Raw genomic sequence first — 275,111 nt, 5'->3', positions numbered from 1 at the left:
GAACACTCACCCTTCCCAGAGGAATCACCATTTTGTTTTGGACAAACATTGCAGTCTTTGGAGGCTGCCATCAGAGCTTTAGGGTTTCAGTTTTGTTACCGTCATCCTATATCAGGGTATATGCAGGAATCCTGAAGTCAAATGTAATATCTTTTAAGACCTTTTTTAAGACCCTTTCCATACATTTTAAGGCCTCATCGCCACTTCGAGTTTTAACCGGTTACATTGGCGACACACTTTTTACACCTCACATTTACTATATACAGTATTGATTGTCCTTCCTCCTTATCTTCCAACCATTTGGACGCAAACTTGCATTTCCCCATAACGATGTTGTTTAACAACCGGCGTAAACGGACCTTCGCGCGCTATCAAGCAGTGAGCGTGCGATGTCCTGTTCAGATGACGTCAAATCCAACGGGATGCCATAAATAAACTACACAGAATCACACTACACACCTACGCAATGATTACATTCAGGCAAACTGGAGAATACAACCTCTTTGGACAATTTATATACTTATTGAAAACAAGCTACAAAATGTAATACCTTGGAAAATGCCCTTTAATACTTTTTAATACTTTTTAATAGCCTTAATTTTCGCTAAATTGATTTATCAACTTTTAATACTTTTTAAGACCCCGCGGACACCCTGTATATTATCCTGACAACATATCTTTTAAACGTCGATAATGATGCCACTTACTGAAACATACAGACATGCATGTGTCCGTTTGTGATCACACATGGCCAGCAATCTACAAAATACACAGTAATTACTGAGATGGTAATGACAACTAAAAAAATCAATGTGACTCCACAGGGAGGAGACATATACTGTGTAATAGCACTTTGACAGCGAATTATTGCTTTGTGGAAAAATGGTCTGCCCAGTTACAAATGTCACCCGTTTTAAAAGCGTGTTATTTCATACAAGGTACCACAATAACAGAGATAACATGCTTCTTTATGCTCATTATTGGAAAATACTCTGGGCTTGAAAGAGAATTCCAGCAGTAATATGCACCTCTTTGTTCCATCCTTGCATCGCATGTTTGATAGTGTGAGCTAAAAGAGATAACGAGTTGACATTTTAATTTCAGCGTATCACTCCCATCTTGTAGTCTTGTTTATGCGCAATAACACATCATTACAAAGACGAACCATACTGCCATTAGCATGCCTTACGTTTAAAATCCTATTACGAGAACACTCAAAGTAAAAGAAAGACAGAGCCGATATTCTAGATATAATGAATCACATTTGTCATACAGAAGGAACATCTAAATAAAGTTGATTAAAACTGTATAATTTGTAAATATTTGTATACATAAAAGCAGCCTTGGGCCATGACATTAGTCTGAGTAAACGCCATGTTAAATCAGAAATAGTTCATCCTCTTGTGAGGAAGCGCACACTCTGGGTGTTTCTCAATGTCGAGGACGCTTGCTTGGTGGGACATGTCTTCCGAATCTAGGTCCTTCAGAAGCGAGTCAAGAATCCTTCCTGGCATTCGGAGAACGAAGAATGGAACAGGCTAGCAAGTGTGCAGGTGTGCGTCATATGAGAGGCCAAAGATTTTGGAAATTGGTCCGTGCGCAAAGCATTGTGGGGATTTTAAGACCGCGGAGTCTACACATGTGCAGCCTCGAAATTTCCCGCAACGAAGTACGCCGGCCTCGGTAGAATTCCAAGTATGCTGGACATTGGAACAGTTCTTCGGCGGCACTCGATGACGTAGTATCCTTGAAATAGTGGCTCTGGAGCAGCTTTCTTCGACATTGAGAAACACCCACTCCCTCACTAACATTTTGGCTTAACTATTTGTTGTTAAGAAAGGTCGTCAATTTTTCTTCAGAATTTTCTTTATTTCAGTTAAAGTTATAAAACCAGCATCTAAATTAATTTAACAGTCTTTAAAACACACAATTTCAAAGTAATCACCATTTCCTTTTTTCAGACCTGGAAGCCATCTTGTGCCAGTGCTCAAAGGGGGAGCACCATGGATGTATAATAAGAACTGGATACAGCGTCGGAGGCGGGGTCTCGTTCTTTCCTATGAGAGCTGCTCATTGGCGCATGAAGGCAAAATGGCCCAACTTTTGAGAGAGCGAAACGTCACAGATTACCCATCATGCCTGGCTGTCAGAGCAGAAGAACCCGTATGTGCGCTCACAGAGCATGCGCCCCTTAAGCCCCGCCCCCCGAGCTCCCACTCTCGGCTCACTAGAATGAATGGAGAGAGAAAATAAATCTAGATTCGGCTTTTAGTGCATTTTACAACTTTAAGGACCTAATGATTCTAATAAGGGTTATCAAATAGTTCATACTGGGTAGTTTATTTAGTTAAAAAAAAATTATCCACCGATTTACAGACGTCTCTTTCCCCATGTTAGTCAATGGAAAAAAGTTGTTTTGGGCCGGGTGACGTCACGGACTGATACGGAAGTTGCAGTACCGCCGTTTGGACACAACGAATGTTAGGCACAGAGTCCGGCGCACTTCCTGGGGGCTTGGGGAGCACGCCTCCAAAGTACTCCTTATATGTGCCGTGTGAGTAGGCGGAGTCTTGGACGTGATTGGTCAGGAAATGTGTGATTTTATGAGTGTCAATCAGGTTAAAAACTATCCGTTTTAAGAAGACCTTGTTGTTGTTGTTGAAGGTACAATATTTATATTGATACAATTATGAATTACTTAAGCCTTTAGGATTTTATTAAATGTAGACAACAGTGTTTAATTTTGTATTCAACCCTTCACTCCCCTTTCAGAACCATGACCTGATTGGCCAGGTTGGATTGGGAAGGCGGGCAGTCTCTTATAAATGTGGTTGGGAAGAGAGGGGAGGGGTGGCATTTTTGTTTGTTCCTTGCTGGTGAACGTAGCACCAGGCATGAAGTTTTTGTTTCTGTAAAATAGTGTGGAAGGCTAAGAAAGAAAACCCTCTCTCCATGTATTCTTTTTTTCACCTGCACCTCACATTGCAACCTCGATACAGCGTTTAGTGTAGGACATCTCAGACTCAGCACATGCTCTTAACTTTTGTTATTTTATAGGAACATGTTCAAATGAAACATGAAGCGTTGTCATTGCTGATAATTGCAGATTGTATAAGAGAAGATCATTTCATTTCGCACTGTTGCAGTACAGGAGCTGGGAGCCGCCAAAAAGGTGCACGATCATTTCAATGAAGTGTGTGTCGGCCAGTCTGAACTTTTACTTCGACATTTTCATGGGAGATTTCAGGTTCTTCTTTTTTTTCCCTGTGTCCTCAGGATTTGGTTCCTTTGGTTGATATATATTTTTGTAGTTCATTTACTACATCTCTTGAGACATCCATGTATGTCTATTTCTTTCAGAGGCTTCGTCACAATGAAGTATTTCTGCTCTTTCATATCCTTCCTCCCCCTGGCTACCTGGAACACTTTTATTATACCAGCTCATGTTGCCAGGGTTTTCTTTTTGCATTTTCTTTCTTGCATGTTTGTCTATTGTATCTCATCTCCTCCAGCACATTTACTGTCACATTGTCATTCCCCTTATGTATGTGTTTTGATATCTGCATTGACTCTGGATCAGAAGGCACTTTTCTAACTGTGCTTTTTACTCGTGTGTTTTTTGATAACTGATCAGTTTATGCATTTGGAGCGCATTTGCCTAAATATGTGTTTGTTTTCGAAGCGTGGTTTTCCTCGGGGGCCGTTATAAGATGCTGACATGCTGCTGGCTGTCACCTCTATTAAAGGCATTACTTCATCATGTTTGCACACAGACTAGGTTGGTTTAGTGGAGCAGAGTATTTCCCAATGAATAAATGTTTTAATTTAAATGCAGCTGATGCCACTTTATACAGTATTTGTGTCTGTTAGCAGTTGGATAACCAGGCTCATCAATCATCGGGGCTTCCATGATAGTTCCTGTATATCTGTTATGCACATTCAATAATGTATCTGATCTAGATCCTGCTTCATCAACTTGTCTAATATTCATATACTAGGGGGGTAAACAGCTATAAGACATAATGTGTTCTTGCCTCAAATGAAAAAAGCCCGACAGCATTCAAGAGCTTTTGCTACAGCATAGCTTCACTCTCTATGTACATTGACTGTGATTAGAAAATTCCAGGGGAAACGACAAAAGGTTTTAAAATGTACATTTAAATGCTGCCAGCAAGCCGCCTAAAATATTAAGTTCACGAGGACATGTTTATTTCCAGGATAGTCTTGTGGTTTGTGTCATTGTTTGGGGATTTTTCCTCCTGTATTTAGTTCCTGTTCTTTCAGGACTGAAGCAGAGATTATTTCTTATTGTTGCACTCCTCAGCTTGTTTTTCTATGCTTTTCTCAGTGGATTTGGAGCGCATCCTCAAGAACAGGCTTGTCTGCCAAAGTCTACAACCATGTATTGTTACGAATGATCCAGTGACCCAATTTCTTTTATATCTGAAACACAAATATGCGCAAATTTCATGGACCCTCGAGAAGGACCGATTGACTAGTGATCCCCCAGACTTAGTTGATTTCTGATGTTTTTAAGTTAAATGTCTAGAAAACTATGGGGTGGTTTGGGGGGGGTCATGTTTAGCAGTTATTCATGATGCTTAGAGGATGACTCCTATAAAAACGGTTTGGTTTGATTTTGAAAGGGCAGTAATCTCTTGTCATTGCAGCATTTTCGAGAGTATGCTACATATCATTGCTTAAGGCCTTAACACTTATCCAAAGTCTAATTGTCGGATATAATTATCTTTAAGGTCACAGCACACTGCTTAAAGATAACGTTAAATTGTCTCTTAAGAAACTAATTGAATGCAGGCCAAAATAAAAGCTGTCCTTCCTCTAGGCAATGTTAAACGTGTTAAGTTGAGGAAAAGTATGTTCCTTAAATGACTTTTGAGTGTCGTGTAACAGAATGACAATATTGTGGTGAAAGTAGAGACTTCTAGTATCTAAAACAACAATCATCGTTGATCTGTGGTTGTATCTGAGAAAACTGCAGTTTAACAGTTCACAGTCTGTCTGTCTCCGTCAAAAACGAATCAAAAGAAATTCTCAAACACACAGGGGCAGCAGTAGCTCAGCAGTTCGACACACGTCTTGTCGACATGTCAAAGTGAAGCAAGATACTGAACCTCACATTGCTCCCAAAGCCTTTACCATCAATATGTAAGGTGTGCAAATGAACATAAGATTAGATAATAATCAGTTTGGCACTTTGTATAGCTGCTTGGCCATCTATATATGAATATATGTGTGTGGATGAATATTTGCATGACATGTAAAAAAGTCCTTTGAGTTGCACGAATACTAAAAAGACGCTATATAAATGTGAGTCCATTTACCAATACACACAAAATATAATTCTGGCTTTGTTACCACCTTTCTTTTTCTGACCAGTCTCTTCCACTAGTTGTATCAGTCTCTGTCATGAGTGAAAACGGCAAAAGGCTCCTTATTTTGGTCAAAAAGATAAAAATCTATGTGAGCTTCTCCGATGATCAAAACAAGTCCAAGGGTGTGATGCAGGTGTCAGATGATTGATTTACTTTTGGAGGCGATGATGAAAAATAGAAGAGGCCTTTAACTTTACAGGAGATGAGATTTAGGCCCCAGTAATGTTGGCCATTTTTCTCTTTAGTTTTTTGTCTTTCCGAGAGCCAAAAGGGGAGAGAAGCCCATCATATCGCTGTCTATCAAAGCGGTTGAAGAGTTTTTCAACACAGACTGGGGTTTTTGTAACAAAAAAACAATTATAAGTTACACAAGATACACATTTTAAGCTTTATAAAAACATAAATACACCAACATAATGGCTATAGGTTATACAGGAGTTTCAAGCGCCATATGTAGGATTTACAATCTTACAGTAGATATGTTATATTATTCACGACATGACAAATCTATTTCATATGTATTACCCTGGGACTCTGTGATTATGAGATACATTTATTTAAAATGTCATGAGACCTTATTACATGCCAGCTGAATATTTCTGCATATTAGTATACGGTTTGATTGCCACTTGTCAATAAATCCAGATATCAAAGCCCAACGGAGCCTGTGCAATCAGTTTCTCATACTATCAGAATGTACATTAGCAATGCATTATGTATAGCTCATTAAGGAAGATCACATCCATAGTACAAGAAAAAAAATGTGTTCATACATTATTAATGGTACTGACAGAATGGTGTCATTTAGCTATTTAGATTTTAAAATTCGATACGATTCTGTGGAGAGGTTTTTCAGTAACATAGCGTAACTGCTTTGACAGTTCAATTTCCCAGGTGGCAACAAACTCAACATTGTGTCACGCAAAACCTCATTTGTGAAGATCGGGAGAGGAAAGTGCATCACTGAAGTCGAGCAAACAAGTTACAGTACATTCAAGAGAAAATTATTACCATATAATAATAATAATAATAATTCATTTATTTTATATAAGCGCCTTTCAAGGCTCTCAAGGTCGCCGTACAAACACACAAGATACACAATACCAGCATAAGAAACATAAACAAGACAATGCAGTATATAACAAATAAAATAAATAAAACAGAGGAAGTGTGATGGATAATGATCATGGTGGATATGCGAATATCAGAAGTAATCTATACCCTCAACCTTTTGTCCTTAGTCTATTCATTTAAAATGTGCGTAGATTAACGTATAAGCAACATATAATTGATTACTAATTAATTCACACACCAGCATTTAAGCATTAATTAAAAAAATTGTTGGCGATGTTTTATTTCAAATATCTACATTGCGGTTGTTTGTCTAAAAAAATACTGTAGACCTATATACCCAGAGAAGAGATCCTCAAACTTCTCGTGGTAGTTGGAATAGTCCTAGTTGGTAGTGAATGCTAATCGAGCCATCTTCATTTGAAGAGCATCCTGACTGTTGCAAAGCTTTAATCCATGACGGCTTGCTCTGAACATTATCTAATAATTGGCAGATTCCCCTGGTGAGAATGGGCCTGCAATCTCTCTCCACACCATGACAGTGTAATGAATTGCTATGCACATTCCACATGGCTTTGAACTTATCTTCATTTTTTTCCTCCCAACTCAATTCTTAGTTGCCTCCCACCTCTCTCTGTATGGAAATGTGGTATATCACATCATTTCACCCCCAGTGCCTATTGCTTCAGGGTATGTACAGTACAGATTAATTTCATGGTCTGCTATTTACATGATGTTTACCCTGAAATAACACGGTAAAAGAGGGATCATTATAGTATAAATTGTAGCATAAGTCACTAAGTATGTGTTACATTTTTAATTCAAGGGAATATTGGTTGTGTTTGATGCAGTATGTTGCACAGTTGCCCTCATGAGCCTCGTGACAAATGATCCACCGTTTTCACAGTGACCCAGCACACATTCTGGATAAACATACAACCTTAGCTCGCAGGCGGGGTGAGGAAACACAGGAGCTCCTTGAACTCCTAATCTCACACACTGGGCCGCGCTACACGCCAGCAGACCAGCAGATGGGCCGTTCTGCACCCTGGGTTCAGCCGGGTCAGTGGAGAAACAGAAGACACAGCAGGTTGCACAGAGCGGTGTTTGGGGGCAGCGAGAGGTTAACATCAGCCTTTTTTCCTGCTTAGTAAACCAACAGCTCCAAGCATCAACACTGCCTCAATATGTATGTCTATGTTTGAGTCCTGCTGATTGCAGGCACTACCACAGGCGTTTCTCAATGGGTATCTTTTTCTTTTTAATTATGTTTTGAATTCTGCCTTCAGACGTTTTTAAGCAACAAACACTGTAGATTAAAACCTAGCCTTAAATTAAATGTTATTATTGCATATTGAGTATTAAAGAATTAACCTTTTTCTCCCGTGGGAAAGATAATGTTACATGTTTTCAAATGACATGTGGAGAAAATGTTAATAACTGCCTAATCAATATTTCTTTTAAAAATGAGAATATTAATGTGCAATGGGAAAGAGGTTCCTCAAATTCTCACCTGACTCAGTATTATAGTATCTTAAAATATCTTTCAGCTGGGTTCACGACAGAAACTTTATCGTTTTGGTTTACACAATAGGATTGTTTCAAGACAGTGGTAGTTTTTCAACAAACTACCTTCCCAGCACCAAATTCCAAACAGACACACCTTTGAAATGTTGGTTAACAAAATGGACCATTCAGCAGCTAAAGAAATGTCCCTTAGAAGTTGATGAGAGCTATAAGGACTTAATGTTTACATACAACATCAGGTTGATCAAAGATAGGACTTCAAATGAGTGTTTTTGCTCCTCCATGCTATTTGGATTTGTAAAAAGGGACTGGCTGCTAAGCTTTTTAAAAAAAAAGGATTTATGCTATGAATGCCAATATTGGGTTTACAGCTTGCTTGTGCTGCGACTAAGAATCAACATGTCTGCTGTGAAAAAGACCTAACTATGCACAAAATATTCAGTATGTTTCCCATTTTCAAAAAAATACCTTATTTCTAGCAAGCAGCCTAAATGCACAGAGGTGGCTGTAAACAAACAAAAAGGGGCTTGTGTCGCAAACTGCTTTAAAAAAAAAGCACAATAAAGAGACATATTCCTGATTTTCTGTATACATCTATAGAAATGCTTATAACACATAAATAATAATATCAGCATGTCCCACAAATCTGAATTGGAAGATGCTAGATTCTGAAGATCCTGTCTCTGTTTACATGACCCATATTAAGTTCTGTATATTGTCATATTCACAATAATAATAGTGAATGTAAAAGTAGTTCAAATGCTCTTCAGGCTATGTGAGGCAGTATGATGGTAAGAAAAACCCCTCACCTGATGCGGCCATATGGTTTAACTCCCACCGTATATCTAATTTAGTTCCCAGCCAGAACTGGTTGTTTCACTGATCCAGGATTGGCTGGCTAATCCCTCTGGCATGTTGCTCTCGTGATAAAAGAGAAGTCCCATCAACCTGAGGGAGTCAAGTAGCCCAAAAGACATCAGTTAGCCGAGATAAGGCTTTTCCTCCCCGTGCCCACTTATAGCATTCCCCCCTCCCTGGGCACATACCCTCGCCTTGCCTCTAAATCAAACAGCGAGACCTTTTATTAATAGCCTGTCAGCAGCGTTAACATTTATTTCATGTGTATTCATCTGAACAGGTTTAACAAATGGCCTTGTGCTTGGGAACCTGCTCTAGAAAAATGATACTTGTATTTTACCCCTCTCCGCATGCATTTCAATGACTAAGTGAATATAGGGCTCTGTGTGTCTACTAATATGTGTTCTGCTTTAAAAAGTGCACCAAAAAAATCACAGCATGTGTATTTTACTACAAATTTGGGGGAATATTATGAGGGGTTGAAGCTGTTTAAATAGTAGTTACCGGTTGAGAGAGCTTAATGAACCCCGGGTAAAATTGCAGATGATCAAAGAACCTCAGCAATAAAAGATATGCAAAGTATAACTATGTGAAACAGTTATATTTGTCAGTTATATCGATTTGTGCCAAAGGCTTAGAAATTACCTTAAGGCCTTTTTTAAATATCATGTTCATGAGATTGGGATACACACGCATGTACAAATATGCTGTAAGAAGCTGTATCTCAAGTGATGTACATGTGTTACCCACTGCTAGTTGTTTTACTGTTGACATGCCACCAAAGACATAAGGCGTGAGAGAGGGGAAAGTCACACAGGAGCACTGGTGCTGCTAAAGAAGATGCTATCAGGAGTTATCTGGTGGAGATCTTCCTAAACGTAAGCGAAACAGACAGAGCGTCTCTACAGAATTTATGGTGGCCCATTATTTCATTTTGTGAATACCAAGTGGTCTACCTGCATTGGCACTTTGAGAGAGAAACCTGGTGTGCTGACACAACATTGATTATGGGAGCAGGGAGACAATCTATTTCCTCCCCTAAACTGATAGCAAAGAACGACAGGAAGAGAAAGGTGGGATTTACAGTCAGAGAGAGCGAGAGAGAGAGAGAGAGAGAGAGAGAGAGAGAGAGAGAGAGAGAGAGAGAGAGAGAGAGAGAGAGAGAGAGAGAGAGAGAGAGGAGAGAGAGAGAAATAAATGGATGGGATGGGAGAGAGGAATATGTGCAAAGTATGGAACAAATTCCCATTTTCTTAGACAAACATGCCATTGAAAAGTGTTTTGCATTGCAGATCCATTCAGGGATAGTGCTGTTCTTGACAGAATTTCAATCATAAAAACATTTTGGTTTACCGAACTACTGGCACCAAAAAAAACATGTTGATGCATTGAGTTTATTAACTTAAGGGTAAAGCCTTTTTTTTCTTGTTTGTTCTTATTCTTACTTTAAAAAGGTTGTGATCCAGTGACAAGACACACTTTTCAGTGTTAATATGACTCCATATTCAAAACAAAATTAATGATGTTCCTATAATTGTGTCATGTGTATAACTACGTTCATCCCACATTAGTTTAATAATGAATTAAAGTCAGTTCATGAATGCCATAAAGATTTACAAAAGGAAAACCATTTTTTTTTTTTTTTAAATCAAAGACTTCCATATCTTCATGCAATATTAACAATATTAATGAAACACAACAATTATAATGTACCATTAGAACACTGGAGATATCACAAGAAATACTAGTCTGTCTTAGTATTTTCTTAGCTGTTGCCATGGTTGTATCGAGCCATTTCATGAAGATTTGACAAACTATCAAAAGAAGAAAATGTGACTTACATTCCACTTTCACAAATCACACATCTTGCAAGCCCATTCAGTTTCCTAAATGACATACCATTTGAAAACTATCAACTAAATTGTGCAACTTAAGCTGTTCGGCATGAAATTCAGGAGCATCTGTCATTTAGTTTTGACAAGGTACTACCTAACTCCTTTCTTTAGACTTGAAAAGAAGGTTCCTTTCAAATGAAGTTGACATATTATTGTCAGCTTCCTCAAATATGACTTAAACCCAAAGAGGATCATGTGAGTTACTTCAAATAAACACCTATCTCTCTCCTCTGCTTTTCTGATCAGATGCTTCAATTGAGCGGTTTAGAGAAGAGGTATTTTTTTTTAGGCTGATACAGAAGTTAGCATAGCAGAGCTAACTCGACAAAAAGCATTGTGACTTTTTTCATTGGATAGCAGAAAATAAACTCTTAGGCAAAAAAAAGTTTATGATACTTACAAGTTGTGTTCAGCAGTTTCGTCTCCACATATTAATACGTCTTTTATGATTTCTGAAGTGTAAATGCAGTAACCAGAAGTAAGCTAATGTTACGCTATAAACTACAGGGTTCATACACTTTTTCACCAATGACTTTCAATTACTTTTCCATGACTTCTCCATGACATTTACCTAATTTTCCATGACCAAAAACATTACTCTTTCTCAGTGGTACCACTGAAAATGGTTTATTTTAACATGGAACAGGAAAATAAGGTCTGCATATGAAACATGTTGTGCCTATCTAAAACAAATCCAATAGTAGGCTTACTAGCTTCTACACGCTAAAGCAACTCAAATCTCTCACCAGCAAAATACCTCGTCAGTTAAATGCCACTTTACGTTTCATTACTATACAGTATTTATTATCATTATAGTATTACTATTTCGGCGATTAGATAAAATATAAATTATATTTGATGCAACTTTAGTTACATTTCCATGACTTTTCCAAAACTTTGGGAAAAATATTGTTTTCCATAACTTTTCCAGGGCCTGGAATTAGCATTTTTAATTTCCATGACTTTTCCAGGTTTTTAATGACCATAAGAACCCTGAAACCTAACTACATGCGGTCATGACTACACACCACAGATGATAAGCTTTAAGCGGACTCGTGCTCGATGTGATGACTTTATGTAGTCTCAGTGTCATTGTGAGAAACAAATGAATGAAACGGAAGCTTTAGACAATCATGAGTTGGATATATAAAGACATATTTAATTTTGCTGAACTAAACGTGAAAATCTCCTCAGCTTGTGTTAACCACAGACCTTGTTTGGGGCATCTTATCGAATTCTCATTCAAAAAAATATTGATTTCTGGAGGAGCTGAAATGCCAACTAATTTCTGTTTTTTAGGACTTCTTCCTGCACCAGTTTACAGCCGGATAATTTCTGTTATACCGACCTTGGTACTCAGTCCATGTCTCACTGAATTGCAAGTGTTGAGACATTTTAATGAACCCCAGATAACTCAGCTTCATTCTGTGGAGACTTACATGTTTTATTTTTGTTAAGCTCCAAATCCCTGTTGCATCATTTATTTCATAAGGTAGACACACTGATCATAAAGTTGGATATGTGCAGGATAACCAAGGTCATCACAAGTGTTGGTGAATGTTTTTTCTGTATCTCTGACCGACCCAAACTTTCTGAGCTCCAAAAACTTTCAGAGGGGATGGACACGGAATGTTTATGTAGGGATCAAAGCAACGCCAGTTCAAAACGGCATCCAGCGAGATACCTTTGACATCATCGTCCAATACACTTATTTAATTTATATCATGAGAGATTTCAAATATCTCCACTGCCTCACCGCCCTGGTTTCAGAGCTGACTGTGTTTAAGAGAGAACTAAACTCAGCTCGCGATTCTTTATGTATATGACAGCACAGGTAAAGCTGCAGAGCCAATACATTTGTCCTTCAGCATATGACACCTTAGCATTACTAATGAGCCATTTAACAGCACTGTGAAGGGAACAGCCGTTAAACCAAAGGTCCCTTGTGGATTTGGTAAGAGCGTGTCAAGACTGGAACAGACAGTAATACTTCACATTGACAGGAGGAAGAATGAATAATGAGCAGTTTGGCGGCTGTTTTAACATAAGGCTAATCTCTCAACATTTTCCCCATCCCTCCCTGGAGGGGGAGCGTAGCGCTACTGGCTCATCATGCCGAAAATTCAAAATCATAGTTACATCCACCAGGACTCCTTATATACTTCACATTCTCTTGACTTACTGTCATGTCATCTGAATGGCTGCAATACCAACAGTTGTCTAACACACCATACTGGTTTTTTAAAGAATTGTGTGACTATAATAGACGTGAATTGACACTCAATATTTAAACACACCCTCAAGCACATTTCTGCTTCCTTCTTAAGCTATTTTTAAACCGTTCTTCCAAGAAACACCTGGAGGTTTCTGAACCAGAGCAACCGTTCTTGGTGGTTTCCATGCATTCAAGCTTATGAGTATTCATGAGCAGGAGTTGGCAGTTCTCTCCAATGGGACTAAAGTCTGTGATCAACAGAAAACTGTCTGTCAGTCATTGTCAATGTAAGCCGAGTGCTTACGGGACATTGTAAGGTTCCCATTGCAACACAAGACTTGCGTTCGTTCTCCAACATCGCGTCTCGTAGGAGCCAAAGCATATGGAGAAGGAACAGAAAAGGCCTCCACTGGAATTCAACAGATGGCTGTCGCAGATGCTGAAAGTTAGCTGTCATTTTATCTCTGAAATTCATGCAGCAACTTCAGATTTCAAGTTTCAGGAGGGGGAAAAATGATCTAATTCCATCATGAATATTTCCCTTTGGCTCCCAAACTCATCAGCGACAGAGTGCCCCATTTTCTGCTGAAACAATTGAATTGCTATGGATTTACAATAACTCCTAATTAGTTGTCTTTTCACTAACCCTAACCCAAATACTAAGCAGCAAATAGCAGCAATAGTTTCATTTCATTTAGTATTAATATTGGTTTAAAATCACTGTTTCCAAAACAACATAATGTACCCGACAAACTCCAGAAGCAAAGAGAAAGGCTTTAGAAAAACCTTTACCAACACTGACTGTGGTATCTTCTCCATTTCCTCAAAGTATCTCTTCAGCGCTGTATATCAAACAAAAGCCTCCAGAAATGACAACCGAGTTAAATCAACACATCTCACAATCTCAACAAAGTCCACCAATATGAAGTTTCATCAAGTGTAATCTCTGTGTTTGACTTGTGTCCACCAGCTGTGTGTTTGAAGATGTTCAACAACTGAGTCTTCAGCTCAGCTGCAAGGTACACATTTATTTGAAACATGTGATTTATGTGATGTTACAGAGAAAAACACAAGATCAGATAGCAGGACACCAGAAACAGGAGAGGCATGAAGAGGTAGAGACCTTTGAAGTGTCCATGTTTTGAGATATTTGAGAATCTAAGTTTTTGAATGATTGCTGTACCAACAAATTGTATTTATGATTTTGTTTAAAAAAATAATAATTTCATGTATTTAGGCATGTTTTGAATTACTTTTTGACTGCAACTGATTGTTGTTGCTGCCATATTACTCCTGACATCTATTCCAATGAGGATGTAATGGTTAAAGAAAACAACTAGTATTTTTACTATATCATTGTATAATTGGGGATTAGACTGTCAGAAAAATAAAACGTTAGATGATGAAATTTTCTCTCATGTCAGGTTTTGTTATTTTGTTGATTTTGTTAGGCTTAAGTTTTTATTAAGTCCTCTTTTTGTTACGCTAGTTTTTTCCTCCCTGTGAGCGCCTTTTGTTATTTCCACCACCTACTCTGTTAAGAGGGATTACCTGAACTGTATAAATAAATATACATTTTTTTATATTCAAGTCTTTGTCTCTGGGTCGTGCATTTGGGTTCATCAGTTTGTGTCGAGGTCCTGACAGAGTGTGTGGAAATATAGGATATATATATTTATAATACTGCATAGTACTGAATAAATATAGAGTAATGAGCTTTAAATGCATGTCCGCAAAGAAGACAGATAACTTTTCTTACAAGACGAACTGACACAGGACAGGGGAGAGACAGGACTATTTAAACATGAGGTGAGTGGGAACAGGTGGAAACAATCAGGGGCTACACTGATGAAGGCGGGAAAAGCACACAAGGGGAGGAAGAAACAGGGCCTGAAATGAAAGACAAGAGGTAAATACAAAATAAAACAGGAAATGACAGACAAAATACTAACACATTTGACGAGACACAACACACGTCAAATTCAACAGTATCACTCCATACGGTATATTTTATATGGACATGATCAATATAACATATTTGTCCACTGACTATCACAAATCTCATTTCCATTAATTAGACCAGGAACATGTTAAACTCTCTGCATATGTCATTTCGGTCAAAATGAACGACTTTTCTTCTACCTGGATAACCTTCTATCATGGCGTATCCATTAGCAACAATTCATTGGTTTATTTGTATGGTCTTCTTGTCTCCTTTACCCACTACAGACACATTTAAAGCAGCAAAAATAAAACAGGTCCACTGTCAGTCAACTGTGGAAAATGCATTAGGGCATAATGGCATCCCCTAACTACTCGTAATTTATGTAGTACTCCCTTCTCGAGAGCCTGTCATTGGAAAATGCGGAAAGAAAAGACAGCCTAAAGAGAAATTAAGGAAGAAAGAGGCCTGGCAGCGGTGAAACTGACAGCCTGGCATGCAAATGTGCACATCTATCTTACCGGGGAGCACCGAGTGTGCTTTATCTCATCTAGAAGGAGCCGTTCATCTCCGCTAGACAGAAGTTTGGACGCACTAGACTTAAAAAGCAGGGGCTCTAAATTAGAGAGCAACTGTGCCTCTGTAAAAATACTCACCCCAGATGGCCTTCTGTGCACTAAGAGCATGCGTGTCAGTCGTGACCAGGGGCCTCATTTATAAAGGGATATACGCTCAAAAAATGGCGTACGCCAGTTTCTACGCAATGTTTGCGATTTATAAAATACTAACTTGACGAGAAAATGTGCGGTCCTCCACGCAAACTCTAACCCATGCGTACGCACTAAGCACACAAACGGGAGAGACGAGAAACTGCGACACCGTTGGCAGAAGGAAGAATGGAGAGAAATATGTGGAAATAATACCATAAATAAAATGTTACCTCTCATTTATCAAATATGAAGAATTCATTTTCAAACATTGATTAAAGCCAATCTTTAAATGATTAAACAAACGCCTGTTTGAGACTCCTCAGTGCACACAAAAACATAACTTGGAGAAATAAATAAATACGGATATGCTATTTAAAACCACCTCGAATATGTTGTGTTAATGTTATGAAATGTTTTCTCATAAATGATGCGGTAAGCAGGAGGACAGAATTACGTCTAAACTGACGCCGTTTTGCATTTCTATAGGTTGTAGATACGAGCATGGTTTTATATACTATCACGTTTAATCGTGTTTTATGCCGTTTGCCAAGACTTGATAAGTCGCTCGTAAAACACAGGAGGTATGGAAACTAAGAACACCATATGTGGTCAATTGTACAGCTAATATAACACAACACATTAGTTGTATTTCCTTTAACTGGTGGATTATGGATATATAGTTGCTGATCGACAGCTGGAACACAAAACCACCAAATACAACAAAAATAATTCAGATCCAGTCGTCATGACTCCACTCCGGAGGGATTCCCCGATCATTTCTTACAGTTTCTCATCAAGGGGGTGTCTCCTGTCCCCGGGACAAACACACTGCCTGAGGAAGGTTATGTGTATTTTTTTTGTCATTAACTTTTTGCGGACCACTTATTTATTTATTTTGGTGACGATCCGACCTCCATGCTGCTACTCTGGTTCAAACTGCATCCACCAAACAATATGATTTATCTCCACCTCCCCACAATAACCAAAATCTGACACGGTGTGAGATGTCTTTTTTAGCTGTTCTATCGTAATTTCCTGCGATCTTCTTCATGGAGTCAGTCAAAATGAATGAATGAATGGGCGTTTCTTTGACTATGTATAGGCAAATATGGGCGTTACGAGTCGATTGTGATTTATCAAGGGAAACAGGCGTAGGGAGTGCCGTACGCACTTCCCTCGCCGGTACGCAATGTTTTGTGAATCGGAAAATGGCGGAAAATTTCTGTACCTATTTTTGTGCTTTGTACTACGTAAGCAACCTTCCTACGTCAATCCTACGCAAGGCGTTATAAATGAGGCCCCTGACCTGACTTCATGCTATGCTAGCTTCAGTTAATGTTACATGAGCCCATTTACTTCAGACTATTTTTCAAAAAGAGTAACTGTGTGTATGTGTGGCTGTTTAAGTGAGTAGAACTTGTATTGCGGCTGTGGCTCAGTATATAGTGTGCTGGACTTCGAATCAGGGGGTAGCAAGTTCGAGTCCCACTGCAGTCAGCATGTCGTTGTGTCCCTGGGCAAGACACTTCACCCCAAATTGCTCCTGTGGGGATTGTCCACAGTACTGAATGTATGTAAGTCGCTTTGGATAAAAGCGTCTAACAAGTAACATGTCATGTCATGTAATGTGTAAAATATGGCTCTTATATTATCAAGTGTCTTTGGATGTTCAGTGGGAAGCAGGTTGGCAGGAAGGACATATTGGCTGAGATAACCAAACAACACTCATCTCATTAGAGGACAGATTTTGAGACAACAGCAGATTGCATCAAATATGCTTGAAATATGCACCAACATCTGTGATTAGCCAAGAAACTATTTTTAAGCTTGTCGTTATCTGGTAAATACACAGCAGGTTTACACACACACCTACATATGTACAGATGGATGCATGTTTACGAATAAACACGCTAACAGTATGTAAACTCAAACACAAAAGAGTATCAGATAATACAATAGCATTTCAGTCACTTACAGCTCTGCGTTTCACCCGAGACAATACGTGTCTGCCTTTGTTATTTGTGATCACAATGAACATAGCCATACTCTGTCAAACAATGTCAGATTTTAAACACCTGGATGTAGGGCTGAGATGTTTTAAAGATGGAGTAAATGTTCTCCATTTTAAAGCAATTCTAAGCCGGGAAAGATTTAAGTCAAAGAAATATTGCACATGAAGACTTGAAGAGAGCAGGGACATGCAAAGAGCTCACCTGCAGGCACGAGGGTGCCAAAGCAGACAAGTCACCATAGAAACTAGACACTGAGTGTACTGGGAAATCCAGAGAGCTTTCTCTGCAGGACTAATCAGCACTGTGTAAACTCGTTTGTCAAAAGACAGACGTTTATTTCTATGCAAAAAATCCCACACTCCAGCTTTAAGTTATGCACCTATTTAATTGCAGACTCACTCAAAGCCGAAAATACCAAATGATGGAATACAAAACTAGCTTATTTCAACCCCCCTTGCATGCATGTTTTCATACAAGAAAAAGAAAGAAAAAAAGTCTTACCTGTTACAAAAGAAAGCCTTCACATTTAGCCTCATTCACTTCTGTCAGCATACCTGCACATTCACCGTATTTGTCTAAAGGAACAAAAGAATACAGACGTGAAGAGACAGCAGCAACAAAGCACAGCCATTAACGGCTCCTGGAAGCTTCTGTGCAGACTCTACTGAAACTTCATCAAGAGATTCAGCAAGCTGTGAAGGCAACGAGAAACAGGGGCCAGGGGCTGCTCTGCAGACAAGTGCAGTGTGGCGTCCAACAGCACTAACACAATGACAATGCTTTATACATTTTTTTGTTGCACTTAAGACGTACTAGTAAATAAGGAGGCCTGACTATGGCCATTGTAGGATATCACTACAGAAATTAGAGGAAAATACAAGGATCTAGAGACGGATTACGACCAATTAATAACAATTCTGAGGGACATTTTTGCCTTTAGTCAAAGTCAACTTTAATGTCAATCTTCCAGTTTGTGTGTACAGACAGAGAGATACGCCTTGTCACACAATCCAGAAAATAGAACAAAACGTAACTTTCTGGTAAACAAACTTGACAGGAACTTGCTCCTCCATACACTGTACACTGATGGACATAAACATATTTTTGATGCATAGCGAGAATGCAATGTTCTTATTCCACATAGATTGTTATAGGCTTTTAAAGTCAAACTGCGGGTTATGCTAATAGAGATTGCACTTACATGTTCTCTACAAACAGCACATGCTGTCTTTTCTTCTTTATGTTGTGGACTGACTCACATTTAATGATGGTAGATGGCATGGAGATTTTCTGACGCTCAATGACAGTTTCAGAACTTTGCAACCCACTTATTTAAATTCAACAGTCAGCCAACCCTAAGCAGTTTTCTTGTAGGTACTTTGCTCAGATTATTTAAATATTCAACCCCACCAACTTTCATAAGATATCCTTTATGTCAGATGTAGATAGGAGTCAATCCTAAAGCAATGGTGTATTGCCATTTTTTAAATTGTTAAGATACTGTGACGACCCCTCCACACCACGAGGGGTGCCGTCGGCTGTGGGTGTGTGGGTGTGTGTGTTTACAGGATCCAGCGCTGTGGGGCCGGCGTTTTGCCTGATGAGCTGCACCTGGGTCGGGAAGGCTACAAGAGGGGAGCCAACCGGATTTGTGCTCTCTCATCATTCCTCTGGGCACTCCCTCCGTGCCAGCCTCGGGGAACCTGCTGCTGGCTTTCGTTCAGTTATTGTTAAACTCAATAAATCATTGTTAAATGGTCACCCTTCGTCTCGACTCTCGGTTTATGTTATAGCCCCAGAGCCGGGCCGTAACAATACTAACACATAGTTACAATTAATAACATACATTTAGTAGTAAACAGAAACGGATAATTTAGTATTCATATTTAAGAATTGCATATTGAATAAAAACATTTAAAATAACTATTATGAAAATAGGCACCTAGAGCTTTTGAGGGCAAACTGCAGAAATCCTTGGCTCTGAATGTAGAAGCACTTTAATTGTTCTGTATATATTTTTTTATTTAGCATTTATTCAGCCCGTCTCTTCCCCTCCCTGGTAAATCAAATACATTGAAAAAAACAAACTGTGTGTTGGGAAAAGAACAAATGAAATGCTGAATAACTCTTTGGTAAACCCCGCCGCCACCTCAGAGTCTGAACATTACAGACTGGATCAAGACGAGGAACAGCAAAGCAGATCCGATCAGAGATCATTTGTGAGAGAAGACGTTGTTTTTGTGCAAGCCGAGAAACTGAGTGAGTATACCATGAATATGTCTACGTAGTGATTGAAATACACATCATGATATATGTACCAGCGACAGAGGTAAACATCGAGGGAGACTTGAGCAGCAGCTGCAAATTGATGTGATAAACTGGAGCAAAACAGGAAATCTTACTGAAATATAAAACACATTGACTCGACTAAGGCACGACTTTAATAACCTACTTCAAATAGAGTAATAATTCCTTTTCAGTTGAATAAATAAAGTCGCCTCGCACCATACAGCATAGGGAATTAACTGTTTGACTTTTTACTTGACCCTTTACACTATAACCTATGAGAAACAATGATGACAGCATAATATAATGTGTTTTAATAAGCAGCGGTATTTCATGTGGATAGAGTGAAGATAGCAAAGCAATCCAACGTTCTAATGTTTGTCTTTTGTATTTAATAACACAACACATTATTAAAATGATTCAGTCTAAGATAAAAAACACAGTAAAAAGGAGTTTCATTTCTTGACCAATCACAACAGAGCCAGCCAGCTAACCAATCAGAGCAGACTGGGCTCTGACTTCAGACAGAGGGTGTTTCTCAATGTCGAGGAAGGCTGCTCCAGAGCCACTATTTCAAGGATGCTACGTCATCGAGTGCCGCCGAAGGACTGTTCCAATGTCCAGGATGCTTGGAATTCTACCGAAGCCGGCGTCCTTCGCGGTCTTAAAATCCCCACAATGCTTTGCGCACGGACCAATTTCCAAAATCTTTGGCGGAAATCGCGCTCCATTTAAGGCGGGGCCTCGCATATGACGTTAGCCTGTTAGCCTGTTAGCCTGTTAGCCTGTTAGCCTGTTAGCCTGTTAGCCTGTTAGCCTGTTAGCCTGTTAGCCTGTTAGCCTGTTAGCCTGTTAGCCTGTTAGCCTGTTAGCCTGTTCCATTCTTCGTTTTCCGAGGCTAGGAAGGATTCTTGCATCGCTTCTGAAGGACCTGACTCGGAGGGACTTGTCCTACCAAGGAAGGGTCCTCGACATTGAGAAACACCCAGAGGGTCAAAAGAGGTGCTGCAGCAGAGGCAGTGTGAGAGAAAAAAGAAAGCACTTTTCTAACATGTAAACATCTCACAATAGGGGCACAAAATACAAATGTGAACCTGAAAATGTGCAAAGTAAGACCCCTTTAACACAATCTACAAATACACCAACAGCAAATTAATCATAAAAGAAGCATTCATTTATTGAGACATCACTTGAATTAGGAGAAAATTGTATTTAAATGCTAAGTGGTGCATTTTATTCTATCACTGAAATACTGCAAACTCAACCAAGGTCAGTACTCTGCAGATAAACCGCAATAGAAGAAACGCTGCATATGGATTTAGAAGAATGCAATATCATAGCTCTCTTACTGTAGATGAATGTGAGTCTTCAATCTTGCCTTTTTCTCACTCCACTATGTGCTATATAATACTTATATAAATACCACTAGATCAGCTGTTTGTACATGAGCATTCATTAACACCCATACACTGTTACATTATTAGTTGAGCGTGTGGGCACAGTGTCGTGTTACCCACTCTGCGTTAGTGCCGATGCAGCTGTGCTTCGGGCTCACGTCAACAGAGAAACCTGAGCAGCTAAGCATCATTTACCAAATGGAAAGCTTTAGAGGGAAACACAGCCTCCGTCCTGCTTCCCTTCCCTCTGCTCCTATAAATCAGCGTCATCGTCAATGACAACTGGACAGACTCCAAATTTTAAAAAGGCATTTTACCATGCCAAGCCAGCGACACATAAAAGTGTCCCTAAATATATTCCTGTTTTGATGTTTCACCGTTATTCATATTGGCCAAGTGTTTAACTGCTTTTGTTTGTGGGAGCCTATAACTTCAGAATGCACCCAAATCTGTGTGATGTCATTCATTTGGCACACTATAAACTAATGAAGCCCTTTCTTTCAGCTACCACTCTCGGAAAGATTGAAAATGATATAGGAGCCTGGACAAAATGTGCATGTCAATGAGGCTGCATTCATGCAAACACACATGCACTCGTATACAGACACGCATCAGTGAGCAAGAGCCGTGTAAATGTACCGTATGGATTACCTACCACACACACACACACACACACACACACACACACAACACACACACAGCACACACACACACACACACACACACACACACACAGCACACACACACACACACACACACACACACACACACACACACACACACACACCACACACACACACACACACACACACACACACAACACACACGACACACACACACACACACACACACACCCACACACACACACACACACACACACACACACACACACACACCACACCACACACACACACACACACACACACACACACACACACACACACACACACACACACACACACCACACACACCACACCCACACACACACACACACACACAACCACACACACAACACACACACACACACACACACACACACTGAACATCATTTAGATAAAGAAGCACTGATGTGGATTTTAAGTGCTGATAACAGCTGATTATTCACTGTTGGCTAATACCAATACAATACCCAATAACGATCACATTGCATTTACAAAAATACAAAGACAACAGAAAGAGCTTAATGTTTAAATGCACTGGTTCATACATTGGAAAAGTAAAAGAAAAGGGCATTTTACTAATATTCTTCTCTCCTGAACTGTTATAAGCAGCAATGCAATATATAGAAATTGTTTTTTTTATAAACATGTACATTACAGCTTAAACAGTTTTGTCGGAATGAATGTAGCAAATATCTAAATAACCAACAATTATTTCAGTCATTTCTTTCTGTTTTTCTTTGACGTATTAACAGAAATCAAATAGATGAAGACAATTGATTCTCTCAGGGTTTTGGGTTGTTGGTGAGACAAAACAAAAAACAATCCACCACTGTAATCAGTGTTTGCTTGATTATCCTTGCTGAAATACTTTATCATAGTCTTTGTAACTCATGGGAATTTGAACTTCTCTGAAACATTCTGGTTAAAGTATTCAACAGCAAAGTATTTCACTGGGTTATCAAAGTGTTCCGATATTGTGTTTTAGTGCTTTGTGAGTTTTGAACATTGTGTTTGAAAGCATGTTGATTGCGAGAGACTTGATTGTATTGTGAAGGTTCAAACTGTTTTCATAAGTACATTTCAGATTTTTGTTTCAAGGTTGTACCCTCTCTGAAATTGTTTATTGTCAACTTGTGTTTGGCTCTTCATATAATATTGAGCCATTTCCTACATTACATAACAGTTCTCCAAGGATAAAGCGGTGTAGCAACAAAAGGTCTCCTCCTCCGCACTGAGCCAACTTCATTTGAAGTGTCATATCTTCACTCGTTTTGAGTTTCGCCCCTTCGGCACAAAGAAATCAGTCTCCTCTGAGCAGATGTTTTTGCAGCTGTAACACAAAGAAGCTGGAGCGCCACTCGCTGACACCACCTGCCAGAATCACTTTGCCATTTACAGTTGTGAGCAAAGATGTAAATCACTGGTTACAGTATGTGACTCGAGCTTTTTGGGGTTTTTTTTCAAGCGCCTTGATCTGATCACTGATCAAACAGCACGTCAAATATCTCTGGTTCAGTACCATCATCATGTCTAAATATGGAAACGCAGAATGCTAGACCTTGATGCTTGAAAAATTACTCAAATAACTAATTGATTAATCAACAACTAGTTTAAAATCAACTCCAGGTGCCAATTATGATATATAAACAGACCATTGAAGCCAATATAGAGTACAAATTATAGGCTTCACTGATAATGACCCTTTTTATTTAATGTTGCAGCTAAATGGAATTAGGCCATTGTTATTTTTAAACCTGTGCTTTTCCTACTGGGACGTGTCAAACTGTCTTCGGTGAAATCAGACAGTAGTGCTTTTTCCAAGAAAACAACACTGACGTTTTTGTGAGGCAGCACTTGAGAACATATATTGTGATTTATGGTGTTAAAGTGGGGCATGCATACAATTGGCAGAAGGACTACAGAGGGCACTATACCCTCTTATGTGCAACAATATCTAGTCAGTTCAAAGACAGTTAGTCATCATTCAATGCATTCAGCTGCGACCACGTCGAGTGACATGAACTCTTTTCATTTAACCCCGGTTTGACCTTCTCTCGGTCACACTGGACACAAAATGTAACAGAGTGGACCGCAGGAGGTCAAAAGCAGAGGTCTTTTATTCCTCTTCAATGTGCCATAGTGACGAGTGAATCTAATCTCCAAATGGAGTCCACTGTGCATCAACTATATCCTCTTTTCAGGTTTCAACACAGATAAGCAAAGTACTGTCAGGGCTGGGGAATATTAACACAAGTATATCAATGAGAATGTGCACTTAGATTTTGCATATCATCATTTTCATATTTTCCTCTTTTCAAAAAGGCTGCTCTAAAAGTAGTAATGTCATTTTCTAAATGTAGCAGACTGTTCTAGCTGTTCTGTTATTGTTCTTTACTCACCAAGTCATTAAATCCACAGTACTGATGATTATACTGTATATCAAAATTATCATTGTGTAAATATTTAGGGAAAGTGTTGGGAAAATACTGAATGTTCCTTCTATATCAGAGTAGCACGTGATAAGAGAGGCCCTACGTAGCTGTGTACGTAGCCGGATGTATGACTACATGGATGACGCTCATGAGACACTATGTTGAAGTTATGATAGCTATTAGGGCTGTGCATCTTCACTGGTCTCACGATTCGATTACGATTATCCTGTCAACGATTCGATTCAATTCGATATCCCGAAGCATCACGATACATACCAATGCATCCTCAATTTTCTATATTACTGCACATGGCTTCTTTTTCATCAATGCATACATGCAGTAAATACATATGAACTCTCTTTTTATTATTTAGAAAGTGCTTCAGAAATCAATAACATAAATGTCTTGACCTTAATTTATAAACCAAAATAAATAAATTGTATAGGTCTAGCCTCCCTATATCTGTGTGTGAAGTTGTTCCATCCTCAAAAACAAAAAACTAATGCTTCTGCAGTCTAGCTGCAGCTTCTAGCTACGGTCTTCTGTTAAAAAAAGGACACTGAAGGTCCTGAATGTGGCATCACACACAGGACTTGAGTCTGAACACAGCAGACAACAGGAGTATTTACAATAGCATATACAAACAAAAATAGTGCATGTGGGTGCACACTTACATTCTCTGTCTTACTGTTACATAAATCCCATGAATGTATGAGATTAAGTTAGCTTCATCACATCTCAATCAGTGATTAAGTGAATAATAAAGTTTCTATCGGGTCACTATCAGCCTGTCACTCATTATTTTCAGGGAGGGGGCGGGGTTTGGAGGAACGGAGAGGAGACGGTGATCACGGAAGCTTTTTTCATCCTGCCTTCACAAACTTTACACACGTATCGTCTGAAAATTGCTAGAGGACATTCATACTCTGCAATCCAAGACTTAATTAAATCCACCAAAAACCTGACATGATTGTAACGCGATTATTTTTGAAAAACATAAATCCTTGTGTCTCTGAGCCGCAGCGACACGGAGTGATTCAGAGCGGGTCCTTCTGCTGTTGGTTCTGGACTGGTGTTCTTGTGTTGGTGGATAAAGCAGACTGCTCCGTGTTTGGTGTTGCTGTGCCGCTGTGCCGCCGTCACGTCTGTTCCCTGATCTCTGCGTCACTGACCGATTTGATATTAAAGTGACGTTATAGTAAAGCCGCGGCCGGAAAATTAGGAAGCAACGTTACTACGCTATAATCGATTATCTTCCGTCACTGCATCGATACCGAATCGTCCACGTCCGCATCGCAATGCATTGTAGAAACGATTATTTTCAACACCCCTAATAGCTATGTTCCTAAGATTGGCATGATGACACAGCCCCTAGAGCACATGTGTCAAACTCAAGGCCCGGGGGCCAAATCAGGCCCTTGGTGGATTTAATTTCGGCCCGCAGGATAATTTCTAATTACTATTAGATCTGGCCCGCCGGTATATTGCACGCACACCTTCACTCAATCCTGAGGATTTCCTCAGAGCCTGACTCCAAACATTGATGAACTTGCACCCAAGATGAGATGCCAAGTATCTGGCTTGAACTAGCATCACAGAGCAGCAAACTGAGTTTAATGGATGTTTCCTTCTGCACTTTGTTTCTTGCGACAACAGAGCATGTTTGTTTTTTTCTTTGAGAGGAATTGTTTTTTTGAAGCTGTTGTTGGCCTGTGGAAAAATGTAATCATAAGAAATGACTCCGGAACAGCTGCAGATAGAGCCATAAGAAATGAATGCAACTGATTATTTAATGTTTAATGTTGTTTTTATAGGCAATCATTTAAGCTTTGTTAGTTCCAGGTTTAATATGTGCAATAAGTTCATTTAAATAAGTGTTGCAATAAACATTGAACCAGTCCGGCCCTCGACTAGTACCCATTTTTTTATTTTGGCCCACTGTGTATTTGAGTTTGACACCCCTGCTATAGATAGACATATGACTGTCATGTTTATTGCTTACGCAGGCCTTAGCTAATCTTAACTAATGTCAGAATACTGCTTTGAACCAGTATTCTTCCATCTTGTTGACTGTAACACCCTCTCTTGTATATAAGCATGTCAAGGGCACTGTTCGAGGAACTATTTGTCCCACGCAGCCCTGTGTGTGATGACTACTTCCATTCTTGCAAGGATAATAAATACATGTATCCTGATATTGAAGACCAAGCCGGTGACAAGTGATATTTTTCTAACAGAAAGCATCAATAATCAACCTTACCATTGTTTTTACAATATATAATATGTGATTTATTTCCATATCTCTCAGCCCTATGCCGAAAGAAGTATAGAAGAAGCAATTCTGTAAAGCTTAAATACAACGTGCTCACAATTGTTCGTTCTTATAACCTTTGGAAGGCTAGAAAAATCAATAGTACTTTATCTTTGTGTACACTTTCTGTACGTTCACAAACAAAGCTGGACAAAGGTTTGAAGAAGTAGTGTGTTTTCCTTTTAACCTGGACTATTTTTCTTGTAGATTTGTGGCAACACTCTGCAGACACACTGAACCTAAAAAAAGCCCATTTAATGGCCTTAACAATGTATTGTTTGTAAGGGATACACCTCCTAAAATGTCCAAGGCAAACACGTTTATTTTCATTTATCGATTATAAATACCGCATTTGAGAAATTCTAGTGCTTTTAAAGTCCACAAAAGTGCTTTAAATAATATATACAGTATATAATGAGCCCATTAGAGCTTATGGTTTGGCAGTGTATTTATTTTACATTAGAGTAAACATGTGAAAATGCAAACATAAAAGTAATAGCCATTATCTGTATATTTGTAATTAACAAGATGTTCTTTAAGATGTCACTGGTGTAACTGCATGCCTATAATACAGCAGAGAGCTGAACATTTCTGATTATCATGACAACTCAACTGTAAACAACATCGATATCTGAACTAATAAAAACAGATAATTATCTACAAATCTTAAGGGAGGGAAAATGATGACTAGCAATTGTTAATTAATCAAGCTATTCAATGAGGCAGCAAGGTACATGGATAAAGATGTTTAGCAGAGGAAAGCCAATCATTACGATATCCCTCCATTTATCTCCCATTGTAGATATGGCACTGAAGAGGAAGAATACATGCAGATAACATACATCACAGTCCTCACAATGGATACTGAGTAAGAAAAGGAGAGCATCTGTCCCTACCTCACTTTGAGGTCTCAGCCTGCTCACTGCCTCAATGGGCTCTCACAGATTATCAGAGTCCCTTTCAAACGCAGCCTGGTCTCAAAGTGAATTGCTGATTCTCTGTAAACTTTTGACAAGGCGTATTACACAGATGGAGAGCAGACCTGCTGAACTGAGATGTGCTTCCAGCTAAGTGTCCCTCACAAGCAAGGCCCTGTTAAAAAAACACTTCAGGCAACTCAAGTCTGAGGTGTCGGATTTTTTTTCAGCAGGAGTTTTGATGTAGCAAAGTGCGGTTACTTAATCACAGCACTAGGGATGCACAATTCATTAAAAAAAAAAGTATTGAAATCGCAATATGGACTCGTACTTAATCCAAATCGTAGATATTTGGTAACGGCAACATTTGTAAATATCTGAATGAAGTATTTGTGGTAATGCAGAGAAGTCCCGTCCTACTAACAACTAAATAAAAAATCCTTGTTAGGTAAAAATCCTCTTAAGAATCACACTATGGTCATTTAATATATGTTTCAATGATTGTGTGAATAATGTTTCCAAAATGAGCATTCCCAAATAATTTCGCAATTGTAATATCAGTACAAATAATCTCAGTTAGTTTTTTATTTTTTGGATTGTGCAGCCCAACACAGCCCACATGAGATGTAATATGTATCTATAATTGGCTGGATCTTTCAGTGTAGTACAGCCTCCAACTCATTATAAACTGTGTCTTACAAGAGCAATTACAGTTTTAACGCTAGGCTTAACATGCTTACTGCTTTTTTACAGTAATTGATATCAGTATGATGCATAAATAGCCTCTAAATCAGGGGTGGGGAACCTCCGGCCCCCGGGCCATAGACGGACCGCGAGACCATTTGGTATTAAAGAAATCTAGACCGCAAAATAATTAAACAAGCGAGTGCCTGTTTTTCCTGGCCTTGGCGTATTACACAGATGGAGAGCAGGTCTGCTCTCCATCTGTGTAATACGCCTTGTCAAAAGTTTACAGAGAATCAGCAATTCACTTTGAGACCAGGCTGCGTTTGAAAGGGACTCTGATAATCTGTGAGAGCCCATTGAGGCAGTGAGCAGGCTGAGATGCAAGTGAGGTAGGGACAGATGCTCTCCTTTTCTTACTCAGTACCCATTGTCAGGACTGTGATGTATGTTATCTGCATGTATTCTGTGTATAACGTCGCTCCGGCACTTCAGAAAGTGCAGTACCCATAAGGAGCCGTACACATGCCGCAGTTTTTGCGTGGCTGTGTCTTTAGTTGAAAGCCCAGTGGCGATCTGTTCATCTGTCACACTGATCATACAGTCAATAACTTTGTTGTTATTAGCATCTGGTTAGCTAGCTATGCTAACGAATATAAGAAGCTTTTTCTACAACCAGTGAGGTAAAGGCACATCTTTATATGATCATTATAGTTATACAAAAATAAGAGAATAAAGTAAACGTGTATAAAATACTATATGACAGTAAAAAAAAGTTGTTATTAATAAACAAGAATACAGTTTGAAAGGGGAGTGATTTGTAAAATATCCATAAAGAAAAATAAAATCTGCTTACAGGTCTGTTTCATATGGATGTTGAGAGATGTATCCCGATCTCCTAATGTTGCTCTCAAAGTACACCAGATTGATGCTTTTAACTTCAACATTTAAAAGCATGCCCCCGGACCCCGCTAGAGAAGGTTAGGTCCCCCCCCTACTTAAATCATGTCCACATGGATAGGAAACTAAATACATTTGCACACATCTTGTGTCCATATCTTTCTGTTGTGGTGGTCATGCCACAACCGTGCACGTGCATGCATGCGCGAGTCATGGTGAGGTATCTCGATTAAGAGGTTAAGAGCTTTTTCTTTGCACAGCATGAAAGAAAGGCGAAATGAATGGGCTGTGATTTTAGTATTTTTAAGCAGAGGTCAATCATTTGTACGGCCCTCGGAGGATGTTGACAAAATTGAAATGGCCCTTGAGAGGAAAAAGGTTCCCCACCCCTGCTCTAAATGATAATATAAAATGTATTTCCCTTGGTAACTGTCAGTATGTTCCTTCTAGATTAAAGTTAGTGTTTTCTCCTTTACTAGTTTCATACGAGCTTGTATTGAATACGCCTTACTTCGATGTCTTTTCAATAACTTGGATATAGAAAATATATTCCCCGACTTAGATTTTCTCTGACAATAAATGTGACACAAGCCCCCTGCTGACACTCTGTCAGGCCGGGAGCTCCGAGCTGCTGTGTAAGACAACCGGCTTCACGTATGAAAAGCTGACGCACCACGAAACAAAAAGTGAAGACAGAGGCAGAAACATATCCAGATACATCCAAGAGGAGACTCAAGGAGCCAATCTATATTTGAGTCAAGGGAGGAAGTGGAGGCAGAAATACCGAGCCATCTTCAGGCAGCTGCGTAATCAAAGATTGATATCTTAGTATGCTCAACTCAGGTCCCCTTCTCCCGCACAATTAATACTGCACCAATCATTTCTCAATCTAGGGGGAGATCTCCAAGTCATGTTTAATAAGCAGATCATCTACAATGCTGACTATTCGCAAAGTCCTATCCACAAATCACTGAACTGTAAGGTGACATTTGGTCCTATTGTTCATGGGAAGGCTGACACAAAGGTGCATTATCAGGTGGGATACATTTACTATTATCTTCAGGCAAATTCTTCAAGCTATTAAAAATTAATGGAACCTCGTTATGCAGTGTAAAGTTAGTATCTGTAGCAATTGAGTTGTGCAGTTATATATCCTTGGTAATATAATAATCGTCAGCTCAGTTAATGGACCTGTGCAAATGTGCAATAAATGCAGTGAAACTGTTGAGTGGAAAATGACGCAAATCATAAGCTGAATTACGATTCCCCATAGGACCCTGCTTTCTAAATACAATTACCACTCTTTCCAATACAGTAATGGTTTTACTGCTCCAAATCTGGGCTGATGACATTGCAGTCACACACACAAAAACGCAATCCTCAAGCCCTGGCTAAATCTGATTAGTGCCAGCTTTGGTGAGAGAGCGGGTTTTGAAATGACTCACTTTTTTCTCCTCTGGCTCCATTCCAGGAAGTGGGATCCACGGTATAATGTCAAAGACAGGGCACAGGCAGGCAGGCAGGTGAGTCCAAGTTATTGCTGAGTGACAAGGACCCGCCTGGGGAGAGGAGGGCTGCTTTGATCTGGAAATCTACAGAGAAACAACAAAAACACGTTTTTTTCTCCATGTACAGTACAGTCCTTTTCTGCACAGACAAGGATGTAAAACAGAGTATAGAATATTTAATCAGATGTACACAATATATAAATATATATACGATCAAACACAAAAGTCATTCTTTCTATCCACCTCAATCGATTCTACAATTGTGCATTTGGAAGCAAGTGTCAGGAGGACGATGCTGTATGGCCGAGTTAAGAGTTGGACAAGGAGGAGAAATTGATTTTGTCTGGACTGAACAAAGAAAAATCTGGACTCACTGAGCCCTGATGCTAGGTTGCTTTCGAAGTCAGTCCAGCATTGGCGCTGCATTATTGTGATTAGAGGGTTGAATCTGAGGGGAAGTAGAAGGAGCTGGAGAGGCAGCGAGAAAGAGGAAAGTGGACAGATAGCAGCAGGCGAGACGAGGGGTTGTTGGTGTGGGCTGAGGGTTAAGCGACTGACAGAAGGACTGGGTGGCGGGATTGGAAGATGAGGGAGTGCGACGGATGCGGTAAACAAGACTAAAGATGGCTCAATGCAGGGCTGCCAGGAAGTAGAGTAATGAGATGCATCTGATCAGAAGTACATCCAGGATTCAGGATGTTCACTGAGGGAGACAGGTAGAGAGAGTGGAGTTCAAGCCAAAGTCAGACAGAAATATTGGCAGAATATAAAGTGAAATCAACCAAAGACTGTATATACCGGCCAACTATGCAACATGCCAGAATAAATAGGTCCTGCACAAAGAGCCTGCCATCAATAGTTAAAGTGAAAAACCTGGAGAATAGTATTTCCGGGATATCGGATGAAGTACCAGGTGTGTAGTAGAGCTGTTCTGAATACTTCAAAGCGTCAGTAATAAGTGACATTTCAAATTCTCCATGTTTTAATTGAATGTGCCCATACAGGTAAGGCTACACGCACTAACAATATTAAACTATTGGTCGAATTTGATTTCCATTATGGCTGCAAAGAAGAAAGGTCAGGCGGCTTCAGGAAAACTTGATAGAAAATACCACGGGTTCAGATGGGCGTGTGACAAATTATGGTTAAAAATAAGTTGTAATAACTTTAAAAACATGACGTTAAACATTATGTTTCCCCCTCTCTTTCTCTGGGTTAGGGTTACTGGGACACTGTCCGACATTTTGATGAACAATAAGTTCACCGAATAATTGATATTGAAAGCGACTTTTAGCACTAAATAAGTATGTTTGCCATTGAGAATCAGTTTCGCATTGCAATTAGATATCTCCTATTTCTACTTGTAAACATCTCACTCGGTACAAATGCCTTAGTCACAGTGGTAAAAGGAATTTATCCTCAAAAGAACAATGTGAGGAGAAAGAATGTATATTCCATATAATCTTTCTATATCACCTTTTTTATACCCTCAAATATGAAGATCAGTGTTGGTCATGCTCCAGTTGCCCCTGTGAGCAGCAGGGGACACATGAAGCTCCTCATCAATTATCTGCTCTGCCAGCCCAATGATGCCTACTAGGGCAAACATGCCTCTGGAGACATGTTCACTTTCAACACATGCACCGTGTTTCCCATTAATATGACACTCATCTGCATAATTTACTGAGGTCTATAGTGCTGACTTTTCACTCAAACTAATGAGGTTAATTAACCAGGCCTTGTGTTGGCACGATTTTGTTGACAAGAGCACATTGCATTTTTTTTTTTCAGAATCACCACCATGCAGTATTTGAAGCATTGACTACACAAGGGCATCCAATAGAAGAAGATATACTTTCTTAATCCCTCCAGGGGATATTAAGTCATCACTCTGTTGTTTTACACATTGGGTTGTCATGGTTAAGTGCCCCCAGCAGATAGGGGTTCGGTGCCTTGCTCTAGAGACCTCAGCAGTGCCCAGGAAGTGAAGTAGCACCTCTCCAGGACTTAAACCAGTGACTATTCGGTGACCATCTTGTTCCCAAGCCATGGCCTTATGTATGGAGCCAGTGCAGACCCCATTTAACAATCATATTAATCTTTCAATTATTTACGGGACTAAATGCCTAATTTGGTCAATAAAAGGTGAAAAATGTAAATCCCAAGTCCAAGAGGCTTTAACAAAAAATAAGATAAACATTTAACCAAAATATCTAAATGTTTAGAGACTATTTTCTTTCGATACACTATTCCTTGCAGCGCTAGACTACACAGTTCCTTAAACTGGTATGAAAATGTTATAAGTGGTTTACTATTGTTGTTATTCCCATTTAGCCAAAACAAAGCGCAGTTGTCCTTAAATACGAGTACGTCTGTAACATTACTGCACGCCCCACCCTCACCCCCACCTTACAGACGGCTCCCATCAGTCGGGCACAGGTCCAAGAAGACAGGCCATTCCCAATGAAGCTCACAAGCTCCCCGTTGCCCAGGAACAGCCTCTCAGCTCGCCTCATAATTATTCTGCTGGCCCTGTTAAGAGACTCTCTCCCTGCTCCATTACTCACACACTGCCAAAGATACTGCAGAGGTTCCCCAGGCTGCACCACTACAGCTGTAGAGACACGAGTGCAAACAAACTGAGCAGCAAGGTGTACTTTACCTTCAAAGATTGCCTCGATGTGCCACAAAGATATTGATTACAATGGATTTCTTACAACAGCTAATAAGCTTTTAACTGAATGAAGAATAGAAAAGTGCCATGTGTTGTGAATAAATGCCTAACAAGATCAAAACAAAGCCTTTTACATGTGGTATATTGTTTCATGCAAGTACGGCAATAACCACCCACTTCAAAGTTCTTCTCCATGTGAGGAAGGTTTAGTCTGCTTTCCTGTATGGCAGCTCAGCAGTAGCCAAACAAGTGATTACTTTGCTATTGTCAGTGATGGAGGGATTGAGAGGTGAACTTCTTGCTTTCCATTTCTATTAGTGATAATGCTATTAACAACGTTTTTTCAGGAGGAAAAGAGAGAAGAGAAAGTGTTGAATTATAGCAGAAATAAGAGCAAAACAAGGTATAATTTTTTATAAGCAGCCTTGATAAAAGTGTTCACAGATGGGGAGATGTTCTTCAGGTCCCCAAGGTCAAGCATGAGATGAAAATAACTCCAGCATAGACCGAGATGATGACATTATCAGTAATCTAGTTCTCACACATTGAGCCTGCAAACCAGACGCTCCCACGAGCAATGAAACACTAGCAATTTAAAAAGAAATTAGTAGAAACCTGTCAACTGCCATATGTTAACCTGTCATCCCGTCAGCCATGTCTGACAGTGACGGGAAAACTTGAAAAATCACATTTTAATAAAGCATGAAGCCACCTGATGACAACATTTTACAATCTGTTATACGCCATAGTAGCATTTATAATCATACCCCAACACAAGCTTTAATAAGGTTATTTACAAAGCGATTAAAAGGTTACATACAGCCAGTGCAATAAAAGACAGACTTACGTAGGATGAAGTGTTGCTCATGATGTGGAGAGCTACAGATTTATGGGATTAAATGTGACTGTGAAGCCAGTCAGCCCATATGCTACATTCGAGTAAACTGGAGGCCTGTACTGAATCCATAAATGATAATTAGCTTGATGATATATTTACATCAGTAGAAGAAATATAAATCACAATATCAAAGGTAAAATATGACCCTCATGCAAACCTGTACAAGTTATTGAAGATTCTTCTATACAAATACATTTATAAGTTGTATAATACATATTTTAATTAAAGTAGGTGCTCATCCCTACTTATCACCCAACAACGAAGATGTTATCTGAATCCACTCATTCACATACTTCAAAGAATAACCACCCACATATTTTGCAGAAACAAAATTTGTATTTATCTGAAGGACGGTGAAATGTTACGCTTTTGGGCTAAGGGGATTGTTGAGCCTTGGTCACCACATGTAAAAAATAAAAAGCGTAAATCGGAAAGTTTTACCATTTTCAACCTAAAATCAACCTTGGTTTGGGCTTTAGAAAAATCCCTGAAAAGCTTTCTACCATTGACAGACCACTTTATTTAGTACTACATATTGGTAAAAAAATTATGGATTTACTCACTGTCCAGGAAATAGCAACAAATTGAATTCTGAGTTATAAAAAAACATCTAAAATGACAAACTCATGGATTTCAAATCTCTTTTTGGCTTCAGTTAACCAGGAAAACAGCACCTAGTGTTTGAAGTTCATGCTGGAGAAATTATAATGATGCTATAGGCAGCACTGCAGAGCTCAGAGAGGAGGATGTCAAGAAGCGTGGTGCACTGAGAGGGGTGTGGGCAAAGGGAAAGCATATAGGCACAGTAGATCAGAGTTAATCAAACAACAGCTCCATCTAGTGGCTGGCTGAGTAAAACTAAAACCAGGAAATGACAGCTTTGAGTGCAAGGTGACACAAGCTTTAAATGGCTATTCTGGCCCTTTGGACCCTTGGCAAGATTTTAGTTTGAAAGAATTTCTTACAAGACAAAACCTGCATACGGCTTGTGTTTTTTAGAACAACTTGGAATAGTGAAGCCAAGGGTAAAAGTACACACAATCTCAGCAGATTCAATACAACTTGGTTCAATAGTACTTTTGGCACTTTAGCAGTGTATCATTTACTACAGATGTTCTATTGTGTGTTTTCATGCTATCAACAACCTTGCTCAGGTTGCCTATTGTTAGAGATGCTGTTTCCAAAGAGACTGTCCAGATATTGTATTGCACTTTTTTTACTTTAGTATACTCTTTATACTTTTGGTGGAAGAAGTATTCAGATCTTCTACTTTAGTAAAATAAACAATATCAGAATTAAAGTAAAAGCTGAGCATTAGAACCTATAATAAAATATAATATTTGGGTGATTTTTATATGTACTTGCAAAGAAACTAAAGCTGTCAAATTAATGTAATGGAGTTAAAAGAAGCTACAATAGTTTGCTGTTAAATGGAGAGGAGTAAGGGTTAAGTTTGCCCTTAAAAGGAGAGAATATTCAAGTGCCTTAAGAATTGTTCTTGAGTAAACGTACCTGTAGTTCAACAGAGTGTGTTTTACTTTCTTGGCTATAACGGCTAACGGTCAAATAATTTAGTAATTGTTTGCTACTTTCCATTAGCTAATAATAAGTTAACCTCATGATAAACCCATTCACATCAATAACCAAAGTTATAAAACAAGATTATTATGACGGTGGGTTTAGTTTGTGTCTCTCAGGCGATTTATTTAAGACTAACGTACTGTTGGTTATATTTGATTAAAAGGGCGAGTTGGGCTAACGCTAACGCTAGCCATCTCAAAGAAAACATTTCTAATGCTATCGTTAAACGTCAAAATGTGCTAAAAACACTTACCACTGTACCTCCAGGTGCGGAACAAAACCTAATCCCCGGGATGCATGATGTACTTCTTCTCTCGGTGGATGCATGATGTACTTCTTCTCTCGGTGGATGCATGATGTATATACATTTTAAAGAATGTAAGCCTGACCTCAAAGAACCGAATTAGCCTTGCGTTGATTGCCAATTAAAACAAAAATGGCCACCGGAAGGGACATAAAAACGTCGTGCTTGTTTCATGCGTTACCAAAATGTATAGTTGTAGAATTGCTTTTAAAATGACTATATTGAGCTTAATGACATTAAGTACAATATTAATGTACTTTTCCTTAATGTTATATAGTTTGTATTATATCGTAATATGTGTAAGATCATTAGCTCAATTCCATGCTGCCATCTTTGTTTGGTTTAAGAAGTTAAAGACACGGATGTAGGTTGTTTAAGTATTCTGATAATCATATCATACTTGCAGGCTATAATTGCTCAGAATGTGGATAACATTTATATGAAAAACGTGCTAATGTAATTGTTCATTATAACTTTGAGATTGACAAGAGATATAGGAATTGAAGACACATGCAACCTGCGAGAACAATGGTTTTATCAAATGTTTAATCGTAATGTGATGCGTAAACATTGAAAAAAGAAAACAAAGAACACTATGCACGAAACATAATCTTACTTTACTTTTACCTTCCCATTCTATTTATTCACCTTATATTTTCCTTTTTGATTCCATAATCATAATGGAAATCATATTGAAGAAAAACAACACAAGAATAAGAGGTTGGATTTTATTTAGTCCACTTTTAAAATTTACATTTTCTGTCGAGATTCATTAAAAAAGATAAAGCATCATCAGCTTTGCAGTCCGTATCACAAAGAGACTGCAATAAGGAAAGAGTGAAGTAGAATGAAGATGAATTAGTAGGCACATTTTTCAAATGATACATGTAATCTAATTGATGGCAAAATATGTACAGCAATGATTTTATCTTGTGGTAGCACATGCTTGGGACTGAGTGAGAGTTCACAGGTTAGTAAAGCACAGATTTATGCAGACATAACGATTTATTCACTGTCTATAAAATATGTATCAAGTTGAACACATGAGGCAGTCAATTTCCCCAAACTGTATGCAGTTTAATTTGAAATAAATTAAACCTAAGAAGAGAGAGAAATGAGGAATTTCAATGAACTTGTGAACTAATTGGGCGCTTGTCAAACTAAGCATTTTAACAGACGTAAGCTAATGTTCCTCTATATGAATCAAGAATACTGATCTAAAAGTGGACACGACATCCACCTGATGAAATACCTTGAGAAATAAATTAGAAATGGATAGTTGTATTATTAGTACCTGATTTTCTCTCTCTCTAGCCTTAGTTTGATACCTTTGCATAACTTATAGAAAACCTGTCACGTTCTTTTAAAAACTCACAGTAATTCATTCATTAATCACAAGTCCTGATACCACCTAAGACAGGCACAGGATTCTACCCTGCAGAATCCACATACCTTCGAGTCAAACACGCTGGATATTCCATACAAATAAAAGGACACTTTTCATGTTTATATACATAACACTTTTGTACAGTCTTTGCACTTCCATTATAAGAGATTGAAGCATCTCCATGTACAAAGTAAATGGACATCAAATCATGTTCAGTGGATTAAACCTTGAATTCAAAGCTTAAATTGAGCACTTGGTTACATGTAAAATGATCAAGTTCAACTGCCTTTGCATTGAAAAAAATTCTAATATGAAATTCTGTCGTACTGGGTTATCTAGGGAATCACCTGAAGTATTCCTAGACACAGATTGGGATCAGTTTCTGCCATCCAAACATATTCTGGTGGAATTTTTAAAACGGACCGGTGACCAGTGCCCATAGAAACTTCACTCTGCTCAAACAGGAGAAACTGAAAATCAACACTGTTAACAGCTATGCTAAGTAGTAGAGTGTTGCATTGATAAAGTATTTTGATCATGTTATCAAGTGATTTCACTTACACTCCAAAACAACATCAAACAGCATTATATTTTAAGGAAATGTTAACTGTGGATCAGCCCACCGGCCATTGAAAGGTGTACAACAGAATCAATTGAATCCAATAAAGAAGGCAGTGAATGTTCAAAGTTTGTGAGTCTGCTTTAGTCAAACCCAGAAGGCAAGTCCAGTCATTCCACCTGCTTTCATACTGCATACAGCTTATACCTGGCTCACACCACTTCCTACAACTGTACACACAGTGCTGTTCTAGGCCTGACAGCAGTGTAAACTAAACACAGTTTAGTGGCTATGAAGCTCCACTGGCCCCTCCACATTAAGGATTTTGCTCAGGTGGAACGTGACAACTGGACCATCCCAAAGCACAAACTGGAGCCTACACTAGTTTAAAAGGCTCAACGGTTTTGGGGTTCAGAGGGTGATTTGGGGGACAACAAGGTCACTTGGGTCCCTTGGAAAGGGTGTCTGTCTCTGTGGATTGGCGGCCATCGTTCCAGGCCTCCCGGGTGCTCTTAAGGGCTTGTGTTCGTTGCTGGTCCACAACCACGTAGTCAACACGCTCATCCGACACTACTATTCCAGTTCCATTGCTTTTCATCTGAAGAATGAGAAAACATGAAGGTTGGTCCTAATTTAAACCGACTTGTGTAAAATATGTCTCAGGATGAGGGGGCTGATAAACTCCTACCTTCCTAGGTGGGGTAGACTTGCTGGGGTCAAGATCCAAATCCAGGTACTCCACCTGTTTGTCTCCCTTCGGCTTCACCTTAGGGCTGCTCCCACCATCCACAGTCATGGGGGCGACAAGCTTCATGTTCTATATAAGCCAGGGAAAAAATGTTATTGACTGAAGAAAAATACTGAGCTAGTGAAAGTGTAAGAGCATTCATATTTTTAGTATTGTCACAATAACCATAATTTGGATGCTAATATTGTAACAGATTAGATTGATTTGATTTCACAAACAGTTGGTACCTTCACAAAGTATGTCCTGTAAGCCCAAACTGCATTCAAAACATATTACAAAGTTGCAAATATAGGTACAGATGGGTTGTTTACATTAGTCAGCAAAAAACTGGAGCAAGTAAGGAGCAATTATGCTACTTAGATGAAGTGTGCATTATAAAAATAGATTTGTTTGATCAATGAACTTATTTTCATGTAGCTGGTCAAACAGGCACCAAACTGCCAAAGTTTGTTAGCTGAAGCCTTGGATGCATCATTATGCTGATACAGCCAATACAATTGGCATCAAACCAACGGGCCAAAACTCTAAAGCCGTCCAATGATAAGCAAAGCGGATCAGATTTTAATTTTAATTCTGAAAAGGTTATAGTACTTGTTCTGAATGCAGAGTTTATGTTATATTATTGTTTAGTGTATGGTCCATATTTATATTGAATAAAGCAGTGGGTCACTCACATCCCTTTGCGATTTCCTTGTTTTTTAATATCTTAAGATAAGGATAAAGAGCTTTAGTGTTACTAGATAAGGCGAAAGGCTGGTATTGTGACAATACTAAGGCACAAAAAGGGTCTATAGGTAGTGTTAATTTCTGACTACAAGTGAGTGGAGTTATTAGGATGATGACAAAACAAAGATATGTTAGTTGTTATGAAGGTCATTTAAATTCCCTGGTGTGTGTCCAATCCACAGTTTCTAGCTGGTGTTAGGGAGTGATACAAGCAAAACAAAGTATGCCCTATGTACATTCTGAATTTCTGATCCAATAATATCACCCGGTAACCCCTGGTGTTCTGACAGGGCAGGCCATGCATGTCTAACCTCGCAAGCCTGCTCACCTCCTCTATGTTGTCAAGTTCCTCCACCTCCCTCTTTACAGGGGTGATGGGGACTGTGCAGTAGAAGGACTCCTCTCTACACAGAGTGAGAAAAAGCAGTGACAAAGGACAAAAGAGAAAGAGCAGATGGTCAAGAATAAAATGCAGGGGAAAGAAAATGGATGGAGCCAGAGCCTGGGGAAGTCAAAGGAATGAGCTAGGGAGAAAAACATGAGTGGTAAAAGAACAGGAAGTCAGCAGACAATATCAAAGCAAAAGGTTGGAAAAAGTTAAATTGTTAAAGCAAGAAAATAGGAAAATAGTATCTAATACCCAAACTGTAAGAAAAAGATCACCAGATGACAGAAATGTTGTCATATCCGTGTTCAAATATCTGTTGGCATTAATCAATGACGAAAGACATCTCATTTTGATTCCATTTAAACCAATGCCCAAATTATAAAAGGGGGGATCTTTTGAATAACAGTTTGGGTACTGATTAAACAAAACAGGCATTTTTTTTAAAGAACATAATACCGGAAATGTGAAAGAACAAAAATAGGGAATAAAGAAAGCAGAGCAGCAGAACAAGGGGAAACTGCAAAGAAAAGAGTTTGAGTGGCGAGGAGTCCGTCTGCAGCGAACAGTCATTTGTCCTCAATAATGTTTGCCTTAAGGCGAGGAGTAAGGACTGGAAATGGGATTTCTAATTCACAACCATTACAGCTTAACATTCTGGGTGGCATGGTGTTTAACCCTGAATGAAAAGTCTGCCTCTTACTAAATCTCTACTCTATTAATGTTGGATCTTCGTCTTTGCAAATGTCAAATACATGAATCATTTAAAATAGGTTCAACACATCAGAAAGAGGATCAAAATCAAATCACACATTTGGCTTTTTTTCTGTATCATTGATTATCTTCAATTTGAGGATAGAAAGAATAATCATGCAGCTTCTTATATCAGAGGATAGTTGTGTGTTACATACTGGTTCATCTGTGGACATATTAGAGTCCATGGCTACATAAGTCTCATCACATTCCTCGGAGTCAGTGCTGGAGGCCGTACTATGCACTGACGGCGGTCTCACTGCTGGCATTGGAAACCTAGAGAGACTGAGCAGCATTCACAATGTTTACACACCGACTTCCAGGAAAATACACTCTCTGCTGAACATAAATTATATTACAGACATAACCGCCACAGCTGTAAACCACTGCGGCAAAAAGAGTCCCTGCAGGACGAATAACAGGATAGAACTTATCCCAGATAAGACAACGAAGTGCATTCAGTATAATGTAGCTCTGGGACATATCCCACAACGGTTTTATATGAGCAGTGCTACGGTGGTCACAGGGTGACTACAGTAATGCATGAAGTGTTAGTACCTACTAATTTAGTTAATTGTACTCACTACAGAAGGGAATGTTCACACCAGATAATATATTTACAAGAAGAAGAAAAAAGACAAAACGCTTGTTGGTAATATGGCAGATATTGCATATAATGCACAACATTTCCTTAACAACATCAGTTGCTCAGTCTCTTGGATATGAGGTGCAGGAGTTTATTTTTATTGAATTGTGCCTTGTGAAAAACTAAAAAGTAACACATTTCCCAACTCAAGTGAAACTAAAAGGGAATACAAACTGGCTGATGAGAAAAGAGAGTAGTGTGAACACGCCCTTAGTTGTTAGAAAAATTCTTAACCATGAAAAATGCTGCAGAATATTTGAGATACTTACTCCCGAGCAAAGGATCGTGTGACAGGCGAGCGGATCGGCGTGGAGGGCTCCTCCCACTCTGGCAGAGGTTTGATCTCTAGAGGAGCGGGTCTTCCTGAAGGTACACATCACAGTCAGTCACTGCACACATGCTACATGAAGGCAATGCTGACAAACGCATAGAAGTTGTATATAGTGGGAAATAAACCACCCTTTGTTTTTTTGTTATTTATTGTGTTTAAGTGCAGCTCAAAACCTAAAGAAAAACTGCATAATGAACGTAAGGAAGCTTTTATGTTGAAAAACAAATCTGCGTTGAACAATGACAAAAAGCTACAAAATGTCAAATGCTGTTCGAACATTATAATTCCAAAACATTTTCCACCAATTTATGTCTAATTTACATCAAAATATGTCCTTTTCACAAGGGGTTCTTTCCCGTTCAAACTGTGTTTAGACTTTCGTAGCAAGAACACAACTTTTGCATGAGTATTGACATTAAAGCTGTAGTTGGTAACTTCAACAAAAAACTACTTTTTTCATATTTGCTTGGGGTATAGAGATAATTTAGCAATTTTAAATTGTTTTAATAAAGTAGGTAGTCATCTGCTAGTCAATACTTTATGTACACACACCGGAAAGATCATCATTGTTCAATTTCCTTCTGAAGAGCTATATACTACTTTCACCATGCAAGTGTTTTCTGACTATAATTCTTTTGTTGCGACTACATGTGAATGTGTATTTTGAAAGCACAACATGTAAAACAAAAAAAACACAAAAAGAAATGTTTGGGAAGAGAAATGTTAGTAACTTGCTATACTGTGTGTAAATAGTCACATCTGAATAAGGGGATATTTAAAAGGTAATTTGAACATTTTATTCTTAGTTTAGTCATGTTGTGACTCTAAAATTCCAAGAATGCAATCCACCGCGCATGAAGTGCACGCTCATTCCCTTCCTGCTGGGATTTAAAATAATAAGACTGGATTAATGCAACAGCTCTGACACCCATGTTATATTCTTAAAGCTATTTGGGTGGCTCTGATTGGATGTGCTCATCACAGACAGCAAGTAATAAAGATAGGTAATAATTGAGTCCAGTTTGCACACAGTTTATCTCTTATAGAACCAACAGGCCTGAAAACAAGATGAATCCAACAGCATGCAGAGTCAGGATGAAGTTTGGACAGGTCAGAGAATGGAAAGTTTTCACGTACACAATGGCAGTTCAGTGTGGAGTACCTACCCTTGCGTCGTCCTCTCGGGAATTCACCTACGGTTTGAGAGTCGGTTCGCTCTAAGACAACACCTTTTGCTCTTATTATTTTAGGACTCTGACCTGATTGGTAAAAAAAGACTTTGCTTATTATGATATTTTTGGAGATCACAACAAATTAGCCCTACTGTAACCACTGCCCCGCCATGCAAAGCGACAGACAATACTTTTTTCAGAAGAAAACTACACCCTCATGTGCACCAATCACCTCATTGTGCAGAACAGTTAATAAGAGGAAGATTGTCATGACAACAGCAGAACCATACTGCCCAACATGCACCTCACTCCATGCACCAAGGCTTCCCACACAAAGACTGACATCACAGCTGTGCATGCACGACAAGCTGTGTAGAAGCACTGAGAGTACACGGAGAAATTACGCCATGTTGAGAAGAGCACATGGACGAGACACATAACTCTTCTACATCAACACAGTTATCACAGCAAGTAAATATATCACAATCTCAAAGTAGGATATCTAAATGTCAGTGTAATCACAAATCAGTGTTAATACATGAAAAGCCGTTTGTTGGACTTGACCACAGATGTCAAAGGCATGACAAAGTACGGTTAAGAGAACAAAGCACAAACAAGATGAAGCTGGTGATGAGTTGAGTTAGTCCAGATTACAGAGGAATATAGATCATGTCAAATAAAGATCAAAAGTAAAAATCAAGAATTTGTTTATTTATATGTTTGTGTACAAGCTACTCATGACTAACTTTGAGTTGAAGTTTGAATTTGTTTTATGTCAACAAAGAGGAAATAAAAAAACAGGGTGACTTGACAATATGAATGTGAGAGGAAGTGATAGATGGCAAGAAAACTGAAAATGACAAGGCCAAAACTACAAAGGCATCATCATTTTTGCTGTCATACCTTCCTATAAATAATGGATCGAGAGCCAGAGGCTTACATTTGAATTTCCTGATTTCCAGTTATGGCTTTTTTGTGATATTAGAATAATGTCCTTGAACTAGTTGGCCTGCAGTTTGGCAGTAAGATTATTTCAAGTAATAAAACTCTCTTAATAAATTAATTGTCCGGCAGTGGCTCAGTCAGTAGGGGGCTTGGACTGTGAGCTGTAGGGTCGCCGGTTCAAGTCCCCGACCAGACCTAAAATATGGAGTGTGGACTGCTACTTGGAGAGGTCCCAGTTCACCTCCTGCCCTGCCGTGGTGCCCTTGAGCAAGGCACCGGACACCCCCACTTCCCCCCTCACTCCCATTGCTCCCCGGGCGCTGTACAATAGCTGCCCACTTCTCCTAGTACTAGACTCCTGGTACTAGGATGGGTTAAAAGCAGAGAACACATTTCACGGTGTGTGTGCTGTGTGCTCTGCATGTGAGACCATTAAAAGAGGGTTTCATCCCTCCCATTCTATTCTATAAGGACATGGCAGTCATGAGATGATGCATGCCACATTTGGAGATGACTGTCTCAAAGGTCACAGAAAAACAACCACATGTGGTGCATGGGAGGATGCTCGACAGGGAGCTGTTAAACTCCATAACATGTCCTTTTTTTCTTCAGTGACATTAACAGCCCTGCCTTTTAGTTTGTCTACGTGATGACTCGCTGTCTCCCAGACATTCTTCAATTCTCTGTCTCTCTAATCAGCCTTTCAATCTGCAGAGATTGTAATTCCCCTTGCTATTAGGTCTTTCATCAAAGAGCTCTATTCAGATGAGGGGAACAAAGGGGACGGAGGTGACCACTCCGGGCTTCGGTCACTCCATGGCACAGGGACCAGCCCCCTCCAAAACGCTCTGCAGGCCTCTAGAGCTCGGGACAAAAGTGCTTTTGACAAGGAGCTTACTGTGTTGGATGTAAGAGGATGTAGCAGGCAGGGCTCTAAACTAATTGATCAGGAGATGATATAAGATGTTAAAGGACAAATATAGAAGAAGATATAGGTATTTAATGCACCAAACAAACCAAGGGAGTCAGAAAGTTAGAGAGAATGGTTGGAAATGATGAAATGTTGTACAGATGGCTTTGTGACCATGAGCCAGCACTGTGAGAATAACAGCCGAGTGTGAGAGGAAGCACGGTCAGTTTGTGCGTTAGTCGTGAACACTGAACATACTGAGACAAGTTTAGTGCGACAATACACTTCAGCACACATCAACCCCACAGCAAGGAACAGGTACAGCTACAGGTGCATGCACAGCCGCTGTCCTCTCACCTTTGCGGTCAGGTTTGAGATTTCGGTCCACAGGCGGGGGCTGGCAGTCACTGATCATTGGCCTGCGAGGAGGGGTCTTTGGACTGGAGCGGAAGCCCATGTGGGCGGGCGGAGGGACCTGCTTCCCCAGGGAGGAGAACTCCATGGTGCTCGGGGTCATGGGCACATAGTTGGTTTCGTGGATGGGCTCCGACAAACTGCCGGAGTGATGGTGTGACGGGGAGTTGGCGCTCATGGGGACATAGTTCTGGTCCACCTCCTCTGTGGACTGGCTGCCCACTGGCATCATCCCTTTGTTTTTCTGAGGGGGGACAAGTCATACATGAAGAAGAGGACAGATATAGCTAGTATGAGGCTGCCTCTAAACTCTCTCTATTTATATTTCAAATACAAACGATATTGTGCACGGGCAGAAATGCTAAAAATAGTGTCCGAGTGCATGTTATCGTTTAGGGAGGGACATAGACCGCTTGTTTTTAGCAGGCCCTTTTCATGTATTATAATAGTAGTAAGAAATTACCCAGAAACACTGCATTTCTAAGGCTTGCTTATGCAGCAATGCATTATCCCAATGGGTAGCAATAATACAAAAAAACTAAAAACTAATATCGTACTAGAAGTGCTTAGCATTAACTGCCACACTAGGATTCTTTTAATCTCCATTACATGGCACTAGTCTGCATACTGGGCCAGAGATAAGAATGCAAATACTAGGTATTATAAAAACAGCTTAGAAGATCTGAGCTTTATTCTTAGCAAGTCATTTGCATTTAAAAAATGTTATGTCTCTATTAACAACTACAATCAAAACATCCATAGCCATTACAACCAGGGTTTCTTTAGCAGGCAGCAACTACTAAAGCCGTGAACCTTGAAACAACACTTACAAAGTAGCTGTTGAAGCTTTCGTTGAAGTCAAATGAGCAGCTTTTCTCGGTGGGGAATGATCGAGGAATGTCATAGCAATCCTGGGAACCAAAGTCTGCAAAAAACAAATACATTTACCAAATATGTTCTAATACATTCAACATACTCTAGCTATATCCAGCTACATACGTTACACTAAGAGTGTTATCAGTAAATGTAAGGTAATGCAAACTATTTGTTTTTATATCAAAGCTTTATGCTGAACTTCGAGCCCCTTTATGCTATAATGCCAACAATACACACAACACAGGCATATTTAAAATGCCGCGTGTGTTTTCATGGAGCTACAAACATTGTTTATTCAGTGGGATAGAGCTCAGCAGCTATACAGTACGTAATGGCTCTGCTGTGTAGCACATTGTTATTGTTTTTGTATTCTCATTAAGCACTGCTGATACAGTCGCTAATGCATTTCACTTATGACCACAAGAACAACAGCAGTGCTAGGAAACGCTTGTACAGCAAATGAGAGTGTCAGCTGAAGGAGACTAAGTGGGGGGAGAACCAGACAGGGAACTAACTGCTTCCAAAGAAGCAAAATTACAGTTACAAACGGGTCAGATGATAGCCAGGGTTTGTGTTGTACAAATGGGGCACATTATCCACCAATGTCATGATTCTTTACAGTGTATTTCTATTTTGGTTCCCCTAACCCTGGTCTGCTTATTTGTCAGTAAGAGAGAATCAATTAAGCCTTCAATCTAGACTTAAGTATGGGAGGGAAATCCTCAAGAGCCTTATCGTCATTTAGTGTGAACTCACAAAACACATCATCTGATGAGCCTGGGATATTCTCCATTTCTGCAATGACAGTTTGAAAGCTGTTTAAAAGTTTTGCACAGACACGCCTGGCTTCTGTTGGGTTTTATAAACAATTATCTTGTCACTAATACACCCGTAATGACATTAGTCACCACAAGAGGGAGAAGTATGAGGAAGATGCTTATTTAGTGTCTTTACTTACTCCATTAGTTTCTTTCTTTTTCCTGAAAGCTAGGGTAATCTAATTAAAGCCATTCTACAAAAGATGTTGGAGCTAGAAATGTAACATTTCAAATGTTTTCAAAGGTATCTCTCGTCTCAGAAAATCTCATCAGGTTCTGGTTTGCCAACCAAATTCCTAAATAATCAAATGCCTTGAGAGTCAAGACCTGCGATGATGACATCTGCAGGAAACCAAGGGCTCTTATTTTGGGTTTCATTCTGATCAGTTTGAATAGACTGTGAACTGAACAGAAGATTGAGTGTGAAATTGCAGCTAAAATAAACATGCCAAGAGCTCCTACGGAGAAAACAGTAAAAAATACTCACATAAAAAGCTGTGAAAATCTGAATAAAGTTGATGAAAAGTATCACTGCACTTAAGGTCAAAGATTTATAGAATAAATAGGCTTTGTGGAAGTGTAACCCTAACCCTAACCCTTCCTTTAAAATTCAAAGTTGTATTATGATTTAAATATTCTTAAGACCATAAATCATACTTTTTAATGTCATAGCAGATTTCCAAAGCACGGGAAATCTCTACTCCCAACTAGAAAACAAAGTGTCCCCGACACAAACCTTTGCGGAGGCGTGAACTGTCCACAGTGCCAATAGTGTTGCTGCGTAAAGACTTATTCCCAGCACTAGTAGGCACACAGTAGTTTCCGTCCGTCTCTGACGCTGAGCGAGGCACACAATAGGTGTCCGTAGGTGAGCGCTCAGCAGGGGGGGGTGGGGGTCCTGAGGTGGAACTGAGCGAAGGCTTTGGTGGTCTGGGAGGGGGAACTACATCTGCCCCACCCTCTGAGCCTCCTACCCCCGTGGACATTGACAAAGTGCGGGGCACCTGGTAGGTAGAGTTTGAGCCCGGTGTAGGCGGGATATCGTAACTGATGGAAAGGTTACGCAGCTGTGACTCCATGGAGGGTTTCCGCGTCGGTGTGTTGAAGACGTACAGCTCCGAGCCATCAATGCTGTCCGGGTGGGCCAGAGGGGAGGAGGCCGACTTGGGGAGCAGCACAGTGTCCTGGGAGTAGCTGCGAGGGAGGTGGTAAAAGCCGCCGTCGGTGGAGAGCGAGGCACCGCGTGATGGAGGCGAGTCGTAGATAGAAGAGGCGGAGGCGGGGGCCGGGTGCTGCGGGAAGAAGCCGTTGTGCGAGGTGTGTTTCGATGAGGAGGTGGAGGAGGTGGGCGTGCGGTGAGAGGGGAGGTTGTCGTTCAGGTCTGTCTCTGACGAGGTAGACTTGGAACACTCAGCATGGGCTCTAGGAAGAAAATACACATACGAGGAGGATTGAATATTAACAGGTGATTTAGGAGAGACAAGAAATTCACTGAGTCATGGCCTTCAGAGCACTGTCATGGTTAGTGACATTCAGTTTGACATTTTACACTTATAACTAATCTGAGGCACTTCTAGCCATACAAGTAGGCCTTGGAAATATATATAGTAATAATATATTAATGATGTTATATGAGACTAGATATTGTCTTGGATATCGTATTATCGTACGTATTTAGAGGACTTTACCCAATAAGAGATATATATAGAGATATTTTGTCCAAAATATCCTGATATTTCATTTTCTTCATATCGTCCAGCATAACATTTTAGCATCTCTTACTTGGGTCATGTGAAGGTGTCTGTAGATGTTGGGTAAATGCAAAACATGCAGGCAATGATAACATCATTGCAGTGTTAGGTAAGGAAGGTTTTCTGAAGTGGGGCTAGTTGCAACCATAGACTGTATATATAAAAGGTTGCAACACATTCAAACACTTCAAAACAAGCAATAATCGTCTTCTACAGAAGCCATGTAACTCTTCATTTTAGTGAATGAAGTGCTTGTTGATCTCGTTTTTTTTTTAATACACGTGCATGTAGCACTCCAAACAAGCAGGCAGTTCCAGTTGGAGGGCTGGGCACTCACAGTCTAGCCTGGGAGGGAAGAGTCTTGCTCTCACAATTCTCCAGGAGCAAATACTCCGGGTCTCCCTCCAATGGAGGGTGGAGCTGCACTGAGCTACACACCACACAGAGAGACGGGGACCAGAGTGGCAGTACAGAAAGTACAGAAAGAATAAATGGGTTGGAAAAAATACAGAGGGAAGCTTATGTCTTAGAAGAGCACTCTAGAAAGGTGTATACAGAGACTCATACATATAATAAGCAGATGTTGACAGAAGCTCACCTGTTGGGGTCAGGCTTCTTGCTCTCACAGTTGACCAGCCACAGGTAGTCCTGGGGCTCCTCTGAGCTGGACTGAGAGTCAAGGTGTCGCACGCTGACTGGCTGGTATGGGGGGGGTATACTGGTCAGCATTGCTGCTGGGCCGAGGATGTGACCCAGAGCTGGGTGTGGGGGGGTGTCCACCACCAGGCCTCCGATGGCTGACTGGTGAGCAGCTTTTGCTGCCTCTGCAGGAGAGAGAGGAGACGGCCGGGTTAATTCCTCTTAAGAGTCTATTGGTTATCTCAGACCTTCACTATATCAAACCTTACAATACAAGGTTGTTTTAATAGAGAACTATAAAGGATGATCACATATTAATACACTTTTTAGATGAACTGTTTCACAACAAATGCCATATAATGAATGAATTACAGATAGTTTTGATTGTCATCAAGCGACAACATTGATGACAAAAGATTAGATGCCATCAAGATCTGTCAGACTGGACTCAGCAGATATCAGTGATTGACTGCTCTGGCTGATTGTTCAGTGGCTTTGCGGATATTAATCAGTGCAGCAAATGTCACACATTAAAAATGATACTCAGCCAGACATAGGTCCAACATCAACATGATGTTGAAGCATTCATCAGTCCTTTTACTCACTTCAGATGGACTCATTAAATCCAGTTTACTTCTTTGGCCTATTTCTTTTTTTACCTCTTTTACTGAATGTACTACAATTGTGTGGATCTTATTATAAGCGTGATGTTGGATTTCAATCATCGAAATTTGTTTACCTATTGCAGTGGTTCCCAAAATCTATTCCCTTAAATGACCCCTTTCGTATCATTGATCAAAATAACGACCCATGGCGATGTGATGTTTTATGGGTATTTCATATTCTATTCAATGCATAAGTACAAAATGAATCACCTATGGCTCCAACTGAACCCCTATTCATCTCAGTAGGTCGGGCCCTGCTCTCACTCTAAAGCCCATTGAGACGGTGCAGGTGATGTTGGTGACTGATGATATAAGGCAGAAAGTAAACAGTAAGCTGTTTGCTAATGTCAACTTTGGCTGTGTAAACTTGTCTTGCACCCAAGCTGTTTCCTAGCAACCCGATTCCAATGTAACAGCCTATAGTCCCCAGACTGACACTACATCAACTTTATATCTCTTTAATATCCGAATGTTTGTGTGTAAACTCTCTCTGATCCAACGACAACTTGAGGACATGTCTCAGGTATCACTTTAGAATAGTTGAACTCCAAATCAAAGCTGTTTCCTTGCAGCTTAAACAACAAGTGCCAAGAAACCACAATAATCTATAACCTCACTTTCCTGAGGGAAATCAAAACTTGTTCAAATACAGTACACAGTCCAGCTGGAGGGGAAGGACATGATACAAGTGTGATCAGTGTGTGACAAGATGCCCTAAATAACACTGGCACCGACAGTCAAGTTGAAGCACACTTGAGTCATTACTGTGAATTTACACGAAGAACACCATCATGAATTAGTGTTTCCAACCTCCTTTACTTAAAACAGGGGTGTCAAACTCAAGGCCCGGGGGCCAAATCCGGCCCGTGACTTCATTTTCTGTGGCCCCACAAGAGCTTGCAAAGAATATAATATGTTTATTATAAGGTTACATGCCGATTTACAGAAGCACGTGTCGTTGCCCATAAACTACAAGTAGCACAATGCATCTCAAATTTGACTTTTTTTCTTCAAAATATTCATTTTTTCTCAGAATTTGCCTTTTTCTCAGAATCTGCCTTTTTTTTCTAAATGTTACTTTTTTTTCAAAATGTCACTTATTTTTTTTTATTTTGACTTTCGAACGGCAATGGCCGTGGCTGTCTCCTCCTGATTGGTGGAGTTGGCCCAATAGCCGTAGCGCCACCGTCCTGACGTCAGGACAGTGTTCAAATCTGGATCAGTTTTTATCAGATCCGTTGCAGCCCCTTTTTTAGAGATTTGGGTATGGAGGAAAATAGAGAGGGTTGTGTTTTCTGACACTTGGTGAGTTCCCTGGAACACCGGGGACACATATTCATGTATAAAAGACGTACAAAAGTGCATTTTGCATGATAGGTCCCCTTTAAATCATTTTGTGACATTCTCACTGAAGAGACTTATGAAGTTATTACCCTATCCGATAATAATCCAATGCAGACGGCAATAATGTAATATAATACATTATTTTATATATATTAAATATTTATATATGTATTTTTTGTATGTATATAAAACTGGCCCTTTGAGTGCAACCATGATGCTAATGTGGCCCGAGATGAAATTGAGTTTGACACCCCTGACTTAAAAGCTTCATTTGTGAATATGGGGTTTTGCCTTCAGAATCCCACACACTTCTTCTCAGACAGAATTTCCTCAAGGTCTCCGCTTTGTCACACAAATATCAGCGTCCACTGCAAACCCTTCTGCTTGTGCTGATTGTTTGTTAAATATATCTGTATTCATACCACATCTTTCTACATCGCTTCTTTTCACAGTTCTGCTCCCACTCTCTAACTGACGTGGTTTTCTCTTACACAAGGTCTCCCTTTTTCCCTTCTTTTACAAGTCACAGCTCTCTTAACACTGCATCATTTTCTCCGCTCTCCTCCTCTGCTATCTCCTTCCCCTTTTCACATTTGTTTGTTGAAGCTGTGAGTGCTGATTCATGCAGGACAAGGGAAATTCCCCTCTGCTCATACTCCTCTATACCTCCTACACCATCTCTCAAAGCCTTCCACCCCTGGCCCTCCTAATGTTCCCTCCTCTAATATCTGGCCATCCATTAAACACTCTGATGTGTGTGTGGCCACGCTAGAGGACTGGGAGTTGGATCTCACACGTAGAAGAGTGCAGCGAGTGCAGAACGGCGAGCCAAGGACATTCTTTTGTAATAAGAATTGTGTGAAACGCAATATCTGCAAGGATATTTGTCTTTAGAAGTTTCTCCTTGAAGGGAATAAATGTTTTTGTTTCCACATCAGGATTTTAACAGCCCGTTCCAATAATTGTGTTGAAGAGGTGCCATGAATGTTGTTATCAGGCTTGCCCGGCAACACTTGCTATGTAACAGACTTGGAGGCACAACAATGTGGAGAAGACGACCTTGAAGCAGCTGTGACTGAGACGCCAGGTTTGAAACATACATTCTTCTCTCTTGGTGACGTAGCATGTCAGTGAATTAGATCTCATCAGACTAAAATACGCACACACTTAGTTGATAAGGGGGGGGGATATATAAGTGCAATTAGGCCCAAAAACAGAGTGGGAAACAACAGTATGCAAACGAGACAGAATGGGAACCATATAATAGCGAAAGAACGAAAGAAGTGGGACTGACAGCCACACAATGCTTTGATTATACAGTATTGGGACAAGGGTAACGTGAGACTTAACTCAACACATGGATCATTAGACCTCGGCTCGGAGCTATGCTGAATAGAGAGAGGCCTTCTGGCACATTCAGCTGGTTCGCATAACTTCTTCAGAAAGAGAGAGCAATAAATGGCAATATACGGGATATAGCTTCAATTTAAGGTTAGCATTAGCATGTGGCTGATACTACGTTTTGAAACCGTGAATTGAAGGTGAAATGACATGTGGTGTTGTACACTAAACACACTGTCTTTAACCCTCACGTATTGACGCTGCAATACTGTTATTAGGGAATGTTTAAATAACGACAGACATTAGAATATTGTAAAATAACACCAGAAAAACGACAGGATGTGCTTTGGACCCGCCCCCCGTCGAGACCGGCCAATAGGAGAAGACCACAGATGATAACAGGGGAAGCAAGCCAAAAATCGATCTCTTTCACCCCGGCTGACCCCACGCGAACGGGTAGCAGCTGATCTGAGGGGGGAGCCACGCCACTCGCATATTTTCATTTGTATATCATCGCATTATTTTGTTTAATTAAATGCTGTTCACTTTTATAAGCTTCTTTGGACTCTTTTCAGCTAATCCTGGGTCTCGGGGTTTAAGAATTCCTAACAAAAGCTTAAGTCTGTTGTGGTTGAGAACTGCTGACATTGCTGGTATTTTTTCATTTGACCAAACATAAATCATCCACAAAATGATAATGCTTATTCACATCTAGCTATAGTGCTATAAGCAATGCAATCACAGAATGATGCCTGATATAGCAACTTCAGACATGTGAATATATTTGGATATATAATATATTTTCACAAAAAGCCAGTACAGTACACAAGATCATTTCAGGCTAATAAAAAGCAATATTTGCGCGTGAATGATGGGTTCCGCCTCTATTGCTCTCCAGACGAACTGTACCAAAGCCTCTGCAAAAGTGATTTGTCAATTCTGTGCCACCTACACACAAAAAACTAGATTGCTTCCAACACCAACATCTTGTCCCTTTGCCTACGGATTTTGTTACTGTCACTACTGTTTATAGAGATTACCTATAATACTACTGCCAACATCCACTCAGGTTTGTTCTATAAAGAAACATTGTTTAAATGCATAATGAAATTTAACATTCAGAGAAAGATATCTGACCAAATGGTACAACATGTAAAATGCATGGTAGGTATGTGGTTAAAAACATTTGCTTTTTTAAAACTTTCACTGTCTGTGAAACTTGTTCTGGTGAGGTATAACTTTAAACCTTAGGAACTCATCTGTGACCTGACAGGTTGACACACAATGTATGGTTGGCAGCAGTGATGTTTGGTTAATCTAACGTCAGCCCTTACCTTCATCAGTGGGGTTGAAGCCACAGATGTCGCAGATGCAGCGAACCCACTTATTCATCTCTTCTTCAGTGTCAGCCACCAGGTAGAAGACACGGTCGATGGTCTTGATGTCGAATATGAAGCTGTGCTCCAGGTCCTTCTTGTTGAACGTCAGCCCAGCGTCCACCTGAAGCAACACAAAACAGATGACTACATATTAACAAATAATACGTTGACCTCTCCCTAATCGTGATTCGAATTTACTCGATGAATTTGCAATCTGAAAACGTTTGCCTGCTGGAGTGTTTGTCTGAAAAACAGACAATAGCAAAGACATAAACAACAATGTAAGGGCTTTAGAGAAATCTAACTTTAAGTATTATTAGTTACAACCATATTGATTAACACCTTCTGCATTTTTTCAATTGATGAAAATATTCAAGTTACATATATAAACAAAGTCAAAGTTACGGTTAAAAAGAAATATCATCACAAGCTGTGAGTTTTTGTATGTTACACATGTATTTGTTTTATGGGGAAGGGCTGGTTAAATCAAATATCAATGCAAGCGCCATGACAACATGGGGATAGTGTCTCTTCAGTTCGGCAGTGATCAGGAACCATACCTGCTCACACAAGTTGAGATCAATAACACGGATGGGCTTCTTAGTGTGGTCATTCTTGTAGTACTCCAACACGTCTGGATCTCCTGTCAGACGGCCACTGCGAAGAACAAACCACCGCTTCTTCCATGCCTGTAGAGAAATGAGGCCAAAGGTTAAAAGTGTGTTCTCACAATGACTGCTCCATTCCTGACTGACCACTGGCTGGCCAAATGCTTTATTTTTCAAGTTGAGCCAATGTGTCTCTGTGTGCATTCTCCACCAGCTGCACTGCCCTCATTGAAGAAATACTGAGAACCAGGGGGAAGAGGCCCGCAACCAGAAATATGTGTCTGGGATAACCAGAACAAAAGCCACTTAGTCTGATCTGATCGGGGTGAACAACAAAATCTATAAAGAGAAACAGGCCATTACGTATTTTTTCTTTCAAATGGGATTTGTTGTCCGTGAGAAAAAGGGACAGCAAAATTAGTCTGCAGTGCTTTGTGGTTTAAATATAGGCATAGCAGACAGAGGGAAAAAAACGCTGAGATGTATGACTTCACTGTGTATAAAGCAGGGGTGTCAAACTCAATTTCATCTCGGGCCACATTAGCATCATGGTTGCACTCAAAGGGCCAGTTTTATATACATACAAAAAATACATATAAAAATATATATAAAATAATGTATTATATTACATTATTGCCGTCTGCATTGGATTATTATCGGATAGGGTAACAACTTCATAAGTCTCTTCAGTGAGAATGTCACAAAATGATTTAAAAAGAAAAGCCAAATTCTAGGAAAAAAGTCACACACAAAAAAAAGTGACATTTTGAAAGAAAAGTAACATTTTGGAAAAAAGTCAGATTCTGAGAAAAAATGAATATCTTGAAGAAAGAAAGTCAAATTCTGAGAAACAAAGTCAAATTTGAGATGCATTGTGCTACATTCCCCTTGTACCACAGTTTTTCAAAATAGAGAGATATTTCAACTCACCATACAGCTTCATAACTTGTTTACATATCATGCATAGCAGCCATATCATGTTTTCTGTTTAAAAGATAAAGGTCAATGACAGCGAGAGGCTTCTTCAGACTTTAAAAAAATGAATACAATTCTGAAAGAGATTAATTTTGACCCTGCACTGACACTGTTCTGTGTCTAGATTGTGTTTACAACCTCAGGGTGTTTGTAGTTATATTTAGATTCCAGCAGGCATTCATTTAAATGCAGACTCAAGAAGGTCATGAACTCTGATGTTGCTGAGTCATGGCAGTTAGGCTGCATGTTTTGATTTAGGGCTCAAAATAAGCACTCTACAAAATACGAGCAAAACTTGTCAAAGCAACTGCTAAAAATGTTTGTAGCATAAGAAAGTCATCCAAAATCTATTTATTCCCTGGGGGAGGTGTATGGACACTTTGTACATTTTCCACCCACCAAATAGTTTAGTACTAGAAAGAAAATGAGATAGAGTGATGAAGTGAATGCCAGAAACTTTCCCAGTGCTGTTTAAAATGCGAGTTTGAAATGTTCAGTGCAACAACAAGCACCACTGAGATCAGACGGATCAGGAAGCATACCAGCAGAGTGTGAGGAATGCAAACTAAGCTTTGGTGTTGTTGTTTTGGGGTACGATTTTGACCGTATTAACAATGCTGTGGGTGTGGGATTTTGTTTTCATCCCTTGGCTGTTTTTCCATCCACAGGGTGTCCTTTGTTAGCTGGCCAAGCCCCAGACAGCATGATGAGCATCAGACCTTTCTCTCCACAAACAGGATGAAGAAAACAAGAAGAACGAAAAGGCCCTGCATTGCAAACTGCAGGACATGCAGGAATCACATGGGCAAAAACACCCAGCGAAAACATCCTCCACTGACATATTGCACACACACGTGCAACACATGTTTCACACACTGTAGTTCAAGAGCACTGCATTATATAATCACACCCACATAGTACACATGAGCCTTAAACCTATTAAACCTGCATCCTTTGAGGTAGGCCCACTTAAATACCAAGTTTAACTGTAAAACAACACTGAAGTGTCTGTGTTGTGCTGGTGGGACAAAGACAGAGGGTGTGTGGGGGGGGGGGGACCTCTCTCTCCTGCACATGACAAAGCAATCTTGGGTCAAGTTACCCTGCAGGGAACAGAAGGACCGACAGCTTAGGTTACAGTGAGGCCAGGCCCGCCCAGCGCGAGTGTGTTGACAACTGGGTAAGTTACACATGCTGAAGACCGAGGCAAGTGAGACCTGTTTACAAAACTGGTTAACAGCCATGGAGCAGGACCGCCTTTTAACATTTATGAGAAAACAACTTACAGCTAAGAGGTCAAAACAAAACAGAGTAGAGAACCCTATACAAAAAAAGCATTTACAGGTGTTGGCTCAAACCTCAGTCACAAGTATTGGTGTGCATTCAAATACTTTTTGAATACTTAAGATATTGCATAGTCTGTTCTTTAAGATGTACTTGCAAAAAGACAGGAGGCTGCAGTGTCTGCACAATTTAATCAAAAACCTTTCAAAACAGCACTTGATAACACTGATAGATCCTTGAAATGTGCCTCAACAAAAGGATAATACAATCGTAAGAATATCGTATGGAAATCACTCTGAATGTAATATATCACATAAAGGAAATCAAGTGTATAAATCACATAAGGAAGACATTATCAGAGAGAGAACTGCCAAGAGAAGATGAATATAGTAAGCAAAAGGAACAATAAATATATAAAATGAACTGCCTAAATGACTGAATTGTAACATTTGTGTTGCACAATATATATTTTGCTCTTACTATTGTTTTATTGGTTGCAACTATATTTTGTAGGGTATCTTTTTCTGTTATATGTTTGTATTTTGTGAAGGTCACTTTGTTCAGTGCATTACTAATAAATTACTATATTAATTTGAAAACATACAACTATAAAAGGGCCCAAGATGAGTAGAGCAAGAAAATATCTAAAATAAATTACAGAAAATAGTTCAACAACTGTTTACTCCTAGGGCATCCGAGACAAAATGCATTCACGTCAGAATATTTGACAATAAGTTATAATAATTCAACATGTAAACGCACAGAAATATAATTCCCCAGGTGACAGGAAGCTAGATGTGGACCACAGTTGAAAACATGGGTCTGAAATTCAAAGAGTATCAGACCAGAAGAGAATTAGCTCTCTCTGCTTCTGCTCTGCCACATTAGCATGGTTACAGCATGACAGGCTGTGTGGTAGTGTGAGCATCTCTCCTCCATCTGTGGGCTTTCACACAGCTTCCCTCATGCACAATTGCACCGTTTTGTACCACTCAATTAGCACCAGATATGTGCAAAGAAATAAAAACAGTATCTAATGATTCACACATGAAACCACTACCTAGAGTAACACAAACACAATGCCTAACATCACTGATGATATGACAACACAGCTACATGCATAACAAAAGCTTCTCTCACCTGATGCAAGTGATTTTTCATTGACATGCATAAAGATACTTAATACGTTTATATGCACACAAGACATCAGGAGAGTGGGATGAATCAGGTTAGGGCAGGAAGTCAGAGAACACATTTACATGCAGGGCAATAATAAGGTTACTGTAAAATCCCCATTTACGTGCAGCTGGTCAGTAATTCGATTTATTTTCTACCTCCCACCATATTTTAAAACCAATGTGGGCAGATTGAAAGTGTATCAGTGATATGCGCTGCAGCCTGAAGTGATGCTTTGCTTTTTTTTGTAACAGCATGTGGACTGACAGCGCAGTGGGAGGACGAGCACTTGAAGTGAGACAACACGGTTTTTTTCTCAAAATGTGCAAATGTGTCGTGAAAACCTACAGCTCAAATGATACACTTATACAGACTCATTTAGTTTAGCATTTGTTTCCCTTTCATTTGGACTTTGGAATAATGTAAATGGTATGCATTCCTACATATTATTGTGTATCTCTCTGAGTTGCTTTACCTATAAGTAGTTGAAAAGCATTCTTTGTGGCTAAGACATTTGACTCAAGCATAAAACATGTTTTTCCTCATTAAGTAAACCTAACCCAGCATCACTGACAACAAATAATCCACTGCTCCATTTCCCCCCAAAACTGTCTTATTTAGCAAAAACAGAAACTTATGGCAACATAATGTCATTTGACATTTGAAATGATCTAATAATAAGTCTGCACATCTCTTCATGTTTTGGCATTACACTGAATATCAACATGACAGAACCAGAGTACTTTGAACCCAGAGCTTCATAACACATGCTGCCACGGTGTTGCCAGATGACCTTTGCCAAATACTGAGTTGTCCACCAGTACATACCTCCTGTAAAGACTCATGGAGCACATGATGGGGCATCTAGTCCTGCTTTTTGTTTGGTATAATCCATTGTTAAATCCCAGCTGGTCAGAGTCACATTGCAGTACTTAATGACTGCCGGAAACACATACATCCATTCTAGTCAAAGTCTGAAGCGTTCAGCTCACTCATCATTCACAGACCCCACTTCAGTTTGTAGTCGAGTGATCACTGCCCAGCGTTGGGAATGGGACGGCATGGGACGATACTGGACTGGGGTTGGTGGGGGCTTCCCTAGCATGGCAGCTGTCTCCGCCAACCCCTCGCTATCCCCCTCCCCCTGTCTCCAAGCATCCTCTGATAGGGTGAGACACAGGAAGACACCCTCTATTCGCCCACCCAGGGCCTACAGCCTACGGGGGCCAGACAGAGGGGGCATTGAGGGTCTGAGTATGAAGATGACAGGGAAGGAAGGGTGGGAGGGTTGAGGGTAGATGCCAACTGAGTGGAGTCACGCTGCCGTCAGAGGCCTCCTGACCCGACATCACTGGAGCGTGACGGAGGCAGAGGTGGAGGACATAAGTAGGTGAAGTGCATGAGGAGGGACGAGTTATGCAAAAGTGGACACTATTGTTGTTTAAGAGAGGAAACAATGGAAAATACAGAAAGTTAAAGAAGACTAGCTGCATCTACAGGAGATAGAAACAATAGAAGAACCACACACTGTGAGGTGGTGAGGACATTGTACTTTAGTTTTCTTCAGCTCTGTCTGAAGGTTGTGGCCAGAAGGACACTTTGGGTGATTTAAACTCGCAAAGTAGATGAGAACAAAAAAAACGTTTTTATTATAAATCACGTAGGCCTAGACACTGTCAGGAGTACTGGGCAATTATACAAGTCTCAACTCCAGAAAACATTGCAAATCTGGCAACGGGCCACATCTGCTTTCTCATCACTAATTTCAACACAGGTCTCCCTTGAAAAAGAGATTGTTGATCTCAATGGGATTTTTCACCTGGTTAAATAAAGGCTAAAGAAAGAAAGAAAGAACACAATCCAAGGAAAGGAAAAAGTACCGTCATAATGTTTCTTAAAGGTCACCTATCATGCTATTTTTAGGCAATAGCATAGGTTTCAGATATATAAAAAAAACATATAAAAAACATGTCTATGAAGTGTTTTGCTCAAAATACCAAACAGATCACCCATTCTAGCCATGCCTCATATCCCTCTATTTCACTTCATGTTTCATAAGTGCTGATTTTGGGTATAAAGCTTTAAAAAATTAAAAAATAATAAAAAATTAAAAAGGAGGGGTCTGAGCTCATGCGGGACCGGCAGCTCCTGTCTAAACTAAATACTGCTGTGATGAAACGCCATATCATGGATTATCAAGGATTATTTCTGAAACAGTATGGAGCTCAAAGGCTTTCTCTCTTGCCGGTAATACCACAAGGTGAGTTCCTTTTTATTTCCTGCTTCTTCACACACATGGGGTGTTTCTCAATGTCGAGGAAGGCTGCTCCAGAGCCACTATTTCAAGCATACTACGTGATCGAGTGCCGCCGAAGGACTGTTCCAATGTCCAGCATACTTGGAATTCTACCGAGGCCGGCGTACTTCTTATCGAGAAATGTTGAGGCTGCACATGTGTAGACTCCGCGGTCTTAAAATTCCCACAATGCTTTGCGCAGGGACCTATTTCCAAATCTTTGGCGGAAATAGCGCTCCATTTAAGGCGGGGCCTCTCATATGACGCACACCTGCACACCTGTTAGCCTGTTCCACAATTCTTTGTTTTCCGAGGCTAGGAAGGATTCTTGCCTCGCTTCTGAAGCAAGTGACTCGGAAGACATGTGCTACCAAGCATGCGTCCTCGACATTGAGAAACACCCATGCTCTCCAGTACAGGTTAGCTCTGAGTGTTAGCGATGCTAATGTAAACACTGACCATATTACGTCGAAAACAGTCGGGCATTGTTTCTGATAGCAACTTTCTGATAGTGCCGTGGGTCCGATATTGCGTCATATCGGACGCAAATCTGGATCAGCTCCGTTGTACCCCCGTTTTTAGAGATTTGGGTACGGAGGAAAAGAGAGAGGGTTTTATTTTCTGATGCTGCGTGAGTTCCCTAACACACCGGGGACACATATTTATGTATAAACGACATAAAAAAGTGCATTTTGCATGATAGGTCCCCTTTAAATTAATAGTTCAACACCTTCGGAAATAGGCATATTAACCTTTTATGAAAAAAGTCTGTTGATATCAATCAGCAAGAAAGACAGGTTCAGTGTATATTTCAGTTCATATAAGTGTTGAACTCTTTGTATACTGATGCATGAAAAGACACATTATCCCCAATGGCACCTGTTTATTCTTAAGACAAATCTACAGAAGAAAAGAAACTGGTTTGCAACATTGCACTGCTTTTCGTTTAGCAAGAGATGAAAAATGAAATGTTCCAAAGCATTCTAATTATAGACTTTGAAGATGGCCTACTCTGTACCCTGCTCTGCCAAAATCCATACTAGGAGAAGTAGTGAAATGAAGGAGACGATATGGCACCACTGCATGTTGATTAACATGGTAAGACTCCGAAATGTAGTCAGATTTGAACAAAAACACAGAGGAAATGAGCTCTATGTTTTAGCCTGCAGCTGATAAGTGTGTGGCCGAATCAGTCTCCTATTACAAGAGTATGATCTAATCTATTTGTCTGTATTTTCTAAACTAGTTGCTGGTGAACCATCCTGCCAACACCACTCAAGCCCCACAAAGTTTAGCTGTACTGCACTTAAAAGGCTAATTGTACCTCATGGTTTGGATAGATGAATGCAGCCCTAATAGGCCTTTAAGTGCACTAATTGCTGATGAGAACGTACTGTCATCACAAAACTGCATACTAAAACTCATCCTCCTTACCTCTAATGTTACTGAGATAGGCCTGTGAGTTACTATATGGGACATTACACAGAACTGTCCATTCAGGACGCAAAATGATAGATCCTACTATGGGGAACGCATGACATATCATGTATTTGTCTTTGCTATGTGTATAAATGTCATTTTCTTAAATGTTTTATGTGAGGGAATGCGGATGGAAATTAGCTCCAAGCTAAAATCCAGGATATTTACACTATTTGCATATTCTTGTTTTAAAGGTGGGGTATGTAATTTTGGAGAAACCAGCTAGAATTTGAAAATACACAACCGGAAAAAATCTGCCCCTTCCTTCAGACTTCCTTACAGAGCCCCTCCTCCAACACACACGAACGTGCACATGACCAATGAGGGCACGAGATAAGTTTGTGCACGAGATGGAAGGCTGACAGGCAGGTAGGCCATCCAGTTATTTTAGCCGGGCCGTGCTTTTTACAGCGCCACGGCTTCCACAGATGAAATGTTTGTATGTATTTATTGTCAAAGCATTTAATATATTCATTGCTATCGGGATGTTAAGAGCATTCCATGGAATATAACAAAAAGTGTTTCTGAAATAAATTACATACCCCACCTTTAAGTGTTCATTAATGTGCATTGTCCCTGCTAAATAAACGATTAAATGAAATGAATTAAATGACTCGCTAAACTCTGCCTCTGATTGTCTGATGAGACTTGTCAACAACTGATTCGCTGGAATTTATGATTTTTAAAATATTAAATATATGGGTATTCAAATAAATACAGATATCCTTAAGTATAAAACACTTAAAACAAAACTCTACCAGACAAAGTGTTTGTTATCAGAAATATGTTTAAGAAGTTAAAGTAAAAGTCATTGTGCAGTAAAATGATCCCTGACTAGTTTATAATATTATATATATATATGATGTCTCTTAATTCAGGTGGAGTAGTTTAACGGATCATATCTGTGGTTAACGGAGTGTTGTCGGACAATATGTGATGAGTGACAACTGGTTTGTAAGTGTCAGTGAGTGTTAATGCAGGCACATTAAATGCAATTGACCAAAGACAATAATAGGGCTCTAAAAGGACACTTAATAGATTACCCACACTTTATCTTAAGCGTTGTACTGTCCAAAGTCAAACCTATGTAATCTATGACATGACAGGTTGAAATGTATGCTGCATGTTCACTCAATCAAGACGTGTGCAAAGACAACATGTAAACAAACCTCTACTTCTCTTCTTAAAAAGAAATGTTTGGCAATTACAGGTAACACCTGCAACAGCTGTCAGATTCGAATGCAGATGTATTCCTCAAAAGCATACAGCCAACCGGATAAGCATGGCTAAGTAAAGAACACAGCAAATTAAGGAGCTCAAAGGCCACTATCTTTCACTATGTTGGAAAGATATATGGTCTGTGTACCGATACACAAATAAGACATCTAAAAATAATTGTGCTGTCAGAATTGCATTCATGTTTTTGGAATCAATCCAAAATACTCATCTTCAGTCTACATATTAGGGCTGCTCAATTAATCGTATTTTAATCCCAATTACGATTTTGGCTTGCAACGATTATGAAAACAACATAATATTTTTTTTTTGGTTTTTCAATTGAATTATACTTAAAGTTCAGGGTAATCAACTGTTAAAAACATACTACACATTTTCTTTTTCAATAAATTGATGTTTTCAAAGTAAATGGATAATAATTTTTAATAATCGTGATATCAATTATTGACCCAAATAATCGAGATTATGATTTTTTGCCATAATCGAGCAGCCCTACTACATATTAGACATAACACAAGGATTCTTATCTAGGTAAATAAGCAGCCACTTTTGAACACATAGCTGGAGTGAAGTGGAGGATTTATTTTGATATTGGACTGGGATATGTGTATTTTCTTCCTGCAAACACTAACAGAGGAAGTCAGAAACTAAAAACTAACCTGACTCATTGGAATCAGCCGCACAAGGCTCTTAAAAGTGAAAAAAATGTGTGGTGCATCATTTATCTCTACATTTAACGTGAGTATTTTGATTTCATTAGCTAAACGTTCTCCAATTCCCCCTTGTATGTGTTAGCATTAGCTTATCTAACAGACTCTGGGTGCAAAGTTAGCACTTGGCCGGGCCATCTGTCCCATCTGAGTGGGCTGTGGGTAAATGACCTGAGCCCCAGCTGCACTGACTCATCCTGACTAGGACAGCTTCTCTGTTTGTTCCTCAAGAAAAACACAGAGCAAAGGAAAAAGCGAGGGAGAGACTGGGCGCAGGGTGAAAACATGGAGGAGAGAGGGTCAAGATTTTGATGATAACCAAACAAATTAGTATGTGGTATTGTTTGATCTGCCAGAAATCGAACCCAGATTACATTTTGTGGTCCCATAAGACCCAGACGACCCTTAAGAGTCAGTTGATATGAAATGAAAAAGAAATCTCTCTTGCACTGGCTTTACGCTCACAGTCTTCAAAGCAGGAAATTAAACACATATCAGAAACCAGTGTGTCAGTGTTTATCTATGTACTCTTCACGGCACTCTCATTAGGAGTAGGGAAGCATAGAGCAGATGAGAAATGTAAATGAAGCAGCAGGTGCCGTGATATGACTCAGTTCATGTGGAAATAATACACATCAAATGTATTACTTCATGCCATATTAGAGAGCATGTTTACCTTATTTGTTTTGTTGCGATAGCTTCAGCCAACATTGTTCAATTGGCTTCAGTTGCAAACATTAAATCGGGTCATGTAACTGAACAAATGGTTCTTCCATATGTATAAAAGACTTTGAAACAGGTATACTCAGTTTGTGTAGGACTTTTTAAAGACCTGAAGCCTCATCTCTCCATGTGTGCTGTCAAATGCTCTAGGTCTCATCTTTAAGTTTAGGGTCAAACCAAGGAATTAAGTCCAGAATTCATGTGAGATTTTAGAGCAAATACCTGAGAGTGAAATAGTTGCATTCATGACGCTGCAATCTGACACAAATGCAGTAAACAAATACGCAATCTTGTAGACCGCAGTGCTTCCCTAAGCCTCACTATCAGGCCTGTAGGACTGTGCTGAACAAAGGCTGTTCTAAGAGAGGAGTGTCAAGAGCGTCAGAGGTTTTGGCGCTCGCGGCCTTGGTGACGAGGTCTGCAGAAGGAGAAGGAGAGGAGGGACAAAAGCTCCTCTATGCTTAATGCCGCAACTTGTATAAATCGGTCTTTGTTAGCTAGACATGACTGGGATTCTTGCTAAACAGCTATTTTTACATCCTTGAGCACCAGAGAGGGCAGTTAACGCACAAGTGAGAGTGCATGGCCTTTGGCTAAGAGAGGCTGTGCGGCCAACGTCATCATCCCTCTGCTTGATGGAAGCCGAGGGGACTTCCATGAAAGATGTGCATGCCTGAGGTCCAGCATCCAGTGGTTCATGTCAGCCAACTCCACCACCAGCTTCTTATGTCAAAGGAAACACTCTTGATGGAGTCTTGTAAGACAAACCCAATGCACCACTTGAACTGACATGAGCATCCAAAGCAGGTGGGGTAGGGAACTACTCTGTTGCAATGAATAATGTAAGAACACCTTAAAAACGCTGATCCATGTGCACAAAAACAAAAAATGACTTTGTCTATACGTTTATCTGTGAATTGATGCTAAAGTAGCTGCACATAGTGGTAGGTCTTCTTTACAGGAAGAAACATGTCTATAATGAATATTTGTGTTAACATTAACTCATGAAGACATTTGGTTTGTTTGGAAAGTTCAGGTTAACTAACCCTTAGTAAGTCATTCAGCTTCATAACCAGGGTATATGCAGGAATCCTGAAGTCGAATTTAATACCTTTTAAGACCTTTTTTAAGACCCTTTCCATACATTTTAAGACCTCATCGCAACTTTGAGTTTTAACCGGTTACATTGACGACACTTTTCCTCACATTTACTACAGTATTGATTGTCCTTCCTCCTTATCTTCCAACCATTTGGACGCAAACTTGCATTTCCCCATAACGATGTTGTTTAACAACCGGCGTAAACGGACCTTCGCGCGCTATCAAGCAGTGAGCGTGCGATGGCCTGTTCAGCTGACGTCGATTTATCAACTTTTAATACTTTTTAAGACCCCGCGGACACCCTGATAACCTAGTAGCACTGGCTATTTCAAAAAACAATGTCTGCTTTAGAAAGTTGTGCTACAAAATCTAAAATCCAATTCAAATTCATAACTCAGGCTCGATACAAGCTTTGGTGAACTAATCAGCACTGTGCCCTGACCCCAAGGCATTGTTGCTATGGGTTCTTTCCTACCTGTGTGCAGGAAAATGTTTCATACAGAGACATAAACACTGCAGGGGAAAGTTTTCCAGTTATCTTGCAGGGTCTTAAACACTAACTGTCACCAGCAACACTGAGCTCACCTAAAAGCTCAATAGGATCAAATACACTACTCATTATTCCCACAAATGTTGACAGATTATACACAACCATTTTGAAGAGCTTATTGGAAAACAGTGACCCTACCTTTCAGGCTGTGTATCCATAGGAGTGTATTTTCTGTGTGATTGGGAGTGCTGCGTGTTGTTGTTTGCGCCTTCTGACTTATCATGTGCTTCAGACAGTGTGTGTGAGGGTCTGTAGTTTGTGACCTCTCCCTCCTTTGACTTCCTGTTCTATGTAATCAGGTTGCCCCAGACCCTCCCAACTGCCACTTCTAAATAAGAGGGGTTGGGACAAAGGGGAGACTAGAGGGTGTGCATTGAGCTTACCAAAAATTAGGTAGGAGTGCACCTCCACACATTTAGTGGAATCGTTCATTTGACCCAAAAAGTTATTTAGCCAACCATATGTATTCTGTAATTGCAAAACTGCAGACAAGCCTGCCTTGCACAGAGCAACATGACACATCCACGCCGGTTTTTAACAATTTAAATAAATTACACACAAAGTGAAAAGGAAGTCTGGACAGCATATGACGTGCTCTAACCTTATCACTGTGATTATTATTATTATTATTATTATAGCAATTCAAACATCAAGCGATTACCTGTACCGTCCAACTATCTTTAACATCCTGGCAGACATCGATTAGAACTATCTGTCTCTGTGCCATACTGACATCCTGTTTCGAGAGGAAATGCACAACATAAAGGTAGTAAAGACAGTGTTTTATGGGAGCTGTACAGCCTGTCTCGTCTCACAGTGCATGTCTTAATGGTTATAGCAATGCAGACCTGCTCCCAGATTACAGCAGTGCAATATTCCTAATCTTCATATCCATTGCTTCAGCTCATAATATAGATAACTCCTTTTATTTATCTTCCTAGTGTTGCATCTAAAGGCTCCATCCTCTTCCCTGGATCTGAGCTTCCCTCTGCTTCCTGAAGGTTTTTATGATTCCATTTCCTTATTATTGCACTCTCAATAAAAGAGGTCAGAGATGCCACAGTATGGACAGCTTCCTCTACATGCCTGCTTCACAAAAGCTATCCACAAGCAGCTCATTGACCCCAGTCCTTTCTGCTTATGCTGCAAAGATAGCTAGTTGGTGACTGGAGGTCTTTTAAGTCAGGAGATAAGAAGGGCTTACAGAGTGTGGGACAGCTCTTACCCAGATTTCCTTACACTATTGAGGAACTCATTTGCAAAGAAGTCCTCTGCTTTGTAGTCTTTTTTTGCATGCAGGTTTGATGGTAGCTATTTTCACATTTCAGTGACAATGATGTTCTTTTTATCACGTCGTTCTGTCAAAACAAATACACACTCTTCAGCACAAACACAAGTGACGTTGTTGGCTAGCCCTAAGGCAGCGAAGTCATGCTTGAGAGACTGCACCTTCCTGCAAAAACAGAAAGACTTTCAACCCTTACTTTGGCAATCCTACACTCTCAACAACAGAGATGTAAATGAGCAATCATTTCAAAAAAAACGTTCAGGCAAATCAGTCGTGATTTGATTTACACTGAATTAAATATAAATGCAATTCTTTGTTTTCCGATAATGCTTTGCCACACATGGGGCCAGCAGTCTATTGTAAAAGTAATCCTGTGTGGTTATAATGAATCCAAAAGACAGATATTGATTGTCCAAATAAACCATTTAGTAGAAAATATAAAGTATTTTTTCACAAGGGGATTGAGCTGAAAAACAGCAAAGGAAATACACAAAGCGTAATAGAAGTAAGCTAAGGATAGGACCACCCAGGCAAACATAACAGCAACACTAGCTTAGGTGTGAGTGTTTTCCAAATGAACCCCTATATTTCCATCCAACAAACACCCACTGCAAAAACTCTCAACTGGTTCTGATCTTATCAATTATCCTCCGTGTCCACAGCATAGCGCTGCTCCCATGTGAGAGTCAACCTCTTCATTTCTCTTCTCTCCAAGAGAAAACAAGAACAAATCTTTGTTTAACAAAAACATCACATCCTTGCTTTGTGTGCAGTCGCCCAATCTTCCCACACAGGTCAGACACACAACAGTGGAAATCTCAATCCTCAATTCTTCCAGAAGAACCAAAGCTCAAGATCCAGAAATCCTGTAAAAAAACAAACCGTCCGATTTTCAAAAGACTGCATATGACTAACAATGCATTTACACTTCTGTCAGTGTTGTACGTTTTGCATATTTAATCCCAAAATAGATTATCAGCTGCATGAGGAGAAACCACAAACACTTGTGCAATTAAGGATTAAGAAAAAGGGTTTAAGGCAGGAATAGTTTCTCATAAATGTTATACTTCCTCATTCTGTGGCTGCTGACGGTGCAGCAAGTGTAAAGCTGGGAAATTCCAGTCCAAAATGTTTTGAATGATTTTGTGTCTAGCTACTTGAGATGGCAGAATAGGGTTGACAAAATAAACAAAAATAAATGTAGTAATACTTATCAGCAATATTTGATAACAGTGTTAAGAGGTTAAACTTATATCTTAAAGGTCCCCTATTATACTGTTTTTCATTTCTTTATTATAGGTCTCAGATATATACAAAACATGTCTCTGAAGTGTTTGGCTGAAATACCAAACAGATCATGCATTGCAGCATCCCATAATCCCCTCTGTTTCAGCCCTGTTTCAAAAGTGCTAATTCTCTGTCTTTTACTTTAGATGAAAATAAGGAGCCACTCCCCACGCCCCTCTGAGATATTTGGTTAAAAAGAACACAATGGTGCTCTAGGAGGAGATTCAGGTGATAAGGTGGGGGGGGGTTACCTTGGTTGGTGATTGGCTGATGGTTACACAAGCCAAAAAATCGTTATGACATCACAAAGTGGCCAAAATCTGATCAGCTCATTTTCAGACAGGTTTTTATATAAATGGATCAGGACAAAAAGTGAGCAAATATTTTTTCCTGAAAGTTTCAGAGTCTCTTTACACAGAGGGGACACATGTTGATGTAGAAAAGACATGAACAAGTAGATTTTGCATAATAGGTCCCCTTTAACATCAACTCATAATTATCAATGGGGTCAATGGCATTTTAGTGTATTTAAGGATTATAATCTAATGATTTTCAAAAACAAAGGTTGTTTTCTTGCTGATCAAGGTGCAACAACAAGATTCAATGTGAGACTTTATATGAAACTTGATAAGAAACAATCATATAATACGTGAATGGTGTTCCTTACAGACAATGGAGCATGTGATGCAGCACCAGCCTCTGGTCAAGTTCCAAAAAACAGAGCAGTTGTTTTGTGCAGCTGGGCATATACTATGGAGGCAACACTTGTGCATTCCTTCTTAGCTAGAAATAAACTGGCTAACTGACATCTGCTGTGTAATGTAAAGACAGTGTACATGTGGGCCTGCTTTTTTCTGTGCGATAAAAATAGCCCGGTTAATGCCCAGGTCTGTTAATCTGCTTCGAGTCAGAAAATAAAAAGCAATGTTTTCAAACAACAACTTAAAGCAGCTGTGTCCACACAAAGAGCCCCTCCAGAGAGTGAAGTATACATCAGCGGGCTAGCATCTTTTATGCATCAACAATATATTGATCCATAAGGAGCACCTATGATCAAAACAAGCCAGTTCTCTCCCTTTCATTGTCAACACAACCCCTTGCACTCTCCCTCATTTTGCCATCCCACGGTCATTCCTCTTTCATGTGCAGCTGTGAAATTCTCACCCAGCCAGGCGCCATCTGACCCCAGCTCCAACAATCTACGGTAACCGTCCAAAGAACACAGACCTTGGTAGTCATACTGCTATCTTTGCAAACAGCGCACACAAAGACCAACATTCTCATGAAAAGACGGTCTGAAAGGCAAACAGGTGTTCTAAGTTTATGCTCTTTCACAGGTGACCTAATAACAAGACAATGTCATACACTATTTTCCATCCAAATCTAATATTCCTGCTGCGATCATAAGCCTCATCCACCCTGTCATTATCTCTACTACACAGAGGCACATTCTCAAATCATTTACCAAGGTTTCAACTTTTATCAAACTTTTACACAAAACTTTGACAAGAGAATTTACATATAGGAAAAAAAAGATGCTTACCGAAGTTTTCCACAGCAGCTTTTATATTCTCTGAGGTATTGTCATCCACCAATACTATGGTCCTTTGTACCTATTCCACAGAGCTCTGGACCACATTACCACTGTTACTCCATATCTTGGAAAGGCAAATGTGTTGTTGCATTCGTAGCTGTACTAACTCTTACCCGTAGGGCGGGGACAGGAACTCTCAGTCAAGTAATCATTCAGTATGATTCATTAAAGTATCCACGGTGAGAGGGAGGGAAAGACCAAGTGGGAGAGACAGTGAGAGGGAAAAGGTGGGGAAGATGTAGCAGATGAGAGAAGGAGGGAGAAAGGAAGGATAGATTGGTAGCTCAGCACGGTGGCCGAGTGCGGTCAGTCTTGTTTATTTTCAGAAAATGGGGATGATTCAATCAATTTCCTTCGAACCACATCTGCCACCTCCAATAGCAATACGCTCCCTGAATAATCTGTAACCCCCCCCGGCCCCACGACACAGACAGTTTAGGCTCAGGCTTAAACCGTGCTCACAGGGTAAAGCATTAACTCACAGGGAGCAGGTTTAAACATTAACCTCACATCATGTATGACTGAGGGAGCACAGAAGCCTCAGTAGTTACGTATAATGTAGGAAACTGTTCAGCACAAACAGCCTTTTCATCAAAACTGAAAGCAACTACCTCTTACTGTGTTTTCCAGGAAACATTGGGCTTTGTGAAATGCAGAAATGGAGAGAAAAAACACACACAAGGCAAAAAAACATCCCTTTGTGGAAGTTTCCACTTTGTTGGCGCTTTTTATCTTCCTGGTCGTCTGGTCCCAACACACACTCTTTGCAGAAAGATTTCCTGTTTTGCCTCCTTTTGTCACTGTGGTTGTGTTTTGGGGTTGGTCGGGATCTAACTTTAGAACTTGTTCTAAATAACATTTACCTAATGCTGCAAAAATAAATGTCTCATAAGCTGTCTAGAACACAGCGGACTGGATTCAGACGCCACACAGTTGACAGTGATAGGGGGGCCTCGTCTGCATCCCAGTTCCAAACAGTCACTTTTGTGCTTTGAGTGTAGAAAGCAGAGAAGAAATCACATTTTCACTGGGGAAAACTCAATAACCAAAGTTGATGATTTGCTCAGATTATTCATGAAGTGTGTTACAAAATGATTGCCCTGTGTTGGAGGAAGCAGGACATGTGATTGGTGAGTTAAAGACGGATCCTTTTTCTGTTTGAAACCATACTTATCAACTTGTAAGCAACTATATAAACAGTATACATGGAGCAGCACTACTCTACCCCAACTAAAACAACAGTCAAACTTGACCTTGTTGGTAGCCATTACCCTGTATCAAACATTTTTGAAAGAAACAGAGGGAACTAGTTCAATCCTTTCATTTATTTTTGAAGACACATGCATTGAGGGACAACGAGTTCTGGCACCAACCTACAAACAATTGTGTTTTTTTTAAAGAAGAAGATACCACTGAAAGGGTCACTGGTAATGGGACACTGTTTTGCACCTGGTTTTCCTGTGTACTATGATTTAAAAGAATATATATATATATATATATATATATATATATATATATATATATATATATATATATATATATATGGCCCGGGCACAGTTTAAAATAAAGTGTCTCCTATGTGATACCTGCTTTTTATAATCATTTGTCAGCCACCAACAGGCATTAGTGAAAAAAACGTGAGGGTGTCTTCTTATGTAATATTGTATATAATCGAACGATAATAAGTGCAACAGAGTTAGCTAATTATGTAGCACTCAACTGGCTGCATAATAGCGGTAGACAAGCTGGTAAATGCTTCTCTTGCACTTTATATGTCGTTGCTGCTATATTATATCACCATGTCATAAATACTTGTGTATGCTGCTCTTGCTCTTTTGCACCTTTTGCATATCATGTATTTTGTTTTTGCGATGTTTTTAAAATGTAAACTTCTTAAATGTTTTATGTGAGGGACTGCGGATGGAAATGAGCTCAAAAGCTAAATCTGGCACTGTTACGCTTGACACATTGTAATGTTTTAAGTGTTCATTACTGTGCATTGTCCCTGCCAAATAAACGATTAAATACAAAATAAATAGAATGTCTTTACAAGAAGATAATAATATTCTCCACACTGTCAGGTGCAGGAACGTAACAACAAGCAATCAAATATACGGCACTACAACACTTCAGTGAGCCCGCCGCTAACCGTAAAAACAAGTGACAGCTGACTGCAGAACATGGCTTGAAGAGAAGACAGTAATTATGCTTACTGAGTGAACTTTGCTCGTTATCTTAGATTGCTGTGGCCTCCGAATTTTTTATTTAAATGCAAAAACTGCAAACATAGTGGAAATTCTCCTCACGTTCGAGCTGTCACTCGCTGAAATTGGCACTCTTGATGGCTATTGCTTTGCTTAGGCAGGGTTCTCAATAATCTGTATAGGATTTGACAGCGAAATACATCACATTTGAACACTTAAGATCATCCCTGCATTTGAACATACTGTCACACTGAATCAAAGTGGAGACATCCATGCTCTTGACAAATCAAACAACACAACCATCAAGGTCACAGGTTATGCAAGAGTCATCAATGTTACACTCACTTCCTGTCTTCCATAGTTTTGGGGTGCTATCGCCCCAAACCAAAGTCTCCAAACTGATGTTGTAGAAGAATTGTTTGTTAGTTAGCTATAGCCTAACCTTCAGGTGAAAGATGCTACTATGATGACAACAACAATATTGGAATTGAAAGAAAGAAAACCATTTGAAATGATTATCTCAGCGATTATCAAAATGCAAAGCATGGCTCCTTACCTGCTTCTGAAGAGTCCACGCTTTGCACGGATAAAGACGAGAAACATTGCGATAGAAGCAAGGTAAGCACGCTGCTGACCAGCCGCTGTTGTCGAGTGAGTCTGGCCACTTTCCTGCCTACCCTGCTGACTTCCCTCCCCTCCTCTTTACTCCGTCAAGTCTGCAACACCCTGCTCCAATAACCCCTGACCCACAGGAAATAGACACAATGGACTGAAAATAACACACCACCTCCCCTGGCAACAACTGCCCACCACAACCCCCATCACACGCTGCTTCTCCACTACAGTACACCTACAATACACCGGCCCAGGATAGGTGGGCGGTACCAACAATATCAGCCACTGCTCCACAAGCTGTGCCCACCATCCAACTTTGAATTCACAGCGTGGCTTTTCATTTCTTTCTGATCATGCACAACTCATGTCCATTTGCTATTATCATAAATATGGACCTTCGGGGACATTGTAACATTCAATGTTTCAATAAGAGCCGGCAGTGGCTCAGCCTTTGCAGCTCTCAGTGAAGCAGAAGGTTTCACACTACAGCAGGTTGTGGGTTGAGCGGCTAACTCATGAAGGTCCCACTGCTCCCTGTAGGGGGACTACTGCATGGCGAGATGGATGACTTGTCAAGACTGAAAAGCATCTGTGGGCTTGTGTGTGTTTACGAGTGGCTTATTTGTCAAATGAGGGCATGTTCAAATTGATTTTCTTTAAATGCATAACACACTAACGAAGCAACAGAGTGTAGTTTACATTTTAATGCTTTTTGATTGATTATAATTCAATGCGATTAAAAAAGCTAGTAGGTGCCTTGTTAATACTGTGTTAGTCCACTGTGTGCATGTCAGAAGCAATCCTGATCCATGCATTGAGCAGCAGCAGTCTAATCTAATCAGCCCAATGAAAATTATTCCAAATCTCATTTAGTGGCCAGTGAGAGGTTGCCTTAGACATGATCTAATTATCCCTCTCTCGCTAGAGTCCACCCAGTAGCAAATGGATTGAGATGTCTTACATAGAGATAAGGAAATGGACTCTGATACGCACGTCGTGTTGCATTAAACAAAAGTGGCACCTGGTTACTCCGCAAACAGGAGGTGCAACAACATTCAAGTACAATTAGGGCTCACAGTTATTCCAATACAATTGATAAACAAAAGGATGGGGTTTTAGTGAATGCTGCTGTGCGACGTCTGTTTTATATCAGAAACGTGACACGCTTATTCTTAGTGCTCGCATTAACCATGTTTGGTGTCCTGTTTTACGAGCTGAGCTGTTGAGCATGCCGAGGCTTGTCTACTTAAAAGACACACCTCCAATTTTCAGCCAGTCCCTTGAAACTGCTATACACCTCCACTCTCTGTTGTCACATTCAGATGATACTCCTTCACTTTCAGTTGAAAGAGAATGTGCGTGGTGTGAACACATACCTCCGAGGTGGTGTGCTGCATGCGTGTTCATGCGATTCCCATGCAGTGATTCACATTTAGGGAGGAATGTGTGGAATCCCTCTTACACATTCATTTTGAGCCACCAACACAGGCAGCAAAGGTTACTATGCAAACTATTTTTCCAACTCGGCTATTACAGAAACGGCCCGAAAACAATGTCAGCATTTGTTGTAAATGTTCGTCTCTCTTTGGTAGTGGGTTGGTGTCTGTGGGTGTGTGCTCGCATGCCTGCAGATTTGTTCAGACTCACCTGCACACATCATCTCTTGGTCGCACAGCTACTCTGTCTGAACCATAACGTCAACAATTCTGTAATGCCCCATGAACACATTTATAGGTCTGTGCCTTTTAGATGTTATGGACATCTAATGCACGTATAGTTCGCAAAACAGGCAAAGGCCAGGTTTTAAATCCACTGTTTACAACATATCCATAATCTATTAACTGCTTTTAAGAATCTAAATGAAATAACCTCTTTGGCCAATACCCAATAGCAAAGGCAAAGCATCCCACTGCTTATATCTTGTCTTATATAACTTAAAAACACACAATTAGCCTTCCATCATAATGAGCTATTCAACAAAAGACATGTTGCTTAAAATATTTTTAAAAAACATACCTTTTTATATGTTTTTAACTCATTTCCCTCAGATGTTCTTAGCTAATAGAAAGAGGAAGCAACAGACTGCAATGACAGCATCAGTTTTCTATTTGTGAACCTGAGTTACATTGCATTACTCCATGTGCAACAATGGTTGCAGCTTTATGAGGCCATTTTCTCCATCTCACTGACAATTCATGCTGAATAAAATGAGTATATGAGGTGTACGGTTTGCAACCAGGACGATGTATGCACTATACTGAATCTGTTAAAACAGCTGAAATGGGTGAGAAGACTTGCTATTAGTGCTTGGTATTATTATTCCTTATCTGTATATTCTGTACGTTTCACTTGAGAAGAAACACCGCTAAGAAAGCAACCAATTGGGTATTTAAAGTGCATGCTGATTAAAAGTGCTATGTACCTATTAAACTGCAATATTCAACCTAGGGTCTAATGATGCAAAGAAAGACATAATATACTATATTTAAAAAGGTAATCTGAATTAGCAGCCACATGACAAACGTTATGTGCTGAACAAAGTATTAAGGGTTTATTTGACCTCCTTTAGACAAAAAAGTGGTCCAGTCTATTCTTATTAAGTTCTGTATACAAGTTTTTTTCTAATTGTAACTTGGATGTTAATCAGATTATTCAAGGGATAAAAGATTGTATTAACCCTGCGAATGATAAGAACCGCCAATACACAGCCGTAAAGAACCAATCAGGATCCAATTCGCAGTTTTTATGCCTGGAGTTCAATTCTAGTCTGAACATCAGATCGTGGCCAGGGAACATTTATTGCTAAGCATCTTTCTCACTTTCTTGTAATACACGCCAGCATGGTGAAAATGCACTCACATTGACTTGTGGTAGCAAGGGTAAAATCCAGGTCACCAATCAATACCTATTACCCTACAGAGTAGGAAGCAGCATTAAGCTTAGGACACGGAGAAGTGGAGGTTGTGCATCCGTTATGAGCGTTGTGCTTTAACTCTCAGGTCCTGTTTTTGTAAACCTATCAATACAGTTTTTTTTTGCAGGATGTTCCCGTCACACTGCTGCTTAATAAAAGACAATGAAGTAATGTTTTTATTTCTTGGTCAAATGACACCAGCTGCTTTGAAATGAACAAGCATTTGACTGTTTTAATGGTTTAACCACTCCTCTAATAAAGACACACACTGACAGAAACGTACTGTTCCCTGACTAAAACGTACTGTTACTCCCTGACTAAAACATTGACACTACAATTACTATGACTCCTTTATTTAACTATTGGGAATCTTTGCTGAAAATGATTCCCAGCCTCAATGCTTAATTGGCCTTTTTCATACAGTGCTCTATTCAATGTGTACTCTGAGGACAGTTTGTGAGTGCAGATGGCAGCCCACTCTCAACCATGAGAAGCAAAGCTGTTCTGGAGATAAAGACTGGCTCATCTGACTTCACAAACCGTTAGTCCACAAAGCACACGTTTATCACATTCTCACAGTATCTCCTTGTTGTTTGGTCTTTCAGTTTAATACCGTTTTTTTCCCAGATAAGCGCGAGGTCAAAATGTTTCATGCTCTGCTCCTCCACAACACTGACACTTTTATCCATTGGATTTTTCTTTTGATTACCTGCTCTCTCTCTCCCCTTCTCTCTTTTTTCGCTCCATCAGCCTTTGCCTCTCTTTGCTGCCCTCGCCAATCTAAGCTCTTGCTCTTGAGTCACATGCACTTGTCAAAGCAGCATCGTTAGAATTCAACACATTCCTATGGCGTGGCAGACTTGGTTCACATGATCACGCTGTTCCTTGACCACTGACGAGAGGGGCTGAAACAATTCTCCTTTCAGCCCCAATTGGCCTGTACACAGTGCAGTCTAGCCAAATGTGGACATAATAGTTCAGAAATAAACTGTCACAGTAGGACTATGTTATATAGATTATGTTTCTACACTTACCAGATCACCCACAACCTTTCTTACGTTCTAAAAACTGGCCAAGAAACACAAAGTCAGATTTAAGATGTCTCTTAAAATATTGTATATTTAAGCAGATTTTCCCAGTTTCAACAGAACTACTGAGCATCTGGTGCAACTTGTACTATTCAGAGGGGTATTAACACAGATTTTGAGACAGCCATCATTTGTGTAAATGTGTCTGTTGCACTAAGCACCTGTATTTAAAACGGTTGATCATAAAAGGTTTATATTGGAAATTCCCTTTGCAACTTTACACAAAGTAGGACTTTAAACCACAGAAAACTATTATTTACAATCCACAATGTTTTGCGTCCATATGAATGTCAACAAGGTACATTTGGTATATCATAATATTTCCAAGTTGTAATTGAAGGTCAAGTTATTCAAATTACCAACCTTGAGCTGTGTTTGGAGTTCAAAAAGTTAGAAGTTGATTATCCAAACGCCATGCTTAGGCAAAGATAGTATTCCACAGGTTTCTAAGACACACCGGCAAAAAGCGTAAAAGAAGAGCAGAGTGCCAGGGAAAGTTCAGACAAATGCCAAGAAAGTAGTTGGACGAATGGAGGAGGTCCTCCACACTCTCAGCTTCCAATCACACTGGAAACGTATCTCTGAGAGCAGGGGGCTGCTGCATCTCTGTGTCTCCCTCATTGCATTGCATGTGTGTGTGTTTGTGTGTTTGTGTGTGTGCAAGTTGAACCACGTCCTCTGGCTTGAGGCCAGGCCAAAGATATCGGGCTGCACCATGGTAACTCTAATGCAATCAGGGACAGTGGCCACAACAGGACCAGCGGTGAACAGCAAAGGGCCATCCATCTTTCTCTGTCCATCTGTCTGTATTTTAAAAGCACACAATGATTAAAACAACTAAATTAAGCATTTTAAAAGCAAATAAAAATGCAAATGAATGACAATTAGATATCGACAGAATCTTTTTTTTTTTTTACTCTGGCCTGTCTGAGTCGCAGTAACTTGGGAAATTACACAAGTCAGTAGCAAGATTTCACATCTAGTCTCCAGGCTGACACCCCAACACCCCCCTGTCTAGCTGGATGTGTCATCAGGACGGGACAACATGCCCACATATTGGTGCACACGCAGCACAGAGCGAGGGAAGAGGGGCAAAAACTACCATGACAGCAGTGGGCTATATTAAGGGGCTGCAGACACAGCGGCTGGGGTCAGATCTCACAGCACGGCATAGCTCGAGTGCCAGCTGCATGTGTGTGTGTGGGAAATGACAGGTGAACCTTTGGAGTTAAATGTGAACAGATACAGTCGCACATATTTCTATCTTCAAAGGCTTCTCTCAAACCTGATCACTTTCATTTATAAGCACTGAACTCTTCCAAGGAATAAAACAACACGTTTCTGGGAAAGTCTCTTTAAAAAAAATTAATTATCTGCAAAAACCTTCTGGCAATTATTAACAAGTAGATTTGACACAGTTGAAAAAAATTACACTAGACTATGGGGAAGTTTTTTAAAGCTCCAAGTCACAAGACATCTGGCAGCAATAGCGTTTCTCTGTCAGACTAACTGCATATCTTACACATCACATTAGCTGATATTTATTGGGGCAAGTTTGCACTGATAACATCAAGTCAAAATGTAACTTGTGATGTCAAGTGTTACTGCTGGTTTCAGAAATAATAATCCAAAAAGGCTTTACAGACATCTAACATTAAAGTTCAAGCAAGTCGTAATTCATTAATCAAGTAGTCATTCAACAGGATCAACAACTTTCCTGATTATGAATTCATTTCTCAGGTAACTTTTAAGCAAAAATGTCAGAAATGGATTGGCTTACACTTGAATATCCATGTTTTTTAAGGCTGATGAGACGAAACAGGACAGTTTTGTCTCACAAGCCAAACAAAATAAGTACCGTTGGCATTTTCTATGACACATTGTTGCTAATTTGCAAATGTTAGCTTACGTACTACAAAGAGCACATTACCCTATATATATATATATGAATGGGGTGTGAATGGGTGAATGGTGACTTTTAGAATGTAAATCGCTTTGAGGGTTTGTAAAAACTGAATAAAGCGCTATATAAATAAAGTCCATTTACATTTACAATCAAATGAGAGGGTGCATTAAAGTATAAACAGGTCAACCTCAAAAACAAGGTAAAAAGATAATTTCACCAAGCTGGTGTGCAAGTCATTTATGACCTAGAGACAGAGGGGATAGTGGTCTCCATGAGTGTAGAGGGCCTCCTGTTGGTGAGGAGCAGGCTTTCAGTTAGACAGCTGATCCCACTACTCAGAAGCCCATCAAGCTCCACAGTACACCTCACCGTTTTTTTAAACAGGTGACTGCAGACTTTTATGGATATTGCTGCTACCGCGATGAAACACCTTAATGCTAAAATGTTACTTTCATAGAGACTTAGCATTATGAAAAAGCTTTCAAAGTGTACAATTCTTCAGTGAGTCAGCAATAATAAAGTGAGTCATCTTTTTGTGTCTCAGGGAATGTAACACCTTGACAAACACAGCTTAGTATATAACCTGAATGCTAGTAACATCGGGTTCACCTTCTGTCTCCTTTTCATCAGGAGATCATAAGCTATTGGTGCGAGGGGGCATAGAAAGTTGAAGATAAGGTAAAAGAAGAAATCAATATTTGGGAAGAGAAAAGTAGAAGATACAACAGAAAAATAGCAACATAAAAGGCATAAGGATAGATAGAAGAAAAGAGGGAAAGTATGGGACCCCTCCTCCTCTCTATTCCCCGCCATCTGGTAGCCATCAGCGCCTCATACAGGAAGGGGCGGCCATGCCTTGTTGGGGCGCCAGGGAGCGGCTCCTCTTCCCTCCCGTTGCTGCAGAAACAACAATCGGACAGTGCAGTGCAGTGCAGCCCATCCTAGCCGAAGCTAAGGACACCAGCACCAGCAGCAGCAGCAGCAGCAGCAGCACAGGTCCCGGCACTCACACTCCAGCAAGAAGGGCAAAGAGAAGCACAGAGCAGCCCTCACATTCCTGCCGTGTGCGCCTGCCAAGAAGCGCTGGGAACGGAAAGAAAGAGGCAGAGAACAGAGAGCTGCTCTCACTGGAAGCTGCCGAGCGCTGCTGCTCTGAGAAGCACTCCAGGCTCTTTCTCATCGCCTTCTCCTCAACAATGAGGACTAAGTTATTGATTGCCATTGTGCAATATCCCAGCCTGTATGTCACTGCATACATATGTGCAATCCTGCAACATTAAAATGGTTCCCCTGCAAGAATTCAGGGAATGCATCATAAATTGAGCCACAATTCTGTTTGTCTTTATTCCCCAAATATCCCTCACACCAAATCTGATGGGAAGACTCTTTCTGTCTGCTTAGTGTAGAACATTGTCGGACCATCAGCGTTCTCTTACCAGCCCTGTGTCATGTCCAGAACAGGCTACAACTCAACACCCTAAATAGAAAGCACCCTTATGACACTAACTATTTTTACTGCCTGCTGTCATTAGCTGAACAGTTCAAACATGAGAAACAATGAAAAGCAAATATGTGAGACTTTTGATTGAAGAAGATCCCATGTCTATAGCAATCATCCTGATCAATCACAAGAATTCAAACAATAAAAAGAAATGATGATGTGTACGATTAGCCTTGCCAAATAGTTGAGAGGTTTCAGTCGCATGCATTTAATAATAGCTGCACTTGAAACTGTTCGACTTGGCACACTGACAAATGGCACAAAGCGATCATTTGACTACTCGGCAGAATTATATTCCAACAGAAAACACAATCGGTTCCCGAGTTTCAAACAGGAAAGCCAAGTCTGCATGAGAACCAGTTCTCTGCAGTCGCACCGCGAGCTGCTGGCGGACTTGGCACACAGGACGGTAAACAGCTGCACCACGCATAAAGAGACACATCTGTTTACAAAATGCTCCATGTCAGCCTTGACCTACCAGCTCTGTCCTACAATCTCAGTGCTCCACTAAGGCAACAGGCTGCGTTTTAAAAAAAGGATATAATAACATAATACAAACATTGTTCAGGGAATTGTGCATAATCTGCACGTGGCGCAACTCACGAGGCGTGTGTTGGTGACTTGATTTTTATGTACCAGTGTGCTTCCAAATATATTTCAGCCATTAGCATAATCAGTTTGTTCTGAACTTATACCCCTGGGCTAATTTATTTTTTACCCCCCCCCCCCCATTAAGTAATGCATCATTTACTTTCAGCTGGAAATAGAATCACAATCTGCATTCTTTTAGAAAGAAAGGAGCATGTTAAAACAGTGTTAAAGCAGTGAATAAATCATCTTCAAGTGTGTGTTGACACTGTTGGGGTGTGCTGGTATAAACAATGGTTTATTGCACTTAAATAGCAGCTCTATTTCTCAAGAATCCCTCTGTTGCGCCTGGAAGGTTCTTGTTTACAGAACATCGTAAGAAGATCTACTGTGAAATGACACGAGTGAAAACTGAAATAAAAGTTGGATCTGACACAGGGATAGCTCAATGTGTTTCTGTGCCTTACAAACTATCAGCCTTGTTGTGATTCAGACCACTACATGGTCCTCCTCACAAATGCTGCTGCACACTGGTGAGCATGTGGCAACAGAGACCGCAGGGAGACAAAGTCACCAGGGGAGAGATGTTTAAGAAAAGATCAATACCCTTTAATACATCTTGTCAAAAGGGAGCATGGTCCTCAGCCCCATAGGTTGCCATTAATAAGGATAACAAATCCCTTAATTGTCACAGGGAAGAATGGCACTAATGTAAATATAAAGAATGATAAAAATGCTCCACTCTTTATGTTATTTAAATAGGCTTGTATATAGTGTGATTTTTGCCCATGTGATCAGTTTGGATTACGTATGAAGCTCCACAGACATAATTGAATAATGAATATCCATTTTGATTTTGACACAGATTAATAAATCGCCTACAGGAGTAACCCAAAAGAGAAATACCACTCTTGTGTGTTTATGTATGGTACTTGTCCAACTGCATTTTATTGTTCCACACAGATTTGTGGAATGCTTCAAATGATGAGAGACAATGAGATATCTTAAATAGATACAGTTGGTGGTAGATCGTTTCCTCGTTAGGTGATTAGAGTGATATGTGTAATTGTTTACACTGGTGACAAACAGTTTTTTACCATGTCACAAAAATACTTTGCACTGCCAATTTTCAGAGGCTTACTGGCTGCTTTGTTTTTGCGGCTGTGTTTTTGTGATGCAACAGCATAATTTCAGGCTTACTACCCGCTAAAAATATCCTGAATAAAAAAGATCATAATCATGTTTACTTCTATTGTGTTTAAATAAAAAAAACAGCCTAAACAACACTTCGGTTCAGAAATGATTTCAAAACATACTCTGTCACCATCGGTCAAAGTTCTGTCGATAAAATGATTACTTTGAGAAACTGTTGTTTGTTGTTTCCACTTGATAGTGAGTTCTTACAGCCTTACCTTGAAACCATGCTGGTTAGCAGTTTGGCTACGATGCAACTGATACGCCTCTGCATAACACAATGGCGATAAGTCTGCGTCTGGGACAAAAGTGGCCCGGTCAGGATAACTATTGTAGTAGCACAGATGTTAATATTTAATGGTTATTTGTTTTGTAATGGACAATAAATAATTAATGGCACATGCAATCCATTTTCAAGCTGTGGCAGATCACACAGCAGTCTGATCGCTCCAAATGGAGAGCCGAGTCTTCGTGGCGGCCCGTACGTGGCCCAGTAATTTGTCTTTGTTAGCCTAAGAGGCTAATGCTGCACAAGCACCCCTCTGTTGCATCCTGTTCAGTTTGCTTGTTTGTTTGTTTCTTCAAGCATGTGGGGAGGGGGTTTAACAGAAAGTGAGTGTTTGTTCTCTGTTCCACTTGCTAAGCAGATTTAATGAATCCTCTACTTAATCAAAGAGCTTTGGCTTTGTTTTCGTTATGCCGCCTCGTCACATATGTTGCGTACATATTTCTCTTTACTTTGCAAATGACGGTAGTTTCCCGTCAGCCACGGACAGAAGTAATGGCTTGTGGCCAGAGTGGTGTGTACTGTAAATGCTTTTTCCCTCAGCTGAGAGGACTTAAGACCAGCATGCAGCATGTCCTCAGTCTCGCTTTACAGCCATCAGAGAGGGACCTTTAGAGTTCAATATTTTCCTTCTTCCGGTCTACCCAGAAGCCTTTGGACCAGCAGTGAGGCCCTATTAGGGGGCTAGACGAAGTGTACAACTTTATCCTTATCTGTTCCGTGGGTAAATGACAATAGACGACACAGACTATAATGGTTAAGGAAATAAGTGAGGAATTGTCCAGGCAATTCAAAACATAAGCATTCGTTGTCATTGTGTTGCAGGCTTGTTTGTAATGAACTAAGGTGGAGAATAAACGCGTGTCACTATGATGAATGGGAATTTCAGATTTTCGGTGTACCTCTTAAAAAGCAGCTGAAGAACACTTGTAAATATTCTGACTTTAGCTAAATTGCTTTGCCTGTAGGCCACCTTTAATGTACTGTAAGTATCTGGTTTATATTTATTTGATTACTTTGTAATGCTGCCGCCAAGCGTGCTCGTTATAACAAGAAAATGTTCTCATTATAAAGAGATACTGATGTGTAATTTTGGTCCATGGTAGATATATCATAAAACGGCCAGTTTCAGTTTTCTTCTAAATAGCGGATCATCTCTCTATTCAAATAATAATTTCATGAGGCAAAGAGCTGTCACATGCACACTATCTTTAACAGAGTGGTGCGGAAAAACACTTTGCAACTTCATCCCTGCAGGTCCTAATGTCCCTCTGATAACACACTGCCGTTGTCGTGGAGATGCCACTCTCAAACTGTTCTTTTGAAGCGGGTTTTACAAGTGGACTTGGACAAAATTCACAGATTGAAGAGTGAGGAAAATGAAAGTGAGAAAGGAGAAGCAGATGAAAAATGCACTGTCAATGAAATGGAAAACCGCAGCAGATACAGTTATGAAAAACTGGCTGAGAGAAGTCCTACAGAAGCAATGTGGTTACATATCTCTAGGCTGTCTCTTAATGAAAAATTAATGGACAGGAAGTGTAGACTTTTCCTCAGAGGATTCTGACTGCAATTATAAAGTAATCAATTACCAGAGCTCTATATGTTGATGGAGCTGTCTAAAAAAACGATTTCAATCTCAGAATGAATAGGAAAAGAAAAAACTGTGAAACATGTATCCTCTTTAATAATCTTAATAATAGAGTGGTCAACATCAGGTTGATTTGACCAGAATAGGAAGGTTTTGTTTATCGCTTCCTGACACTTAATTCCTTGGTAAGAGGCAATGTATGCAGTCCTGAGTCATGATATGATGGTTGGTGCTGCTCAGACGTAGGCAGGTCTGCTGAACTGCTTTCACCTTTGAGCTCCACCAATCAGCAGCAGAGCTTCAGGGGCAAACTTTGCCCTGAGTGGTTAATTCAGTAAGCAGGGGCCCCGGCTTCCAGTCTGCTGCTGTAAGGCCTGCAGACGGGGTTTATCAACTGATCTCAAGCCGGTGGTATGCTCATATAATATTGCATTGCGTCTCATCCTTATCCCCTTCCTATTGTTTGTTTTTCAATTCAGTCATTAAACACCAAATGTTTACTTTGACGACACTGACTGCTCCACTAGTTTCAGAACAAAAGCAGTGAGTCAGAGAGTTTTCTAGTTACCGGATTAACTGTTTAAATAAGATAAGACAGGTGTTGGACAATTAACACGGACGCCTAGGTTCAAAGTGGTTAAAAAAAGCAAGGTTTGTTCAGTTTTTTTAAAGTAAAGTCAACTATCTTTCAAATACTTTCAAGGTACCTACATGAAGTGCAAGCCATGTTTATTCCAGATTACTGCCTACAAAATCCTGACACACAGAGCTAAACTGCATCTCAAATTAATCTAAAGGTTCCCGGTTTCAGACGATGCTCACCACTTCAACATAGCATTTACTGTTGACGTGCTATGTCTCCCTACATATCCCATTCCCACATATAACAAAAAGGTAGTCTTTGGTCAAAAAGAGGTTAACTTGTGTCTAACCTATCTAAAATTCACTCAAATAGTGGCATAGGAAGAAAGTGGGTGATGTCCCTGCCAAACAGAGCTTCACCATCACCTCATCCTCCCTGAGAGAGAGCTGAAGGGTTGCATTTATTTCCTCTCCGGTGAAACAGGATATGTACAGGTGACGTGAAGATAGCATCATCTGACAGACCCAAAAGATTTTACTATAGCGAATATTATTGGTGGTCATCATCACAAGGCATGCTAACTTTGCCAACAGACCCCAAATATGCTTGCCCAATATTCAACACAGTTTCCATTAAAATACCAAAACAATTCTAAATTAAGCTCTAAAGTGATTTCACTAATCCTTGCCAGCCTGAAACCACAATGTTTCATCACAATACAGTATTCGTGGTTTTATTTTATTTGAGAAAATAATGAACTTCTCTATTTATTGTAGGCATCAACTCAAACAGCTGGTGGTGACTTGCTACATAGGTAACTGTTGAACATTTTGTCATCTGCCAGAAAAAGTATAGTCAGCACTTCCACGGATTACACAGCCTCATGTGACCGAGCATTCAATGGGATTGGTACCTGGCCCCAAACAAAAACTTTTTGGGTGATCAGTATTTCATTATATTCTATGCAGCTCATGAAATTGACAAAAAAAAGGGTGTTTTTTTGGGCTTTTGCAGACAATTCTTTCGTTATTTGTGCATAGCCACCTGTTATGATAAACCTAATAACCCTCTAGTCAGAACAGTGAATATGGTGCTGTAGCTAAAACTCCACAAAAAAAGTAAAGTTGTTTCCCATGTTTCCTGTATTAAAGGTCACCTATCATGCTATTTTTAGGCAATAGCATAGGTCTCAGATATATAAAGATATATAAAAAACATGTCTATGAAGTGTTTTGCTCAAAATACCAAACAGATCACCCATTCTAGCCATGCCTCATATCCCTCCATTTCCCTTCCTGTTTCAAAAGTGCTGAATTGGGGTATAAAGCTTTAAAAATAAAAATCCGATATTACGTCATATCGGACGCAAATCTGGATCAGCTCCGTTGTACCCCCGTTTTTAGAGATTTGGGTACGGAGGAAAAGAGAGAGGGTTTTATTTTCTGACACTGCATGAGCTCCCCGACACACCGGGGACACATATTTATGTATAAAAGACATAAAAAAGTGCATTTTGCATGATAGGTCCCCTTTAACCTAATTGGCTTTTAAGGGCTAATTATTCATTTAAAATGAAAAATGTCTCAACAATAAAACGCTGCCAGTAAAAAAAAAAAACAACAATGTCGTTTGCTGATCAGATGTAAACCATCATAACACTTTTAAACCAGGATCAGAGCAGTTCCCATGCTACTCATAAAAAACCATGGGATGCATCTCTTTCCAGGCAACAGTTATAATATTAGTGCATCTAGTTGGCATATTCCCTTGAGAAAAATGAAGTGGTTCTTCTTAAACCATGTGTTTTGTGTCATAACACTTGCTTTCAGAGATGATTTCAAGTGGATGCAAAAGTGAGAACTTCCTGGAGTGCTTCTTATCACCACATCAGTGTTACCTCTGACATAAAAAATGGCTAGTTCTTCCTACAAAAGATAAATAACATGTCATTTATCGTCAGCCCTGTGAAGCATTGAGTTATAACCAACCATAAAAGCATACACTATTTAAGGTAAGAAAATCACATTAAGGAAGTGAACTAGGATTTTGACTTCCTCCACATCAAATCTGACTTTCTTCTGTTGAATGTGAGAGCCATGTGAAAATCCTGCCTTTGTGGCTAGATTTTTGTTTTATTGCTTCCAGAAAAAACACTGCATTAGATCTTTGGTTTCTGCAAAAACATCCTTCCTCTCAAGTTGAGAGCGTTGTAATTCAAATACCAATAACTGAGATATCCAATGATCCACAAGGAAAACATTTGGATTTCACTGCTAAGATGTCCTACTGAAGCTATTTTCTTTTGCATAAACGCTGCTGATGGTAGGGCTGCTCGATTATGGCAAAAATCATAATCTCGATTATTTGGGTGAATAATTGATATCACGATTATTAAAAACGATTATCCATTTACTTTAAAAACATCCATTTATTGAAAAAAAAAATGTTAACAGTATGTTTTTAATAGTTGATTACCCTGAACTTTAAGTATAATTCAACTGAAAAACCAATTAAAAAAATTAAAAAATAAATAAAATTAAAAAATAATCGTTTTATTTCGATGATGTTGTTTTCATAATCGTTGCAAGCCAAAATCGTAATTGCGATTAAAATACGATGAATTGAGCAGCCCTAGCTGATGGTTATGACAATTATTTCCAAGTTCAAAACAAATACGCAGAGATAATCGCACACAAAGCAGTGATTACTGCTACAAGAGGCATGTTTTGTCCACAACAATAATTGAGGATTACTCAAGACTGTAACTTTGGATAAATTAAGTATAATGAGTGTGAAAGTATATGAGTGATCAGTGAGTTTTGGGGTGGTAAACCTTAGCAATTACGGTAGCTCTGACAAACAAGTTAATTATGCACATCTGACAACTTTTTACAAACACTGTTGGCAGGAATGGGGTCATCCTTTGATGTATTCCGCAGTTGTTTTGTGAATGATTTAACCCTTGGCGTGACAATCTACCACCTTTGACACTAAAAGAGCTGGCTGTGACTGCACAAGCATTGCTTCCCAATGTAATCAATATATTGTGTTATTGGTCCAAGACAATTCAATCCTCAAAGGTAATGCTGTGAGATTGGATCGTTGTGTATTGGCATGCACTAGCCATTAAGGAGGTCATGTTTGACCCATAACAACAGCAGTGAAGCAGTGTCCTTGAGCAAAACACAACTGGAAGTAAGGTGCCTCATGGTAAAGTCATTCTTACGTTACTGTAAAGGACGTAAAAGCAAATTGAGCCTCAAGGAGTCACAAAAGAAAATGGTATTGTTAGAGTATGAGATAAGGCCTAAACATGTCACTGCGCCCAACCGTGCACATGAAAAGTGTCCAGGGAATTGCTGGCGTTTTGTGTAGGGAGTTAAGTTACTACAATGTAATAAATAAGATATAAAGTGCACTTACGTAACGTCTCAACTTTTTTTCAGGAGGAGACTTTCTCAGCCACCCTGAGCATACCACATCTCCCCCACTCATATCTGCTCCTTTCTTGCTCTCCCTGGAGCGGAGCCTGCTGTTGGGCTTCGTTTGTTTTTGGGAGTGTCTTCTTTCTTGTAAGCCTACCTGAAAAAGAAAAAACGTTGACACAAAGCCCAAACTGTAAAGTTGGAAAACAGAAAGTTAAAGTGTAGTATTTGTGTGTTTGAGAGCGACAAATACCGTCAGTCCTTCCTCGAAAGTCGACTCACCGACAAGGCAGTAGTTCTCTGAAATGCACAGACCAGATTTTCCACGGTTTGTAGTCAAATAAACGGGTATATCCTGAGCTTGGAGTTCATATAAACCTACGCGGCACCGCCTTTTGTACAAATACCAATGGTGACTTGTGTATTCTGTTGAAACTGGAACGCTGTGGGGGCAAAAAAAATAGGCGCAAGCAACTGAAAGTCGCTAAGTTTTAGTTGTTATGTGTAACGCCTCATGCTAATTCCCGTCAAAGTGTAGCGGTTCCCAGTTGGCGAAATCAGAGGTAAATGTCCCACAGTGAGCCGGTGCATAGTTGTCGGTTTTTGCGCAAATAAAAAAAAAATACCGTAAAGTAAACAGAGTGGTTGCGCCGAGCTTCCTTACCAGTTTACTCCCATGGTTCCTTAATTGTGATTGACAGGGTGGCTCCGTCTTTCCCTAAACTCACCCTCCTCTGAAACATGGCGGCGTCAAGCTAACGGTTGTAACTGCACACAGGATGTTGGGGAATTCTTTCAAAGTAAAAGTTGTGAGTCTTATTTTAAGTGTATTTGAAACGGTTATCAAATACTATCTATCTTGCTGATGTTAAGGGATTAAACTGACATTGTTGTTATTGGTCATCGTAAAAAAAAAAAAAATCAATACAGAAACGATTGACAAGATCAAAACATTACAGCAGACACAAAACAAATGACATAAAAAAACTATGCACACTGCACAGTTATAAATAATAACAATTAAGGGGGAGTAAATAAACAAATGAATACATTAATAAAGCAAAACTAATGTTTTGAGTCAGGCAATGTATTTAATATCTTTGGCGATAATTAGCAGTAGGCTACATGTTATGCTAACAAGGAAAAGCGACATAAAGAAAACAGCATGTATTCACTCACGTGTTGATTACATTTTCTTCAAAGTAATATTCATGTTAACAACGACAATTAACACATTCCTTTATAGTGTAGCTTCAACCTAGTGTCGGTCATTTAGGATATTTGTTTTGAAAGTTCCTACCGGATGTCACATTTGTGTAGCCCTACTCGCTTTTTTCCTACTACCGAGGACGAAATGGGGAGGCGGCAGCGTGCAGGCGAAACTGTGGAGCTTCAACCATGGGACATGTAGTCCAACAATCGTTTATGTCTCGTCCCAAAGAACAACAAAGGACTGTAATGCGGTTTTGTAGTTGAAACATGATGTTATAAAGCCATGTGCACCTTTGGGTTAATTGTAAAAGTAGGCTCAGACTGTTGCTGTAAAGACAAAGGAGGGTCCCTCCTCATGCGTAAAGGTCCCAAGAAAGCCTTGCACGTGTAAACTACACTATCCATCATGCATGTTTATTCCCCATATACAATTCGCCATAAAAAGCATGTAATGTAGAATAGCAGGTAGATAGATAGACTCTTATTTAGCAATTGTTGTGGTTACTATTCTGACATGTATCTTTCATTAGAAGTTCCTTTTTATTGTACATATCATTGTTTTCAGTTCAATACACCTATATTCTTTTTTCTTGATGAAGTTTCATTTTAACTACAAACTTATACTTGAGATATATGCATTTGATTTAGTTTGAACTGAATTCTAAGAAACATAGATGAGTAGTTGTATTGTCTACTGTCCATACCAAACTGTTTTATTAAGGTTATATGTGTAATATTGAACTGGTTTGCCATATCTGATCAATATAGTGGATTCGGCACAGCATAGCCTACAAACTAGTCTAATCCACGAACAAAGACATGATCCCTAAAGACTCAGAATGGTATCTGAGGAATCTTATTGGAATGCCATTGTAATGGTAAACACTTCCCCCAAAGGATGTCCCCTGTCCATGATTAATGACTTTACCATTGCACAGGCACATTAACTCTTTCAACAGCTTCGGTATTGATGAAGAAACAGGGAGCAATTAAAGGCTGTAGACACCACACACCATTCCAGTTAAGGAATTATGTTTAAAGATTTAGCAGAAATGTAGCACTAGGTGTTACAACACCAAATATCTTTAGTGCCTTGATGCAGGGCGTGGAGGCTTGTGGCGCAGTGGGTTGTGCGTTGGTGTTCGGATCAGGGGGGTCACAGGGTCACAGGTTCAAACCCCACTGCAGTCAGCATGTCGTTGTGTCCCTGGGCAAGACACTTCACCCCGAATTGCTCCTGTGGGGATTGTCCACAGTATTGAGTATGTAAGTCGCTTTGGATAAAAGTGTCTAACAAGTGACATGTAATGTAATGTAATGCAGCATGTTTTATCAAATCTGTATGAAGCTGTGCATGTGTCCGTTCATCTTAAATAGTCTGGGATTTACAGGTGCATACAGCTTTAGTGTGTGTCAACAGCATCTAAGTTCAATGGAGGAATGTGAATCTAAGTGCATCACACATTTTTCACCACACTTCATGATCAGACCAGACATTATATACTGTGAGTACATACTATTTGCAACAATAAAAATCTATCACATTTTTCAATATTCAAAAACCCTATTATGACATAACACATAAAGAGAATATATAATACCAATCCCAAGAGTTAACAGTTCAACAAAAATGTAATGGTTTGGTTGATTAATAATTGAGAATCATTGATTTTTTTTCAAGTGCCCGTTGAAAGCTTTAGTGCCACTTCTGTGTTTTTACCCTATCAATTGCTAATTAGTCATAAATGGCGCCTTTGCAAATAATTGGCTATTGCTTCATTACAACTTTCGTTCGTCCGTTGCCCAGAGGAATTGTAGATTATGCATGTAATTTCCCATTTCCTTTTTAAATGACTGCTTTGTCTATACTCACTTCCATTTTTGCAGAAATAGTATTGCAATCAAAGCAAAAAGATTATACATGTGCTTGTTTTTATGAATGATGCAACAACGTACAGTTCTGTATTTGTTTAATCAACAAAGTCGCTTACATACTTCCAATCTGTGAGGTTTCCAAAAACCGACTGCTTCTTCGTCTTGTTTTCGTTCAATTAAATATTTAATAATTGACTTTTACATTTATTATCTTTTATTTTTTAACAATTAATGCTCGTATTAGCAATGACATTTATTGTTTCGTCCCCAACATCTGCTGTATTTGCCGGAAAAAAAAGTCTTAAATAACTTTACTTAAATAACCTGGAAAACATAACAACAAACTGTTTTGTTTACTGTAGGAACAGGTGGATCCAGTATGAACATTAACAGGGTACAGCTGAGGTGTGTATCCTGACAATTCCTCTTCAAAAATACACATTATCAAAAGGCACATAAAGTCAGCATGAACACTAAAGTCTCCCTAGATGTTGCTGTTTAACAGTTACTTGTAAACTGAACACGCTGCTTCTCATGAGATCACACTACCTATTAGTGGGAGGACAGGAGTAAATATTCTTATTGAAAATTCCATTATCTTGGAGATTACCCAAACACAGTATTACACTCTCCACATATAGTTTTGTATTCCATGATAATTCAGAATGATATTTTAAGTCATATATACATTTATTGCATGTGATATGAAACCTGTAAAACACAGCAAAGCACACATCAAAAGATTCAAATATCATACAAATCAAACTCTACAGCTCAAAAGAAAAGCTGCATGCAAATCAGAAATAAACAAAGGTCGTTAGCTGTATATTCAGAACTGTGACAAATCAAAAAAGTCTTGCTTATTTTACAGTTGAGTGCTTTCTTCTGTACTGTGCACCGCACATGCATGTATTTGCATATGTTGATGGGGGTGTGTATGTGTGTTTGTGTGTGAGAGGTAATGTTATAAACACTCAGTTAAAGCCGACAATATGAGCGTGTTCTAGTCTCAACTTGTTTCAAATTCTTAATAATTTGTGCAACTTGTTATTATTATCATCATCATCATTATCTAATTAAAGCGATAGTATACATTTGCACAAACAAGGTTTTTGTACGTTTTTAAATCTGGAGTATTAATGAAAATGTACATTGTTTAGCTAAATACCAAGAATGAAAATCAATCAAATACAATGAAATAGTGACTGAAACATTGAGATCAAATCTAGGATCAGAATCAGAGCGGATGCTCAGTGTGTGTGTGTGTGTGTGTGTGTGTGTGTGTGTGTGTGTGTGTGATTAGATCATGTCAGTGCTCAGTTCATCAGGTTATATGCACATACATCTGTGGTAGGACAGTTCAGGACTCTCTTAATGCCAGTTCATTTGGGTTTTCCAGCAGGTTTTTTCTTTCAGAAGACCAGTCTACTGATGGTGTTGAAGCCCCCTCCCCCTCCACCTCCACCAGATGGGCCACAGCTCCCCGGTGGGTTATTGTCATCTGAACCGTTGGGCCTGAATGAGGAGGAGGATGAAGGAGCCTGGAGAGCATGGGTCCGAGCATTAAGCTCCTGCTCCTATTCACAGCATGGAGGAAATGAATTATTTTCAAAAAGGGGATTAAATATATACCTCACATGCTCCGTATATCGACCAGTCGGTCACTGGTTCAAGTCACTGAACCAAATTAAGAAAATGTCTGTGCTGGTAGCTGGAAAGGTGCCAGTTACACCTCCTGGGCACTGTGAAGGCATCTTGAGCAAGGCACTGAACCTACAAATGCTCCCTAGACGCCAAAACATGTCAGTCTCTCCGCTCTGACACTTTTACATAAATAACGCAAGTGTTTTTTATGCATGTGTGTATTTCAAACCTTAAGTGTATAGGTTCTGTGCATGAGTGCATTTGTACAGTTTGTGTGTACAGAATGTCCCCTTATGGGATTAATAAAGTATGCCTCATTCTTCTTCTTCTGTTCCAAAGAGTTAACTCTGCATTGGTGTAGTGACTGACAGGGATTCTGTGTTTTTGATTTACAATATCACAGCACCCTCTAGAGGGGATTTAGTCACTTGTACAAGTGCGCTGAAAAGTGAACTCGACACACCACAGTTCAATGACTCGTGAAATTACACCTCACGTCTTATAACGGGACAGTTCAGATTTGACTTCAAGTTCCGTCAAAATCCTATACTCCGTAGGCCTCAAGTCATCTGTGAAAGTACGGTATTTTTTCCCTCAGCTTCTTTCCACCTGAGAGAGTCTTGTACAGCTCTCGCTTTTCCATAATAACCTCATGCTCAGAGGGGTAGCGGTAAGGATGTTATGTGACAAATGCATGTAAAGTCTGAAAATATCCAATGAACAGCTTGGCAGGAGATGAAATATTTGCTCTAATCACTTCACACATGGCTACCTTTTATTTGTATCATTTGTAGAAACAGATTAAAAATTAGCAACACAATGCCTGTATGTGGGAGAAGTATTTTTTTTAATCGCCCCCACGTACCTGTAAATACAGCTTGTTGTCTTTGATAATAGCATCCAGTAATTCTTTCTGCAGGGGAGGCTCAGCACTCGGTCTCATCCCATTTGCCACCAGCCCCCTGTTGATGTTCTGCCCCGGTAGCTCCTGCTTCCTGTACATGAGCACATAAGCTGTGTCCTTGGGGAAGCGGTCTGTAATGTTTTGCACTGATTGGAAAGATGTGAATGTCACTCTGCTATCATTGAACAGCAGCCAATCCCTGGCCTCCTGTCCTCCGTTAGATACGGTGTCTCTCTGTTCAGGTGGGATGGGGAGAGCTGAGCAGGTGGAGAGGCTACACTCAGCCTGTCCATTCCCCAAATCCTCTTTTAGGGCTAAGTGGTTGGCTGTGTGCTGAGTTCCATCCGCTCCATTAATGTTACGCCCATATGAATAGTAGTGGCCACTCTCGGACGATATCCCAGAATGCATCACCACTGAGCTGAGGACATAGGGCACTGACAGGATCTCGCCATCTCCATTCATCTGCTCTGCTCCGTGTATCCTCTCCTTCTCCTCGTCCTCCTCTTCTTTTCGCGACGGTTTGAGCTTCTTGGCCAGATTCTCACTGCTCTCAGGGGAATCCACTTGCAGAGGAGAAGAGGAAGAAGAGGAACATTGTGTGTGCATTGAAGGGGCATGAACGGGAAGTCTCATGAGTGGCGGGATGGTGACATTGTCCAGAATCTTCCTCCGGACGTGACATTTGGCATCATATGAGAATCGCAGCAGGGTGAGGATTAAGTATTCAGGCGCCGATACCACTTTCATGGTCCTCTCTGCCCGCTGCAGTGAGCTACACTTCTCACAGAAATAGGCATTGTCTTCGTCCAGGATCTCTGGAGCCAGGAAGTAGTTCACCAGGTCCGGCACGGAGAGAGGAGGCTCATTTGTCACTGGCACATCATTGATATTGCTAGCTGGGGCTGGGGCCGGGCCAGGCTCAGATATTTCACTACCGCCATTGACGGATCCCTGGCAGAGACCTTTGGGTTCCTCTGAGGGCCCCTCGGGCTGGGGGCCGCCCTGAGAGGTGGCAGAAGGACAGAAGGCCAAGGAGAGGTCTGTAAAAGGCTCCCCTTTCTCAGAGATACAGTTGCACTGCATGCAGCGAATCCCGGTGATCAGCTTCCCCCTGAACATCTTTTCTGTCAAAGTCCTGCCGTCGTCCTCGGGTTTCATTTCTGCTGGACTCAGAGATGACTCCTCAGCGTCCTCCGGTGAACTCTGAGCTGTTGGCTCTTTGCCGTTTGTGTCAACAAGAGAGGCCATCTTTGGCTTTACTGATTCCAGGACCTGAATCGTTTTCTCTTCTTCATGTAACCTTGAGATCAGGAGACAGGGCACTCAACATTAGAGGAGAAAATACTGTGTTGATTTTAATTTGGGACACTGAGGTAACAATATACTATCTGGTTCTGAAGAAATGACGGTCATTAATGATGACCATTAAGCCACAGACATGCACACTGTACATTCACAATGCTTTGTATGTGTAAAATAGCATATTTACTACATACGTTTTTGTATTTAATAGTTGTCTTGTTCTATTTTTATTTCTATTATCTTGTATGTGATGTTTTTAAATCACTGTATTAAATGTATTCAAAAGACATTTTATAATCAGTTTCTTTTGAACTATGAACACTTTGAATTGCCTTGTTGTTGAATGTGCTTATGTATGACCTTGTCTTGCCTAACATTGCATCATTTTGGCAGATTTGATTCATTTGGCAAAAGGGGAACGATACAGGAAGTATAACAAATAAAAATAATGTTATACTTTAAAATCGACACCACAATTTAACACAATCCTGTTATGATTCATCCGGTCTGTTGGGAGTGCAGCCGTACCTGTCCAGAAGGAATCGGAGGTACTCAGAACAGTCCTGCTGAGAGCCGGCGTTGAACCAGGGAGGCCGAGATACTTCCAAGAAGGTTTTGGGAGCGAACGCTGCCCTCTGCAGGAAACAGACACAAACAACAGAGTGGTTGGATCATCCAATGCTGTTGACATGAGTAAAGATATTCTGTTCTACCTATTACACAGGACAACACTTACCTGAGTGTGTGCAAGGAAAGCAAAGAGCAGCTGGAGCTTTTTCATCAATGTGTTCGAACCATTTAGATGTAATGATAAAACATGTCGCCTGAAACTGAGAATAAAGGAAAGGTTACCTACAATCAGGTGGTCCATATGTTTCAGTATACAATAAAAACAAATGTAGTAAGTGTGTATTTAAGTGTGGGTCAGCAGCTTACTCTGTGGCCATGAAGAGGGTCTGGATGATACTGTTCATGAAGCAGGTGTTTCCCAGGTTGACCAGGCCAGTCTTCCCAGTCTCAGACTTTCCAAGTTGCTTCAGAGGACCCGAGGCAAACGAGTTGGACTGGGACGTCCAGGCACTTTGATTTAACACCAGCTTAATCTTCTCTTCCTCTGGTTTTGGGAGATCCTATGAAGACCATTTTAAATGAATAGTTACAGAGCGCACTTAGGAAAAGTTTGCAATGTAAACAAGACCATTCTTAGTATGTTTTTACCTTGATGGCCTCTAGTATGTGGTCGTAGAGGTCAGGGAAGCCGGAGTACTGGTACATCATGCAGTGTATTAGCTCAGTGAACTGCAGCAGGAATGCTTTGCTGGTGGAGAGACCATCTGTCCGTAAAGATTGGACTAGATGCACCACATGTGGAACAACCTGGAACAGTGAGGGATAAAGATGAAAAATGTTGAGGACACTAATTGTAATCACACAGATCTGCAGTACGGTCAGCCAGAGGTTAGTTGCACATCAGGAACCCCACAGAGGGTTCGCTCTCATTTGATGAATATTTTTGAGACCGTTCATGTTTTTAGATACTAATGAAATTGGCCAACTCAAGGGCCATTGCCCGGCCTATAAGTGCTTCACACATCATTAGTGGGAGAGCACTGCCGAGCCTGGGGTTCTGGGAAAAGAAGTTGCTGCAGCTTCAAAGTCATTTAGGCCAGAAGAGAAGAAAATAAGAAAACCAATAAAGTGGCCATATGAGAGGGAAATGGGCTGTGAGGAAGCAGGAGATCCCTTACCAAATGGAAGGCCTCGGGAGAGTGCTGGAAACTCAGCAGCATGTGGGAGAGCACAGCAAGCGCCCCCTGCCGCACAATGGGGTACCACAGACGGCTGAAGACCTGAAAACAAAGTAATGAATACATTTATACAAGCTGGGGAGTTTGTCACCAGCCCCAGGTATAATATCATTAAGTATAAAGGCTGCATTTCAGGTTCATAAATAATGCAATTCAGCATCTGTGAAGTTTTAAAAGATGCATACAATTTCTGTTTTGTACATCAATAATAAATTAGGAGTTTTCACTACTAACCAGTTCGATTTTGAGCAGAGTGACGTCTATGAGGATGGTGAACTTCTGAACTGCAGCTAGCCCTTTCAGTAGAGCGATGACCCAGGTGTCCACATGATGAGCCAGAGGCCAAGAGAGCCAGTCGATCATCCTACAGAGAGAGAAGGGTGGGGAGTGTAAATAATGTGTAGAAGTGTGACATCCATCTTGTATGATTGGATGTGATTGGATGGTTACCTGCAGAGGGCTTTAGTCATGCTGGCGTCTTTCACATTGTTGTCTGTGGTGAGACTCTTGATCAGCACGGTGATCATCTGGACGGGGATGTGCTGCACCAGGCTGGCCAGGGCGATGGAGGGGTCAAAGGAGGAGTCTGCCAGAAATCAACAAGAGTACAATTAGTCAATGATTACACCCAAGTAAAATGGCAGAATTGTGAAAATTCTAGACCAGCAGTGACAGCGGCCCCTTGAGAATCAGTGCAGTGTGACACCAGTGCAAACTCAGGCTTTATTTTTATATTTCTTAAGATGTCTTTTGTGTTATGTTCATATTCTGTAGAGGCATTTGTTGTATGAGTATTGTGTAAAATACCTATTTTTCTTACATAATAAAGCTGCAAATAGGCCTAAAAAAACCTCTCAAAATGATGTATTGGATCTGGATAGCTTATATTAATATAATTGATCCCACTTCACAGTTTTCCTTTTATGGTTTACTGTAGTATCGGTATAGTGTCCTATAGTGTTTTTGTTATATCTGGGAAGGGCGGTGTGGCTCTGTGGATTTTGACACCAGCACTTTAGATATTAGCTCAGCCCACCTGAACTGTCACTGAAAGGTAGAGTGACCCTGATGCATGCCGTCAGTGTGGCTATTCATCTAAAAATCGCTGCTTCCTGTTTATTTTGTGCCGCTCCACATTTCAGTCACTTGCAACACTGCACAGGACATCCTTCAAATGTACCATCAACAACAGAACTGCAGCTTTAAATAGTCTGAACTCTACAACATCCTTACAACTAATGCTTTTCAGTATTTACCCTTGGAGTGAATGCTCTTCTTGAATCAGTCATTTGAAGGTAATTGCTTCAGGCAATGACAAGTGTGTAAAATGAGGCCACTACCTACACATTTAAAAAAAATGTTATCAGTGTGCCAATAACACTGAATATAGAAGAATGAACATCCAAACTATACAAATGATATTACTAAGCCAAGGGATCAGAGTCAGCTATTGGCAGGGTCTTGAAAAAATTCAAATGAAACAAGGTCATTGTCCCTGTGTGCTTAGTCATGTGCTAATAACACCCCCGGCATTAATGCTAAGATTTATGGAGGCAGAGGTATAAGTCATGGGTCCTTGTTGCCAAATGGAAGCACTTTTTTTTTTATTACGGGTAGGCAGACATTTATAAATCTATGAATACATTCTAAATGTGTTCATATCTTAAGCTTCTTTAGGACCTATAATTCCAGGTGTCCCAAAACGTACCTTAAGGAATAAGTAAGGTAGTATTAGCCCAAGTTTGAAAAACATTTACTATATTATATTCCTCGAACCTGAAACCCCATGTTTTAAACCATTTTGGAAAGAAGGAAGGAGACTCACCTGTGGAAGAGATAATAGCAAACACTTCTTGCAGAGAGGGAAGCAGTGTGGCTGGATCTGCCTTCCAGATGTTTTGCAGCAGTGTGCTGACCTTAGTCACCTGACCCACATACTCTCTCAGCTCCCGCTCTTGGCTGGCAAAGCAGTGGAAGTAACTGATGGTCCTCACCAGCTGCTGGCAGAACAAAACGCCCGACTTATCCCTCGGGAGGCACTGCACAAAGTCCGACAGCAAAGAGCTCAGGTGGGCGCAAAGAGCAGGCTCAGGACGTTCACACACCATCCTCAGAACCTCCACCTGAATCACGCCGAAGATCTCGAGCACCGAGGGGCAGCTGATGAGCAGCCGCAGGCAGCAGTGAATGTAGTCTATTACGGCTGGATCTTTGCGGTCCAGATGGGCATAGCCCTGCTGGAGAAGAGTGAGTGCAAAGTCTTTAGTGAAGAAATGCTCAAACTCTGGCCGGTGGTAACGCGCGTAGGCTTCCAAAACCTGGATGCCGATCTGCCTCTGAAATGCATCTTCACCAAGCAGGATGAGGCGGGTGGTGAGAGTAAACAACGCATGACACTGCTCCTCTGTCACCTCTTTCTCTGCTGCTTCCACTACCTTCTTCACTATGGCCCTCTTCACTGGAACAGAGTGATCGGAGCTCACAAGGCCCTCCAAAATCTTGTCCATGATGACGGTCTGTCAAAGGCAAAAGGAAATAATTAGACACTTCGTTCACCTTTTTCCCATAGCAAAAGAGTCTAATCAAATCTTTGATAGGCCTTTTTCACAAAGGATATTTTGAAATGTAACAGTAGCAAAAAAGAGGACATAGAAAACTAAAATAATTAAGGCCTTTTTATGATCATGGTGTAATATGGCTCACTTTCACAGCTTACAAGGGTATAGGAATAGAACAGAGTTGTTATTGTGGTTGTTAATAACACATGCTATTCTTATAATGATATGTCAATCTGTCTGAAGTGGGGGGGGGGAAATCAATGGGAGCAACAGGTCTTTTTTTTACCAGACTAGAGACCACACATTGTCTGCATTCATCGAGTGCACAGACTGTGAGCATTCAGAGGTAGACAATGTCTGCTCAGCGTTAATGTGCTGCAACTGGAATGTAGAGCTCATAGACTTCACTGTCATGTGGCTACTGAGGCAAAAAAAGGTGCTTAAACAAATTGACTATCGGGCTTTTAAAGTATCACAAAATGTAACACAATATTTAGATGTATTTATTTTGTGAAAGAATATGCTGTGCCAAAGACAGGAAGAAATTGTTTACATTTAATGCTCATACACAACAATATTTGACAAATAGATATTAATTAGGAACTTGTTAGAGAACTTACAAAAATAAATACATAAACAAATTCAGAAATAAGGGGAAATCCTACCAACTAATAAGAAACCATTTCTTTCCAGAGGTCAAAGTGAAGCAATAGTCAGTTTAGACCAACAACTAAGACTAATCTACAATGATTTAAAAATAAATAAATAAGAGAGAAGTAAGAAACAATTACTTAGAATAGTAACATAATGTCTTAATTCCACATAAATAATGAGACATTTTCTCAAAAGAATACACTTTTATAGGGCACTTTTCCTAGAGCTCAAATACGCTTTACAAGCCGGTAGAGAAAATAACAACAACATGACTTTTCACAAAATATCTCATAATGTTGGCGATAGTATGTCATTATTTGTATTTACAACGCGATTATTTTGAGATAAGTAAGTCTTTAAATTTGAGATTGTTTTAAACATTAACGCCTTGTGTTTTTCCTTGTCACGGCTATCTGTGCTCCTTCTGTGCGTACAGGCGGCTAGCATGCTAACGCTAGCTGTATCGGCTAACGTTAAGGGTTACTGTGTTTTCCTGGCAGTTAAAACCTAAACATGAATGTTATTAAAAATGTAAAACCGTTGTTGCCTGTTCTGTCGCTCCATGGCAACAGTTGTTACAAACATCATTCGACATGATAACAAGAACAAAGCAACCAAACAGGCCTGTGATACGTTAGCTGAGTAACGTTAGGTCCCTCTGACTTAGCATAAATACCGTCATGTATTCTCGCCATTCAGAAGCTTTACGATGTGTGCTTACCCAAATAAAGCATGCCAACGATGTCCGATGAGAAAATCCTTAATGGTCGGTAGATGATAACCGAGATTTGACAGGTAAAACAGTTTTATTTTGGTTCATTTGATCGCTCAGAATCAGCTGATTACCCTTTCACCGACGTCATTCCTATGGACAGAGAAGTTGGTAGGACCCATGTGTGAAGCAATTTTCGTCTTAATATTGCCTGTGACGCATATGTTACATGTTGAGTAATTCAAACTATGGTACTCAGTTAAAAATGCTTTAAAACATATATGTTTTTAAAGCAAGATATAAAGAATGGTGAAATTTGAATACATATTTTTGTTCCTGTGTGGTTGACGTGCTGCATTCAAGTACCCCTCGTCCATCTCGCCTTTATAGGACTACTTCTTGAAGATATGTTAACTTAACAATAATGATATTGTTTTATTTAACTTTTGTCTCATATGTAGCTAATTTTGTAGAACTTTCAAATAGTTTTAATCATTACTTGTCTGCCATTTTTGTCTCACTTTAATCTTAGCTTTGAAACGTGCAAAATGAACAATTAATTTACTTATTATTATTATAATCATGATATGTATTATTATTATTATTATTTTACGTTACCATTATTATTGCACACATTGATAAAGAAATCAACTGAAAACCAAATCATTTCCAACCGCCGTTAAAGGCAGCTTAACCAAGTCTCGCGATAGAGTGCACACACCGGGTAACTGGCGCGGGAATAACGCGGGTGCCCGAGACAACTCTTGCTAGCGGGAACGTGCTGCCTCTGACCAACCGATGTGTCTTTCATTATAGACAGCATAATTGTTCTTATTTACCCGGAGAAAGTTCGGGAAATCCTAAACGGATATTATACGGGATCATACAAGGCACCACATAACGGGTGATACATCTGAATCGTAGAGGGAAATTCGACAAAAATGTCCGAACTCCTAAGCTGCGTGGAACAGCGGGAAGAACCGACTGAAGTTCCAAAACCCGAAGCAGCGGAGGTAAGATGGTTAAAAAATGGGCATCGTCTCCTCATCACCGACTCCATTTTCCCTAGATCTACCACATATGTACCAAACTCAAAAACCTACTCGTTCCTTCAATTCGGCATTGATAAACATTCACTTTGTCAATGTTAATGCGGGCTTGTTGAGCTAACTAGTTATGTTAGCTAACCGCGGCGGAGCTAACGTTAGCTCACGACAACAACAGCTCGGTCCCATTCACCCGGGACTGAAGCTACAGAGCAGCAACAGGGCCAGGCTGTTTCACAAGCGCTAAGATAGCTAGCTTAGCCCCGCTAGCGACCCATCTATCATCCCTATGAAAGTCCAAAAGTACTTTCTGTTTACGGTTTGTGACCACAGTCACCCAGCGAGTCCTTTGTGACTATTATTCTGGCTTGTGGAAACCTCGTGAACGCAGCGAGCAGCCCTCTGCCCAGCTGTCCCGTCTGAGCCTTTGTTTTCAGTGGGACAGGGCATCACCTGTAAACGAGGGGTGCTGCGTGCCTGCAACATGCGTTTCACTCCACTTTGTTGATTAATCCCATTACAAGTAAAGGCCTTTTGTATTTATTTATTATTTGTTGTTAAGTTAAATAGCAATTACAGGACAAGTGCACGTGCAGTGTCACGGATACCCACAAAAGAGGAAAGAGTATTTACAAGTAAAGACAAAAAAACATGACAAAGTAGCAATGGACCCCATAACAAACTTGAGTAACACAACATGTTTTCAGACGTGTATGTCTGATTTAGAGAAGAACAAGTTCCGCCGTTTTACTTTCACGTACTTGATCCCACAAAGTGTTACAGCAGTTTAAGTACAGGAAACAGTAGAAAAATAACTACCGTACGTGATAAGCACCCGATACAGTCAAAAAATGTACAGGCAAGGATTATATACATGCTTACAGGTAGTATTACGTGAAGTATTTGAAAAAACGTAATGACACTTAAGAAACAAATAATACATTATGAATAAAATGTTTGGGGAGTTTGTGAGATGTTATCCGTAACAGGAGATCTTCCATCATATGCTGTGTGTTCCAGAGAGCATCCGAGAACAGAGCTGGTGGTTTGTCTAATCTGTTCCTGTTAGTTGTTAAATCTGAAGAAAGCAACTGAACAACCATTTTTTTTTCCGCTCAGGAGAAGGCAGATTCTTCAGATGAAGGGAAAGAGTCGACCTCAGAGGCTGGGGCTGATGTACAAGATGCCACTTCCTCTACCAAAACTAAAGAAACTGGTCTGGGGTATGAGGAGAAAGTGGTAAGTATCTAACCATAGCTTTAAAATCTCACCACTCGGATCTTGGATAAATAAGCTAACAAGACTTTTTTTCTATGTGTGCAGCTCACAGACCGGACCAACAGATTTGAGTACCTCCTGAAGCAAACAGAGTTGTTTGCTCATTTCATCCAACCAGCCGCACAGAAGACCCCCACCTCCCCGCTGAAGATGAAGCCAGGACGTCCTCGCATGAAGAATGATGAAAAACAGAATCTGCTGTCTGCCGGAGAGTGAGTAATTGAACACCACCCCAATTTATTTATTTAATAAATACTGCCATTGCGATCATGAAAACTAATATTTGATTTCTGTGCTCAAACAGCAACCGACACCGCCGCACAGAGCAAGAGGAGGACGAAGAGCTTCTGAGCGAGAGCACCAAAACTACTAATGTCTGCGTTCGCTTTGATGACTCCCCCTCCTGTAAGCAATGTTCTACTTCTTTATTGAGGCTTGAAAGGTATATAGCAAAAATCATGAGCAGAAGTGATGACAATGTTTTCTTGTCTCTCATTTAGACGTCAAACAAGGAAAAATGAGAGACTATCAGGTCCGGGGTCTGAACTGGCTCATATCTTTGTATGAGAACGGCATTAACGGCATCCTTGCTGATGAAATGGTCAGTACTTTAAAACTGTAACCTATTCTTTTAAAGGGGAGTGACACATATTGTATTGTTGAATTCACATATACTGCTGTTTATCTCACACACTGTGCTGTTTTTCAGGGTTTGGGGAAGACTCTGCAGACCATTTCTCTGCTGGGTTACATGAAGCATTACAGGAACATCCCTGGTCCCCACATGGTGCTGGTGCCCAAGTCCACCCTCTACAACTGGATGAATGAGTTCAAGAGATGGGTGCCTTCACTGCGCGCCGTCTGCCTGATCGGAAGCAGAGAGCAGAGGGTACGCAGCCTCAGTGTTATGATTGTAACTGGAATAGCTGGATATATTTGACCATCTAACGCCACCTATAGATTTGACTTTAATGTGCTTGTTTTGCAATGAGAAACTGTTTTGGTCAATTGGACTCATGTAGGTTACATATCAAGTGTGTATCAAAAGAATGGATTATACTGTATGTGAGGAAGGAATTGATCATTTGAAAACAGCATGCAGAACAACTTTAGCTTTACTAAAGAAAAATAACTTTATAAGGTAAATAAACCAGACTCAAAAACATCAAATGTTTTTCATCAATTTCAGAATGCCCTGATCAGAGATGTGCTGCTGCCCGGAGAATGGGATGTGTGCGTCACATCCTACGAGATGCTCATCATTGAAAAGGCAGTGTTCAAGAAGTTCAACTGGAGATACCTGGTCATTGACGAAGCCCACAGAATCAAGAATGAGAAATCAAAGGTCAGACACACACTGAAACAAAATATATATTTTCATATTTCAGAACCACTCTTGTGTTTCACAGTTTTTCCTAATGAAGCAATTTATTTCCTATAGCTGTCAGAGATTGTGCGAGAATTTAAGACCACCAATCGTTTGCTGCTGACCGGAACCCCCCTGCAGAACAACCTCCACGAGCTGTGGGCTCTGCTCAACTTCCTGCTGCCCGACGTCTTTAACTCATCAGAGGTAAAGACTGCCTAGAAATGCGCAATATCAGGAGATTTAGACGATACGATAAACTAGGGCTGTGCGATTATGGCAAAAATCATAATTACGATTATTTTGGTCAATAATTGATATCACGATTATTATAAACAATTATCCATTTACTTTGAAAACATCAATTTATTGGAGAAAAAAAAATGGAACATTATGTTTTTAACAGTTGATTACCCTGAACTTTAAGTATATTTCAACTGAAAAACCAATAACAATTTTTTTTTAAATAATAATTGTTTTATTTCGATTACGTTGTTTTCGTAATCGTTGCAAGCCAAAATCGTAATCGAGATTAAAATACGATTAATTGCACAGCCCTACGATAAACCTGCTTTCAAGCTGGAGTCCCTAATTGTACTGATGTTGTTATTTAGAAGAAACGTGCTTTGTTTTCTGGTACTAATGTTTATTTTTCCCCATAGGACTTTGATTCCTGGTTCGACACAAACAACTGCTTGGGTGATACCAAGTTGGTGGAACGTCTTCACACTGTAAGTTTTCCTCATGTGAACTTCCAACTACTTTGTCAAATGTAAGGTGTTACTCTCATTTGGGTCAAAGCACTCTTTTGACGTGTCTTTTTATTTAATTTTTTGTGTGTAGGTGCTGCGTCCCTTCTTGCTCCGTCGTATCAAAGCGGACGTAGAGAAGAGTCTGCTTCCGAAAAAAGAGATCAAGATGTATGTGGGCCTGAGTAAGATGCAGCGAGAGTGGTAAGCAGTTTTCATTTATCCATACAGCTTGAACTAAACTGTGTACTGACATTAAATGGTTGTACACCTGTATGTAATATTACCTCCCGTCATATGTCATCAGGTACACAAAGATCCTGATGAAGGACATCGACATTCTGAACTCAGCGGGTAAGATGGACAAGATGCGTCTGCTGAACGTTCTCATGCAGCTGAGGAAATGCTGCAACCACCCGTACCTGTTTGACGGGGCCGAGCCCGGACCCCCGTACACCACCGACAGCCATCTGGTGGTGAACAGCGGCAAGATGGTGGTGCTGGACAAGCTGCTACCCAAGATGAAGCAGCAGGGTGTGTAGAGAGTCATGCTGTGAATGTACCAGAATTCATGGTTATCCTCCTAAAGACGCAGTATTTTTTATTACAGAATCTTAAAATTGTAGGATACTAAGATGCTATAGAACACATCATTGAGTTTCATTCATAAGTGGTGAAAGACGGACTTTGATACTTTACTCGAGTAAAATAACCAAAGTACAAACATCTACAAATATTCCACGACAGGACCTTAAAGTAAAATACTACTGTATTCCAATCTGTATCTATCCTCTCGTTTCTACTCTTTGCTTCTGTTGTGCAATAAAATATCTTGCCCCACTCAGTTACCCAATTGCAATCAAACATAGCTTTTGTCAGAATAAAAACTGAAAGAAATCGAGTACTTTAATAAGATTGATTATTTCTAACTAGTTTGAAGTGCTGTCTCAAAGGACTGCATGGGCTGTTTCTTTCTGTCTTTGTTTTAACACATTCCTCTGACGGAGTATACTGTCTCTCTTCCGTCCAGGCTCTCGTATCCTCATCTTCAGTCAGATGACCAGGGTGCTGGACATCTTGGAGGATTACTGCATGTGGAAGAACTATGGCTACTGCCGCCTGGATGGCCAGACGCCGCACGAGGAGAGACAGGTGCGGGTCTCATATAACAGGATGCCAAATAACTGATTACGTCAACATATTACCATCGTCTTTTCTCTAACAAGAGTCAAGTCAAAAATATAATCTTCATGTAACTTTGTTTTTCAGATCTCTATCAACGCATACAATGAGCCCAACAGCCCCAAGTTTATCTTCATGTTGAGCACCAGAGCTGGAGGACTGGGTATCAACCTGGCTACAGCTGATGTGGTCATCCTGTACGACTCGGACTGGAACCCCCAGGTCGACCTGCAGGCCATGGTGAGTACATCCCTAATCCTAACATGAACCAGGTGCTGTAGAGCTTTTATTTCAGGGGAGTTGACCATCCATCCATCCATCCATCCATCTTCTCCCGTTTATCCGTGGTCGGGTCGCGGAGGTAGCAGTTCCAGCAGAGAGCCCCAAACGTTCCTTTCCCTGGCCACATCAACCAGCTCTGACTGGGGGATCCCAAGGCGCTCCCAGGCCAGCGAAGAGATATAATCCCTCCACCTGGTCCTAGGTCCTTGGTCTCTTCCCAGCTGGACGTGCCTGGAACACCTCCCTAGGGAGGCGCCCAGGTGGCATCCTTACTCGGTGCCCGAACCACCTCAACTGGCTCCTTTCGACGCGAAGGAGGAGCGGTTCAACTCCGAGTCCCTCCCGGATGACTGAACTTCTCACCTTATCACTAAGGGAGACGCCAGCCACCCTGGGGAGAAAACCCATCTCGGCCGCTTGTGACCAATTGTGTTTTTTTTAATTTAAGGACCGAGCTCACAGGATTGGTCAGACGAAGCAGGTGCGGGTGTTCCGCTTCATCACTGAAAACACGGTGGAGGAGAGGATCGTGGAGCGGGCTGAGATGAAACTGCGCCTGGACTCCATCGTCATCCAGCAGGGTAACTCCTCGCTGTCATACAGGATCGCTGAGAAATGTAACAAAGCGTCTACCAATAGGAGCTTTGAGAGACTCATTTCCCATCGTTGTCATTAACAGGAAGACTAGTGGATCCAGGTGCAAACAAGCTGGCCAAAGACGAGATGCTGTCCATCATCCGTCACGGCGCCACACATGTGTTCGCCTCCAAAGAGAGCGAGATCACCGACGATGACATCGACGCCATCCTGGAGAGAGGGGAGAGGAAGGTGAGACAGTACAGGTTGTGGAAAATGGATGCTTTTTCGTGTCTAGTTTTTTAAATGTGGCAAAAAATAAACACTCTGTTCTTGTTATTTGCTAGACCATGGAGATAAAGGAAAAGATGGCTAACCTGGGTGAGAGCTCACTGAGGAACTTCACCGTGGACACAGAGAACAGCAGTGTGTATAAGTTTGAAGGAGAAGATTACAGAGAGAAGAAAAAGGTACACAAAACACTCAAACATCAGGGGTCAGTCTTTAATTCCAACAATAAAAACCTCTGAGTCTAACCCTTCTTCCTCTTCATTCAGGTCATCACCAACTGGATCGAGCCGCCTAAGAGAGAGAGGAAAGCCAACTACGCTGTGGACGCTTACTTCAGAGAGGCCCTGAGAGTCAGTGAGCCCAAAGCACCAAAGGTAGGGGCCATCACTTTACAAACACCCTTAAGTCCTAAAGCATTAATGCAGCAGAAAGTCTAATTACAATGTTTTTATTACTTTTAAGCACACTTATGTAAATATATTTAACCCTTAGATGCACGAGTGACTGGACCCTACACTCTTCCATAAGTGGGTCAAAAAGGACCCGTATTAGAATAATATGTGTTTTTATGTCATTTTGGTTAAGAAAAATCACTTGTATAATATTTAGTATTATATTTGGTTCACACTAGAAATATTTTATATTTATTTTTTCACTATTTATAATTTTAGCCTTTTTTTTTACATTTTGGAAAAAAAACGAAATTCCATAGAAAATGCATGCGGGTCATTTTTGACCCACTTATGGAAGCTTGGGGTAGAAATACAAAAACTACAATTTCTTAAAATGTGAATGGCATGATATCCAAAACATGTTTTTTGAGGAATAGCTGGAATATGAAATGATAAAAAAATGTAATTACAAAGATACTCTAAGAAAACCACCTTCACCAGGTCAAAAAAGACCCACTTGTGCATCTAAGGGTTAACATGTTCATTCAAATGCTCAACGCTTCACTGTGATATCTTGTTTCAACAGTTTGTGTGAATCCTGTTTTTAACTATAAATGCCTGAATTTCCCCAAGGGGATCAATCAAGTTCCATCTTATCTTATTATGTATGTGTGTTTATCCTGGTTGAGGTATTACATGTGTTTGTGTGTTTCCCATTTCCCAGGCTCCTCGTCCCCCCAAGCAGCCAAATGTGCAGGACTTCCAGTTCTTCCCTCCACGTCTTTTTGAGCTCCTAGAAAAGGAAATCCTCTTCTACAGGAAGACCATCGGCTACAAGGTACCAAGATATTTTTCACATGAGAAAGACATCATTTGTTTGGAAGTGGAAATGTCTCTAAAGCACATGTGTCAAACTCAAGGCCCGGGGGCCAAATCAGGCCCTTGGTGGATTTAATTTCGGCCCGCAGGATAATTTCTAATTACTATTAGATCTGGCCCGCCGGTATATTGCACGCACACCTTCCTCAGCTCAGAGCCTGACCCCAAACATTGATGAACTTGCACCCAAGATGAGATGCCAAGTATCTGGCTTGAACTAGCATCACAGAGCAGCAAACTGAGTTTCAATGGATGTTTCCTTCTGCACTTTTTTTCTTGAGACAACAGAGCATGTTTGGTTTTTTCTTTGAGGGGAATTGTTTTTTTGAAGCTGTTGTTGGCCTGTGGAACAATGTAATCATAAGAAATGACTCCGGAACAGCTGCAGATAGAGCCATAAGAAATTAATGCAACTGATTATTTAATGTTTAATGTTGTTTTTATAGGCAATAATTTAAGCTTTGTTCCAGGTTGAATATGTGCAATAAGTTCATTTCAATAAGTTCTGCAATAAACATCGAACCAGTCCGGCCCTCGACTAGTAGCGATTTTTTTATTTTGGCCCACTGTGTATTTGAGTTTGACACCCCTGCTCTAAATCATTCTGTGGCTGCGTCTCTTCAGGTGCCCCGTAATCCAGAGATGCCAAACTCTGCCACGCTCCAGAAGGAGGAACAGGGTAAGATCGACGAGGCGGAGGCGCTCACAGAGGAGGAGCTGGAGGAGAAGGAGAACCTGCTGCAACAGGTACTGATCCTTCCCCCTGAATACACTACATGTGTGGTTAATGTGCCGAGTCGAGTTTAAATGCTTTGTGTCTGCATCTAGATTGAGCATATTTGTAAACATCTGTACCTTGATTGCAGGGATTTACCATTTGGAACAAACGTGACTTCAACCAGTTCATCAAAGCCAACGAGAAGTGGGGAAGAGATGATATTGAGAACATTGCCAGAGAAGTCGAGGGCAAAACTCCAGAGGAAGTCATGGAATATTCTGGTAACAACTCATTTTTTTACCCTCTATTCTACATGCAAACTTTACATTTCTTTGCATGTTTAGACAATGATTTGCTTGTTTGTTCCTCCAGCTGTGTTCTGGGAGCGCTGTAACGAGCTGCAGGACATCGAGAAGATCATGGCGCAGATCGAGAGAGGAGAGGCCAGGATCCAGAGGAGGATAAGCATCAAGAAAGCACTGGACTCAAAGGTAGCCATCTTACCATTCATCTCTTTAAACGACTTCATTAGCTTTATCTCATTAAAGGTGGGGTAGGTCATTCACTTCAGAAACACTTGTTATATTCCATGGAATGCTCTTAGCATCCCGATAGCAATGAATACATTAAATGCTTTGACAATAAATACATAAAAAATGTCATCTGTGGAAGCCGTAGTACTGTAAAAAGCACGACCAATCATCTGAGCCGGCCCGGCTAAAATAACTGGATGGCCTACCTGCCTGTCAGCCTTCCATCTGTGCACAAACTTATCTCGTGCCCTCATTGGTCATGTGTGCGTTCGTGTGTGTTGGAGGAGGGGCTCTGTAAGGAAGTCTGGTTGTGTACTTTCTAGCGCACTCGAGCTGGTTTCTCCATTCTTACCTACCCTACCTTTAAGCATTGTGTTAAACACCAACTCTAAATCCTGCTCTGATCTTCTAATCGTCTCGTCTCCACATTATCCTCTCTTCCATCCTTATTAATGAATTAACACTCCCTTAATTCCTCATCTCCTTGCCCAGATCGGTCGCTACAAGGCTCCCTTCCACCAGCTGCGCATCTCTTACGGCACCAACAAAGGCAAGAACTACACGGAGGAGGAGGACCGCTTCCTCATCTGCATGCTCCACAAGCTGGGCTTCGACAAGGAGAGCGTGTACGACGAGCTGCGGCAGTGCATCCGCAACTCGCCTCAGTTCCGCTTCGACTGGTTCCTGAAGTCCCGGACGGCCATGGTAAATGCTGGCTTCTTGGTGCTATTTTGCTTTTCTTTTTGTGCATGTTGCCTACAAATTAAAAATGTTGTTTGTTATTGTGTGTGTGTAGGAGCTCCAGAGGCGATGCAACACTCTGATCACACTGATCGAGAGAGAGAACATGGAGCTGGAGGAGAGAGAGAAGGCCGAGAAGAAGAAACGCGGCCCGAAGAATGTCTCAGTAAGTTACCAAAGAACTACAGGAAGCAAGGCACTTTGATGCAAAATAAAACATGAATTATGTCTGTGGCTGGGTATTGTTTGAAGTTTTTCCAACCACCACGGAGTGCCAGAAAAGTAATCTTCTGACAGCCTGTGAAGTGGCCCTTTAATGCTTTTTAGGGGTTTCCCTTTCCTGTAGTGTGGTAGGCTTTTGTGCATGTAAATGGTCTGCAAAGGCTAAAATCACAAAGTTACCTCCAGAGGGAGTTTCTCTCCTACACACATTCCCCCCCCATGCCTGAAACGCCTCCATTGGACTCCTTCGTTTACTCCCAAAACGTAGTGACATCTCTTTGTACCACTCACGCTTCTATTGGATAGCACTCCAACACCTTTTAAGTGATGGGCTAAGGGGCGGGACATCTCTAAGCGGTTGACCAATCACAACAGAGCCAGCCAGCTAACCAATCAGAGCAGACTGGGCTCTGGTTTCTGACTCACATTTAAGGATAACACTCCTTTGTGGTGACTGACTGTGTTTGTCTAAAATGACTGTCAAAAATAAAATAGTTAATTAAGTACTGCAAGTCTGTCCTGGAGAATCTTATGGTGTTTGAATGTGGCAGAACGCTCATTACTATTAAGTATTTAGGTCACACAGCCCTGTTTTTGTCTGGTTCACAGTGACTTATATGTCACTGCTTGTGAAATGTTCCTTTTTAATAATATTCTTTTCTTACCCTAGGCCCAGAAACGGAAGTCAGACGCGACCCCAGATGGCCGTGGACGCAGGAAAAAGCTGAAGTTGTGAAGCCGTTAACAACTTGAATCTACTGAGTCAGAATCTGAGATGGCAGCCAGCTCCGTATCGTTAGTCCTAGTGTTTGTTATGCAGACTGTGATAATGTGTCTAAACCCCGACGGACTGACTTTGTTAATTAGGTTTTAGGGAGTGAAGCCTGCCTTGTCACTTACCTAAACTCTGCAGCTGTGCTGGTTTAGTTTGTATCGTTTGCTAGTCCTTGTTTTATTTTTTACTAGTACTTCATTGAAATAAATGTATTTATGCTTGTTGGTTGTACCACATTCCATTGCTCAAAACAATATGTACAATTTTAAAGAAAACATTTGTTCTTTTATCTTCCTATGTGAAGTAGAAAATGTATTTTAAAGTCACAAATAAACCTTCATTTTTTTTTTAAATACGTGTGTGATAAATAAGACACTGATTCAAAAAAAGGACATTTATATTTGGCAGATGAAGTGTACATACATCCAAACTTTTTAAATTGTCACAATTAATAAGCCATAAAAGTCTACTAACAAATGGCACAATAAAATATACTATCAGCTGTAGAAGAACAGTTTTATAATGCACTTTTTTCTTCAGGACTTTATTGACAAACCAGAAAGACATAGTTCATATTTTTTCAAGTTTCACCAGGGTGTAGTAATACCGTTTTCATTGTCCTACATTGATATGTACACAGATAGTTTTGAATCTGATTTCAGCCACATTGACCTGAAAAGAATAGTTGTTTAAAAAAAAAAGAAAAATATAATAATTCTGCATTCTCAAGACTACAATGTACAATCCCTTTCAATGACACCACATCGGCATTGTGACTAAGCGGTGGGCAGATATACTGCAGGCTCTTTAAGCACTACAGTTAAATATTAAAAATCATTTATCACATTCTCATTCATTAAGGTCAGCTTCAACTAACATTCAATCCATTTTGCTTTACTCTCCACAAAATAAAATAACGCCAATAAAAAAAACGTGATATAGTATTATCTTTTAAGGAGGAACATAGACAATTTGAAGCAACTTAGCCTTTTAACTCTTGTATATAATTGCATCTACTCAATAAGGATTTCTAGGCATTTGCAAATGCTGCATGAAGCGGGATATCTTACAACTTGACAACCAAAGAAGCAGGTGGATAAGTGTGAGGGACTTCTTTGTACATCCATGATTCAAAATAGGCTGCACAAACCTATATTTCACTACAGCAAGAACTAGCCATCGTCAGAGATCAATAAGACCCCTCCCTCTGGTGCGTTCTCTGCATGCAGGCCCCCCCCCCGAGCACTGACACTGTTCTGGGCTCGATTCAGTGCTACAAGAGTTGGGCTTTAAAGGCACAATGGTGGAGGAGACTATCAGTCTTTTTAAGAGGGGGCAGGTGTTTGAGGTGGAGGGATCTAGACCTCAGAGTTGTCTGCGCTGCTCCACATTCCCCCTGTGCCTGAGCTGTAGGCCGAGGAAGAGGAGGTGGTGTAGGGGGGGAACTGGGCCTTCTTCTCCTTCTTCTTGCGCCGCAGCAGCAGGATGACGGCGGTGGCGATGAGGCAGATGAGGAGGATCAGCCCGGCGATGCCCACCAGCATGGGCAGAGTGGAGGAGTCGGCCAGCTCTCTGCCCGAGCTCTCCAGCAGGGGGCGCTCCAGCAGGGGGTCTCGGTTGGGGGACCAGGGCTGGCGCTGGCTGACCACCATGCGGTCGGCTCGGTCCAGAGAGATGTGCTGGATGTTGGTGCCTCGGTTGTTTTCGATGCCGATGTCCTGGACGGCGGCGGCGGCGTTAGAGAAGGCGGGGGCAGCGCGGCGGTGGCGGTCTGAGAGCAGGACGGAGGTGTCGGGCTGCTCCACCGAGGAGATGCTGTGGTGCAGATACTCCACGCTGCGCTTGCCTATGTTGCGGCGGGCGTTTTCTTTGGAGCGCACGGTGTAGATGGTGTGGATGAACCATTCTCTACCAGCAGCAACCTGCAGGACACACAACATTTAGAGTTCATATCGCATGGTTTTTGTAAAAATGTGTATGTTGTTTTGGGATTACAAAAATCTAAACTGAATACTTCGGGATTACTTTAAAATCAAACATTTCCAAAATATGCACAGTATTAAAAAATAAATAAAATAACAAACAGGACTTCAATATAATTGTTTCCCTTAATATGACAACCTTTTTTAATGCAAATAGACACCGTTTTGTATTTTCGGCAACTACAGTTGGCCAAATCAAATTACCCTGAATAAACAGTTCTGGCACACACTACATCTGTGTGACATGCGTTTATGAGTTATTAGCATTGCTTGACATACAAAAAAACGTTTTTAACCCATAAGGACCCACCGTGACACAGGTGTCACATGAACTTTAAATGTTCTGGAAAGTTCCTTATACAGCTTTAGCCTTTATTTTATCTCATGAAGTACCTACGTGACGCACACTGAACAGTCTGGTGGGTCATGGTCCAAGACATTTGATTTTGTGTTCCCATAACAACATGTCCAAGATGTCCATGTGCCAGACTAACACATGTGACATAACGAGCTACATTTCAAAAGCTTTTTTGTTTGTTGCTAAAAGTCAAATTCAAGCCATTTAAGAATTAAAATGCTTACATAACATGTCCTTTATTACATTTAACCTGTTGTGGAAACATTTATTCATCAAATTGATATGAAACAAATGAGATAAATATCGCTGTGACATTGGTGTCACATCGGGACTTTAACCCTAAACTTCCACAGTAAACCCAAAGTCACATATATGCACAATTAGAAATATGATTATGATCGGCTCAGTTAATTTAGCTGATTCAATTTATATTTAGTTAATATATTCTTTATTCTTCAATTCAAAGAATGTTCAAACTAATTTAAACCAAAAAATCATCCTCATTAATTAAGTTAAAAATAAGAGTTATTTTACCATTAAAGCCCAATGTGACATATATGCCACATTTCCGATATTTGACACTAGGGGGGGTTTCTTGTCAGAAATGTGTTCTAGGTGGTCTATTTAGTCTAAATTATGTTCCCCTTAATTTTTCCAAAAGTAGAAATGGGTCCGGGTTCTTATGGGTTTAAGTGTTTCTTGACAATGTGGCTATACTATAACACATTTTCAAATGTAGTCTGGGCTGATTATTATTAATGTATTATCATAACCTTATTACATTACACTTGTTACTACTGTACTAAACCCTGTGTATGGCTTTTTGGGATACATGAATAAAGTGAGTTTTTATAAATGATACACACCTGGAAGAGTGGAGACGAGGAGAGAGTGAAGCCGTCTGATCCTGGCTGTCTTGCTAAAGGCAGTCCTCCGGGTGTGTCCAGAGCCAGCGTGGCCTTGAAGGAAACATCACCAAACACTGAAGCCTGAGTCTCCGGCTGGGCCTTGTCCTGCAGAACAAAACAAAATAAATAATTCCACAACTCCCTGAGCATTATACATTGTTTTCATTAACAATTCTCACACACTGATACCTTTACATCCATTTTTTTTACTTCAGCATCACAATTATCATCATGAAGACATGCCTAACCACACACTGGTTTTTATTTATTTGTATTTTAGTTGGTTGTTTGTGCAATTCTGTTTTCGTTATGATTTTATAAGCTATTCTAAGCTTTTACTAGATATTTGTATTTATTTAATTGCATTAAAAGCACTTTGGTTATTGTTTTAAACGTGCGTCCATTTATGATTGACTAAAGTATTGTCCTTGAGGATTAAAGTATTGTCCTTGAGGATTAATTCGTACCAGGATCTTGAATCTGTAGAGCAGAGAGGGGGCGTCTGCCAGGCAGCCGAACTCCTTGTTGGTGGGGTTGTATTTGGGAACGTATCCATCTGCTCCGGTGCAGAGGAAGACTTTCTCGATGCCGCAGGAGAACGAGTCGCCCAGGTTCTGGACCGGATCCACCATCACACGGCCGTAGATCATGGAGCCTGAACAAACAAATGTAATGTTAATTAGGTGAAAGTGAAATAGCAATAGAGTAATGGTCCTCCACTGCTGTAATGTTTAATAAATCCACAAGGCGGCGGTGTTGTACCGTCTGAAAAAGCAGTATCAGTCCCCTCTCCGAAGCCCATGGAGCCGTCAGACAGCCACAGCTCCTTCTTGGACAGCAGGAACATCTGAGTGTTGAGACTGAACTCTGCTGCCACTGGGTCACTCACCTGGAGGACAGAACAACAGTTAGCAAACACAGATCCTGGGTTAATAAGTTATTTAATATAGCTATTCTATTTTATTTGTATTTACTTGCACTATTTTATTGTGTTGCACTGTTGAAGGAGCCTGTGACCTAAGATTTTCATTGACATAACTACACTGTAGCTATGTACGAATGACAATAAAAGCCTTGAATCTTGAATCTAAGTATCATTTATAAATCATCATCTTAGGGAACAAGGATTCATATCATTCGGATTTCTTTTGTCCGCTTACATAACATTTGTACTAATATCAACTGATGAAAAACCAAATAATATATAATTGAAAAAATTAAGATATTAGACTATAAATAATTGTTAATTTTTGTAGTGTCATTTTGAAAAAAGGGCGTCATGCTGGGCGATGTCTGTTTATATATGAAGGCTGACCTGCTGGAAGCGGATGTCCATGTCAAACGTTAGCGGCTCTCTGGGATGGCAGACAGGAGGAATACTGAACTCCCCGTTGGGTGATGCCATGCAGGAGATCAACTTCACAGTGTAGGTCCCGGAGTAATCTCTGACCTAAAAGTCCCACAGAAACATAGAAACAATGTTAAACACTGTCAATGAAGTTCATTCCAATGCAGCTGGCAAGCCTTTACTGCAGACCCACTCACAGCAAAGTCTGAGACGAAGCTCCACTGCTGCATGGGCTGGTTGTAGGTGGGCTCCGTCCTGACCAGAGCCAGAGTGAAGGTCAGCCCGGGGTGGTCCGCACACATCACCATGGAGGACATGCTGGTCCCTGAAAACACACGTAGACAGTGTGAGGCTGGGTTTGGGTTTTTCTTCTTAAGCAATAACTGTTTGCATCTGAATGTGTTCATGTTATAGTATTAGTGTTATTATTGTTGTTGCTTATATTACTTTTTTAATTAATTAATTACATAAATTATTATTGTTTTTAATTATTCATTTATTTGTGTTAATTAATTAATTATTTATGATATTTTTATTTAATCCGTTTTATTTATTTTTTATATTTTTATTTCATCCATTTGATTTATTTTTTATATTTGTACTATATTTTATTTTCGAAGAGTGATTTTCTTCTTACAATAAAAGCATTTAAATCGGTAAAAATGAAAACAGTCATAAATCATTCAAGCTGCATTTCATCAAACCAACTAGTAACAGTGTCTACTTTTTATTTATTTAAAGAGTGACCTTCTACATAGTTCGTAACACTTGCTTCCTAACTGTAAACGCTGAAGGGCCATTTTGACATTTGCTGGAATGACCCCCGGCACTTTCACACAGGAAGGACCCCCAATGTGGAACTCCAGGAATAGAGAGGAAGTCGACCACAAGGTAATCCAAGAGGAGGTCGCTGTATAGAATCACCCCTTGCATAGGGCGTGTGTGTGTGTGTGTGTGTGTGTGTGTGTGTGTGTGTGTGTGTGTGTGTGTGTGTGTGTGTGTGTGTGTGTGTGTGTGTGTGGGCACCACCGTCTTACCTGGATGAGACATAACAAACTGTCCCCTGAAGCGGGCTTCCGTCTTGAAGTTGACCACCAGACGGCCCTCCTCATTTATACGCATGCTGGTTGGGTACATGGCCCCTATGAGAAGAGAGAGCAAAGTTTATCAGTGCTTCACAAATGGACTGTGAGCACCAGCAGGAGGCAGCGTTGCTCTGAAAACATACCTTGAAGCTCAGCCTCAGGTGGGCTGCCGATGCCGTCCTGCCAAAGAATGGCTGTGTCGTACACAAAGGTGAGTTTGAGCTCTGACTGCAGGTCAAAGTGCTGCCACCCCCCCACTGCCACCGGAGAGTGGAAGACGTAGGACACGAACAGAGGAACACGCAGCGTGACGTAGGACTGGACCAGGTTCAGCACCTAAATAACACATAAATCAGGCATTGTCAAGTTATGTAAGATGTATAATTTAGTAGTTGATGTACATTGGATGTGAAGTAGTATCTGTGTACATTTGAAGGCCTGTTAACAAAAAGTGCCACAGAAAAATGTATTTGCACATTTTCATAAAATATGCATCTTTACAGGAATGACAGTGACTAGCTGTGAGACAACTGTAGCTGGCGTGGATCGGTGTATAAAGAAAAGTTGGAGGCCAAGCCCTGTTCATTCCCAGCAAAGTGGTGACTTAACTTAGCTCTGTGTGCTAGCTAGCTTGCTAACTGTCAGTGACTGTTTGCCAGTATATAGCTCAATTGCTAAAGAAAAAGGAGGTTCAAACAGTTCCTTAAAAAAAAAGTGTACTATCACATAACTGTCTGCAACTATTCCTCTTTTTAGGAGCTGTGTCCATCAGAGAAGTTAAAATAGAAGTTGGTGGTGGAACAATGCAAAGCTAATAAGCTATAATAATTTAAATAAAAATGTGAACTCTAACTGTGAGGACAGTTTGCAATTGTCTAATCGGGTTAGGGTTAGGGGCTAACCCTAACCCTAACCCAAGGGGAAGTTAGTTCCCAAGTGAACTTTGCTTTAAAGAATTTGCTGATATTTACTGTGACCCAGAGAGTGTCTTCACTGATTGATAAATGCTGTTTATTTTTTGTCAATTTATGTGTGTCCTACCTGTCCATCGGTGCCTACGGAGCCTCCACAGTCGTTCAGCAGCTCTGACATGTCGTAGTAGCTGGTGAACTCCCAGAGGCAGGCCTCCAGGTTCAGGTTCCTGTAGAAGCGCAGAGAGTTGGCAGAGCGCATGGCCGGGTTGTACTGGTAGGGGGAAGTCTCGCCAATTATTTCAGGGTTCTTTGTGGCATCGGTGATGAACCCGTAGCCTGTCTGGATCTCATTGAAATCGAGCAAGTTGGAGCAGCGATGGTTGCCAACGCGCGTGCCGTCTGGGCTCAGGGTGAGCTCGAAGTTGGACATAGGTCTGGTGGAGATCACTGGTAACATGCCTGTTGAGAGTGAAGAGCGTGGTAAGTCTTGGTCTAGATTAGTTTACCAACCATTTAAGACCATATATGCAACAAATGTTTGCTGCTCACCATCCATGTGAGGCATGTTGACGGTCAGTTTAATGAGGTTGGGGAAGTCCGGGTCATCTGGACCGGTGTAGCGGATCTTAGCAGAGAAAGGTTCGGCTCCAACAGTGCCCGCGACACGAGGCTGACACATACCTGCAAATAGTCAGAAGTCAGCTAAACATATAGGAGTTAAATCAGCAGGCCTAATAACTTTCGATTGTCATTTTAAGACCGTTTTACGCCACTTACATAATCATCTTATAATAGCATTATAATGCAAGTACACCCTTTAAGAGAGAAATTCACTTAAGAATATTCAGAGACACGGGAATTCTAATATAAAAAAAATATTATTTGGATACAATGGGTAATAACTAGGTGGGCAAAAAACACTTGTGGTCATGTTGATATATTGTACGATAAGAGTATAACATCATTATGTTGACAAGCCTCCCCATCATGCTTCACTCACCCTCCTCCTTGCTGACCACAGCGATGGGGCTGGACATCTCCAGGCCGGCGTCTCCGTTGGCGTTGAAGGCTCTCGCTGCACACTGAACCCGTGAGCCGCTCTGGAAGTAGATGGAATCCAGAGTGATGGACTTGGTGTTGGTGAAGAACGTGTTGGTGTCCACCTCCCTCATGGGGCTGGTCACTCCATCAGAGCCAGTGGGGGCGCTGACCAGCCAGCGGTACTGAGTGAGCGTGTCGTTGATGTTCTCCACAGAGCAGATGGAGCCGGTTTTGTCGAAATCGTGGTACTTAGGGTTGCAAGCCTGCAAGGGATGACAAGACAGATTTCAATTAAAGAAATGTGGGGATATATGTGACTCTAAAAAGCAACAGAAAGAAAAGCAGACAATATGACTTAAAGAGCACAATTTAGACGAGGCAATTCAAAGCAAGACAGCGACACAAGAAAACATTGCATTCAAACGCACTGTAAAAAGACCTCGGGTATTTACAATGCTTGTTGCAAAGGTGGAGATAAAAGAAACAAAATAATAACAAAAGCTGAAAGCTGTATCAGAAGCGCTACACTTACCGTCACACACACAACAGGGTATCCATTGGCCGGGTTGGGTCTTTCTTTGGTTTTAACTGTGTCATCGTACATGAGCAGGGAAACCACCAGCGGCACGGCAGGGAAGGTAACATCTGCCACACTGTCCATCTCCTCAATGTACACAATGGCCTTGTTCATCTGGCAAGAAGAAGAGAAGCATGTTGAGAAACTGATTTGAAATCTGACACACTTCACTATAGGTTAAGTATAACATATTTCCATCATTCCTTCAACAGATTTCTTCCTCAAACTTTGTTACCTAACATATTTGAGTTTGTCACGTGAGTGGTACATGTCTGATGTATGGGTTGTATGTCGCCGTTCTGTTTATAGGTTTGTTTACTGTTTGGCTCTGCCGGGACATTCCTCTCAGCATCTCATTCCAGAGGGAAAAGCTTTTTATAAGACTCCGTGGTTCAGGCGCGCTGACAGCAATGCCAGCTGCTGCCTGGCTATTTTCAACGCAGGCTGACCTGACAGGGGCGCATGCTCACGTTTGTACATATGCAGCACTGTACGTGTGCACATAAGAGTTGCAGCAATGTGTATGTTGCGTTTGTGTCACCTGTACTTCAGCCACCATGTTGTCATCAGGCTTCATGTGCACAATGAAGGCCTCTCTCATCTCTCTCTGACCGTCAAACAGGATCTCGATCTCCACGAAGTGTTCCGTCTCACCGGCCTTGAACTCAACATCTTAGACACAGAGACAGTGAAGAGAGCAATGATTATAAACACAAATACCTAAAAACAAGCTACTGCGTCACTTTTTTAGCCACTACACCATGTTCTCACCCTCTGACAGCGGGTTGTAGTCCTCTCCGGATGTTGCAGAGCCGTCTTTGGTGTGCACTCTCACCAGTGAGACCTTTGATGTGTCTCCGACGCGCAGGATGGGAATCTTCACTATCGCCAAGTCACCTTTGACCTGAGGTTCACGCACACTGTACTTGATCTCAGAAAAGCGGATTATGGGCCCTAGGCAGGAAGAAAATTCAAAGTGAACATGAGCCAAAACATCAAAGACATGTTTTTTCTCTCAAATGTACAGAGTAGAATGTAAGAATACTCAAAACATTATAAAATAAACGTTGACAATACCATCTTTTCAATGTAAAATAAATGAAAGCAGAAACACTACGTTCAGCTTTTCTGTCCGTTTGTGTTTTTGTTTGGTTGTGTTTTAATTAGTTATTTATGGCATTTTTATGCGTACAAGGTTTTATGTAAGTGTATGACTGTATTTGTCATATGTGAATGTACTAGTAGGAATGTGCGATTAAGTGTGCATAAAGATAAATATAGATATATTTAGTCTTTAAAGTGGACCTATCATGCTATATTTGAATAATATAGTGTAGGACCATACCTATATAAGGCATATTTATACTTTTTTTTTTTCAAAATACCAAACAGATCATGCATTTTAGCCATGCCTCATTTTGCTCAATTTGACAATTTCTAGCTCTGTTTTTGCAAGGGCTGATTCTGTGAGAACAGCACCATCTACTGGCCTGGCATATGTACTACAGCGTCTCCAGCGCTTTCGAACGGCAATGGCCGTGGCTGTCTCCTCCTGATTGGTGGAGTTGGCCCAATAGCCGTAGCGCCACCGTCCTGACGTCAGGACAGTGTTCAAATCTGGATCAGTTTTTATCAGATCCGTTGCAGCCCCTTTTTTAGAGATTTGGGTATGGAGGAAAATAGAGAGGGTTGTGTTTTCTGACACTTGGTGAGTTCCCTGGAACACCGGGGACACATATTCATGTATAAAAGACGTACAAAAGTGCATTTTGCATGATAGGTCCCCTTTCATGTATATTCTGCTTATATTCAGCCTGCTTGGAGCATGAATGCTAGTAAACAGTCATTAAAATATATTTGATGTTTATATTTCATATATTTTAGAGTACGTACTGTCCTTGGTGTCTGTGACTGACACCAGCGCCTCCTTCTGCTCCCCCACAGCGGCTCCATACGGAGACTTGCTCTTTGGATTTCCCAGGACCAGCCTGAACTCCTCGTCATCTTCATGGGCGGAGTCGTCCATCAGGCTGACCACGCACGGCTTCTCAGTTTCACCTGGGGAAAGAAGAGTGGTCATCACACTCAGTTAAGTGCTACAGGATGTAACGATACAGAGAGATTTAGATGCATAGGGGAGGTCTCACCTGGCAGGAAAGTGATGATTGATGCGTCAGTGTTGGGTCTCTCACTGTAGTCCATCATGACCTGAGCCGAGCCTTGGCGAGTGTAACAGCGCACTGTGGAGGCGAGGCTGATGTCTCCACTGCGGTACACGATGGCTGTTACCTCCCCATCGGCCTCATCCACCTTGTAGCTTCCCTCCTTAAACTGAACCTTCGGCACTGTAAAGACAAATATCAACTTGTTACAAAACAGTTTCACTGCCTTTAGGTGAAGTTACTGAACTCAAATTTGCACTAAGTTCCTGTAGTTTTGGCACACACTATATTTGGAAACTCACCGTCAGTGACTGTATCGTTGATGGTGATGATGGTGTTGCTCGGTTCTCCCAGAACAGCATTCATGGGCATCCGTAACACAAGGTCAAAGGTCTCCGGCCCCTCCAGCTCCGGCTGACCCAGATCATCCAGGATGGTCACTCTGAACGTCTGCATCGTCACTCCAGGAGCAAAGTCAAGGTTTCGACTAATGCCAACGTAATCCAGTCCAGCTGCATATTAGAGAGGAAACCATGAACTACCGCTGTAATGCAAAATCATGACTAAACAGTGTTTCTTACAGCTGATTGTACCTTCTGCAGAGACAGGCTCACTCTTCCTGGAGCGCACGGTGACTGTAGCCGTCTTGGAGAGGTCTGTTCCCGTCCTCCAGACCTTCACCTCAACGTAGCCTGAACTCTCTTCCACAACATACTCAGGTTCCCCGAAATACAGTGAAGGCTCTGTGGGGTTTGGGAATAAAACCAAAGTACAGGGGTTGAATGACATGGTGCCCTTTAAAAAAACAACTCATCAACTTTAAACAGGAATACAGTGTATAGAGGAATTTGAGTTGGTTATCAAGCATGGTAAATCCAGAAGAAAAAAAATCATACGTCTACGAACATGACATTTTGTCATAATCCGGATATTGTCTTTTCATCAGTTCTGCTGTTTTTCGTCTCTTGTCAGACAGACATAGCAACCTAAGCTTTTAATCGAGCCTTGTCCACGGACAAATTGGCATGAATAGCTGAGCAAACTCCCTAATTTTTGACTCAGCACAGGAAGAGAGCTTTCATCCCTCTTATCATGTCCTCTCCCAACCTTCCTCCCCACATTTATCTAAATCCGGACAGCTCTGTCTGAACTCAACGCCAAAGGGCCGGGGATACACCTGATGAAATAGGCGTGTGCTTGTGTGTGCACAGGAGTGAGGGGATGTTCCCAGTGTCTGATGATATAGCAGCTGATAAGCAGTGTGCTGAGGGTTTGGCAGAGACCGAGAGACAACCGTCCACTTTGCACAGGCAGAGGGCAAGAATTCAGAGCCCTGGACACATTGTCAATTCATCTCTCCTCACTTCTGTATAAGGATATAAAGAGTGTTTTCAGCACACTCTGTCAGCCAGTGCTCTTAGAGATCCTCTGATAGAGTTCAGAACTTCAACTAAGGAAGAAAGGGTACACACAGAGTCATTGTGGGAGTTTCTGTGGGAAATGGATTAATGCCAATTTAAAATAAGGCTTTATAAATGGTTTGCAAGTAGTAAGTAAGAAACGAATAGCTTTGAAAATGCTTAGTGTATTTTCTACAAATGCTTTATCGATCAACTGATCAGATGTTGTTGTTTTTTACATCTTGGCCACCCCAAAGTCCACATTTAAGGCGTATTAGCTCAGTGTTGGTTGCTGCTACAGCCTTATATTGTCTAATAGGATAACCAGTAACTTATTGTGGCTGATGTTAACTAATAAGTTATTGTTGGGTAATTCACATCACTGAGTCATGTAACTGACATTATGGATCTTATTTATTCTTTATCTCATACTGTAAATATCACTGTAGCTACTGTTCAGCAACATTTGCTTTCACCCTGAAGTATTGATGGCCCATAGTTAAGGCTGATCAAATAACACAATAACAATAAAAAAGCCCATATATTGCAGTTTTCATAGAAGGATTCATAAATGCATAGAAAGTTATATGTAGCAATGAATTCGTGTGGGATATGGTAACGTTTTAAAACCATAGGTTGAAACACCTCAGTTTTCCCAATCACTTTATTTGTTCTCAGTTATTGTTGCTTTTAACAAATTGGCGTGTCTTTTTCAGAAGTTGAGAGACGACTGATGCTGGATGGATTTCTGGCACACTCTTAATGCCTCTCAGCCTCCATGACAGCTATTTAGTAGCAGGGAGGATGAGAAAGGGGGTTGTATGGAGGAATGAGTGCCAACATGGCAACCTTAAATATCAGTGGGAGGAAGAGCCAGACAAATACAGTAACAATGGAGGCTCGGTGTGTTGGCCAGAGTCCAAACCACAAGTTTACTCAGACAGGCAGATGGTTTTACACACGCACAAACACACACTCTGATCCAGATTTATGATGGGGTGTTACTTCAGGACCCACCAAGAAGTTAAACCACAATAGAGGACTCTTCTCTTGTCTTTTCACATGTCTGGGAATGCCCGCTGATTATTTGTACATAAAGTTAAATTGGGTACTCCTGTGCCAAATTGGTTGTGAGGGATGCTTGCTCCAGCAGCACGTCTGTCACTACAACAAGCAACTCCAGGAAATTAGCCTCGAAGAAATGCTGGAGAAATGGCGGAGAAATGGGACGAAGACTCGCAAAAGGAAGACAAGATGTACCTCAAGGATTTTACGAATTTCGTGTGGACAATTTGTCAAATTTGTTAGGACATTTCTTTGACGGATCAAATGAAACCTATGACACATTTGTAATTTATAGCTTTAAAAAACGGCATTCCTTCTCAGTCCTATCTTTAACAGGATCAGGCAATGCAGTCCAGAGTAAAAACATGCCAGTCATTTGGATTCTCTTCACAATAGTCCCTGTCTCCACCACCTGCCTTTTGGTCCCCGCAGACAAAGGGATGCCCTCTGTTTCCCCTGAGCTCCCCTGAATGCCAACGAGGACTGGGGGTCGCTGGAGGAGCAGAGTGAGGTTTAAAGCCCTTTTATCTGTCAGACACACTGTGGTGTAGCATAACATCAACTGAAGCCGCCATTCTCCCTCTCAACACCTGCCTATTGTTATCTTGTTAACGACACTCAGACAGACAGAGACAAATAAGGAGGATAAATGAAGCGGAGTGTGTAAACAAATCCGTTAGATCCCGGCACAGGAAGAGTAATGGACCCGAAAATACAGTAAAGCCAATAAGGCATGTACAGTATCCCGGGGTTTTGTTTTGGCGACTGTGGTTTTGATGCCGCCTGTGCACTTTTGATGGATTAATGGTGTGCTGATACCAAAATGGCAAAATACAGCATCAAAGGCACAAGCTGAGCAACAGGATCACCCGCAGCTGCCGCCATGATGTCAGGCGCACTGTAACCACGGCACATGCTTCTTCCTTGACCTTTAGGCAAGCTTCACTCCCTTTGAATGGTGCACCATGAAAGCAATGTGTTTCAGGCTCCATGCTCATGTTAGACAGCTTTTTAGGAGATCTTTTTCAGTGTGTGCTTTTGTTGATTTGTGTGTATCAGTTTTAGAATTGCAATAAATCTGTTTTCTTTTGCAGCAGACAGGTATGTTTCTGCTGTTGTATTAAGCTTTGATTCAGGAGACATCCAGACTGGAAGGGCAACAATAATATTCAAAATCAACAATCAATAGTATGTAAGAATACTATTCTGCTCTTTTCATAAATTGCATTGATGCATATTGATGCTGTGATCTGCTCACAAATCAGGTTATTGCTCACTATCCTGGCCTGCTCCAGCATTTTGATATCCTACTTTTTAGTAAATGCTCAGAACTGAGATACTTCTGTGACTTGTAAATCTATCAATGAAAATGTATGAAATCATGTGTAGGTTTGCTGTTAGTGGGTACTTTGAAAAGGACCTGGAGGACTTTAGGAAAAGCTGAAAAGACATATTTAAATGAGCAATACATGTATCTGTTTCAATCTGTAATTATTTCATTAGGTCACTGCTTTTATCTCTTCAACCATCCATCTGTAGTTTCCTTGTATCTTTCCGCCTTTCCATCAATGTCCTAAACTGACCATTGACACACTTAAAATTGAATGCAAAAATAGGGTTTTTTACAACAAGACAAGTGCATTCAACTCCAACTTCACTCACCGTCATCGCTGTCTGCTAGGATGGTGATCTTGGCAGAGGGGAAGTTGGCGCCCAGTTGGCCGCCCATGGGCATGCTGAGGCTGACGTTGAAGCTTTCTTCCTCCTCATACAGGGAGTCATCGATGATGATGATGCGACACATTTTCTCCCGCTCATCTTTGTCAAAACGCAGCACACTGGTGTGGTCCTCGGCACGGGTGATGTAGTCAGAGTAAGACAGCACCGTGCTGGGTATGGTGCCCGTGGCCGTGGCTGAGGAATTATGGGAACAGAGAGAGGACATAAAGGGTTAAACTTCAGTGGAAATGTTGGGTTACTGGCAGTATGAAGTCAGAGGGTGCGAAAGAAAAAGGGTATACAAAACATAGACACAGAGAATGTAACAGTAATGTAACAGTATGTTACAAAAGAAAAGAATACAAAATGGACGTGTGGAGCGCCTTAGTCGTTGAGTGATTACATGATATTACATGTATAACCACAAGGTCCCTTTTTAATTCCCGCCTTAGGATGTTGCATATCAAACCCATTTCCCCCCTATTTCAAGACAATTTCTGTCCTGTGTCAAGTGGAAATATGCCAACAAATTACTTTAAGAATTCTTTGAAAAACATACAATACACTACAAAGTAGGTTCACATGTACTATGTTAAAGGCATCTTTTTAATAATTTAAAGTCTGATTTTTTAATGTTTTTAAAAATAATTAAATGAATTAAAACCTTATTAATCCTCAAAGGCAATTTGATTGTGGGTAGTTAACATCAGAAAGGAAGGAGACATATGTAAAGACAGACAAAGCCAAAATGTTGTACTTATTTTGTATACATCAATGGCATTGAGCTATTTTGCGTAAATACTCGAATGAAAACCTTTTCATTTGAAATACAATAACTACAAACGGGTTTCTCTCACCTTGCTGAGTGAAACAAACAACCATGAGTTCCTGGCTGGCGTCTCCTGAGCGCCTCACCGGCACTAACAGCTCTCCAACATCCTCCTCAATCCTGTACTCTGCTTGAGGAATGTAGACGGTGGATTCTGTTTTGAAAGAGACATACAGGTGATGAGAAACTGAGCATAACAACACCCCATTTATTTAAGACTATAAATGAAAAAGACTGCGTTCATGACGGTGAGGCTTTGTTCACACAAGTGCATTGTTAGATTCTTACCATCTCCAGGATCCACGATCTCGACTGTTGTGAGGTCGGGGAACTCGAGCACCGCCATGACCGGATCTGACAGCTGGATCTCGAACGTCTCTGAAGTCTCAAACTCCTGATCTGTGAAGATCTTCACCTTCCAGGTCGCCGTGGTCTGACCGGGGTTGAACTGGACCTGTTTCTGAGACTTTCCTCTGAAATCTTTGTCCTTCTCAGCTGTTCCATCCTTTGTTGCAATACCTGAGGGAGAGGGATGTGCATGTTTTGATCTCTAATTGGAAATACTGTAGGTTCAATTGATGAATTAAGGACCAAAAACCACAGAAGTCCCTACATTTATTTTGGTTGAAAATATCTGCATAATCTTTTAGTTATGTGTGCGTTTGTAACTTCATACTTGACCTTTACCAGGAAAGGTTATATGTGCTCTCAATCAGACCTCTTGCAGACAAGAGAGGAAAGGGAACACCAGTCAAACAACGACACAAAGGATTTTCACCTTTGAGACAAAGCATTGTTCTGAGTGTTGTGTTGATTTGGTGTTTCTGTGTAGGGATATACTGAGGATTTCCTGTAGCTTAACAAGGATCTGCAGAGATTTTAAATAAGAGGGTAGTACAAATGTTTTATGGCAGGGCTGTTCCTTCAAATGTTAAAGGGGCCATAATTATTCGTTAAATTGTCAGTTTAATAAGGGCATGTTGTGTAGTGACATTTCTTTATATCTGTTTATTGCGACTGAAATGTTACAGACATTCGGATTCTTAGGGGCAAACAAGAAACAGAAAATGCTGTTACCTCGGAGAAACTCTCTGACTTCAGTCATGAAAGATATAGAATATATAGATCTAGTTATTAGTCATTTAATTATAAAATATAAAGACTCAAGTCAACACTTACTGACGAAGGAGGTTTCTCCCAGGTAGCCTCTGCGTTTGAGCGTCACTTCCAGGAATTTGGAGTCCTCATCCACTAAATAGTATTCCTTCTCCACAGAGATCCAGGACCAGTTGAGTCTGAACGGCTGAGGCTTTAGTTTGTTTCCACCTAAAGACAGAAACAATATATATACTTAGTACAAAATACTTAATTGGCAGCGCAGTACAACGAGGAAACAATCTATTTTGTTCATATTAGAATTCACTGAGGCATATATACTGCAATCTGCTCTGGGATCAAGGATAAAAAGGAATCAAAGCATTTCATTTTGGAAGGGGAAACATGATATCTTAATACCAGGACTTCCCTAAACCTCATGGGCCTTCAGAGGAGTTGCCTTACTTTTTATTTCCTCTGATGCACATCCACCTCTACTTAACACTTTCCATTCACTCAATCCTAAAAGGGACCGTACCAACGCAGACATAGACGGTCAGCTTATGGAAAAATGGTGTCATAGTCTGATTTCTTTAATGAGCAGCCTCTTGTAAATCTGTGTCGCTCCATCAAGTCCACGCTCTGTCGCTCTCCCTCTTGAACAAGGTGAAGGAGTTTTTTGCTCCATTACCAACCTTAAATATACTTCTGGTTAAACTAACATGATTTAATCACAGCTTGATAAACTCTGCAGCATATCCAGGACATATAAAATCATTTGACCCCTTCACTTTCTACTAATTTTAGCTGTTAAAGAAGCCATGCTCATGAAACACACATCTGAACAAAGCTCCGAGAGTCACCTGCCACTGATCCACATCTTTAATCCATACTATCTCATGACTCATGTAATCCCTCAAACTGTCAGCTCAGCTTTGAGCACTGACTCAAAACTGGCTGCTTCACAGATATTTAAGATCGTGGGTTCCGCTGCATAATCTGAATGTTTTTTTAAGAGCAGCGGCGAAAGTCCCTAGTGTCTTATCCTTCTGTGAGAAGAGCCTGGTGACCTGTGACTTTTGATGTGAAATGGGTCAAGCTCAGTGGGTTCTTTGGATCAGGGGGGGTCAGAGAGGGCTTTCTCTCTTTAGTTTTGCACGACTGGTCACACCGGCAGCGGCCCTGCTGATCTCACTCTGCTCAAGAGCCTGAGAGAATTGAGGGGACTTCATTGGGTCTGAAGACACTTTTAGCACAATGGACTTACAATATTACATTTTAAAAGACTAAAAGTATTTTATTCTGTACAATAAGTCCAAGAAATTAAAAAAGGCAGAGGTGAATAGATCATTGTTCCTGAATAAGAAGTAAACAGAGAATAATCATTAAACATAGAATAATTGCAAAGACCCTCAGACACCAGCATTGAGCCCAGTCTTGCCTCAGTGAAGAGGAAAGAGGCTGCACTTTTTATGCTGTGTGACTGGGGACAATGAAAAATCAGGGGAGCTGATAGTGGGGTATTCAGTACGAGAAGGGGGCCACTTCCTCAAACCCACATGTCAGTGCTGACGCCAAACCAGAGCGAGTCACAACAGGGGCAAACCGCTCTCAGAGAGATATGTTCAGATGAAACGGATATCAAGTGGATTTTCTGGGACAATGACAGTACTCAATCCCATCTTTATTTCCATGAATAGAATAAAGATGGCTGTAAATCCAGATAATCGCTGTGCCTTTTATATTATAATCTACCTTCTTCCACAAATAGACAGATGCATGAATACATGAAGCCCACGCCTGGTTGGACTCATGGCGGGCGAAGGCTACCCTCGATCGGGCTCCATGCTCAGGTTTCCAACAGTCACGGCTAAAAATACAGGAAACATGCATCATATCTGATTTTGCTCACCCTAGATTCTTTAGGTGTTATATGGTATGTGCGTGAAATGAAATATGTACAAAATACAGTATTGCTTTGTGTGTTCTGTGCAGATAACTATACAATAACTGTGTGTGTATGATGTCCTGATGGCTAAGACCCAATCTGCACTGCTTCACATGTCATGGAGAACCAAAAGGGAATCCAATCCTCATCTCCATAAGAAAACTCCTTGGCACAGCCTGATGTAAGTCTTTGACAAACTTTAATTATCAGACTGTTTCTGTGTCAGAGAAAGTGTGTCCTGGCAGACAGCCCTATGTGAAGCTGATATGAAAAGAAGCTTAGTCAGTGGCTATCATCGAGGATTATCAAAACACGGCAGAGACAAAAGGCTGTCTCTCTTTTGGCATTGAGCCCTCAGGTCGCTTTAGGTTTCTGTGTTGCTATGAGGAGTAAAACAATGGAGTTTTTATGAATGTGACAAGACCACAGTGTTGCATTGTTAGACTATATTGTGCTGAATAGCAGACACCTGTAGTGCAGACATAACGATGGATTTTAGGAGATTCAGGATACTGAAGCATGTGTCATAGATGAAAAAATGCATCTGTTTTGTAATCCTTTACCTCGATTTTAATAAGTCGCATATATTGTCAAAAATATATAAACACTACAACAGTGAACCTGACCTGTGATTTAACCAAAAACGAAAAAAATAGCCGTGACCGATGACTAAAAGAGTCTAGAAGCACATGTGTATTGTGACATATGTCAAATAGTGTAAAGGTATTGCATGAACGGTCATCATGTGGCAACAGTTTTTCACATTTAGCTGCCATTATCTCATCTTCTCATTAATTGTCTGACAAACTTCTATTTCCAACAAGAACCCTTTAATCTCAAATAAAATGTCCTTTCTTCAAAAAAAGGCAAATAACCTCCAATATTGAAAAGATTAGAACAACACATGGTATCCCAAATGTCTGAAACAAGTGAATAAGTATAAGTAATCTGCCATTTTCCTTAAACTCAGTGGATCTATTGCAATGTGTGGTCAACAGGTGCAGTGTTCCTGCTGTACAAGCAGCAAAGGTGTTTACTTTTGTCCAGAATAACTACTGTCAGTGTTCAAATTGCCAGTTTTGTTTTTTTTGGTTCCTTCCAAATGATTTTTTTGGCCTTCCAAATGATTTGAATGTTTCTCATTCACTGTTCACTCAGTCACACAACTCCTAACATAAACTTAGTCAGAGAAACCAGTTTCTGGCTAAAGCAAAGGTCTTGCTGTGTCTCTGTCTTTGTCCGTCTATCTGTCTCTCTCACTTCCTTCCCGCCAGACTCCCTCCAATGGGGGGCAGAGTGACAGCTGTACTCCACAAACCTCCTCCCACCCATGTTCCCCTTCCTCCCTGTGTCTGCTTTGTTCGCTGAGGGGAGAACAACGAAGACGGACAGCAGGCCGCAGACTGGGTGGGCCCGATCCACCAGCATGGCATGCCTCCCTGCCTGCCTCCACATTGTTCACACCAGTGTAAAAGAGAGGAATCTCCCTTTCTACGACTTCTTTTGTAAATGCTGTGAGACACTGAGACTCGAGAAAATCAAGAAATAATCAAGAAACCACAGTTCCCAGCAGGGTTTTCCTTTAAGGTAACAACCAGAGTGGAAATGGTTTACATTTGCTCAAAATAGACGAGTTAAAGACCTGTGAAAAATATCTGCAAACATGAAAGTCAAAATAGATTTTAGACATGATTGATGGTCCACTTTATAGCGGTCTTTATGACACATACTATATAAGACTGGCCATCAAATCCAATACATACAGTATCTGCCTGGCTCAGCTCACATTTCCATTAGCTTTTCAAACTGACAATCAACATCATTTCTGCTGGGATGTAAAGTGTTATAGACCGCACATGTTTCTAAGTATCTCTGTTAGCAGCTAAAAAAAAATTAGCTTCAGTTTGATTGATGCTAATCACTGTCAAGGGCAGGGGCTGAATATTAAAGAAGTATGTTAATGTTTTTCTGTTTTAGGACTTGAGTGAGAGCAACTGGATCCTCTCCAAACGTTGACTTATTTTAGTGCAGTAAATCACAGTGACCTACTACAAAGTGACACATTTAGGTATTTGCAGTGCAGTATTTAACTAGAGGAAGCAAAATGAGTGCTCTTCATACAATTTTGAGTAGCCAATATCCCGCCTCAGCAAGAACACTTCAAAACATACACAGGACATTATAGCCTGAAGTTGTTCCTGCTCCAGCGTCCTTTGACAGCACATTCTGCAACAGCTCATATTTACACAGCAGTGCGGCCTGCACCATACATAGATGCAGTGGGATAGTGGGTCAGGCCGGAGATATCATTGGAGAGGAAGGTCAATATGAGGCTTTGACGCTCAACAGCATGATGCAAGGAAGAGCAACCATCTAAGAATATCCTTATCAAGTGACAAGCATCACCATTATTACATTTCCTCATTAATCATCCTGTTGATATAAATACAGAAAGGTTTCAGTTAGCTATGTTCGGTATTTAAATGCCAATGTTTTTTTTAAGCATGGTCTATTAAATCACGGAGGTCTCGAACGTTGATAGAAACAGAAAATGTTTACCTCTTTTTATTGTTTGACATCTTAATAAGTGAAGGAGGAGATTTTTTAAATAGTGAAAGCTATAACTTCCTCTCTGCGTTCCAAAGAATTCATGTAAGGAATGCCGCATGGTTGGATGTATTAATATAACTCTTATCATTCCTTCCAGACAGCGGCAGCATGTGCTGTAAATCGACACATTACAGAGTCTCGATTAGTGCTTCAGTTCAGGGTAGTGAAGTTATCTCTACAGGATGTTACAAATCATAACTTGACAGGCACTGAGATCCACATCTTTGACCCTTGCTTGCCAAATACTTGATATAGTTACACAGTTGCTTACAACATTTCAAAGAAATCTAATCAAAATAACAAATGTTGCACTGGGAATCTGTCTCTTTTGACTCATAGGGGTAGAAAGATGTAAGAAAAGCACATAATAACAAAAAGGCTAAGTGTTTTCACAAACATTACCTGATCTTGTACAATATACAACAATGTCAATTCAGTTAGCCTTCTTTAAAGTCATATTTAGTTGGAAACAAAATAGAAAAATACTTGACATTGGCATAGCATTGCTTTGAGCAAAATGCTCGCTAGCATGCTCCCATAGATAATGCTAACATGCTTATCTTAGCAGCTGTAAGGTTTACCATGTCCACCATCTTAGTTTAGCGTGATAGCATGCTAACATTTGCTGATTGCATTACATCTAATGCTAATGGAAATGTCTTTAGATTTGTTAGTATTGGGTCATAATAGTGAAGTTTTTGGACCTAGGAATTGCAATATATAGAAAGTTAAACTATGACCAGAGAAGTAACAATTAATCACTGGACATTATTGTCAATAGTAATTTTATGACAAAGTTATTGATTCAACAAAATATACCAAAGTGATGGACCAACAGACAATCATACAGAGTGGCTTTGCCTCCTCAAGAGCCATGTCGCTAGCATGTTTAAAAAGCAAAGGACAAGGAAAGGAGTGCGAGTAACTCAAGGACAGCTTGGCTAGGGGCAGCAACAGCTTTGCCATATGAGAGCAGATAAGAATAACCGCTTTAGCCATAGATCATAACTGCCCACCCTTCAGCCCTCCAACCAACATAAATCAAGGCTGAAGAAAATGGACAAAAAGTGGAAGAAAGACAGAGAACGAGGTGATAACATGTCTCCTTGAAAGGGATATGGGGAAAACCTGAGAAGAAAGAAATGGAGAAGAGGTCAAAAGATGAACACACCAATGAAAGAGGACAGTAATACCATGAAGGGGTCTTATACGAGGGGAAGGACGGGAGAGTGACATCAGAGGGGGTTGTGGCGGGGGGGTCTGAGAGGCTGTCGGCTTCTAGTCACAGGGGGCCCCAACTGTGGCACCATTAGCCAGTAAATCTCCTGGTGACTGTTGACATGGGTGACATGTACGATCCCAAAACACAGTTAGGAAGTAAGGGTGTAACAAGTCAGTCAGCACACAATCCGACTGTACAATAGAGCACACCCACAGTAATAAGGAACATTCACCAACGATAAGACAAATATATACAAAAGTTCAAGCTCCTATTCATTATCTTTTCCTTTCTGGGTTTTATCTTTTTTCTCTTGGGAAGTGCCCCTTCAAGGCAGGCACCTCCACAGTGGAAGTCTGCAGGTTATCGGGCTATCTGGGATTGGGTTGGATTTCTGCGGAGCTAGGAGTGGGGTGACAGAGGGCTTTGAAAGGGGATCCCCTTGGAGCCTTCCCTCTCACGTACACACCTGTCTGCCCGGGATACCACTCCACTTCCAGGCCTTGCTCTGTCTGTGGCCCTGGAGTCTGGAGTCTCCAAGGAAGTGCATTCCTCTCCGGGGTCTCAATGATCACATAACACTCAACCCACTGGGGTCTATGAACCCCATTCCAAAGCTGGAAGACTTTTTTTTGCTATTGGAAAAAGCAAAGAGGCAGCGTCAATTTATCTGTATGTTGTTCTGTTATCTCTTTGTTCTCATCTGTTAATCAGTTGAGTTTTATTAGTACTGCTATGAAATCTGATGCTATCCTGCGCCTTAAATTGGCAAGCAGAGGCAGTGTTTCTGAAGACCAGAACACTCCAAAGGCTAATGATCCAACATCAATTTATTGTCCTAGTTCTAAGACTTAGAAATGAACAGAATCCTAAAGAAGTCTCAACAAGTCTGACCGTAAATAAGAGTTTCTTATCTTAGCCTCTGGCTAAACTCATGCCTTTTGGACAAGGATATATGTGAACTGTGTATCTACTTGTAAAAACAAGTATTTATTGCCTCAGTGTCTAACACTTAGAATGGATGTAGAGAGTGTCTGACCTGCTCATGCATGCAGGTTATTGCTTTCCCAATAGATATTCCCAATAGACAGAAAGAATGAACCAAGTTGAACTACAGTTTGTGTTCGAGGTCATTGCCGAAGGACAATACATTGACATTTGATATCTTACTGTTTTGTGAAAATGTAAAGTTTAGTAAAGTTATGCAGCTTTTGAAGACATTATATAAAATCAACGAAGACAAAAGATCAAGATAATCTTCTAAAGATGGAAGCCAAACTTAAATAAAAAAAACTCCTGTTCAGCCAATTCATCAATGTTCCTTCATCAGCAGCAAAAGCTGTGTCATTCTATAAAGAATTAAAATGTCCAGTGCACATTTGGGGTGTACTGTGTGTTTGACTTAATTGACTTATCGTGTCATACACAGCCCACAAATCTGTTAGCAAATGTCCCATTCCTCATTGGTTCACTTATTGTTTTTTCTGCTTCTGTCACATGAATCATTTATCCTCCTCGGACACATTTTCAGCAAACAGCTGATAAGCCAAAAAGCCTGCTTGATGTGCTCAGACTTGATGAGAGCTACACTAACTTTCCCTGCAGAGTCTGGAATTGAACCGCTGACCAGCACGTCTCCTGGCGTGAAACTGAATGTCCACCCCTGACCTCTCACCAACACACACACTTCAGCTGTGCCTGGCCACACACACGCTATTGCTACAGACACAGCATTTTCAAGCCTGATGAAGATCTTCATGTATCTACAAAGTTTCAGAAACATACATGCAACAAGCAACATTTGAGCTTTATGAAGTATGCCAAACGGAAATACTATGTCATTAAGATATGTAAATGATTTGGACTGTGTTTGTGTGTACTGTGTGTGTGTATTCTTGACTTGTGAAAAAGCCTCAGTGCAGTGCATGTAGTGGCAGGTTCCTCTTAAAGGGTGCTAAGACCCTTAAGCAGCTGCCCATATCAGAGCATCTACGGGGTATTTCTTAAAGCGAGGTCAAACTCAAACTGTGTTGAACATAAGAATGTAATTAGATGAATAGTTCTGGAAATGCTCAAGAAAACACAATGATTCAGAAACAGACAGAACAAATGCTTCACTGTCTATGGAGGGGGTTTACAATCCACAAGATGATTGCGGACATTTCGGCCTCAGTTTTATATATTTAAATGTTCTGTCTTCTGTCAAACTAATCTCTGTTTTTGTGTCTAAACGATCCTAAAAAAATCTAATAAAATAATTTGCAACTTTTTGAATTCATTTCCAAATTTAAAGTTATGAGTTGTTATCACTTTTTATGGTGTTTTTTTATGGTGTTTTTTTTATGATTATTTGAAGGTGTGCTGAAAAAAAGACTAGTAGGGGGGATTATCTTGGCGAGAAAATCTCCTAATGACCGGGAGTTTTCCTTCACAAACTAACAGCTCATTGACTTAGATTTATAAGCAGATAGGCTGACCATCAGCATGCTCTCCAACCTGCACGTCTCTACATGTTGAAGATAATGCTCGCTCCCCCAGGAGTCACCACCTTAACACTTCACATAAGTGAATCACCGGTTGGCTTAAATTGCTTTTATCTGTTATTTGATCTTTTCCCGGGTGTGCCTTTGTGTTTGTTTGTGTGCCTTCCCTTGTATGTGTGTTGGCGAGTGTGTAGGTAACCACATGTTAAACATTTTATCTATTATTTGGAATATAATATGTGTGCTATTAATTACATGTATGTTGTGGAATAAGCTGTCTGTGGCCTTTGCATGTGAACCGTGGTCATGTAGCAACACCTTTTTGTTTTATGTCCCAGTCTGCACCACTGCACCTGGTTCAGCAGAGTTGGCTGGAAGCTTAAACAATGTATGAAAGCAAACAGAAAAAGAATGTTGAGCTAATTGAAGCCTTTGCCTTCCCTTCCTGTGGTTAAACCTCCACTTAAAGACAAAAAGCGTAACCTGCCTGTGCTTCAGGCAGATGCATAGGGCACACATGTAAGGTAAAGAAACTCAAATAGCAATACTGCAGAACAGTAGAGTATAAATAATAATACATGCTGTGGTTTCTATCAATGCCAGTGCTACTTATCCTCATTAAAAATAAATTATCACATAATTCACTTACAGTTTGGGGAAACAGTTGATTACTGGGATTCAGTCAAGGCTAATAAGAGGCTTCACTTTGTTGACAAAAGACAGTCATTTGAAAAAAAAAACTCCCAGTGTCAGTCCTCCCAGTCCTGCCTTTTTAATGGCCCTGATGGTGATGGTGGTATTATGACCAACATGGCCCTTAATCCAGCATAATTATAGCCTTAACTTTCCCTGCCCCAACTGATTGCATTTCCAAATCTTGTTTTGTATTTTAAAGCACTAAATGGGCTGGCTCCGGCCTATATAGCTGAACTCCTCCAGCGCTACACCCCAACAAGAGCTTTAAGTTCTGCTGACCAGCTGTTGCTGATAGTGCCCAAGACCAGGCTCAAAACCCGAGGGCACCGAGCCTTCGCAGCAGCTGGCCCTAGGCTCTGGAACACTCTGCCCCTCCATGTGAGGTCGGCCCAGACCCTAGGGGTTTTTAAATCTACTCTTAAGACACACTTCTTCTCCCTGGCCTTTTAGTCAGAGCGGAGCACGACTCCTGACTTTTCCCTGTGTTTTTAAAAAAATATCTGTTGTAATTTATTGTCTTTTATTGTGATTATAGAAATGTGTTTTTATGTGATTGTAGTTATTACATGTACAGCACTTTGGCCCGACCAAAAATCGCTTTTAAATGTGCTTTATAAATAAACCTTGATTTGATTTGATTTGATTTAAAGTCAAAACTAAAATAGCAACCACCTGATGCATTTGTATTGCTTTTCATTCGCTATATTTATCATGCTGTTTATGTAAATCTGGGTAAACGTGACAGAGCTTATACATATTGTCGTGTCTATAACATTTAAATGTGATTCATTCAAGCTAATTCTATAGGATAAACAGGATAAGTACATGTTCACAGATATGTTCAAATGGGAACAACAACTGACATATTCCCACAAAACATGGTAGATTTTTAAGGTCAAGCCGAAGTTGGCAAGACCTATCCCGATAAGATAATATAAACTGAAAAGCCCAGCACACTAACCTTTACACATTTCAATGAAACTTCAAGCACAGGATGAAAGGTGGACATTTAAACAGTCAGAAAAGTGCCTTTGGGTAAATTATCCCATTGTTTGTTAACAATAAAGTTTAGAGCATGAGGTAGTCCCACTTCTTTCACTTTTACCCAGTCAGTGTTTGGCAGAAGTCCCCTTTGACCCCTGTCCTTTAAACCGAAAAGAGATGGCGGCTCTATCTATACTGGGTGTCAGTCATGGCCAACTGCCTTAAGTCTTTGTGATGCAAACACTTAGGAGACTGACAGAGGGCAGGAAGTTTAAAAGATTCCTACCTTTGTCTTCAACTGTGAAGTAGAAGATATCACTTGTGGCGTTGCTCCCATCCAACAGCACATAATTGATCTTCATGTCGTCAATATCAGCTGTTATAAAGACAAATAATGGAAGATTGAGTGTTAGCTGAAAATGTTAGGTAAAATAACTGTGGCAACTAAGGCTAGTTTGAAGCAAATTATAAACATGTTAATTATGAATCAATTGTTATTACTCCATATTAGTTGTCATGATTTCTAAGCTGAAAAAATGATTTAATGAATTTCTGTAAATCATTGAGTTGTTTTTCTGGCTAGCCAAAAATGTCACTCTCCTTTTAGCTTTGTTTTTGTCTCCAACAACTTCTAACGAAAATATCTGTTTTCTTCAATGCTTGCCTATTTGACTTTTTTTATGCTTCATGGTCATTTCAAAATAATAATTATTGCATTTTAAATGTCAAAAAACCTGTGAAGAGATTAAGTATTGTGACATTTTCTTACCTTGAGAGAAGGTCTTGATGCTGTCGTTGCCCAGTGCGGTGTTAATGATGAAGCCATGCAGAGGAGCCTCAGAAACAGTGTATGTCAGGATGCTCTGGGGACTGTCGCGGTCTTCTGATTGGAGGGCCTTGCTGGTGATCACGAAGCCCACGTGGCCTGTTTGGAGGACCTTCAGTGAGGCAGCAGCTTTGTTAACCAAAATCTGGGGCACACCATTGTCCACAGTATTGATATGAATGGTCATCATCTGGGGCTTGCGTGTCTCATACACAGTGTTAGGAAAGACGTAAAAATCGGAATGAGTGCCATCTGTGACAGTGAAGGAGAAGCTGTCTTCGTTGGTCTCAGTGCCATCGTGCTTATAGCTGATAAGGTTCTCGTTAAGATCCTGCTTGGTAAAGGTTGTGATCGGTTTGGTATTGTTGAAAAGCAGCTGGCCGTGCACTGGCACCTGCGTGACTATGAATCTTAAATGGTTGTCTGGGGTGTCCCGATCCTCGGCTGTCAACTCAAATGGTGTGATAAGCTTTGTTTCTCCCTCCTCCACATAAAGCTTGCTTATAGTCAAGACAGGTTTCTTATTATCAACATCAGTGATAGACACTCTGAAGGTACGGAATACAGGATTGAAACCATCCGTCACCTCAAACTCAAAGCTGTCCATTTTCATCTCATCGTCAGAGGTGTGAATGTAGTAGATCTTGTTGCCAGCAAGCTGCAGTTGGGTAAAGGTGGAAATGGGAACACCTGGTTGGTCAGTGCACTCTAAGTGGCCTCTACTAGGCGCTCTTGTGATGCTAAAGCTGAGGAATTCATCAGGACTGTTAATGTCAGTGGTGCTGAGGAGGTCAGTGGTAAGAGTTACTTTCCCTCCTTCTTTAAGAGTCACACCTTTGTTGATAACATCTGGAAAAGCCATGTCAATGCTTCCAATGTTGATGTAGAAGTAACGGTCAATGAGTGGATTCAGGCCATCAGTGACATCAAACTTCAGCAGGTCACGGATTCCCTCCTGGCCTGTGTGTACATACTGGATGAGGTGCTTGTCAATTTCGTCCTGTGTGAAGTTCATACCAAGGGTAATATTACCCAAAACATCACCAAACTTGCTGATACGCTGCAGGAAGCCTTGACCTGGGCTGTAACGCACAACATATGTGAGCTCTTTGTCTTCCGAGTCAAGATCTGTGGCCTGAATAACTCTGTTGCTTATGACTTTTGTCTCTCCAATTTCAACATCAAGGCCATCATTTATAGCCATCCTTGGTGTCTCATCGTCAACAGGAATAACCATGATAAGGACTGTTTTTTCTACTGTATGTTTCCCATCTGAAAGTCTGATTACAAAGCTGTCCTCATTGGTCTCTGAGTCATCGTGTTCATAGACAATATTGGAAGCCTCTTTGATTTGTTCCAAGTTAAAGTTTTCCACAGGGATTGTGCCAGTGCTAAGCTGCTGAATTATTGAACCGTGTTTGGGATTTTTTATTATCTCAAAGTGCAACTCGTCCCCAGGAATGTCAGCATCAGCCGCGTTCAGAATTGGTGTGTCAATGACCAGACTCATGCCCTCCATTACAATAAACTCGCGGATGAAAATCTCTGGCTTTTCATCATTGGCTGGAATGATGACTATGGGGAAGAAGTGTCGTTCAGAGAAGTTAATTCCATCTGAGCAGCGGAAGGTGAAGCGATCTTCCACAGGTTCAACCCCTTTGTGGATGCTCTGGACATAGTAGATATGACCTAGGGCGATGTCTTTGATGCTAAATGCAGTGATGGCTGTCCCGGATCTGGATTTCTCAGAGCCTGCAGCTGGGGAGATGTTTTCCACGTAACCAGATGTTGGTTGGACGATAATGGTACATAGGATATCATCATTTTCAGTGTCGATATCCTCAGCTTGGATGTGGTCCAGAGTAATGACATTCTTCTCCCCCTCCACGACAACAAATTGCTCTACAACACTGACAATAGGTGGAATGCTGTCAACAGGAAGGATGGTGACTTGAACAGTCAAACCATGTATGTTGTTGCCGCCAACAACCCACTGTTCTGACATATCAGACAGAGTAAGGTTGAAAGAGTCGTATTCTTTGATTGGACCGATTTCACCGGATGTGTGAGCATACACCACTACCCCATTAATTATGTCTTCCTGGGTGAATCTCTCAGCGGGAGCACCATTTACTAGGATTTCACCAAGCCTGGGAGGTTCTTCAACAATGAAAGTTAGGAGGAGGTCATCTGTGTCTTCATCACGGCCCTGAATGACATTACTTGTAATCTCTGTGGCTCCGTTCTCCAGTACATCGATGGATGCTCCAAGCAGACCGGCTGGGAGCATAAGGGTGGGGGACTCGTCATCAACTGGATCAATGTTGATCTTGATGATGATGGGTACCTCATGAAAACCATCACTGACATCAATCTTTATGGTGTCACTGACAGATTCCTGTCCACCATGGTTGTAGGTAAGGTGACCATTTGAAAGGTCTTCAATTACGAATGTTTCTCCTTTTGCCATGTCGATCCCCAAATACTGCAGCTGCCCGTACCGAGGAATCTGGGTCACGGTGAAGATAATATTTTCATCATCTGTATCTGTATCTGTGGCAAGCAGCTCGTTCCTAGTGATGATATGTGAAGCGCTCTCCATAACAGTGAAACCTTTGTTAGTGATAATCGGGGGTTTGTTGTCCACTGGCTGAAGGAAAATGGTGAATAGTCCATCTATTGTGTTACCAGAAGTGTCTTCTACAATGAATGTGAACTGCGCCACTTTTGGAGTGATGCCCAGCTCCTGGTCTGGAGGCTTGTAAGCTACTTTGTGATGATTAACCTGGGCCTGTGTGAACTCTATAATTACAGTGTTTGGGCTGTCAGTCAGTACGATGTCACCTAAGGCTGCTGGATTGTTCTCATCTGTGTCAGTTGGGGGCTTAATGATGGTGTATTTCAGGTCCCTGTCATCTGAATCGAAATCAGTATAACACAAGAATTGTTTCTTGAAGTGAGTTAGCTCATACTCCAGGACTGTCATGTGAAGGCTGCTGCTGGGAACAAGTTCTGGAGCAATGTCATCAACAGGTTGGATTTTGCTGGTGAATATGTGCTCGCCAGATTGATTAGGGGGGTCATTATCATCTTGGACCCGGAAAACAAAATGATCAACTACAATGGTGGTGCTATGGGGTCCAATGTGACGGTAGAAAAGCTTTCCATCAAGAATATCCTGCTGAAACCATTCTGTTACCACCTGCTCAAACATCTCATCTGTCTCGCTGAACTTCCAGAGAGACGGGTCAGAGGGAGGCTCAACTTGCCTTAGCAGGAGCTCCCCTACAGTTGAGTATGGCACTTCCAAGATAAACTTAATAGTGGAGTCTTCTGAATCGATATCTGTGGCACTCAGGATAAAGGGAGAGATCTGCATGACTTCATTCTTGAATAGCACCAGGCCAGTGTTAGCATTGATAATAGGTGGCTCATCATCAGTGGGAGCAATAGTGATTGGGAACAAAAACTCCACTTCATTACTGCCATCAGTCATTCTAAAAATAATGTTGTCGCTATAGGTGTCGCTGCCATCATGCTGGTACACCACAATGCCGGCGTCTAGATCGGCAGGTGTGAAGAATTTCCTGCGAGCCCCGAGCACCATCAGATCTCCATGCTTTAAGCCATCAACCACAGTTATACTCACATCTTCCAGGTTATCCTCATCACTAATCTCTAAATTCTGGGAGCTGGAAAGAGGTCGAGATTGCCCTTCAAACAGTAGCTGCCCTGTATTTGTGGTTGCTACAGGTGCCAAGGTATTCATAGGCTTTACCACAATCATAAAAGCAAATGTATCAGACACAGCACCATCAGTGTCTACAACTTCAAACTCCAGCTGGAAAATCCTCTCTGTCTCTGAGTCGTCTGAGGGTGGTTTATAAGCAATTTTAAGATCTTTGATGTCTCTCTGATAGAAAGAGGTGATAGGCAGGTTCTGATCATCTGTGCTGATGAGATAGCCCTGCTCAGGGTTCAGCGGTGTAGTAATATTGAAGATTAAATCATCTGGGTCAGATTCAACATCTTCAGCAGCTAACATGTCACTTGTAATAGCTGTCATCACAAACTGATCAACTTCCATCATCATCATGGCTACAAAGCTGGGTCTAGGACCTGTATTCTCTGCTCCCTCTTTAATTCTAACCATCATTTGGAAATGCTCTTGCATAATGGTGTTGCCTTCTTTATCCTGCAGCTCTACCATCATTGGAATATAGTCTCTGTTAGGTGAGTTGGTTTTAGCTGTGTGTTTGTAGCGAATGCCTTGTTTCACAAACTCATCACAGTCAATAAATTGGCCATTTGAGGGGTTATTCAAAAGAGTGCCATACCTGGGAAGATCACCGGCGCCGACCAGAGTGGCGATCTTACACTGTGTTACTTCATCCTCAAAGGAAAACTCCAGATGCTTTTTGTCAATAGGGACGCTGTCACCACTGAGCTTTTCAACATTAAGGGGCATATTCCTGGTGAGGATCTCAAGCTGTTGGAAAACCACCTCCACTTCCAGCATGAAAGGAATGACAACTGTGTCTGTTTGGGAGTCATAACGAAGTTGTAGCTTCACCCGATCCTTGCTGGGGCTCCGAGATCCAAAATGAGTGTATTTGACTTCATCTGGTCCAAATGAGCAGGGGAACTTTTTAGGCGAGAGCATCCCAGGTTTCTGGGCCAGTGGGTCATTGTCCAAAACCGTGATGAGGCAGCGGTCTCCAGGCTGAACTTCTGTTACCAGGTCACTCACTGGGTCAAGAAACACAGACTTCCCTAAAGGCACCCTGATCCCACTGTTAGCAATGATAATGTTGTCTTCATTAGGTCCAGATCTGCGTTGATAAAGATGAGCGGAGCCAAACGGCTCTGCAGCTGCTGAAGCAAAGTAGAAGCTGAGAGCAAATGTCACAAGCAGGCTTCTTGAAAGTGCCCACTTTTGACAAAGTGAGGAACTCCGCAGACAACCAGCCATATCTACTGCTAGTTGCCTTGTAATTTACAAGTCAGCAGTAGCAGGCTGTCCCACGTAGGGAAAGAGCATAAAAAAAGAAAACTCTATTGGGATGGATTAGGCCTGAGAGTGTGTCCTCTGTGTGCCTCTCTCTTTGCTTCTGAGTGTGGTGAATGCTGCAGGACTGTGCAGGTAATAATGAAACAGTAGTCAGTGACAGGCGGAGACTCCTCCTTCTGTAAGCGCAGGGAGGGAGCCTCCTGCCCCCATAGCTAATTTAAGAAAGACCATTGGACAAAAGTGTGAAAGTGCTCCCCCCCAACCAACACCCACCCTTCTCCCCTTCTCTCACTGAAAAAGGTGGGGGAAAGGTCCAAAAACGAATTGAGTGCAATCTTTGTGATCAAGTAAATTGTTACTGTTTGTACATTTAATTTAATGTGATACATTTGGCAATTTATAATAATGTATCATATACATTTGCAGAAAAACTTTGTGTTTTATGGTATTATCTGATTCACCCCCTTCTTTATTTCTAAAAGTCAACTGATCTTTTCTGCTTTTACTTTTGAAAATGACTGTGTCCATACAAATGTAATTGAGCAGAAAACGTCATACTATATATTTTTTTAATGCATGGTTCTCTAATGGGTAAATGCTCTGAACTAAATAGGAGAGGTTTGATGAAGTTAAATATATAATGCAATTAACAGTCATTCTTGTGGACAATAAACACTTTGCTTTGTATGTAGTTGATTCTGGTCGAGTATCTATACAGTTGGTTTAAAAGACAATTTGTAAGTAAGCTATATGCTCTTATGTATCATCATTGACCTGTGTGATTTCACACACTGCTTACGAGGGCACTTAAGACCGGAACTATATGTGAATTAAGTAAGCAATCACTTATACATTACCATCAAAGTGTCGAGTTGCATGCTAATCTTGTATCACAGCACCATTACTGTGTCATTCAGCAGTGCACAACCCATCTTCTCACATTAAGGGTGGTATGCACAATGTCATTTAAGTACTGTGTTATTTTTCAATAATTGATCCAGCTCAATTCTTTTGCAAATTATCTAGTTTAGCATACAGAAAATTCAACATATTTGGCACAATTTCTAAGTTCTTCCACAGGTTTCCATAATCACAAAAGGCAAAGTTTACTATAACCATACATTTTGTGTTCTTCTCATGTGGCTGAGTGCCTCTGAGGTCGTTTTCCGAGGGACATTTAGGCACCGGAGAGGCCATAACCCACAGAGAGGCACAATAACCTGACATCAGCTGGCAGGACAGGTGTATGGACTCTGTTTGGTCCCACACACACACAGAGAAAAGACAACACTGCTCACACACTGCTCAGGTTCTTAAGATTTGTTAAGAGGGTTCTCTATCTGCAATTCCATTTTTAAACCTTGTAGTATCCAATATTGGAAAGCCCCTCCTTTATTATTACAGGGTCTAATTAAATATAATTTATAATGGCAGATATTTAGTTTGCCAACATTTAAAAAAAATCTGACACAGTAAATAAATGTTATAATGTTATTTTAGCAAGGATCTGTGAAATATATTAAGTTGAATTTAATGTTTTTTTTCTGCATTAACAGTGACACAGCACAGCATGAAGAAATCAAGCAGTCATACTGTATGAAGTGAGAATGTGAGAATGTGTACTCAGTATGGTGCACAAGGTCATGTTAAGATAAAAATACCTAGTAGCCTTTTATGGATCATCTTTTGAGTTTGGCCTGACACTCGATGAAGTGATCCTTGTGCATTGCTCAAACATTTTCACAGTTCTTTTAAACGCAATGGTTGCCATTTTTTTAAATATTTTTAAAGTTTTATCAACAGACGAGTCGAGGGTCATACATTACTTTGAAGCTGGATACATTTGATCAATTAATTTGGCTAATATCATAGTTGTTAATTATCCTGTAAACAACTGAAACATTCAGGAAGTTAATAAAAGTCAAATTTTATAATGTAAATACTTAACTTTAAACAATTATTATATTAAACTTCCTCTGTGTATCGATTGACTTGATTAACATGGTAATGCTTTTAGGAAAACATTGTGAACCCCTCAGCAACCTTTCCTGGAGCGTGGACCAAATAGCAGAGATGCCGTATGCATCCAGGCATTCTGTATCACACTCTTCATTGCATCCTCTAAATAAATCTTGACCTCCTCACTTGACCAGCCAAGAATAAAAACGGGGACACATAAACCACTGGGTGTAACTATAGAAACAAACACACTAAGCTTTTTTTTTTACTCTGTTACTCCTGGATTTCACTCACATTCTTCCTAGAAGAAGTGTACGGCAAGATCTCACAACCCATGAACTAAGAATTATGAAAATGCTATTCCTGAGCCATATGGTAAATCAATATGCAGTACCTTTCCAGCTTTAATATATCTGTTAATAGAGAAAGAATTAGCATTCTTCATCATAACATCTTCTAAACACACTGATCTCCAGCTGCATATGGCATTCATTAAGCCATTAGTTTGACTTTGTCTAGTTTAGATATCAAAGACATGACATGCCTTTTAATGAACGTCCAAGGTAAACAGAGAGAGAAGTACTGTCAAAGCCAGTCCTTGCTGCCAAGGATCAACTCTTCATCCAGAGGGCAGCTAATGATGACAGCAGGCGGTAATGACCCTATGATAGATAGATAAAGCCCAAGTGGCATCCCGTCCCTGTATCCCTAACAGCCACAGAGGGAGAAGAAAATACTTGCTTTCTTACCTCTTGATGCAGTTGTTACGTCTGTCAAGATAAAGCCACATCGAGATCCAGCTCTCCAGTATTGTAAGACTGTCTGTCCTACACCTTCACTGTTTTTGTTTCACTTTCACTCCTGTCATAGCCGTTTTCGGCCCAACAGGTAGCATTTCAGTAAAACAATAACCTAGGCCTACACTCGGATACAACCTGGATACAACAGACACACACAATGAGCAGCTAGCTGGACAACGAGGTGCAGTTTCAAGAGTCAGATATTCCCATTAAAAGAGAGTGAATAGGCTATTGTACTACTTACAGTCATCAGTTGGACACAAACACGAATCGACGGCTACTCGTGTAATGGGGCAAATGTTAGCTAGCTAGTTAGCCTCATCAACTTAAAAATATTGTATGTCAATTTTGTTTTCACTTATTTATGGTTTTAGCTTTATAACAAGCTCCATCATAATTGAATGTGTTCTGTAGTTTAGTTTATCACTGGTGTATGCCAAGCAGTTTGCTGTTTTGTGTTAAGTGGTAATTTACAAACATTAGCATGCTAACGTTAATAGTAACCCTGCCAAACATTACACTTGCTAACCATCATTATATTAGCATTGTTATTGTGAAAATGTTATCATACATTAGATTTAGCTCCACTCACCGATGTGCCCATTAATTGAACTAAAAAAAAACATGGCTTAGTGTCAAGCAAAAAAGAAATACAGCATTAAAACAAAACGAGGAATTATCTAAGATCAAAAAAAAATTGTGCTAAAATCAAATGCAGTTACTTATTAGGCTACAATGTATCACAGGCTGTAAATAAGAAATATATGCAAAGTGATAACTGATATAAACTGTAACTTTTCTTTGACATAGTATAAAACTATAAAAAATAAATAAATAATGATATCTTCAGACAATTTATTTGATGTTTTTCTTTCGAAAAAGCACAGACTTTTTTTTTAAACCTAAATCATTGCAACATTCCACAATTTAGCACACTGACAGAAGGTTTAATGGATGTTTTCCTGTTTCAAAACAGTTTTTATCATCATTCTTCACATTCTGAACGTTATCACTCGAGAGCATCTTGACATTTCATACAGCTGATGAACAGCTCAGTCCAGCTGTGCAGGACACTTGTGGATGTGTATCACTGTCAAAATATGTGTGTTTGTGCCTGGAGACAATACAGAGGCTGTAGGTAGGTGCAGGTAAAGGTCTGCAGCATCAGAGCTTTTCTACTGAACAGAAACATAAATACTGTTACATATAGTTTAACAAGAAGGGCATTTTAATGGTTCAAAAAGATAGTTTGATGAAGGTTTCTTGTGATTTTTATTTCTACATGTACCCTCATCCTCAAGTGTACTTCTTAAAAACTCAAATAAGTGCTCCTTACAAGCATTTTTTTAATTGTATATATTTTTTGAAGGGGCAACTGAAAAATATCTGCAATAACTCAGGGAAGTACTCTTAGATTTTGAGAAAACAAACTGACATCCGAGAGGGGGCTCACCCCTGATAAACTTCTTCTCTCCTTAGAATAGCCAAAGATGATTGCCCCTACATTCTCCTCACTTCTTGCTAGCATCCTAATCATCCGGCCTGTTGTAAATATACACAGCGTATAAATAGAGGATACTGAGACCTGAGACATTTGGATCTAGTTCCGAGGAGGAACAGGTTTGTGTTCTGCTGCTCTGGATGGTTTGGTACAGGGTGTCCATGACTGCGGTCAGGTTTGAGGGGAACGCCCAAAATGTTTAGATCCGCTCCTGCCGTCACTGCTGCACCGCAGGCTCAGTGCAACATTTCATCTGCTTAATGGTGGATTAAAGCATCCTGCAGGCTGATTGATATAGGCCGGTAGTCTCGCTAGACTTTAAAGGAGAGCGGAAGCCCATGGAAACAGGCTCGATATAGCTGCTGGATCAGACCCAAATGCTGGGCAACACAACACTGTACATGGAAATTATAAAAATATTATAAGGCTTGTGAAATTAAACAGGAGTATATATCCATATATATATAGGCAAGTAATGGGAAACCCCATACAGCAGTTAATTTGGCTTTATTGTGTGTTAAATAGCAGGCTTTTTCATCTTAACCCCAGGGAACGAAATGCAACAAATAGCTCCATAAAAATATGATTCATCCTTTAAGCCTCAGTTTAAGGTTTAATTAGCACCATAAACAACCTTACTACTCGTCTACTACTAGACACGGGTTCCTAAATCAGAAAGCTGGATACTGACCCCTGAATGGGTGCAGCACAATGTTGGAGGATTCCTGTCTTTTAACACTGTCACTTTGAACTAAATGTGTTTGCACCTGGAGATCATGTTTGCACTTACAGTAAAAGGAGTCGAATGCGATTTAAAATTACAGTTGGTAAAAGTCAGCAGGGAAGCAACTGGAGGGTGGAAATAACAATTTCTTATTGACACATTTTTTTTCTCACGTCAATAACATATGGATGAAAAGTTATGAGGATATCTTTTTTACATTTATAAAACTTACATGATTTTATGGGATGTTTATAAAGTTATTTTGGTGTCACTTTTATCATTAATTTGGTTGGTAAGAATTTATTTTGTTCAGAGACCAAGATTGTTCAAAACTATTATGCACAATCTGATGGTAAATAATGACCGAAACATGTGGGAGACATTTAAAATACTTTTCTTTAATACATTCAAAGGACATGAACATTTCAGAAATGTTTCAAGACAATGAAAACTTTAATACAATTCAATTAGAATGCCATGGAAAAGCAAAATATAGCATCTACAAAAATAACATATTAAGTTGATTCAAGAACATTATTAACTATATTTAAATATGAAAGTCCTCAACACGTCTTCTTTATGTACTTTTATATTGTTATTATTTATATATACTTTATGAATACATACCAAAAGTTATTTTGAGAAAAAAAAGTCCACACTAAAGAAGTCTTTGGCTAAGGAGCTGGCAGTGAATACAATATGCCAAGGCTTGTATTTACACTTACATTGAATTATAACAGCATTTATTTATTTACAATACAATATTTAAAACTATTCATAATCACTAATAACACCATAAAAACAATTTGTACCATATTGTGAAGTTGTACCAGTAACAGTTTACTTTCCTTTTTGGTATTTATAAGTAGATAACACTGATTTAATAAGATTTCTAACGCTGGCTGGATACTGTTGCTGTTAGCAGTAATAGGGGCATTAAATCCATTACCATAACATCATATTGTTATCAACCACTTGTTTTCTGTTTATAAATGGTAAATATTTTTTACCCAAGATACATCTAGTAAATGTTGACCTTTTGTAATATACAGAAATTCAGCTATCAGTAAAACACTCAAAAAGCTGAGCTCAGCTGCTACTTACTTTGAAAAAGCTGCTCTGTAAAAAATAAATGTGAGTGTAAGGAGGAGATGACAGCCAATAAGATGTTTTAACGACATGTCCTTTTCCTCTGCGGCCACTGCGTCAATCTGAAAAAGAAAAAAAATGCACAGAACAATGAAAACCATGATTCCTGTCCCACAGACTTGTGTCCTGCAATCACCTGCTTTTTCCTATTGTAACTTCTGCTTTGGTCATGTTTATGTGGCGTTTGCCATGGCCTTTGACCTCCACAGAGAAACATCTGTTAGAAGGAAAAGACACCTGACAATCATGCTCCACATCTGTTGATGCGATTTATGCTTAACATTAGGTTAGGATGCAAAAGCGTTACGTGAAAGCAGGACAGGGAGGATCTTTAGACCTATCCAAATATTTGTCTAAATAAATATAAAATTGTCTATTTCTGTTACTTTTTACTCTCACACGCCTCCATTCAAAAAGCACTGCTGATCCCTTCAATATATTTAATGGCATGTAACTGCTCTTTTGACACTCATTCAAGCCACATTGTATATTTTAAAGTGGAATTCCAAGTAGTTGTCTAAATAAATGCATAATTTGCTATTTCTGGTACTTTTTACTCTCAGGAGCCGTCAATTAAAAACAACCTGCTGATTCTTTCAACAGGATTCAGGGCACTTAACCGCTCTATTGCACTTTGACAATCATTCAAGCCAAATCGTATATTTCAAAGTGGAGTTTTGTTCTCTCAGATTTGACCCGAGTTAATCTGAACTGCATCCAATATAAAGGAGTTTGGTTTAAGGCCAGTAATGTGACCACTGAGGCTCAGGTTGCAGGTAAGACTCTGCATTGATCTTAGTCTATACAGCTATGCTGAGTTTAGCCACAGGGATAGATAGGGATCTGTGGAGCCTAGTTAGCCGCTAAAGTGAAACCCTGCTGCTGAAAGATGGGGCATTCCACAAGGGATTTGGTATTGTGCAAGAAAATGCTCAACTGAATCCCATGTAAGGATGTTATTCCTTTTCAGTCACCCACGTAGAGGAAACTATACAAATGCCATTCAGTTAAAACAATCATACTTTGTGAAAAACATTTTAGCTTCAATAAGTTATTTTGTGTATTCTTTTACTTAATTTGGCATCTCAGAATACAAGATGTTCCTAAGAGCCCCATGTGGAGGAAAAAGGTTAGACATTTTAATCTTGATTTCACTTTAATGTCCGCAGCAAAACATCTGGGTGATCTGTGACAGAACTGAACTTGCATGTGTATTGTGAGGTGATAAATGTTGTTATTGGGCCTATTGAAATGTCAAGGGGCGTACACAAAAGCAGAAGTCCAAACAACTGGAACGATAAATTGCATCAGATCTGACGGATTGATTACTCCAAGGTTAAGTTTGCTGATCTAGAATGAGGGATGTTTTTGAAAGCAAAAAGCGACATGAAGATTGATGTTCAATTGATGAATTGTGACAAGAAAAAGGGTTAGTTTAGAGTTTGTATAAGGGTCAAAAATATAAGCAAGTAGGCAGCTTAAAGGTGGGGTAGGTAAGTTTGAGAAACCGGCTCGAGATACACTTTTTGTTATATTCCATGGAATGCTCTTAACATCCCGATAGCAATGAATATCTTAAGTGCTTTGACAAAAAATCCATTAAAAAATATCATCTGTGGAAGCCGTAGTACTGTAAAAAGCACGACCAATCATTTTAGCCGGCCTGGCTAAAATAACTGGATGGCCTACCTGCCTGTCAGCCTTCCATCTGTGCACAAACTTATCTCGTGCCCTCATTGGTCATGTGCGCGTTCGTGTGTGTTGGAGGAGGGGCTCTATAAGGAAGTGGCAGATTGTCTCCGGTTGTGTATTTTCAAATTCTAGCGATCTCGAGCCGGTTTCTCAAACTTACCTACCCTACCTTTAAGAGCCGGTCACTCCAGCATCAGTAATATCAAACTGCTCAGGCAAAATCAATTTATTATGATGCATAGTTTCAGAAACCTGCAAATTTGTTTGTGTTGCTTTGAACTTTGATGACGTTCACATTCCCTTACAAATTGTAAACTGTATTTTTTTTTTATTGTTATTTTAAATACATATGTGTAAAAAGAGAAACAGACCTAACCATTATTCACTGTTTCCTCATGAAGGTTTCCACATCAAGTTCAAACCAAAAGGAAATTAAGTTAAGGATAAACTTTTAAGGAAGTTTGAACTTTTGGGGGGAATTTGCATTCCGCATCACCTGAGATATCACCTGAGTTTACTTTAATGTTTAAACTGTGTGTGAAAGATGATAGACGGCGATGTTATAAAGCCATGGTGTTACTCTGACAGTTTGACACTGCCTGAGGAATGTGGAGTCGATGCCGGAGGCGATACCAGCAGGTGAATGAAGGTCCGTCTGTCAGCAGGCCTCCTGATCAGCAGCGCTGCCAACTGCACAAAGCCCGGCCAGGAATGTCTAAACCGGCCTGGAGAGAGGCCGACATGAGAGGAAACTGTCCCTACAACTGCAGACCTCATGGGGTTTGGAGCTGCAGGTCATTGAGAGTCAGCTGCTTGGGGATCTTGGCACATGGACATGAAAGCATTTGCATTTTCCTACTGTGTTTATCTTTTTTAAGCAAACTATCTTTTTTGGGATGGCTTGTTGCTAGGTAGATCAGTCGGTTTGTAAAGGGTGAGTTATAGTAACTATGGATTTTTCTTCTGGTGACTACTAGAAGAATAGAAGTTTTTGCTTATTCAGTCAAATAGATTTTCTATTTGATCTGCTTGAAGGACTGGCCCAAAATGTGTTCAATACTTTCGGTTATAACCAAATCTGCAAAACTAACGACCTTCCCATCAGCCTTAGTCCCATTTTGTGTTAAGTGACAATTAGCAAATTGTTAGGAAATATGTCAGCTTGTTAACAGATGATAAGTTCTAACCAAAGTCTTTGCTCGCAGAGAATTGCAAAAAAGAACAAAGCAATAGGAAGAATAGAGGCAACACGTTTAATAAATCACAAAATGTCGAGGGTGTGATGGTTACCAACTACCCCGCTGTGACTACATCGTGCTGAATCTATTTCTGTAATCTCTACAAATTGTTTTCACTATAAGTGACCCCGACCATCCCCCGTTTTACTTCTTTGAGAGTGGTGCGGCGTGGTGTAAATTAAGCCCAATAAATGTTTTGCATGGCACCTGCCAAAGTATGGACTGGAGTACAAAGGAAGAATCTAGAAAATGTGACACTCCAGTTGTAAAATGCCTATAGTGTAAATAGGAAAGGTCAAGGCCTGGCATAATTGGACATGTCCTAAAATATAAGGATGGTGGTCAGGGAAAGTACAAGTAAGATTTGAAAAGGGACCACTCGCTTTACCTTGCTTCTAAACACCTGCGTGTGTAAAGAAATCAACTTGAATAAAGTTTTTTTTTTTAAATGGTTCTCGAATAAACATTGGTTTTAATGAGTTTTTAAGCATTTCTTTAATCTATTTTCATTTTCACATGCAAATATATGTATGCCTACTGTATGTCTGTCTTTGTTAAGCATTTTGGTTCAGAAAAACATATTAAGAGTGCAATATAAAACTACTGTAAAGGGACATTTAGGCCTGACAGTAAGCAATGTTTCATGTTTCCCTTGATGTTTTTCAGAAATATTGTTTTCATTTTCGTCAGGTCCTGTCATGTGCAACTGTCTTTGTTGAAATGTTTCCTGGTTTACTCCACACATCATCACAGCAGCCGCTGCACATCAAATTCTGCAGAGACTTGTTAAAGGACAGGCCAAGAATGTGGGCCAGTTGACTCTGACATTGAGGACACATTATTCTCCTGCAGTCACTGTGAACCCTTTAATTAGGATTGTCTGACCTGTGACCCTTGGAAAGAACTTCACCCAGAAGCCTCTGCAGGTCAAGGAAGCAAAGCAGGAAGAGCACACAGCCTATGGTTTTAATAGAGGCAGGAGACGGGAAGCAAACGTGTGAGGTGAACATACAGTCATTCAAACACAAGAAAATGTTAATCTTGTGGCCTCATAAGGCTTTCAATGTTCAAAACAAACTAATCTAATTTGTTAAGAAAACAACAATTTGTGTCCTTGCGGTGTTTGTTATATATTGACAGGACTTTAAAGGGAATGGCCTCCTCAGAAGTCAAAGGCCAAAGTCCACTGACAGATTTATTCCTTATGTGTTGTTTGTTAAGGGTCCCTTGTATGCCTGGAATGACTGTTACAAATGTTTTCCTTATTGCAGGTTTAACAAGTGACAGTGACCCTTTGTGCATCTTGTCCAAAACCATTCCCACACCAACCGCCTCTTCAGTATACTCATTTCTAGTTTCCTTTCTATTTATTTTGTTGTAAATGTGACTTGTATGAATAACTCTTTTATGTAAAGTATACATTAAAGTTTCTGTATATCATCTCACAGAGCTTTGTTAGTTGACAGTGATTAACTTAAACAAACCAAATGCATCTTCTAATGAATGGTTGCTGATGTGTGTTTGCCAGGATGAAAGTGTGTGTGAGAGTATGACTGTATATCCCAAAACACTGAGGAGAATACAATCAAACGCTACATGTGAAGTTTATTTATGAAACTAGTGATTATCAAATTATCTTGGTCTTTAAGGTCGTATTTACTCAAGAACACTGCTTAAGGAAACACTTTTCACTGTTCTGTGACTAATCCTCTTATCTTAATGCTGAATGACACTGACTTATTGTTGAGTCAACTTGAAAGCATTAAGGGCTTGACATTATGCTTTCCAGGTGCTATAAACGCTGAATAAAGTAACATGAAGGGCCATCAAAGAGCCCCTCTGCACTTTCAGCTGCAAGCACATATCTACATGTCTACATTACTTTGGGTGTAATTGACCTTGTTTGTAAGAAATATATATATTTCACACTTATGAATTGAACATTTTGAATCCATTTTGTAAACCCAATACAACAGAAACGTTTCTCCATCTATAATAAAGCTACTTTAAATAATTTAAGTTAAAAAGAAACATCTTCACAGGAAACAAGTGATGACACACAGCCTCAAAACTGCATGTACTGCACATACCCCAGACAAAGCCCTCTAATGATCCATGACTAATAGCTACCTTTACGACTTTTCAACGTTTTCAATTTCTGGACCAAAACTTGATGTTTTGTGGTAGGAAGTCCTGAGAGGAAGGGGCAGAGCCAGCCTCCACCAGCTGTTTTCTTCAGTCTGCGTTTTCCGACAGTGCCCTCCCTCCTGTAAAGTTGCCCAGGTCTGAACCACATCAAACCTCACCAGCAGGAAGCTCCTCTTCACTGTTATTACTGAGATACCGATCCTGCCTTCACCACATGCACCATTGTCATCGTGCACACCCATTAATCTGGGTTTTACACCTGCAATGTCGTACAAGGAAATTACTACTTCTGCTATGACTGGAAAGCGGGAGAGAAAAATCTGAAGAGTCAAATTAGATGTTTAAATCATACATTTTTGTTTAAGGTAAATGCATGTTACGATTTTAAACAGTGGTGGAAGAAGTACTCAGATCTTTTACTTAAGTAAAATACCACAGTTTAGAAATACTTTGCTGCATGTGAAAGCCCTGCATTCAAAATCTTACTCAAGTACAAAAGTATAAACATTAAAAAAATACTTAAAGCACCATAAATGATTGCTGCTGGTGTTTTGGTGCGCTCTTTAATGTGTTGTTTTGTGCGTTTACATACAGAACGTCGATCTCTTTCACCAGGGAAGAGCTCCTATTCTTGTTTTATTTTATGGTCCTTTTCTTACATTTTATCTCCTTTACTGTGTTTATGTATGCACCAAATACACCATGGCAAATTCCTCGTATGTGTTAACCTACTTAAACCCAGTAAAGTAAATGTACCTCAAAATTGTACATTAGTACAGTTCTTAAGTAAATATACTTAGTTACAATACAGAACTTAAAGGGGACCTATCATGCAAAATGCACTTTTGTACGTCTTTTATACATGAATATGTGTCCCCGGTGTTCCAGGGAACTCACCAAGTGTCAGAAAACACAACCCTCTCTATTTTCCTCCATACCCAAATCTCTAAAAAAGGGGCTGCAACGGATCTGATCAAAACTGATCCAGATTTGAACACTGTCCTGACGTCAGGACAGTGGCGCTACGGCTATTGGGACAACTCCACCAATCAGGAGGAGACAGCCACGGCCATTGCCGTTCGAAAGCGCTGGAGACGCTGTAGTACATATGCCAGGCCTGTAGGTGGTGCTGTTCTCACTGAATCTGCCCTTGCAAAAACAGAGCTAAAAAATTTCAAATTGAACAAAATGAGGCATGGCTAAAATGCATGATCTGTTTGGTATTTTGAAGGAAAAAAAAGTATAAATATGCCTTACATAGGTATGGTCCTATACTATATTATTCAAATATAGCATGATAGGTCCACTTTAAATCAGCATTCACCCATTCACAGAGGCAGAGACGGCCGTATAAGGTGCCATCTACTCGAGAGAACTAACATTCACAAACACTCACACACCGTTGGCCATGTCATCTGTACCAATTATGGGTTAAGTATCTCGCCCAAGGAGACATCAATGAATGGGAGAGAATAAGGTCTATTTTATGATCCTAATGCCTGATGGGTAACAAGAATATAATCTTCAGCTTCAGGTCTGGGACCCTCCTCAGCTCCATGACCTGTCTCTGAACCAGAAGCCCCTTTCCAAGAAGAGCTGCTGCAAATAAAACAAGTTGCTTCAAGCTAACTACTCACCTTTTTTGTCTCTCACAGTTAAATCTACCTTTGTCACTCTCTTTCACCTGTCTCCTCTTTGCTGTGAAATACTCATCCCAGGCCGACAGACTGTTTCCTCCAACATTAGCCATCAAACATGAAAGCTGGGCTCTGACTGGAAAATAACACAGTGCGGTCTCAGGTCTAATTATGCTGGTTTAGTTTATGACCTGTCAGCTAATATCCATTATCCACGACTGCAGAATGGTGAGTAGCCTTTCAACTTCAGTGTCCAGCTTTCTCATCACTTCCCAGACCAGGTGGGAAGGAGTTGAGTGTTCACTTTTTCCTTTTCTCTTATGTCTCTTTCAAATTGTGTAACTTATTGTTTTACAACATGTGTTTACTGTGTTATTTTGAAGGCAGACTAATACTATTATTAGAGAGCACCAAATACCTGAGACAAAGGTTAAAAAAAAAAAAATTCTGCTTTCGAATAACCTTGGGTTGTGTTTCGAGATAAATGTGAGTTCATCCACCTTCTATAATTGTATGTGTCTCTACTGATATTAAGCTTTGGGGCAAGTAAAGGAGTATTGCCACATCTAGATACCATTCTATTAAACAATGTGTACATGATAACTAATGAAAGAGTAATTTAAGGCAAAAAATGATGTTTTTTATATCATAGTAATGTTGTTGCCTAACTAGATTTAGCTTTTTTCATGTTAAAGAAGACATATTATGCACATTTTCAGGTTCATATTCGTATGTAGTGTCTCTACTGTGACATGTTCAAAAGTCTTTATTTTTCTCATACTGCCTTTCTGCAGCACCTCTTTTCACCCTCTGTCTGAAACCAGAGCCCAGTCTGCTCTGATTGGTTAGCTGACCAGCTCTGTTGTGATTGGTCAACAATTTAGAGATTTCCCGCCCTTTTAACCTATCATGTACAATGTGTTGGAGCGCTAGCCAATAGAAGTGCTAGTGTTATGTAATGATGTCACTATGTTACAGAAGAAAACAGGAGTCCAATGGAGGCGTTTCAGGTAGGGTGTGTGGGAGAGAAACTCTGTCTGAAGGGAACTTTGGGATTTTAGCCTTTGCAGACCATTTACATGCACACAAACCTATACAACACACTACAGGAAAGGTTTAACCACACAGAGCATAATAGGGCCTCTGTAACAGTAGTAAGGTGTCAAATATCAGAGGAATGATGGATAATTTCCCTGCAGATGCTTCTGTTTCAGGGTCCTGGTATTGTGAATTCTCGCTCACTGTCACACTTTGAAAATGAGACACTTCATAGAGGAGAGCCATCGTTATTGTTATCGGTAACACCTCTGCTTTTCCTACTATGACAACTCAAAACATCTGCTGTATCAAAGGAGTACTTAAACACATATTCTAGTGACATTTTTGTCAGCTGATGATCACATCACAGATCTATCAATAATATCAATTCATATTATCATTTGATGTCACAGTTATCCTTTTAGATAGCTTGAAGAATCTCTACGTGCACAGGTATTTAGAGAGAATTCAAATGAGATGCTTAGGATTTCTGAAGGTGGTGTTTTTGTGCGAGCGGAGATGATCCGTGACAGCTAACACCTCTCAGATGTGAGCTTATCATCAGCTGTTTAGAGCGGTGTGAATTCCTCGGGCCTCAAGCTTTTGGCCCTGAGTGTTTCTGAGCAGATAGGAAGAGAGAGGCAGTGCAGGTGCAGATGTAGCCTTACATCCTCAAGCACATGATGATAAGACTGAGAGGACCCGTGTTAGTACTCGTGTGAGAGGAATCTCCTCCATCAGTGGCAGACAGAGCAGGAGGAACCAGAGGAGGTTTGGAGCAACTGCTTTTTTATAGATGAGCTAAAAGATTGAATGAAAATAGTTTTTTAATTGTTATAAATATTTGGGATGATTTTAGTAGATAACGAGAGAAAAAATACCTACTAATTTCTGACATTGAAGTGCAGAATGGTTACATATTACTTTTAAATAAAAGAAAACTAAACTCAATGTCCACTTCATCGGTGGATTGAGTTTGCTCAGTTGTCATCATGTGTCATCACCTAAACGCCGAGCTTTGCCCACCTCATAATGAAGATGGAGAACATGACATAGTTAAAACATGAAATAAGCTTTTAAGTGGACCTTGAGATGATGTCCTTGCTGACAGAACTAAAAGGTACGTAACACACACAAATCAAATCAAACTAATTAACTATAAAAGCAATAAAACGTTTGAATGATATATTTATGTTGTAATACTGACATTTTGAACAGGCAGGGAGGCTCAGTTTATGGGTGCAGCTTTCATCGTGTATTAATAAACTACTGGACGCCACACTGTCAATTTGATTTACAGTTTTACGGATATGCGCACACTGGCAATAGCTTCTCTATTTTTAATATCTTAATTCAGGAAGGGAGCTGTACTCCTGCACAGTAAATAAGGTCTGCAGACCTGCATTGCATGATGTTCTTTCTTTTGCTTATGAACACCTGAGCTGTTTGAGCAGCACAGCAGCAGCAGCAGCAGAGCGTTTGGCCACTTTGTGAGTCTTACCGATTTCCTGAAGAACGGCACATGGTCAGAGAGGTGGATATCTCACACCGGACACTCGAGAGGAATGTCCCAGACGATGTTGTTTCTCTTCAAATCTGTTAGAAAGAAGCAAGGGTGTTTACAAATGTTTATTATGATGTTAAACCCCAAAACAAATGTAAAGTTTGCAATGTGATCTGATTAGTTTCTTCACATTTTACAGTAAGAGTTAGTCAATCAATAGTACCACCAAGTCATGTTACAGCCAGTAAGGAGAAGTTACAGCATGTACTATCTCCAATATGGGTGCAGTGAGTAGGATTTGTTAGTTGCGGTTTGTAAACACATCGTTCAAATGTGTCCCTCTCTCCAAGGTTCATCGAGAGTTAGGGTTCTAGCCTTGCTATTTTTGTGTACACCATTTTTGCTTGCTTCCTCTTGGATGCGTGCTTATGATCTTGCACCGGATTGCTACATTTGTATCGTTGATGTTGCCGATGACTGTTGTTAGGAAAATATCACTCGACACCGTGTTGAGAATCAATAGTCACGTACTAATTTATTCTTCCAAGCAATTGCAGAAGTTGTACACAATATGCCTAGAAAGAGTGAAAGACTGCCTAATTGTATGTTCTTATTGATGAGGAATATATTTATTTCGCCTCTAGTTTTTTATTTTAATTATTTTAGCCTTTACATCTCCTGTCAATCCTCTCTTCACATGCTCAGGCAAACGGCCTTTGGAGAGTTGTTTCTACCGGTATGATCACGCAGACTTGGGCTGCCACCACAGCTGTGTCTTAGACATGACCATGAAACAATCTTTTCTTGGACGGTCACAACGTGCAGCATCTTCTAGTATAATTTTGATTATGAATTGGGAGTGATTACGTATGAGGGACAGGGGAAGAGAACTTCAGAGTTGGTTTGGGCAGGGTCTGTGTCACTCGGTGTCTCAGCAAATGCCTCCGTCAATTCTCCGGCCGTAACTTTCAACAAATATTCAATGTCTGATATCAATTCGAAGCTCTCAAGTGTACTCCTTGAGTTTGGGTTCTTTGTTTCTTAACCACCAAACAAAACAGTACAGTATGGGATACTGCTTCTTTCAATCCTTATTAAATAAAGACATATCATATAATCTGCAGATAAGTCGATGTTTCTAATCTTTGTGTCTCAGTTAGTACAAGGAATGACAATGACAAACTTTAAATACCAACCTTTCTTCTGACTGAAGTCAGCACTGTTGCTGTTGTTCTCATTTGTCTCCTTCAGCGATTCCACAGAGGTCTTGTTGGAGACGACGCCCTCGTCATCAGTTTTCTCCTCCACACTCAGCTCCACAGGTGGAGGGGGACTCTGCTCAACAGCTTCCTCTTTGGGTTTGTCCTCAGCGCTGCCTGGAGGAGGAACCAGAGCTGCAGTCTCGCCGGGATCATCAACAGATTTATCAGCTTCAGCTGTGAAGGACAACAAAAAGCAAACTTGCTTTTTCTTTCTCTGAAAACAGTTACAGTATGAAACATATAAGTTAAAATGATTTAGTAAAATAACACCCAGCTTGAGACATAATGGAAGACCCTGAAAAACAAAAGCATTTACGACATTCCTTTTCAATAGGAAGTTAGACTGTTGCAATACATTCATTGCGTAAAGTAGTTGCAACAAGATTTTATCTTGTGTGACATTGCACATTTGATATTTGGTTCACTGCATTTTGTGCTTAGCACCCACATAATAACAGTGTGTGCAGCCCACATAGCCTGAAGTGGTTTTGCCCTCTCCGACTGTCAGGGGGGAGATTTCTCTCGACGAAGGCATTTGAGGGGGCCACCATGTTGGTAATGAGGCGGCTGATTACTGACCAGTTCCTAATGAGCCACAGCCATGCAGCTGTTGGAGGCTGTGGGAAAGTAGGGCGGCCCCATCATTATCTAACCCGAGGTTAGGTGGAGAGAAAGCGTAGATGAAGAGGATGAAGGGGAGAGGAAGGTGACCGTCTGTTCGAGACATGATTTTGCCATGACTAAGATGGCTCTTTAGGCCTCATTCCAATGTTCGGAGAATCATCATGTCTGTGTGGTTTACGGCGGATGACTAGACGCTTTATCACAGGTGGATCCTGACCTGACTCTCAGCTTAGCTTCCTCCTTATACTCAGACTGCACATGTGATCTGTAGTTGGTACTTGTTGTATAAAGTCATTAAAAAATGTTTTAAAGAACATTTTTGAAATTGCTCTGATGTTATGTACTAAGATGGAGCCAGGTGGCAGATACCTCACCTTAAAGGGACAGTCTACTCCTAAAAAAATGTATATCTCTCCTCTTTTCCTGGCGCTTTGATCACCATAAGCTAAGGGCCATGTAGTCCGGTTATATCCAAGAGAAGGCGGATATCTATATGGCCGATATCTCCAACACTGATCAACTCAAACTTGAACAATCTTTAGTGGATAGATAGTAAATAGTGCTATAGGTAAAAGGTCAAATATGTATTTTTTTATTTTGAGGGTAATTGTCCCTTTAAAGACTGAGAGCAGGGGGAAACTGCTAGCATGGCTTTCAAAGAACTAGAATAAATAATGCTTAACAGCCTCTAAAGCTCACTAATTATCACTTGGAGAACAACAGCTGGATGCAGTGACTATACATAGTTTTTAAGGAGTTACACCACAAAAATATCCTTATAACCTGATGATCCCCTGACTTGTACCTAGTGCCATCACCAACAACTGCAAAAGCAAACTCTATCCGGATAAAAGTCCACTATGATATGTTGCTTTTGTTTCCTTTAAGTTAATTGAGTCATCAGTTTGCAACATGATGTGATAATATTCTTCCTGTGACACCATGTTCATGCTGATGTCATTCTGTGGTTTGGAGAAGTGAAGTAAGTCACAGACACTCAACAAGTTTCCACTTAAGATTCAAAAACAACAAAAAGGTGCTCATTACACTTCAATCACATTTACTATATAAAAACACTTTTTGTACAGTTTTATTATTTTTACTAAAGGGGATGAGGAAACAAGGCGGTGGGAATTTCCATGATGTAAAGTGAGGTTGAGGCTGTTATTTTCAGTCTTACTGCACGCGAAAATGTCCAGCAGGAGTTGCAGAAGGTAAGCGCAGGGCAATTCTTGTCACAGAGATTCTGTAATCCACAATTTGGAAAGGGTTCTGCTCATTTCTTCAGCGTTCTCTTAACTAGTTTAAACACTTGAGACATAACAAGTGAGTTTGAGTCTTTTAGACAAGCAGATGTCCTCAGCCAAGTCTGATTCTTCTCTTAGCCGTAAGGATGAATCAAACAGCAGTAACAAACCCTGGTGCATGATTAGACATCTGGCTGTCCACCTGCTCTGATAGCTTACAAATGTAGGCATTTTTTTCCAATGAGAGGAAGAACACCATTTGAGGTAACTGCTTTTCAAAGAGGCCAGCAGCACTGTCCATTTAAACACGTTGTGGCCCAGAGCAGAGAGACAAGCCTGGGCATGAACAGTAGCTTCTACCTTTATAATTCAGCCTGGGAAGACATCTTTGAGGAACATAGGAACACTAAGACAAGGATAAGCAATGATTAGCATGCCCATATTACACTGTATGTCACTATATGTCAGGTAAGAGATTTGGCTTTAGAGAGGAACTAATCCTCTTCATTCACAAATATGTTGCTCTGTTAGCAAAAAGTTTGGATTTTTTAAATACCTGCTACATAAGGACAAAGGCTTTAATCAGAATTTTCATTACATATAATGATATAGCTTGCAACCGGTTATAAAGCAAATGGTCATTTCAACGGCAGGTTGACCACATGCTTAACAACACCTGTAGGAGGAGGCCTGAGCTGCAGTTCTTGCTCTGAGAACAACCTTTGTTAACTTGGCTTCCATTTCCACCATGTGCTAGATGAGAGTACTGCAAGGGACATGTTTAACTCTCCTCTCAAAGTAAGGAAGAGGCGTTTCAGTTGTGCAAACACTTTCCGTCACAGACATTTCAAAATGTTTCTGTGGTTGTTTTTCAACCTTTTGTGAGTCAGACTCCTGTACAGAATTAAAGATATCCTTTCTGTGAAATTCACATCAACAAAGCTCACAATCAATTCATTTACTAACAACATTTTCTGACATTAAAATCAAATGTAACATTAATTTAGTCTATATTTTTTTAATTAATCTGGCAAATCAATCTGTATTGAAGCATTGCACATTTTCAATTCATATTTAAAAATGGTACCTGCTATCTCACTGCTATCTAACAGGATCTCAGTGTTAATTTAGATTAGAGAACTCACACACTTTACTTCTTCTTTTCAGTTAAACTGAATTTATGAAAGAGGAAATAACACCCAATTAGCTCACAAACACTTCACAACTCCATTTTCCACGACTGACACAAAAGTCCTGTCCTGTTTCTCTTGTCTCCTTTATACAACAATACCAAAAAAACGCTGATAGTCAGAGGTTTACTCTTACCTGTCTGCTCCTCCTGTACTTCAGGCTTAGCCTCTGGTTTTTGCAGCTCTTTGGTAGTACTTTCTGTACTTTCAAAGGTTTGCAGACCTAAAAAGTGCATATTTATAGGATTCATAAGATATCTAAACCTACATAGCTCAATATGTTTGGATTACAAAGCTAATTTTTGTATACATTGTGAAAACTTGGACATGGCATGTTGGACTGACCGTTGTGAGGTCCAGCATCAACATCAAACGTGCTGAAAGGGATGTTAGCATCATCTGGTCTGGAAGTGAAATCGACAGATTGGCGCTGTACAAAGAGGAGATTGAAAACAATGAAACACACTATATTGCCACAAAATTGAGGAAATGATTCAAAAATTTGAGAAAAGTGATAAGTGATACCTCTTTCTTGTCTGAATCACTAATTAGACATTCTCACTAGCAGCTGGTTAGCTTAGCTTAAGTAAAGACAGGAACAAAGGGGAAACAACCAACCTGCTTCTGTGTAAAGGTGAGAAAACCTGTATGCCACCCCCTCTAAAATTGCAGTCCAGTAAATAACTATGTGTAAATAAATAACATAAAGGCTATTCTAGTGTTTATGTGGATTCAACAAACAAACTATAATGTGTTTTTAATAAGTAGGCTTTATGTTAGTTGTTTCCCTCTGTATCAATGCTCTATGCTAAGCTATGCTAACCTAGCGCCACATGGTTTGTTTGGTTTGATAGTGATCTTGGTGATTCTCGCTTGATGTTGTAAGAATCCAACTGCTGTCAGACTCAGAGTGGTATTCATATTATAAGTAAGCTATTTGAAAGAAAGCAAATAAGCATAATTCCTAAAATGTCAAATATTCTTTGTTTGGTAGTGGACACAAACGGCTACCCTTCTTACCCTTTGTCTTCTCCGTGCGCAGTAGCAGGCAACTCCAAATACAACAGCAAAAAGGATAATCACAACTAGGATGATAATGCCTGAAGGAGGTGAAACATGTCATGTTTATAAATACGAAGACATTTTCTCACACAAATACATATTTCAACGGTTAATGACTAAACACAGTAGGCTATCGTTGTTACCTCAAATGAACATTGTGATTTATTATCGTGCAGTTAAATGTAACTCACCAGTCTTCTCACTTGCTGCGACTTTTGGCTTTGGCTTGGGAATTTCTGTAAGAATTTCTGTAACAAAAATATTTATATATGAAAAAGTTTATATCAAATTTTGCCATTGAATATAAAGTATAAACCTGCAGTGCTAGTCCATGAAACCTTCCGTTATAAAACATTCAGGAGGAAAAGCTTCTGAGATTCAATCCATTATCAATAACTTATTAAATTGGTTTAAAGCAGCATTCACATATTTGTTGACCTCTTGGGGGAGACAAAACCAGCTTAAAACAAACCAGTGATGTTATCACCTAGATTCAAGATTCAAAATCTGGGTGATAACATCACCCAGATTGTTCTAAGCTGGTTTTGTCGCACCTAACAAAGGTGAAACTGATAGCATTTGGAGACATGTTTCTGTCAAACTGATAAAATCCACTTTTTCCTGAACACAACATAGAATATTGTATATTTATGAGCAATCTCAACTCACTTATTAGAGTTGGTGTAGTGACCGTTTTTTCCTCAGGAACCATGGCTTGTGTGGTCATGGTCGTTGGACCTTTTTTTCCATCGCCACCTGAATTACAAAAGCAAACAATGATGCAAACGATCATAAATTAGAGAAAGTCTGATGATGAATTGACTTGCATGTTTGAGATTACAACAGTTATTGGTAAATGCAAGGCGGAAGAAGTACTAAGATATTTTACTTAAAGGTGGGGTAGGTAAGTTTGAGAAACCGGCTTGAGATACACTTTTTGTTATATTCCATGGAATGCTCTTAACATCCCGATAGCAATGAATATCTTTAGTGCTTTGACAAAAAATCCATAAAGAAATGTCATCTGTGGAAGCCGTAGTACTGTAAAAAGCACGACCAATCACTTTAGCCGGCCCGGCTAAAGTAACTGGATGGCCTACCTGCCTGTCAGCCTTCCATCTGTGCACAAACTTATCTCGTGCCCTCATTGGTCATGTGCGCGTTCGTGTGTGTTGGAGGAGGGGCTCTGTAAGGAAGTGGCAGATTTGTTCCGGCTGTGTATTTTCAAATTCTAGCGCACTCGAGCTGGTTTCTCCAAAATTACCTACCCCACCTTTAAGTGAAAGTAGTAGTAATGTGCAGCTGAAATTATGTTGTCAAATTGTAGTTAAGAAATAAGTTATTATTTACTTTAGTACTTTTTAGTTACTTAAAAATAGTATGAGCTTCAACAAAAAACGTTTAGTACCAACAGTAAAACAACTGAATAACATACATTTTAGCATTATAATTATTGATGCATTCATCACTGTATGTAGCAGCTAGTAAAGGAAGATATTTGTTAAGAGTTCAGATAACAACTCTCACCTTTCATTGTTGAGGGCGTCATGGTGCCGGGGACCTCGGTGCTGTTACTGGTGGTCGGGGCGATAGTGGTGTTGTTGGTTGTGACGGTGTTGTAGGTGGTGGTGGTGGCGGTGTTATTTTCGGTAGTGTTTGCTAGGGTCATATTGGTGGTACTGGTGGTGTTGAGGGGTTTTACAGAAGTGGAATAGTTATTGGTTGTGTCTGCTGAATCTGTGGACAACCCTGGGATTGTTGCTGTCTCCTCTGCTGTGACAGAAGCCACAACCAACCCTGGGATTGTTGATGTCTCCTCTGCTGTGACAGAAGCCACAACCAACCCTGGGATTGTTGATGTCCCCTCTGCTGTGACAGAAGCCACAACCAAACCTGTAGGAAAGCATACAGTCATTTCAAAACTAACAACTGAACACAGCCACCATCACCTTCACCTCATTTAATTTATATTACCATATACATTTTTATTACAACTGACTGACATTATATTTTGATTTCGTTTATTTTGTCTCAACTGTATGTTGTGCTGTACATGAATGTTGTTTTATTTTCTGTTGCTAAATAAAAAAATATACTTTTATAAATGTAATAGACAACAAAGTAATCTGAATCTGAAAAAAAACGAATTTAAATATAAAACATTGCAAACAAGTTCATATTAAACAACCTTAACAGTACATTTTGTGTTTTTGTTGTGTTTTTGCATACATACAATATATTTGATCACACAAAACAAACTCTACTGCAGAGTAGTTTCCTTGCTGATTTAAAGCATCGGCTTACTTTGCAACACACACACTTCTGTTAACTGTAAGCCTTAAAGGGAACCAGTTATTTAGGTACTGTATTTTAAGGTGTGGTCATGCTTGACTTATGATATTAACTATTACACTCTGAGATCTTTCCTTTATCTTTTAGCATAATTATTTAATACAAAAAAGCATATATATAAATATGTAATTGCATCTCGCCATGTACTATAAATTACCTGTAGCCAGACTAAGACAACATGCTGTATTTGAGGTACAGGGTTTTGAACGAAACCAAGTACTTGAAAACAGATCTTAACATTATTAGTCATAAAACCAATGAATAATACAGTGTTATCAGCTGCATTTCAATTAAACGTGTAAACAAATAAAGAGTCTTACCCATGATATAGAAGAATAGCCTGAGCGATGGCATTATAAGTCTGTTTGATGACAGCAGCAGGTGGGAAAGGTATAGATTTCTATATTTACAGTATGAATTAATAAAGCCCAGAGGTGATGCTTTTATACGCTGCTTTCCTTCCTCAACGCTGCATGCATCTAAAGGAACCAAAAAAGAGGATCAACATCTCTGACCACAGCAGGAACCCTGTTGCTCAAATGATTAAAGTGAGAGGAAACTTACTGCCGGTATCTTGCCTAAGACTATCCTCTCACTGCAGAACAAAGTGAGGTAGCAGATATGTATCCACTCTGTATCTAAAGTTACTTCCTTTTTTGAAGAGTATGGCGTACTTGTGCCTGTGGTTAAACCTATAGGACCAGATAGTGTGTGTTTAAAGCATTAAATAATCAATTTACGTTTTAATTGATGTCCTTTAAGCAATACATTACTAAGCTGTAACACCCAACAGTATGTCTTTTTCTTGAGAAACTTATGGTGTTGCATAATATTATGCTTGGTGCAATGTTTCCATTGTTGTCAGTACTGTTTTCTTTTCCAGATCTGCTCACTAGATGTCGCTGTGACTAAAGGGAAAGACGCCAGATGGGTTGTAGACAGTTGCCATCTTTTTTTCCAGAAGGTAACTTTAACTCACCTAAATCTGTTTCCTTTCTATTACTGACTAATAAATCAGGTATAAAAGCTTTACAATATATAGGCATCATGTATTTCAGATGTATTGCATTTCTTATTTTGTTATTATTATGAAGAACAATGATGATATTATTGAAGCAATAGAAGACATAGTAGTACGTTTTGGGGTCTGTTGGTAAGTTATGATAGTAAGAAGAAGTTTGTGATGCAGCGATCAACATTTAAACAAAAACATAATGACTTATTTATGAAGCAACAATGCCCTTTGTTCACTGGATGATCATCAAGGATTTGATGCTTTTCGTTATCTGTAATGTATATCTTTGTGTTTTGGACTGTTGGTTTAAAAGAACACACGATCTGAATACTTTTTCACCATTTCCCATTTTTTTTTTTTTAACAAGAATAGTGCTATTTTCTGTAATGTTGCCACCTTTTTGCATGTTTCAAACAGCAAAGGTGTGTGTGTCAGCATTACTTGTCTTGTGTGGGTGGAGTTGTTGTGAGGGTGTATGTGTGCTCAGCCTTGTAGCTACATTTATTACTGTTTATTTCCCCATGCCAGTGGTAATCTGCAGCAGGATTAGTGTTAACTGCCACCCAGTCACTGGCAGGCTCCACGTGGTCCCCCGCAGGCCCCTCCTGCCCACCGGCCTGCGGGTCTGTCCGGGACCGGATCACAGTGACGAGGGGACTGGGAGTCCTGCTAATCCTGAAGAAAGACCCTCTGTGGGCCACCTATCACCACATCACAGGGCCCAGGCACCAGGGCTCTGTGGATGAGCTAATCACTGAGAGGAGAGGAGAGGAGAGGAGAGGAGAGGAGAGGAGAGGAGAGGAGAAGAGAAGGGAGGCTATGCGTAAGTAATATTGTTTGGTAAAAATGTGGGACCAAATTCAGGCAGAGCTGCTGTATTTTCATCAAAAGATACAGACCACATATATAATTAATTGAAGACAAAAGTAGGAGTAGTTTTTGTATCTTTAAGTATAGCCAAATGCAAAATCATATTCAATAGAGGAATCAAGTTCATATACATTGTTTAAACTACACTTTTTCTTACAGCACATAATCACAAAGTTGGTCTCACTCAACATCATTTAAGGAGGAGGAGAGGAGAGGAGAGAGGAGTGTGTTCCTATGTGTGTGAGAGAGACACAGCGAGGGGAGAGAGCTGGACCACCCACCCGGAGGATTCAGAGGCACAGGATTCACAGCCCATTCTGTTGACCTGCCACACCGCCCCGGCTCTGGGCAAGGCCCTCCCCAATTGTTCCGCCTGCTAACATGAGGAGGGGGGTTAGACAAGGGGGATGGGGGGGTGGACGAGCAGTAAACAGTGGGCTGAGCTTCTCTCCTTCAGCGCACAAAGGGGCTGAATTGTGTCGGGACTGGAGCACTTTTTAGAGTGGCCCTGCCATGGGGCCTGAATGAAACATCTGTGGAGGCTGAGCCCGAGGGAGAAAATGCTATTTTGCTGTTCAACCACACTGACAACCTGTTTTCTCTTTCTTTACCACCCCCCCCCCTCACACACACACACACACACACACGCACATCCCACACACCACCAACGCCACTGTTATTTCTCCCTTGGCCTTGTAAATCTATTCATACTGTATACTCACATTTGCCAAGCAAGAAACAGAGAAGCAACAGTATAGGAGAGAGAGAGAGAGAGAGAGAGAGAGAGAGAGAGAGAGAGAGAGAGAGAGAGAGAGAGAGAGAGAGAGAGAGAGAGAGATATGAATCGAATGTGAAATGAAAACTTAATTTAGAAATATGTTAACCACAGCCTTTCGAATCTGCACATTTTTTTCCAATTCATTTGAATTAAAAAAATACAGGAAATAAGATGTATTTCTTGCCGGACAGTTTCCAACTTATTCCAACTATGTATAACTTTAATTTATAATGAACATGTTGATCCTGATAAGCTAAATATAATGTTATGTAAATGGGGTGTATAGGGAGTTTACATGAAAAGATATCATCACAGAATCTGATGAGAACAATACTGGTTTGTTACATCGTTGGTTTTATAGTTTTGTCGATTGATCTTATTCTCTGTTATAATGCGCAAAATTATTTGAGCTAACCTGAAGACTTGTAGACCCATCAACAATTCAATGGGGTAAAGTCGCCACATTTGCAATCATCTTCTGTTTACTAATAGCTATTCAGTCAAAGAATATTCAGTCAGTTGTATGTGGCGGGAAAGGCTATGCTCTCTAAGGGAGCTCTTAAAGAAACCAAACAACCACAAGGATTTGGAGCGGGATGACTAATCCCCTCCTAACAAACATACATGAATGTTAAATCTTAATTACACCACATGAGGAGGAGGTTAAAGTGCTTGAGGGAATATAAAACAGGCTCGTCAGCACAGTAACAGTGATAAGTGTTGGTCCAGATAAGGGTGACGGTCCAGGTCTTGAGAGCAGGATTTAATGTCCCTACTGTACACCTCTACACATATGATCACACAGCTGTAAAACAACAAACAATATGTCATTTTCTTCCACCAGGAGTCTCAAAACAATGAATAAAGATATTAAGTGACGTAATGAAGTAGCGTGGGATCATGAGATTTGTTGTCTTCACCACCATTGCCATCTTTGCCGTTCAGTTTCTCCTGCTTTCCTTTGATGTTAATCATTCAGGAGGTCCTCTCCTCTCCGAAGTGGACCTGGTAAAAACACATTGAATAAAGAATTTTCCCGTTAAAATGTGTGTTTCTCCAAATCAGTTTGTCGGACAAAGGGTGCCGTGAGCTGAATATATTCTTAAAAGAGACCAAGATCTTACAAGGTTATTGTAAAAGTACACAACACAACAAAAGTTTAACAAAGGTCGAGTAGATTCTAGACATTTTATTGAGGAAACGAGACACAGACCTTTAACTAATGCTTACTTCATTGATGTATAGGACTATGAATATGATCCTTTAATCCATCATCTTACGAACTGCAGGCGGCTAACGTCCTTTAATCAGATGGATACAGTGACTATAGTGGCATATGGAGGCTATCATGGGTGACGAGTCCGTCCATCCATCATTATCACCTCCCCTCTTCCAGAAAGATCCCCCACACTCTCTCCCCAAAGAGAGGGACCACTGAAACATTTCAGTTTAATTGAAGAGGAAACAGATCCCCGCTCACTTCCTGGTCACCCATTTTCTTTAATCAATTTCCTCCCTTTGGTCCTATATCATCTGTAATTACTTTCCCTTTCCCGCCCCTTGTGGGTCCCTCCTGGAGCAAAGGTCCACATACACACATATAGACACACACATTCAGACACACACACACACACACTTATTGCTAACCCCCTACCGTCAGAAGGCAATACCTTCGGCATCAATACTCGTTGCCCCCCTTTAGCTCCTCCTGAACAATGGAGAAGGCCCACTGGCTCCAGAACCCCACCAAGCAACCCCTGACCCTGCCCACCTACTCGACTAAACCCCCTACACACACACACACACACCCACACACACACACACACACATCACACACACACACACACACACACACACACACACACACACACACACACACACACACACACACACACACACACACACACACATCACACACACACACACACACACACACACACACATCACACACACACACACAACCACACACACACACAACCAACCACCCACACGCACACGCACACACTCCCAACCACACACACACACACACACACACACAACCCACCCACCCACACACACACACACCACACACCCACACAACACACCCACACACACACACACACACAACACACACACACCACACACACACACACACACACACACACACACACACACACACACACACACACACACACCACACACACACCACACACACCACACACAATCACACACAGGTTCACGTGGTATATACTTTTATATTAAGGTCGTAGACATTGTCACAGCTCACACGACTCTGCAGTGAATGGGGGGGAAGGAGAAGTAAAGAGGAGAGGGGGGGAAATGGGGTGAGTAGGGCAATTGGGGGGAGTAAGGCCACTTTAAATACCAGCTCAGCTTGTAATCACTGGAGTTTGAACTCCGAAGACTTCTTATGCTAAGGGGTCAAGAAGCCAGAACACTCATTCGCTCCTTTCTTTCTTCCCTGCTGCCCTCTGTCACTCACTCCTTCTCTCAAAGGCTCTCTCTGATCCATAAGCTGCTCGGGTTGTGCGTACAGTGAAACCAACGCTGATATCCTGAGGAAATCTTACAGCAAAAACAATGAAGGCATTGTCTTCAAAGCCGTTTTCAACAGAAGTACATTAGTAAGACAAATTAATCGTGGCACAAGCTCGACTTCCTCCTGCGCTAAGGTTACAAAAAGTGAAACATTTTCTGGAAGAACTGAGTTTTATTTGCCAAATAGCACTAAAGGGAATTCATTAAATGTAACTTACATGCCAAAGGGAATATGAAGACAATGCCTGTAAATATAACATCTAGTGTTAAACCCGCTGCGTACCTCAGGACATGTTGTGTACATCTGGTATGGACTGGTTTAAACTGCCCTCCAAATTATACACCTTTATTGGACTTCACATTTCCCAAATATGACCACCCAGAGAACGCAGCCCATACCACCCACACACTATTGAGTGGATTTATCAACAAGCTGATGCAAGTGTGCTTGATGAACAAAAGCGGCTTACAGTATTGGCATTGTTACCTTGTTTGATAGGGAAGGGAAACATGAAAAACCCCTGCATAAATAGGTATTAACCATGATAATAGAAGAGGGAAGGTGCTCCCTGTAGGTAATAATTATTATGTAAATGCAAAGAAAAGTGCTGGTGCAATATGGTTAAGAAAAAAGATTGGTGGAAATGTTTGTGTGTGCTAAAGAAAGGTACAAAATGGCAAGTCAACAGTGATACAGATTTGAGGTAAACAGTTGTGTTAGCAAGAGGATACAGAGAGTGCTGAATCTTATGATTATTTACTCAATCATTTGACCATTCTTAAATCTTAAACAGTAGTTATCTAGTCTTCAATCCGTCAGAAAATACAGAAATATTGGGAAAAGAATGCCTGACTATTACCATATTCTTTCACATTTGAGAAGCTTAAACAAACCATTTCAACTAATTTACTTTATGTTTGAATTTGAATTTATGTGATTTGTTCAATTTAAATGGTCCAGAACAAGTTTGAACATTGGGGACCTTTGGGACAATATTTTGTCAATCTCTATTTCCAGATTCAGGAATGATTTTTAAACTCAATTAAAGTAAATATTTGAAGATCAATCATTAATTTAAGCCACCCATGAAGCTAAAAACTAACACATTTACTGGTTCAAGCATCACAAATGTGAGAATTTGCAGTGTTTTTCTGTTACATATCACAGACCCAAAAATGTCTAAGAAGTGAAGTATGAAGATCGTGTAAGAAGATAATCTCATTTGATATATTTTAGTTAAAATATAATACTCCTTACTGGAAGGCCCAAAGTCAGTGACGGTAAAGTTGTGTCCAGGAAATGTTGACAGAAACTATTACTGATTTCTGTCAGTGTGCATTTACCAACCAGCTGTATTTAAATTCAGGCACACTGGCAGAACTCCAGCACTTTTAGCATCCCATTATCTGTTCTGTGCCACCTAGGCAGCAGATAAACTGGTCTCTCTCTTTCTCTCTCTCTCTCTCTCCCTCTCTCTCTCTCTCTCTCTCTCTCTCTCACTCTCTCTCTCTCTCACGCACGCACGCACGCACGCACGCACGCACGCACGCACGCACGCACGCACGCACGCACGCACGCACGCACGCACGCACGCACACACACACACACACACACACACACACACACACACACACACACACACACACACACACACACACACACACACACACACACACACACACACACACACACACACACACACACACACATTGATGTTGGCCTTCTTGTGTGGGATTATAGAACGAAGACAGCAGGAAGGAAAGGACAAGAATGTTTTTGGCCCCAGAATTTCTGGATTATTTTCAAAAGTCTAATGTGCAAATGATAACGGTTCATCCAAACAGTGTGTGTGGTCAGGTGTTGACACACAAGCAGCCGTGCCCACACACAGACACACTTATCGACTCGGTGATTGGAGCCTTTGGTCTTCATCAGGTCAATCAGTGGAACAGAGAAACCTGGAGGCTGTGAGGCTGGATGTCCTTCTGCTTCCAGACTTCAGTGTGGCCTGTTCCAGTAACTCCTGAGCAAATACAGACCATCAGCGAGCAAGTGTGTGTGTGTTAGTGTGTGTGTGTGTTGTGAGAGAGTTAAAGAGAGGGGAAGCAGGGGAATATTAGTAGAAGTTGGTAACAGGCTCTGTGTGGGGTACAAAACGATAATTAGAGGGTATGACCTCATTGTCATTTACTGTAACACACATTATCCCTCCAGGTCATTAGCTCAGCCATCAGCTCTGAGGCTCCCATGATGCTCAGGGGGATGCTCGGACATCACGTCCAGGTGGTGTTGTCAGCAGTCGGGGAATATGCTCTGAATGGAGGTTCTTCATTATAAAGTAAAAAGAGGTTTGTTGTTGCTATCAAGTTGGGGGCCCACCTGCGGCTGTGTGTGTATGTATCATGTGTATCTGCATGCTCCATACACACAAAGCAAAGCCCACCACAGGCAGAGCCCACCACAGAAGGTGCACAGATGTGCCGCTGGCTACAAGCAGAGGTAGGTCTTGCATTCAGTAGTGATAGCTCTCATATGGCATATGGCATTAATAGTGAAATCTGACATCATTTCCACTCTGAAATATAGGGCCAGAGAAGTGAGACAGATTGTAAAGTAATTTAACGTAGAAGGAATATTCATGATCCTTCTTTAAAATGAGCTTATGTGTGGACACTGATAAGGAAAGCGTGTAATCATGGAGTTCCACTTCACTGGTGGTTTGTGTGACAGCTGGTGATTGATTTTGTTTGTGTTGGGGATTTTCTGAAAAATATATGTTTAGCCTGAATTCAGAACCACATCAGTAGAAAAGACCACCAGCTTCTTCCTCAACATGAAAGTTAACACATTTCTGTCCTCCGCACGCCATGTATCAAGAGCCTCATGACTAAACATTAAAGGGCTGCTTCACCCAAATTACACAAAATTAAGTTTTCTCATTAAATGTGTCCTGGTTTCCAGTCTCCAATTTTGTACTGCAACCCCAAAACATTAGAGACAAACATAATACATGTTGTGGTAATCACATTTCAATAAGACTTAAGCCATGCTAGCCATCTTGCGAGGCTGTACTTAGCCACATTGGTGCTTTGAGTTGTAATGTTGGCATGCTAACAAGGCTATATTTAGCAGGTATAATGTTAACCATGTAAGTTTATTGTGTTACAATATTTGCATTGGATAATTATCAACACAAAGTGCAGGGGAGGCTGAGGATAGTATTAAGCCAACAGTTATCGAGACATTTCACTCAAAATGGTGTTAACCTCATGGTGGACCTAGAGCAAAAGTCAGTCGATCATCAGAATAGGATTCATCACCTGGGAACTTGGGAGTGTCCGTAGAAAATGTTAATCTTGTACATGTATCTTGTAGCAACTCTTCAAACAAAAAGTGAAACCCATTGGTATTCCTAGATGAAGTCACAGGGTCGTCAAAGTGATTAGGATTCATCTTCTGGACACTGCGGCCATCTGTACCAAATTTCAAGACAATCCATTCGTTATTTGTTGAGATATTTCAGTCTGGACCAAAGTGGAGAATGGACAGATCAACCGAGAAACATCAGCAACATTATGCCTCTTGGCAGACGGTGAGCCCTGTTACTCTGGACAATTTCACAGAAATTCACTTGGTAGGAAAATGCACAATGAAAAACTGTTGTTTTTTTTCTAATTATCGCTCCTTAAATTCCACCAAGAAATACCTTTCAGACATGATGAATGCAGAAAACAATATCTCTGCTGAGAGCCAAGGTCGGGATTGGGCCTTTTACTCGAGAAAACCACAAATGCAGATTAAATCTATACCACACCAAGCCTGCCAATAACAACTAGCTTCATCTGCCATTTAAAGCCTTCTAATCCATCATTATCAGAAAGTTAGGCCTGCCGCTGCCACAAGCTTTTCTCTGCGCTGGAGTGCCACCACGAAATCTGCTCTGACTCGCTGCCACCAGGCTCAATGCTTGCATTGAAACACGTGCATACACACAAATACACAATGGAAATTGTCTCACTTCCTGACAACAGCATGCAACTCCTCGTAAAACTTGTTTATCTCATTTTAAGTTCCTTCAATAAAAATCATTTTGATGGAAAGTCTCCCTGCCTGTTTATTCCAAACAACTCCCTTTTGATCTGGGTGTGCAGCAAGTGTCACGCCGAGGGCACGGTGGCCATCTTACTGTAAATCAGAAACCCAGTTTTCTTCGTACCATGACACACAGCACAACCAGTAATGACCACGGGGAGGGTCGTGGTGGAAATGGGGGTGAAGTGGGAGCAAAGCAGGGGTGTCCAGCAATGCGTCACCGATCCCCTGAGTGCTTTCATCTCCTCTGATAAGTGCCATACCTAATCACGTTAAAGCAGCGCATGCCACGGAAAGAGAGGAAATTCCGGCCAAAACGGTAACGTATCTGTTCCGCTCTCATGCGTCGCATTCCTCCGGCTAATTAGGAGTAAATATCTGACCCCGGAGAGAAAACGTCCACATTAGTCCAACCAGTCAGTCGGTGTGGTCCATCTGCACTCTCTCTTTCGCTCTCCTCACCCTCCCCCCTCTTTCCTCTCCCCTCTCACCCTAATTTGGCACACAGATGACAAAAAACATAGGGGAGTTCTCAGTAGGTTTCTTTCTTTCTTCTGCTGCTCGCCTCCTTTTTCTTCACCAGCGTTAGGCCCCATCATTACTGACAGGCTATCAGTTGTTCTCATACCAGATTATCTACTGCCAATGACCTCCAGGTCACCGCACCGTGCTCTCTGCCACTTTCTCTCTTTGCTTTGCCTTTGTTCCGCCACAGATACACTTCAATGAGTTTTTAGGCTTTAGGCTGACTCCAAATCAAAGATATTATTGATCGTAGCTCCAATTTGAGTTTTGGTGGTTTGGGTTAAAGAAAAAGCTCAACAACGTAGTGCGTTGATTCATCTCCAAGTTGATGAAATCAAGTTTATTTTAAGAGACATATTTATCACCGACAACAAAGTTTGTTTGATTTTTGTGGCTCATCATATAACAGAAATCTAATGATCAAATCACATTGAAAACGGTGATGTCAAGATATGCGGAGATGAGTAGGAGCTTGGTTATCTTTGAATTCAAAAATCAGTCTGAAACATGTTCATCACATAGTGAAGTTAATAATAACTTGGATTTATATAGCGCCTTTCAAGAAACCCAAGGACACTTTACAATAGCATGAGGGGCCATTGTGGGAACAAAAAGGAAAAGTCACACAACAGGCACGAGAAAATAAGAAGATAATGTCTTTGACATAGCACAAAAGTAAATAAAATGATCAAACATTGTTATTTTGATTTGTTTGCAGGTTACGCTTCACATTTCCTTGGCTGACTTTGGTTTGTGCTGTGTTACATGTGCACTAAACAACAACCTTATTTGTTGACTTAGCCTTTCATGCTTTGAATATAAAAAGGAAACAAGCAGGGATACACCCAAGGCTGCCTGAGGTCCATTTGTATCCGACAAACATCGGTTTCTGTTTTCGTCATCGATCTCCAGGAAAATATGTTGCAATACATGTTTAATCCTGGCGTCCGCGTTAGAAAAAAACTCAACTTTATCCAAAAATGATTTTCATGTCATTGTCAACTTCTTGTCATAATCAATTTCTGCACGATTTTCCACCCCTCATTTTGACAGTTAAATCAAAACAGTCCTTGGTAATTTGGCTGCTTCCATTCACAGCCCATGTATTTATAACTGCGCAAACAGACTCACTTTATGTCTCATCAGCTGACGTACGCAGCATGCCACACACATAGCAGCAGGAAGCAGCCCAGTGTAATACACTTGAAGCTGTTTATATTACATTACAGAGAGAGGAAGGTGCTCGAGAGACACATCATCATCCCGCCCCGTCATCCTGACCTGTGCACAAGTGGATGTCAAGCCGCAGTCCACATGTTCCAAACTGGACTGCGGTCAAGAGCAGCATAGTGGAGGTTTGGCAGGAAACTTCAAGATTGTGATTGAACTACAGTGGGCAGACAAGCAGAGAAGTACAGACAGTGTGTGCTCTCACCACCTCCTTTATGCAACGCTGCACTCGAGGGTCATGAAGCGTAAAGTTAAGCTCTGTAACAGCGAACAAGATGTGAAAATCATCTAGAGCATAGGACTCAAATCCCTGTAGGAGTGACACATGTTTGGAAGGTGACAGATATCTACACATACAGAAGCTGTCATGGTCCTGCATTGTAGAGACAGCGCTAAGCACCAAAAAAGGCTGCATCAACTGCACTGCGTTAAACAAGGCATTAGTCAACAAGTAGGGGAGGTCTGGGTGGGGATGATACTGCTGGGTTATGTAGCTGCAGCAGCATTACAAACACTGGAGTGTAGTAACCCACATAAAGCCCTCAAACACACATCTTTACTTTATAAAGCATCTGAAGACCACATTTGTGTGCAACAGCTAGCATTTACACCCGGGTGGCTGCATTTCTTACTGTTTTTTTTACTCATATTTACTCTGTGGAAGGTAATTAGCGAGCTGATCAGAAACCATATTTTCCCCCCGTGGTCAACCACAGCACTCTTTCCACTTTGAAGTGTTTGCTGAGCAAAAACAACAACATCTAAATGCTTCCAGATATTAACACAAGAACTATTCTCAGCCTGCTGTGATTTAAATCTACTGGTGCTTTTAAATGAGTGGAAATTATGGCTGACGGGAATAAAGTAATTCATATGTACATGTGCTATATATGGACTACAATATGGACACCACCTCTCGGGTTTTCCTCTCCATTCATTTTCTATACTCCTGTTAACCAATTATGGCCAGAGCTGCTCATTATCTGAATCATTACTCATTGTAGAAACACTTTCAATGTTATGATATAGTTGGAAAGAAAATTATGCACGTCCCCTCGCAATAAATAATCATACATTATGTATCACGAATGTGCTCTGTCTTACGTTTTTCAGCACCTCGCAGCAGCTTTCTTTTAGGAAAGCGTTCACAGTCAAACCTGCGATAACTTAACTCTGATGTTTTACTTAAGTTTAAAGGTAGGGTAGGTAAGTTTGAGAAACCGGCTCGAGATACACTTTTTGTTATATTCCATGGAATGCTCTTAACATCCCGATAGCAATGAATATCTTAAGTGCTTTGACAAAAAAGCCATTAAAAAATGTCATCTGTGGAAGCCGTAATAGAGTGGCGAAGTCCCTCCCACTTACTTCCGGGGTATGGGACCTTATTTCGGAAAAATTATGCATTGAAGTCAATGGGGAGAGAAAACTTATCTTTCGATCCCGTTTGAATTGTGCCATGAATTACACATATGATGTTTGTCAAACTTAAAAAATCATTTCCATGTCAAAAAAGTCACAGTTTGTCGTAAAACTGTTGAAATATAAGACTATGAAAAATACGTAACTAGAAAGACTACAAATCCCAGAGTCGCGTAAGTGATGTCACAATTGTTTTCCTCCACCATTCAGATACCTAAGATCAGCGCAATATAGATATAATCTATCTATATGGCGCTGGCTAAGATAAGATAACTTTAACAAGATGCCTGTGTGCTTAGTACCAGGTTGTTATTATACCAGCAATGGGTCTTGCTCGTTCTTTTGCTTCCCGTCTGATGAAACGACCAGGAGTGGCTTGATCAAGTTAGCTACCTAGCTAGTAGCTAGCACGTTAGTTAGCATTACAGCCTTGTCATTTTTATTAGCCTTAACATGAAGTAACATGAAGTAACCCAAAATGTTAAACAGTAAGAGTAGTAGTCATATTTCGTGAACCCTTTGAATAGTACTGTCACCGGTGTGATCATTCTATAATACACCATTTAATTCCGGGGGAGAAATGCTAACGCTAACGTTAGCATCGGCGATCTTTTCTACTTCATGCTATCTGCACAAATGGTTGACATTAAACATTAAAACGACCAGGCAATTCAGAGAGAATCAAAGGAAGGCAGGCAGGCAGCTTTGCATGACATTCTTCAGGACGTGTTTCATTGTGGTGATAGTCAATCGTCTGTTGACAAGACAGTAGTGACGGCCATCTTGGTGACGTGTGTGGTTGACCAGAGATGTAGTTCATTTAGCGTTTCACACAAACAAATGTGTTACTTCACAGTTTTACGGCACATTTTTTTTTTTTTTGACTTGCAAAATTATCTTTTAAATTGACAAACATCATATGTGTAATTCGTGGCACAATTCAAACGGGATCGAAAGATAATCTTTCTCTCTCCATTGACTTCAATGCATAACTTTTCCGAAATAAGGTCCCATGGGGCTCAACCGGAAGGGGAGGGACTTCGCCACTCTATACTGTAAAAAGTACGACCAATCATTTTAGCCGGCCCGGCTAAAATAACTGGATGGCCTACCTGCCTGTCAGCCTTCCATCTGTGCACAAACTTATCTCGTGCCCTCATTGGTCATGTGCGCGTTCGTGTGTGTTGGAGGAGGGGCTCTGTAAGGAAGTGGCAGATTTTTTCTGGTTGTGTATTTTCAAATTCTAGCGATCTCGAGCTGGTTTCTCAAACTTACCTACCCCACCTTTAAGTTAATATTACAAAATCTTATAGCAAACACATGTTTATTTACACATTTAGCAGTTACGGAGCAACATAATGATTTTGTTGGAGTTGGTTTATGGCCATCTGGTGAATTGAATTCCAATAGCCATTCAGATTTGGGTATTTATCCCTCATGAGGGAAATATCTGGCTCTTTAGCTGCTAAATCCACAACGTTTGCAACAGTCTATAATTGTGTCTGTCTGCTGTTTTGTGCTGAGCACGTAGTGCACTGTGAGTCTTTCGAGATTTTCCACTGAAGACAGCTTTTCCATTCATGCTAAGAGTATGTTTGCAATGCTTGTTTATCTTTATTATACCTAAATGTCTGTTGTGTTTTAACTGTTACTGGTTATTGATAACACTGACACTTACAATCCCATTAGTAGCTTGCTTGGAGCTTCATATTGAGAGGTTTATCCAGTGGTCATCGACTTTTAGATGTTTTCTTTTTGTTTGGCTGAACACTAAAAACAACTTCCTGTCCACTATGAAGAGGTTTAGAGGTTGAAAATGAGACACTTGTGGATAAAAGATCTCACCTCAAGGTCCAGTTATTAGACTTGTTTTTTCCAAATCGTTTGATTGTATCACGTGATCTTGATCAGCAGATTGAGTTTGGGTTTACATTTGTGTTTCCAAGGACAAGAATAAAGTTTGTATAACAAGTTATTGATACAATTAATATTTTGTTTGCAATAATAGTTTCAGTATCAGTATCTATGGTGGCTGATTATAAAGTTGTCCCACAATCACTGTTAGCAGAGTTAGTCTGTTTCATAATTGTAAGTGTTTTGTCAGTATATTTGGAATGACTGTTAGCTACGTTAGCTAGCTAGCTTACAGCAGATCTGCAATAATATCAGAAGGAATCATGCAATCACATTGTTAAAATAAGCCGTTAAAACATAATTTTTTTGTTTGCAGTGACAGTGATTGTTGGCAAACTGTATAATCCCCGAACTTCAAAAAGCGCGCTGTTGTGTGCATCACTTTTTAGTGTCCCCGTTTCTGTTGTGTTTTGAGCTTCTTGCAGCGTTTTGTTTATGCAGCACTTTTAGTAAACCTGCGCGTTTTTCGTCTGGGTGGAGTTGTCTGGGTACCAGATCTTTGACTTGAAACATAATGTAGAACCAATGATATCAAGCTATAAGCAAATATAATTGGTTTATGGAAAAAAAATCAAGGCGTATAATCCACAAGTGCTGCTCGACTCACACAGACACTCGAACATGCATACACACGGGTCAGCGGTCTGTGGTTTGAGCCTTGTTGTAGTCAGACAGCATGATGAAGTGTGTAGAGACCAGAAGAGAAAGGAAAGTGCTTCCTGGGCAGTGATGTGTGACAGGAGATATCAGAGAACTGGTGCAGGGTCAACCGTCACTGACAGCCACCACACCTCTTGACATCCACCCGAGACCCCGGGAGTTGTGCTCAGCTGATATGGGTCAGTGGAGGCTGGAGATGTGCGGGTTCATCACCTCAGTTTGTGTGCGCGTGAGAACGTCATTTTGTTTATGTGTGTGTGTGCGAACTCTGTATGTGTCTATCCTCTTGTTTCTGATTCCCCTGAGGAGCAGCGCCGGCTACCCAGGTGGTCCTGAGCCTCGAGGAGAAGAGTCAGTGTGTTCAGGTAACCTAAACCTTCACACCCCCTGCCTGCAGCTGCCTGATCTCCTCCCTCAGGAACCAGGGCTTCTTTTAAATGCCCTGCGCTTTGTTCCCCACCCTGCAGAACATTAGCACCACAATGACCTCCACAGCGAAACTTGAGTCCATAAAAACCTAATGGAGTAGAATGAAGGAGGCAGGATGAGAGGACGGCTAGCTGAGCAAAACAAAAAAGATGCCAGGTTTGGTTATTCTGATAAATTCTCGTCTCGATATTACGTATACAAATGTGGGATTCAATGTGGGCTCGAGCATTTTTCCACAGTATTCCTCTATCAGTGGTGAGGCAGGGGAAGAGAGGAGGGGACAGCCATGGGATGTAATAATGGCCTGTCATTTTTCATCAACATTCCTGACAATGCATGACCCAGACTGGAGCCAGAAAACACACTTAGGGAGCTGACACACTGCACAGAAATACATCACTTGGGTCAAAGGGTCGACCAACGTCATGATTACTGGGACCAGGAGACCCTGTGTGTGTGTGTGTGTGTGTGTGTGTGTGTGTGTGTGTGTGTGTGTGTGTGTGTGTGTGTGTGTGTGTGTGTGTGTGTGTGTGTGTGTGTGTGTGTGTGTGTGTGTGTGTGTGTGTGTGTGTGTGTGTGTTGACTGGGGGGCAACATCATGGCTAGGAGCTAAGACAGGGGCTTCCTCTGTAGGAGGATGTAGGGCTTCTCCCATTCATCTCCCTGTCTGCATGTGCTTCTTGTACTTTTATTCGTACCATCAGGATGCATTTCTCGAGAGAAAGTCAAGCACACAAGCCCTTGAGCTGAAGGCCCTCTGGGAGAGGATGGCTGCGCCACACAGACCCCCACACCCCAAAACCCAGTCTCAGCCCCCTTCTCAAATTAGATCCCAGGTCTAATCAGAGACAGCTTGGCGTTGTGGGTGGAAACTAGCCACAAACCTCATCTTCAAACGACTGTTGGTTGCTGTGAGAGGCCCCCCTGTTCTGTTGACTGGGCAGGATGGAGCGCTGTACGAGGCGCTCTCAATTCTCTTGACCACACAATGGAAAATGGGAGAGAGACCACACAACAATGAGTGATTTCCAACACAGCGGCTGTAAAAACCTACTGGAATAATAGTCCTGAAGAGAACATTATTCAATGCCACACAGTGCAATATCTTTCATTCTCTTGGAAGACAAGTCCGGATGACGAACACCAAGGTTGGAGAAAATATTGACTCAAGTTTGACAGATGGAGCATAGAGGTGAAAGATAGATTAATGGTTGTATGGTATTGTATTTATCAGTTAGAGCAACATACAGCTCATTCTGATGGGAATGTCATCCGTTTCCCAGCTATTTGGTCATATATTAAAATGTTATGATAAAGATTTGACCTTATCATGTAGCTGGATGAAAAGTGAGGTTTATCATCAAAGTTAAAAGAAAAATATCCAGTTGGAAACGTTCATTTCTGCACCAAATTCAATGGCAATACATCAAATAGCCTAGACATTTAACTCAACAAAATAAATGTCAACTTCAAGGTTGTGAGGGGATCACCAAAATCATTATGTTTCATGATTTGGTCAGTAAGTATAGTTATTCCAAATCTCATGGCTCAATCCATGCATTGAGATATTTCAGTCTCGATCAGTGTTTTGACATCCTTGCAAACACACCGCCAGCATGGCATAATGGCCATTTGGTTGTGACATTATTTGAACTGCAAAAATAAATAGAGCTATTAGGAACCAAAACAAGCGCACTGCATCCTGACATGCCCAGTAAAAACGACTAGTATAGGAGCGGCTATATGACCTTGGGAGACTCTGTAACTTTGTCGAGGTCAGCACTAAATTAGACAGCAATCAGCCGACGATGAGCCCTGCTTACCCACTGGGATAAAAAAAGAGAAAAAGAAAGCAATAGTGGAATTCTAGCAACCTCTCCTTTGGCAACCCCTCTTGATAATCACTTTGTGTGGAAGCATTCATTTTGCTCTCAATTGTAAGACAGAAAAAGAGTCAATTCCCCTTATTACTCTGGTAATGATAGATTGCTCTGGCTGAGAGCACATGTCCGACCCGCCGGCCTGCTGCGCTGCCACCTACACCACTGATGCCAGAGCAAATAGGTCCTTACTTAAATCTTGTCAAGGGTAAAATTGAGGCTGTAGCTAGTCATTACAAAGTGGCACATGCAGTCTAATTTGGATCACACTGTGGTGTCCTAAAAGCAGTGTGAGTACAGTTTTTACTACTCCCAATGTGTCTTTGTGAAAATGAAACAAATGTGCTCATTTCCATCAGTGACAAATGGAAATGTGTAGGCAAGCACTCACTCCCTAAGGATGTTTTTCAATTCTCCAACCAATAAACATTAAGAAACAGAGAACTCCCACCAGTCCGATTCTGGCGTCTTGGTGGATGTGGGTATTTTCATAAAACAAATGAATGAACAATGGCCTAATGTAGACATTACATTATTCCACACGAAGCAGCATCTGCTATGGTAAGAGAACATTCAGATGTATTATCTACTCAGCACATGTTACTGTGTAAATGCTCTGTTTTTCTTATTAATAAAGACTCCATCTATAGCCAATCTCTCTTTCTCCAAGTTATTAATGGTGAGTGCTGATTACAGCTGTTCAAACACTGGGTGGAGGCCGAATGACCTATGGAAAACACGGCAATCTACTCTGGCAGCATGTGCTAAAGCAATGTGAAAGGGAACATACTAACGTTTGTCATAACTCATAGGACACCGAGGACCTGCCGAGAGAGGCCTTGAAACCCAAACACTGTTTGTGTGTATGAGTGTTTGTGAGTATGACACAAACCAAAACAGGCAGCTGTTCACACCAGGCCAGCAGAGAGAGGAGCGGATCCAGTGACTGAGGCCCTCCTCAAAGTGCTTGTTTCATCTGTTGAGGAGGTCCAGAGATCAGAGGGACAGAGAGGGGTAGGCATGGAGGGGAAAGTCTCTAATGGGGCCGATGTCAGGGGCCAAAAATAGCGGAGAACGCCTCTCTCTTGGTCTCTCTTCCTCCGTGACTCATCTGGAGTGCGGTAATTAGCAAGAGACGGTTCGCCACCATCGTGGCTGGAACCACAGGGTGCATGGTGGTGACAAGGCCCAAAACAAACGCTCCTTAAAGAGGGACAGGATGGCAGGGGAGGGGAGAGTCGCCGAGCAGGACCCAGAGGATATGTCACACTTGGAACCGATTGGTATTACCAAATCCTTCCAAGAAGGAAGCAAGAAGGAGGGGGGAGGAAACCAGCACGACAAGAGGAGAGACAGAAAAGAAGTGGAGATCAGCAAGAGCTGTCTCACGGCAAGGATAATCATCTCTTACACATCTCCCCTCTGGATTTTTCCACTTCCACTTCCATAACTGAGTTGAAAAGTAGAAGACCCTTCTTTTCTCCCAAACCTTTACTCTTTTCTCTCAATGTCACGTACTAATGAAGCCTGCTCAGCAGCTAACCCAGGAAATCGGGAGAAATCCCCAGGTGACTATAATGGGCTCAACAGGCCCTTGGACGTTAAATTACACAGCCTGCACATCAATGAATTCACCTCCATTTTTCTCCCCAAACAAAATGGTCCATTCACATATCATCGCAGACCCCGCTGAGCAAATAAATGCCTTCATCATCTCCGTATGTTTTGGGTCAATGTTTTTCTTTGCATTTTGAGTCATATTGATTTATGTCTGGACCTGTGTAGCCTGTGTGTGTGATAGAAAAATAGAGAGATACAGGAAGAAGAGAGAGAAACAGGCAGAGAGAGACAAGGTATGTGTGCGTCTATGTGTACATTGTTGTTTTAAGACCTATGAGATGCTACTGGAAATAAGCCATTAAACCTTAGATAGCTGGCCATTGAGCACATAATATGTTTTGTGGGTGGGATTGCCTGGGATCAAAGACAGAGCAGCAGATATGAGTTTCTGTTCCTGGCTAGTCGAGGAGGGGGGTTGTCATACCAGACATGGTGAGCACATACATTTCCTTGGGCCCTGGGCGTGTGCTGGGGTTCTGCTGGGTGGACTCATTACTCACTGAGCCCGGAGCCTGGGGTTAACGGAGAAGCCTGGGTCACACCCACAAAGCACTGACCGTTGTGTAATCCCTCCTGGGGTTGAGGAATGAGCTTGTAATGATGACTGGTTTGATACAGCTTCACCCTCTGACACACACAGGGACGCTTGAGAGGCATCCAGACTAAAAACCTACTTTGATGTAAGTGATACTTCCCTGCTCAAGCTTCTGTCCACAGCAGGAAGAATGTAGGTTTGCGTGCACAAACAAAGCTGTAAAGCATTTCAACAACTGAAATGTCTCAGCAGAATTAATTAATTCCAATGGAACACAGGGAATAAATCACAGGGACAAAGTAAATCCCAATTAATCTTTTGCGGCAAGTTCAACTTTAGTGAACTCAAGTAATGTATCAACAGCAGGCTTAAGAGTGCTGATTTTGATAGAACAGAGTTTCAGAGAAATTGAAGGAATCTATCATAGCTTATTAGTTGTGTGTCACCCAAAGCCTATAAAAAAATGGACGTAGTCTCCTTGGCATCACTCAAATGTTTCTCAAGAACAGTTTTGAAGCTCAATGTGTGTCGCTTCAGGCAACACAGGGTGTTTCTCAATGTCGAGGACGCTTGCTTGGTAGCACATGTCTTCCGAGTCACTTGCTTCAGAAGCGCGAGGCAAGAATCCTTCCTAGCCTCGGAAAACAAAGAATTGTGGAACAGGCTAACAGGTGTGCAGGTGTGCGTCATATGAGAGGCCCCGCCTTAAATGGAGCGCTATTTCTGCCAAAGATTTGGAAATTGGTCCGTGCGCAAAGCATTGTGGGGATTTTAAGACCGCGGAGTCTACACATGTGCAGCCTCGAAATGTCTCGCTACGAAGTACGCCGGGCTCGGTAGAATTCCAAGTATGTTGGACATTGGAACAGTCCTTCGGCGGCACTCGATGACGTAGTATGCTTGAAATAGTGGCTCTGGAGCAGCCTTCCTCTACATTGAAAAACACCCCCTGATAGTCCAATAGCGACGCTTGGTCAGGGTCCTTTGGCGTGCAGTTGTGACGCACTGAGTCCCCTTCAGCTTCATAAACGGACGCAAAGAGCTTTCAACTGATTGCAATGTATTCCCATCGGCGGCGGTATTTGACGCTCAGGGAAGCACCGCATCCGTCCATGTCGGCGGCAGTTAAAGGCAATGTGAGCGTCCATTCCCATTGGATAACGGAGGATTTTGCACCCGGAAGTAGGTATTCTCCTTACTGTCGATTGATTTTACAGTGATATCTGCACTACTCATCAACTCAAAAACACCAGATTATCCTTGTTAATTACACAACATTGATTGGTTTAAATTGTGTACAATGCTTTGGTGTTTTTCCCCTTCGATTCTGAGAAACAAATAGTTGTATCGGAGTTTAGGATGGCCGAAGACACTACACTACCCATAATCCTCAATTATCGTTTGAGACTACACCATGCGCTTTGCTCGACAAACCCCGTGATTAGTGCTCAAGCTCTGTGATTGGTTGACCTCCGACTGTATTCCATATGAAAAAAACGTTTCGTAAAATATAAAATCATACTTTATTCAGCTAGTGCTTGCTTTACTCTTTGAAAGTCATGACATAAATGCATTGTAATAAATGGTTCGGCTGCATTAAATATTACACAGACCGGAAACTATTCTTTTACCGTTCTGTTTTAATTTCACAATAAAGTTAATAGTAATATTTTGTTTAATATTATTATTTTTTATTAAATAACTATAATAATAGTAACTTATTGTGTTAACACTGTAAACGTGACAGTTTTTAACCCGCACCATCTAGTGGTTAAAGCACGTTATTACATGTTTAGAGTAATTGCAATGCAGGTAGATTGTGTTGCTTTTTAATGACTGTTTTTAAATGCCTTTTTCTTAATGTCTTTCATTTTTGTAAAGCACTTTGAATTGCCTTGTGTTGAAAGGTGCTGTATAAATAAACTTGCCTTGCCTTGAAGCACTTATTTTAACTGACATTTTACATATTTATTATACTCTTATAAGATGTATGTAGATACTAGATAGAATAAGAAATGTGCAGAATATGACAGTTTAATGGTGGAGGTACACACATATTGGTAGATGTCTTATTGAGGAACCTGTGACCCAAGTTTTTCATTCATTGCATAACTACACCGTAGTTGTGTAGATATGTCAATAAACCTTGAAAATCTTGAAATCTTGAAAGAGATGTGCAAAATAGCCATTATATACAGTTTTTAATGAACGATTAGAGAATAACGAGTAATGAATATGCTTTATAGGGATCTGCAGATACATTTTTTGTCTTCTCAAGCACCCACTATCAAATATCTCGCCTGATTGTTGGTACTTGACAATCACCTTCACTGAATTTTACTCAGGTGTAACTAAAGTCTGATTTAAGGGTTGTTTATATTTCACATCATTAATCCAAATCTGTAAAGTAACTAAAATAAATGTAGTGGAGTAAAAATACCAGGTTAACCTTAAAGAAAGCCCTCAGGATTACTAAAGACCCCCATCACCCCAGCCACAAACTGTTCTGTCTGCTGCCGTCTGGCAGGCGGTACCGCAGCATCAGGACTAAAACCACCAGACTCAGGGACAGTTTCATCCCACAGGCTATTAAACACCTGAACTTTTGAAACAACATCCATAACATTCATCTGGCTGCTACTTAGAAATTATTTATCTAATATATCATATTCCAATCACTTGTATATAGACTCTTATTGCACTATTTCACAATTTTTCTTTTTGTATTTACTTGCACTATTTTTTCTGTTTAGGAGCCTGTGACCTAAGATTTTCATCGTCATAACTACACTGTAACTACTGTATGTACGCATGACCAATAAAAGCCTTGAACCTTGAACCTTGAGTAGAATTACACGTTCGAGTCCTGTTTTGGATAGTGTGCCGTCGATGGGCTTCATTCCGTTTGAAAGTGCTGTTTGGCGCTCGGCGTAACCTTGGCGCACTGCCACTCCAACATCCAATCACAGAGCTTGAGGACTAATCCCAGGGTTTGTCAAGCAAAGCGGCTGGTGTAGTCCCAAACGATAGCTGAGGATTATGGGTAGTGTAGTGTCTTCTGCCATCCTAAACTCCGAAAACATATTTGTTTCTCCGAATCGAAGGAGAAAAACACAAAAGCATTGTACACAATTTAAACCAATCAATGTTGTTTCTGAGAAAGTGTTGCAGAGAAAAATATGCCAGATACCCCCCACCCCAAACCACCACCCCACCCCAACCTTGCCGCTCTCCCCACCTATTATTTCTGCCCCTCTCCCTGTTCTTGAAAGCTTGGTTACATCATCCTCAGCATCCACATTTCAATAATGCCTCTGAAATGTCCCACTGGCTACAAGTCTCGGGGGTGGGGGGGTGGGGGGAAGACAAATATGAGAATGCGTGATGAAGAATAACATGCAGGAATCACCGAGCGTTCGGTAAAGACAGGAGTTTAAAACATTTGGAACATGCCAATCAGATGTAGCTTTCTGTCTGTCCTCTTCTTCCCTCGTAATCCCTCCAAGTAGATGTGTAGTGGTAAGCGTTTGTATTGACTCAGGCCGGTCAGCCGAGCTCTCTTTTCAACCCCCCGCCCCCCCTCCCCTTCCCCATCATTCAGCCAGTGGGGGGGCTCTGAGCTCCATGCAGACCCAGCCATAGCAGACATTTTTGTGGTGAAATCATTAAACCCACGTGCAGCTCTCTCTCTGTGGTCACTGGGGGTCGTGCTCCTCTGCCTTTAGCTGAATAAATCATAAAGTTTGCCGGGGGACCACACAAGAAGCCAGCCCAGTGCAGCCAGCCCATCTAGTCTATACAGCCAGCGCAAAACACATGCACACGCACAGCCCCAGACCTTGTTATTTTTCAGAAAAACACCAGCAGCGAGACAGAGACAGAGGAAGCGAGACAGAGAAAGAGGCGAGGAGGTAAATCTGCAAAGGCACAAAAACAAGAGGGAGAACGTTGCATAAGAAATAATGTTCATGTGTAAAATGAACAGGATATGAACAGATCTGCATCCTCTAAAATAGAAAAGGTGCAGGTATATCGAGATAGAAATGAACTGACAGAAAGGGAAGGATTGAAATAAAGAACAATGAGGGGGGGGGAGCTAAAGCACAAACAAACTATCTGAAGAGTCTCAAAAAGATGTCAACAACATTTGCTAGTAACATCAGTTGGGACGGAGGAGAAAAAACACAACATTTTTGTGAGCGGGCTCAGGAGCATCATAAAGGAGAGAGATCCTCCTCTCTGTCTGGATGACCTCGCCAGACTGATCCTTCAGACAAGACCTGACTACGAGAGGAGGAAGCACTGTCCTGTCTGAGGATCACATACTGTCTGGGGAACACTTAAACAGTTCCTGCTGAGAATGTGTGTTTGTGTTTGTGTCTGCATATGGGTGTGTGTCTTTGTTTGCGAGTTGCACCAATTAATAACATGTGTGACTAGAGATCACTACTGAAGCTGTCACTGTGATTTCAGAGAAAAGCTTCTGTTTGTGGACACTTCAGAACAATGCTGTATGCCTTTGCTCAACCGGTGGAAGTATTAAGATATTTATTAAAGCTGCACTAATCATGGCTTTATTTGAACAAAGGATCAAATGACTGTGTTTATCATGAAAAGGGTAGCTGATGATCCCACAGTTCCCCTGAGCTCTACAGAGCTTGTCAGCTTCTTTTAAGCATTGTTTTGGTTGTACGGCATTCAACTTAACGATTTGTGGGCTTTCACAATTGTGACTAGCAAAAAAGGCCTGATAAACCTACGCTATCTTCAAAGCAAGTAGAAAACCAGGCAGACAAAGTTAGCAGGCAACAAAAGTGGAGCTTAGTGTAGATTTTTTTTAAAAGGAGACTGAATTACCTAACCTGGTCAAGTGGCTCGAAACACATTTGCTAACAGGTAAGTCACTGTTTTAAGGTGAACTGCCCCAAGTGGCCATAATCTGTTATTCCAGGTTTACATTGCGTTAAAGTTGGAGTGCGGAGCGGTTTCCTGAAAATTAGCTTTTTGCATCCAAGCCCTTGCAAAAAAGTTCATGAAATGCCGATTAAGACAGCTTAGGTGGTGAGCTTGCCGCATTTAATTGTGGTTGCCGCCTTTAACTGACTCCAACGCTACATCTGCACCGATATGTTACCTGCTGAGTTTCTTTTCGATGTGGAGCACCCACTCAAGCCTTTATCCTTCTGGTAGCTGCTGCTTAGTCAAGATGGTCTCTAAATAGTAAATAATGTCACTGCCAGAGGAGGGAGACAAAAGTAACACACTCCAGCTTGAAATACTTGAAGTACTTGTATTGCCCATTGATTGTATTGGTCATGAACATTTTCTTGTTACTTAAAATGTGTCTTTTTTTAAACAATGATATGTTTTCTTCGATGGTCATAGTTCTTGATTTGCAAAGAAACAGGTAGCTACATCTGATAAATAAAATAAAGAAGGGAAATACAAGTTAAAATATGAAGTAGCATTAGGTGGAAGTGTAAGGGTGAAGAACCTCATAATTGTACCTAAGTTCTGTATTGGAGTGATTGTAGTGATTGATTTATTACAAATGTGAACCATGCATTTACACCATTGCACCATCAACACACCCGCTTTGATATTCAAGTCGTTCACAAACCTTTCCAACAATCCTTTTTTTATGTTTCGCACTGACTTTCTCCAACTTGAATGAAACAAATCAACACATTTAAACCACTGAGCCTCTGCCATCTCTTTCTGTTTTGTAACGCCCTGCTGTCCTGTTCTGTTGTCCGCTCTTTCTTCACCTTCATCAAGCCTCTGTCACCTGACTAAAAGGTGGGGGTCGTCACGCGTGTCATGGTGAGAAATGTAAGTGGCAGAGCAGCCTGGAGAAAGAGTAGAGGGCGAGGGTGGAGGTTGAAACTCTACCCTCACCGTTAACGGAGGCCATAGCACCTCTCGACCCCAGGCCACACATTTCTGAGTGAACTTTGGCCCTGTGACCACACCAGTGGTGCTGGGTACCTCTAAGAGTCATACACACACACACACACACACACACAGACACACACACAGTATATCCTCAGGCACCCTCTGGCTTGCAGGCAGGCAGCCATTACCTGGAGATTGTATCAGTGTCAGTTTGTGGGGGATTCTTGCTCCCTGGGGTAAAGCACAGAGGGCAGGCGCCTGATCTCTCTGTGAAATGTTAATGTGGAACAAAACAGGCTGAACTCTGAGTGTAGCAATATGTGAAGCCATGCTCATTGGTTAAGAAACTCTATCCCCTTAGCATCAATTGGCATGTGACCAAACCAAAAACAATTCAGACAGATTTGAGCGCTTTGCAAAAGCTTTTTAAGGACACAATGATGGTTCCCCACTAAGGCATGCTTTACGGTATATCTTCAGCGCAATGCCTTCATTAGACTGAGACAAAAATCTCACATCAAGCTACAGTAAGAGTTTTCATCAGCGCTGGTATTTCTATTCTGAAGAGAGTAAATTGGCCAAGGAATGCAGTTCCTTATCAAAAGTCTGGAAGCCAGGGATCTGGAAATGCCTTGCTTTGTTGAGCGTTTAGTTTATCTGTCCCGTAATTGCACATTGTAAAACTGTCTTTCTGGGCTTCTTGCAATCCCCAGTGGCCAATGTAACCATCTGGCCCTCGCAAAGATCTGAGCAGGAAGTTATGTGAGACGTAAGAGGATAGGAACTCTGATAATGGATGTTTAGCCTCACATAAAGTTGGCTGATTCCTCTGCTATCCCATCATTGTGTGAAGTACCTGTCACCGCGTGTTTGACAACCTTGCCAAAGTCGTCAATCTTAACGGTGTCTTCCTGCAATAAGACGCTCAACAGGATGTTAACAAGCTTTACCTGTTTGTTTTTTTGCACAATACACTCTGCATTGGTGTACAGGGGGAAAGCAAGCAGACCACTATGTTACTTGACCTAGTATAAATGCTTAATTGAATCAGAAATTCTGGCATCTCTTTACCTTAGTGCAGGTGGATGGAGAACACAGCCAAGTCTTTGTGCAAACTAGCATTGCAATTTCACCACGGGCAGCACCTGCTGTATTCCTGAACAAATATGTCTCTATTATGAGTTTATGTGTCAACTCCATGTCATGATAAAACACATTTTTCTTCATTATTTTATCTTTATATCGCTGTTATCCTGTCACTTCTGGGTTTGCAGGGTTATCAGGACACATGTTATTTGTCTATCTTCATCATGCTTTTACAATAAATCACTCTGTTAGCACTTATAAGCAGGTGGCTGGCAGCCTCTTACCAGCGGAGTCACACAGTCTGATTGTGTGTGATGAGAGTGTGTGTACGTGCAGCATCCCTACAAACCGAGAGGGTTTCAGAAAGCTGGAGACAGACAGTGATATTAAGACAAGGAGGTCCGAGGAGAGTCACCCCTCTCAGGGCACAGATCCCTCTTTATGCTCCTGTTTATTATGCTCCCAAGTAATCCATGCTCTGTGCACTGCAGAGCTAGCCATATGTCAACATCTTGCTGGTGGTTTGCAGGGTTCCAAACAACAGATAGGGTGCACTGAACCTGCCATGTAAACTTTATAAAACACATTCAGCAGAACTGTAATTATTTACAAAACCAGAGCATGGGAATATTTTTAGGAGGGTAAAGGGGAATGTTTTCCCTTTTTTTTTTTACATAACACAAGTTTGTTGCCCACGGCATTTGTGATAAAAACTTTATTAAGCATTATATTTTACAAGCGCCTTGTTATGACACCTTCAAAGCATAAGCATGTTTAAAATCAAAACTATTTATTTACGAAAGAGCTAGAGAATGCTGTATTGTATATGAGTGTTTAATTTGCCCAGATTTTCCAAGTGTGGCTCACACACACGTTGGTGTGTGTGTCAACATTTCACCTTCAGTGTTTAGTGCCTTAACGGTCCAATGGAGGGTTCTGCAAAATTTAGTCCACCTTTCCGTAGAGCAGGCGTGGCAAAACCGGGTGGGGAGAGGGGTTGTTGGTGAGAAGCGAGGGGGGTTATTTTTGTGAGCACCCCTACAATGCTCCACCTGTGCCTCAGCCATACCCCAGAGGACCACCCACTTAGGGAGAGAGAGGGCAGTCGAGAATCCCTATAACCTCTTTGGGTGGGCAATAAGGCCTTGCGCTGAAGAGTGTTTGAGACAACTGAAAGACTCAGGAGGAACGACTCTCAGCGAATACTATCACACCACCAGCGAAGAATAGCAAGTGCTGGTGTGAATTAAAGAGGTGCTACATCAGGGCAGCCTGTGTGTGTGTGTGTGTGTGTGTGTGTGTGTGTGTGTGTGTGTGTGTGTGTGTGTGTGTGTGTGTGTGTGTGTGTGTGTGTGTGTGTGTGTGTGCGTGTGTGTGTGCGTGCGTGCGTGCGTGCGTGCGTGCGTGCGTGCGTGCGTGCGTGCGTGCGTGCGTGTGTGCGTGCTAAGAATGAGAAAAACTGAAATAAACGATACACTTCATTTAGCGGCCTATGCAATAATAAAATGGATTTACAAGCATATGCTCATTTAATAATCAAACTCAGTAGAATCCACAATCACCTAGCCGTGCTATATATATCAAGTTTTCACATATTTTTCAACACCTCCAGACACTCCTCTCATCCCTCTAATCGCCGCTTTCATGGTTAATTTCATGCAGTTAACCATAAACATTAATAACTGTCAGTTTTGATAGCAACATGAAACAGCTAATACCAGATGAGTAGCAGGCCTCCACATAAGACACACTGAGGTCCCAAAGGTCAGAGACACACTTCACCATTACTGACATAATGCTGAGCAGGTTTGGTGCAGAGGGAATCCTTGCGGTAATATGAAAGAGCAGAGACAAAGACACAAAGTCCAGGACTCTTTTGATCTTCCACAGACACAGTTGATATTATATTTTCTAAAGATGGTAGAAAACTGAACAATTGTTACAAACAATGCTTTTAGCTGCATTGAGTTTTCATTCAGAATAAATGTCTACAGTGATACCTTGTAGTGATTTAAACAGGGTAGGAATAACATTTTATGGTGATGCCTCTGGTCAGGTTTCCTTTCAAACATAAATCAGTGCTACCTGGGTGGTTTTTAGCTTGCCCCTTTACTAAGTAAGCTAGATACGGCAATGAACATTAAAGAGGGTCTGGCCTGATATAAGGGACGTAAACCCCCTTATCTGTGAACGTAAAGCCAGAGGTCAGTGTTTATTAAGGCCTTGTTTGACCCTGAGAATTAAAGGCATTATATGGCTTTAACCAAAGTGCTTGTTGGACGGACGAAAATCATTTGAAATACCCTCCAGCAAAGCTTGTTAACATTAAAATTTGGGGTCATTTATTTATTTATCGCAGTCAGGCCCATTTCACAAAATGTTCGGCAGAATAACTCATATCATTTTTTTAACGTTCATACCATGGCCTTGAGACTTCAATCTGGGACATTTAAAAAAAAACAAAAAAAAAACTGACTTTACCAAAGAAAAAGTGAACATTTAAGACATAGTAAACATACGGTCACTTACGAAAAACACATGAATCAATGTTCGGTACGGAGTCGGGCATGAATAATATACAGCAAAGTGTCAATTAGAACATCTTTCATTGTGGGTAATTCTGGCCACGTAAGTGTAAATTACACATAATGGCGAGATGTAAGGATGAGCGTCTGGTTGTGTTTGCTTGTATCTATCTTTGCTTATATGTATTTGAGTGATTGATGGCTGAGGAAAGAGGTGAAGGCCTCCTCCCCGGTGGTCTGGCTGGGCTCTTAGCCACTGTGCAATGATGGCTGCTGCTGCTATCCCTGACCCACATCACCACATCATTGACACTAAACCGACCGCCAATCTTCCGTTGGCCTGTTGCCCTTGGCACCGTCTGCGCTGGAGCTGTTTGGATTATCACCATAATGAAGACTGAACAATAATGAAGAGGAACACTGTATCCACAAACTACAAGATACAGTTTGTTTGTCTATCATTATTGTCAGGCTGACTGTTTTTTTTCATCTTTTTTCCCCCAAAAAGCGGTGCACTCTGCTGCACAGCCAACCCTGCGGTGAACGTGTTAAGTGGCAAACACAGGGAAGATAAAACAGCTCAGGAACACTATCCCATGTTCAAATAAACAGAGGTGTGTGGGGTCTGAAGGACAAACACACATTCATTAGGTGTCTCGGTGCCTCCAGACCCGTATGTTTGCGCAGTGACACACACACACACACACACACACACACACACACACACACACACACACACACACACACACACACACACACACACACACACACACACACACACACACACACACACACACACACACACACACACACACACACACACACACACACACACACACTATGCACAGTTACCCTTACTCTCTTTTTTTGATCTCTCGTTCTCTCTTTTTCTCAGACACATACACTAACAGAAACGCCAATTAGACAATCAAACAGCTCCACTGACCCTTAGCTTCTCTGGGATTTGGAGTTTACACCCCAACATGGAACGCCCATTCCTGTTTACCCAAGAAACCTGACTGATGGATTGTATTGTTTGGCCTTTCGCAGCTATAATTGGCTTCGTTGTATAGGTTAAGGCATGGGATATATTCTGCAGACCCCAAACATGCCATGCATGGCCTCAGGGTCAATAACACTCATATCAGTCCAGGCCCCCTAAATGGTAAAAGGGTCAGGAGTGAGCGTCACTGGCTCTCTAACGACATCAGTCGGTGGCCATGACTTCGCCATCTTACCCCCTCTCCGTCTCCTTGATCCTGAACCACAGACACAAGCTTGGCCAAGCATGCCTCCTAACCCTCCCCCCCCCCCCCAGCACCCAGTAAATATTTAGCCAGGACTCCACACTGTGACACACAGCCAGTCCAAACAACCTGCTAAACAATTATCATTGGCATAATCTGTATACAGCGCTGCCTCCTTTATGTATCCATGTGTCAATATAGTATTTGGCTTTAAAATGCTACGTGATATTTTGTTAGCTTGAAATGTCAAATTGTACTGACTATCATTCTGAAACCACAGAAAAAAGAAAATACACATTTCATGTTGTAAAGTCAATGGTATAAATAATGTCCAGTAACTGGGTTTGGTGTGTTTCTGCTCTCACGAGTAACATTGTACCACAGACACAAGATTTCTACAATTTTGCATAAAAAGACATTTGAATGCACACAAGACGGTCAGCCTCGAAAGTCGATAACCAGGTCAGTAACGTGGAGAAGGTGACTGCAAACACAGCAAACCCAAAAACGAGTCACATTTAGTGGCTTCATTCATTGGGTCATTGGCTGACAGACATCACAACAGGGATTGTCTCTTGTATAATACCACATCACTGCTGCAGCATGAGAAACTCTATCTAACTCTATGTATGACGTAAATGATTATTCAGCAAAAAAAAGTTTTTAGTAGGCACACTACATGTAGCTTTAAAAACAGTTCGCACGCCATAACAAGTTAAAAGTTTCAAAGGGGGTCCTTTAGATGTAGAGTAATGATGGAAACTAATTTGGTCGTGTGGCTCTACAAGAGTCAAAAATGAAAATGCCACTGGTTGCTAAGCATTCAACAAAGACAGGTACAAACACATGACACCTCTGTGTTTGGCCACCAGTGAATGTGTCACACTTGGGTATGCAAACATTTGCTAAAATATGACTTCTTCTCCTCTGCTGCCTGCTAATGAGGCTGCAGGCACAGTGATTTAAGGATGGCCCGAACTTTGCAGTTGATCTTGGAGCGCACGCCATTTCTAATAAATGTGATGATTTCTCAGTTTTCATGTGTTCAAGTTTGTGTTACTCTCTCAAGTTTCATTTCTGTCTACACTAGAGGTCTACAGCGGTGATGAATCAATGCAGAGCTTACAGTAACCGAGCTGTATTTCAACAACGATAGAAGTTTATTTACCTCGACTGTGGCTACCGATACTGCCAAATTCTATATTGATTACCAGATAATGCTTTACTGTTTCTGGTCAGAGTTAGCTATTTAGACAGTACTCTGTGAGTAGCACAAGATTTGAAGTGAGAATAAAGGAAAGAATGGCCTTTGTAATCGAGAAGCTAACACAAACTGCACATCTCATGCATGAAAAGGTACAAGTGCAAGATGAAAAGTACAGATTGAAATGCATTCAAAATGTTTGGCAGGCCTTATACAATGCAACGTGATAAGAAAAATGTAAAATGTTAACAAAGACCTGTATGAGTGGCAGATTTCATTCTTGACCTTCATACGACCTACTGTAACGACAGGACTAATACCAACTTTATTGAGCTGTAATGGAGTACTTCACATACAGAAAATGACAACATTTGAGACAAATAAGTTGACAAACAACAACAGATGTCCAAGAGAAAGAAAATACATAGAGTTCCTTAAGTTCCTTAAATTACAATGGGAAGAGTATTTTTCCCAACAGACTCTCAGCATGTATTTTCTCTGGTATTGATTCAAAATATGATCAGAACATACAGTATATAGCATTTCACATCATTATTGTAATTTCCATTTGGCAAATAAACCAACATTTATCGACTAATCACGTGTTTAAACCCAGAACAAATAATCATGCTGCTCAGTTGAAACAGGACATTAAAGGTCACCTATCATGCTATTTTTAGGCAATAGCATAGGTCTCAGATATATAAAAATATATAAAAAAACATGTCTATGAAGTGTTTTGCTCAAAATACTAAACAGATCACCCATTCTAGCCATGCCTCATATCTCTCTATTTCACTTCCTGTTTCAAAAGTGCTGATTTGGGGTATAAAGTTTAAAAAAACATTTTTTTGATAACAAATAAAAAAGGAGGGGGCTGAGCTCATGCGGGACCCGGCAGCTACTGTCTAAACTAAATACTGCCGTGATGAAACGCCATATCATGGATTATCAAGGATTATTTCTGAAACAGTATGGAGCTCAAAGGCTTTCTCTCTTGCCGGTTATACCACAAGGTGAGTTCCTTTTTATTTCCTGCTTCTTCCACACACATGCTTCTTCCACACACCGCTCTCCAGTACAGGTTAGCTCTGAGTGTAAACGATGCTAATGTAAACACCGACCATATTACTTCCAAAACAGTCAGGCATTGTTTCTGATAGCAACGTTTCTGATAGGGCCGTGGGTGTAAAGCCAGCCTACATTTCCAATATTCGGACGCAAATCTGGATCAGCTCCGTTGTAGCCCCATTTTAAGAGATTTGGGTACGGAAGAAAAGAGAGAGGGTTTTATTTTCTGACGCTGCGTGAGTTCCCTGACACACCGGGGACACATATTTATGTATAAAATACATCAAAAAGTGCATTTAGCATGATAGGTCCCCTTTAACCTCTCCTCCCTTGAAACAGCATAATTGTATTCATTGCATAACATAATAAATGCAAAGCGCAGTGTAAAACATAAAGCAAGTTCAAGAGTGTTTGAGCATCACTGATGGGATCCAACCGCAACAGCACTGTCCAGTTGACCACACAAATATTTGGAGTACGCAGTGATACTTGGCAGTCTCCTTCTCCATGAAACAGCATGCAAGCCACAGGTTGTGAAAGAATGGTAGGGGAATAAAATCAACTTTCCCAACGAAGTACAAGTGTTGAAATGCATTTGAACGTTGTATTTTGGTGCACAAATGATTTATGAAAAATCCATGCTCAAATCTTCTCGCTGGTTTATCTCACCAGCATTGTTCAGTTCAGTCAAATCTCCCCTTGATTTCAGAATTCACAGAGCTCTTTTGGTGGGCTGAGCACACCGCAAGAACATTTAGCATCTTAATAAGAAACATGCCATATGGCTTCTATGTCTTGGCCTGTTAAATCATAAAAGCCTTTCAAATCAAAGACATTGTGTCAAAGAAATACTGATTCCAGTTGTGGCCTGATGTTGGCAAGACACCCCATTTCCTTCTTTATAGTCCTCTGCCAAAGCCTGAATAAAAAAGTCAGTGTTTTACAGCAAATTAGCACAAACTGAACTTCTAAGAGCATCAACGTCAAACACCTGCTCATGAACACCACCATCCGTACAGTATAGCTGTTAACAATTATGTATTATGTATGAGCCAGATGGATTTCAAAACAGACCAGAGCCATGAAAGTACAAACAATATAGGGAGGCGTGTGGCGCAGTGGACGAGTGCGTTGGTGTTCGGATCAAGGGGTCACAGGTTCAAACCCCACTGCAGTCAGCATGTCGTTGTGTCCCTGCAAGACACTTCACCCCAAAATTGCTCCTGTGGGGATTGCCCACAGTATTGAGTATGTAAATCGCTTTGGATAAAAGCATCTAACAAGTAACATGTAATATATTTCTCTCACTTACCCTTGTTTATCTAGCCATGCAGATAGTTTTGTTTTTGTCCAGGCTTTGACAAAATAAAGTCTAAGATTTACCACCAGCTCTACACAATAGAGGTTAATGGGAATAGGCTGTTGCTAAATTAAAACTAAAATAAGAGCAATTCATCAAATAGTATAGGGAGTTTAATCTGGACCAATGTGGTTAAAGGGGTAATGTTATGCTAATTTTCAGATTTCATAATTGCATTGTGTGCCTCTATTGTGACATGTTATATGATTTAATGTTCAAAAAGAGATGTCCCACCCTCAGCCAATAATGTACAATGTGGTAGAGCGCTAGGCAATAGAAGCGTGAGTGTAAGATAGTGATGTCACTATGTTACTGGAGGCGTGTGGTGCAGTGGGTTGTGCGTTGGTGTTTGGATCAGGGGGTCACAGGTTCAAACCCCACTGCAGTCAGCATGTCGTTGTGTCCCTGGGCAAGACACTTCACCCCAAATTGCTCCTGTGGGGATCGTCCACAGTATTGAGTATGTAAGTCGCTTTGGATAAAAGCGTCTAACAAGTAACATGTAATGTAATGTATGTTACTAAAGTAAACAAAGAAGTCCAATGGGGGCGTTTCAGGCCCCCTGCCTGGGAGTGTGTTGGAAAAACTCTCCCTCTGTCGTGAACTATGGGATTTTGGGCTTTGCAGACCATTTACGTGCACAAAAAACTTTAAAACAGACAAGAGGAAAGGGCAAACCAAAAAAACATAATAAGGACCCTTTGAACAAAAGCTACAGTATATTGCCATCTCAAGAGTCTTGTCGTTAGCACAGCTAATAATGTGTCTTTCCTGCAACAACAAACAAGTTACTCTTCACTATCAACAGACTTTGCTGTAGACAGTTTCCATTGGAAATACTTTATGTCAAGGTCATAATGTCTCTTATGAGTTTTTAAAGTGCATTCTGACTACTATACCAAGTCAATTCAGTTGGAGTTTCAGGCCATAAAACAAGCTTCTGCTTATAGACTTGTTAAATAAAAGATGCCGCTTTACAGACCAAACACTGCCTCTCTGACACGGGGAGCATGGATAAGCAGCAGTGGGAAACATTTTTTAGAGTCTTTGTACGTCTCAAGTCATGTAAGTATACTTAAAGCCCTTGGTGGTCCAATACCGCTATCAGCATCTGGAATGCAGCTCAGTGGGGACTGTACCCAAAAAGTTCTGCGCAGTATCTTTGCAATTAGCTGAAGATAAACTTGGTGTTTAACACTGTCCTGATTTATCGTTTGTTTCTTAAATTCTTCACAAAATGATCTTTCCCACAAGAAAATACAAACACATAGCCTGTGTTTATGGTCACTGACTTTGCTTAATTTGTTGTCTGCTTTAAATGGCTATGACGGGAGTATGAAGATAATGATGCAGTGTTTATGTTTTTGAGTGTTTAGTGGTAATAGGCCCGTAACTGTTTGCCTGTTTTGGGCGGATGGGCTTACACACATGGATAGGGCACATCTGCATGTTTCAGACCGTGTGAAAGACAGCTTGTCCGTCCAAGTGTCAATGTGATGGAGGGTTTGGGAATGAGAGGGGGACATACAGTGGCAGAAAGGGCAGCGACCCCTTCCGTCTGAGATAAACCCTGCTGAGAGAGGTCTGGGGCCCAGGACGCAACCGCTCAATCACACACTCTGCGTTTACATGCACTTTCCTAATCTGGTTACATTAACTTTAATTATTTAAAGTTGTGTATACATAAGAAGAAAAAACGGTGTCCCTTGGCTATGTATACTCTTTTTTTTTTGTGCCAATGTGCATTTTGTATTGTTGTCAGTGCAGTAAAAAATATATATCTTGACTTGCAGATGTACTTGTGAACTTTAGATAATACAATCCAAATTTCATCGCAAACTGACACTTAAATAGATGAGTATAAATTCCAAAAATAACAAAAATTTGAATAGGTTTGCACAGCAATCTAAAACTGTACCGTGCTCCTACAATAAATTAAAGAAAATACAAAAAGATATTTCAGCTGCAGTTATATATAAAATCAGAATTACGGCACTAAAATATGGCAGAAGGTAGGATACTGTACAAATCAAGTACAAGATTTGACTTTAACCAGGTTATCTCAATGCCCATTGTGTGATTTCATTATTTAACTTGAATTATTCCCAGGAATCTGTTCTCCTTTGTGCATGAAAAACACAGTGGCTGACGCAAAACTGCCATCACTGGAGCCAACATGCAGACCACCTTCTGACACAACGCTCACTCTGCTGCTAATGAGAACCTTAAGGCCATGAAGAGGTAAAACACATCTGACTAACACACCGTCGTGCATGACCAATTCAGAGACTTTGTAGCCATTAAAGTGTTAGGTGAAACATAAAGAGTAATAGCAGGGGCAAGGTGGAAATGCACCTGGACATAAATAATAATTGATGTCACACTGAGTTTAGAGCAAGTGAAGCTAACAAAAGCAGTAGCAAATCTGGCACATTACAATTTTCAAGCTGTTGAATCAAAGCTCCCGCTAAATACCTTGCATGGCAAGCATGAAGCAACAACACAAAGGAAACCACAGTTTGAATTACATTTAGGGAGGCAATATGAAAATGTATACTGTAATAACTGGAAGGTGTTTTCTAGCAGACGTACCTTGGACTAACTGAAAGGGATTAGAACAAAAACATCCTGACAGGAGAGGCTGGCACATTATAAAAATGACTCATGCTTAGTAACCAGATCCCAGACAAAGGGGAAGTTTTTACTTTATTAAAGAACAAGGGCTAGGCCTAGAAATATTGCTCTGAAATGAGACCTCAAAACAATTCCCTGGGACAATAAAACACAGTGGGTTCCCATACAGTGACCTTTGTATGGTGGGATGAAAGGAAAAAATCTCCAAACTGATTCCACACCACACCTAAGTGCCTTCTTAGAAGCGCCTGCTCCATTCGCCTCTTTTCCTTCTGTTGTAAAACGATCCCAACGCAAAGAGTCTGTGTAAACCGGGATTTCACAAATGACCACAGACCCTGGGAAAACCATATAATGTCCACTATTGAGAAAACTCTTACAGCACTGCACTATCATACCAATCATCCCTCCAAACTCAAACTGAGGACCACCTTGAGAGTTACTTTTCCTAAATAATGAAAGTAAAATACTTTCCATTTGCTTAATCTAAATAAGGGTGGGATTGATTCATCTGGCCGGTGTGCGTGCTTGCCTTTTTGTTTGAGCCATAAAAGTTCAATATACAGTAAGTGGCCGTAAAGCAATACTGCAGGCAAGTCTCCTCCGATAAAAATGTTGAAGTTTAGAATGTGAATTGATGCCTTTGGAGAAATTGAAATGTGTTTTATTAATTGCAGAAATTGATTGGAAAGGGAGTGAAACTGTTTGGATTTAAAACAGTCAAAAATAGTCTCTCAAGAGAAAGAAATAGTGAAAGAATGTGATATTGTTTGATATCACCTGTGCTACTTACCTGTCTTGTTTAAAAGGATAAAAAGAATGCAGCTTGCACTCAATGTTCTGCTTTTGCTAAATATTTTCACATGGCCTAAAAAGTAAGTTGATAGCAAGCTATTGACATTGGTGTGCCCTCATTTGTCAACTATTTAGACAGTTATATAAAAAAAAATACGTGTGGCAGGTGCGCACACACACACACACACACACACACACACACACACACACACACACACACACACACACACACACACACACACACACACACACACACACACACACACACACACACACACACACACACACACACACACACACACACACACACACACACACATTTCTGGCTTGCTCTGATACGATGAGATGAGAGGTGCACTCAATAGCTCGGGCCTACCTGATGGAGAGGCCAAGCAGGAACAGATGGGCTGAGGATGGCGGGGGACTGGAAATGAGGGAGTAAAGGGAGGGAAATACGGGAGAGAGCATCGACAGTCGGGGACCACCATCATTGCTGCCCACACCAGACTTCACTTACCACCACTCGCTCGCCCGCCCCCATCCCATCCCACCAAATTCATTTGCAGCTCAGTGATTCTAGACTGTAATGAATCTGCAATTTGCACACATATGCAGGGTGCCTGACATGGTACTCCTTTAAGATCTTTTAACCCCTGATGGAAACATTTACAAACAAGTGACCACAAGAGTCATCAATCTGCACATTAACCTCTTTCTTGCCTTTGGGGGATTCTGCTATTCTCTATTAGAGGGTTCAGAGAGGACCAAAGAAACTGGAACAAGGGAGGAAATGGAAACAGTCGCTTTCAAAGCAGACTACAGAGGAAATTAGCCAACTACTAACAGGACCAAGCTATGGTCACTTCAGTCCTTGCCTTCCCTTGCTTTAAGATTAGAAAATACATGATCAAAGCCAAGTGACAGATGTGAGACCCTTGAGAGGTAGAATGAGCATTTCTAAGCTCCCTGTGTTGGACTCGCTACACATCTGGAAATGCATCAAGTGACAGATCAGTTTCCTGTGCGGACTACTGCAAGCCGATGCTGCTGTATTTACCTCCCTGGAGCTATGTCATTGTTTTTGTGTGTATTTGTATGCATCAGGCATTGAGTACACCGTAAACAGTGACGGGACACTTTGTCTTCCCGACTTGTGCAACCCGGTATGTGTCTCGTGCCACCGCGCCAGGGAGCCCTGGGTGGCTTCAGTTACTCATGCCATGTGTATACTTTAGCCAAACAAGGCCTAAGGACACTCCAGGGTGGTACAGAGGAAGGAGGGGCGAGGAAGCTAAAGGCGAGGTAGTGTGGTCCAATGGTTGAAGGCTGTGATTTAGAGGCTGTTGATACCGGGCAGACAGCCCAGGCTCAGTCACTGACTCACTGTAGATGACGCTGCATAAGTCACTACACTTAAAATGTCCTCATGTGTTTAGAAATGTTCAAGTGGAAATCAGGCGCGCTCACACAGCTGGAAATCGCTACTGGATCACATTTTCTTGTCTCTCTCTCGCTTTTCCCTGAAGCTTTCATAAACAGATGGCCGGGGCTCATTAAGCTGTTGTCAGGACTATTAATGACATTGTGAACACTTTCCGAGTTCTGTACGCCTTAGGGCTTGCTATTGCCAAAGCTGGGCCATTAAAGAAGGTGTGAGAATAACACAATGCTGCTGTGTGCTGCAAGGTGAGGGATGGAAGCCGTGAAAGAAACGTACACACATGGTGGAATGGCTGTAAGCAGCGGGCTCAAGTTAATGATTTCATGTTCTTGGTAGAGCTGGGAAATATGGTGTGCTCGAAGAATCCTGATACTTTGACACTGCAATAATACATGCATGCATACTGTGTGCATTCTATGTGCTCCAATTCTATGATGGATGGGCTACACTACAGTCACACCTGACATTGATACTGCTTCCAGAAAATAACCTCTGCATGGTTGCAAAAGATTATCCAACCCGAACAAGAGATATAGCCACGAGATGTTAAAATCAGGTGAAGCTAACATTCTGATATTCTGATATATGTATAATGTTTACAATGTTTACCATTTTAGAAACATGAAACATGCTAACATTTGCTAATTTAAGTTATTACAATTCATACAGAGGGTTATATCAATATCTAAACCTAATTGTTGTTGAGGGATTTTAGGCAAAGCCACAATTAGGATCCTCATAGTAGTACACCACGGACCACGGATAAGCGGGAGGAGAAGAAGGATGGATGGATAGTAGTACACATCATTTCTGGGGATCAAAGTCTTCAGAATTCATCATCTGAGGACAATTAATGGATGTACAAATGTAGTATATGGAATGTATCCTTTACATTATTATTGAGATATTTGAATTTCTCAGAAGGACCAACAGACAGAAAAAAACAACATTGGCATCTATAGATCTATTTGGACTTCTGAACTGCAAGGTGTGAGTTTGTAGGTTTGCCTTCTTGGAGTGGAAAAACTGAAAAAGCACAATGGGAGCTCTGTCATCAGTGCTGGTTTTCAATGCTCATGATTACGATGTTAAGTTGGGAAGCAAACAATGCAGAAACCTAACAGACAGAGAGTACAGAGGAAACTTTCAACATCTCCTCGGTCTGGAAAACAGAGAAGGCGGCAATGAGAGCTTGCAGAGCTCCGGACTCATGTTGTTGATCCTTATGTGGTCACACGCAAACCCAACCGTCTTCCTCTGGGATATCCTCTCAGAGGGTCAGACGCTGAGGGAACGAGACTTCCCCTACTGACCCTGCAGAAATAAAAGGACCAAGCAGGTGGTATCTTTTCAGGGAATTATTATGTAAATGTTGTATTTATTGTACTAATATTGAATTACTAGCATGATCCTGATGAACTAAAGTGATAACAAAAATCCACATCTAAAATGGAATGCAACAAATGTTATACACTTGTTTTGAATAATATGGAATCCAAGTATTGTGAGAGAAGACACTTTATAAGGTTGTTTGCCCAATTCTTCATGTGTGTGCATGTGTGTGTGTCTGCTCTGTCAGCTTAGAGCTGCGGTCTGTCGAACTGTGATTCTCTCTAATGGCCTATCTCTCCCAGCAGATGTACTCTTCTCCGCTCCACAGCTGCATCCCACATGTTTTCACACTGTTCGACAATGCAGAGATATTCTTTTTTTGTATGCCTGGAGCTCTAGATTTGGTGGTGATGGTGGTAGTGGTGGTGGCAGATTCCTTCTCTGCATATGGTCTTTACATCCAGAATACTGCAGTAGCACTTTGGCTATACTTGGTCCTGAAATGTCTCCAGTTGGGTAGCGTAAAGAATGTAGAGGGTGGGGGGTCAGATCTGGCAGGGTCTGCTAAGGCTTCATAGCACACACAGTCATTTCCATAATTGCCCACAATCAAACCAACCCCTCCTGGATTCCTCCCGCTCCAGATTCCTGTAGATAAGCTGAGCTGGGGCTCTGGTGCCGGAGACCCCCAAGTAAGAACAGGTGCCGCTAATGTAACTGATTTCAGATTCCCGGTGTATCCAACAAAAGGGGGGGGGGGGCTGTTGTTTCTCCAGTAATTGCCATGGTGGGACATACCCTTTCGGGTCACTATCGTGTGACTTTTCTAAAGAGGAAAATAAAAGAGGATTTGTCTCACATTTGGTCTGGTATAATCAGGAGGAAAATGAAGATGCCTCAAAGAATGTGCAACTGCGAGACTCAAAAATGGCTGTGCATCAGGGCATAGCGATTTTTTCACATTGTAGCTTATTTTCCACTGCCTAACACATGTAATTCTTCATTCTGTGGCCACCAGATGTAACCTTGTATGCCCTATTTAACAAACAAAGTCTCACATCCATGATACAGTTTGTGATGAACCATAGCGTTCTCAATTTTCAAAATGTCAACACCTTGCACAAATCTTAATGCCTTTCTCATAAGCTCAGTTATTTGAGACCAAAAAAGAACAACAACAATGGATTATTTTCAAATATTTAAAAGACTCGACTCATGGCAATAAACTAACTCCATATGGATAGCAGTGAAAGATGTAGTCAAATTCCGGCACATTTCTGCAGTAGTTATATTGTAAATAATAGAACCTGTAAAGTTTTTATTGCATTATTTTTAACTGATGCATAAACATGTTAGACATTTTTTAGACTATGGAGTCAACATGCAGAATACAGAATATACCCATATCAAATACATTTTCATCTATCTATCTATCTATCTATCTATCTATCTATCTATCTATCTATCTATCTATCTATCTATCATAGCAAAGGCACCCTCATTTTCCCCTCACACATTGCCAGTAGCCTACCAATTAAAACACAAGTGGTTATATTATTTTATTATTAGATTAACATGATCTATTTAGGTTTTTTGAAGACTTGCGTAATAATTCTCTGCACTTTTCAGTGGATTGAGCCCACAGTGCGCCTCCCACTGCCTCCACTCACCGTCCTCTGCTCCACCAGGTAACTGTTTACCTCGACGTGGACGCGACTCTGTGGCCACATGCGCGCCCCCGCGAAGTCATACGTCACCGCGCTCGCTCCTCTTCTCGCGCGCTGGTTAAAAAGAAGGAGGAAAGAGCACGGGAAAACATGTGAGCGGTCTGAGGACTTTAGTGAGAGACAACTTTTATGTCTTCTGTGTTTTTTTGACCCCGTGCATGCACAATCCGCCTTGCTGTGCTTAAAAGGAATTACGTCTAAAGGAACGTCACGGCTCTTTTGCAGTTTACGGTGTTTTTCTGGGGTTTGACTTTTTGTGATCATCAGGATAAATTGTGTTATTGTTTCGTTTTTATTTTTATTTCTTAATTTCTTAGTTGTACTGTATAAGCAGAGGCAACCATAATTTATTGGTAAACATTTTTTTTTTATAGCAGTGGGTCAAATGCAGGCACCTGCTCTGACAAACAGCATATTTCTAATTTTCTTGTAATAGGAATCTACTGCTTTCAGAAATATAGCCCAAAACTAAAAAAATACTCACATTGCAGGTTAATACCACTCTTTTATTTCAAAGGGGGGGGAAGCTGGTTTTTGTTTTATTTTTTATATATTTTTTGTATTCATTTTATGATTTTTTAAAACTATGAAGCATTTGCAATTTGTCCTGGTCCTGGCCATCGCGGTCAACGTGTGGGAATGTGGAGACGCAAAATTCGGCGAAAGGGGAGAAATTAGCCCCAGGAGGAGAAGATGTTACGACGGGAGCTTGCCCAAGCGGCTGAAGAAAAGGGAGCGAAAAGTGTTGCTTGACGGCAGCAGCAGCGGAGAAGTTTGCCACAGGTTATACCCCCGTGTGTCCTGCTGTCCCACCAGGAGAGCCGCATATCAGATCCTGCACCGCAGGGATGCCAGGGTAGGTTATTATATCCCTCCACTACGCATGCATTTCCTTTAAATTGAGACACTGGGCTTTTACGGCTTAAACGCCTCAGGAGATGCATTTACAGCCCTTGTGTATTGTCATTCTGCCTCTTGTTACCGACAGCTGAATATGGGGATGGTCAGGGGAATTTGCCCTGGGCTATGCTGCCTCTGAGATGTAACAGTCTTATTTTAACATTCCTAAAGGGATATACCGTATGTGTGTTGTATGTTACCCAATTGCCCACCTTTCAATAGGCTTCCTTCCTTTTAAATGTTACCAATAAGTTCGCCTTAATAGTTGAAGCTTATGTTTGTAGTCTCTTTGTATCGCCATAACACCTTTAAATCGTCTAATAATATCTCTTCAAATTAACTTAAGTGCTCGTATAGTGTCCGTCTATGTTTTCTGTAAAAAGTGTACCTGCTCCTCTTGCTCACCTCATCTGAAGATAAACATATTTCGAGGTTTTGATGATTTTCACTTGGTTTGTTGTCACGCTTACACATCAACAAATGGAACGCACCTTAATTCAGCTGTCCAATGCGCTTCGGCGTTACCATGGTAATCACTCGCCGATTTACGTTACTTCACGCCACAGTCAACTGTCAGGAGAAAGGGGAGCTAGCTAAACTGTTGAAACTGTTTACCCCAAAAGGTAGGACCCCGGTTGTAACTTTTTATTAGCCGTCGACCTTTTTCTGCGCAGCTGGGAGGTGATAGCCCACTCTGCTTCTTGTCGTGTGTTTGACAGCTTGTTCTCAGCGTTTTTCCGGTGCAGGAATTTGTTTGTCTAACGTATTTAACGTTAAGGAAAAAGTCCCACAACACTCACCGCTCATTTACGTTAAACTCTTTCGCGTCGACCAAAGTGATACAAGAAGTGTAACAAATGTCATGTAACGAAGGCTTTTAACTATATGCTCAGTTTCCGTGGAGGGAAAGGCAGGACTGTATGTGCCAAACTTGTATCGGATTCCGTTGGGTCCTTACCGGGCCATTCTCATGTAAACCACTCCTCGAATGATTCAGTGGCTGGGTGGTATCTTACTTTGTGTTGCGACAAAAAGCCATATTGCATCATTTAATTTGCTCAAGTCATGCAAATAAGAGGAGGGGGGGGGAACTGAATAGGACGAACTCGACTTCTCTTCCTCCCCACTACACTGCCCACACACGGAGCCCTTTCTGATTATGGCAAAAGAATAACAACAACACCATTGTGTTTGTTAGTTTCACTAATGGGAGAAGCTGGAAAACATCACTCTCCCCCAGTCATCAGCCCTGTCCAAGTGTTAATGCCATTGAGAGGGTGTGTGTGTCCTTCACTATATCCCCCTGCCAACCAACTTACACCTATTCCCTGAGGACAAGTGTTTTGTTAAAGCTTAGCGCTTTCTACATCAGTGCTCTCCCTCTCTCTCTCAGTCTCTCTGACCATATGAGGTTTGCAGAGAATCACTGATTTATTGCATTTAAAAGAAAAGCAAGATTTCCCCCAAGTGTGGCATTGTATATTAATATGTTTGTTCCGGCAATTTCATTGGCAAAAACCATTATGCAGATGCTATCCTAGAAAGAAGTAATCCTGTAACAGCTGTTCTCCCACATGAAGCTTGGTTTGATGCCAACTTTAGAAAATGTAAACATCTGAAAGAGCCTGGGAATATGTTATTGGAAATGTTCTTTCTTACGCTTATATTGTTTCGTTTTAGTTTGATTACGGTTATGTTAATTGACCTGCTTTTTTAGCGTGTCCTTAGCAAAAGTGCAACAGTTGAGCCTCATTTTCTCCCTGCTTTTGAGGAACATACTCACTGAGATTCAGCATAAGACAACAAACAAAGGTCCACTTGTTCTGGTTTGGATGATGGCAACATTGGAGCCCATCCCAGCAACATATGGACACAGGGCATGGCTGAGAGCACACAAATGCTACTCTCCATGGACCTCGTGCCAGCCCATGGCACACAGAATCAATGGGCAATTTAGAGCAGGAGGGCAGGCATGCCTACGACAACGCATGGCATGAATTTGTAGGGCCCAGATACAAAGGAGCACACCAGGGTCACAGCCAGCCTAGAGCTCCCTTTTTTGAGGAAAAGTCAACAATTAGATAAAATATAGAACAGAAGTAGTGGGATTCAGATCTGACTATGTCTGACTCTGAAACCTTAAACAGGCCAGACTTTCATTTCCCCCTTCAATTTGTCCGTTATACTGCCTGTTGTGATGAGAGATTCTCTGTGTATGTTAGTACATTTTTCAGGTAGACCCTCAAGGTTTTGCCAGATGTTCTGCCACCTGTTGTGTAAACACGGCTCTGAATATCTTCTAAACTGAAAATCTTTTCCCCAGGTGCAGTTTGTTCTGCAGTCAGAGCGAAGTGTAAGGCATCCATATGTTGGCCTTGGGTCCCCTGGTCTAATTGACTTCGACAGACTGCTAATTTGTTGATACCAGAGTGGGAATGATGTGCCTGTCTATCTCTAAATTGGTGTTTACACATGGACCTCACACAGAGCAAAGCACTACCAGCCTGCCTGCCTGCCTGGCTGCCCAAGCAGTGCTGTTCTTGACCTAAAACAGATTACATTGTGTTTTATTACAGCTAATTTGTTATGTAAATAATCCTGCTAATTTCTTTTGGATTAACTCTTTGTGTATTTTTGCGGAATGATCCCAAGTCAGGCTTTGAGGCTCTTATTTGGGTTATTTTGTGCACTGGGATCTGTCAGACATGGGGATTGTAATTTGACTTTAACTGTTTATGAACTTGGGTAAGTAGGCAGTGAATGAGATGATTTCTTTGTTTATTTCTCCAAACAGACAGGGTGTTCCAACCTCAATGTTTAACAAATTGGAATCAAAGGATAGAGCATTGGATATCGCAGAAAATGTTGTTAGGAGAGGATAGAAGTGTGCTAAAGATTTACAATCTCCAATTGCGAGGCTTTGTTATAATTCAGTTTGACTGAATAAGATTGCAGAAACTCTCAGAAAATGTTTCAGTGGAAATAGACCGCACCACTTCCAGTGAAAATTGGGAGCGTTTTGCAGTGTGAATGGTGTGAATCTTCATGCTGATCGCAGTAGAGATACTGCAGACTTTCACACTATGCAAGTGACCGCCTGTTTCCTAGCTAATTCATCAGATGATGCTACATAAAAAAGAAAGTTGGCAATGCAAACTACCAACCCTCAGCGATTGTCAAATCTGCAGATCATGTAGAAGATAAACAGAAATCGTATTAATATTGATGTTTACAAATGATATAGAATGTGGAGTAATGGATTATTACTTCTTGTGGCACTTTACTTGTTGCTAGCAAGTTTATCTGACTTTGTAGTAATATGGGAGAGAGAGGTTGTCAACATACAGTTATTTACAATGTGTTGTTGTATATGGGTTGAGTAGAAATCATTGACTTTATGTGTGATAACTGGGATGATGTTGGCTTATTTACGACTGATTTGTGAGGGATGGAAAAAGTGCTGGAAAATGTTTAGGCATCTCTGTTTTAATAAAGGAACATCCAAACATTTAATCTAAATCCTTAATTGTACACATTACACGGACTGATATAAAGACTACATACAGTATGGAAAAAGTTAGATGACATTTGCATTTTTTTAAAGTATTTTGGACTTACTAGAATAATTTGGAAACGCAAACCCAACCGTTTTATAGTCTTTAAAAATCTTGAATAGTGTTTAAGTTTTTAGGGATTTATGATACAGAGGTTTGAAAATGCCACCTACAATCTAAACTAAAGAAATCAAACGTAAGCCCACCATTTTAATCAAGCATTGCTCCCTTTTGCGTGTGGTCTCCAGATTTTCTCCACCAACAACACCGAGTGTGGACTTCTCCTGGAGGAGATCAAGTGTGCTCGCTGCTCCCCCAATGCCCAGGTGTTGTTCCACTCCTTGGACATGGATAAGATGCCACACAGGGAGCCAGACCTGCCGCGCCTCTGCCAGGACTTCTGCCGAGAGTTCTACTACACCTGCAGGGGGCACATACCAGGTAAATTATACAGATACTGATGACCATGAATGTGAATTCAATTATACCCCCTGCTCGGTTACCTGGTGATGACACAAGCAAACATATACACATACATAAAGTAGATAAAGTAGGCATACGTGATGATTCCTGTCTCATACATTTGAGATGAAACTGACACCTCTGATTTTGATTAATTAAAATTCCCAGTAGAGGCCTCGTTTCTCATTGAGACGCAGCCTGCACATGTACAACTGGCAGATTTTTGGACTTGTGCAAGAAGTGGTGCGTCAGTAGTCTGGTCTGTGAATATTTATTTATCCAGCTCTTACCTCATCTGACCTCACCTCCATTTGTTGCTGAGCTTGTCTCACCGTTTGCTGCCTCGCTCCTTGCTTAACAGTTGCACTTTAATGCATCACTAAAATGACCCGCCACATACTGCCTACATAGACACCAGTTTTCTGATTAGTCTGCAGTCTGATGTAGCACGTTTTGTCAAGCCAACAGCAGAGCGATATTTTAGCTATTGTTATGACACGGTATTCAGTGTAGCTGTATTTATGGAACCAGGTGCAGATAGTTTTGTTCTCTTGTCTCCGTTATGTTTGTTCAGATCATGCAAGTTTGTTTTAATCAGCGTACACTTGCAAACATTGGCTTTTTTTAAAGACCTTGAGAGTACTAACAATACACAGTTTTGAAGCATTTCCTGACACGTGAATGGAAAATATTAGATTTGCAAAGGTGGGTGTGAAAACATGTACGCAAGGCGTCCTGGATACTGCTCACTGGACTTAAGTGCTGGGGATGGTCCTGTATTCGGGATGCATCAGCACCCTGGCTGTGGTCTAGACATGACTTCTTCAGACATCAAATTGTCACTTAAAAACTTGTGGCTCATGCTCTGCCACCACCGTGTTTTCGTTAAAGTTGTAAATTCACATGAAACTAAAGTTGAAGTGTTGCTCTGCTTGCCCCCAGTATCTCTGACCCTCAGCTCTACTATGAGATGGCAGAATTCCTAGAACAGGGGGTAAAAAGCCCCTCTGCCCTTTGAAAGCTTTTGGTCCTCCACATTTCCTTTGAAGGGATGCAAGATCACAGGTACCTGTGCTTTCATGGCATACCGAACATGATCAAACACTTTCTGATCTCCTCCAGCCAAGTCTTCTTCCAATCTCTGACGCCACAAACTGATTAGATCTACTCAGATTTGCAAACAGAGAACAGTTTCAAACACACTTGTCTGCAACCCACCCACATGCTACAGCTCAAGTCAAATATCAAACGCATACATTCCATGTGAGTCCATCCTCGTCTGCATCTAATGGCCTGCTCGCATATCTTGCACAGCACTTGAACTACACTTAAGGTCGGCGAGTGGAACTCCAAAGTGCGTAGAAAGAGGGAAGAAGAAGAAGAGGAAGAAGGAGACTTGTCTGGAGTTACATTACTTGCTTCTGAGCTGACAGACATATGGGCTCAGAGAGTCAAACCAAAAAAGCTCCAGAGAGAGGAATCTGGAGAAGAATCCCCCCTCCCCGTGTCCACCGTCATGCTCCTCCCCGCTCACCCCCCCCCCCCCCCCCCCCCCCCTCAGCCCTCCACAGATCAGCATATGTGGTGACGAATGACACATTTATTTTTCTACAAAGGTTGTGTGTATGTAAAACTGCTGAAGTGCATCAAGATGTCAAGTACTTTGGGTGGGCCACCCAGGTTGCCTTGGAAGATAACCAGATGGAAGTATAACGTTAGCGCTGTGGAGCCGGGAATATGGACGGAGTTCTCTCTCTTTCTCGCTCTTTCTCTCTCGCTCTTTCCCTGTCTTTTTGGTTTTGCATGGTCTTTTACTTGTTTTGTTTTTTTACTTTTACACGGTACAATAAAGCTGGAACACAAATAAATATAATAAACATTATTATACAAATGCATACCTTACTAAACACAACAAGCTTGAAAACATAGTTATCTGATTGCAAAAATGTTAATAATTGTGTTGGGATTTTTAAATATTTAATACATTTTAAATATTTAATATAGATTTTTTTTTTTATTCAAGCTCTGGATCTTACCATGCAAGGCAGCAACAGTATATATTACCAAAAACCTGAACTTTACCTAATTCAAAATGTCTGGCCTAAGGTATTAAAATGAAACAGTAGCCTTTACTGCATCCATAACTGTCGTCCTGCTCCCATGAAACGTTCTAGCAGCCCTTGATTAGGCCATGTACTTAGCCCCCATTTCTTCATAAAGACATTTACTGCCTTCACTCTCACTTCTGCCCGGAGGCCTCCTACCTTCCTCGTACTCCTCTTCTCCCATATCTTCCTCCCCCTCTTCACTCAGCCCCCCACCCTGCACCCGAGGTCCCTAACCAGCATGGTTAAGATAACTGCAGACACAAAGTGAGTGAGTGGGTGGTATGGCCAGCGCTCGGTCTGTGTGTGTTTGATCTCCATGTTGTGTTTAGATGTTTCAGGGGATATCCTATCACCTCCAGTATTTGGTGCGGTCAGCGCTTGCGGTCGGTGTGGCAGGAGAGGCAGATGAAAGGAGGGACAGGGAGAGTCCTGTTTGTGTTTTTATCACTGGTGTATTTGCTCTCCTTCTTTCCTCTGAGGGATTGGCTAAAGGAAACAATATTGGCAAGATTGTTTTTAGGTCGCAAAGGGCCTCTGAGACCCACTGCACACTTAGCTTTTTGCCGGGAAAAGTGTTGTGACTGCACAGGATGGAGGCGTAGCTGCGTGTGACTGCTGTGTTTACACAGGTCATTTTTTGCTCTGGCACTAAAACATTTTAGGTAAACAAGCAGTCCAAAGGGAAATGAGGAATGATGTGAATCACATGCTTAATTACTTGAATACAATTAGTATGTCAAATCAATGTTTTTACATAGACATCACATAAATATCACATTTAGGGATGCCTGAGAAATGTAGGATTATTAAAAAGTGTTTTCCTCCAATTTATTAAAATAACAATGTTGCTTAGGGTAAACTATCATCCACTGTTACTATGGACACTACACTAATGTGACTTTTTGTCACGCTGATTTTGACAGGTGACAGTAATAGCTTTGACATGGCGTGCCCCTTGACGTGTGTGTGTTGCAAGAATTTGCCAAATTAAATATCCTTCAACTAGCCTCATAATGTGAGCTGTTATGACAACTGAAATGTCATATTCTGTGATCTCTTCAAGTAAATATGGAGGTAGTTAGATTGGGTTTGTTTCGGTTGTGTTTGGGCTGTGTGAGCAGAGCCTTCACCAGCTGGGTAAAGGGAATTGGATTGTACTCCTTGAAAGGTCAGGGCTTTGTCACTAAGATTAGAAGCTGCAGATGAAAATCACTCTGAACCTGCTTCCTTGAGATGGCTAAAGAGAGAGATACACTGAAAGCATTCATACAGCGCACAAGTTGTTACAATGAGATGTTTGTACAAATCAGACAAGATACTAAACTGGATTGTTGCTGAGGATTTGAATGTGTCATCTGGTTAAGAATGTATAATGAAAGTGAAATAAAAAAGCAAACCCTTACTATGATGCAAAATGAACTGAAGAAAACCAGTCCCTTTTTTTCCCACAAGGACAAGTGCAAAAGTATAATTTCCTAAATCAAAATAAAGACAGTTTAACTGTAATTGAGAATGCAATCATGTTTCTCTCCGAGGAGGCATATTTAAAGATGGGTCTTATCTGTGATCCTTTTGGTTTGGCTCAGTTTCTTTTCACTTGTTCATTTCAGCCCAGTCAAGCCAAGATTTGGTTTGGCTCATCAAACATATCTCCATCACATCCTTTCTCTCTTCCTCTGTCTCTATTTTACTACATTGTCCTCTCTTGCACTGAGAATTCCATGCACACCGTGATAGTACCGCTTTGTACAAAACGTACATGTGGAAAGTAAGATCCAAAGTACTATAACAACTATTTATTTGATTAAGCTGTCTACCTAAACCCAGTGTATACATGTCAGTTACCCTGCATCTACAGTAAGAGTAACCCCCTCTGTCTGTGTCTGTTGTGTTTGCTAGAACTGTTCCAGGCCGATGTGGATGAGTTCTGCCAATACTATGGGAGGAGAGATGCAAGTCTGTGCTTTCCAGATTTTCAACGAAAGCAACCGCAAGGGCAAGATTCCAACTACTTGGGAGATGAGAAAATAGAAGATATCAGCAGGTTTGTAGCCTGACTTTTACTATGCTTTTTTTCCATTTGAGGGTTGAGTTACACCATATATAAGATGTACTGATCGTTATTTTCAACGAGCTTTGGCTAGTACTTAAATGTGTTTCAGCCAAGTGAACGTTTAGGCTTCATTAATACTTATGAGTTTACATTCATGACATACAGTCAGGATTTTATTGTTTTCATAGTAACAGGCTGTCACATATTCTGGGTTCACTGGTCTATTTGGACATCGTCTATACTCTCAGACAGAAATGCTAGGCCATCTCCTCTCTAATCCTAAAGTTTGTCCAGACTGCATTTGCTCAGCTTTGCTCACATAATGAAAATGCTTATCCTGCGTCATTCTGGTTGCCTCCCTCACTGCAAAGGTCTGTACATCACAGAGGGCTTTGGCCTTTTGTCCATGGGGGATGCCTTTCATCTCGGTTCCCCCTGAGGCAAGAGGGCCAAGCAGCATGTGCACCTGAATTGCAGCAACTAACATTCAGTCAAATAACTTCCACAAGTTAAAGAGTCAGAGGCTTATTGTTGGCTTCTGTGCCTTATCTTCTTGGGGTCTTCTCAGGTAAATGAGAAGGAAACTCTCGTGTTAGTTATGGGCTTACATTAGGGGAATTTAGACACCGAGTTCAAATGCAAAATGACCAAACGTGATATCCCACCTTAAAAACAAAGAAGGTGTGTTTGGTCATTTGGCACATACATCGGCAAATAGCAGTAAAGCAAGGTATTCCATTAAGATGATCATTGTTAATGTCTTAAAAACGATTTATGTTTCAACTGTAGTTTTGTGTTATTGTGGATTATTTCATGCTTCCTTCAAATGTCACCTACCTTATAACTGGATTATTCCCTGCCACCATCAGTCTCTGACCTTTTGTCTCCCCTTGTTACCCAGGAAACACAAACACAACTGCTACTGTGCCCAGGAGGTGTTGAGTGGTCTGAGGCAGCCGGTGGCCCTGGTGCACTGTGGTGATGGATCCCAGCGGCTCTTTGTCCTGGAGAGGGAGGGAATTGTCAGGATACTCAACCATGACCTGGAGCTAATCAAGGAGCCCTTCCTGGACATACACAAGCTGGTGCAGAACGGCCTGAAGGTAGGAACGAATCTGACTTTATAGTGTTGACAGTGTTGGAGGGAATCCAGATGTTATATGATATAATGGATATGATTTGAACACAGATGTTAAGGGATTTGAATGAGGTCGCATGAAGTATTGTTTGCTACATTGCTAGATGAATTTGCGAGAGCTTTAACACAATCCTTTGCAACACAACTTTGTGCACCTATGTAAACGTGTGAGGAACATCTCCAGCCAAGACAAATCCCTTTTAAAAGTGCTGCCTGTTCACTATTAGTATTCAATTATATAATTACACCAAACAAGCAGTCATTCATCAAATGTGACCGTGGCTAATCATTACGCTATTATCTGCTAATTAACTGTACATACAGCACACATTGTGCTCACTGCTAATTTTCTGCTAATTCGCACAAGATGGGTTAATGGCTTTCTTAATCTCTCCCATATTGTTCCTATAAAGGTTCTTACATCCCACATGGTTACCTAATACTTAACATCGTGTCTTAACTATTTACCTCTCGTAGTGACTGGATCAAACTGGATCAAATTGTCTACACTCTTTATTCACTTTGAAAACAATGTTTATCAACTATCTGATATCCTTTTGATTTGATTGAAAAGACTGATATGTCTGTTTTTTTTTTTTACAGCAATAAGCATCTATTTAGCATTTACTGTATATTGTGTATCTTTACCCCCTACCATCATGAAAATGCACCTGCAAGAAGAGGGGACATGATAGGGGTGTTGAGGGGCGCATATAAAAAGGGCTCAACTTCTGTTTGGCTTTGCGCCAACTCTGAGAAAAATAAACATAGGCAGAGCTGTTAAAACAAAAAAAGGTGCACATGAGGTATCTTATGTCATTAATGACTTTACTTAGAGTCTGTTGCAGCATTTTAGGAATTGTTACGACAGTTGTTTCATAAAGAAGATATATATATGCAACCGATTGTGGACTGTGCTTTAATGCTAGAGCTTTGATTGACTTCCTTCCAACATTGGAAATGTGGCGAGACTTGAACTTACATATTTACAATACAACATATCCTGTAGTTCTAAGATTGCTATATGGGTATCTCAATTGCAAAAACACTGTACTCATTAGGGCAATGTCATACTATTTGTAACCAGTAATCCTTACTGCATCTCGGATTTTGAATTTGAGAATTGTTTGGAATTTGTTGTGATTGCACGAGATGTGGGGCACACTCCCAGACAGGAAGTTTATCTATCACGCTACCTCCTGCTCGTCCACTGACAAGACCCTTTGCTTACAAGGAGTCAAACGGAGCACAGCGATTGAATATGCAACTGCCCCCTGCGGTATGCTCTCGCTGCTCTGCTGTGCTCCCTTATCATCATTCAATCCAAACTGGTTGTGGATAAAGTGATCATTATGACAATTAGACGTGGCTCGATCCCCCGCAGGCCTCAGGAGTCCTATTCTGTGATGTTGGCTGGCGGATTGGGCTCCCAGCCACACGGGGTGAACAGAACCAAAGGAGGGCTAAGGTGTTTACTGGCAGCATCAACAGGATGGAGCTGCCTTTATACAGAGAGAGGAACCCAGGCCCCCGGGAGACAGGGCAGATAACGGGTTTATCATCAGCTCCATGCACATGCTTTGATTGTAATGTTCTGTGTTTCCTTCTGCTCCTCTATCCCCCTCCTTCCACGGATCACCCCCCGGTGCCAATTAAGCTGAACTGCACAGAAACAATGCTGTGCTGTGGTGGTGTGGGCTCCTAGCTGCGCTGTGGGTGTTCTTCTCCTGAAATCCAATCTCTATACTCAAGCCCCCCCACTCACCCACCCACCCACCCACCACACATTCACACACACACACTATCCATGTCATCATCGCAGTGGTCTCTCCACAACTAGCTCACATTCACACACCTCTACCATGTTGGTGAATGTTAGACAATCCCCCTGATTGGACAGAGCCCTGCTACAGGATGTGGTTCAGAATGAGTGCATGTAGACCAGTTAGATTACTTTTTACCAATGTGCTGACTATTACTGGATGTTGTAGTCCAATACCAATGCAAATACTTTTGATGAAAGAAGGAAAGGGAATACACTTTAAGCTGCCTATTGGTTTTCGTTAAAATAAATGTTTTGACATGGTAGTAAAATCCCCTGAACTTCTGTTCTAATTGTTTTTTACTTTTCCATTATACCAAACACAAATCTGTTGTTGCCCATTTACTGGCTGCAACATCCTGTCATAAAACAACAATAGAAACCAATTACAAAAGATTGCGTTGCTTCAGCTTGGAAGCACTATAGTAGTTAGTCTGTTTTTCTACAACAGATTCAACAGATTCAACAGAAGATATATTACAACATATAACTTCAGGTGATAAGGTCTATTCTTTGTACAGTACAATTCTCTACTAATTACAGCAAGTCTCAGACTAACACCATCTTGCACTGTACAAGAAAAAGGCACTTGAGAGTAGCGCGTGCGGTAGTGACAGTGAGTTTTATAAATGCAGACATCTGAGCATAGCCACCCAAAGCTGACAGTCCACTGACATTAGCCCGTGTAACAGGGGCAAAGGGGCCCGCATTAAAATATTTCACTGCTTAAACAAATAAGTCACAGCATGTTATTCTTTCTGTCCCTGCTCCGCTGACAGCTGCTCTACATTCTCAACGGCCATCAGGGCTGAATACGGACGACTAAAAATAGTGGCCTCATCTTCGCCATAACTCAAACTGATCTCACAATGATCCCCAGCGTAAGGCCAGAAAAAGTCCATTCAATGAATGTCATGGTTCAGAAGATCGATTATATCTTATTCTTTGTTGGTCGGAGATGTAAAGCGTCATGAGATTGCTGTGAAATCGTCACAGGATTTATGCATCAACCGGCGGAGGAGTTTGAGTGGAGATTTGAGTCTCATTGTACAAGGGAAAAGCAGAGAATACTACGCGGGAAGTGTGTGTATTGTGTGTGTGAGGGAGGGAGGGAGTTGTGAGTGCAAAAGCTTCAGGTAGTCTTTGAGTGAAGGGCGTAGACATTGTTTTGCTCCAATCAAGCCATGTGGAATGTCTTTTAGTGGCGGTTTGCCCACGAGCCAATGAGGAAGGATCAAAAGGTAACAATGCATGAGCCAACACGCGCGTCACTGGGACTCAAAGACAGCTGCAACACGAACAGAATTGAAAATTGTAGCGTTGTGTGTGTGTGTGTGTGTGTCGCTGCCTCCACCGCTCAGACAGGACAAGCATTCCATGTAATGCGCCGTGAGATGTGAGATAACAACCGAGTCTGCACCTCACTTTCCCAGCTTTCTGTGGAGCGACGCCAACACTTTGACAGTGCCAAAGCCGGAGCCCCAGAGAACAGAATTGGAGGGAAAAGAGGAATGCAGAGGCAGGTGTTTGTGAAAAATGAAGAGATAATACCTCATGAGAAATTCAATCAGAACCCCCTGCCTGGCTGTGGAAGAATGATGGCAGTCGTAAAAAAAACTCAAAGATGTTCAAGGGAAAAATGGAGTATGGAATGTGCTTTGAGTTGACACAGCAGAGTCATTTGTATAGTTTGAGGTTTGGAGATGGCAGGCATTATAATCAGCACAAATTAACATCTGCTATCAAGGTAAATTATTATTTATATGAGTGTTTGCAATTAAAAAAAGAATGTGGAAGCTACCTCTATATTTTATTTTGTCATCTTATGTGCTGAAGGTGAAAAGTACAGCATAACACAGCATATTTTAAACTGCTGTAAATGTACCATGAGACAAGGCAGAAAAAACACTCCTAAATCTAACTACAGCTTTTAAACCAACAATGTTGAAGCTGAATTCCCCTAAATTAACTTTAAAGCTGACAATATGTGAGACCTGCCGTTTTTCTAAATGAGCTTGTTTGTACAGTATATTATTTTTTCAGGTTTGTCTTCTTTTAATCAAGGTATCTCCTCTGCAGTAAAAGCCTTTCTGATGCAGTGTTTGTTTACCATGGCTCCATTGCGAGCCCTGCTGTTCGCCTGCTGCTGAAGGAGCTAGTCATTAGCAGGAGACCTTATATTTCAGCCCATTTAACCACAGTGTATCTTGGTGGTCCTCCTTTGGCTCCGGATCTAGGCCTCTTTGGAGTTGTGGTCTTTGACCCACTCCCTATGGTGAGTTTATTTTAGGGATGTGGGTCACTGCCTCCCCAAATTCAACATATGGATCCAGCATTTGAAGGTGAAGTTGGGAATCTCTTTTCCCAAGATGAAACCTATTGACATTCTTTGGCAAAGTGCATTCTACTCTGCTCTGACTAATATCCAGCTGTACCGTGTGTTGTATCGGCTCCCACATAACTCCTTTTTTTATTTGAGTTCAATGATCTGACATTTAGTAGTACTCATAAATTCGCTTTGGAGGAACTGCTTTTTGGGGTGGAGATTTATTCGTCCACTTTCACAAGATTTCACTTTATATCCAGATTGATAGAACTCGTGTGGCTCATTATTAGGGTCTCTGTTGTGGCTCATTGGTACTTCAAGTTCATTCCTTTGCGAAGACTCATCCCTTTCGCATTTGCATGTGGCCCGTGTCACTGCTGTGTTTGACTCGGCCGCGTCTAATGCAATCCAAACAGAACTATGAGATTTGAACACCGATGTATTATTTGTTTTCCTTGGCCTGTGACTTAGACTACACCTATCAAGGGCCTGCCACTAATGTTCAAATCTGATCAAATATATTTCCTGAATTCCTTTCTTCCTTCTACTATTTTGAGGGAATACCTTGAGGATGAGACAGCTGTGTTAGTAAATGATACTTGTTTGTTTGCCATGAGTGAGATAACTTCTCTGCGTGATGCATCACTTTTGCTTTCCTCAGTGGAAAAAAAAGAATCAAGCTGTTTTAGAGGGATACAATCACACAGAGACCACTTTATAAACATTCTTCACACCTAAGTCTAGCATTCTGTTCATTCTTTGGACAAGAAGAAATAGTGAGGGAGAGTAAAACATAGAAAAAGGGCCGACCTGGCCTGTCTTGCCTAGGGAATGAATTGCTGAAGCTGATTATTACAGCTAACTATGATGGGAGGACCACCAGGGTAGTGACAACTGATGTAGCTGCCTCCGGGGTGAGACAAAGGTTTACATATTACACAAGCAATTTAGATGTTTTCTAAACATGTTGCCAAGACAGTGGGAGTTGGCAGCTCTCTGCCCCCCCCACCACCTCCCCCTCCAAGCCTTGAATTTTGCATGGATTTTGTGTAAACCAGTAAAGAGCGAGGGGACGTGGAGCAAAAAGCACGGACTGAAGCACTCTGCACTTTTGTGCTCTCTATGAACTGTGAGTGAGCTAATAAATTCTTTCAGCCACTCAGCGTAGCATTCACGGATATCCCCCAAAGATTACACACACAAATCACTGCACAATGGAGGCCACCGGGAGGGCCCGAGCGTCACAGGGGCCCCACGACCCTGTGGACAAGCGCACATAACCAGGCTGCAGAGAAGACTGCGTAAAGGCGGGGGGTTGTAGAAGAGGCGCAGCTCTACCCAGAGTCAAATGCTTTATAATGGTTGGTAATGGTATATTCAAGGAGGTTGGTGAAGGTGTGAAGTGAAACAGGCGAGGGTGGGAAAAGAGAGAATGGGAGAATAGCAGGGGTGTGAAAGGGAATGTGATGGATAAATAAAAAAGAGGGATTAGAGAGGGTGAAGAATTAAAGAAGGTGGGGGGTGATGGGTGTGTAGAGGCTGCATGTAGTGGTCCGGGTGATGATGAAGATGACCGAGGGGGGTGATTCCAGCCCGAGCAGAAGCCAAGGAGGGACATAATTAACTCCTGGATCTTTTGTGTTTCTCATCTGACTGCAGGGTGGAGATGAAAGGGGCCTGCTAAGCCTGGCATTCCACCCCAATTACAAGAAGAATGGCAAGCTCTACGTCTCCTACACCACCAACCAGGAGCGCTGGGCCATCGGACCACACGACCACATTCTCCGTGTGGTTGAATACACCGTTTCGAGGTAATGGGAGAAGTGTGTGCCAAATCTACCTTAAATATGGGCCGTTCACTGCCTGAAAGGAAACCCAAACCTCAGCTGCCTCGTAGTCTACATACGTTTAACTGACCCATTAACTATTGGGGATGGATAATGCCTGGCCCACTCATTTAACCGCCGAAAAACACAGGACAGTTTACAACGTGGTCAGTCGTAATTTGTAGCGATGCATGGCGATTGGTGTAAATTCCCACAAATTGCTTTTCAGTACATCTCCCATTTGACTGCTAATGGTTCAAAATTCAAAAAGCACAATTTGTAGAACTGTTAACCTTTTTAAATGAAATAAGAATAGGATGAAATCGAAAACTTATTGGATGTTGTAAAAAAAAAAGTATTGTAAAACCCTAAAAGGAATGTATTATAATAGGCTGTTCCTATCCAACAACACTTATTTGACACATTTCTGCCAGAAACCATAGGAACCACAGTAAATCCGAAAGCTTTAAGAGCACACAGCGTAACATGGGCGTTTATTTGCAACACTCCTGTGATGATAGTGACGTTTGCCTTTCGCTGTGTCGATACCTCACACTCCCTTGACAATGACCTGTAATTAAGAAAACAATCTTCTCTCACGAACGTGTTTAAGTGTTACATTTTAATTTGCATAATCACAGTTGTATGTTTAACTTAATGATGTAATCTTCATTATAGTCTTGGCATGCAGTCATGGTGATTGCAGCGTATAGTCTTTAATTTGAGGGGCGAATAGAGAAATGACTACTCAAAATAACACATCATGAAATATTTGTTGCTGATACTGTAAAGCCAAATCCCCACTTTGCATAAGAACTTGTGCAACATTGTGTTGTATCCCCACCCCACGGTCTTGGTCTTACTTAGACAATGCTTTAGATTAAATGTCTCCAGACAGCTAACCATTTAAACTCATTTAATGTTGGATGTTGTAAAGTGTATTATGCATGTCAGCATTTCTTATCCATGCCTTGGGAGCATTTTATCAACCAACATAATTATTCAAGTAATGACTGACAACATGAGTGGGTACTTATGTATAAAATAATTTCTCACGCAGTATAGCAAAACATTAAATGGCAATTATGTTGAAGCAATCAAGAGCCAGCTGCTCCAAAAAAATACTTACGAAGACCATAATACAGTGTATAATTCAAATATTTATATGAGAGTGTATTGAAACATGTAGGTATTTAGATAGTTTTCATACTTCTTATATATATATGTTACTATGTAGTGTAGCAACCATTATTTCTGCACCCTCTGACAGAAATGACAATGACATTTATGTTTTTTGTTAGGAAAAACCCGAACCAGGTGGACACCCGGACGGTGCGCATGCTGATGGAAGTGGCCGAGCTGCACAGGAAGCACCTTGGAGGTCAGCTTCTGTTCAGCCCTGATGGTCTGCTGCACATCGTCCTCGGAGATGGCATGATCACCCTGGATGATATGGAGGAGATGGATGGACTCAGGTGAGATCAGAGGTCTGAGAAACACACTATCAATGATCAAGTGTTGGTGTGTGTAACAAGATTGAATCACTTCGTAGCTCCCACCATCGTGAAGGTGTATTTTCTTTGTGTTTTTGAATGCAGTGATTTCACAGGGTCCCTCCTGAGGGTAGATGTGGACACAGACTGCTGCACATCCCCTTACTCCATACCGCGGAACAACCCGTACTTCAACAGCACCAACCAGCCACCTGAAATATTTGCTCATGGATTACATGACCCAGGCAGGTGAGTGAAACACTTGAACTAAACAGCTGTTCCTGGCTGTTCCTTCAATATTGGGGTAGTGCGACTGAATCAAACTTTTAACACCTTTCTTTTCTGTCAATGAATTTGAATTTGTGGTTTCATGAATGTATTTTCCGAAAGGTTTCTCATAAACTCTGCTCTTAGGCCAACTTGCTATGTGCAGTTGGTTGGTGTTTCTCCTGTATTAACCCCTGATATTCTGAACCCTAGGTGTGCAGTGGATCGGCTTCAGTCGGACAATGGAAGCCTCCTGATGCTCTGTACAGACACCAGTGGCAAGAACACATCCGCAGGAAGAATACTGGAGATAACTCCGGGCAAAGATTATGGTGAGCTCATTATTTTGCAATGTTAACATAGTTCATGATAAAAATAACTGATTGCAACATTTGTCTGTGTTTTGTTTGAGAAAGACATGAAAATATATCAATTTCTTGGCTTCACGGTTATTCCGCTGAAAATGACATCTGTTTCACGACTGTCTTTCATTTTGTAAGAACATGGTGTTTTGGCAGCAAGTTCAGAAAACACCCCGGGTCGAGTGCAGAGACAGTGAAGGTTGAACATAAAAATGATGTGATCTCGAAAGATTCCCCCCTTGTGGAGTGTATATTTGCCAGGGGAATGTAATATCGTGTCCACAAGTAAGATTTAAACCTGTCAACAACAATAACTGTCTAGATGATGGTTGAGTATTGTTGAAAACACAGCTGAGAGGGGCCCAGTTCTTCTCACATTGAGAAAATAATCAATAACAGCAGTTCCTTCACAATGCTTACACTTCTCCTCACAATAAAACAAATCACTGCTGTTTGTTCCAAATGAAATTGGGCTGGTTATCTTTGCCACAATCAATGTTGTTTTGGCAACCCAAATCAACCCTGATCTCTCACTACACTTCAATATGCTGGTTTTTGCCACAGACCAATTCCCTCTCCAACTTGGCAGGATGGCTGATTTAGCCAAACTCAGTGAGTGATTACAGTGGGGCAGCAAACCTCCATTCATATTTATCTTTTCCAAGACCGCTGTAATCCAGAAAACATGCTATATTGCCATATTCACCATCTTTGAATAGAAGATTATTAAATCCTCTGCCCTAAAGACATTGTTAAGTCTAAGATGTCTGCCAAGGAAGAAGTCAAATACTGTATATTGCTGTCCAATTTCAATCAAAATGCACTCTTAGTTGTTTCTTCTTATCTTGTTGAGTTTCCACACCATCTTTATCTGAAATAGACTACTGACAAAATGAAGGTTATTCTTTTTATTTAAACACCAACAAAACAGCACTTGCTATTATAGGCAGCAGTTTCATTGTTTCTTGAGCAAATACGTAGATTCAAACCACTGATGATCAGACCTTTCCTCCCTTATCCCTCTCCAGAAAATGAGCCTTCGGTCTATGACCTGCAGTCCAGTGGAGGAGCTCCACCTGTGGGGGGCTTCATCTACAGGGGCTGCCAGTCGAGAAGACTTTATGGCAGCTATGTGTTTGGAGACAAAAATGGGTAAGAATAAGAAAGCTGGAACAGTACAAAACTGAAAAAGACATGTTGTGAAATCCAGATTGACTCCCTGCACACTGCACCATTTTACAAACATAGCTTTTCGATGATCATATTGGCGTTCAAGTACACACTTGAATAATGAGTAATAGGACAAACATCTTAAGTCCTATTGAGATCAACATAACTCTTCTCACACTGAAATCTGTCCCTTGCTTCGGCACTTGCCAAAGTAAAGACAAAGTTCCATCCACGTGGGGGAAAACAAGTTTTATGTTACTGTCACCACGGCGGCACGGCCCACTCAGTGTAAATGGAGAATTGAACATCCTGCTCGGTGCTGTTCACACTTTTCTTTGGTTTGTAATTTATCCTACTTTGCTGATGTCAAACACTGACGCTTGAGTAAACAAAGGAAGTAAATAGCAGGGGGAAGTACACTATCTGGAGTTGGCACTGTGTTTAAAACAATGTGTGGTCGGTTAATTCGGTGCCTCATTACAATTTGAGGGCATGCTGTTGTGGCTAAGTGAAGGCTCCGGCATGATGTTTGTTTTGAAACTAAAAGCCGAGGTCCTAAATAACACCATGTGAGACATGGGGTGGAAGAGCAACATGGGTCAATGAACCATGTAACAGCTAGTAAAACTTGTCCCTGTTTCCAAATCTCAACTCTAATTTGCCCAGTACTGCTTTAATGTAATCGCATTTCATTTTTTAATCATACAGCGAATTGTGCATGTCATGAATAGTACATACTGAGCATTATACTACAGTGAACATGAGAAAAACTGACAAAGTAACGACTGCAGGAATTCACCTACATGTTTTGTTTGTTTCAGTAACCTGCGGATCCTCCAGAAGTCTACCTTGTCAGACAGCGGTGAGCAGTGGCAGGAGAAAGCTCTGTGTCTGGGCCCAGCTGGCTCCTGTGGCTCCATGCTGGTGGGACACATCTTGGGTTTTGGAGAGGATGAACTAGGTCAGTGACAATGATAAGACACACACACACACACACACACACACACACACACACACGCACACACACACGCGCACACGCACACACACACACGCACACACACACACACACACACGCACACACACACATCCTCTATCGCCTCTCACATGTCCGACCTTGCTCTCTTTCACTTTTCTCCCTTCCCTTCTTTGTTTTCCACATGAGTGTCAGCTATGTGTGAACTTATTTGATGGAATCACTTTGAGGTTTTACAACATGAGAGTCATTTTGTTGTATATTTACTAATGGTGCAAATGTTAACATCATGTTGAGGAATTTTCCATTTGGTTATTCAAAATATTTTTGTAGTGTTTCGCACAAACAAAGCGTGACGCACGATTTGCAATCTGGAAAATGTGCAACACCTAGCCAACTAGGAGTTACATCTCCAAACTACAGAACAGAAATCCCTCTTACTCTGCCCCTGTGGCACCTTCCCAACAGGATATTAAATGGTGCGTACTTCCTTCTGGATTAATTGTAATTTCCATAAGATAGCAAGGATACTCAGACCCATTTATAAACTGCCTATTGGGCCACCTACGAGGCGATGTTATGCATGGTTAGAGAGATGTGTTACTGTTTACCTGGGGGGACTGCAGCATTAAGATAAGAAAGGGTGAGCTGAGGTGAGCAGACTAATATGATACAGAACATTTTACCAGCTGGACCCCCACCAGACTCAGAATTATTAACTGTCAGCTGTGCTGTTTCTGATTAACACTCACACATGATATTCCTCACTCACACAGCCATCAGAAATGTTTGATCACAGTTCTTGCCAGGTTTTGGAGTTATTATTTGACGAGGTATTTAAAAGATCCTGTATTTGATCATGATTTGCAACTGGTGCAAGAATCATGAAGGGGTTGGGCTTGTGTCCCATTGTATGGGCCCCACGGACACATGTTTACAATTTGTCCCCTTATGGAATTTTCTTGTGGGCTTGTTCCTCATTAAATTATCCGCCTGGTTCCCAGTCATGAGTATCCAATTGTCCCATTAAACTGTTTCTTAGACTCCTTTGGCAAGTGCAGCCATGCAGAAGCTGTAGCTACCCTCATTCTCCTCATCCTCTCCTTATTACTTCTTGTCTTCCCCACTCGTGTCTAATTTCCTCCTTTTGTCCTTATTTTGGAACAGGTATTGCATGAATGGCCGGAAAGTAAATCATTTGGACATATGCTCTGCAAAAAATATGCCAATGCCAACTGTGTTGATGGCCAATATCAATGCAATTGTTTCTCGTTTGCAGGTGAAGTCTACATACTGGCAAGCAGTAAAACCATGGCGCAGTCCCACAGTGCAAAACTCTACAAGCTGATAGACCCCAAAAGGTACATTCACAATATATATTTTCTTTGTCATCATATGTTGGTAAACTGGTGGTATACAGTTGGGTCTAAGTCCTTAATGGAGTTACCAGCATCTAGCCCGCCATCCTTTAATCAATGCAGTTTTCGTCTAATGGTAACTATGTGACTGTTATGATCCCACACACAGTATCTCATAAAAGACATGAAACTGAGTCTCCAGAAACCTCTGATCTATCGTTGATCAAATTGCATTACAGTGCGATCTTTCTTTCAAATTTTCCTCCTCAAGTCCTAAGTACTTATACATGTCCCCTATGCACACACATGACTTATCGCTGTGACAAGAACTCCCCTGCCCTTCATATAACTATCTGCCTGCGCCAAAACAAATGCCGAGCAGTAAGTGGAGAATAAGCATAGCATTTCAAAATGTTAGTGTAAAGTATTGCTAAGAGCAACACTGACTTAGCTGGCCGTGTTCTCCTTAGAAACTATTGCCTTCTGGTTATTTTCAGAGCATTTGACAGCATAGTTCATTCTGCTAAGAGCAGGGAAAACACAAAGGCACCTGTTGTCAAGCACAGAGACCTCTATATAATTTATTTTAGCACATGTAGCAACCGTAGGAACACACACATGTTCATTTATAGAGCACATTTTACTCCTCATCTCGTGGAAAGAGTTCAACAACAATCCAGAACACCAACTCACAGTAGGTTTTAGCAGTGCAGTCCAGTCTGTGCAATCTAATCCTGAATGAATGGAAGTTAAACAACTTGAATGTGTTGGGAACATGCGTGTGAGTGTAAGTTCATAATTCAAATGTGTGTGCGTGTCACTGTCATAATGCTTACCATATGCATCGCAGTTTTAGAAACCATTCCGATGGTGATGGATCTATAAACAATTTTTGCAAGTGAGAAACATTTTGTCACTGAAAATATGCAGAAAGGGCATCAGTTCATCCCACATGATACAGTCGAGATGTATACGCATTTGTTTCTGATTTATTACCCTGGCAGAAAGAACATTTACTGCAAACGTAAGCAGACTTTGTAATTCAAACCAATTGCACATTAAGCTCCAAGCTGAACCCCTACGATGTTTCTACCTATCTTCTTATCAGCACTTTTGCAGGAAGTGGAGAGGGTAAAACCCAGTGGGATTAGGCCCATCTGCTCAGGTCTGGGTCCACTTGTATGCAAAGAAAAGTCCCAAATGACACATCTTTAGGCTAGGTTCAAATTAATTGAGAGAGGCAGAAAATGTAAGAGAAGAAGAAACAGAGAGCGAATTTGCATGCCTCAGAATCACAATAGAAACATATCCGCAGCTGATTATTCCTGGTTGATGACAGTGCCACCCAGGCATTAGCGCAATTAATTAGACCACAGATGTTTCAAAGGGGCCCTGGTCGCTTCCCCCTTATTTATGTTTTCTGGCGTGGTTGCTGGACGCATTTCTCCCTAAGAACAATTCTTTCCACCATCAAGTGGACTTGTTTAGTCTGTGCGGACCCTGTGGTGTTGGAGCCTTGACTCCTAATACACTCTGGCTTCGTCATTATGATCTTGTTACAAGGAGGATGCAGAGGGGGTACGGAGGGGAATGAATGGGGTTGCTAACGTGTCTGACCTCAGCGCGTTATCAAGTCTGGTGGTGGTCCTCCCCTTTTTTTTATTTACCATAATGCGAGGACATCTGGACCCTCAAACCATCTCATAAAGAGTTTTGTTTTGGGGGTTTTTGTGGTTCAGTATAGCATTTAGCGTTGTGTTTTGATCAACTGGGTGTTTGGGAACATGGAGGGGGGAAAGGGGAACTGTTAGGGAGGGCGGCAAAGGCTTACAGGGAAACATCAGCCATAAAATCCTTCAGCAGTGTTTGTGTAAACATGTCCTGGCCAGATGACTTCATTTCTAGGTATTTGTTTGTCAGTTGGAGTACCCCTCCAATAATAAATAGGCCACCATGCATTTTGAAACATGCTGAATGTGTTTGGTCTGAGGGTGTATGTGAGGGAGAGAGCAAGACAGGGCTTGTTTTTAGTATAGCAGCAGGGATGGAAATATTTCCAATCATATAGACTCTATAATATGATGCAGTTAAAAGCTCTGAATCCTTAGTTTAACTGAGAGTTTCATTTCTCTTCACTTCATATATTGTTTCCATAGGTTACACATTAACATCCATGCACATATATTGTACCTAAGGCAAGATACATGTATTTGTATAGCACACTTCAGCAACAAGGTAAATCAAAGTACTTTACTTAGACATAAAAAAGACGTTAAAGAAACACAGGACACATAAATATTATTTAAGATTAAAATATGTTATTTTCTGATTAAATACAAATATCATATTGAAGTTTTTATGCCTTGTTGCTCCCTATTTTACCGTTAATCATACAGTAATAAGGCAAAACAGTTGCTTTCAAATTGAATGAAACTTCAATCTGCACATACAGTATACTCTAGGCTGGTATATATGGGCACGTTTGGCTACTTTTCAGTTCCAGTGAGTCTGCATTTGATAACGTAATTATTTATACAGTCAGAGCATTATATTTATGCCTGGAGAAATGATGCAAGAAAGAAACCTACTAACAAACAAAGATATTATGAAACAGCACAAAACAGGGATTTGTTTCAGCCTCTCTGTTTATACAATACGTCATGGAAGTCATAGTCACACAGTCCCATGTTTATCATATCGTAATTCAAAAGGCACAGGCTGCACTTCACCCGTGCAGTTGGACAGAATCAGCTCCTTACAGTTGGTCCCCAGCAATAGCTCAATTGTTACATATAGAGCCGTGCCCCCTGCTGATTTCTGCTGTAAAATGCAATTTGCCTCTCTATTTGTAACAGCCCCTCTCTACAGAAAAGCAGTATTATGAAAGACTTTTCACACGTTCAGGTTGTGTCAGCTGCAGGCTGCACTGATTGAATTACAGTGAGCAGAGACCTTAAAAAGACACAGTGAACTTCCAATAGGGTCCTGGGACCTCCTTTATGAACTGCATTAGCCATGGAAGTCACAAATCACTGGATGTACAGGGGAAGGAGACAGCGGGTGCTCGTTTCTGGATATATTTATCTGTATGTGTGCCTCTCTGTCCCTTTTTGTGTGTACAGATATAAACTGTGTGGGTGGTGCGTACACGCGAACATGCACATCTGTGAGCCTGTGTGAGCGTGCGTTGCGCTAGCTCCCAGCACGCTGCAGAAAAAAGCCCTTTCTTTATTTTCCTATCCCTCCTAAATCTTCCTACATCTCTGCTGTGGTCCTCCCCTTGACAAAGCTGCTTGCCAGTTGCACTGAATAGCCCTGGCTCCTACAATACACAGTAAATTTCTTGCACAATTAAAACAAGGAATGAAGCTACAAAAGAAGCCCCCAAACAATGGAGTCGGATGACAAAACAGCAAAAGAGACCACACTGGGCCGTTTGATTAAGCCATTGTTAGGGCGCACAATGTACACCACTCCACAGCCCTTTTCTCACATATACCTCGTGTCAATCAAACCGGCCCTGCGAGCCAACAAGCTAAACACACACACACACACACACACACACACACACACACACACACACACACACACACACACACTGACAAACCTAATAATCAAACAGATCAGGAACAACTCTGAGGCAGATCATCCACAGTGCAGAGCTGAATGGACGTCAGTGTTAAGATATGTTAATGTTCAGCTTCCCCTGATGTAAGGACAGAAGGGAGGCAGTTTTTTGCACAAAACAGCAATGCTAATCAGCATTCATCTTCCTCACACTCTGCATTACCTCTGCGTGTGTTAAGTCATCTCTAAACTCCATCTTCAGTTTTAGACTTTCTTCATTTCCATTCTATTTTTAATGTAATAATGACATGATGTGCCTTCCTCATCATCATCATCATCTCTCTTTCTGTGTCAGTGTAACTACCTCATGTGTGAGCACTGTCGCCCTTCTCCCACTCCCTCGCTCTCACACATACACCACCCCTCCCAAAGTTGATAAATTCCCACAGTGGCTGTTGACCCAGCTGCCTTTGTCAAGTGGCGCTACCAGCAGGTGCTGTTTTCACAGCCACCCTGGCAGTCGTACAGACTGTTTAGTAGCGCTGCTGACCCCTGCCTGCTATTAACAGTGTTAGCTACAGACCCCCCAATCCTCCAGGGACTCTTACTCTTTCTCTCTCTTACTCTCTTTCTGTTTGCTTCCCTACTTCGCTCTTTTTTTAACTGCATGCAGCCTGCAACAACAAAAGCCACCATGGATGGAGTCTGGAGTTGGGTGCTGATGGGAGCATGGGAATCAACCCCCCCCCCCCCTCCTCCTCCTCTCTCCACCCCTCCATCCTCCAAATTTAAAGCAACTTTAACGCACACACACAGTCACAGTTTCGTCACTGTGCACTGCCATCACTCAGTTTGTCTGTCAGAACATTTGCAACACATTTTTCAAAGTAGGAAGTAAACAGTTGCACAGTCAAATAAATACAATTATCACCAAACAATATCATAGTTAAAGTCATTTATCAAACTACTGACAGATCTTGTATTTGACGCTGAAATATGTGTCTCTCCACACGTAGTCAGTGCTATACAGTAGGTAAAACCAATATAGCATTTACACACATTTACCCACAGCAGACTATTGCATCTTAGAGTGAACGCCAATTAGATGTATGTACTGTAGTTATAGTTTGAAACATGCTGATTTTAGAGTATGATCACCCTGGTTGTAGGTCCTGAACTCCATCTAGTTTTAGTTTCTACTGCTGATTGACCATTTGCTCCCCAGCCATGATTGATGTGGCGTGTTCTCCCATGGGCTGAGCATTACATATAAATACACACTGACCTCACTACTGATGCTCTTCAGCTCTCATACCAGCATCAGTCCACAGGAGTCCAGTTACCAAGCCTGTCAGTGTGTGAGTGTGTGTCCATCAGTGTCCAGTAAACTGTGTTGCCTCATGAGCCTTTTACGTCAGTACATCTACAGTTCTCCCTCTCTCTCTCTCTCTCTCTCTCTCTCTCTCTCTCTCTCCAAAAATGCACACACAGACACATGTTTGTGTGTGTGTGTGTGTGGGCAACAGGCACTAACAGACGCTTCACATTTGAACTCACTGTATTATTTCCAGATTTGTAGAGCGTGATATGAAATAATTCTGTTTCAGCCCATTTGCTGTTGTGCGTGTCTGGATGTTTGTCTTAATATGGAATGATCACAATATGTGTCTTTGGTGTTCAGACTTGACGCATATGGTGTGGAGATGTTTGTGTGTGTCTGCATTTTTCCAAATCATGTTTATATCTGCAGAGGCCAGTGTAATCCAGTGTTAACCCTATGTGTTGTTTTGTTCTTCAAGTAGGTAGGATTTAAGGAAAAACATGAGTTACAACAATAAGACCGCCTAATGGATGTTCCTGCTTTACAGTTATTTGTGAAGGAGTTGACAACATATTGGAATATACACAATAATAAATGTAATGATACACAAATAATAGGAACATTTATTGACATATACATACATTTGTAACGGGCTGAGCCTTTTTGAAAGGTACAAAATGAACGCTGTAATGTGCATCACGTCCAAAGTGCTATCTTTCTGAGGTTACATATCAACAAACGCTGCCTATCGTGTGAGATCATAGCATATGTTGGAAGATTTGTTGATCCTACTTGTTGTAACATTCAAAAATAGCTTTACAGTAAACAAAGGGCTACAGCTATAAAGATACATGACAATTATGAGTCAATTGTTTTATACAGGACTGCCAGTAATCTTTGTATACTGTAGTATTACTGCGTAACTCAGCCAATAAGAGTTGGATGTGAGTTTTTTTTAAGCAGGTAATTTTACGAAAAGAACATTTTTTAACATTCATTTATTATTTTGCACAAATCTTTTTGGAAACTGATCTGGAAATTAAGAACTGATGTGTTTGTGTGTTTGATTTCTCACTGAAAGGGTCTTCAAAACTTCTTACCTCCTTTACCATAGTGTGCCTACAAACAGACACAAGACAAAAAGGAACCATCCATTCCAAGTCCAATCAAACAACCTGTGCACTCTGGAGAAGTCATTTCTGTTTTGGAAATCAGAACTCTGCCAATTTCTCCACTTGGCGCAGCAGCTGAGCACAGAACAAACACAGAGCTGATTAGCTGTGTAGTGTAACTGGCCAAAAGTCTGAAAAATAGGTAGAATCTAAACAATATACTTCATGTCTCATGACATGAAATCGTCCAAACATGGAGTTAGAGTATAACTACACACCTTTACACGTTACTAAGCTAGTCTGTGTTTAATCAATACAAGGCTGTTCACGTCTCTAATCAATTCGAGTACACTTGTTGTTTTCGGATGCAGACAAAGAGTTTGAGGCATTTCAGCAAACACAGTTAAATATTCAAGGGTTCTTTTAGGGTTCAGAATTCGAGAGAGTGGTTCAAAATCCAAATTGTGTCATTCTGTCACTATTATCGGATATAAAATCAACATTTAACCTGATCAAAGGACAAGATTAACCCAGCCACTTCACATGGAAAACACATTTTTACAGGAAAACAGTATTTCAGCCTCAATTACTTGGGTTGGGAACTACTGATTTTTGATGATACTATAATTGTATCCATCTATGTGCAAGGATTTACATTTCATTGTTTCAGTTCTTACATTTCAAAAATGGTGTTAATGCAAGTGCCGTACAACATTTTAAAACTAATACATTAACCAATGATATACTCTAAATAGCTTAAATGCGGAGATTGCCATTGTGTGACTGATATGAAGTAGTATTACTTTATCAGTGTGTGACTTTATTCAATAATATGAAGCATTCATATAATTTACAGCCTCGCCCCACTTCCTGTAATTCATTAGCCTGCTATGTGATGCTCTCTCCCACATACTGACCTTCCCTCCTTCTACCAACTGTTGCAGGCCCCTCGCCCCGAAGGAGTGCCAGCGTCAGGTGGAGCCCCCCGAGCTGCTGATGACAGCTTGTTCCCGACACTGTAAGAACGGACACTGCACCCCGACCGGAAAGTGCTGCTGCAGCCCCGGCTGGGAGGGGCCCTTCTGCAGAGTTGGTGAGGGTCCTTTTAAACATCTGCTGCTTTCAGTGTAGTCATATCTGAATAAACATCCATGTGTATAAAATCCTATCAAATATCCATGGCTACTAGATATGACAGAAATATGCCATATGCAATAGCAAGCGTTGTACTTCTTGTTGACTACAGCATTTATTATTATAATAATGTGTTCTCATGTCTGGGTTAGGGCATCGTGTGCTTTCACTATACTGCACAACAAATGGCTTTTTGAATAAAAACAATTTATTTTACCAAAGAAACTGAACAAAAAGGTGAACTAATAAAAACGGTGATTGTTACACAGCTACACAAGTGCTGTTTCCTACTGATACTCGCTTTGAAGTTACCCAAAGTCCGATGCACAAGTTGACATCACGATGACTATTCTTTTTTAAAAGCACCCCAAGGGCTGTTCAATTCCAGATGTGTAAACCAGGTTTATTATTGCAGAGCATTCAGCGTTAAACGTGCAATATTATTTTTCTTTTACATTTTCATAAAAACATTTGATCCTTCATGAAACACAAAACCCGCTTCTGTTTTATATCTTGCTTTACTTACGACCTCTGTTCTCTCCTCTCTCTGTAGCCAAGTGTGAGCCAGTCTGCCGCAACGGAGGCGTGTGTATGGAGCCCAACAAGTGCCTGTGTAAGAGCGGCTACTCTGGGCCCCAGTGTGAGAAGAGTGAGCAGGGCATGCCCAACGACCAGGAGAAGGAAGGCATTCTGGACCACATCATCGACATGACCTCGTACCTCCTGGACCTGACCAGCTACATCGTATAGGGGCGCAGAGGGGGGCTGCTCCCCGCTGTCATCCCCCAGCTGACAAAAAAATCTACCTACCACCACCAGCAGACTTAACATGGCCTCTTAATCTCCCTCACACACACACAGGCATGTACACACTCACAAATACACACAGGATCCCTGTCAGACTGCTTCTCATCCTCATTCTTCTCACCAAACCAAACTCTTCCTCTTTCGCCTATAAGCTACTTGCTCTTGAGCACCAGGCCTGGCATCCAAGCCGTGTTCACACTTCGGAGAGACAGCAGAGGAGATGATTGATACGCATGGCCAAGTTATGGATGTTCCACTAGGACATTTCCTCTCTCGTTCAGAAAACGCTTGCAGGAACCGAGACTTTGGACCTTTAAGGGGCTAATCTGTTGCCTTACTTAAGACCCAACAATAAATGGGGTTTGAGGCATTTCAGCGAAGACAGTTGATTGTTCAGGGGTACTTTTTAAGGATTCAAAATAGTAAGGAGCAGCGTGGCTCGAGATCCAATTTGTACTCATGGTCCATTCAAACCCAGCAGAATAAATCTCTTCACATGAAGACTTTGAAGGAACACTCTGAAGTCAATGACAGTCGTGGGTCTGCAGTGCTATCATTTTCAAAAGGCTATAATACAAGAGAGATGTCGTCTCACTTATGATGTTGTTTTTAGTTTGTGGGCACATTGTCATAAAAAGCTATAACAGTATACGGTGTGTAAACTTTGTTTTGCAACAGTCACTTGCTATCAGTGTACAGAATGGATCTACGGCAGAGGACTGTCCCCTCCACAGAAACAGGAACCACGGAGTGAGAACGTTTTGTCAAAGCCAGTTTCAAACAATCTGAACAGAGTTGTTGGCTCCCATGCACTGTATTCTTTTTTGTTTCATTCACTTTATTATTCAAAATGAATTAAAAACATATATTAAAAGCGCAATGAGAGTAGTTTAACATTGACACACACACACACACACACACACACACACACACACACACACACACACACAGGTATGGTTTAACAAACTCCTTGCATTGCGTCACACACTGAACCCCAACTCAAACTACAAAGGGAAGAGATACAGTAGCGCGGTGATGTATATTTCCAATAGAGCTTACCTAAGTACTACTTAGCATTGCAAAAAAAAAAAAAAAAAACTATAGCATTACTATTGTTATGATAGAGGAGGGTTTATTTTTTTAAGCGTAATAATATATGGGAGAGAATGGTGTTTATAGAAAGCAGTTTTACACTAAGCTTGTCAGGTCATGTCATTTCATGTTCTTGTACTTATACATATGCAGCGTTTTCCTCTGTTGAGAAAGTCACGTTAACCTTTTTTTATTTTCCTTTTCTTTCCCCCCCCCCCCCCCCCCCCCCCCCCCCCCCCCACTGTAAAAGTAATGCATGTCTGTGCCTGCAGAGAGTAATTCGGAGCAGTTGGCTGAGTCCATCTAATTCTTCTCCCTGACGTGTGGTTTCATTCCCACTGTCAGAAACGTGTCTCTGTTTTGAGATGATCAAACGTCTCGGGCCACCGAGTCGCAGTCAGAGGCAGATCCTAGAGCAGATTTCAGATGAGGATCTGTCTAATGTTTGAAGGTTACAATATAGTGACTCCTATATGTAGTTAAAACATCAGACTGGGATTGTCTGGAGCCGCGTTAATGTGTGTTCAGAGATTCCCGAAGTTAATACAGATGCAGCAGACTTACGTGCATGCTTATATTCTTTTAAACTATCTTATTAAGAACTCCACATTTGATCTTTTGACATTTTAATTCCATAAAAGGAGTCAGAACCAGTCAGTGTTTAATATTTTCAAAGGCAAACCGTTGCAGATGTGCTCTCTCCCCAACTTTTATTTTTGAAAAAACAAGTTTCCAAGTATCATGGTTAATTGAAGTTCAGTGTCGATAAAAGATGTATTTGTTTTTTCATCTCCTGCTTTGCTTGTGTTTGCTGAAATAAATCAACTCTACCTGGTCAAAATGGAATTCATGCTGTAAAATGGAAAATTATAATTTTTTTTAGCACTTAATGTGAAAGTTGCATTGTAGCTGCTGAGACGGCGTGGTGTGAATAGAATAACCATTTTCATTATTTAAGTAGTTACACAAATAAAATAATTATTTAAGTTCTATGTTGTTTTTACCATTGTACTGTATGTGACCATTTTTTGTATTCCTGTATTGTAAATAAAACTAGGGATAACTTTGTTTCTCTACAGAAATATCAATATGTCTATTAAAATTTATAGCATGTCAGAAATATTTGTCTCTTGTTTTTGGTATTCACCAATAAATGGTAAAGCTTAAAATGTACTTTTGATTTCAGAAGGGGATGCCTATATAATTTGTATATATTACTCCGAGTCAATGGAAAAGTAGAACTTCCCTGGGAAAAAAAGCTCAATTTGAACCTGAGTAGATGTGTAGTCATTATTCCTACTTCACAATGTATACATTTTAAATCTTTATTCAGTGGGAAGTGTAATTCAGGCTCTGTCCAAAGGTGAAAAACAAAATGGAATTATAATCTACCTACAGTAGCACACCCTCTAAAGCTCACAACATTTCATATTAACTTATTATTTTACATATTTTTTAATAGATATTGTGGAAGAGTGTCCCGGAAGTCACTGATCCCAGACAAGAAATAATCCAGCGCATAATTTCTGGAAAAACTAGATCTTTGAAAACCCTATTTTTCCAAAAATGGTAGGAGAAACCCTGAGAATAACGTAACAAAAATAGTTACCACAATGAAACCCCCCTGAGTTGTTTAAAGACAATTCATTTCTGTATTACCTATTTTCAAATGTTTACGTTTGGTGCATATAGGAGAAATCTACAGACGCATTTAGAAGAATAAAAACCACAGTGCGAATTGTTGATGTCTTCTTTATAGCAACTTGAAAGAAATGCACATTAGATAGCCCAAAATCCAAAATATTTCACTGGACAATTTTGGGACGGTGGAACCTTTGGAAAGAAGAACACATACGGACGTAATTTGTCAGAATGGGATGGTCTTTGGTATAAAACCTGTACTTGGAACTGGGAATTGTCTCATTTCTAGTCAGTCAGCTGCAACATTTCCACCGACCATTTTTCCTGCAGCCAGGTAAAGAGAGAGAAGGATGTTGAGAAACAGTTTGAGTTATATGAGGGCCAATGTGGCACCAGGCCTGGGCTTTTCCTCTTACTCCCGCTTGAATGGAAAAGCCTGCGGAGCTGACAGCTAGCGAGCCGAGATGGCAGCTATGTGTCGTCATGCTGCGTCATGGCATCGCTCAAAGTTCAGCCTGAAAAATGTCCTCTTGTGAAATGGAAATTCTTCACTTTCAGAAGTACGCAAAACACATTCATGCAGCTAGGAACACACGCAAGAGCCACTGCTGATGGCAATATTAATTTCCTTCTCAAAATACCAATGAGGCTTTGTGTTGTATACTGATAGTGAGTGGAGACCACCCACCTCACTCTGCTCTCTCTCTCACACACACACACACACACACACACACACACACACACACACACACACACACACACACACACACACACACACACACACACACACACACACACCCTGCCATATTTAGAGTAATGCAACACTAAGTTCACTAGGCACTGTTCAGATCCAATCAAAATTGCATAAAGTGGAACTGTCCAATAGTGCTGCGAAGCCCAGCGTATATTTGAGTTCATACTCTATCTGTGGCATGAATCATTACTTTTCATTTGGAATAGTTTTCTTTTTCCTTCCCAAAGGGCTCTTGTCTGTCTATCTTTCCCAAACAGTGTAACCCAGTACTTTGAATAAACATGAGGAGCCTGTATACCAAATATTTGTAGGACTGAGATGGCTGGAAGTGCATGCCATAATATTGTATACATGAGTGAAAGAGTCGGCACAAGCAATACTTATAGGGTAACAGGAGGAGACGGGGAAAAAACAGGAAAAAACAATAGCCCCGTGATTAAGAAGAGACGTCATTCTGTTTCTGCTCATCCAGACAAAAGTGAACAATTCATTATGCTGTATTTACTTGAGTTTCTGATCTGTTTCCCATTACGTCCTGAGGGAGATCCAATACGGCCTCATGTCATTGAAATGGAGCATGGAAATAATGAATTGATATAAACAAAGGGTGACCTCAGGATAAATCAAAAAATAACTACAGCTGAAACTATAGAGCCATGGGAGGCAAATTAGTCAGATGAACCGATCGTCTTTGCAAACAGGTGTCTGTATTACCAATAAACAAGTATTATACTCCAAACTAATGAATGCATGGTGTACAGCAGGGATTGATGGCACGCGTAAGGTGAAACACATGTGACTTTTCAATGTCTGCCTGAACTACAGCGAGGCTTAGTTTTTGAGAATGTATCTAAGTAGATGTGTAGTAGTACGATCTGCTGGTTATCCAAGTATTCCCCCCCCCCTCATTTTGTTAAAATTGGGAACAATACCTGGCTATATATCCTCAAAGTACATTTGACCAGTTTTCTAACTCTAACGCTAAGGGCTTTGGGGTACCATAGGAGTCTAGAGTTAACTCCTAGCCTTATATTTTTGCGCATATTTTGGGTTTTACTTTGAGATTTGTATCACTAAAACAGATATTTCTTAATATATTCATTTATCTTTCCACAGATGAAACAAACAGGAGATTTTCCTTTGAATATTTGAAATGCTACAAGTGTGAGTCACCTAACATTGTATTTAGAGGAACACATTATACTCACGAAAGGTCATCTGACAAATGTGATAGACATTTATAATGTCCATCACCAATCATATGTATGTCCAAAACTTAAAGGTGTCTTTACTGACACGTACTTCAAACTTTGAGAGCTAATTTTAAGATTCACTAGCTTAGTAAAATGTGTGGCTTCACGAAATATCTCTACAGATTTAAAAATGATCTTTTATTACATAATCCCATTACTTTTGCAAACTTGTAAGGTCATTCCCAATCTTTTTCACTATACCTTGCTCAGTGCTGAGTTCATGGATGGATGTCAGTTTTAACAACTTTTTCTCCATGGCAACCTATCCAGGTGTATAGTGAAGACTGTAAATTCAACAACATTCTCTAAAAATAAGCAGCAAGTGAATAGTTAGGTGGCGGTGAGGTTTTACAAGACTAAACTTCATGTGCATGTGGAGGTCAAACATAACACAGTTCCAATGCAGGTATAGCATGGTGACTTTCGCAGTGGAAAATCCATAAATAATATTACGCAGTTGTACATGGAAACTCGAAAGGTCTGGAATCAGTGTGAAGTATGTGTTTTAATGACTTTATTGCTTAAAGGCCTTTTCAAAGGTTTATTAATATATAATGTAAATCATTTTGCAGAAAAAAGGCTGGTCCCTTTAAAACAACTGGTAAAACAAAAATTATTTAAACGCAGACCACCACGATTCAAGGTTTTTTCCTGTAACTACCTAAACACACTAACTCAAGGCTTTTGACCTAATTTCCCCCTGATGTCTGGCGCTCCTCATCATAATCCATTATTCTGACTCCAACATCTGATTTTTCTGATACCACCCATGTCCACCCATGACACTGTTCTGGAAATGTCTCCAGACACTCACCATGATTGTGACATCCCTTCAGGTCTTGTTTGACTCACCATGAATAACTGTTTCCACTGTGATCTAACGGCACGTTACCTCTTCTCCACCGTCCCACAACATCCCTGTTAAATGTACAGCGTGTGTTGTACATTTGGCAGATGTCACGTGTCAACATGAAGTCATGATGTCTTGTCAGGGAAGCTGGGAGAGCATGCATTGATTAATGTTGTGCATTAACATCTGTGTTTGTCCGTATTGGCACTGCTTTGCTGTGATTTTGAATATAAATTGTAACCACTCCAGATTCCAACATATTGATTCATGTGAGAGTATTGGATCTGGACTGTGTAAACATGTGTGGTGGATGTTTTTAAGTGGGCCTGTACCTGCTTGTGTACATGTGTGTGCATGTCAACCCCCTGGTTGTATATCTGGTTTTGTCACACCCCTAATTGCCTAGTGTATTCTGTGACCTCATGTGTTTACTCTGACTCAGGGAGTACTGCTGCTGAAACGCACGACTGAGGCAGCTGAAATCTCATATTCCCCAGCCCTGATCACTTACTAATGAAGACACACTTTCCGACCAGCCTGCCACTGCTGCCTTTTCTTTCTGCCTCACTTAACTCTCAGCTTATCACATAACAAAACAAACCTAACTCCACGACCACCTTGGAGGAGGTTTGGGTGGTTTTATGCAAGTCTGTTGCTTTTTGGTGGTTTTTGTTATTAGCAAAAAGGTTTTTTTCACACCTCCCCTATCTCACATTTCACACTTCTTCAATTCATCTCAATGTCTAGGTTATTTACACCCATTTCTACCCTCAGAAGGTTCCTCTTTTTTTAAATATATATTTTATTGAGCATTAAAAGTACAAAATATACAATTACATAATAAGAAAGGGACAGAAACATAATGCTCACTTTCAGTTTTCTATTTTAAACATCCCACCCGCCTCGACCTCAGGTAAGAAAACAAATTAAGCACACAAAAAATAAAATATATATATATATAATTCTAAATAAAGAAGTATTAATAATAATAATAATAATAATAATAATAATAATAATAATAATAATAATAATAATAATAATATTAATAATAATAATAATAATAATAATAATAATAATAATAATAATAATAATAATAAGGTAAAACTGTAAGCAAAAATATTCTTACAATAAGAATAATATGAAACAAAAGGACTCTGTTAGGAATAATATCCAGAATGTTTAAGATAAAAACGGGCTCCATATTTTATTAAAGTTCTTTAAAGAACCTCCAAAAGAGAACCTCAGTTTTTCCAAAGCACTTCCTCTTTCTACCTTTTTACCAGCTCTTAGCTTACACTCCTCTCTACATCCCTTCATTCCATCACTCCCCCCCCCTCTCCACTTCCTCCCAGTCCCTCACTGCTCCTGGATTCAGAGCTTGTTTACTCTCCCGGACCACAGCACTGACTCGCATCCATGAAATGATGCAATTAAGGTTCCCACTGGGGCTCAATCTGTCATGTTAACACATGCTAAACCCCCACAGAGCGATGAGAGCAGCGCTGAGTGTTGGGCGACAGGTAAAACTGACGGGGGTGAGGAGTGGTGGTTTTAAAAATGAGGTGATGTCTTGTACTGTAGAAGAAGCCAAATATAACCATGATAAATGATACCACACTACATTGAAGGGGGAGGAGAGAAAACATCAGTGTGTGCGTGTGTGTGTGAGTGCATGTCTGTGCGTGTGTGTGTGCGTGTGAGTGTGTGTGTTGAATGTCATTCAAACAGTCTGTTCCTATTTATTACTTTTATTTGTATATTTATGTAGATCTAGCTTTTTGCCAGCAGAGTACAATTTAAAAAGTTGTAAGAAATACAATCTATGAGAGCAGCCTTTGTGAATGTCATCATTTTACTGCAATATCCTCCAAAATGGAGTCTTCGATTTGGTGCTTAAATTGTTGAGACGTGAATTTACTGTTAAGACAATGGCAGACTGCAAGGCAAGAAAAAAAATGACATTTATTTCACTCCTTTGATTGAAGCTTTATCTAAAGGTAAAGTGGGAGTACAATGTCCAGATCATGGAGCATTTCTGTTGACTTGTGGTGAGGAAAACAAATGTACACTGAAAGAATTCAAATATTGACTTTCATTACATCTATTGTGTTTTGTAATTGTATAAGGTTAGTTGGAAAAAATGATATTAAGTTGAACCTAATATATTTAAACGTAATATTATTGCTTTCAACTAACCTAATACAATAATCTGGATTCTGTTGACATAATACATTTATTTAAATTTTAAAGTCAACGTTTGAATTTTTTCAACACATTTTGTCAGAGAAATTCTTCCACCATTTGAGTGAAATGTGCTTCTGTTCCTGTATGTTCAGTAGCTTGAAGGTCCTTACAGGGCATGTGTAAATCTGCATATATCATGGCTGATCTATATGAATGTGCGTGTGGCTGTCAAAGACAACACATCGCTCTTTGTCTGCTTCCCCTCTCTGTGATCCTCAGACGGGCTAGGTAAACAACTGATGTCGGCTGGAATGGACCACCTAGGTACAAGTTTCCATGTGGGGGTATCCCCTCAAAGCGAAGCGAGGACATTTTCCGAAACACATTAAAAAGAGTTATGCAAATGGTTTACGGCAGCGCTCGTGTGGCTGTATTGTTATATTAATCTGTATACACTGTGGCTCATCTTGGCAGGACCCTTTGTTTGCCTTCACTCTTAATCTGCAGCGCTCATCTCGAGCTTACATCACTCCGAGTCAACAGAGGGACATCCGCCGCAGCTTTACTGCTAACACTAGCGCTGACACTGGGGTCAAAATGTGTTTGTGTGTGTCAGAGTGTGCGTCAACCAAAGCCACCATGCAAAGCCAAAAAAGGTGCACTAAGTCCGCTGGTGTTCACAGGCACCTGACCACTGCAGAATAGCAAACTAGGCCAAATCTGCATCTTTCCTTTACAAGAGAAATGGCCCAGAACAGTTCTGGGATGACCATGCCCTTGCACATATTTGCACTTCAAACACTGACTGCCCTACGAGAAAGAGAAAAGGGAACAGCGAAAGGAGTTGTTTTTTCTGTGCTTGCAAAGATGTGGTTTCCTCTGACTGAAGTGTGGCCATAGCTTGCATCAGCCATCCGTCCGTGCGTGTGTGTGTGCGTGCGTGTGTGTGTGTGTGTGTGTGTGTGTGTGTGTGTGTGTGTGTGTGTGTGTGTGCGTGTGCGTGTGCGTGTGCGTGTGTGTGTGTGTGTGTGTGTGTGTGTGTGTGTGTGTGTGTGTGTGTGTGTGTGTGCTCAGGCCAGTGAACTCCGCCAGATGCAGCCTTGTTATCTGAACGGCCACGGCCCTTTCGGCTGCACTGTGTCGAGCCTTACACTTTATCAAACACCACTAGCAAAGAAACTGGGTCTTGCACAAGTAAAATTACACACACAGGAGTAGCATGTTCACACTCTTTCCTGAACACACGTGCATGCAGGGAGACACATGCACACCTCTGCATGCAGATCATCCATGAACACCATCCCACTGTATCTGAAAATGACTCTTGGTCAGTCTATCTTGGTTTATTCCTTCAGCATATAATAGCAAATGATTAAACTTAAATGTACTAATATTACTCCCATCAGCCTCTACTGTACCATGTGTTTAGTGACCATTAGTTCAAGTCTTATCATGCTAGCATTCTAAAATACAATGGTGAACAATAGTAAACATCATATCGGCTATATTTTCAGAAAACGTCAGGATTTAGCCGTGCCTGAAGCCTAGGCTGCTATCATGGCTGAAGACTCTTTATGCTCATCCGGGCTAGTTGTTTCCAATTGATTCAAGTCTTTATTCTAAGATAAGCTAATCAGCTCCTGGCCTACAGTACCTACATTGTTAATGTGCAAACACAAGAAACTGTCAAGGGACAAATTGTCCGCTAGGAAGCAAAAAATTGAATTACCAAAAATGTTGAAATATTCCCTTTGTTTAGTAAGATTCGTAACTTAATTAAGAGAAGCTTTTCAATGAGCCAAACAAAAAATGACATCTTCTCTTAACTTGTGCAATGAATCAACAGTTAATGTGAAACAAAAACAACAAAAAACAACGCTTGGTAAACAAAAAAAGCCATATTGTTTATGGCTCCCACAACACATTAAAACAGTGCGTGGCCTCTCAGTCAAACCCACACACACAATCACACAAATGCACCCCCATAACTCCAAGTCCTGCGTCAGAGCGCACTCTACAAAATGAATCATAAATAAACCTAGTTAGTGTTATTCCAGAAATGGAGGATTACAGAGTAAACATGCCCTTTCCGCAGAGAAATATTGAACTGAATAAGAATGATTGCCTATTCATTCTCATCAATGCCACATGAGGTAGGAACACATGGTGTATCATTTTCTTTGGCGATGTTCTGGTGTTCTTTCTGTGGCGCTGCCTTGCCAATGCCAAAGCTCTAATCCTCGCTTGGTTCAGAGGCTGCCTGTGTTGCTGCTGGTGTACTGTGTGCATCCTAATCTCTCCAAAGCTCTGTGTCTAATGGCTGCACTGCCTCTGTGAACACTTTGTACTTCCAGTTTAGCTTTAGCCTAAAAGGCATGGCAGAGGGGTGACAGGAAGGAGTTGTTACACAAACAGATAGGAAGAAAGAGGAAAGGAAATAAGAAAAGAAGGCATTAATGGTCATATATTTTGTGGAACGCATGCCTCTTTTACTCATCAAAAAACATTCATTTAGTTTTGAGGCTGCGTCATAGAAGATCTGTCAATCAATGTAGTAATATTAGCAGGCTCCAATGCTGTGTTTTAAACTGGGATGGCAAGGCTACGGATTCATTTTAATGTTACGTTTGTTCTGTCTTTCTAAAATGCCACTCGCCAAACCAAAATACATACACTTTACAATCATATAAATCAGTGAAAATCATTAAAAATCAATTATATTTTTGGATTTCTGAAAGCAGCAAGTCTTGCACTTGTTTGTTGGATACATTTATTGTTTTGACCTGGCTAGGGGACTTAATAAAATGTATATGGGCTACTTGATTCTACATGGGTTATCTCTAGTTTCCTGTTATGAGTGAGACAAATCACTTGTTATGTAACTCAATATCACTTTCTGGATTCCAGGAGTTCCTTGAAACAGTGTTATGATGGAATCTCAGTGGCATAAGCATGATTTAAAAATTGAAAACGGAGATGATTCAAACAAGACTTGATGCTAGAGATTAAAACTTAAATTCTTGAGATGCCTGTCTTCAGTCAGGCAGAGTTAATGTGTTAATGTACATATGTTCCCGCACATGAAACATGAAAGGAGGACAGATCACAGGATCAGGGTGAGAGAGGATTACAAAGTGCCGCGCCTGCACCCAGGTGATCACGGTGATGGATGCGGTGAGACTTCCTCCCTGTTTCTCTCCCCAAATCTGTAACCATGTCCTGCTGCCACGGCCGTCCCCGCTGTCCTCATCAAGCCCTCGCAGGTGTCCCGTTTGCTGCCCTCAGCCCTGACCTTTCACCTTTAACCCCTCACACCTGGGTGACTCCTTTGCATACCCTCTCCGAACTCTGACCCCAGACTGTCCATCATCCTGGGGGTCACCTGGAAAAAGCATTAACCAAAATCAACTATGGTAATTCTGTGATGATGCTCTCTGCACTAAAGTCTGAGAAAATACAAAAATGATACACCCGTTTTGTGAGAGAGTAGTTTCATTCAATAATAACTTACTGTTTTGTACAAGAGGCTTACTTTTTAAATATTAAAACAAGTTGTTCATCACATATTATTCAATATACTACAGTTTATACGTCTGGTTATTTATACGTTGATTGATTTTGGGGGTCTTAAATAGAACGTTAAATGTGTATAATGTTTCTTGCTTTGGGAAATAGAGAAAAAAACATGCATGTATAAACACGTAAAGGCCAAAGTCTGCTTTCGATTTACACTCATAAATACATTTATACTGTAAACATGTGTTTTTATCAGAACCAGATGTACTTACACTTTGCCATGTGCACATGAAACTATGCATATGAATGCATGAATACAGAGTGGTCGTGTGTATATCATGCATACCGTGAGTAACAGAATAGCGTATATTTCTTGCTGTGAGGTAAATAAGAGAAAGTGGCTGCCCACAGTTTTGCATGATCTTGCTTTTTTAAGTCCAGATAAAGTGACTGAAAGCTGTGTTTTTATGTGGTGTGCACTAGCAGCCATATAAACCGGTTCAATGTCAATATAATAATGCTAAATGCAGCTTTCAAATCACATACATTTTGTGTTTTTATTTTGATACCAGTGGGATCGCCAAAGTCCAAAATTACAGATCACTATATTTATAGAAAGTTCTTGCAAATTTCCTTTTTATTTATGAATAATATCAAGTAGGGTTTGTTTACAAGAAGATAAGATAAGATTACAATACGGAAGGTGTAATATATACAATATACATACATAGTCATATTCATCTCCTTTTTTCTAAATCATGTCATTCATTTCCACATCTATTTCTTGGCAAGTAAAGTTTGACATTTGACAGAAAAAAGTAGAACACCAAAAGAGCAAAAATGCACTTGTAAAACCTCAAGCAGACCTTTGACAATTCAGTCCAAATGAACCCATTATTGGCAGTTACTAACTCCAAAATGATTGTCAGCAATTATTGAATTAAGTTTCATTTTACTTTCCAGTGCACTTGTGGTCTTTTCATCTCTGTGGGCGGGAGAAAATGCATCTGAATTGTCATGAAATCCCCCCACATGTCACTATTACATAAGAACAAGTACATTTTAATAAGAGCAGAAGGGCCGCCTGTATGGCCTGTGTGATTGACCACCTACATTGTTCCAGGAATCCGGGGGACTCACTCCAACCTCATCATTTATGACGGATATGTTATATCTTTTGAGCAGGTGGGGGTGGGAAAGAGGCTTTACATTAATGACATCTGATCTATTTGTGCGGCTTCCCTTTTCAAGTTGAGGAATCAAAGACCACCAAGGTGTTACACCTCTAATGTGGTCAAAGGAGGAGGAGGAGGATCTGCAGATCTGGCGCAGACACACTTGAAATCTTGATCCGCTCCCACCGAGTCCATGCTGGCAGATGGAGGCTTCGCAGCACAGCTCTCAGATCAGCCCCTGCACTTGCCACACACTGCGCTAGCACCGACACCGTTTATCATTCTGTTTTACTGTTGACGGCCACTTTCTTTTTTTCCTCCATTTCCCTTCCTTTTTGGCAGGCAGGATTAAGTTTAATTGTATCGTTTATGACAGATACGGAGTGAGGTTTGGCACTAATTCAAGACAGACCGTGCAGAGCCATTTTATGGTTTCTTTCCACCTCACTTGCTGATGTGTGGTGGTGACACATTTGACAAAAAAACCTCCAAGATGGAGGGCTGGGTGGAGGGTTGTAGAGAAAGAGATTAAAAACGAATTGAGACAAAACTTTTATACACACCAATTTACAATTTTCAGTCACCCTTAACCACACCTTCTTTCCTGCAATTCAGCACCTCATACAATCTCATTCCTCTACAAGTATGATGGGTTAAATATAAAAACGTTGTGGTTTGCAGTTAAATCTTTTCTATGCCGTGGTCTCCTTTGCGGAGGTGGCCCCCCGGGGCCAACGACCCACAGTAATCTCATAATTAGCTGAATGGGATTGGAGGAACCTGCCAAATATGTGCTATTTGTTGTTTGGAGGTCAGACAAATTGAGGTGTCAATTGAAAACAGAAAAGTCTGGTTTGCTGTAAACTGACTGAAGGAGCAGGATAATGTTGGCCTGGTGCAGATACTGTAGGCATAATCAGTTTGGTGTGGGCCCTCGGGAGGGGGCTGGTTAACACGTGACTTTAAAACGTATTCAACAGCTGATGTTCATTCATCAGACAGATGTAGTGTTAAGGCAAGCCGTGTGTGTGTGTGTGTGTGTGTGTGTGTGTGTGTGTGTGTGTGTGTGTGTGTGTGTGTGATTTTGCAGACCACCAGGCGTCCAGACATGTACTCCGCCTTTGAGCTTAATACAACTGATTGCACTCTGATCAGTGCTGGTAATAGTTAAAGCTTCAAAGGCTCTGAGGCTGCGGCTGTTATTTCCGAGACTTAGATGGTAGTCCCAGCGATTGGAAAACATGTATTCTTCATCTCTGTTATTTCATTTTATAATGTCATACTGTATGTTTATCTACAATCAAAGAAGACTGAAGTGAAATGGGGATTCTAAGAATTGTTGGTTTCCCTAGCACTTTTAAGACTTCTTGTCCCTGTTGGTTCAAGGGGAAGTTAACTTATTATCACTCAATGAATTATTTCACACTCATGACTGATGACTTAAAAGCCACGTGTACGGAATGAAAGAAGTCTTAAAAGTACTCAGGATTATGATGCCTGTGGATCTGATGATGAAGACGTGTGTTACATCCCAAAACAAATGAATATTGAATGGATAGAGTTTTGTCAACAAATATACTTTGCATTCCTGAACCTCAATTATCCTCTTCTTGTTTTTCTCCATTGCTGTCTTCATCTGTCCCCCCCTCTGCACACAGGTGAGCTGTCACACTGGACCCTAGAATTACACCGTGTGACCCCCCCCCCCCCCCCCTCCACTCCTTGAACAAAGACTCACACACACACTTAAACGCCCTTTGGCACGGAGGAAAACTCTACAATTGCCTTTCAAACAAACACACATCACACGTTGGAGAGGGTTTCCGAGGATGGATGTAGCTAACATGAACTTAAATGGTCTGTATAGAAACTGTGGTGGAAGAAAATGATGGAAATAAGCCGGAGGGTCTTTGTGGTGATGCTGCATTTTATTGGGCTCTCTGTGGCTCGTCATCATAACAGGTAAGATTTGATTTTTTTTTTAATCTAATTTGTTGCACTTGTAAATAGTTCCTTAACTTTAAAGCATCATAGTCCATTTCCCTAAGAGCAGTCAGATGCTCGACTCTTAAGACAGCAAGAATCTGTGCAATTTAGTCAACTTCTTCAAAAAAGAAGGGGTGTTTGTCTCTTTCACAGTGATTGTGGGGGGGGCTCTTCCAGTACAGTGTGAGTGAGCATGTGAAATGAACCTACTTGGCCTGTGTCTAACCATTTAAAAGCCTCTTAGGGTGTGAGGAGATTTAACAGCGGCTATGAGTGAAGCTCGTTTAGTGGCCATGTAGTTTATTGCACTTTTGTTTATGACAGCAGATTTTAATGAGGGAGAAATTATTAGTGCATGAAAGTTCTTTTTCTGGTGAATGCTTGGGAATGAGGAAGGTGTTTCATAATATACAGCTGCAGTCAATCTGTTCAAAGGAAACGGAAAACTATATAACGGTTGAGATATTTATCGGAAAAAGGAGATTGTAAATGAGTGACATTTCACGCTTAACCCTTACTTTTAAACTTGTTTTAGTTACCTTTACATTTGTGTCTTTCTATTTAACTGTTTGTGTCAGGATTTGATTATTGTTGACATGACACTGCTATGTTATGTTTTGCATATCTTGCAATAAACCGCTTTTCTACCGCTCTTTTGTGATTTTTTATTTAGTTATTTAGTATGTCTTGTGTATCTTTACTAGATGGATTACTCTGTTGTTCTTCCTTTGGGGGATTATTTGTTGATCTTTCACCTGTGATACTGTTTATTTCTGGCATGAGGGTCAATGTAAGTAAGACAGTTAGTTTAAACCTTTGTGAACGGTGTTACTCATTCTCACTCATTTTATTATATTATAAACATACCAATAGTCTTATCATTTCTTTAAGTCGTCCAATTGTATTCCCTATCATATCATTTGCTGTCCGATACTGTCAGCAGTTTCCAAATGGTTTGCAGTATAATTAAAGGCTGCTGTCTTCAACTACATGTATTCAAAGTGTATTAGTTTGTCTGCATACTTACATGCATAGCGCACCGTTTAAAAAATGTGCTATATAAATAAAACTTGATTTGATTTGATTTGATAGTGCAATAGAGCTATGTTAAATCAATATACAAGCACTTCTTATTTTTATCTGTGTTGTCAAGTCAAACATCAAATATTTTAAGATGTTTTCGGGTTGTTTTTGTGATGCTTTTCTGTGTACAGCAACAGCTGTTAGCACTGTGCCCAATGCAGATTTCCTCCAGGGGACAACAAAGTTGACTCAATCTTACTAAAGTGGGGGCAGACGAATAGCCTCCCTCTGTGCTTTTCTAATCCTGAAGTGTTCACCTTCTTTCAGGGCGTCAGTCTGTGTGGGTGCTGTGCTGAAACTGAAGCCCTGAAGGCTTGACGATGCTTAATGATCTGATAACCTTTTGTCCCAGCCTCCACAGGTCAGGGGACGATGCGCTGGAGCACACTGGGGGTCGAGCGCTGCCAGGACTCTGCAGCTATGGTCAGACTACTTCCTGTTGTTTGGGATGGAGGAATGTTAACGGCATTTGTGAGCGTAAGTCATTCTGCAATTCAGTGACAGCACAAGTACAATGACATATTACCCAAAGTTCACAGGTTATCAGTGCGGCATCTCTGGAAAACAAAAAGAAAACTAGAAAATAGTGTCATGGAGTTCTTTCTACATTTTTCTCATATTTTACCTGTTTCTACTTAAAAAGTGTATCCTCAGTTGTGGAAAGAAAAGTTGTAAATGTACCCACATGTTTCACTTACACACAGTTTGGAGGTGCTTTTTGAGGTTTGCTACATTACTCATTTGCCATATTTCAGAAGGCTTTAGTGTCTTTATTCTATTAAATGTGTGTTATTTAAAGGTGGGGTAGGTAAGTTTGAGAAACCGGCTCGAGATACACCTTTTGTTATATTCCATGGAATGCTCTTAACATCCCGATAGCAATGAATATCTTAAGAAAAAAATCCATAAAAAAATATCATCTGTGGAAGCCGTAGTACTGTAAAAAGCACGACCAATCATTTTAGCCGGCCCGGCTAAAATAACTGGATGGCCTACCTGCCTGTCAGCCTTCCATCTGTGCACAAACTTATCTCGTGCCCTCATTGGTCATGTGCGCGTTCGTGTGTGTTGGAGGAGGGGCTCTGTAAGGAAGGGGCAGATTTTTTCCGGCTGTGTATTTTCAAATTCTAGCGCACTCGAGCCGGTTTCTCCAAAATTACCTACCCCACCTTTAAGTAACTAGTTATATTTGTGGATGAGGATGATCCATGAGCTTGTAAAAAACAACATAGAAATAACATGACCTTGTGAAAAGAAAAAAAAATATTTTCAACAGCCAGAGTGTTTACAGCTTTTTCTCTTACTTACAAGTGAAATAAATGAATGCCCCTCTAATTTACACATTGTATACTTGTACTTTAATGATGGATCTTATCCTACACCGTGTACAGCAGTTATTGATGTAAGCATGGTTTATGTTGTGTCTGTTCTCCTCCACAGCTGTGTGCAAGAAGTCCTGTGTAAATGGAAAGTGTGTGAGACCAGACAAGTGTTTATGCTCCACAGGATATAAAGGACCTCAGTGTGATGAAGGTAGACTATAACACAAAAAAATCATTGTCAGTCTTATGTTTCAAATTTCTTAACCCATTCTCATGCATCGTTTACCGCAAGGGTTTCTATCTGCTGCTCGAATAATGTTTCATATTGGCTCCAGATGTGAATGAGTGCGGTTTCCTGGAGAGGCTGTGTTCCCAGCGTTGCATGAATACACACGGTAGCTATCGCTGTTACTGTGACCCTGGGTACACACTCAGCGCAGATGGATACACCTGCACCAGTGAGTCATTTTCCTGTTCAAAAAGATCATTTAAAACTTAATCTAAAAGCCCAAATGATAAAATGTCTAAACTGTCAGGTCATATTTCTGATCAGTTTTACACAAAAACCTGTGTGCCATCTTTATACCATAATAGGAGGTTAATGTATACGAGTTGGTACTCCGTTTACACACCTTTTTAGGCTAACATAAATGTTTATGAAAGAAATTCACGGTTTATATTGTAGAAAGTGATATCATAACAAACGTAGGTGGTGATAGGGATTTAAAGGGCACCGAATGTAAATAATTGATTTATGTGAGATACAGATTCTTCTTTTTAAGTAGTGTTAAGTGTTCATTTCATGTGTGTGTGTGTGTGTGTGTGTGTGTGTGTGTGTGTGTGTGTGTGTGTGAGCTGTTATTCATGTGTGTGTGTGTGTGTGTGTGTGTGTGTGTGTGTGTGTGTGAGCTGTTATTCATGTGTGTGTGTGTGTGTGTGTGTGTGTGTGTGTGTGTGTGTGTGTGTGTGTGTGTGTGTGTGTGTGTGTGTGATTCATGTGTGTGTGTGTCAGCTGTGATCCACTTGCCTTTTTCTGTGACCGATCCTCAGCCAGTGTTTCCCTGTCTGTCTTCCAGGAGAGGCCGCCTGTTTCTCCCTGCGTTGCCAGTTTGGTTGCCAGATGGAGGGAGGGGGAGCGGTGCGCTGCCTGTGTCCCCCCGGCCTCCACCTGGCCGCTGACAACAAGACCTGTGAAGGTAATACTCCTTCGGAAAGCCCCCTAGCTTATCACTACACCTCACTTGTTTAATGTTTTCAGTATCATGTTAGCGTGATAGTAAGCCTGAACTGCTGTTTCAATTCACTTTGGTTCCTTCAAACCGGCCTCATTATTCAGTCTCACATCGTGTCTGTCTGTTTCAAGCTCTTACTAATAGTTTATCTGTGTTCAGCTTGAAGGGATAAACCTACGGAGAATTATAACCCCTTAGCTCGAGGCGGTATTTAGCATTAAACCTATTTCCCTGTTTTCAAGCAATAATCTTTAAATAATTAATGTACACTACCTGCCCAGACTGAAAATCTTAGTTAAATGCTGGTAAAATATCGTAGGCAGCACATTTAGCAGCTAAATAGTCAGGATTGTATAGTGGTGGAGACCAAAACAGAGCTTAAAGGAGACCAAATATTGGACTTACATCATGAGGTGGACAGTTACCCGATTCTAAATGAATGTTACTCACAGTTGTCAAGCTAGCACTTTATTGTGGACTCCAGTGATGGGCAATGACAGAGGGCAAAGTGCACGTAGGCAGGCAGGCAGCTCATCCAAACATACAATTTATTTATTATCGTCGGAACGGAATGTAAAAAAAAATCCACAAATATAACACTTTTTTCTTTTTTTTTAAATAGCTTAATTAATTTACCCAATTCAGCTTTAAGTTCCTGAGTTCCTGAATGATTCCCGCTCCCCATGGAAAGTTCCTGCGTTCATACATAGTCACACACTGCAGCAACACATTTGTTGACGTATCACCTTGCTTTGCCAGATCGTTTCTATTTGGATTTACAGGTGATGCACACGGCTTCCAATGCACATTATGTTTACTACCTGCTGCGAACTTACCATTAGCGCCTCTCCACTGGGTCTGTTTACCCAATGGTAAAAGCCTTTAATTACCTGATGTAGAAAAACATACCCTGGACTCTCTCCACAGTGACCCAACGCTTTATGACTTCAGTCCTCAGCAACAGACACCTCCTGTCCTGTAATGAAGCGAGCCTTCAGCAGCCTCTCACGGCTGTTAAGGCATGTTCACACTGTGGGAGAGTTTTTGGTGGGAAAAATTCAACGTTCAAACTAGAGGGAAATCATAGCTTTGGTGTCACTGATGCACAACTGTGTTTGAAGTAGTGTTTGACAAGTATATGTACTATACATGGAGTAGTAAGGTTTGTATTTACAGTATGGTGTCTGACATTTATTCTCAAACTTGAAATAATGATTACATGAGGTAAGGATGGAAAAAGTATGATGCACTCACTTGCCAGATTATAAATTAAACCTAGGCATTTTCTGTCAATTGTATGTCTATAAACTGTTATCATTTCTGCACCTTCCCATATAGGAAGTAAATAGACTATCCTGCAAAATTAAGTCTAAAAAAAACATTACATAAGATAGATTTGACTCTAGGACATTAGCAAAACATTTTTTTGTGTGTCATAATTGTACAACCTTCAAGAAGACTTCCTTCTGCACACCTGAAGTGAAACATGTGTGTATTTGGGTCATTCCTTGTTTTTAAACAACAGAGCACCTTTCAAAGCTTCAGTGCAAAGAGGTGGTTGCAAGGTCAAGGTACTCATTTGAGCCTTTCGTGTCTTTTTGAAGGTAATTATTGTTTTGAGCAAAGACAAGAAACATTCAAGCAGTGTTGTGTGGACTACAACGCCAAAAATGTGGCTTGTTGTGCAATGAAATGTTCCAAATGCGTTGCTGGTGTTTGACATATGTGTTTGTGTTGCAGATGTCGATGAGTGTCGGCGAGATGCTCACGTGTGTCGAGCACGGCAGACCTGCAAGAACACTTTCGGCAGCTTCGTCTGCGTGTGCCAGGGTGGCTTTGTGATGGGGACGCTCCAGGGCCCGGTGCAATGTCGAGGTGTGGTCTTTATTTGTTACCAAACAAAGTTAATGCTAATAATATGAATATTGTGGTTTTTAAGCAATATCTAGTAGTTTCCTTATTGTTGTTAACCGGATGGTCACATGTTTTTAATGTAATCTCATAAAATAGTAGTGAAAATAATGATGTGCTTGAGTCACATTACATTACATGTCATTTGTTAGACGCTTTTATCCAAAGCGACTTACATACTCAATACTGTGGGCAATCCCCAAAGGAGCAATTTGGGGTGAAGTGTCTTGCCCAGGGACACAATGACATGCTGACTGCAGTGGGACTCGAACTTGCTATCCCCTGATTCAAAGTCCAGCACACTATCCACTGAGCCACAGCCTCCTTCACATATTTCAAGAGTGTCTTTTTTGATTATAAAGCAGATCCAGGTACTTGAAAAGTATCAAAAATACTTAAAGAATAACTAAGAGTATTCAGAAACTGCTCCGAAACAAATAAGAGCAAACTGAGCTTATTCATGAGGTTGGCTTAAAAAGACAGTGTGTTTATATTCAGACTAACACAATTAAGAAAATAATATGTTTTTTGAACACAAGAGCATGTAAACGTGTTCAAGTAGAAACCCAAAATACAAGTATGAACCTGAGAATGAGCTTTAGATGGCCCCTTTAAAGTATTTGTGAGGTTATATTTCAACATTTTCACATAGTCTGACAGTACAGATGAACAGGAAATGTGGGAAGAGAGTAAAGGGGATATCATGCAACAATAGACCCCACCAGAAGAAAGTATTAAAACAATGTGTTATGCGCTTTTGACCACCAGTACACAGTGTAGGACTTTTTTTTACGGCCACATTGGGATCTGTTCCATGTCCAATCCTGTCAATGACTAAATGGATCACAGCACAGCTCCACATGTTCTCCTCATCTGTGTTAATTGGCAGAGAGAGGGATCATTGGAAGATGTGCTTTGGCAGCAGAGGACCCAGAGACCATGTTTATTTGATGAGCACTCATAGCTCACCCACTCAGCTGTGGGCTCTCCCACGTGCTGTTTTTGTTTTCATCCATGTGATGAGCATTGCAAAATTATCTCTCGAGCAGGTTTGAAAACAGACACTTCTCGAAACCCTTTTGCTCCCTCCATGCTGATCCACTATGACTTAGCTGTGAAGCAGCCTCGCTCTGATAAGAAATGATTTAATATCTAACAAGCATTCCTCATTTATACAAATCTCCTTTCTCCTTCGCTCCACAGATAAGGATGAATGTTTAACCGGGTCTCACCAGTGCAGCCACCTTGCGCAGTGTGTCAACACAGATGGTTCCTACACCTGTCAGTGTTCGGAGGGATACTCCGGCAACGGACGCACCTGCTGGCCCAGGAGAGCCCCACAGACCAAGGCTGCCATGTACTTCAACTACAAACTCTCCAAAAGAACCAAGCCCAAACCACCTTCATCATAGAGCTATACTTCTAAAACATATAACGCTCAAACGAAAGAGGAAATTCAACATCAGAGGGTAACTTCAGAGAGTTAAGGTTAAAACACGGGTTACCACTCAGAACAAAGTCATTTTAAGTGATGTTGGTCATTTTCAGCACAACTGGAAACCTTTTTTAGTCTGTTATTTCTCCTCCTGTTTAACTAGGCGATAACCTGGACTACCCCCAGCTCCATTAGTTGCCTGTTTGACGTCTGTTGAAGGAACCCTTCATTTAACAAATGCAGCACAACATGGACCACACTCTGTACTTTGCCTGTGTGCTCTTAAACCCAAATGGACTGATGACAGGAGGGTTTTCCTTGTGATGGCGTCACCAATGTCACAGAAACACCAGCTCTGTTATTGCCTGTGTGGCCTACTCTGTCCAACAAAGTGTTGAACATTTTTTGCAAATTTTGCTCATGATTCATCTCTAATTTATTCCATATTCCATTAAGTTTCTTTTCTTGAAATAAAATCAGATTTGTGAGACTTCATCACAATTTGTTAATAAAATACTGACCTCTTGTGGATAGATAAGGGAAGCTATATCTCGGCTGCATTCAGAGTATTCTGAAGAGAGTTAGTGAAACTAAATACTTTTAAAATGATATTTACTTTTATTTATATGTCTACCATATGATGTGTCTTTAAGGGATTTTTATGATGCATTTTTTCATGAATTCCAATTAAAAGTGTATCAGAAAACATGACTCATGTGTCATACGTTTAGAGGTATTTGAAACCCTGCTAAAATGCAGACTGATGTTTTCATACCTTGCTGTTTATCTTCTTCCCTCTTCCTCTGTTTTGCCACAGGGAATGTTTTCAGACCCACTAAGTCACACGCAGGGCAGACTACCGCACAGCAAGAGAGCATAGACAGGTCAGACCAACCCAATACCAAGAATCTGTCTGTCAGCAGCTGTCTGGAAACCTCTTCCTGCATTGAGAGAGCGCAAGAATGGAAATTGAAGTTGGTTTTTGATGTTTTCCTCAGGTCAATTTCACGTTTCCGTCTGAACGATTAGGATTGTGTCCCTGGGAGACGGGGAATTGCAATACTTGGAGATAATAACTGTAATGATAGCAGATGATGGTAGGGGGCACTATGTGTGTGTTGGGGTTTCACTTGTAGTCCTGGAGGCTTTGGAGCGCTGAGAGTCGGGCTTGCAGTGAGAACAAGCAGCTGCTGCCTGCTGAAGGGCCCTGCCACTGACCCTATTCATCCCAACAGCAGGTGTCACATCAAGTCCCCGCCCACACCCATGTGCAAAATCACAGAGCCTTGTGCACGTTTACACACACACACACACACACACACACACACACACACACACACACACACACACACACACACACACACACACACACACACACACACACACACACACACACACACACACACACACACAGATGAGTGAGTGTGTGTGTGTGTGTGAGTGAGGGGGGACCTGGAACTACTTACAGAGAACAAAGAGGGAAATCAGGAAAAAATGCAGCCTCTTCGAATAAATCTCACCACAATGCTGAGAAAAATCCCCAACCTCACCCCCAGAAACGCAAGAAAAACCTTGTTTCTCTCTTTCAAAGCAGTCAAAAGTGTCTTACAAAAGCAGAAATAGAAAACATTTTAGATAAAAGGATCCAGGCCCCTTTCTGAAAAGGACCTCACACCAAGTTGTGTGTAATTCCAACCAGAAACTGGTTTATTTACCAAAAAATAATAAGATTTAATGCCAAAGCACTTAGGCCACAAATAAAGGACAACAAGTGGTGGGTACGCTGAAAGGGGCGAGGGAGAAAAAGGGAGGATAACACCGGGGTGCACATTTTCCCTTTTCTTGTGCTTGTTATTTTCTGGTTCTCTGTTTACACGACACACAAGATTTCACATGGAGGAGTAGCTACAGGAACAGTGGCACTAGAGCCGTGCACATTGGCCTCCGCAAAATAAAAAGAAACAATAAACATGTCAGAGGAATTTGGACATCTGCAGTGACACAAGTTCTCACAATGGGGCAATGGCGATTTCCCCAGTCAAAGCGCTGCTGCCCCGGCTTTACTTATATAAAGCAAAATCAACATTTATCCTGAGAAAGTGAGCAATGATGCTGACAAGTGCATACAGCCAATGACAATACAATAGCAGAGAGGCTAGGAACAACCGTGCCACCCAAGTTGCTGAAAGACCGTGCTTTCAAACACCACCACTGAACTGTAAAACCACTAAAACCCCTGTCTTGCCCATACTGTCCTTTTCACTTTAGCTTGAAATAAGCCAGCCTTTTTTTTCACTTTGCTCCATAAGAGGAGGCTTTTCCACGGCTAATTCTGGTATTATGTTCCTATTGGACCCATTTCTCCTCTGACACACAGTCACTATAAAGAGGAACACAGTGCAGTGTTTCCATGAATGAATTAAAATTATAAATGCTGACCAATCCCACTCAGGGGGAATGAGCCAAAGCTTGAACCCTTGGCGTAAAATTATAAATCTTGTTAGGAAACCATTTTCTCTTGCTTGCCTTTGCCTACAAAATCTGCAGTAGAGTAGAGAGAGTGTGACGGCTCACTGCCTACAGCAATCCTCTACACACTATTGAAATGGACTGAAATGAGCTGAACTAAATAAAGCTGAGCTTATTGGTTCTGTTGCCAAACCATTCCCTGTACTCATGAATCTTTGCCAAAAAGAAAATGAACCAATTTCATTTGTTTCAGTGTACAAATTAAAATAGAATCACATCACTGCAGCTTAACTTACCCACTTTACCCAGTTTTGACACAGGGATAATTACAGCTTCCTCTTATCTTAAAGGCAGCACTGTCCTCTCAGTCACTTTTAAATCACATTACATGGAGTAAATACATGTGAGTCACTCCCTTCTGTGTGACCCCCGGGAGGAAAAAACAGCATGTGCACCCGCGCTTCCTTGTAATTCTCATTCATACTAATACACTCCCGATGAATGTTCTGCTACGCGGTGGGTAGTGTGTGTGAGGCTGAAGGAAAACCTGATGTGGAAATATCCGATAGACCTCAAACGTCTTAAGAAGTTAACTCCCAGACACCCTTGTTCCAGCACACACACACTTTCTTTCAAATGGACTGAGCCTTCGTGTATCAGTGACCTTAATTCATGTTTCAAATCCTCATGACGACTTTGAACTCTGTTTGAACAGTCAAAAAAAAGTTTCCTTTCTTCTGTCTGCTCCTATTCTCTCCTCAAGGTACGTATAACAACTGGAACAGCCACATCATAACATGAAAGTGGAGCCTTGACCTGACAGGAATTCACTGTGCCTAAATCATTCTTAATATGAGAGCCAGGCAGCCTTGTTCGGGGGATTATCCTCGATAGAACAGGAAAGATTTTCAGCTAATCTATATAGGAATGCCCACTCTGGAGAAGGTGAAGGGAAGTGGCTGGGACCAAAGGTTTCTCTTGGAAGCCAACACACTTCATTATTCTTTTGTGCAGCAATTACGGCCCAACCACTGAGAAAAGCAATATATTTTTGTTCTCTTACAACATGTGTGTTCTCCAGGATACGGAGAGAAGACTTTGCATCCTGTTAGTGAGGAAATGAGTAGTGGTGATTAGTTGATTTGATCAAGCATCAAGCAAGTTCGCCAATCATTTCTAGGTTTCCTGCAAATCTAATTCTTCTAACCATTTTGTTGCTTTTCTATGTTTTATATAGGTATAAACTGGATATCTTTAAGTTGTAGACAACACAATTGATTTTAAGTTATTACCTTGGGCTCATGGATAATGAGTATTTTTCACAGTTTTTGTCATTTTAAAGACAAATCAGGGCAGTTTTATAGGAGGTTATATAGGTTTGTGTGCATGTAAATGGTCGGTAAAGGCTAAAAGTTGCCTCCAGAGGGAGTTTCTCTCCTCCACTCTCCCCCCTGCCAGAAACGCCAACACTGGAAGCTTTTTGTTAAGTTCCGTAACATAGTGACATCACTATGCAACACTCGCGCTTCTATTGGCTAGCGCTCCAACACATTGTACTTGATAGGCTAAGGGGCAGGACAACTCTAAGTGGTTGACCAATCACAACAGAGCCGGCCAGCTAACCAATCACAGCAGACTGGCACACAATACAAATATGAACCTGAAAAGCCATCTTTAAAAAATAAGAGAATATTGGACTTATTTTTGACAGGTGGCTGGAAAAAGGACACCAAGTAAATGCTAACAGTGCTCTGGTTTGCTTAATGTAAAAATTAGCAATTGTTTGAGAGAGCAGCTTTGGAGTTATGTGCACGACTGGATGTGTATATATTTGAGAGAGAGCATGTGTCTGAATGCATGTGTGTATATATGAAGGTGTGTAAGGAAAGTTCTGTTGAAAAAAAGGGATGGGCAGCGTTTTAATTAGTGCTGAACTGGAAGCTGAAACAGTGGAATGGTTGTAGGAAAAGACAGCTGCAGAGGCTGTCTGCTGACCATTTAACACAGCTCTCACTCGCACCATGCACCCTTCCAACTATCCATGTTTCTCTCCCTGTCTCCTTCACTCCTGTGCTGGTTCAGGTGTCTGGGGCAGCTATGAGGAAGCACTGGGTGGCACCCACCCAGACTTGCCGAGCTGGCAGCGTCCACTCTGCTGAGGAATGTATGAGAGGGTTGCTGGCAAGCTCGCTGTTGGCAGGTTGTCCCGCTGGGGAATCACTCAGTGAGAGCAGAGAGCGGCCAATTCCCTGTCAGTTGCCGGTGAGCTCACAAGGGCAGTAGTTGGGGAACATAGACTAAGACACAGAGACGGCCTGTATTCATTCTGTGTAATACCTTCCCATTCACTCTGCAGCCACCCCACCCTGCCTTCAGGGAGACAGTCTTGTTCAGAGTGTAACTTAGTAATTAAAACAGTGTTCCACTCAAATCTGTGGAAATTGTTTTATTACCGTAGTGCTAAAATTGCATGTTCATGCGCTTGAAATGATGTCCAGCTCAACTGTTCTGACAGTGCACAAAAGGAGCCTGGTACAAGACACACTATTTCGACACATAAATATTTTCATGTTGTGTTATCTATCTTGTTGTCATATCTTCATTTTGACCATGCATGACCATAGTGTTGCTCAAGAAACTTCCCCCATTTCCAACTCCAGTTCTAAACCCACAGAAGCCAGGCCAAACCGAACCTCAATTTCCACTTAAGCTAAACTTGAGGATGAACCGTCAACCCCAAAACCTCACCTCAACCTGACCACACTGCGACCACCGCTGGCAGCCCGTCCCATCGCTGAGATGTTTGAACCATTGGTTGAGATATTGTTTTACTTTAGGCTTTGCTCTGTCTATTTTGGCACCATAGAAATCAACACAGGCCTCCATGTTAGGCCAATGAATAACTGGCAAACCATTTCAGTTTAAAAAGGTTTCTCGAAAAATGTAGTCTATTTTGACAGAAAAGTTTAAATAATTTGACGTGGAATGTTTCTTGAAGTCGGAGTGCAAGTCTGATTTTCCATCCAGATGAACCAGTGTTTAGCTGTGAGTCAGGTGCTGCCAAGACTTTAAAAGGCTCCTTTCAACTTCTTGGGGGACAGTAACTTTATGCAGCGCAACACTGACCTCTCATGGAAAACAAGGAGATGTGCAGTCAAGGAGGGAAAATCTGAAATGTTGCAAAGTGCATGTTTCTAGTGTTTTGAGATTATATTAGAGAGTGTTTAAATAATAATCATCATAATTTCGACCCTAAACTATACTTAAAGTACCAAAAGTAGAACTGCTCATTATGCAGATTGGTCCATTTCAGAATTATATATATTATATGTTTTGATATTCTGCAACACATTTTAATGACTTTGTATAAAGCAGGGTAGCTTACTCCAGGTGTAACTAAAGTCTTATTTGATTATATTTCACATCATTAATTACATGTCACTTGTTAGACGCTTTTATCCAAAGTGACTTACATACTCAATACTGTGGACAATCCCCACAGGAGCCATTTGGGGTGAAGTGTCTTGCAGGGACACAACGACATGCTGACTGCAGTGGGGTTTGAACCTGTGACCCCCTGATCCGAACACCAGCGCACAACCCACTGCACCACACGCCTCCCATTAATCCAAATCTATAAAGTAACTAAAGGTATTAAATAAATGCAGTGGAGTAAAAGTACATGTTTTACCTCTGAATTGTAGTGGAGTAGAAGTACAAAGTAACATAAAATGGAAATACTCAAGTAAAGCACAAGTATCTCAAAATTGTACTTAAGTACAGTATTGAGTACATGTACTCTGTGGCCGTTTCTTAATCGCGAGGATGCTGGCTTGGTAGTCGCGTACTTCCAAGTCACTTCCTTCAGAAACGAAGCAAGTATGCTTCCAAGCCACGGCTTCGGAAAACGAAGAAGAATGGAACAGGCTAACAAGTGTGCCACTCTCTCTAACGGTTTCAACATAAACTGTACCGAAAATAAATACCTCACGATGTCTATCTAATTATGAACTTGCTTTACTTTCACGGAACACATTTTTGGTGATAACAAACAAATGTAACAAAGTAACATATTTACCAACACATGTTCTACGCCACTATATACTTACATTTAAATGTGTGCTGCGTCGGTTCAGCCATTCTCCGCAAGGGTTTTTGGAATTGGTCCGTGCGCAAAGCATTGTGGGGATTTTAAGGACGCGAAGTCTACCTATGTGCAGCCTCGAAATTTCCCCCAAACCAAGGACGCGGCCTCGGTGGAATTCCAAGTATGCTGGAGAACGTATCTAGAAAGTATATCGTGATGAGCAAAACCGTGTCACTTGGCCCAGGTGGTTTCCACAAAATGGACAAAACATGTTTAACGACCATAAACATACTCGTACCGCCCATACGCACCGGCGGTCTATCAGCCAAAACAAACTTAAGTTTGTGTCAATCACTTGCACGTCACTTCTGGTATGATGGACATTCCCTTTCCGATTTGATTCTCTAGTTTGTTAAAGTGTTTCGGCAAATGTTAAAGTGTTTCGGGAAATGTTAAAGTGTTTTTCGGGACTTGTGAATTTGTCTTAGTTATCGTAAAAGTGTTTTAGCTAATGTAACTTTGTTAATGCAAGGCCCACAAACTGAAGCAGTGGCAGTGCCAAGTGAGTAACTTACATATTACTGTAATTCTTGATAAATGCACGGCGTAAAACAGGTTATCTATGATTGTTTTTGCCATTTACAAACTATGGATGGATACAATAGTTTGACAGGGGTGATTTAAATGCGTATCGACGTATTGAAGCGCTACTATTTTGGTTAAACATTAGTGCGCATGCCCAAAGCCCAGCTGATTACCTGGTGGAACGCTGCAATATGATTAGCTGTTTTAAAAACTGTCATCAGGTTTTCGTAGTTGATAACTGCGGTCACCATGAACGATGTGGACTATCTTCTGGGCCCCAAAATAAAAAATCTGTTTGTTGGAAGAAAAACTTGAGAACAAACCTCTTGGTGCCCACCTGATGCAGGATAATGTTATACCAAACCGCTGGTAAATATGATCAGATGTAACGTATAGAGTTTCTACAGGAAAAATGTCAATATGCTAGCTTGTCAGAGAAGCTTTTTTGTAGCTTTAGGTGTGGGTTCTCGAAGGAGATGCTGCCTCAGAAGACAACCTTTCGGGATTGTTATCTTTCCTACAGGATTACCAAATATGAAAGACAACACGATCAGGTAAGTAGCCTTATCATGCTGGTTATCACCAGTGTTCACAATGTGGAAATTGTGAAAAAGCGCACAATGTAGCCTAGAATTGTGCATTGTTGGTGTTGTATCTGTGCAAACAAGTAGTTGTTGACCTTCCCTTTTCCACCTCAAAATCAACTTCATACAGATACAGAACATGCAACCAGTTACATACTGCAATACACAATTATTGTAACTTCTGCAGGTATTAGGTGGGCCAGTGCTAAAACAACAGAACACATCCGGGATATCACAGGAATCACAGGTTTAAAGACCTTGCCCATGCATCCATGTACGCCCCCCCTACCACATTATCTATCTCTTATCATTTGAGGAGAATATTTAAAATGAATATAACAACAAATCAAGGACTGCAATTCAGTTGTCTCATCATGCGTGTTGCAATACTTTGTATACCTTATTTAAGGTTGCATGGATATTCATGCAAATGTTTTTATTTTTATTTTATATGAGCTCAAAGTTCTTAATTATATTTTTCTGGACATTACCAGCAGTGGAAATAGGATGAACATATTGTATACAGCGACTTGATATACTTTAAGTTTCCGAGTCCTTCACTGACCACTTTCCACCTCTAGGTGGTGCTCAGTATCTTCTTGAAAATTGAGCTGCTCTTCTGTTCATTGGGCACTTATGCCTAACCATATATTTTAAGAATTTTGTATCTAAACAAAATGGTAACAAATTAGTCAAAAATATATACAAATACAAGCTTTATTATTATTATTATTATTATTATTAAAAAAATACAATATTTTTGATTATTGTCAAAGGGATTAAAAGTATATGGTTCATGCAGTCAATCATGGACATCATTACCTAGTCACATAATCATGAACCCCTTTTAATTATTGTGTAGTACTGTTACTGTGTGCATTTTATTTTTCTTGAAATGTTATATCTGGTATATAAATTGAATTCTAGAATGGTGGTACGAATATTAATATATTTTTCTCTCTTTGATATATGAGATACAATTAATGTAAATGTGGCGTGCCTCGATCAAAATACAATGCTTAATTTATGTTTATGGTAGGGACTGGTGGAAGTAATGTTCATTTAAGGTAATAAAGCACAATATTGTACACCTGACGAACAAACACAACGAATGCTCAAAACTCATAAAGAGCAGGTCAGAGGAAGGTATGATGCTCTGATGTCCTGAGAGGAAGGACTGCTGTAAATGGTCATGATCGATATACTTCCATCCAAAGGGCCAAGTCTTTAAACTTGGGGAGTGGGGAGAGGAGACGGGTGGTGCACTTATCTGGCTGAGATCAACACATGACACCACTCTCACACATGAGCCTCGGTTAGTTTACCCAGGAATTAAGTGAATGGGAGTTCAGATGGAGGGTTTTCTAATAACGTTGTGCAGTAAAGTGAGCTCGTTCTGTAAATGTCTGATCCTGTTCGAGTCCCAATAAAACAGATCAACCCCCTCCTGTCCCAATAATCCCACACATCTGTCCTGGTCACATGACAGCTATAACCACAGGGAACAATTACAGATAGATGACATCATCTCAGTGTCTGGGTAAAGTGTCTGTCCCTGAATCCCCTGTGTGAGGAGGGAATTCCCAGGGTGGCCGTGTGTGTGCTTTACTTCATTTACAGCCATGTGACCTGCTGTTGTTATGGGTTTAATAAGCATTGGCTCTGGAAATGGTTTGGAATCAAATTACATTTTTAGCAATTGATTTTCAGACAAATCTCCTACGCAGAGGCGTTGTTCATGTCTTATTCATGTCATATGGTGTCATGATACTAAAAGAGAAAATGCCAGACAAAGATATTGTCATTTTGTTTGTCACAAAGCTTTTTCATTAAGGCTGCATCTAAAGATTATTCGTATGCGGTCTACATCTTAGTTAATTATCTCCTTTGTGTTTATGGGTTGTTTCAACATATTTTAAAAAGTACCTCTTCATAAGAGCATGCAAATAAACTAAATAATGCTCACAACAACACTCAGCACTGTTTGGCCAGGTAGCTCCCCCCTACCATACCAAATCTAACATGTATGCTGCACGTCACCCCCTCTCTCTCCCATTTTCTGTTCTAAGCCAGTCAACAACACTACATTTTTTAACAAGGCATACAACATAAATCCATGGCATCGCTAAAATGCTAGCTGGTTTGCCATGTTCACCATCTTTGCTTTGTGAGAATGCTAGACACTGGGAATTTTGTTCGTTTGTAAGGAATTTGCTCATAATGGACAAAATAAACATTTTATCCAAAGCTGAATGGATAAAATGTTAAGGGATCATCAAAGTTATTACAATTCATCCTCTGAAAACCTCAAATGTCTGTATCGAATTTCAAAGTTATCCATCTAATAATTGTTTAGATACTTCAGTCTGGACAAAAAATGTTGGACAGACTGCCATCGCCTTCCCAAGAGCTATCTTAAGTTACATTCTGCTGGAAAAATTCAATGCGTACGTAACCGAGGACATACTGGTAACCTTACATGTGTTTCACAATCACACATATCCAGAAGACCTTCAACAATTCATCAACCCCATATAGACTATTAAATAATGTGCCACTAATGTGATAGAAATATCTGTTATGTTGGCATTAAATGCATTTGATCAGTTATAAAGAATCTCATTATCCACTCACACCTCTTTTCTTTTCTCTATGTCATTTAACCTCGAATGTCCTTGTGATTCATCCACTAGCGTGATCATTTTTGCTGAAAACAATCAGTCATCAGCTTTGTTTGATGAGCGGTCTATTTTTGCCCTGCAGATCTGTCTTTGGAGGCCAAACCAGGAAGAGGTGATGTCATGATGGCTATCGCTTACAATGCTCCTACAGCCAGCTCCAGATGCACAGACACCCCCCGCCCCCCCTTCTCTCTCCTGAGGTATGACCTCAGCCTGGTCCTACAGAGGGAACATCTGCTTAATGATCCGCTGAGCAGGATGCAGGTTTGATCTGACGCAAGACATTACACTGGAGAGAGGGGGAAATATTCTAGGCTTCATCCAGTGTAGCTTGGTCTTATTAGGTCACAACAAGACTAGTTAAAGATGTGTTTGTCTCCTTCAGTGGTGGAGAGTAACTAAGAACATTTACTCAAGTATTGTACTTAATCGTTGAATGAGATATATTTGTACTTGACATCAGTATTTCCAATTAATGCTACCTAATATTTCTACTCTGCTACATTTCAGAGGCAAATATCATACTTTTTACTCCACTAAAAGGATGTAACACTCCAAGTTACATGCAGTACTGTACTTCTAAAATACACACTATTTCAGGTATCTAAACTTGATCCACATTGACAAACTACAATACTAAAATGGTCTTATATGTATAAAAAGAGGATAATATAATAACCGTAATATAATACTGTGAACATATTCATTCTGTATAATGAGTACTTTTACTTTTGATTCTTGAAGTACATTTAGCTGATAATACTTCTGTACTTTCTATTATTCTAAAACAGGTCATTGTGCAGTTTGAGTACTTTTGCTTTTTGTACTTTAAGTATATTTTGAAGTATATTTGACTCGTAATGCAGAATTTTAAGGCTGTATTGTACTTTTTCCAACACTGATTTCCTTGTATAAACATTTATAATAATGAATTCACTATGACTGATGAAAATATTTTTGAGACTACTTGCCCATTATTTTGTTCCAAAGCCCTCGAAAATAACTTTGGCAAGAAGATCCAGTAAAGTACTGGATGTACTGCTTGAAAATGTGACCCTGACATTCTTCAGCGCTGCTGTCAGATGACTCTGACTATCTGCTCAGTCTGATGAGGATCTACAGCATCACAAACATGCTCAAAATTAAACCTTTTCTTCAGCGTGTAAAGCTTGTTTATTGGCTTAAAGCAGTGATCTCCTAAATGGTGCCATACTCCAACACATAAACGTTATGGTTTGTAGAGAATCAACACACATGATAGATAACATGTTAATTAGTAAGCTTAAAAGGTGCTGGTGTGTGTATATTGTTAACTTTAAGACAGAGTCAGGCCAGCTTATTCTCCCAGTTTTCCGTCATAAGCTCCGCTAGGCTAACCAGCTACTAGCTGTATCCCAATATTGACCCTACAAATAAAAGTGTTAACAGTCTTGTCCTATAACTAGGCAACAAGGCAGTCAAAGTGTATTTACATACATTTAGACGTTTATTTTAAAGTAAAACGGAAAGCTTGAAACTAAATAGTCCTGTTGTAGCCCTGTTGGCCTCCGGTGTAGTACAGGTCTTGCTTTATATCATTATTGCATACCATCGTTCTCAATTTGCTTTATTAGTCCGTCCATAATAAGAAAAGCGCATCCAAAGCATATTTGAAATGGTTTACGATGTTGATGCATGATCATTTATGTCTGTTTCATTCGTTTTTTTCAGGCCCATGAAGTGAAAAGGACAAAAAAGTGATTTGTCTTGCAGGTCTCAGCAAGCCTTTGCTCAGCAGCTGATGTCAGAAGGATCTTCAAAGGTATACCATTTCAGGCACAAATTCATTAATCAAACAGAAACCCCCTGAACCTGATGCCAATTCTGTTCAGGTGTAAAACTGTGTACCCCTCGGCTATTTAGAGTCTCAAAATTCCCTTCACTTGTGTCTTTGTAAAATGAATGAAAACCCACACAAACACTGGTAATACCATCAAATGTAGTAAATCTTATCAGGACCAAAAGACCCTTCCTTGGTGAAGAAATGCTTCTGACAGCGCACCTGTACAGTGAGGGACAGCTGTCCAACATACAGGTGAACTGCCATGTGTCCAACAGCGTCGGCAGTTGGTTGAAGTTCATCGTGTCACCACCCCCTTGAGCGAAATGTGCCGCGACTGCTTTGACTGACAGCTGTTTTATCTCGGGTTAACTGTCCCGCCTAACAAGTGACTGTGACAGCTGCTGTCAGACTCTTCCCCTCCCCAAGACTCAAAGACTTCTTCTCAATAAACCAGAAGCAGACCACCCTCCGTACTGAGCCCGGGGAATCTCTCTTGTCGGGGTGAACTGAATTGTATGTGTGTGCATGTGTGAGGGTGGGGGGTTGCAGTCACAGTCCTCAAGGGAGTCTCATTTTACACAGTGGGTTTAGATTGGAATTACAGCATTGTGTAGTGAGAGGACCGGTGATCAAACCTTTAAAATATTTGCGAGACCAATCAATCACGTGTGTTTGAGTTGAATTGTGTAAGATAAGATGTCTGCCTATCATGCATGCATCATATCAATGAACTTGCGGCATGTAAATGGACATACCGAGACCAGAGTGGCAAGCTAGTTGGACTTGAGGGTATTACCCCCCTCTGATTGGTGCATCCTCTGTCTCTGTGCAATGAAGGTAGAAAAGGAAAACTGAGAGCCCCTGGAGACAGCATTCAAATTTTACCACCCCAGACATTATTTCTAGAAGGACTTGCCAAATGAGCCACCCGTTTGAAATGTGAGCTCGCCTGATGCTCTGCTGCCATGCCTCACATTGCTGCTGCGAAGAAAATTCGATGGGCCTGCCAAGAGCCCTCGGATGGCAAAATGAATTGCATGTGTGAAGGAGTGTCATCTTAACACTTGTGTCAGTCATCATTAAGCATTTCTACCCTGTGCTGATTCATGGAAGTCTATGGAGTTAATGTTGTAATCAATCCTAACCAGTGAGTCCGCTCTTCCTCCGTCCGGCTGGAGACAGGCAGTGCTCCAAAGTTTCTAAATGGTTCCCGCTTCTTCATGAACCTTGCCCTAATAGAGCCTACTACTAAGTGTTTTAAATGTTAATGTCCTGTTGACACGTTTTGCATGCAACATCTTGACCTTCATAGTTGTTGTCCTGTTGTCCTGTTTTGGGTTGAGGAAACAGATTGAAGAATTTTACTATTTCAGGACCTGGAGTTCTTTTAGATATAGATATGTGTCCTTCCATGCCTCATGCATGCTTGTGATTCTGAAACAGACAGTACAACAGAACTAACTGCCAAATAAATATTGATGTGACAGGATGACACTTTTTTCCTCAGCTTTGGGAACAGTATGTGTAACGAAGCCAAAATGTAAAAAGAAATGACGTTTTTCAACTCTCATCTCTGAATGTAATACAGCCAAAGGGATGCTGCTGTGACTATTCCTGAGGTTTCTCTTCTTTTCTCTCTTAAAGTAGTCTCTTTTTGTGTGTATGGAGTTTTCCCTGTCTGAATTAAAAGCATTTGCCATCAATGGATGCCTCATATGCAACAGTTTTGCATCAGGACAATGATTAAAAGGCAACTGATGCGACATGTAAAGCTGAATAGTGTTCCACAAATCTGTTGTTAAAACCATATAGATAGCAATGTTAACTTCATTATGATCCGATCATGGCTGGTTAGACTTTAACCCCAATGGACTGGATGTGTGGTTTAAACTCTTGCCGTACTAACATTTGTATTTGTTCCTGACCAATACAAATGTATACTTTGTTGCATTATACGTTTTGGTCAAGTTCATCTTCATACAGGCTTTTCACAAACACACCAAGAGCTTTAAATGTAAAGTTAAATGAACTGAGGTAACTTGTATATTGTAGTTAAATGCTTAATATCCACCATGGGGATGCATTTAACCGTGTTAATAATTAAAATATACACGTTTTTTTGTTTTGTGTTTTCGGTCCAGAACAAGTGGTTGTGATGAAGAAATATTTCAGTCTGAGAGTCATTAAATGTCCGCATGTCTTGTCATGGCTTTAGATTCGCAGGATGCTTTCTGTGTCTCTTTCAGCATCAGGTTACCTAAAGTTGGCTTTAAGTGACGTGTACTACAACTTTTAGAGGGATGAGAGGGAGCTGACCCTTCATCAGTGGCTGGAGTCCTGCTGTGTGATGGTTCAACAATAGGGACTGTCATCTAATTGCCTCTACATTCAGTTCTTACCAAGTCGAGGAATAGTAAATAACAGCCCTATATCTTTGTCTGTTCAGAATATGTATGAAACCATGGTAGTAATATTTATACATTAAATGTGTAATTCTCTTCTCTGCTAGTAACCCTTGTTATAACGTTCTATTATATACATAGTTTGAGGTATTATAATACATTACAAGATTGATTTAACTGTGTGTTTTTACATTTTGGTTTACTAAATGTT

At 40.7% G+C, this 275,111-nt stretch overlaps 6 protein-coding genes across 20 annotated transcripts; 2 read left to right on the top strand and 4 right to left on the bottom strand.

Annotated features, from left to right (window-relative positions):
- Positions 1–36,891: 36,891 nt before the first annotated feature.
- Positions 36,892–88,867, bottom strand: gab1 (GRB2-associated binding protein 1). 10 transcript variants are annotated; one of them, XM_034129977.1, is made up of 14 exons: positions 88,422–88,867; positions 88,167–88,325; positions 54,527–54,655; positions 53,922–54,087; positions 49,197–49,422; positions 47,584–48,269; positions 46,786–46,824; positions 45,984–46,078; positions 45,097–45,397; positions 42,879–42,971; positions 41,651–41,744; positions 40,894–41,020; positions 38,812–38,940; positions 36,892–38,721 (listed from the first exon to the last, which is right to left on the bottom strand). In XM_034129977.1, exons 2-14 carry the CDS (start codon positions 88,236–88,238, stop codon positions 38,563–38,565), a joined length of 2,316 nt encoding a protein of 771 aa, XP_033985868.1. In that variant the 5' UTR covers positions 88,239–88,325; positions 88,422–88,867; the 3' UTR covers positions 36,892–38,562. The 10 variants fall into 10 exon arrangements, with proteins under 10 accessions (XP_033985868.1, XP_033985870.1, XP_033985869.1 ...); XM_034129979.1 differs by having other exon boundaries at positions 88,167–88,321; XM_034129978.1 differs by having other exon boundaries at positions 88,451–88,867.
- Positions 88,868–91,333: 2,466 nt separating this feature from the next.
- On the bottom strand, positions 91,334–100,991 carry usp38 (ubiquitin specific peptidase 38). The gene is made up of 11 exons (XM_034129976.1): positions 100,850–100,991; positions 98,742–99,432; positions 97,367–97,502; positions 97,151–97,280; positions 96,857–96,958; positions 96,327–96,485; positions 96,045–96,238; positions 95,845–95,938; positions 95,637–95,743; positions 93,765–95,106; positions 91,334–92,832 (listed from the first exon to the last, which is right to left on the bottom strand). Exons 2-11 carry the CDS (start codon positions 99,421–99,423, stop codon positions 92,668–92,670), a joined length of 3,111 nt encoding a protein of 1,036 aa, XP_033985867.1. The 5' UTR covers positions 99,424–99,432; positions 100,850–100,991; the 3' UTR covers positions 91,334–92,667.
- A 583-nt stretch (positions 100,992–101,574) lies between these two features.
- On the top strand, positions 101,575–112,223 carry smarca5 (SWI/SNF related, matrix associated, actin dependent regulator of chromatin, subfamily a, member 5). Its single transcript, XM_034129975.1, has 24 exons — positions 101,575–101,853; positions 103,006–103,125; positions 103,210–103,376; positions 103,469–103,569; positions 103,665–103,765; positions 103,874–104,053; positions 104,354–104,509; positions 104,606–104,737; positions 105,193–105,261; positions 105,374–105,483; positions 105,587–105,813; positions 106,310–106,431; positions 106,549–106,701; positions 107,192–107,324; positions 107,423–107,571; positions 107,667–107,789; positions 107,877–107,984; positions 108,727–108,840; positions 109,506–109,628; positions 109,748–109,880; positions 109,972–110,090; positions 110,625–110,837; positions 110,929–111,039; positions 111,766–112,223. Exons 1-24 carry the CDS (start codon positions 101,782–101,784, stop codon positions 111,829–111,831), a joined length of 3,102 nt encoding a protein of 1,033 aa, XP_033985866.1. The 5' UTR covers positions 101,575–101,781; the 3' UTR covers positions 111,832–112,223.
- A 131-nt stretch (positions 112,224–112,354) lies between these two features.
- On the bottom strand, positions 112,355–144,091 carry frem3 (Fras1 related extracellular matrix 3). The gene is made up of 24 exons (XM_034129973.1): positions 139,063–144,091; positions 138,580–138,669; positions 128,438–128,584; positions 127,547–127,777; positions 127,287–127,412; positions 126,373–126,624; positions 122,839–122,988; positions 122,548–122,757; positions 122,231–122,428; positions 121,977–122,141; positions 120,855–121,037; positions 120,625–120,755; positions 120,039–120,197; positions 119,466–119,769; positions 119,015–119,146; positions 118,593–118,924; positions 117,695–117,887; positions 117,504–117,608; positions 116,664–116,791; positions 116,434–116,568; positions 115,881–116,007; positions 115,586–115,773; positions 115,077–115,223; positions 112,355–113,792 (listed from the first exon to the last, which is right to left on the bottom strand). Exons 1-24 carry the CDS (start codon positions 144,089–144,091, stop codon positions 113,229–113,231), a joined length of 9,426 nt encoding a protein of 3,141 aa, XP_033985864.1. The 3' UTR covers positions 112,355–113,228.
- A 5,401-nt stretch (positions 144,092–149,492) lies between these two features.
- LOC117482215 (mucin-5AC-like) lies at positions 149,493–167,803 on the bottom strand. Of its 5 annotated transcripts, none has more exons than XM_034130242.1 (11): positions 167,578–167,803; positions 166,698–166,798; positions 166,433–166,649; positions 165,575–165,661; positions 165,097–165,153; positions 164,864–164,943; positions 164,189–164,273; positions 163,980–164,066; positions 160,717–160,956; positions 159,518–159,612; positions 149,493–150,325 (listed from the first exon to the last, which is right to left on the bottom strand). In XM_034130242.1, exons 1-10 carry the CDS (start codon positions 167,609–167,611, stop codon positions 159,560–159,562), a joined length of 1,041 nt encoding a protein of 346 aa, XP_033986133.1. In that variant the 5' UTR covers positions 167,612–167,803; the 3' UTR covers positions 149,493–150,325; positions 159,518–159,559. The 5 variants fall into 5 exon arrangements, with proteins under 5 accessions (XP_033986133.1, XP_033986134.1, XP_033986130.1 ...); XM_034130243.1 differs by having other exon boundaries at positions 166,433–166,668; positions 166,717–166,798; XM_034130239.1 differs by having other exon boundaries at positions 166,433–166,798.
- A 41,358-nt stretch (positions 167,804–209,161) lies between these two features.
- On the top strand, positions 209,162–240,150 carry hhip (hedgehog interacting protein). Of its 2 annotated transcripts, none has more exons than XM_034130410.1 (13): positions 209,162–209,939; positions 213,786–213,978; positions 218,007–218,151; positions 219,062–219,263; positions 225,106–225,257; positions 226,574–226,747; positions 226,871–227,014; positions 227,246–227,364; positions 228,423–228,546; positions 229,386–229,525; positions 230,817–230,898; positions 237,840–237,988; positions 238,583–240,150. In XM_034130410.1, exons 1-13 carry the CDS (start codon positions 209,670–209,672, stop codon positions 238,777–238,779), a joined length of 2,091 nt encoding a protein of 696 aa, XP_033986301.1. In that variant the 5' UTR covers positions 209,162–209,669; the 3' UTR covers positions 238,780–240,150. The 2 variants fall into 2 exon arrangements, with proteins under 2 accessions (XP_033986301.1, XP_033986302.1); XM_034130411.1 differs by lacking the exon at positions 209,162–209,939 and adding an exon at positions 210,549–210,606.
- The last annotated feature ends 34,961 nt before the right edge of the window (positions 240,151–275,111 follow it).

The sequence above is a fragment of the Trematomus bernacchii genome, unplaced genomic scaffold (assembly GCF_902827165.1).
Source record: "Trematomus bernacchii unplaced genomic scaffold, fTreBer1.1, whole genome shotgun sequence".
Classification (NCBI taxonomy): domain Eukaryota; kingdom Metazoa; phylum Chordata; class Actinopteri; order Perciformes; family Nototheniidae; genus Trematomus; species Trematomus bernacchii.
The sequence above is the reverse complement of the archived record's forward strand: the minus strand, read 5'-3'. Positions and strand labels throughout refer to the sequence as shown.

Bases quoted from the DNA above. Each gene is read 5' to 3' on its own strand.
- smarca5 (XM_034129975.1), top strand. From the start codon at position 101,782: ATGTCCGAACTCCTAAGCTGCGTGGAACAGCGGGAAGAACCGACTGAA. The intron at 104,738-105,192 runs GTAAAGACTGCC...TTTTCCCCATAG, and splicing joins ACGTCTTTAACTCATCAGAG to GACTTTGATTCCTGGTTCGA. The intron at 106,702-107,191 runs GTGAGTACATCC...TTTTAATTTAAG, and splicing joins AGGTCGACCTGCAGGCCATG to GACCGAGCTCACAGGATTGG.
- LOC117482215 (XM_034130239.1), bottom strand. From the start codon at position 167,611: ATGCCATCGCTCAGGCTATTCTTCTATATCATGG. The intron at 165,662-166,432 runs GTGAGAGTTGTT...TTTGTAATTCAG, and splicing joins GACGCCCTCAACAATGAAAG to GTGGCGATGGAAAAAAAGGT. The intron at 165,154-165,574 runs GTGAGTTGAGAT...TTTTTGTTACAG, and splicing joins CACTACACCAACTCTAATAA to AAATTCTTACAGAAATTCCC.
- frem3 (XM_034129973.1), bottom strand. From the start codon at position 144,091: ATGGCTGGTTGTCTGCGGAGTTCCTCACTTTGTCAAAAGTGGGCACTT. The intron at 122,142-122,230 runs GTGAGACCTCCC...TTCTTTCCCCAG, and splicing joins AATCATCACTTTCCTGCCAG to GTGAAACTGAGAAGCCGTGC. The intron at 120,756-120,854 runs GTGAGAACATGG...TCTGTGTCTAAG, and splicing joins CTACAACCCGCTGTCAGAGG to ATGTTGAGTTCAAGGCCGGT.
- hhip (XM_034130410.1), top strand. From the start codon at position 209,670: ATGAAGCATTTGCAATTTGTCCTGGTCCTGGCCATCGCGGTCAACGTG. The intron at 218,152-219,061 runs GTTTGTAGCCTG...CTTGTTACCCAG, and splicing joins AAAATAGAAGATATCAGCAG to GAAACACAAACACAACTGCT. The intron at 226,748-226,870 runs GTGAGATCAGAG...TTTTGAATGCAG, and splicing joins GAGGAGATGGATGGACTCAG to TGATTTCACAGGGTCCCTCC.
- usp38 (XM_034129976.1), bottom strand. From the start codon at position 99,423: ATGGACAAGATTTTGGAGGGCCTTGTGAGCTCCGATCACTCTGTTCCA. The intron at 97,503-98,741 runs GTGAGTCTCCTT...GATTTCTGGCAG, and splicing joins TGCTATTATCTCTTCCACAG to ACTCCTCCTTTGACCCCTCC. The intron at 96,486-96,856 runs GTAAGGGATCTC...TCACTGTTCCAG, and splicing joins CTCCCGAGGCCTTCCATTTG to GTTGTTCCACATGTGGTGCA.
- gab1 (XM_034129977.1), bottom strand. From the start codon at position 88,238: ATGAGTGGGGGAGATGTGGTATGCTCAGGGTGGCTGAGAAAGTCTCCT. The intron at 46,079-46,785 runs GTGAGTTCACAC...TGTTTTTTGCAG, and splicing joins CTCATCAGATGATGTGTTTT to ACTTTGGTTCCCAGGATTGC. The intron at 45,398-45,983 runs GTAAGTGTTGTT...GTCCCCCCTCAG, and splicing joins AAAGCTTCAACAGCTACTTT to AAAAACAAAGGGATGATGCC.